Below are 288358 nucleotides of genomic sequence, written 5' to 3'. Positions count from 1 at the left end.
TTTCCCTGTGAAACAAATGTGGCTACATCACATGGAGAAAGCATATGTGAGAAACCTCAAGGTGTCTCATTAACTAGTCCTCAGGGGTCTGTCATCCTAGTGGCCAGGACACGACCATCGCTATTGGATCCAGTTTCTGGGGGTGGACTTGTGCGGGAGGATCACCTGGATGAGGGGTGCTCAGGAGTGGAGATGGGACACCAATAGGTGAGACTGGATAACCCCCTTCTTATTACTCCTTTTCCCAATCCTATCACGTATGGTACTCAGACACTCTACCTCCCCTGTCCCTTTTCTGACACGAACACTTTCTTACACACGAAAGACAACAGACTAATACAAGAGCTGATAAAAGGTGGAGCACGAGAGCACACTACGAGCAAGGCAAAACGCACAACGAGACAGCTAACCCAGGGCGGAAGTTCAAGGTGGGGAGAAAAGCAATGAGAAACAAAGGGGTGACAAGGAGAGAAGTGAACTTGCTCTCTTCGACCCAGAACCACAAAGCCTCAGTGAAAGGAATCCTAAGACCGCAAACAATAGCCAGCGTTTGTTGCAGCACATTTAAACGGTACACAGACCCCTCCTACACTTATAATCAAGGAAGGGAGAGATGATTGCTACCGTGGTACCATCCTTGACTGAAGAAACAGTAAAAGCAAAGCAGTTCATCACAGCCGGTGAGTCGAAGGGAGAACCGATAAGAAACCGAACTGTGTTGAACGAAAGTTGTGAATAGCCAAGTAAGGGGAAAACAAGCTGCAGAGGGGTCCGGCACCACGTGGGTGCTTAGTTGGTTGATTCCCCTATTGTTGAAATTACCAATACCAGAAGGCTGTAGGAGAGCCACAACGAAAAGGTCAAAGTGGTCATTCAGGGGTCTAGCAAAACCCCCTGTACAGTCGAAGTCTTTGACCTGCACGTAATTGGGAAGCTAAGGGAGATGAATCCTGCCTATGATATGATATGATTGGTTATTTATAGCACGCTGAATACCCAGAGGTTTCTAAGCGCAGACCCGGGGATCAAACCTGTGTTGCCTCATGTCGTCTTGCTTCCAAGGCGAGCATGTTACCCCTAAGCTATCCTCCCGAGACAAGTGAGAAAGGAGAAGGAACTGTGTGTTTGGCAAGAGTGAACCTGACTGAGGGATAACAACAGAAAGGGGCGAAGCCTGATACCCCAATGAACATTGTATTGACAAGAGTGAACCCGACAGAGGGATGTCCACGTCGATTGTTTAAAAAGACATTAAGATTTGTGAATGCAAAAGAAGAAATCTTGTGAATAAAAGCCATAATGAACCCGACAGTGGGAGACTGCTATTGAGAGGGATCTGAGCCTGGAAAAGAGGGAACCAGGGGTGAAAGCCAACGTACATACAGAAAGGAACTTTTTGTTTTATTTTCAACACAGCAGGTCCTCGAAGGCAAGAGACTTTTTGTAGAAAAGACACTTAACCACCAAAGATCCTAATACCTGAGAACGGAACTGTAGTCACCTGCTGGGAAAGCTCGAGAGTGTGCTATCCTCAGGAGTCCTGCCTTGTCCCGTGCTCAAAACGTGTGGAAGGGAGACCCCTGGCTATAACATCCTGACTTATCATTTGTGAACACTTTTTTCTTGCTTGTGAACACTATCCCACATTCTTTTTGTATTTAGTTGTAAGGATTGGCAATATTTATTTTTAGTATAGGCTCTTTTATTTGACAAGACGCCACTAGGACAGACATATTATGATTTGATGGTCGTAGCTTGCTCCCATCTTAGATTTAGGTTTATAATAGGCGTTTTTCTCACCCATTTATACAGTCTAATAAACACCCTTGAACTGTGATCACTTGTGTCTGTCTTTACTGTTGCTACCATGAGTTTGTTACAGACCCTCTGCCTTGAACGTGGAGAAGGGAGTTGTCACCTGCTTATAAAAAGCCATTCTGACTTTCCTTTTGAAACACTATTTTCTTTTGACGCATGTTCCCTTTTCACATTTGTTATTTAAGACTCAGGGCAAGGTTAGGTTTATAACACAGACAATTTATTTGACTAGACCAGAGGTCTTCAAACTGTGGGGTGAGCCCATCATGAAATGTAAAAATATATATATACATATATATATATATATATATATATATATACATATACATATATATATATATATATATATATATTTATTTATTTTTTTAGATTGGAGGAAATGGGAAGGAGCAGCTCTCATGGTCAGACTGGGCCATAAAACGGCCTTAGGCACAAATGAAAAAATGGCCAGCAGTTGCAAATGGATATTCACACTGTTTGAATAGTACCCAAGGGGTTGTTTTTTGTTCAAATGTAAACAAATGGTGATATTTAAAGAATATTTATTCAGCAACAATGGTCAAAACTACTAGCTGCATAGTGATGTAACTCCTCAAACTGGCCCACATTGGTCAAAAAAGTGCCCCATTTCTGCTGGCCTACACTAGCATTTTGCATTTTTGGTACGGTCATCGCCCTATTGCCCTATAGGCCAGTCCAAGCCTGCCGGCTCATCCATAATGGGTGAGGGGGCGTCCACCCACTGGCCACCTCACCCATTATGGAGGAGCCGAGGAGCCAGCCCAGTGAAACACTGAGCACTCCCTCAGCTGCTTTTTCCAGCTGAGGGAGTGCTCCTGGGTTGGCTGAACTGTCAAAGGGAAACTCTGTTTGCCTTTGACAGTTAATTTCCCCAGCCGCACATGATCACTGAGCCATGCAACGCTGGGGGTGTTTTTCTTCGCCAGCCTTGCATAGCTCATTGGAAATGCTGGCTGAGGCACTGCATGTATGTATGTGCGAGGGGGTGCGCCTGCGCCTCCTCGCACATATGGACAGAGCAACCTGGAGAGGGGTATTTTAACAACCACGCGAGGTACGTTTATGGAGATTTATTTTTTATTTCAATGTGTATGGATGAGTGTATGCTTGTGTTATGGGACTGTGGTGGGAGCAGGATGGGCGACAGCACTGGGATAGTGGTGGGAGTAGGGTGGGGAGAGCCCAGGGTGCGGTGACGGCTACACGGAGTAGGATACAGTGACGGCACGCAAACATTCATAGAAATGTCTACATACTGTCCATTTAGCACTTTTGGGGGGGCCCGGCCAGCCCAAACTTTGCTCAGGGGGAGATGTTTGAAGACCACTGGACTAGACTGAATTAGACTTGTTTTCTTTTGTTTAATAGTACACACTACTCCCATTACAGAGTTAGTGCCAGTTAGGAATTCCCCCAACCATTTGACGTTACAAAATAAAAGTTTTGAAAATGTGCATATTTTTTGTGTCTGTGTCTACTGTTGATACCAGACCTTCCTCACAAAATCTAGATTCAATTATTCAGCAACACAATTGAGATGCAGCGAAATGCAGTTATAAAAGCAGACTAAAACACATCTATATTCGATGTTCAAGCAGTTCGAAAAATACAGCAATAGGGTGGTACATAGCGCTACTCAACAGTCCAGGAGGTGTAAGGCATCATAGGAAGGTAAATGGTGAGAGAGGCCTCAAGATCAAAGCCGTGAATCCTCGTGGGGGAGAAGCTCAAATTAGTCCTAGTTCAGGAAAGTCAGAAAAAGCGATGAAGGCGGACCCACAAAGACCAGAGGAAAGCAGAGTAAGTCCAGTAGCTGCTAGACTGTTGTGGGGAGAAAAGGCTGCTTGTGCTGCTTGACGAGGAAGCCAGATAATGTGCTTAAGCAGGGTGGAGCAATGGGGCTAGCCAGCACGTTATGACTCACAAAGCAAGGTAGTGGGAGGAGGGGGTGCAGCGTGAGCGAATGCGGCAAGAGGAGGAGTGGGGCCAGACCCTGCCACAGAGTCAGAACAATGGGCCTCATTCCGAGGCTGGCGCTATCCATGGAGTAAATAGCACCATGGTAAGCAACCATGGAGCTATTTACTCCATGGAAATCCGGCATGGTGAATGGAGTAATTACCGGTCCATTCCAAGGTTGGAGGGACCGGTAATTCCCCATTCACCATACCGGTTCCCCATCCCCATTCCTGCCCCCATAGGGCTCAATGGGAATGGGGAAGGAGTAAATTACGGCACCGTAAATTACGGTGCCGTAATTTACTCCAAGGTCCGTTTGCGGGTTGGATTTTTAAGGCCTGCTGAAAGCAGGCGTTAAATGCCAACCCGCAAAGGGGAACTCGGAATATGGTGGTAAGTGTTAACGGTCACCGTTGCCATTAACGGTGACCGTTAACCCTTACCTCCAACCTCGGAATGAGGCCCAATGTGTGCAGGACGGGGGAGCATTTGGAATAACAGAATATGCACGTTGCCAATGTTTCAGCGCTATGTTGGTGCTTGGTTTGTTCTCATTTCACATCCTCATGATGCTTTACCATTGCTTGTTTTGCCACCATTCACTTGTTGCCCTTTCACATATTCTCATGGCTTTTACCACTGCATGTTTTCTCAAGTTACACAGTTCCTTATTTTCTTATGGCTCTTGCCAGTGCTTGTTCTCGCAAGTTACACAGGTCCTTTCTATCAGGATATTCCACAAGACTGCTTTCAATCAGATCAGTATTCAACTGTACTAGCTTTCTTTCAGATTGGTATTCAAAAGGTTTAATTTTCTTTGGATCAATATTCAAAAAGTATTTGCTTTCATTTTCATCGGATCAGTATTAAAAAAGTACTTGCTTTCATTTAAATCAGCATTCATTAAGGTTTTCACAAGATTTACGTGTTTGCCTGCTGTCCCGGTGGTCCCCTGCCTAAATTGACTCACCTGTCAGTGCTTATGGCGTTCCAGCTACGCTTCCAGCCACCACAAGTTCTCTCACTCCCGTGCAGTGCCTCGCTCCATCTCCAAAGCAGCTCTCCATGGCTTTGCTCCCACCACCAATGCCTCTCTCACAGCTCGGGCTGCACACTGCAGCTTCACCTGGTCACGCCGGAACCCTTCCCGTGGTCCGCCACAGGGCTCCAGCTTCCTTCAGCCTCGCTTCCCGCTGCATGCACTCGACATCTTTCCGGGGTTCTTGAGCACTCTGTCTGACACGCCGCCTTCCAGGAGAGGTCTGCTCCTGTTCAGTAATCTGTAGACCTGCTTCCAAAGCTGACTCAATTTTCACTGTTCTTCCTGCTTTTTAACTTCCTGCCAAGCTGATTGGTCCGGAAAGGACTAGATCACTCATTGCTGACTTGGGAGTTCTGCATTGCTTGCCTCTTCCTCGCCCCAGTACTTAACTGGTGTGTGTGTGTGTGTGTGAGAGAGTCAATAAAGAGAGGATGTATGGCTCTAGTTTCTCTCTTCCTGGTCCCAGTACCTGGCTGGTGTGTACTGGGGAATGATCTATTGGAAAAATAGGGAAGGGGCTGGTAATAGCCTACAAAGGCCTGGGGGATTTCGACCTCATGAAGGAAATGGGGGATACCGTGTCTTACGCAAGGGTGCCTCATCCCCATTCCCCAAGTCTTCTCCACCCAGGTAGTCCTCTATCGCATATCCACCTCCAGGGGCAGGATCTGATAGCATAGGCCTTTCCCTGGCCACCTGGGAGGAGGATATCCGGGGAGAAGAGGTGAGGACACCTCAGATTCTTCACATACACCTCCCCTAAAAATAGGGCCCACCGCACAGGGGACATATGCTGATTGAATCCCAGGGGCGTGGGGGTCGCTGATAGCCCATCTGGCTAGAGGACCAATCCCAAACAGGATTTTCGTGTACAAATGGTTCTTCTTGCCAGTTTCTAAAGGGGGAGAACTTCAGAGTACGTGGACTGACTTCTTGTATCAATGATGTAAAACTGTCATGCCTGCGCCATGGGCGCATCCATTTGCGCTCAATAGGGACTATTTGTTTATCATTTATTTACAACAGACTCTTGGATCAATCTATATTTACTTTGGGGACTTTATTTCCCATTTGCGAGACTTTGGTGCTTTATTATTTTTTCCAACAAACTACGCATACCACAATGCACTTGGCTATAAGCATTGATTCCTGGCTGTTCCTATTGGTCATCAAAGGAACTACACCCCCCAGAAGCCCTAGGGATTGGCTCTGCTTCCACCAACTCAGGAACAGAGAGGGAGGTGGCCGATTGTCTGCAGGTGTGCTTAGCCTGTTGCAACCAATTAGCCTGCCTCTGTGCTGGGCTAGGCAGTATAAAAGGCTGCTGCCTGCAGTGGCTCAGCCTCTTGCATTGAGAGACCTTCCTCCACCTTTCGTGTCTTTCTACGGATCTTTGTATGCTGTTTACCATCACTCCTGCTTGGACCCTGCCTTGCAGCTTGCTACACCCTGCTGCCTACAGCCCTAGCCTTCTGGGCTCCCTGCCTCAGTCCAGCTCCTCTGGGCTTCCTGCCTTGCAGCCTGTTACTCTTCGCTGCCTACAGCCATAGCCTTCCAGGCTCTCTTCCTCACAGCCCTGCTCCTCCAGGCTCTCTACATTGCAGCTGATCACGCTCTGCTGCCTTCCAGCCTCAGCCCTTGCCCTGCCGGGCTCTCCACATTGCAGCCGATCACGCTCTGCTGCCTTCCAGCCTCCGCCCTTGCCCTATCGGGCTTTCTACATTGCAGCTGATCACGCTCTGCTGCCTTCCAGCCTCTGCCCTTGCCCTACCGGGCTTTCTACATTGCAGCTGATCACGCTCTGCTGCCTTCCAGCCTCCGCCCTTGCCCTGCCGGGCTCTCCACATTGCAGCCGATCACGCTCTGCTGCCTTCCAGCCTCCGCCCTTGCCCTACCGGGCTTTCTACATTGCAGCTGATCACGCTCTGCTGCCTTCCAGCCTCCGCCCTTGCCCTGCCGGGCTCTCCACATTGCAGCCGATCACGCTCTGCTGCCTTCCAGCCTCCGCCCTTGCCCTACCGGGCTTTCTACATTGCAGCTGATCACGCTCTGCTGCTTTCCAGTCTCAGCCCTTGTCCTCTGGGCTCCCTGCTCTGCAGCCTGCCTCACTCCGGCTGCCTACAGCCCTTGTCCTCTGGGCTTCCTACTTTGCAGCTGATCACGCTCCGCTGCTTACTACCTACCTTTTTCCGCTGGGTTCTCGGCCTAGCAGCCCTCTACAGTCCTCTGCAACCTTCTGCGGTCAGCGGCCCTGCCCCTCAGGGCTCACTCCTTGCTGCCCGGCCCTTCTGGGTTCCTTGCCGTGCAGCTTGCTTTACTCTGCTGCCCTAAGCCCTTTCCCTCTGGGCTCTCTACCTTACAGCCCTACTCCTGTGGGCTTGCTCATTGCTTTCCTGCTCCTCTGAGCTCTCAACCTTGTTCCTTACTGTCCTCTGCTATCCTATCCTGTTACACGACTTTCCCTTCATTTCCTTCTGCTAGTTTGCTATCAACCTCCTTTTCCTGGATTTGTCTGTAAGCATCTTCTCTTGTCCTGTTTGTAGACCCTTTTGTACAGAGCTTGTCTGTTGGTTCCCATCAGTCAACCTCTGCCCCTTCCCTTGTTTCTACATTACAGACACCCATAGCTGCTGTTCCAAGTCATGAGCAAATTGCGTGGGCCTCTGTTATAGCAAACTGTGCAGAAGGCTTGAGTATTTCCTAAGGTTCGTAGAATACTCTTTTCCTATATCTGCATACACCGCAAGAGGGAATTCATTCTGTACCTTTCCTTGCTACTCTTGCCTACTCTTCGTTCTCTTTCCTTTCAGCTGTGTGTGTGCTTCTCTGTCCACTTTATTTAGGCACAACCACCCAAACCCTTTTTGGGTGTCCTGTGTCACTCTTAATAGAGTGCCATCCCTGACAAAAAATAGGGAAGTCTGTACCAATTATTGTTTCTTCAGGCAGACCTGAAATAATGGCTGAGTGGAAAAGAGCAGCTTTTCCTTGCAAGTGGATGGGAATGGCAACCTTAGGGTAGACCTCTTGATTCCCCCAGGGCACAGGTGCTTCTTACCAAAGAGGCATTTTTCAACTTCTCAGGGGGAACCAAATCAGCTCGTACTGCTGTTTGCTTACTGCCAGAGTGTCAGAATCCGAGGTAGTTGAACTCGTAGTGAAGTAATAGAGTTCTTACTACCAATGTACCCCTCTGGGTACACAAGGTAACCCCAGAGGAGTCAATTAGTCGAAAGATGGAAAACCAGACGAAGAACCAGGCTCTGTAAGGGAACAATGGCAAATTAGTGTACAGGTCAATGAAATCAAACTGTGGAAGGACTAGCAGGACATAAACTATTAGACAGTAACTAGCCAGACACTAACCTAATTAGATGTTATCTTCTATTCTAGTTTAGGAGGCTTCAAGTCATCTGATACGTCCCCAATAACCACACTACAAATAACAAGATGCAGGATTAAGCTCAGGCAGTTTCCAGAAAATAAGATAGAAAGAAAGATGCCAAGGACAATGACTTACCAGGACGGATTCTTGTTGTACTTGGATATCCCCACTGAGCAACCAGTGTATTGTCTAACCCGATGGCACGAGGACGCTAGACCGGAACGAGAGTCTCAAGTCCCAGGACTATCCCGCCGGCACGAGGACGCCTAACGACCTGGGCACCGAGTGTTGAGCAGTCTCTAGTTTGTGGTGTCTTTAAGAAATACACTGGTGCGGTGTGGAGAAGGTGTCACTGAAGCCAACCCAAAGTGAAGATACAATGCAGCCTATTCAACAGTTCCAGTTCTTGGAGCAGATAGACGGATGATGAAAGGTGTTCCAGGTCAGTTTTAACTTGCAGACAACAAGGTATCAAAGCAGCAGGCAGAAGGTTAGTCAGATGGCATTCCAGGTTGTTAGGCGGAAACCTGTGCAGTTCCCTCTGGGACCACTGCAAAAGATTTAGGACTACAGGTGTTTGGCAGTAAACCCACTTGGTAGCAGTCTGTACCACACAGATTCACTTGGTAGCTGTGGCTGAGCAGTCAGACTTCTCTCAAGAAAGGTTAGGCAGTATGTGGAGTATACTAAATAGGGCAATTTACACAGTAGAACAAGCAAACACGGAACAGAGCTTGGGTGTAAAGATATATAGGTATTTATTTATAACAACACATCTATGAAAAACACTCTGGCACTAATATGGCAGACAACTTCAATCACAATTACTATAAGTAAATCAATCCCCCTAACAATAGTTCTACAAGTCTAGGTTCACGGCACCACTTATTTACAGACAGAGGTGAATGCTTTAACCAAGATGGCACTCTAGTATTCGTTAGGACGGGAGAGAAAAGGCAGGGTATGAAATCAACTCAGCACCAACACTTTTACGAACAAATGCAAGGCAAGTAAGGCAGGGTCTACTGTAGATCACAAGTTCAGAGGCCAGGCCCACTCGGAGAGAGGCAAGGCGATATGTCCCAAAAAGTATCACAGTGGAAATGCACTTCAAGTCTTTGTCGCAAATTGTTATCGAAAGATTGGACCAGTTCAGAACAGAAAGTTAAGAAAGCTTGGAGGCGACCCAATGGAGAGGCGAGGATTAAGACACCTCACTCTAACCGTCAAAAAGGGAAGCCAGGCGGACACGGTACCTTGTATGTGGAGAGACTGCTCCGGCGGGGGCAGTTGTTCCTGGTGGTGGATGCAAGTCGGGTCTTTGCCAAGAGAAGAGATGATCTCGTGGTTGAAGGAAAGTTGAAGATCATTGCACCACCAGGGAAGAGACCAGCCGCTGAGTGCTCCGTCACAAGGCACCACCTTTTGGTCGCAGTACGGGTTAGTGGCTATCCGGTTGCCGGGGTGCTTAGCACGGGCAATTCGACCACTACGCCCTGGAAGCGAAGAAAAAGCAAAGGGGACTGGTTGTGCCCACCAGTCAGGGGAAGAAGACTCTCCGGCGGGAGATCTCCTCTGTCGTCGGGAAGTGGTGAGTCGGTTCAGCAGGGCTCCACCGGAGGTGTCGTCGTTGCAGGTCGGCTTAGTGTTACCCTCGTCGGATTCTTAGGTCCTGTGGCGACTTCTGAAGATCCAGTCCCAAAAGCCCTGCTTTTATGCAGAAATCCCCCATTCATTCAACCTAGCGGTCAATCAAAACACGCTCAGTGGTGAGCGGGGTGGCTCACCACTTGGGCCAATCACACCAGAGTGCGACTTGAGTTGGCAAGGCAACTCAGTCCAGGGTGCCTAAACCCCCTCCCACACCCCCTGTGGTACCCAGACAGAATGGCACCACTTTGGAGAGCTTCTGTGCAGAAGCCCGCCAAAAGTGGAACAAAGGGCTCAACCTTTGGTTTAGGGGTCACAGAGACGAACACAGACGCCATTTTAAAAACCGAGTTCTGGCAGAAAATACCAACCGATAGATTTATTTAAGATAAATAAACCGGTGGTATGTTAGAGATTAACGAGAAAAAGTATTAACCTCCAACAATGGGAAGAATCCCATAGGGTTATATTCGGGGTCGAACATAACAAGTAGTTTCCACTGCCACAAGCCAAAACTCGACGAGGGGGGACGGGACAGTGCCCCCTCGAATAACAGACCCAGGGGTAATCGAATTACCCGTACTAGTATGTCCACAATAGGATGGTTTGTACTAGTTCTATTAGTAAATTTAGGTCTAGTAAAGCCAATGGTGACTTTACATGCCCTGGGAGACAGTAGTCAGTCCCAGGGTATGGAGTCTATGGTGGGGATCCTCTAGGACGCCCCAGTGTTACGGCACGGAGGGTGTATACACACATAGAAAAACATATGAGACCCTATGGAGTAAAAGACCCCATAGCTCATAGAACACATTGACAATCAAAGGAATTAACCACATTCACGTCCAAGAGTGGGAGAAAAGAGTCTCACTCTTGGCAGGATGGAAAAAAACAAACTCCAGAAATCCAGCAAAGCTGCTGGGGGACTCACTAGGTTAGGAAATTCAGCCTAAACAGAGAATTCTCCCTAAGACAGGTCTGTTTTACCTTGCGGACGACGAGTTGTCAATGTGGCAGGCAGAAGGTTAGTCAGATGGCGTTCCGGGTCTGTTTTACCTTGCGGACGACGAGGCATCAATACAGCAGGCAGAAGGTTAGTCAGAGGCGTTCCAGATCTTTTTTACATGCGGACAGCGAGGTATCAAAATCAGCAGGCAAAGTCAGTTCCATAATAGCAGTCCGGGTCCGATATGGTTCTGTAGAAAACAATACAAGGTACAAGGCACAAGGATACAATACAGGGTAGCAAAGAGTTCGAAGCTGTGATATTTAGCAAAATCTGAAGCAGGGATCTGCGCAACCCAGAAGTATTTATGGGTTGACATGGTAACTAAACTCCTCCCTGAAAGCGTCACACATTTGAACAGGAATGTATCAGACGCCAAAGTCGCCATGGCAACCTATGTCCGACACACCGATGGAAATAGAGGACGGTGAAAGCGAGATAAAACCATAGAAGGCTTTTTAAACGTAGCTTTCTTTCTGCACATAGCTTGTCCCGTAACACAGCAAGTGTCCTTAACTTTTGACTGTATGTAAGTGCGCAACGGGATCCTGACACAGAGTCTACCAAGGCGTGTACATGGATACCATTCACCAGGACTGTTTCATGAGTGGACTCAGTCGATGTCCCGGAAATAAAATTACTTTTCATTTCAATACCCTCACAGGGATATGGACTTTCCCATTCTTCCCTTACCATACACCCAATCTCCATGGGTTAATACTTTTTGTTTTGTGGCCAATTTCTTTCTAGGTGTCTGAACTCTCTGCAGCAGAAACATACGGGGACCATTGGTTTAGCAGGTCTACTTTCCTCCCTTCTTATTTCTTGCCTCTGCTTAGTTTCTAGTTTTCTTTCTGTCTTCTACTTTTCCCCACTATTAAACTCCTTGGACCTATTGGTGACACTCCTTCTTTCTCTTGGGTGGAAATCATGGCAACGGGGCCCTGTATTTTCCACTCTCTCTTCAACTCGGTGTAACAGATGGAAATGTTGATTTGTGTCTGCAAGGTTTTGGGCAGTCTCAATAGCTAAAGCCAATGTGGGTTTATTAAATTGTAGAACGGCCTTTGAAGGAAGGTGGGTAAGGAATTGATGAAATGCTCTAGGTTCAGAGCTTCCAACAGCTCAGGTAACGTTTTTCTTCCTGTGTTTGTCATGAGGGTGAACTATAGATCTGTGATTTAACTGACAAATGGGAAATTCCACTAACCTAGATCAAATGAGGCAGCTGTGCAAGAAAGAATCCCCCCGGGAACTCTGCGCCCCTCAGCCTGTGTAAAAGGATCTGATGAGAGCAGAGGACCCAGGGAAACCCTGTGGGGTAAAAAACCCTGATGTCAGGAATGGGGAGCGATGTGTCACAATGCTCTCCTGGTGGGTTGCATGCAGTCCGAAGTCTTCTCTCCCTCTTCAGACGGATGGTATCGTGCAAGGGTGCTGCAGAATAGACAACCAGAGCTGGTCGTCTCAGTAAGTCTGGATGGCAGAGAAACAGGCTGTTAATGTAGGAAAGGTAGGAGAAAGATCTGCGTGTATTATTCTGGTCGTGTCTTAACCTGTGCTGAAGTCCGTCAGCAGCTTCAGAGACGTGTGTGAGTAGTTTTCTCTAGGAGCCGAAAGTAAGCGGGCGGCTCGTGAGTGTTCTCACGTGAACCATACAAGGGCTGAAGGAAGAGATTGAAAATAGTAAGCTGGGATTGAGTGAAAGGTGGAGCTCAGGATAGGTTCACACGGATCGCACTTACTGTTACACAGGTGAGAGTGAACTCGCCAGGGAACCAACCGGGGACATAAACTCCTTGTAGGCTTCCGAAAGCATGATGTCAGTTAGTTCCGAGGGGTAGGGGTGAAACCTTGAACGCAGGGAAAAACGTGTGAGATGTCCATTAACGTCTCAGGAATCTATAAATGTGCAAAGATAAGATCACAGAAGTATGTAAGAGCAAGACAAAGGTTCCTAGAAACAAACATATGTAGCGTCGATCTGGAGTAGTGATACGAGGAGCAGCAGTCATCCACTGCTGATAAGCCGAGCTTGAATGCAGCTCGAGCGAAGAACTTCCAGCGACTAGTGCGAGCAATGTCCAGGAGGAATGGGAAGAACGGGCGGCCATCTTTGGAGAGGAAAACTGCAGATTAGACATAAAGCGCACGCCTTGATGGCGCAACCATGACCAGCGCGGATAAGGGGTCATGACAGTATGCCCCCCCTCAGAGGTGCCCTGGCAGTTTTGCCCCGATTAAGCCGGTGGAAGCGGCGAAGCAACCGGGGCACATGAACCCCAGCAGCAGGCTCCCAAGACCTGTCCGCCGGAGCGTAACCCTTCCAGTCCACCAAGTATTGGAGATGCCCCCTATAATAACGGGAGTTGCAGATCCCAGAAACTTCAAACTCCCGGACCGTATCAGTGGACAACGGAGGAGGGTGAGAAGAGTTCCCGCGTTGAAAACAATCCAGAAGAGAAGGTTTGATTTGAGACAAGTAAAACACCGGATGGATACGGGCCCATGAAGGAGGACACTGGACGCGTACGGCCGCAGGAAAAATCAGTTGAAGAATCTTGAACGGGCCAAAATAGCGTGGGTAAAATTTAGATGGAACCAGGTGATGAGGTAAGAAACGAGAAGCCAACCACACAGAATCCCTGACCGAGTACACCGGAGCACGCAACCTGTTCCACTCCACATACGGTCCTGAGATTCTGGAGGGGCCTCCGAGCCGACTGCTGGCCCTGCATGACGGGAATCCGAGAGGAGGAAGGAGTGGTGACCAGAAAGCAGGCAGCATGATACCCATATGTGCAGAAAAAGGAGCTAGATTTCAGTGCTGTGTGAGGGGAGTTATTATACGCAAACTCAGCTAATCGAAGGAGGCTGACCTAGTTGTCTTGAGCTGTGGAAATAAAGCATTGTAGGTAGCATTCCAGTGTTTGTTTAAGACGCTCGGTCTGTCCATTGGTCTGTGGGTGGAATCCTGAACTAAGGGCACGTCTGATGTTGAGAAGTGAGCAGACCATATGCCAATATTGTGAGGTGAATTGAGGGCCACGATCGGACACTATGGTGTCGGGCAAACCATGTAGAGCAAAAACGGTACTGATAAAGATCCTAGCCATGTGAGCTGCAGTGGGAACCCCAGGTAATGAAATTAAATGAGCCATTTTAGTGAAATAGTCAATGACTACCATGATAGTGGTGTGTTGTTCTGAAGGAGGAAGGTCTACGATAAAATCGGTAGATATGATCTGCCAAGGTTTATCTGGTATGGGCATGCGGGATAAGAGGGCAGATGGGTTATGACAGGGAGTCCTGGTCTGTAGGCAAATGGAGCAAGGTGAGACATAATCCCATACATCAGTAGTCATAGTGGGCCACCAAAGGTGTTGTATAATAAGAGCTACGATGTTGGAAATCCCTCTATGACCCGTGGCTAGGGAGTCATGGCACATATGCATGACTTCGACTTGGAGCGCGGGAGTAGGAATCAGTAGTTGATGGTTATGAAAGAAGTAGCCTCTCTCCGCGGTTAGGTTATGTTTCTGAGCCATCCTTTGGCATTCAGCAATCTGTGCAAGAGTTTCTTGTTTGGCTGTTTGTAGGAAATCCGTGATGACGTGAACGAACACCGCCTTGGGGAAGATTTTCTCAGACTGGAACTTGGCTGTTGGGTGATCCTTTCTGGATAATGCATTGGCTCTTAGGTTTTACCTTCCCGGAAGGAATGTAAAAGGTATATTGTACGGTGAGAAGAAGTGGGCCCACCTGGCCTGTCTGCTGTTGGTGGTTTGGGCGTATTGTAGTACCCTTAAATTTTGGTGGTCGGGCCGGACCTCAATGGGGTACTGTGATCTTAACAATAGATCCCTCCACTCTTTGAAGGCCTTCTTTATGGCCAGTAACTCCTTTTCAAGAACGGAATAATTCAGTTCTGACAGGTTTAGGGTTTTGGATAAATAGGCTACAGAAGATTCCAATCCAGTGTTGTTCTCTTGCAATAAGACTGCTCCTAGTCCATGATGTGACACATCAGTCTCGAGGATGAATGTCTTGTTCTGGTCTGATGTAATGAGTATGGGTTCCACAGAAAAGGCTTGTTTAAGACGCTCAAAAGAGGACTGAACGTGAAAGTCCCACCTGAATGGGACACCCTTTTTTAGCAGACATGATATCAGAGAAGTCAGGGATACATTTCCTGTAAAAGTTTGCGAATCCCACAAAATGCTGTATTTCCTTGACAGAGGTAGGTTTTGATCAGTCTAGAATGGCTGTGCCTTTGGACGGATCCATGGCAATACCTTGAGCCGATAAGATGTACCCGAGATAAGACACTTGGGATTGATGAAATTCACATTTCTCCATTTTACAGTAGAGATGATTTGACTGGAGACATCCTAGAACCAAACATACATGTTTGACGTGCTCCTTTTCTGTGGGGGAGAATACCAGAATATCGTCCAAGTATAATACAACGAAGTGTAGTAGTACATCAGCGAATAAATGGTCCATGAACCTTTGGAATATTGCAGGTGCATTGGAGAGCCTGAACGGCATTACATGATATTTATAATGTCCAAACGGAGTACGGAAGGCCGTCTTCCATTCGTCCCCTTCCGCAATCGGTATCAAGTGATAGGCTCCCCTCAGATCGAGCTTGGTATATATTGTGGCACAGTTTACCGCTTCTAGTATGACAGGGATAAGAGGCACAAGGTAGCAGTCTGGCACAGTGACCTTGTTGAGGCCTCGATAATCAGGCAAGGTCAGAGTTCGTCAGTGTTCTTTTTAGGGATAAAAAATTACGAAGCACCTGCTGGTGAGATAGACTCTGAAATCAACCCATTTTGAAGATTGGTCTGGAGATATTCCTTCAGGATCTGCTTCTACTTTTTGGATAAGATATACATACGTCCGAAAGGAATAGGCTGGTCAGGTACCAATTCAATGTGACAGTCATCTCTTCTGTGTGGTAGTAGTGCAGCAAATTGTGGAGAAGAGAATACCTTGGAGTATTCAGAATAACAAGTAGGGAGTCCACACATCTGGCTCAGAATCGTTGAGGAGTTGTCATGAGGACAGGACGGAATGGTACGGATACCGATGGAACCTTGGGTTAGACAATGAGTGACACAGTATTCTGACCCTAGGAAGATGGTGCCAGTGGTCCAATTCACATAAGGATTATGTAGACAGAGCCAAGGGAAACCCAGGATTATAGGAAAATTGGCTGCCTTTATTATATCGAAGCTGAGATGAAATTTTGCAAGATATTACAAGGGTTTGTTCTTTGATGGGTCCTGACACCAAGGGGCTTCCATCCACCCGCTGGACGGGGATAGAGACCAGTTTGGCGATGCAACCAAGGCCCTTCTCCTGGGCCCATTGGTCATCGACAAAATTGCCAGTCGCACCACAGTCGACCAGGGCTGGAACGTTTTGGATGACTCTGTCTTCGAAGTGTAACTATAGTAGAATGACTACCATAAGGGTTTGGATAGTCTCAGTGTGCTGTGAGATGAGGGTTGGAGTTGGGGAACCTTGTACTTGCACCCAGGTCAAGTTTCCCCTTACGACTGGGTTCGGGAGTTTACTGATCTCCTAGATTCATTGCTTCGAGGTTGTGTTACTGGACATTCACGGACCAAATGTTCTGAAGCACCACAATGCATGCACAATCCTTTAGATCGTCAATGGTCTCTTTCCTCTGGCGACCGCGGTCCCCTTGTAGTTCCCAATTGCATTAGTTCTTCCATGGGTAATGGTCGGGCTTGGGTTGGCAGGGCTTCCGATCGTGGACTGGAAGGCCTCCCCCTTCTTCTCTCGTGCTGTCGTTCCTGCAATCGATAATCTATCTGCATAGTGAGTGTTATCATATCAGCCAGATTGGCGGGTCGAGGTACTTGGATATTTCATCCTTTAGGTCTTCTGCAAGCCCACATCTAAAGAGGGTTAATAGAGCATCGTCCGGCCAGGAGGTTTCCACCGACAATTGTTTAAATCCTGCGATGTAATCCAATATATTTTGTGATCCTTGATAATAATCTAAGAGCTTTTCTTGGGAAGACATGGATATTTCTTGACGACTGAACATGTTTCTCAAACTGTTCACAAATGCGGGGTAGGCATCAATTATGGGGTTTTTGACGGTGACAAGGGGTGTAGCCCAGGCAAGTGCTGCACCCGTGAGATGGGAGAACAGGAAACCAACCTTGTCCCGATCTGTCAGGAAATATGTGGCCTTAAATGTAAATTAATGGTACAACTGTCCAGGAACTCTTTAAATTTATTGGGATTTCCGTCATATTTACCTCCAGGTAAGGAGGTTGGAGGGAGTTCTGATCCTACAGTGAGGCGGGCTACCTGTTGTCTGAGGTATGTGTTTTCCATGTTGCCTGAGTCTTGGGCATCGCTATCTGTCATGAGGGTGAACTATAGCCCTGTAATTTAACTGACATATGGGAAATTCCACTAACCTAGATCAAATGAGGCATCTGTGCAAGAAAAATCCCCCCGGGTACTCTGCACCGCTCCGCTCAGCCTGTGTAGCAGGATCTGAGGAGAGCAGAGGACCCAGGGAAACCCTCTGGGGTAAAAAACCCTGATGTCAGGAATGGGGAGCGATGTGTCACGATGCTCTGCTGGTGGGTTGCGTGTAGTCCAAAGTCTTCTCTGCCTCTTCAGACGGATGGTATCATGCGAGGGTGCTGAGGAATAGACAACCGGAGCTGGTCATGCCAGTAAGTCTGGATGCCTTATTAGCAGTGGATGACTGCTGCTCCTCGCGTCACTGCTCCAGCAAGCTACAAAACCATTATATTAAAAAAAGACAGTCACAAAGGGGGCTTGTTAATTTAGGAAAGGTAGGAGAAAGATCTGTGTATATTATTGTGGTCGGGTCTTAACCTGTGCTGAAGTCTGTCAGCAGCTTCAGAGACGTGGGTGAGTAGTTTGCTCTGGGAGCCGAAGGTAAGCAAGCTTGTGAGTGTTCTTACGTGAACCGTACAAGGGCTGAAGGAAGAGATTGAAAAAAGTAAGCAGAGTTCGAGTGAAAGGTGGAGCTCTGAATAGGTTCAAATGGATCGCACTTACCGTTAAACAGGTGAGAGTGAACTCGCCAGGGAACTGAGGACATAAACTCCTTGAAAGTAGGCTTCCGACAGCGTAATGTCGGGTCAGTTCCAAGGGGTTTGGGTGAAACTTTGAACACAGAGAAAAACATGTGAGACGTCCGTTAACGTCTCGGGAATCTATAAACGTGCAAAGATAAGATTACAGAAGTATGAAAGAGCAAGACAATGGTTCCTAGAAACGAACGTACGTAGCATCTATTGCTGGAGCAGTGACGGAAGGAGCAGCAGTCATCCACTGCTAATAAGCCGAGCTCAAAGGCAACTGGAGAGAAGAACTACCGGTGACTCGTGCGAGCAATGTCCAGGAGGAATGGGAAGAACGGGTGGCCATTTTGGGAGAAGAAAACTGCAGATTAGACATAAAGCGCACGCCTTGATGGCCCAACAATGACCAGCGCCGGTAAGGGATCATGACAGTGTTCTTAATTAGTTCTCCCAATTCCACTGGTTTTTTCCCCAGGATTTAACTTAATGCTTGCTTTTAAGTCTCTGCCGATACAAATTGCTAGTCTGTCCCACTCTTTGTAAGAGACCTTCCTTGATTTCAGTAAAGGTAGGTGTTTCCAGGAGATTCAATAACTGGTAGGAGGTTTGTAACTCCCCCTTCAGCAAAGGACCCAGATAAGGTTTTAAATCATCCCCCATCGAAATTGGGTGGTCAATCTTTCAAGGTTTTAACCAAATGTTTCCCAGGTCATCCCCCTCTTTGTACGATTGAAGAATCCCTGGTGGTATATTAGGTCTTTCTTGCGCAGTGATCAATCATTCCAGCCCTGTCTGGAAAGAATCCTCAGCTTGTATTTGGTGTGCCGCCAATTGGGCCAACACGGTTTCTACCGTGGCCATGATGTCTTTGGTTGGGGTGTCTTCAGAATCAGAGAGGGAAAAGAACTCTGAGTCCTCGTCTGTTTCTGGGCCTGACTCTGCCCCAGTTAGGTCGGGTAGATTCAATCCCTTTCGCTCCTTTCTAGCTCCGCCTATTTCTATTGAAGTGGAAGGCGAAGTTTGAGGGGAGACTTCCTTTCTATGTACAAATAAATGTAATTCCCCTGGTCGAATGAATCCTTGTGGTTTTTGAATGTTCAGGAGGATTCTGTCACCTTGTTTTAATTGGCAGGTGGCAAGAGTAAGAGTGTCAAGAAGAATTTGTGAGTCATATACTAGATCCTGACACTGACATTGAGTGGCAGTTAGGTTTTTGATTTTTGAGACTTTCTCCTGGGCCTGTACCTTCACAATAGCTTCTTATCCTGAGGGATGTTGGACTACAAGAAGCATAAGGGACTTCTTCTCTCCTTAATGTACAGGTGCCTCAACTTATATCATTTGAGAGTAGCCCTCTCCTGACACCATATGTGAAGGCAACAGGAAGTAGACACAGACAAATGAAATCAGGTTTGGGTTATAAACTTTCATTAAACCAAAAGGAGAGTTGGAGAAAGGCCTAAATTGCACTATGCTAAGGTGAGATTTCCCTACCTAAATGAAACTAAGTATAGTTTGTGTCATGAGGTCCAAATTAAATGCCTGTCTGTGACCAAAACATATACTTGCCCATTATATCTATATGTTTACAATGTGTTGGGATGTCAGCATCAAAATGAGAAGTTTTCAAATAAACGTTCATTGCTTCTTCCAGAATTTGGTCTGGAAAGGGTTTCCCTTCCCCAAGGTGAAAAATAGTTCACAATTCAAAAAGGGGTTCCGTTTCCCAAGCTTTCAAGTCTTTTCAACTTTCCAAAACAAATCAATTCCTTGGGAAACTCCCAACTCTTCTGGTTTGGTTACCTTTGATCCAATTTCATAGAGTTCAGTTCCTTAATTTCAGATCACAAAAGATTTCCTTTATATTCAATCACAAGCTTCCTTTGTCGGTGATTTAAGTGGCTTTTCTATAGATGGGTTTACTCGGTCTAGGCGCAGTTGTCGGACCACACGGTCAACCCATTTACAGGTCACGCAACCGACATACCTCACTTGCTGCTTCTGCCTATGCATGTTGTCACTGTTTCAGCTCTACAGTGGTGCTTGGTTTATTCTCATTTCACATCCTCGTTATGCTTTGCCATTGCTTGTTTTGCCACCATTCACTTGTTGCACTTTCACATATTCCCATGGCTCTTGCCACTGCTTGTTCTCTCAAGTTACACAGTTCCTTATATTCTTATGGCTCTTGCCAATGCTCGTTCTCTCAAGTTACACGGTAACTAATATTCTTATGGCTCTAGCAGGTGCTTGTTCTCTCAAGTTACACAGTTCCTTATATTCTTAAGGCTCTTGCCAATGCGTGTTCTCTCATGTTACACAGTTCCTTTCTATCAGGAAATTCCACAAAACTGCTTTCAATCAGATCGGTATTTAACCGTACTTGCTTACTTTCAGTTCAGTATTCAAAATGTTTACTTTCATTCAGATCAATATTCAATATTCAAAAACTGTTTACGTTCCTTTTCATCCGGTCCGATTTTCAAAAAATACTTGCTTTCATTTAAATCAGCATTTATTAAAGTTTTCACAAGCTATACGTGTTCACGTGCCATCCTGGTTGTCCCCATGCCTAGGTTGACTGAATGGTCAGTGCTTATGGCATTCCAGCAAGGCTTCCAGCCTCCACAAACTTTCTCTCTCTCTCGTTCGGCACCTCGCTCCATCTCTACAGCGGCTCTCTGTGGCTTTGCTCCCACCACTGATGTCTCTCTCTCGCAGCTCGGGCCTCACAATGCAGCTTTGCCTGGTCACGTCAGACCCCTTCCTGTGGTCCACCACAGGCCTCGAGCTTCCTTCAGCCAAGATTCCAGCTGTAAATACTCTGCATCTTTCCGTCGTTGTTGAGTACTCCGCCTGCCATGCCGCCTTCCAGGAGAGGTCTGCTGTCGTCCAGCTGTCTGTAGACCTGCTTCCACAGCTGACTCAATTTTCACTGTTCTTCCTGCTTGTGTGTATATGTGTGTGTGTGTGTGTGTGTGTGTGTGTGTGTGGGTGTGTGTGTGTGCCCCAGTTTGTCTCCTCCTTGTCTCAGTACCTGACTGGTGTGTACTGGGGAAGATCTATTGGAATATATGGAAGGGACTAGTAATAGCCTATAAAGGCCTGGGAATGTTGGACTCATTATGAACGGGAAATGGGGGATACTGTGTCTCACTCAACGGTGCCTCATCCCCACTCCCTAAATCTCCTCCATCCAAGTTGTCCTCCCTCGCATATCCACCCCCAGAGTCAGGATGCGATAGCGACGGCCTTTTTGGAAGGAGCCTATCTAGGGAGAAGAAGTGAGGATGCCCTCAGATTACTCACAGCAAGTTGCTACAAAGTTTTTCACATCTGCATGAACCCCTGCCCAATAAAATCGTGGAATGACTTGTCTGTGGGTCTTTGCCACTCCTAGATGTCCCGAGGTGACATGAGCATGGGCCAGCTCTAAAACCACTAGCTGATGGCTGTGAGGGTTAATCAATTGAGTTCTTACCTACCCCTCCAGAGTTGAGTCACCCCAATACAAGAAGCCATGGTTTAGGAAGAAGAAAGGACCACCCTGTGCCCTACCCTCAGCTTCCGGAATTACCTATGAAAAAGCTTCTGCAATCATTGGATTGTTATGCTGGGCAAGATCTGGTATACGTTCTACCTCTTCCAACAGGGTTTGTGATTTTGTTAATGTCTTCACACCTGCACTCCCCAAAGCCTTTAGTGCCCCGTTCGGCAGGTTGCTGGGGTATGAGAAAGACTGCTTTCTCTAAAATCCCATGTGCGATTTTCTGACCTATCTTGACTTGGTAAGGTTGTTTGCCATGATTGTGTATTCGAACCTTGAGGTCTCCCCGATAATCAGGATCTATTACCCCAGCCATGACATCGAAACCATACCTCCAGGCTAGCCCAGATTTAGACACCAACTCTATAGAACACTAACCCGGTGGGAACTAACTGACGTTAACTTGCTTCAAAAGTAATTTCCCAATTGCTGTAAAGGTCAAAACTTATAAACTCAGCCGTAGCAACTATGGGCTACAGCTCTCGGGGTACGTTTACTGTACTGAAGGGTCTGCAGATTTGTATAGGTTGGATCAAATCCCACCCTAACACCATATGTGGTACGCTAGAAGCAGGAGTCGGACACAAAGGTGGCATTTAGGCTATGGACTTTTATTTTTAACCACAAAACAACACCTGCCTTTACCTAGCTCTAACGCGGATTTCCTACCTAACTAAGGATAACTCAGTGTTCGTCATCAGGATGGATGTCCAACCAAAATAATCGTCCTCGGTCCCAAAATTGTCTTCTGTCCCTACCACTAAATGAAAGAATAACTAGGAAAGTAAGCTTAGGACGATGACTCCCTTCTACTGAAATAGTGCACCACAATCATGTTACAAATAACTAAAGAACAGTTCAAGGTCAAATGAAGGACCAGGAGGATGATTCCCCTCTCCAGGTTTGTCAAGTTTCAACTATGATGACAATCTCTAATGCACTGATGATAATTCAACATTAACAACACTCTTGTGGTCTTGAACTTCCTTGCCGGCTTGACTCTATATTCTGTGGCTTTAGTGTCTGATTTACCAACCAGGAGAATGACTCCCTTCTCCTGAGTCAATGTAGGCGTTCTTCAAGATCAAACAATACATTTCAAGAGCCCTTGTAGTTCCTGTCAAACTCCTTTTAGTTTTAACATAAACTCCTCTTTTTCCTGGTTTCTTCCCCACTGAGGTGTATTAGTTACTTCACCTTTTTGAATTTGAATGTCTCTCAAACAAAAATTGAGTTTCATAGGGCCACTAGGATTAGAACGATCAGTCCTAATGTAATATTCTTCTCTCTAACTCTTATTGGTAATTCTAAACCAACAAAGCCATTCCGACTGCTTCTTATGTCTGTCTCTATTATATCACACTCACGACGATGATGGCAATCACTCCCAGTTTGCTTGGCATTTACATTTCAATTCTTACAGTCTCTCTGAGGGGGGAGATCACTCATGTGGCTTCTCGTACTGGTTTTACATTCACCACCCTCTCTGAGATAAGGGAGATCCTTCTTATTCGTATTCACACTTGTGGCACTTTTGTGGTAATCACAGGGAAAAGGAAGATTACTCGCAAGGCTTCTCAGTCTAATTAAATGTCTGTATTTATCGCTAAAATGAGATTACTCCAGAGACACTCTCCCTTTTCCATAGCTTCAACTTGACTACTGGGACGAGGAAGATCGCTTTGGATCCTGCTCTTGGTCGGCCCCACTCTCTTAACGGGTCTTCAAAGTTCCCTGTTACCTGTATTTGTAGCAGGACCCATCGCCGATGATTCTTCCAGGGGTAGTGGATCACCGTACCAGGCTCTGTGACTACTTTCCTTGCTTTTTCACATCCTGCTGGGACACCGCAGTCCGCTCTGCAGCTCAACTGTATCAGTGCCATTCTTGAAGTCCCTCAAGGCTGTGCATATTAGAAACTTTTCTAATATGCACAGCCCTGAGGGACTCCAGATGTAGCTTTTTTCAGTCCTCCAAGGCTTTGGACAATTTTTCCAGCTACCTTGACTTTGTGCCTCTAGCCTATTGTCATAAACTGCCACTGTTACATTGTCCATACAGGCCAACACTTGGCATTCTTGGCATTTCAACACGCAGCTGCGAGAGACTACAAGAGCCATGGAAATTGCTGCCAACTTCCTCCAGTTGGGAACTTGCCTCGCCTCCAGCAGGGTTCAACCTTCCAGGGCATAAACTCCTGAGAGTCGCTCCCACCCTGTGCCGCTGACCTCAATTCTAAGATGGCCACTGATTGTACAAGCTAGATACTTTTCCTCAGCTTGCCGATGTCCAGCCAGCTACAAAACGTTTGTTTAGGCGCTAAAGTCACTAGCAAAAGAGTCTTGAACTCTAGAGGCAGTGGACACCAATAGCGTTGCAAACGGGACACTTAAAGCCTAAAGTGCAACATCGCCCGTGGCACCATCAATACACATGAAGCCATTGGCTCCTGTGCCCGGAGCAGCAGTCTGGCTAATGCTTCCTCCACCCCAGCCAATTTCTGCAACAAGTCCTGCAGACGATCTGTGCAGTCCATTGATGGGCAAGACCTTCCCCATGTCTTTCCTGAATTGGACATCAATGAATGTCTGACACTGTGAAGATGAGAGATGGACTGCCTCCAGTTGATTGGAACCCTAGGATAGACATGAAAGAGCACATGGAGCTTAACTATTCCTCCAGCTATGCCCTTGTGGAAATCTTACCAAGCCAAGCATCCAGGTAGGGAAATCCTGAACGCCCCCCGGGCAGAATGAAGGCACCACCATAGCCAACACCTTTGTAAACAGCCATTGGACTACTTGTAAAACAAATGGGAGCACCCTGAACTGGAAATGGTGTCTCCCCACTGCAAAACTCAAGAAATTCAAATGGACCCCCTGATGGGGATATGATACTATGCATCCTTGAGGTGGATGGAGGCCAGGAAGTCTCCCCTCTTGACCAGGGGGATGAGTCTCTGCAGGGTCTCCATCAGAATCAGGTCACATACTGGTTGAGTTTTCTCAAATCCAGAGCCTAATGGAATTTGGCTGACCCATTCAGGGCTAGAAAGATAACGGGTTAGAGCCCATGACCCATACGGTTCCAGGGCACTCTCCTGACAGCCTTCTTGTCCAGCAAATCTTGGATCCTGTGACGAAGGTCCAACGTCTCGAGCATGGCCTTTGGTCACATAGGGATGATGGGCCCTGTCCAAGGGGCAGGAACCTGGAACCTTATTTTGTATCCCAATCAAACTACTGATTTGACTCATGGATTAGATGACAAGTGCTCCCATTCACTGAAGAAAGATTGCAACCACCCAAACACAGGCCTTGTTTGCCTGTGTTGGGATGCATGTCCAACTCCTCTGTCCCCCAAAATGATTTAGGTTGAGGAAAATATATTAAGAACACAAAGAAACAAAAAAAGGCCCGGCTGTAGAGGTGAGGGGGTAAGCAATAGGTGACATACAGGTAGTGTGTGGGGTAAGTGTGTAGTGGGAATGTGTCCTGAGAAGGCCCAAGGGAAGGGGTCTACCTGTGGGGTTATATAATATAGTAGTAAGTGATATGAATGAACAATGTGTAAGGAAGGTATGGTATCAACACAAGTGACCACAGTTCGAGGGTGTTTATTGAACTTCAAGAGTGGTGTGAGAAATGCCTATCTAACCTTAAATCTACAGATGGGAGCAGGCTGCAACCATCAAATAATAATAATGCAGTCCTAGTAGTGTCTCGTCAAAGTAAAAAGGCCTATATTAAAAAAAGATATATTGCCAATCCTTACAGCTAAATACAAATAGTGTGGGATATGTGAGAAACTCATGGTGACACAAGTAAGACAGACATAAGTGATCACAGTTCAAGGGTGTATTAGGAGGGGTGTCAGTTCCTAGTCACCTGATTGGCAACATGAGAAAACTACAGCTACTATAATCCCTAGAGACTATTAGAGCTACTAATTGGAATCACCTGCATACAAGCACAGCCTCCCTGATGAATGTTTGTGACAGGAAAGCGCTAGGAGGAGAACAAAAACAGAGCAACAGAACAGAAGAAGGGATCCCTGTTAATACGTTTTCATTGTTTTGGGATTCAACCCTGTTAATACTCACTAAGTTGTTTTTGGGATCTAACCCAGTTATTTTTCATTCAGGTATAATTTGACTGGGAACTGGAGTGTGCGCCCCGCCATCCTCTTTTTTCTGTTTATTGAACAATGCAATTGATGTATAGGTTGGAAAAACACTTAAGCTAAACCTATATCTAATATGGGGACAGGTGTCGTCCATCAAATGAAAAATAAGGCAGTCTTGGTGGCGTTGTGTCAAATTAAAAGGACCTATTACAGAAAAGGGTGTGGGATAGTTCTCAAGAAAAGAAAGAAGTGTTCTCAAATAATAAGTCATGATGCAGTGGTGTGGGTCTCCCTTCCCCACGTTTTAGCAAGGAGTAGGAGGGGTGCTGGTGGAGCACAGTACAGTCTCGGGCTTCTCTAGCATAAAATGCCAGTCTCAATGGTAGACAGTATCGGGCTTCTCTAGCACGAGACGACAGTTCCAATGGCAGTTCTCAGGTCCATCAATGACCAGATCTCATTTCCTTAGAAAGTCTTTGGCCTTCGGGCCTGATGTGTTCAGATACCCAACAAAATCAAAAATTCCTTTAACAAATGAAAGTTTGTTCCCAATATTTGTTGGGTGAGGGTTCGCCCCTGCGTCCCCATCTTCTGGGCTGACACCTGCCAATTATAATCCAATGTTTATATAGGGTGATGGCTTCACCCCTGGATCCCCCTCTCCTGGGCTGGCCCTTTCTCACTCTACCATTCCTGTCCCTCTGATTGTCATCTTCCAGTATCCCAGTGAAGTCAGAGCATGCATAGCAAAATACATATGCTCCCTAGTAGATCCCTGGTGCAGAATACTACCGTTCCCACAATGCCCTATGTTCTTTTCTCTTCACACTTTGGGTGATAGCTTCACTCCTTGGATCTCCCTCGCTCGAGCTCGGACCTCTCAAGACTGCCAGCACTTGGGTGATGACTTCACCCCTGGATCTCCCTCCTTCGGGCTCAGACCTCTATCGACTGCCAGTGCTGTGAGTTTTAGCTTCACCGCGGATCTTCTCAGTTTCTTAATGTCTTTGTCAAACAGTTCAGTGTATCTCCCTTTCCTGGGTTCACTTTAACACTGTTTTCGCTGGGCCTTTAGACTTTGTCCACCCTCTCCTTCAGCATCCCTCCTCCGGGTTCACTATTGCCTTTTCAAAACTTTCTACTATTTTCAAATGTATACATGATTCACGTCCTCTTCCTTCATTCACTATTCGGGATTCAATTCCCTTGCCTTTAACCAACTTATGGATCAAAGTCTTTTGATTGTACAGGGTGTTTTGCTCCACCCTCACGTATGACCAATTTGACATCCTTTGGCGACCTTTCTATGGCCTTCTAGTTTCAATAGTTTCTCAATATTGGGCTCGACCAGAGTCTCTTGAGTTAGCACCCTCGCAGTGGCACTTTCCCTCTGCAGCTGGTCTCCCCCTCACACTTTTAACAGTTCCTTTTAAAGTTCATTAGCCTTGATTCAAAACTTGCCACTTTGCGATTCCCTCTCAACCACTTGTCTTTCAGCTTCTTTGGAGTCAAGGCCAGGTTCCACGGGTGCAGGAGTTTCCTCTGCTCTGCCTTATCACCACAGAATTGCCCTGTGTACCGTTGAGATCTGCAGCAGGACACTTGTGCTTTTGTTCAGAGTCTTAGATTCCTCTCCACTAAGGTTCCATGGGTCTGAGATGAAAAGGGCAAGGTCACTTCTTTCCCAGTCACCCTCTCGATTTGCGCCACCTATCTCCTTTGTTTGAACTGCCGAGTGGTAGCCATCTTGTCGTGCTGTCTACTGTACTCGCCTTGCTTGCTTTTTCCGTACTGCTCTCTCCTGCTCCACCTTCTATCCCTGTGGGGAAAGGGAAGGGATGTCAGGTGTGTGTGATTGGAGTCAATTGCCTGACTTTGCTTGACCCTCGGATTGGGACATGTCAGGTACACAGATTTAACATTACAAGTCTGTTGTCTGTCACAATGTGAGGAAGTATTCAGGGTGGAAAAGGAGGGTGGTAGAGTTCCTGAGTGTCCTACAGGGTAGATAAAAAAGAGGTATTGTCAGATTGTCCGACATGATATGATGGGGAAGGTTTGCGAAATAGACGAGAATGACCGGGATGTAGAACAGAACATAGGGGATTGTGGGTACGGTAGTATTCTGTCATAATAGACTGGGATCCTGGAAGATGACAATCAGAGGGACGGGATTGGTAGAATTTGTGAAGAAAATTGGAGCAACTGGGATCATGGAATGAACAAAGGGGAGTGTGGGAATCATAGTGTTCTGTCAATGCAGTATATTGGGGTGTCGGGAAAGACTAATTAGAGGAACGTGAAGGAGAATGATGAGGAGCATTTGGACAGGAAACAGGAAAACAAGGATTCTGAGAATGATTGTTTCTGAATACAACAGGGTATGTAATAGATTCAGCAGAGGTGAAGGGGATGGTGGATGCTAGAAAGGGAATTTGATCGGGTGGAAGGGAGGTCGATTTACTGCAGCCTATAAAAGCCTTGGGGACCTCGTCCTCCTCATCCCTTTCTCTGGTACAATCCCACGTCTCACCTGGGGCATTTCCCAGAGTATAACCCTGGGCTCCCCTACCCAGGTGATCCTCCCCAACTGGTCCACCCCCAGGAACTGGATCCAACAGTGATGGCCATGTCCTGGCCACCTGAATAAGGGATTCCCAAGGTCTTACTGAGAGAATAGCCTCAGGTTTCTCACAGATTGTGTTCATGAAAAAGAAAGAAGTGTTCACAAAATGATATGTCAGGATATTCAGGCCGTTGGCCTCTATTCCCAACGTTTTCAGCACGGGACAAGGTCGGTTCACTCGAGCAACGCACATACTCTGGCTTCTTCGGCACGAGGATACAGTTCCATTACCAGCATCAAGGCCTAAAGTACCCAAGTCTCTTTACTTCAAAGTCTCTTGATTCAGAGGGCCTGATGTACTAAAACAAAACACAACATTCCTTTTCTCTTATACATACTAAATTCTTGTGATTCCCCCTGGACCCCCCTCAGCCGGGCTCAGATCCCTTTTAAATCACAATCGTTACTTTGTACCGCCCTCATCCGGACTCAGATCCCCCTTCTCACAGTGTTCAGAGAATATTCTTTCTCGGATGACTCACGGTTCACCCCTGATCCCCCTCAGCCAGGCTCAGATCCTTCCTTTTACACAATTAGTCTCTCTTGGTCGGCCTCAGACCAATTTCAGTCGGCATTAAATTATCAAAAACTTACGTTGATCTCCAATTTCCCTTTTCACAGTTGCCAACCCATTGGATACCTAATAAGCACCCAGGTGGCATCGGACCACTCTGCCCACAGTATCTTTCTTGGCTTCCAAAAGTTCAGTCACTCCTCTGGTGTTCAATTATATTCCTGACGCTCATTCCATACTTTTCACACACAGTTCTCTTTAGATTTCTTCATAGAATGTTGCCGCTTGCAACCTTGGTTCTAAGACAGGCTGGTCTGGTATCTGTATATCTGACTCACTGGCTGTGCTGTCCTTACTGGTGCTGCTTTGTTGTAGGAGCCAAGGACAGTACCACAGTGGCACCCATTCCTCCCCGCCTTGTTATCGACGCAGGAGAGCCCCGGGTACCTCTGCCACACAATGCAGGTTTCTTCAGCTTTAGTGCCCGGTCTTAGGTTTCTTATTTTCCAAGGTTCATGAAAGTAATGGTTTGAAAAGGTCAAGGGCACTTCCTGCCTTGCAACCCTCTCTGGTCTTGCCGTCTTTCTCCTTGTATTAAACTGCCATCTTGGAACTACTGCTTCCTCGTGTGCTTTGCCTTGTTCAAAGTGTGCATTCATGCTCCACCTTTTATCCGTGTGGGGAAGTGTGATGGAAGTCAGGTGTGCATAATGATCTCTAATTGCCTGACCTTGTCTGACTATTGTATTGAGACATGTCAGGTATATGGCTCTGGTGTTAGTCCATTTTCGCTCACGGTGAGCTGACTGTGAGAAAGTGTTTGTGTCAGGAAAAGGGGGGAGGGTTGAGTTCCTAAGTATCCTACCTAGCAGGATTGGGAAGAGGTGTTACAGGGAAGGGGATACTGAGTCTCACCATCCGGTGTCCCACATCCCGAAGACCCCTCATCCAGGTGATCCTTCCACACTGGTCCACCCCAGGTACTGGATCCAAAAGCGATGGCCGTGTCCTGGCCACCGGGATGACAGATCCCTGGTGACTAGCGGGTGAGACACCTTAAGATCGATGCCTAGGGTGGTTCAGTAGTGCATCCTGGCACCCAGTGCAAATGCACTTTCCCATCCCCATTCCCAGCCCAGGCATTATACAAGAATGCCTTCAAGCTGGACAGATAAACCATCCATTGTCTCATGCTGCAGGCCTGTGCAATCAGAAAGGAATACGAATAGCCAAGCGGGGGTAGGGCTGCGCCTGTCCCTGAAGGAAAATCTCTTGGGAGCCAGGGCAGAGAACTGGAGCATTTGGTGACCCTGGCGTGAACCCAGACTCCTCCGCAAGGACAGAGGATCCCTGGCTGCATATCCGGTGGGGCCACGCCCACCTGCAGCGACCAGTCCCTTGTGCACAACCGGGAGTGGTTTACAGGGGCCATGTTGCCAGAATTCCGTCTGTTCTTTGGAGCGGGGCGCTGCTCCCAGATTGTGCAGGCCGTTGATGGGACCCTGTGAAGGAGACACTCAGGAGAGCACGTAGACGTAAGTGCACCTTTTGCGGGTGAAAATAATGAGGGGTGGGGAATAGGGCATAAGAGTGACTGTTGGGAAGTGTGAAAGAAAGTGATGACGCAGTGGCACGGTAGTAGTAGTAGGAAGACCACCTGGCGTTTTGGTTTTTATATTTTTTTTAGTAAAAGGATGATGGAGTTTCGGGATCCTTCCTGATTGGGAGAATAAGACAGCACTGTATCTTTAAGGAAAAAAGAGGAACATGGGGGAGGCTCTATATATTGAGTGGGCCTGGGATCTCCCACCCAATATAAAGGGGGGTGGGAATGAAACATAGTAATGTTTGGCATTTTATATTGACTTTGCTATTGTATTGGTGCGGTTTGTGAGGAATTCGACTATCCGCACGGTGGGTGTGCACTCACCTGGACTTTTTTAAAAATGTTAAATGAAATTGAATGATCACCGCACAACATAGGCATAGACCCGTGCACTGTTGTTGGAAACAGCCTACAGGTGCAGTCCCCCCTGTCATATTTCGTTGGGATATGACAGCCAGAATTACATCATGTCCTCTTAGATGGAGGAGTTGCCAAACGTTCCCCCTGCCATGGCCCGCCTAATTAACTAACAAAGGATCCATGGATCCACCCTGTCCTTCTGTTTAGCTTTGTTGCTGGTGGCCGTTTCGCATACTAATCAGGGCTTAATTCAAACAGGCCTACATGGGGCCTGGCTGCAGAGGCTAACAAAGGAGAAAGAAAACCCCCAACATCCTTTCATATGCACTGGGTCAACCTGATGCCAGCTCCCACCTTCAGTATCGATTGACAGAGAAAATGTCAAGTCTGGGACTGCATGTTACAGTAGTCATCCCTGAAGGGAGACTCCATTCAGAAGGTACGAATATGCGGATTGAGGGAGACAGAAAGTCTGGTCTCGCCACAATTCCAAGGGAGACCTGCCACTTTAATCAGGAACCAGAGAGAGCTCCATTAATTAGAGAGACCCTTTGATCCCCAAAAGACAGGTAGATAGGTGGGATTTAGTATTTCATGTTTTCACCCCTTTCGCTTTTCTGCTGCAAAGCACTTTGGTTATGGCCTCACGCATACAGGAGATTGAATGTTGGTTGGGACCTGAGATTGGTTCATTAAGGTAGACTGAGCCTACACCAATCAATGTGGTCCATTTGGCTTTAAAAAAGGGCTGAGCCCCTCTTTTGGCAGATAATCTGGAGGCTTCACCAGAAGCAGAAGGAAGAACTCATCATTGGACCCTAGCTGAAGGTACAGTCTGCCTTACATCGTCCGCCAATGAAAGAAGGCCAGGACCCCCAAACAGCTTGCAGAGAACAGAGGGAGATACCGAATCCAGAGGACCATCCAGTAACTCCACAACTGGCACCCAGCCAGCAGACACTGTGCCCTGCTATGCTCTGCAGCAAGCCTCCTAGGGGGGAAGTGCAGGAAACCAAGGACAAGGTAGCTGACTGCAACATACTCCCCAGCTTTGGCCTGTCCACCTTAAAAGACGACACAAGCCCATTGAAGAAGCTAGGAGAAGTGCATCGATGAGCATCTACCAACCTCTGCCTTGAAGGACATTTTCGAGCCAGTGGAGTCCCTCGAGTTGTTATCAACTGCAACGCTAACTGTTGTTACGCTGCAGTTGCGTAAAGCCATCCGAGATGTCACAACCAGTGCTTCAGAACCGCCGACCAGCACTCAGACAACGATTCCTAACCCCGAGCCTCCATGTAGGCCAGCCTGCAGCTGTCCATTCAGCTTCGCTCACCGAATGTTTGCCGCCTGATACCTGCAGCAGTCTCCCATCTTGAACTCTGTCACAGAAGCTGCAAAGCGCCAAGAAACCGACTGGACCATGTCGAGCACCAAGAGCAGCTACAAGCATAAGGTACATTGTGGTTCTGTCCCCCTGGTCCTTCTCCGAAGGCCCCTATAGACATTTTAAGACCCACTGCTCCCTTTGTGCTGAAGCCAAGTATCCTTGAACTGTTGCGATTATTTGCTATACCGACCACCCTCATGTCAGTATCCAGAGTACATCCCTTTTCCTTCTTTGAATCTGTCTGTCCTCTGCATTCCTTTACAGGGTGGGTTGTAATTTGTAGTGTTGCTAGAACTGTCTGTTGTGATAATAATAAAGTAGATATTTTCATACCACCTTGACTGGACAGTCCATTTTATCTTTGGGTTATAATTATATTTTCGCTGTGTTTCAACTAACCAACGATCCCCAACCTTTCGTAGATAAGCCTGCCGTTCCATCGACATTACCAAAATGGGACAAGAAGGTTTATAATTTGCTTGTGTTCCCAATCCGTTCGGATTCCTTCTGGTGTCATAGAGGTGTGGAGCTGATTGATGGTTTAGAAACCGATATTCATCCCTGGACCACTGGTGCCTCGGAAGTTTATTCATCACAGCCACTTCTTTGGAGCAGGGTTTCTATCCCCATTTCGAAACAGGCTGCAACCGCCCCCTCCTTTCTCCCGGAAGAACAATGGAGCACTCCAAAAGCTGTAAAAACATGGTCGGAGTGGAACCCGCTCGGCTTGTCATAACTGCTGTACACTGCAATGCCAACCCTCCCACTTTAGTTGGGAGACTCATGATTTTTCCTGATGCCTGTGAACTCTGGTTCTATATAAATAAATAAACAAATAAATAAATACAGAATGTTGCTATTTTTTACTTTATCCTTTCTAAAATAATTCTAACACCAATGCAATCCAATGGGAAAATTCATTTCTCCCGCTTTCTGTGACAAAAATCTCCCCCCAAAGTGCTTCAAAACGGCGGCATGTATGCTGTGGTGCGTTTTCAGTGCCCATGAAAACAGGAAGTAGAGTCGGAACGCCATCCCATCAATCTTCCAGGATTCATTCTCACCTCGTCCAAGCAGCAGGGTGATCCTTGTCTACTTTTTAAAATTAAGTTTTACTGTTCCTATACTTTTATTTTAAAAAGAAACCATTCCGGAATGGTTTAGTTTTAAAATTAAAGTGTAGAAAGAAGTTGAAACTTGCACTTCAGTGCGCTGCACTGAACGTTCCCTTAAACAGCAGGCGGATTTGTTTAGGGGTTTGTATTGCGCATGGTAGGGGGCGTGGTAATGTGGTTTTTGAGGAGCAGAGACAGCCATAGGCCAGAAGGGAACATGGTTCGACTACTTTTTTTTGTGCACTTCAGCCACTGTCCCTGTCCCAATACACTATCCAGATGCACCGGACCACATGGAGCATCTGTACAACTCCCCATGAGCTGCATAGTTAGCATGAGTGGGGTTTAAATTCTATTAAGAGACACTGAGGCCAGTATTATGTATCAAAACTTCTTTACTCAAAACCAGCAGCAAAGATTCAAAATGTTTTATAATTCACAACAAAAATAATTGAAATAAAATATTTGTAAACATAGGCAAGAGCATCCAATCCAAGATGGCGGCCATGGGAGCATCTCTTAAGCATTCAGGTTCTGCACCACCTTATAAACCCCTCTACAGCTAATCTCTTATCCTCTTCTCTAGCTGTGAGAAAAACTCTGAAATTGAAAACACGCTCCAGACTAGAAACGACATCCACCCAGAAAGCGAACTCCAAGAGAAACCTTGACCATTATTTGGATGAACATGTTCCTCTCCTCAAATGAAGACTGCAATGAAGAAAGAAAAAACAATGAGGGAGGGCGGGAGGGATAATACTCAACTCTGTGTCTCTTAATAAGAATCTAAACTCCTGACTCACACTAGTGAGGGGGGTTGGCTAATCTTAGTCAAGACTGGAGGCTTCCTATTTTGCAATATTAAAGCTTTTGCAACGTAACATTCGCCACATGCTGAATATTTTTATGATATCATGTTTTAAAAGTAGACTCCTTAGGCCAATCAGCTGCACAGGGAATTTGTTCCAGCCTGCCACCCAGCAAAACTGACCAGAGGATATTGCTTCTCCTAGCAGAGTGTACCCCAAAGATGGAAACATCAACAAACCCCCTTCATGACCCATCACACCCAGCGAGTTAAAGTGGCTAGGCAACAGCGCTAAAATGTTTCCTGTAGGAGATAAGCAACTGAGAGGTGACCAGAGATAGCAATACAGCAGATACACGCACACAGCACGGTAAACAATGAACCACACAAAGTTTCTGAACCTCCAGGAAAGAGGGGTAAGAAACCGAGGTAGTCATACACTTTGTTCTGCAAGTGATAAAAAAAAGGCTATCCCATCAGGAGAGTAAGCTTTGTTATCTACATCTAATGCTTTGACATCAGACACCCTTTTAATGGAAACAAGACATAACAACATTGTTAACTTTACAGAGTGCTGTTGAAGTGACAAATCCTCATTGGACGACCATGATTGAAATAAACGGAAAACCATGTTAACATACCAGCAAACAGAATACTGAACCTTGGGAGGGACTTTAATCCGTATTGACCACAATGCTGTCCTGACAAAAACAATGTCCACCAACAGGTTCACCTTTAATCAGAATATGTCCTGCAGAAATGGCTGAGAAAAATTGTTAATAGTTCGAAAAGCATGCCCAAACTGATGAGTAGGAAGATTGAGTGGATGGAGGTCATGAGTCGCGGATAACCTGACAAGCTTCTCCTGAAAAGCCTGGAAATGCCCAGGATTCGCAGAAATCCTCAATGCCATGAGAGGAAGTGGATCCTGTAATATTAATTTGTGGCAACACCCTCCAGGATCAGTGAGGAGATGAGGAGATGACAGGAAAAGTCTGGGAACATCTATTAATAGTTTCAGAAGGGTTGGAAACCGCACCTGAGATGGCCAGAAAGGAGTAAGGAGAAATAGTGAAGCCCTTTGTCGGCGCACCTGGAGCAGAAGCCTTTCAATCAAGGAGAACAGGTGAAACGCATAAGACTGAAGATGTGTCCAGTCCTGAAGAAACGCATCCACCTCGATAGCCTTTGGATCCAGACACCAACTGAAGAACCGAGGGACCTGCCAATTGAGATGAGAGGCAAAGAGATCTGTGTGGAAAGTACCCCAAAGATTGGAAAGAAGAAGGAACACTTCGTTGTTCAGCTTCCAATCGCTCCAATATCATAGCTATCTGGAGTTCCGATCCACCACCGTTTTGACTAACCTTGGGGGATATTCTGCCTGTACCGTTATTCTGTGACTGAGGCAAAAATGCCATAAATCTCTTGCTAGGTTTGCTAGGCTCTCTGACTGTGTTTCATCCAGATGGTTGATGTATCGTACTGAAGAGAAACTGTCACTTTTTATCAAAATGCAACAATTCATTCTGTCTCTTGTGAAGCTTTTTCCTGTGAAGGAACCCGTTACGAACTCCAGAAAGTTGATATGGAGAGGCTGTTCTTGAACATACTACTTTCCCCCATAGAAAATTCCTGTTTTCTTGCCTCCCAACCTGTCAAACTGGCAGCTGCCTCTAAAACCATATTAGGAGTTAATCCGAAGATAGCTCTCCCGTTCCAGGCTTCCTTGTGTTAATGCCACCATTTTAACTCCTCTGTCACATATGGGGACAACCTCACCACATGCAAATATGCGACCCCTCTCTGAAATGATAGGTCTTTAGTCTCTGAAGGACTTTGTAATGCAAAGAGACTGGGACAATCACCTGAATAGAGGCCGACAACATCTCAAAAACTCGGGCTAGGTCCTGAAAGAGAAAAAAACCCTATTTAGAATGGACTTGATCTGAAGCAGAATTCCCTTAATCTGTTTCTGTAGTAGAGGTAGTTGACATTGCTGAGAATCTATAACAAAGCCTAGAAATTGGATGCATCGTGTAGGCACGAGGACAGACTTCTCCAGGTTCATGACAAATCCCAGCTCCTGAAGGGGGGGAAATCATCGTCTGGAGATTGGACAACAGTAACCCCTCCTCCTGAGACAATATGAGCATATTGTCCAAGTACACTATTATCCGCACATCCCTTGCTCTGAGGATTGCGATTACTGAGTGCAGAATATTCATGAAACACCATGGGGCTGAGGACAGGCCCAACGGAAGAGAGGGGACAATAAAACTCAATGTGGTATCCCACCACCCTTTGGAGGACCCACACATTTATAATAAGGGCAGACCAGTTGTGAACAGAATGAGCTAAACTTCCCCCAGCGGAGTGTGAGATACCTGAAGGTGTGTCCCTGACTAGTCTCAGGGGATCTGTCATCCAGGTGGCCAGGACACGGCCATCGCTATTGGATCCAGTTCCTGGGGGTGGACCAGTGAGGGAGGATCACCTGGATGGGGGGTCCTCGGCGAGTGGAAGTGGGACACCAATGGGTAAGATGTGGTATTCCCCTTCTTATAACACCTTTCCCCCAACCTACCATGTAGGATACTCAAACACTGTACCCCCCCTTTCCATTCCCGACATGAACACTTTTGCACACCATGAAAAACGACAGACTAACACCAGAGTCATTTACCTGCCATGTCCCAACACAAGGGTCAGGCAAAGTCAGCTAATTGACCTGAATCACACACACCTGACGGCCCTTTTCCTTCCCCACAGTAGCACGAGAGCACAATATGAGCAAGGCAGCCTGCACAACAACTCAGCTGTCCAAGTACAGCAGTTCAAGAGGAGGAGAAAGGTGGCGAGAACCGAAAGGGTGACAAGGGGAGAAGCGGCCTTGCCCTTTCCGACCCAAGCACGCGAAGCCTCAGTTGTAAAAACACATCCATTATTGTATTATAATGTTGGCCTAAGTGCACACACATTGAACCGCGCTATCAGGGTTTCCAAAAGCCATCTTGGTCATTTTGCTCTCTTTTCTGAGTTTTCATTCCGAACGCAGTAAAGATTCACAAAGTTGCCGCTTCAGAAACTCCTTAAACATGCCCCTGCACAGGAATGCTAAATCTGCTGAGTACATTGCCTTTAACTCTGAGCTTGAAGTACTGACACGAACGTAGCTAATCTGTAAATTAGGTGCATTCCTGTCTTCCTGGGCTCTCTTACCCTTTTGGCAGCTAATTGTGAATGTGCATTTACATGATTAAAAGGAAACACAATTCATGGCATATGTTGTTCTGAAAGACCGAGCTACTGAGTCGAAATACAGACTGACCTTTTAGAAATAAAATAGATAATGTAAAGTGCGGAATGTTACCTTGTGCTAGGAACACGATATACTCCTACATCCCACTCCGCTCTCGTTACCAGAGAGTAAATTGTCTGCGAGATGACGCAGAGTGTTCCAGCATGTGTTGCTATGGTAAAATACCCACATCTGCAGGTCATGGACTTTCATCACGTGATGGTAGTGCGAATTCACCATATTGTTCAAGTGTATGAAGTATGCCTTCTCCCCCATTTCTTAGCTCACCTTCTCTATGCCTGTACACATGCATTGACGAACTTGGGTCCGCTTAAGCGATAATAAACTGTTGTTTATATATTTTGTTCCTCGTGACTGGTGTGTCTTTATTTCTCTGCAGTGGCCTCATATTTTTGGACTAACACAGTGGAAAGAATCGTAAGACCGCGAACAATAGCCATCGTGTGTTGCAGCAGATGTCAACGGTACACAGGGCCCTCCTCCGCTGATAACCAAGTCAGAAAGAGATGCCTGCAACCGGGGTGCCGTACTTGACTCCAGAAACAAGAAAATCTAAGCGGTTCATCACAGTCGATGAGTCGATGGGGGGAACCGAGAAGAAACCGAACTATGTGGAAAAAAGTAGCAAACAGCCAATTGAGGAAAATGCTAAGAACTGTTAATACGAGAGGGGAAAATCAGCTGCAGAGGGATCCGGCACCATCTGGGTGCTTATTCAAGAGACTCTGGTTGATCCCACGTTCGTTGAAACTATCGATACAAGAAGACCCTAGGAGAGCCGCAAGGAAGAGGTCAAAGTGGTCATACAGGGGTCTAGCAAACTACCCATACAGTCGAAAGTCTTTGACCGACAAATCATTGAGAACGCTAGGGAAGTGAATCCCGTAGCAAAAGAAAGTAAAAGGAACTGTGAAGTTGGTAAGAGTGAACCTGACTGAGGGATGCCGATGAAAAGGGGCGAAGCCTAAAGTCCCAATTAACAGTGTCTTGACAAAAGTAAACCCGACAGAGGGATGTCCACAGTGAACTGTTTAAAAAGACATTAAGATTTGTGAATGCCATAAGTGAAACTGATTTGGAAAGCCGTAGTGAACCCGACGGAGGGAGGCTATCATTCAAGAAGGGTCTGAGCCTGGAAGAGGGGGATCTAGGGGTTAAAATACATCACCCAACATACAAGCAGAAAGGAACTTTTGTTTATTATTTTGGAACTCATCAGGCCCTCGGAGGCAAGAGGCTTTGGGTAGAAAAGAGACTTAACCACTGAGGGTCCAGATAGCTGAAAGTGGAATTGTAGTCTCGTGCTGGGAAAGCTGGAGCGTGTGCTGTGCTCAGGAGTCCCGCCTTGTCCCGTGCTCAAAACGTGGCGAAGGGAGACCCCTTTTTCCAACCCGCATATACAGTTTAATAAACACCCCTGAATTGTGATCACTTGTGTCTGTCTTTACTGTTGCCACCATGAGTTCCTTACAGAAGAAATATTTAAACGTAAAATGCTCACCTTCAGCGGAACATGAAAGTCCTGCTCTTCTGCTGGAGCGACCTTTTCACTGACTCCCCCGCTGAGGGAAGAAGGTTTCCTGCATGCCCCTGGAAGCAAAGGATCCTACATTCATCCTTCTGGAAGCAAACTGCTTTGGGCAGGAGGAGCCCTGAAAGGGATGGCCATAGGAGCGGGCAACTCCCTCTTGTAGCCCTGGAAAAAACACTTGGGGGTCAAGGCCTTCGGTATGTTTGTTTGGGCCATATCCAGTGCTTTGAAGGTATGCACAAGGGGAATTAACGCATTAACAGATCTATCCCCAAACAACAACCCTTTGGCAGCATTCCCTGCTTCTGATGGAGCCACATCCACCAACATGGGGTCCAAGTGCATTAACAATGCTTTCCTCCTTTCTGTGGACAGGGCCCTATTTTAATTGCTGAGCAGGCAGTGCACCTTTGGATCCTTACTCGCAGGAAAGTCACATCAAGGTGGGTGTCATAGACTACACTCTCTTCCAGCATTTCGAATACGTGTGTGAAGGGGCCAATGCAATCCAACAACTTACCCTGAAAAACCAACAATGCCTTATCTATCCCCTTCCTTGGGTCCTTCCACTTTTTGGTGAGAAAAACTACCATGGATTGGTCAATTTCAGGCGTTAGTGGCACCTTGTCTGGGAGGCTAGGACGTGGACATTCTGACCGCAGATTATTATGGTCATCCCTCCCTATAGGCTTCCTGACCCAATGTTTCATAAAGGAACCCACTGCCTCTAGCAGACGCCATTCCGCCAAGCACCAATTCTGGATATCTGTACGATCAAAGAAAGGCTCCCCAAGCACATCTCTAAGAACCTTTGTTTATCACTGGGGCCTTCCTTCTTTACCTTCTTTTGCTAAGATGGGGTATCCAAATCCTCTGACAAGGAAGAGGAAGACTCAGAGGGAGAAGTATCCTTACCCTTGCTCCCCATTGAGTCAATTATACTTCTACATCTATTACAGGATTGTGGACTAAGGATCTTGTGGGGGGAAACCCCTTTTTCCTTAATGTCCTCAAAATGTTTTGTCTTGGCCAAACACTTGTCCTATTTAGCCTTTTTCTGTACAGAAGCCACCTTTGACACTGCCACACACCCTGCCTGAAAATCAGATATACCCATTATAAGGCAATCAAAGGCAGAGGCCAAAGTATTGTTAAGGTCCCATAGGGCATTAACCATCGACTTTTGTACCACTAACTGAAGATTGATGTTTAACTGGCACAATACCCTCTTCGGAGGCACTAGGAAGAACTAACCCCCATCCATACCTGAAACCTTGTGCATAATCCCTTCACTTCACCTAGGGGCTGACATTATCCACCTTTTATTCAAAGCTACCTGAAACAAGGCAACAATTCCCAAATTAACACAGGAGGGTGCAGAGGTGTGAAAGTAAAGTGCCTCGAGCAGAGACCTTCCCACAACCCAAGAAAGCCACTGCTATGCTTCATGGGTGAGGGGAATAGGCTGGGCAGGCTGTGACCCGGAGGGAGAGGATGAGGGGAGTCCACAAGCCCAGAAGCCGAGCAGGCCTCATCGGCAGTCATGCCCATAACCAGTGCCCCACTAGCACAATCGCCGAGCAGGTGAAGGTGATACTTGAAGCTGTGCCATACACGCGTGCTTCACTGAATATCTGTGTTGGCAAAATGGTGCGGAGCTGTGCTGCGGTACAGTGTGAGCTGCGCACCTGGCCCATGGGCGCTCACGCCGAGATTCAGTGCGGACGCCCCTGTGGCCTAATACACACATGCGTGAGCCAAGTCAAGCCACATGGACCACTCTGGAGAGAATCAGCAACCTGGTCATCGAGCAGTGGAACCGAAAAAGCGTAAATGCTCACAACCTTCTAAACACAATCACAACGTATCCCTGAATAATCTCACAATGCATATCAGAATCAATGTATCAAAGCTCAAACAGGAGAAAGATTACTTATCTGCTGGTCAAGCAGCAAAGAAGACGATAAGGGTCTAGCTGGAGAGGAGTTTATAGGGTATTGCAGAACCTGATTGGCTAAGGGATGCTCCTGTTGCTGCCATTTTGGATTGGGTGCTCTTGCCTATGTTTAAAAAAAATTCTTTAAAATGTTTTTGTTCTGAATGCTAAAACATTTTATTTTTTATTTTTTATTAAAACACCAGCTCAGCGAACCCTGAAAGCAAGCTTACAGGACACCGAACTTTTGTTACGACAGATTCTCCCGACCTTATTCCTCTTTTATAAACAAACAGGTTGGTCAGTAAGTCATAAAAAAAACATCGCTTCATTTATGAGGCTAGAAAAAAAAATTCCATTACCATTGCAAAGATTTAAGTAAGAAAATTTGTTACAACCAACAATCTCGTTCTGATTCTAGGGAATCCGCAAAGGTTCACGTTATTATTCGTTTTGAGACAGCATTCTCGTTTAGATGTAAAGAGTCCAGGAAGTCCACTACTGCACAAGTTAGTTTGACATTATGACCCGCAATGGCGTATGACCACCAACTCTGATCATCAGATTCCACGGGTCGGAAGTCTCCTAGAAGGCGTATTCGCCGTGAGGTTATCGCAGGACATCCAGTTATTAAGTGTTCTAAGGTTTCAATTTCGACGTTGCAAAAGCGACAGAGATCGTCGTTTACTTCCTTGAAATCCCGGCGAAATTGCATCTCCCTGGTCTTCAAAACGTTTAGGCGTAGCCTCAAAAATTGGTTGCAATGATGTCGCGATGGACAATTTGTTAAATATCGACACTGGACATTGAGCTTGTGTTCACTTGTGCCCGATTTCAATGTAGATGACATTGTCTGTCGCAAGTCGCAATTCTGAATCCAGCCCCAGGACTCGAACTTCTTTTTAACATATTGGGGTTGTGAAATCAAATCGGCTAGATTTAAATTAGCATTGGCTAAGATTGCCTCTAACGACGATCGCCAATCGTCTAGGAGACTTGGACTCCCACGACCTGGAATTTGTTCAAAGATTCGATACGACAGGGTCAAGGGATTCAATTTCATCTTTCGCAACACCATCAGTGATTTCCACATAACACAGGTATGGATGGAGTGTAATGAAAGTTCATAATGGAGTGAGCTCATCCGGGTGTAAAGTGGCAGCCTCAGTACCCGGTGCCAGAATATGCCTTCTAACTTCTGCCAAAACTGGGGTTCTATGTTCCAACCCGATTCAGACCCAAAGGTAATTGCCGGGAGAACCTTTTGGGCATAAAAAATTAGAACTGGGGTGTGCGTGAATTTTCCAAAAGAGTTGTTTATTTTCAGGCCTTGGATACTGAATTGCGTCATTCGATTAACGAGGTCAAGCTTCCAATGGTGTTCTCTGAGAGATGTATTGACCTTAATCCCTAGATATCTGATGGAATTTACCAAACTTAGGGGAGTACCATTGATTTTCCACTGAAAGATGTAGGACTTTTTGATTCCTGCGGCCCCAATGGTCATGACCTTAGTCTTTTCTGTATTTAATTCAAGATTATTCATGCTAAGGTACTCATGTAGCTTGGTTAAGAGCCGTTGAAGGCCAACCTGCGTAAGGTCCATTAAGACAAGATCATCGGCATAAGTTATACAGTGAATTTCCGTGTTGTTGGTTTTTGGCGGAAAGCAAAAAACAGATTGTAATTGTATCGGGAGATCAGAAATGAACAGTTTGAAAAGTTCAGCAGCCAAGGGGCAGCCCTGCTTCACTCCTTTTTCCGTGGGTATTTTCTCTGATAAGTCGCCCTGATTGTTTAAGCGTATCCGTATGACGGTGTTGGAGTGTAGGGCTTTTATTGGTTGCAGCAGATTTTGAGGGCAGTTCCAGTTTGACATTTTCTGCCACAACTTAGCTCGGTTGACGCTGTCAAAGGCCCCGCGTAGGTCGATGAATGCCAAGTATAGTTTTCTTTTTGCCTTCAAGGTTTCAAGTTTCAATGAGTTTAGTATCAGTAGATTAACTTCTACTCCGACTCCCTTGGTGAATCCAGTTTGACGGACCTCATAGATCTGTTCTTGCATAGACCATCGGACCAATCTTTGGCGTAGGAAAGAAGCAAAGATCTTTCCGATGGTATCCAGCAGGGCAATCGGGCGATAGTTGTTGGGATCAGCCTGTCTGCCTTTCTTGTATATAGGAACGATGATTGCTTCTCGCCAGGACTCGGGAACCAACATTGAAGAAGACAATAAAGAGAACAGAGCTTCGATGAAAACTGACCATTGACCAATGTTTTGTTTTAACATCATGTTTGAGATCATATCAGGGCCTGCAGCGTGGGAGCTTTTCAGTGCTCGTATTGCAACCATGATGTCATCCACAGGGATTTGCAAGTCCCACGAGATTTGATTGCTTTGTGGATCAGAGGTTGGTTCGTTCCAGGGAGCGCAAAAAATGTTCCTAAAGGGCGCCTCCCATTTGACTGCTTCAATTTCATTTGACAAAGACGCAGCGTGACGTGAGTTTCCTGCATTCAAGAATGCCCATATTTCACGTGTGTTCTTTTGAATCAGTTGTTTCATTATTGACTCAGCTTTGTCCTGTTCAATTATCATTTTTTGGGATTTCAACCAATTCCTGTAGTTTTGTCGTCGTAATCGAATTGCAGCATTGAGATCGGAGCCACTCATCTTTATAAATGAAGACTTTTTCAAGGCTCTTATGTCTCTTCGCATTAATCTCTTTTCAGTTGTGATCAATGTTGACGAAAGATGCCTGTGTGAAATGCCCATCACCCTGTCGGACACTTTGATGGTGATAAAGGCGACAAGAAGTGGTGCGTAGTCAACAGACGGGACAGCGTTTTGATTGAATAATTGTTGACTCATAGTGTGGATTTGAGAACCATTGATCCGCAGTCGATTGCCCCCTGCGTTGACCAGTAGTGGGGTTACGTAAGTCGTTGTATAACGTGTCCACTCGAGCGTACAGGAGAAACGCAAGAGGTCATGGTCACTATTTGTCATCTTACATACTACCAGATTCAAGTCCTGGCAGAATAGATTTTCGGATACCCAAAAATAGTCAATTATCGACCGTGATTTTAAGTTTGACCAAGTTGCACAGGGAGGTTGATCTCCATTCACATTGCCATTAACCATTTTGCAGTTTCGATTATGCAGTGCAAGACTCCATGATTGACCTCTTGCAGTTACCTCTTTGGTTCGTAGTGGCATAAAGCACTGAGTTGAAGGATCAATTTTGAACCATGTACAGTTCAGATTGCCACAGAAAATTATAGAGATATTCGTGTAGGTCGTCAAGGCTTCATCGATCAACTGTGTGATAGAGATTAAGAAAGTCTTTGTACTAATTTTGTCAGGATTACAATATCCGTTTAAGATTAGCATATGATTCCTTGAAGCTGTATTATCGTCTCCGGTCCGCAACAGAACACCTTGAACAAAAGGATTAGGACAGCAGGTATTCACAATTGACCACCAGGGATTGATTTTTATGAGTGTCAGGAGACCTTTTGAACTTTTAATGGCTGGGTTTAGTAGGGAGACGTAGCCATCCCTTGATGGGGCTTCACTTAGCCAGGTTTCCTGGAGACAGATTACGAAGACTTTTTCCAAAGAAATATCAAAGCTGTTGAATAAATGAGAGTATCCTCTGGTATTCCAGGATAAAAATTCACACGGTTGGGCACTTACAACCGGTCGTGGCTAATTATTATTCACTAAATTCGATGGGTTGTCGTAGGCATGAGTGAATCGCCTTTTGAGAATTAATGTCGCCTTGGCACAAATTAGCAGGTGATTTCATAGCTTTGCGTATCTCTGCACGTCTATCAATCTGATACTCATGGTCCTCAGATCTCGATCTCGTCTTTTCAGGGTTTGAGTGCTAAAACATTTGTAATCTTTGCTGCTGGTTTTGAGTAAAGAAGTGTTGATGCATAATACAAAGCCTCAGGTCTCGACATAAGATCCTGGTTTTTTTTCTTTGCGTTATGGGACTTATAATCAGTGTTTTATAATGGGAAAAGCAGAACTACAAGTCCCAGAATGTAAAGAAAAAAACAGGATTCGCACCAACAGATTGGAATGGGTCACGTTTGCAACTATGTAGCTGCATGTGCACAAAACTCAACCAAGTCCTCTCACAATTGTCACATAATTTCCCAGTACCTTTGCCAAGGTGAAATGTATAGTACTGGCAGGGATACCAAAATGTTTCCCCTCAAAGCCCAGCAGTGAGAGGTTGCAGTAACCTGCCTGCAGGACAGGACAAATCTACTACCGATTATGGAGGGAAGTGTTATACATTCAAGTGTGTTATGTGTAACCCTCCCAAGTATATTGCCCTTTTAAAATGGTGTGACCCTCCCGAGTGTATTGCCCTTTTAAGATGGGCCATGACTGTGTCCACATTCCTGGACCCCTGGCCTGCAGGCCCACACTGTGTGAACATGGTCCTGCAGGTCCCTGCTGGTTTGGCCCACCCAGATGAGCCTGGTGCCCTGGGTCCACCCGAGGCACCCTTCATCTAGGATGCTTCCGGCACCCAGGCCTTGTCACTGTGGCATATCAGGGTCCCGCCTTGCAACAAGCATACGTATGGGTGACCCTGGCAACCTAACAGGGTTCTAGGCTCCCCCAGCACCTGTGAGGCCAGCCATGTTCCCACCACCGGCCCCACAATAATGGCGACAAGGGAGAAGGACCCCTGCAGTGTAGTCGCCCGCTCTAGGAGGATGAGAGGTAAGCGGCATCTATTGCTGCATGGAAAAGAAGGAAGCGGCATCCACCTCCATGAACAAGGAGGAGTGGATGCCATGCCCAGCGCCCTGCCGGCTGATCCTCCCTGGCCACGGCCCTCTGTGAAGTGGGAGCTTGTGCGGCCAGTGTCGGGTTCTACCCGCAGTCCCTGCCACTTCCGCCACCTAGACCTTTTGTTTCCTCCCGCCTGGGGTAGAAAGTGAGCTGTCCCCCTTGGGGAAGGAGGCACAGCCTTTGCTGCAACCATAATGGTCTCCTGCAAGAGGGGAGAGAAGGCAAGTACCCGCTCTGTAGGCAGCAACGGGATCTTCCAGCCTGCCACCCTGCCAAAGCCCTCCTAAAGATCCCAGACCAGGCGGGCGGCAGAAAAAAGAAATTTCGCCATGACGCACCAGCAAGGCATGCTAACCCTTTGCCATGCCGGCGGCCTCCCTGGTATTACCCGCTGCTCCCTGTGGGTCCTCAGGTCCCTCGGCGGTGAAGTACTGTGGTACTCCATGTTCACGCTAATATATGGCCCCCACAGTGATCCCAGCGTCCCCGCTGGCAGTGACTGTGTGCGCTCCGGATAGGAGCGAACAGAAAAAAAAGAAGCTCTCAAAGGCGGCACGATATAAAGACACGCATGCGGCCCCCCTCCAGATCTCGGGCCCAAGTGCTATGTGAGTTTGAAGTGAAGGTGAAATGAAAAGCCCCAGTAAAATCCCGGGCCAAGAGGCGGTGACTAATGAGGTGCTTGAAGTCAGAGCATGCATAGCAAAATACATATGCTCCCTAGTAGATCCCTGGTGCAGAGGCCCATATGATGTGCTCTTGTCATCGGAGCAATGGAAAGAAGACCCTGGGCCCATTGGATGTGAGACATAAAGAGCTCTGTGTCAGAGCTATAGGGAAAGGTGCGCAGCTGCAGAGTTTATTTGTGTGCAACAGGCAGGCAAAACCCTGCAGGGTTCTTGGGCCTAAGGCAGTGATTTATAAAGCGCTCTGTGTTAATGTGGAGGTGTGTGCCATAGGGAGCCAGAAACTGCATGTGGCATAGACCATGCTGCAGCCACATGTCTGTCAGCAACACCCTGCTACCAGCCATGCAGCCTAGACGCCCTGCTATCCGCACCCGCTGCCTACCCCAACATCAAGGCACTACGCCGATGTGGACCCTGGTGCTCCCAGGTGCAGCTTTGCCAGCCTTTGAACTGTGCCATCAACTGACCTTGACCTGTGGTAGTGACGGACACTGATGCAAAGTGAACTGGTCTCCTGCAGTCCTGCAAGTGCTCGAAGAAGACTCAGTAAACATGTGTTGTCATGCTGTGAGCCTGCATGTAAATTATATGCTCAAAGTGGTCCCAGTTAAATAGATGCGAAGCTGTGCTCCCGTAGTTGATAGGCATGCTCTAAATGGTGCCAGCAGCTTACAATGGCGTCAATTCAGAGGTTGAAGATCCACTTGCCTCAGGTTAATAAAGGGTCTTGGAAATAAGGTAGAACTGCCAACATGCCACCAGCAGTTTGCCAACCCCAACTGTCACCTGCTGAATATATACGGAGTGATCAATACGTGTTATATGTCTCATCGGTCTATCCTATGATTTGTCTTCCCTACAAATCCCAAGTGGTAGAAGTATTGCAAAGGGGGGGGGGCATTGGAACATTTATGTTTCAGTAACATTTGTTTTGTTTGTTATGAAAAAGGAGGAGTGTTATGTGTGACCCTCCCAAGTGTATTGCCCTTTTAAGATGGTGTGACTCCCTCGAGTGCATGCCCTTTTAAGATGGGTCATGACCTAATAAAAGGAGTCCCTGCATGTCCTCATCACATCCCATCCGAGCAGGCGTGCCACAGGGATCGAACCTCGGACCCTTCCTGTTCAACCTCTTCACCAACGACATCCCGACAGATCTCCACAAGCCGACCTGGCGCTGTATGCAGACAATGTTGCAGTCATCTCCCAGTCATTCAGCGAAAAGGGAAGTGGCAAAGAACCTGCAAGCTTCATTGGATACCATTGCGAAGTGGTACAGCGACTGGAGGATATAACTAAACACCAGCAAGACAACCGCAACGCTGTTCACCAGAAAGAAGATCAAGGAGCACCCACACATCAGCCTCAACGGGGAGACCATCAAATGGGAGAGCAGCAGCCGCTACCTCGGTGTGACCCTGGACAGCAAACTCAACTGGGAAAGCCACATCGAGAATACTCAGCAGAAGGCAACAGGAAAGATGGCAGCGCTGTACCCACTCCTGAAGAGCAAGTCCATGTCCCTCCGGACAAAGATCAACGTCTACAAGGCAATCGTCAGACCAACCCTGACGTATGCCCCCCCAGCATGGATGACCTGCCATGAGCGACACCGGAAGAGTCTTCAGATAGTCCAGAACAAGGCCCTGCGGATATCTTCTGGAGCTCCAATCTTCACAAGGATAGCAGACCTTCACAGAGACCTGGACATCGAGATGTTGGACGAACATCTAGCAAAGCTGAGTAAGAACTTCTGCCAAGGACTGGATCAGAACCCAAACCCTCTGATCAGAAGACTCACTGCCACCACTGCAAACCCCTTCGACCGCTACCCGTGGCCCATCACTGCGAAGACCCTGTGAAACCAGCTCTACTGTGACAAGACCTCACAGACCAAGAAGAAAACAAACCCACGACTACATACTCAACCCGAGAAGATGGAGTAATGAGGCTCAAGCCTCAGTATCCAAAAATCACCGCTGATGGATAAAAATCTATCAGCAAGAAGAAGAACAAGCGCGTCTGCTTCAAAACGGCTGCAGACTCCAACAATGAAAGTCCTGTGTCTGTCTCTCATTTTGGGCCTGCAGGCCCACACGGTCTGACCACGGTCCTGCAGGCCCACAACGTGTGATCATCGTGGGCCCACCAGACCAGCCTGGAGCCCTGGGTCCAACCCAGGCACCCTCCATCTAAGATACTCCTGGCGTGGTTCCCCCAGCACCCAGGCCGTGTCCCCGTGGCCTAACAGGGTCCCGCCCTGGAACCACCCTAAGTCTGGGTGATCCCGGCAAACCCACAAATGTACTGGCACCCCCAGCACCTGTGAGGCCAGCCGTGTGCCCACAGCTGGCCCCACAATAGAGTGTAACAGTTTTAATTTTAAAGAAAGGTTTCCATCATGAAAGCCAGCCTTAAAGGTAAAGTAATGGTCTGAGGAGCACGTGGAGGTAATAATAAAGCATCTTTAATACAGTCAGTAGTGTGTCTCTTTTTGGTTTGATACAAGGGAGATTAACTACAAATACTCTTTTTATTAGAGGACACATTACCATATGATGCACTACTCCAACTGATTTTCCGAATTGGCTATTATATAAAGAATATGAATATGAATATGAAAACACTCGTGGCGAGTTTTTTGACGACCGATTTGTAGTGTTGGAAGATATTATCATGGAAACGTATTCGAATAACTGAAGTTTATTAATTTCACATTGATAAAAGTTGGCCGCTCTCATCACGGCACCGTAAACGTGCTGCAACTACAGATCTAAATGTCTGAAACGTGTTTTGCACCATCTATAGGGGTCGGGCAATTACAGTCGATGTCACAATCGGTAGTGCAAAGAAATAACTTGCTTCTTCAGTCCCTCCAGATTCGTGGGGTGTTTTTGTTTATGTGGAAGGCGAGCTACTTTGTAACGACCTCAGTCTGGCTCTGGCATAGAAAGTCGTTACTACCAAGATGGCCGCTATGTAAGTAGCGTCCATCTGGTCGGTCCATTTCATTTGTAAAAAAAATGACATCTGTGTGAGTAGCGTCGTCTGTAGTGGTATTGTTTACTGGCAATATGGCGGCCGCGCGATGAAAGCTTTGGCCAGCGCCAGGTTTGAACACAGGTTGTGTTCGGAGGTGTGCTGTAGGAGAGGTAAGGGCGTCCCGCACCCCAGATTTTCCTCAAGTATGATGTCCTTGATTTTTGTTGCGTGTTTAGTAGAAGCAGGTTCCCTGCAGTCAGCGTCTCCTGTGTACGAATAATCCGATGCTGGCGCCCAATCCAAAAATATAACCTGCGCAGGTTTCCCCTACTAGTCTTCAAATATGCATATTTTAGGGCATTTCAAACGTGCCAAAATTCAAGAAAAGCCAGATTTGTCATTGCTTCCGGGTTTCTGCTAAAAAGGATGGGTTTGTAGAAGTGAACGTTACTATCTCCGGGCCGTTTGTTAGAAGACTCGCTGTAGAGCATCTGGCTCATTTTCTCCACGTCCGTCTTCCTCGTCACAGTATTGCTGAGGTACCAAACACTGGGACAGTCCCGTTTTCAACTTTTTAGTTCGGGCTAGGCGCCACCTATAAGGTGAGCCTATTGCATGTGAGCAGTTGTCTTCAAACTTGAGGGCTGGCGCCACTAGGGGCCCTGACAGATATCTACTCCACCTAGGGTGACCAGACGTCCTGGTTTTGCCTGGACGGTGTTGGTTTTTGGTGCTCTGTACCCCTTTCTCAACATCATGTTTCCATTGGAAACTGCAGTGTTCCCGGTTTTTGGTAGTCTGTGATTATAGCTGACAGCCATGAATGCACAATCTGACACAGAAGAAATGCTGCATTTTACAATTTAAGATAGTGTTAGAGTGTGATAAATTAATTATAATGTGTTTATTTGAACAGTAACACTTAAATCTCCTTATTGTCTAACCTCTACTGAAGTGTAGTGCCTTGACAGCCACTTTCAAGAGTTAGTCCTACCTTTTATGTTAGTTGCCCTGTCCCGTTTTTTTACTTTTAAAATCTGGTCACCCTAACTCCATCTCAACATTTTGGGACTGGGTGGCAGCTTTGAAAACTGTTAGTGAGACTGGACATTAAACCTACTGACCCCTCCACCTGCTCTGCCCCCTCTCCAAGCCATACCTCTCAACTCACACGCTTTTGGCAGGTGTCACCTGCCACTTAGGCAGCTCTCTCACCCGCCAAGCTCCCTACACGTCCATAGTAATCAATGGGATTTCCCCCGCCTATTGCAAAATCAGTGGTTTTCACCCGCCCAAGGGCCATGAAAGGTTGAGAGCTATGCCAAGTCCACGCCTTCCTTTGGCCCATTAGGTGCTTCTTTCACCCAACTCACCTGAAGTGTGTAACAAGTAGGCCACACACTAAGGAGAGCCAGCGGAAGGAAGGTGGCTTCCCTCCCCCCCCGCGTCCCCTCCTCTGGCCAAAGCCAGGGGATTTTTGGGGGGAGTTACCCCATCCCGTTTTTTTTGTTAAAAAATGAGTTAAACTGGTGCATTTTACAGTACAGTTTATGTGATAAATTAGGTAAAATGCCACCGATTACAATAGGTTTTGTATGGTAAAACATAAAGTGCATTAGATATCAAATCACCAATAATGCACAGGAGAATTGTTGCCAACTATATGCCAGGACTCTGCGAGTGTAAACAACATTTTCATATTGATTGTGCCCAAACATGTCCATTCTGGTGCACCTATTTATGCCACTATCCCCACAGAAGAAAATACTGATGTTTGCTTTGGCCATAATGCCAGTAATGATGCTATAAGAAAACATGTATATGCTGCTCTGCCAATATATGCCAGTATCCCCATATAAGAACATACTCCTGTTGACTTTGCCTTAATGGCAGTAAAAAAAAGCCATGTTACTGTACAAACTCCCAGGTATGCCAGAGGGCCACTAGGAGTTCGCTGATTCTTGGAAGGCCCAACACCTTCCACAGGACTAATGGAAGACTCAGTCAGCGGCAAGTTCAAACTGTGGTTTATTACAAATAAAACCAACGGGGATCAGCACAAGGGCAGAATAAATCCGTGGACGTCTCGACGACTTCTCCTGGCTGTGCAGCTCTGAATTATGAGGAATTATTTGCATTAAAGGCAGCTGGGGCAACTGTCTTTCAGGGGATGGAATGTCATCTGTATCCTGTGGCCTTGGCAGCGGGTCCTGTTTTACACGTTCTGCTCTTGTCCAGCCTCAAGTCAGCTCAGCTTGATACTTGCTGAGAGGCCTGTGGCCTGCTGTAATTTTCTTAAATCATAATGTGGCTTCTACAATGTTTGTACTATTCTATATTCTCCATAGGTTAGTCACACTTGGTTCCATCAGGTCCCATAGGTGCTCCTGCGGTTCCATAAGGTTATAAGAGTTGAAGCATGTGCAAGCTCTGTTCGGGATCTCTTGCTCTTGCGGTTTCTGCGTTGCGTATAGCTAGTGGCAACATAATAAAAGTAAAGTATGTATCCGTCCTCTAACTATAGAACTTTACGCATGTGCTCCTCGTGTATTCGAGTGCATGTTTGTGTCCCGAAGTGCGGATGGCACGTGTGCTTCATGTCTAACGCTGCTAAGTCGTGAAGTCTCTATCGACGTCAGCAACATTGCTTCTTAGCGCTTTAATCAATACTGTCAATTGAGGTGTCTTTAGTTGCTGCCTGGGGCTCCTTGTCCACTCTGGGGTAAATTTGTACCGCCTCTGGCCTGTAGGGCTGGCTGAGGGGGCATCTCTCAATGTACTTGTCCACCATTGGAGCACTGGGAATTGGTCCAAAATGGTATGGGCGATCGTGTTAACTCCTGGCCTTCTTCCACGTCATGTATATTATAGGAGGGGGACGAAGGGGGAAACTTCCCCATCCCTCTAGTTGACCTGTTGAACCCCCCCTTACATGACAGTCCTTTTGCTCTGGACTGCCATGTCTTCATTATTCCTCCCAAAGGTGTTCATAATGGTTTTGTGTGCTTGTCGAATGACCAGGGCATGTAGCCGCATACTCCTTCGGGGTTACACCAAACCCCTTTCCCTTCATAGAACTTTGGGCCATGCAGATTATCCAGCTTCAGGGATCCTGCTGGAAATAGTTCACACTGCACAATCTTCACTCTGATCTTATCTCCCTCTGCAACAATCTCATCCTTTGTCCCTCCTATGTTCACATCCATCAGGATCTGCATTCCAATAGCCTCTTCTGTTGTTTTCTTGCATCTTGCCATGCAGATCTTGATCCACATATTGATGCAGCTCCCAGCACGAGGGCTCCTTCTATCACCTTCAGTCCATCTGACAGCCATGATGGCATCCAGGACCATATATACGCTAGCCAGCTCTTTTACTTCCCTGTTCCTCGTGCTGCATCTTCCATTTTGGAATGCATCTGTGCCAGCTGGGCTACTGCATCTGAGAGAGCTCTGTTATCTTCGTCGTTAGCTGGTATAAATGTGCAACAGGAACTGCCTATCTTTACACAAACTCTTCTTTCCATAGCTGTGAGGAGATCTAGACCTCCCCGGTTCTCTGTCTTCTCGGTCTTGGCTGTTGGTGTCACCTCGACCGATCTCTTGCTTCTTTTATTATTGTCCATCTTGGGGAATTCATCGAGCTTTACATCTTTCTTGGGTACGACCAATGAGGGAATATTGATATGTACTAATGAGCAAACTCCTCCCCATTCGGCAGCAGCTTCTTGTATGCTTTCAATCCACAGCCCCAGGAATAATCCATCAGTACTTCCGTTCCTGCCCTCATAGCTGTGAGCTGTTCAACTGTCTTGCACCCAACGTTCTCGCCAACTTCAACCTCGCCACTGTTCTAATAGCACAGGTCTGCTGTCTTCAGGCGGATTATTCGTTCTCCACCCATGTCAGTAACTTTGCACTTGCGTCCCCCTCCTTCAGGCACTTGTCCTTTTCCTCCTGCACCTTGTTCACTGACGATGGGGCTAGTGTCAGTTGCTTGCTTCCCACCACTCCATCTTGCCGTCCATCGTTGGTGTACACTCGTCCATACACTAACATCTGTGGTCTTGTGCAGGGACATGACAGTTCCTTCAATGTGATAGTCATTGTTTCTCACTTCTCAGGTCAATCCGTTATGTACTTTATGGCTTCATCTAGCTGCCAGTAATTGTTCATCATGTCCAATGTCTTTATTTTCATATGGGAATGTTCCTTTGGACATCCATCTCAGTGTTGCTCTCTTCCCTTGGAATCTTCCTCGTGTTTGCACCAAAGTGAGATACATCAGGCACTGTGCTCTTGCTGCTGGTATTTGTTGCTATGAACGTTCTAGAGGCACTTGTGGCGTAGGGGATTAAAGAACAAACAGCTCTCCCAGGTGGTTTCCTTGCCTCCTTTTGTCATATGTTTGTACCACATGTTGTTAGATACTTGAGCTGTGTCAGTGAGATACATGCCTCCTCCCTTCATGTCTGTGTCAACACTGCGCTTACCTCTCCTTACCTTATCAGCAGTGTCTTCTCATCCATATGACATGGTCGTCCTACCTGCTTGGGTCGGGGGAATGTTAGTAAATGGTACAGCGGTAGCAGTAACAACAATCTATGATGCCAGAATATAAATCCCATCAAGCCACTGCGAATTAACAGGCACAACATAACGATAATATTCTTTATTTATCTCTTCATATCCACTTGATCCTTGCAGCCTGGTGATAAGTTACCCGCATGAAATGCAAAAAAAGAACGTTATTGTGTTAGTTTTGTCAGTGCCCTTAAGCCCCACGAACGAAATCATCACACATTGCAAAGGCAAACGCATCCAGCCAGACCTACTTTACTGAGGGTTCTCGTAACGTGGCCAGCACAGGGAGCCCACAGTGGTCAAGTTGTGGGTATGTTTGGGCAAAGTACTCTACAAAAACAATATAATATATTGCAGAGGATTGTGCTCTAAATCGTCTGGGTCTTCTCGTGTAGTGGACAAACTGTTTGGAGAGTTTCTGGGTGATGGGTGGAAGGTAACGTCAGTGAACCAAACAATACAGTCCCACGACATTCACCTAGACCCTGCGTGTGCAGAAAGGAAAATAAGTGTATCCTTAGTCGATCCGTAGAAGTATTCCAGTTGCTGCTTCTGCTGCTTAGGATTGTGACACCATGGGGTGTGCGGGTCTCCTAATTCGTTATGGTCTGCATGCACTTGTAATTCATCTAAGTCCTGAACGTTGGCCCTGTCGGACACGGGGACTCTGTTGCCAGGTGAGGCCACTACTTTGTAGGGCTTGACGTCTTGTAGGTGATTCCAGAGAGATTTAGCTTAACAGCGCAGTATGCCACTGTATCCACCACTTGGGGGCCAGTAGAACCAGGAGCGTTCCAGCGCCTGATAAAGTTTAACAGCAGAACAATATCTCCCACTTTCACAGAATGCTTTAGGTTGTGGTCTGTGGTACGCCGTCGATCTCTGCCGTCTTCTGGGGCCCCTGCATTCGCTGTATCTGGCGAGAGATAAAAGAAGCATTAGCCACCAAAGGAGTAAGGTAATCGTACATCTCCTGTCCTAACTCATCTGCACTATTCTCAGTCTTTCAGTGCCCTTGTGGGAGGAGGCAGGGGAAGATGCATGCGCCGTCCTGTCACCACCTTATGGGGCTTTAAATGGTAGTCGGACCGTGGTTTATTGCGCAATTCAAACAAGGCAAGGGGCATACAGTGCAACCAATTTCTCTTGGTGCTTTGCTTAGTCTTTGATATGCACTCCTTTAGGAGTCCATTCAGGCGTTCACACACCCCATTTGCTTGGTAGTACTCACAGGTGAATTTATGCTTGATGCCTAGCAGGGTTGTGATGTGTTGGAACAGCTCATTGGCGAAGTGAGGGCCGTTGTCGGACCGCAGGACCTCACACATGCCCCATCTCGGGTGAAACTTCCCTGTCCAAGAATTTGGCCGCTCTAAGGGCGTCCGCATATGAACAGGGACCGGCCTCGATCCACCTAGAGAATGGGTAGACAACCACTATCGTGTAGCGGTATCCTTGGCAAACTTGGATCATATCAACATAGTCGGGTGGAGGTGCAGAAATGGGCCTACAGGCTTTGGTATGGCTCCTCTCACACCTCTCAAAGTATGCCCTGCTGGCATGTCGAGCAATTAGTGACCAAATCCGCCACATGTTCATTCAAATTTGGCAAAACCACGTTTCTCCAATGCATGTAGCAAGGACCTCTTTCCCTGTGTGCGTTGGATAGTGCAATTGTGCTAATGCGGTCTTCAATAATTCTAGTGGCATAACCACTTTCCCTGTGTTCTATCGCCATAGAACACATGTTGGAGACATGGGGCATCCTCTCTTTACCCATAGCTCCTTCTCATCCTGGGACGCAGCTCCATAATCTGTGTCTCTGGTAGTACATTGTAACCTTCCTTTATCACCATGTTACTCACTCCTCCCTGAGACTTTTGTCTCTTTCAGTTTCCACAATTGCCCAAAGTATGCAGCAAATTTTGCCTCATAATCTAATGCTTCGTTCCCTCTTGATATAGGGTCTTCCCCTTTTGTGTGGGCTTGGCACTTCACTAGTGCTACCGTTTTTGGATATGCAATCACCTCTATCAATCTGTCCAATAATAGCGTATGCTGCACTGGGGTCCCGTCTGCTCTCCTAAACCCTCTCCTGAGCAATCGCGCCTGTCCTGAGTGTACTGTTGACGTCACGTGGGCGGAGTCAGAATGAATTGTCACACCTTTCTCAACACTGTTTTCTAGTGATAATATGAGAGCCATTAGTTCTGCTGCTTTTGCTGAATAATGGTAGCCGCGCACTTGCAACCACCTCACTTGTCCCATCCTCCTTCAGTCTTACCACTACAGTCCCAGTTCGTCTGATCCCATCAGTTTGATCAATTGTCAACAAACCGTCAATGTACAGCACGTCTCCCGACTCAAGTGTGTCTTCCTCCACTTTGCGTGTCTCACTGAAAATCATTGTTTTATCTGCAGTCGTGTGCTTAGTCTCCTACCTGGAGAGCATCTGCCATGAATGTTGCTGGGTTTACAGTCTTGCATCTTACTATCGAATGTAGGATTGAAGATAGTATCGCTCATACCCTGATGCTCTGTGTGGTCAGTGTGCTCTTTGGTTTGACAGTATCTCGAAGAGGGCGTGACCCACATACAAAGTGGTAGTGCATGTGGTTGATGTAGCACTTTGTCCATAGAGCATGGTCGTGTCTTGAGGATAGAATAGTTTGCTACATATATGGGCCCCGATATATGGAGACCACCACTTTGTACCCATTTCACAACTTTACAAGGTCAGAAGGACAGCACTGGGTCAGCCCGCACCCGTATATATTGCCGGGTTCAAAAACGACATGAAGCCATCCATAACCGGTTGAGATGTTAACCAGACCTCCTGAAGGCAAATAGTCAGTCGCTTCCCATCTCGTCTTGCCCCTTATAAACAAGTGGGAAAAGATGCTCGTATTCCACGAGATTGGTGACAAGAAATTCCCTGTTGGCTTTTGGAGGTTCAGCTATTAATTGTCGTCATTCGGCAATGTGGCTGCTAGCCCGGACTGTGGTGGTTTGTTTCAGTGTTCCTTTTGGTGGCTTTCTGCTTTGTTGAAAGATTGTCTGTGTTAAATTTACCCGTTTGCTTGGATCCAGAATTGCCTCAGGAACCAGGCCTCTCAGGTAGTTTACTGCCCCACTTCGCTTCCGGACCTTTTTTCTTAGGGCCATTTACACAATAATAAAGAAGGATTAGGCGCGCACTCCCGGTCCTGGTCAATTAAACCTATTGCAAAAATTAAATAGCTGGGTCAAATCCCAAAATGGACAAGTATTCACAGGGTTAGATCCCTTCTGCTGCAAAACAGGTACTCCGTGTTCACAGGGTTAGATCCCATCAGCTGCAGTTCTGTGGTCTGTAGTTCTCCTCCAAGCGCTTTCTTATCTCAAATAATCATCAGGGAGGCAGTTTTTTCTATAGCAGGTGTAACTAATTAGACTCTAAGGATTGTGGTAGCTGTTTTTTTCTGTTCAGGTGACCAGCAACCGACACCCCTCCAACAGCACAAGTAGTGTGTTGGCTACGTTCCTTGAAGCACTAGGACCTGAAAAATGTGTCTGAGCATGTGTGACTTTGCTTTCCGCCTCCTGATCATGCGGGTCTGTTGGGGCAAATCCTAACAGTAGGATACTCGAAGTCGATGCCAACAATGGTCTTTTTACCACCACTGAACGGAGGTGGAGGTAGACCAGGTCCATACGATCGTCTCGCATGAATTCAATTATCAAGTCATCGGTGTTAATTTGGCGCAGGGACGACACACAGTGAGTTCTAAGACACTATCTATTTAAAATGCATTTGTCGCCTTTATCCACCAGTCTGTCCAGCCTAACGCATCTGGCGTCATATCTTCCGGAAGATTTTGGGATCTTATTACTAAGACTTGAAATTTTGGAAGTCTAAAGTCTGGTTCTTGTTTGGTAAAATATATACATTTAATGTCACATAGATAGGTTTGCATAGCACCAGCTGGCTTGAGGAGCTAAATGTAGCTTCTAGTGGTGTGCCATGAAATCTGTGCAGGCTGTGGATTGTTCTATGCCGATGATTCTGCAATTTTTACAAGCTGGTTGGGATATGGGCCTGGCTGATTCCTCTTAACGGGCTCAGTGGGCGGCTATTCAAGCTTTTTCATAAGCCTTTGGTTTCGAGTGACTCAACTGCTGATAAGTTACTGGCTTGCCAGGCCCACTGTGTATGCCGGGGCACTGACATGGGATATTCTATTAGTGGAATGTGATTTGCAGGACTCTCCTTTTTAACCAGTGGACATAAAATTCATGACTTGGTTGTATTTCTGGTGGCTACAATATCTGCCCGCAGGTTGGGAGAGATTGAGGCACTGTTGTGCTCGAATCCGTTCTGGCGGGTCCAATCAGATTTGTTTATCCTCCAGTGTGATTTGGGGTTTCTTCTGAAGGAAGGTTCTTTGTAAATTTCACCAGACACAGCAGGGTTCGAAATTGCTGGGAGATGGGAGCCGTATATCTCCTGCATTTACCCTAGGAGTGCCCTCTTAGCTTACAACTAACAGTTACTAGGAGCTACGTTTGGGTTCCTGGCCATCTGGTGCCTTACAATGATGCATATGTGACATTAAGATTGAGTGTTTTAGAATGTAAATAAAGAAGAATTAGGACACATCTATGACGCATTTAAATATAATGGATGAAATGAAATGATAGTTTATTTATATAGCGCCTATACACAATGTGTATCAAAGCGCTTCAAGGGAGGGAACAAGGGAAACACAATGACATTCTTACAGGCCATGAACAGTAAGGATGTGAAATTAACTATCGTACTCGGCCTGACGACATTTCAGATAGTGCAAGTGCTAAGACATAGATAAGGAAGGGAGTGGGAGAGTGGGAAGGAAATGGAAACAGACAGGTGACTACCGTACTAAGCCTGACGACATTTCTGGTAGAGCCAGAGGAAAACAGAAGGTGAGGGCGAGGGGTGCAGAATGGGAGGAGAGGAACAAAACAAGCGACTATCGTACTAGGCCTGACAACATTTCAGATAGTGCTGGAGGGAGGGGGGGGGGGAACAGTAAGGGGACGGGGGAGCGACAGACGAGGTTGCTATCATACTAGGTCCAGGGACAATTCTGATAGAGTAAGTGCATAGAAGAAAGTAAGGGGAGGAGATGGGAAAAGGGAGAGGGGAGGACAGAACAGAGAGTAAGCAGTCAAAAAGAGTGGAGAAGCAAGAGGGGAGAGCGAATACAATAACAGACGTCAGTAGTAACACATAATGTTGCACGTCTGGATACAAGATTAAGATGGGGAAACAGCATGATTCAGGGCCACCATGAGTACAAGATGCAAAGGAAGTCCAGCATGAGAGTTGAGAACGGGTGACGCACCGTGAATCAATGAAGTCCATACAAGTAAAATCTAGTATTGGCCATAAAACGGTGATGGTGAAATCAGGACAGACTACTGTGTGCAGGAAGGGAGGGGGGGGGCACAAGGGAACAACACGGGGGGACCAGAGAGGGTGGGGATGGCCTGTGGGGACAGAGGGTGTAAACAGACATAATGTGCAAAAAAGTTTAAATGTGCATCTCGTATGAATTTGCACTGTGTGGAGTACTTTCCCTTGATTCCCTAGCAGTAGCTCTTGCCCACTGAGTGAAGCCCGACACCCAGGAATTGGTTTTAGCTTTTGCTCATCGAATCAGAATTTTGAGTTCTGCACAGGACTTTGTTCTGCTGGCGTCTCTGGCCTGTCTTGACTTATTAGGACATGACTGTTTCTGGTGGGCAGTGTGGACTGTTTGTACTGTTTTGTTACATTCGGGGTATGAAGCCTGGCATGAGGGTGTTAGTCCCTACTATATAGGGTATGCAGTGATAAAAACGCGGCAAAACTGTGGCCTGTACAAAAAATCGCGCCAAAAATGCTGTGGTTTGACCCGTTAAAGGTGTACCCCATTACACCATTTAAGGGGAGCGGGGGTATCCCCCGCTCCCCTTAAATTGTATAATGGGTCCAGGGGTTGCGGGGGTGTCCCCTGCATCCTTTACATGGATTGCGGCGGCAAAACTACTGCCTTTTTGCCGTGATATTTTGTGCTCACTGCCATTTTTGCCGCAATTTTAACACATGGAACCCTATTTAGGTGGATTGGCCAAACAATTGCTTTGACCTATTCAGTGGCTCAGATTCGCTTGCTGGCCTCCTATTTAGGGTAATTCTGCTAGAGGTATGGAGGCGTTCTGGGCAGAGGCATTGGGAGTACCTATTCGGGACAACTCCAAGCCAGCGACCTGGGCCGACCCGAATATATTCTTGAGAAAATGTTGTCTCCGCTTCCATAAGTAGGGGTCGAACCTCTCTGGGGAGGGGGTGTTGTGCGCTAGTACACATGTTGAAGAGTGATTTGTTGTTGTGACTGGTAAGAGAAGAGGGACGTGGAGGAAATGAGTTGGTTACTTACTGGTCATTTTGATTAGTGCTAGTCCTACTCTTCCTAGTCACAGTGCGTGCTTGTAACCCACCTTCCCTACCCTGGTGCAGAGTGAAAAAGGCTATAATGTATTGGGGTTATTGAACTGATATTTTGTGGTGCTTGGGAATGTTATGCTATCAGTGGACATGGGTGGGGCATTTTATGTCATATTGAGAAGATGGAATGGATTCTTGGTTGTGACGTCACATGTAAGTACTGTGATGAGGAAGAGTAGGACTAGAAGTAATGAAGAGGACCAGTAAGTACCCAGCTCAGTATCCCATAGTTGTTGGTGCATTGCAGAAGTGAACTGTTTGTAGCTTTGGTAAATATTGCTATTCAAAACTTTTTGATTCTGAGCTTTGGAGGGCAAGAGTAGGTGACTTCCTCCCCCAACCACTGTTTGGAGGGCAAACGTGGTAAATTGGGAAGGTGGATAACTATGCCGGGGTCCTTGCCGAGCGAGGGGCTTTGCTGGAGACGGATTGAAATCACATTATCTGCCTGTTAGTGAGATACTAGGCAAGTATGTCTGTCGTATGTGCACCACACATACAGGAAAGACTGTGCTGTCTGGTTTGTGAGGGTAGTAGAAAAAATAAATGTGGCGATAAATGGTGGAGCCACGGGCCAGACTTGTTTATTCTATACACAGTAAAAGGAAGCTAGCTTCTATCATGCCGTATGCATGCGCAGGGAATAGCTGATGGGAAATGTGTCCGGCACGGGGTGGGGGGCAAATACAGGAAGTGACATCACTGGCATTTATAGGACTGCAAATTTGCATGTAGTCGCCAACTTGGTGCAACGGCGCGCGTGGGGGGTGTAGGCACGCGCAGCGCAGAACAGTGGAAACATTGGCTAGCATGTACTGCATATACTAAAGTCAAGTAAGAAGGAGATTTAAGCCTTCGAGTTGCATTCCAGTAGGCCATCACTGCCCCTACTCCACCCCTCTATAATCATCCAGTTCGTAGAAGCCCTCAAAAGGCAGAGCAACACAACTAGGATGGGAGAACAAAATGCCGTCCCATCCTGTGAGTGTGTCAAACGTCAGAGCAAAGACTGTGCGTGTGCCCCCTACCTTGGAGCACAATCTCACTAATTTGGTGCAAATCTTGCAAGTGGGAGCATGGGAATCCCCTGCATGTTGTGGGCTGCAGACCCCGGATCACATGCTCACTTCAGTGTGAAACTCTGGCCAAGGCTCTTTGGACAAGCATTCAGGATGGGTCTCACACCTATAAACAGTGTGATATATTGAGTGGGCACCTCACTCCTTGGAGCATAGTATCAACCGTTGCTGGTAATCTCAAAACTGAATGTACAGTTTCACTCTTGGTCATCTGAGTGACCCCATGTATATTAATGGAGTCAGTCTCCCATCTGGGAAGACAATTATATTTCTGTTAAAACACTCTGAATTGTCACTCCAGTTTTCTCGATCTATAGATCCATACCATATTCATTCAATGTGTGTGCAGGGGTGATAACTTGTGTCTGAGAGAGCTCATTCTTTCATTCAGGAGCAATAAAGGGGTAACAACCCCCTGTATGTGGGATCAGGCAGGAGTGAGCAGGTTTTAAGACCCTGCTGATTCTGCTATCAGACAGGCTCGAGCCTTCTATCCCTTGCCCCATCACGGCTCCCAACATCCTGTGCGGCAGCTTATGGACAGCAGGCAGCTCCGGACATGCCGTAGACAGATCTACTATTTAGACACTGGGAGAGAGCCATGAATCCACATTGGCGGTGAAGGAGCACTCAACATACAGAACACAATGGTATAGTTTTGCAGTCCTGCTGAGAAATGCAATTCTGAGCATGTGAGCAGTAGGCTGGATCGGTGCTTCCCCATAAAAGGTGTAGAAGCCTCTGTGAAAAGTGGCAGTACTGTTCCAACGGTGAGAAGTGTAGTATTTTCACATTAACTATGCTTAAGAACTTTGGATTATTGAATAGTGCTGCTACATTCTGAGTAATTCAATCCCTTTTTAAATATATGAGCTCTTGTATAACCACGACCGTGTTGAGTTATTCTGATGATGACAGACTTGCTCAATAGTTCTGGTTCTGTATCATTAAATGTACTTCAGATCTTTAGAGTATCGGAAGGATAGCTCAGGGGGAACACAGGTTCGCTCCCTTGGTCTGCGCACCACAGGTTCTCTCCCCCGCGCTTAGAAACTTCTGGGTAGTACACGCATTATAAATAGCCAATTAAAATAAAAGAAATACATCTGTTGAGAAGTGCTGGGGCCTTGTCAATAAGAGTGTAGCAGCTCAACTGAGAAGTGCTGATGTTTTCCCATCCAAAGTATTGCAGCCCCACTAAGATGAACTAGCATTGCTTCAACAAAAGCATAGTATTATCGCTGAGAAGATTCAACAATTATAGAAGCCCTGTTACAGCAGTACTATCCCATCAAGAGTATAGCGAGCTAACTGAGGAGTACCAGCATTGCCCCATTTCAAATATAGCAGCTCTACTAGAAAGTGCTGGCTCATACGCCTCCGCTCCCCGCCCATAGCATTCACCCTCACCACGTGCACACTCCGAGACATACAAACGGTCTCATTTTGCCCTCTCCCTGCCCCCTCCCTCTGCATCTGTGCCTCCATTTCTAAAAATCGTTTTGGGTTGGATGTACCTCCTGCCAAAAGGGGTGCACAGATGTACAAATACATCCAACCCAAAACGATTTTTTAGAAATTGAGGGACAGACTTGCTTTGCATCTGTGCCTCTATGCCTCTATTTCTAAAAATCATTCTGGGTTGGGTGTACCTCTACATCTGTGCACCCCTCTTGACAAGAGGGGTGCACAGATGTACAAATACACCGAACCCAAAACGATGTTTAGAAATTGAGAGACAGATGCAAAAGCAAGAGCCTCTTGCTTTGCATCTGTCCCACAATTTCTAAACATCGTTTTTCCCCGGCTTTTACCCGGGCCGCCAGAGAGAGACACCGTATGGATGGAACAAAGGGCCATCCATACTGCGTCTCTTCTCTCTGTCCAGGGGGGTGGGGGAGGCTCAGCTTGACCTCATTCTGTGGGGGGGGTGCCAAGGCCCCGCAGCCCCCCGTACTCGGCGCCCCTCTCTCTTGCAGATCTCCTGGTTGACAGGAAGGTGTTGTGTAATCTTATGTACTCGCATTGCATGGAGGCTCTAAGGTCGGGGGTCTAGCTATCTGTGAAGTGTGTCATTTTGAATGACGCTAAACTAAGTTTACCACAAATAGCCTAACCTTTATATTTCCGCGCCGCACCTTCCTATCCTCCCTCACAACTCCAGAGTAGAGGAAGCTAAAATGGGCGATGTGAACTTAAGTAAGACATTGTACAAATTATCGAAGCAAAACGTTGAAGGGAACATTTGCACACCTGTTTTTTGGAGTCACTAGTTGCTGCACATGTTCTAATTGTGCAGATGAGAAGTGACCCACAAACGTACAATTGACATCTTCATTGCAATACAGGTTGTTTGCCTTCACACACGATGTTCCCTGTAACATTGTTTTCCCAAGTTCCTTGACAGCCTGTGAGAATCAGTGGCAAGTTCAGCAATAAATACACCAGTTCAGTTCACTCGCCCCCTGGTATGGACAGTGCTGGAAATGGAAAGAATGTACTGGGTGAACCCTCTCATCTCCTCCATGGAGGGGCAGGGTTATGGAGAGGAGTGGGTGCCGTCGAGGGGCGTGGCCCCAGGCAGGTCATGCAACACAGTACCTCTTCATAGAACCCAATTCTGGTGATTTGCATAAACGCAAAGAACTGTCAGGTTGCTTGATTGTTGTGAAGAGTATTGAAACCTCCGTCCCCAAGTACCACAGAGAGAGAATACAAGATTACTCCCTATGCGATCATTGAGGCCACAGGTGGGAAGTTCTTGCAGCTCGGATCCACGGGAAATGTTGAAACCCAAGGCAGCTGTAAAGAAAATCTTTATTAGCAATCAACTGAGCACAGTACAAGCAAACAGGCAGAATAAAGAACAGGGCTTACCTAAACTGATGGGTGAGGAAGCCCAGAACCTAAAATAGTTGGTAATTCCGTGGATGGGCACGTGAGCTGGTTTCCCCGATGACAGTAGGGAGAAGAACTGTAGGCTGGGTTAAAACCCAACTTGCCCTCCTGTAACTTGATGAAACAAAGGACCAAAATCCAAAGTACTTGATAACGTAATGCAGTGAAGAGACCAATGCCAAGTCCAATTCAGGGTAATCCAAGACAGTCCAAAAGGCGTTCCGAGTTCGAGATGATCCAGCAAACAGAGCCAAAGACGTGAGCAAAAGCAAATCCAAAAACAATCCAAGAGTCAAGAAGCCGTGAAAACACAAGGTATCCAAACGCTGTACAGAGTCCTCCAAAGAACAGCTGTGAAGCGCAGACGTGCAGAAGTCCAGTGCTTAAATAGCGGAAGCTTCAGCGTCGCCTGATCCGCAACGCGACACGTGATCGCGGACTTGACTTTCTGCAAACAGCGTCCTGTAGCCGGCGTCTGCGAGCTCCCTCTTGCAGACGCCATGGCAGACGCCAATGAAGGAACGGAGAACCCCTGAGTCTGCATGTGTGGCCCTTGGGGTAAAACCGCTCACGTGACAACCTTCCACTGTGAGGGACATGGAGTGGAAACCTGACTGGGGTAACTGGTGTATTGTGAGTGTTGCCTGTCCTATTGTCTGACCTAGATGTTTGCGAAAAAGGGACAGAATGAGAGGACAGCCTGACGAGAACATTATGGGAACATAAGAATGCCCACAATTTTACATTTGAAACATGTCTTGCAGTATGTCAGTAAGAAACCCTTTTGAGCGAATTTGGAAGTTGGACTCTGGGTATTGTGGCCAATAAAAACCCAAACAAAAAAAATTCTGTTAATTGCTGTCTGTAAATTGCAGGGATGTATGCCAGACAGCTGCACTAAGTATGTGAGAGTTTGGCTATTTCTGTATTCAGTCTCTGATGCAAGTCTTCGGAAAGCAGTCTGCTTGTTGAAACGTGGGTTGCCCGTGCATGCCATAACTCTGCTTCAGAGCAGATCTCGCTGGGAGTCTCCTGTGCTAGCCCCTGGGCCTGGGGATAGATCTGTTTCGAAGCCGTGTTATTGCACAAATGAGTTAACCCGCGCTTCAACGAGGATAACTCTGCTTCAGAACAGATCTATGAGTGTCCTGCGCAAATCCTTGGGGTCTGGGGTCGGGGCAGCGCTCAGGCAAGACATGTTTTGCAGGAATGCCCCTGTGTCTTGTTCCGGCTTATTGCCTGCCGGAGTCTTGGGTGTTGGTCCCAGAGGCAGAGCCCTTCCTACAGCGTTGTAGTTGACCCTGTGAGGAGGAAAACCGCGCTGCTACAGCTAGGTGGATTGTGATGCTGCGTGTTCCAGAGGGCGTGGCGAATCCTTGTTGCCTCTTATACCAGGCTCAGTGACATCATGGTAGGACGCTCGAGGATATGCCTTAAGCTTAAGGGCTATTTGTCAAAACTGAGCTGAGGACCTTTGTTTGGCTTTGCGAGGCATGGGAACATCCGGCAGGACAGCCCTCCTAATACCATGCGGGTGCTTTAGAAACGTCGAAGGCACGCACTACCCTCTGCAAACACTTGCCTCACTAAGTGCTGGTGAGGCCCATGCAGGGACGTCATTTCACCAAAATGCCAGGGGTAGCGGAAGTGACATCACACAACCCTTGACCCCCTGGTGACATCACAGGAAGTGATGTCATTTGACCCCACCCCGAAGTGATATCGCGGGATGCGATGGAACGCGACCTTTCAACCGTTGACAAAACAAGAAGTGTTATCACATAGTATTGTACACTACGAAAAATATGGTTAATGCTGCAAGTCACCTTTTTGAGGACGTGTGGAGGAGGGCGTATGAGGGAGTTATTGGGGGCTGGGGGCTTGCACCCCACCTCCCAAAATGCGGCAAAAAGACCCATGTGACGAGATGGGCCAGATCCCATACACCCATCCATCAATATCTTACCTAATTACATAGTGCTAATTTTCTTTACGCCTTGTCCTACTCTTACTCATAACCATTTGTATCGCGTGCAGCGCAAACCTAGCTCAAGAGCAGTGAGGCGCTTTACACCGGGAGTGTGCCAGAATTTGTCTTGGCATTTTACAACCCACCTCACTCTCCCTTTTATAGGGATGGTCAGGCTTGATTAATCGGAACTGGCGGCATGCTTTATACCTATGGAGAGAGGTGGCTGGACCAAACAGAAGACACAAGTTTAAAATGCATTACTGTCATGGGTCCGTACTTCCAAAGTAAATACAATACACATAAGAACTGAACCTTCGTTCCGAATGTTCAAGAACAACGCCAAAGCTTGGCTGTTCACCCAGAAAGCATAAGGTTTCCCTTACTAGCCTGTTCCTTACCCGTCTACCGGTAATATATCTTATCTGTGTATATATGCCACACTGTATTCGCTCATAAATTGTCTTGTATTTATGGATAACTTGTAAATCTGACCCTTTTGTGCATATTTTTTGTGACCTGTATTCAAGAGTATGTACCCGGTTGCCCATGGGCCTGGTGCACTTTACAAATAAACTAAACTTCAAACGTGGAAGAGAATTACAGTAAGTAATCCGGGCACTTCAAGTGGATGAATACAAACGAGGTGCCATCCACGCATACAGCTCCATCTAGTCACCCCCTTTCTAAGGTGTAGCTTTTTTACTCTCAAAATAATCCTTCTCTTTCCGTAACATTCAAATGTTCATCCAATTTAATGATCACTACAAGTCGGACTAGCATTTCTGACATGGGACCTCACAAAGTTGGAAATACATTATTTTTTTTCAGCAAGTATGCTTTGAGTACTGGGCTGGTTTGCGGGATGACGCAGTGGGTGAAGGCATTACTTAAAGTTGGGTAGTGGAAACCCACCTGTGTATGGCCACAAGAAAAACACACAATGTGTAGTTTTACTGATTTCAAATGTAAAATGGCATTCAAAATGGTATATACGTTTTTGTCTTTGGTTTCTTTTTGTGTTTGTGTGGGGGGCACAGACAGTTTGTTAGTGCAGTATTGTATCCACCTATCTTGCATCTAATCAATTAATTTTGTGATGAATTCCAGGGTATTGTCGCTGCTCCCATGAGGCCAGGAAAGTGAGGCCTCTACCCAACAGTCCCCGTGGGGATGGTACTGCTGGTGGATCTCATGAGGAGGGAAGCCCTCCATAGGACCCGTAACCATTCTCTTGTGAGGACATGGTGGTCCCCTCCTCCATTTCTGTCCCCTCTATCCTCTAATGCCACTCAGGCCTCTGTGGTCTCCCACACGTCTATGTATCTCTGAGGTAGAAATCCCTATTTGTACAGACTATAATGGGACGAGAAGAGTGAGGCTTACCCAGGTGGAGTGCATACAACCACTGAAATGGAATAAGAACCCGCAAGGTGTAAAAGCCCACAGTGGAACTAACATACGCGGTACAGTCACCTAGAGTTAGCCCCAGCGATTAAATGGGGAAGAAGAACTGTCTACTTTGTCAGATCCTCCCTGGAGGAACCGAGAGTCTGCTGCAGGCTCGCCGTAGAGAACAGGAAAGGCTGACTGAGCCTTGCCGAACACACGCCGTGTTCCCCGTTGCCCAGGCTGGAGAATTTGAGGCCTGGGGAAGACCCACAGTCGGACTGCATGGGTGGTCTGACAAAGACCCCAAGAGGGACCAGACCCGGGAATGCTGTGAGAACACACGGACACCGCTGGAAGATGTCGGGACGTCCACGGCAGGAAGAAGCAGTTCGGCGAAGCCGCGTGAGCAAGCCGGTAACGACACGAAAAGTACTTTTTGTTACTGTAGCAGGTGGTGAAGATGGAAGAGAATGAAGGAGGTGGTTGGGGAAGACGGAAGAACCCCATCTCCCTTGTAGCAGTACGTGTGGGTGGGGAGCTAAGTGCTTGACAGGTTAGTTTACCAGGCCTGGGTAGCGCATTAATAAATCTGAGAAAGGGGTCTGGGACCCATACAGATTTGGGGGAAGCCCTGCAAAAGCAGCACACCAGGGTCTGGGACCCATATGAAGTAGGGTGAACCCTGCAACAGTATCACACAGGGTACAGCACCCATACAAATCCAAAGAAGCACACACCCAAGGGGCAAGGCCCCGAGTAAGTCTGGGAGATCCCAAGATAAAGTAAAGGGGAAGAGAGGTGTGAAAATGAAGATAGGGGGATGAGAACCCAATGCCAAAAGGAGAGCGATTTTCTGGACTACTAAGATCCACAGTCCAGTCTGGCAGGATAGTGAACCAAGTAAAAATAAGGGCGCCTGGTGGGGTCCTGATTTTACCCAGCAGGGTACGTATATAATAATCAAAAATAATCAGTCTGTGAGATCCTACAAAAAGCAAGCTACGGTTCTGAACAAATGAGTTTATTTCAAAAAACCACAAGTGTTATTGTTCATTTAGTTTACATAGCTTTCGATAAGCACGAAAGGCTCAAAGGAACGGACAGGAGTAATTAAATTTGGTGGAAATACAGAATGAGTATCAACCTCCTTTTGTATTGAGGTACAGAGTTCCACCTAAGGGCACAGTGGTATACAACAGTTTGAAGAACATATATTTAACAATAGTGCACCCGGGACATAGCGTGGTCCAGGGCATGGTTAACATGGGGTGTACACAACATAATCTACAAGACATACACGAAAAAAGGTTTTTGCAGTTGTCATTGGGGATCGACACAGGTGTGTTTCGGCCATGAAGGCAGAATTGTCTCCTGGATAGTGTTGGCCTTCTTCAGTATGAGCACCAAATGTTGTGTAGTCCGTATTGTCTGCGAATAGAGAAGGATTTGTAAGGATCTCAGGGTCTAATTGTGTTATTTATTGTTTCATAATTGAGGCCTTGTGTTGCCATGTCAAAGGACAGCTTACCTGCTGCTGTGGTAGCAGTAGTGATGCTGTACAAATCCGTCCAAGGATTAGTGCTGGATCGTTGGTGAAAGACTGCGCTTCGGGGAGCCGTAGGTTCCTGAGGTATCCATTTCGGTCAGGATCCTATTGGCTAGAGGAGGTCCTAAAAAGGTCCCTCGTCTGTTTAAAAAAAAATAAAAAAATAAAAATGATGGAAGTGAGTTTGAGGCGTCGGCTCAAACGTCTAGAACTAGGGTGAGGGTGTTGGTGACCCTGGTCTAGTTACCACTGTTGGACGGTGGTGCAGTGGTGGGTATCTGGAGCGGACCATAGTGCCTCAGCTTGTGACTAGGGAATAGATCCAGTATAAGGCTCGTAGTGTGATAACGGGCGTTTGTGTAATGGCGAATACCATACATACATAAACGCTCCAGGGCGTGTGGACAACGTGGTATCAACTACTGCCCGATGTGATTTAGGGCGTGAAGGGTATTATAAGTGCATAAAAGCCCCATGGCGTGTGGACAAGTTGGTTCAAACTAGCGCAAGAATAGTGCCTTAGTTGGAAAACCATGATGCAAAATGCAGAAGTGCGTCTGGACAGGTAGTGCGTCTGTGTTCCTCTGTTGAATGGCAGTGCGCTGGAGGGGTCGTATAGCAACAAATGTTTGCTGTACATTTTATACACAAGATGGTAATGTGGATCCAAACAGTGAAGGAGGTGGTTCCGCTGTCACGGACTTCCCGTAAGTGAGTAAACAAATTAGTAAAGAAGGCGAAGCCTCTGGAGGCGTGACCGCTGGATTTGTACACTTACCGTGAGCCGTGAGAACAACGTGCGTCGTCGGGGGGGATCTGCTGCTGTAATGGTAGCTGTAACATCAGAGTGAAACCAGCTCAGCTAATAAGCTAGTCCCAGTGTGGCGCCTGGGCCAATGGCACGGGGCGTGAGGTGCTTGGACCAATGGGAGTGGGCCGAGCCCCAAATGGAAACTGAAAGCGGTCTCCATGAAGGACTGAAACTACCAAAAGTGCTAAGGATGCTGGGACATGTAGTGCCTCCATTGGAGGCGCTAATGAAAACTGAAGGCGGTCTCTGTAAAGGACAGGAACTACTAAGAAGCGCTATGGATGCTGGGACATGTAGTGCCTGATCATGTGGAACGACAATGCGAAAGTCAATGATTTTGAACAACATAAAAGTACTCGAAAAAGCATGTGATCACAGTTCTTTTCCAGTGATTGTAAAAACAGTCCAAATGGGTTCGTACAGTTTAGTGACAGTAATGCTCTCAGTCCAAACACCTAGCATGTGGGCATCATTTCCAGGGTCAAACGAACAAAATATGGCATTATTGTGTGCAGTGGGTGCAATGTCTATGGGTCCGCCTCACGCTCGTGGGTGGAGATTAGACCCAAAAATGTTTCCACTCTACGGTTATGTTGAGGCCGTGGCGGACTGTGTCTAGTCTATGGACCCACTTTTGTTCCAGTTTTGTGAGGGCCAGGTCTATGTTGCCTCTGCATTTTTGTGACTGTAGTTGCTGCAGCACAGTCCTGCTGAATTGTTCATGCGTATGGCCTTTTTTGTTGAAGTGCTCGACCAGGGGTTTATCCTGTACTTTATTCTAAATGCAGGATCGATGCTCACTGATCCTCTGTTTAACAGGTCTGATGGGCTTTCCGATGTATATCATGTTGCATGGGCATTTGATGACGTAGATGACATATCTACTTTCGCAGTTTGTGTGGTTGTTCATGTTCCATGTGGAATCTTTGTAGGTGAAAGTTTTGCTGTTGGTCGTGTGGCTGCAGGCCACACAGTGTCCGCAGCTGTAGTGTCCCACGCCTGGTGGCAGGTTCCATAATGTTGCTGGTGTTTTAGAGGGTTCCAAAAAAGTATGGACCAAAGTGTCCCTTAGATTTTTGTTCTTTCTGAACGCGAATAGTGGTTTCTTCGCCAGACTTCCTTCGCTTTTGATGAGGTGCCAGTGTTTCCTGATCGTGGTTTTGATGAGGTTGCTTACTGGGTTAAACGCTGTGATGCAGACAGTCCTGTCTACGGGATCCTTGGTTTTGGTGGTGAGACAGACAGAACTGTGTCTGTTTGCTGCTCTTTTTTTGGCCATTTTTATAGATTTATTCAGATAGCCTCTTTGTCCTAGGCCAGTTTGTAGTTGTTTGGTGTGTAGGTTGAATTTTTCTTTGTCCGTGCAGTTTCTATGGATGCGCAGGAATTGTCCGTAGGGGAGATTGTATTTCAAACCTTGTGGATAATAGCTCGAGAAATGGAGGAGACTGTTTCTATCCTTTGGTTTCCTGAATAATTCAGTTTTTAATAGGTTCCCAGAACGGTAGATGTGGCGGTCTAGAAAATGTATGGACTGGAAATCCCACTCTATGGTGAACTTAATGTGGGTGTTTTGCAGATTGAGCCAATGGTGGAAGTCCAGGAGTGATTCTTTGTTGCCTTCCCATATGACAAGGACGTTGTCAGTGTATCTGCGCCATACCTTTATGTTTGCCCTGTAGGGGTTGTTGTCTCGGTAGATGTTGTCGTCTTCATACTGGGCCATATACAGGTTCGCCACATCTGGAGCAAAGGTAGCACCCATGCTGAAACCTTTGATCTGTTGGTATAGTTGTTGTCCAAACAAAGTTCTCCCCCATGGCTATGCGGATGCATTCCAAGATGAAATTGGTTGGGGTAGTGGTCACATCTGTCCTTCTCTCGAGGCAGGTGGCGAGAGCTTGTAATCCTTCTTGCTGTAGGATGGAGGTGTATAAAGCCTCCACATCCATGGTGACTAGGATGGAGTTAGTGGTCAGAGTGACGGTGTCTAGGATCTTGATGGTCTCTGTGCTATCCTTGATGTAGGATTGCATTTTGCTCACAAAACGTTTCAAAAAATGATCTGTGTATAATAAGGGTTCCAGTAGCGAGTCACAGGCCGATACAATGTGTCTGCCAGGTGGTTTAGTGGTGTGTTTATGTATCTTAGGCAGGATATAGAATGCTGGAGTCCGGGGGTGCATTTTATTGAGGAAGATGAGTTCTTCGGTACAGATCTAACCCTCATCCTCAGCGTGTCTGGTGAGACTGTGATTTCCTCTAGTAGACGTTGCGTGGGGTCCCTGTTCAGTTTTTTGTATGACGTGGTGTCATCTAGGAGACGCTGACATTCTTTGTTGTAGTCTTCAGTGTTCATGATGACGATTCCGCCGCCTTTGTCGGCTGGTTTGATGGTTACGTTTTTATCCGAGTTCAGGTTTTTGAGAGATTGTCTTCATCTTTTTTCAGGTTATCTTGATAATAGTTCTTCTGTTCAAGTCCGCTTTTGATGGTTTTCATAACTATTTGGTTTCGAACTCACCCTGGGATAGTGTGGGGAGGAGGATTAAAGTTTGACTTGGGTTTTAGGCCCGTCACGTTCTCTGATGTTTCTGTGGCTTCTTGGATGATATCTTCCGACTTCTGTTTTTCAGGTAGGTAAATTTCAATCTCGGGTCTGAAAAAATCTTCTGAGTTCGGCCTCTGTTTGGAATGGGTCTGCCCTTGTAGCTGGAACAAAGGATAATCCTCTTTCTAGGAGGCTCTGTTCAGATGGAGTCCGTGTTCTTGTGGATAGATTAAAAATGGGGATGGAGGTTAAGGTTGATTCGAGTACCATTGGCGTGTCCTCATGTACTGGCCCGTTTGTTGTGGGCGTTTCTTCGGTCTGCCCCGTTGTCTCTCCCCCCCACCCCCGTCTGGAAAAAAAGGATGTGGAGCTGGTGGTCCAACCCCTCACCCTAGTTCTAGACGTTTGAGCCGACGCCTCAAACTCACTTCCATCATTGTTTTTTACAGACGGGGGACCTTTTTAGGCCCTCCTCTAGCCAATAGGATCCTGACCGAAATTGATACCTCAGGAACCCACGGCTCCCCCAAGTGCAGTCTTGCACCAACCATCCAGCACTAATCCTTGGATGGTTTTGTACAGCATCACTACTGCAACCACAGCAGCAGGTAAGCCTTCCTTTGACATGGCAACACTAGGCCTCAATTATGAAACAATAAATAACACAATTAGACCCTGAGATCCTTCTCTATTCGCAGACAATACGGACTACACCACATTTGGTGCTCATCCTGAAGAAGGCCAACACTATCCAGGCGAAAATTCTGCCTTTATGGCCGAAACACACCTGTGTCGATTCCCCAGTGACACAACTACAAAAACCCTTTTTCGTGTATGTCTTGTAGATTATGTTGTGTACACCCTGTGTTAAGCATGCCCTGGACCACCCTATGTACCGGGTGCACTATTGTTTAAATATGTTCTTCAAACTGTTGTATACCACTGTGCCCTTAGGTGGAACTCTGTACCTCAATACAAAAGAGGTTGATACTCATTCTGTATTTCCACCAAATTTAATTACTCCTGTCCGTTCCTTTGAGCCTTTCGTGCTTATCGAAAGCTATGTAAACTAATTGAACAATAACACTTGTGGTTTTTTGAAATAAACTAATTTGTTCAGAACCGTAGCTTGCTTTTTGTAGGATCTCACATCCTGATTATTTTTTATTATATAGGATAGTGAACCAGACTTGATGCTACGTTTGTGAACTGCTGAAAGAATAGAGGAAGAGAAGCCCCCCACCCCTGTCCCCCCACCCACTTGATACATTTAAATTGTGTTTTTGTGAAGTGAGAAGACCTACAGTCAAATTGGGCAGGATAGTTAACCAGACTTTGTTACGTTTGTGAAGGAACAGGGGGAGAGACTACTGGGAACTGAGTTATTTTGTAATCGAAAGAGACTGGGAAGGAAAAGAGGGGATGGAATTCCCCATAAATCATATTGTTTTTTTTTTGTATAAGTGTGGAGAAGCTTCAAACATCAAGCACTTTTAAGTGAAATAATTGTTCATTGTGTTTTCTCAACCAGAACTGAACATTTGAAGTCAAATCCAGAACGAGAGAAGCCTTCTTAGGTAATGTAGAGTGTAAGGGATGGAAATAGGTTTGGATACAGGACGGTGGACATTTGACTTGCATGGACATCCTTGGTCTTTTTGTTGAGGTAGAGCAACCCCTTGTAGGGCAGGGTAGGTTTTTCCTTTTCTTTACTTTTATAAATAAGTCTTTGCCAACAAACATGCCAAGCACTGTGTCAGACTCCTACTTTTGCCCCCATTTATAGTGTAATAAGGAATGGCAACACTTTTTGGAGATTGGTCCGTTTTAGTTTCTTACTTGTTTTAAACATCCTTGTGGTTGACCAGTCTCCTATACTACCCTAATGCTAAAAATGTGTGGTTGTATTAGTTTGCATAGTTTCTGCAATAGCTTTTTATATTGGAACGCTTTTGGAGAGGGTTTCTATTCTGATCATTCCTTACTTTTGAACTGCAGGGCCTTACACTGTAGTCTCTGGCACCCTTGTTAGATTGGAAGCTCTAACAATTTTATCTGCCTAGTCTGAGGGATGCTGTGCTCTTTATAATGAGGATCTCCAACTGATTGTCCTCCCATAGCAGAAGGCTCTGATACCTAGACCTTTGTAGTGTGAGCCGTTCAGATTCTTCAACCTTATTGGTCTATAAAATGTAACTATGGCTTTGATTGTTGCACTTATTACATGGTTTCGGCCGGCTCCAATCCTGACCACCTTACTATGATGAGTGCTGGTTTTGGGATGTGTCACTCATAACCTGAAAAGTGCCAAAACTGAGATCATGCAGGTCTGAGGGCTTTGTATTCGCACATTGACACTCTCTTGGTCTTTGAGACTTTCAGACCCTCGAACACCAGAAGGAGGCGAAGTGGATGAGATCTTGCAGACAAAGAGGCAAAGACAGTGTGTCTGCTGCAGGATGAAGCGAGCACAAGCATTATAGAATCTGCTTGGTGGCTCTCCTGTTATTCCGCTGGCTGATGCCCCTTTAACACACATTATGCTATTGTCCCAGTGATGTCTGCGATAAGGGCCAGTTAACATCTGCCCAAACTGAAGACATTTGTAATAACCCCACCCCCGCACTCTCAAAGCCCACCTGGCAGGAGTCTATTCAGATGAGAAGAGCCCAGGTACATTGACACTTAGGATAATGGCAGACTCTCCTATGATAATGGTACCCTTTAACTAATGTCTTTGTTCTTTGGAATAATGTTTAGGATATCGGAACACTAAATGAATATTAGTCCAGTAAAAGAACATGCACGTGATAATACAATAGTCTCTGGTAAGATAAGCATCATTAAATAATTGCAGCCTGCATAGGGGGGGAAAAAGGCACATTTCGCTCTTAAAACCAAATGGGAGAACAACATTGTGCAATAATATACTCTATAGCCATTCTCGGGTATGAAAGCTCATAAGTGTGGAGACCCCACATTGTTACCCTTGTTATCCTGGAAAGACATTCTGATTGATAACCCCTTGTTGGAACCTTTTGAGCTGTCTGCCCTGAACATTTGAGCTGTCTTCCCCTGAACATATATCTAATTCAGTTAATATGGTTAATTGATCATTCCTTGTGGGTCTTGCAGCTCCTCTCTCCCATGCCTTGTATATTGAGCTACAGGTATAAGGTTAAAATTCGATCTCTAGGAGGTGGAGAGGCATGGTGCTCCTTTTTTTTTTTTTTTTTTTTAATCGAGTCTTAGCATGGAATGGTTATGTTTGTAAATGCACTGGGTTTTATTGCTTAAACAATTAGAGAAGTTGTAGATAATTAAAAAAATAGGTCTATTACTCGAAACAAAACAGCTTGGTGGTTTTGTGCGTTCAAATTTGTACCACAGAATGCAAGAAGATGCTCGCACTAACCTGTTGCTCACCGGTAACCATAATCTGTACTTCAAGCGCCCAGATACCCCTGGGTCAGGTGCGCTATATAAATAAAATAAACAAACAAACCGCCCCCTCTGTTCCCCACCTCACCCACCAATATTTCCTTACCCCAGCCCACCATTTACAATTTGATGGTAAAATGCAAGCAGAAGAAAAATTGATTTCAGCAGTTTTCGGTCAAGCAATGGACCCTCTACCATGAAAAGTCAAGTGAAACTTAAAGGCAGATGGAATGCCCCTAGACTTGATATTACGTGTGTTCTAGTTTACCATATGTATGGTCCTTCCATATGTATGTCCTTTTCCCTTATACCTTGGCGATTAGTGCAACAAGGATAGCGTTTTTTATCTATTGATCTGGGTGGGCCCCTAATAAATGTGCAACCGTGGGTCTCTGTAGAGGTCAAAAGGGGGGAAAAATATTAATTTGCATTAAGAAAAAGCGGGTGGACGCAAGATGGGGGAATATATTTTAAATAAGCACGACAATAAGGAGATATCTAGTTGATGTAGGATGACATCTAGGGTACGCAGGACACTTTCTTTTTTCGGAGGGACTTGCATCTGGCGATTGGTGGGCAAGTGGTGAATACAGAAGGCAGATGCATAGCAATGGAAGTGATGCTGGAAAATAGAGCGTGATCCTTCTGAGCTTTTAGTGCGCCAAATACAGTCAGAGGCAAGCTTTACACAGCAATTGAAGGCCTAAAAGACACCTTTATAGAGCGATGGGATTCTCATCGGCGACAGCTTTTATTTAATGATGGATGGTTGCTTGATATAGATAATATGGGTAAGAAGCCTCTTTTTTGTTATAGAGGGGCCGGACTCATGAGGGACTGGCCAATTAGAAAAAATGCTGGTGAGTCCAGGCTACCCCACCCTTTGACATAGTGAGGTACTGTTGGGGAACAAAAGTGGGAAGGGAAAACGGATTACTCCGTCGTTACTGATCGGGTAGTGGTCAAGAACTGGTAAAACAAAATGTATTCATAATTCAACAATACACCAATACATACAATTGAGTATAACCGCATTGCTAGTGAGTTCAGTCTCAGTTATGCAAAAATGAACCTGAAAAAGACAAGAGTGGTGGGGTTAGTAGTTTAAAGTGACTTGTTGTACTGTGCTAATTATCAGCACACTACTTGCAAAGTCGACACGTTTTGTGTTCCCAGTACGGGGATAACTGCAAGGTTGCAGTCTAAATTTATAAGCTATCCTCCATGCTTTCTTCAGGATAGTTCTGCTGAGCGCGATGAGATATTATTCTGAACTCGTTGGGAGGTGGAGAAAAGTCCTCCGGTCTAACAAATAAAATGGTGTCGGGATGAAAGGTGCCACTTGATCAGAAAAGAATGTGAAAAAATGCTCGGTTGTATGTGGAAAACTACCTACCTATTAACAATTCTTGTGTCTTGGGCTAACTTCATCAGGGACTGTCATGACAGCATTTTCTCTAATTGGCTGCTTGATATGTCACTTGGTAGCCCACCTCAGATGGACAGCAGAGCCAAACAGCTGGCTTCCCTAGTGAAGACCTAGCCTGGGACTTGGGTAGATCCCTCATCTGCAATGCCAGACGTTCCTCTTTCTTCTTGGCTGCACATGCATTGTCAGCCTGGATCGACTACTTCTTAATGAATAAGTCCTGACTTCCAGAGGTGGTGGCGGGGTACATGTGGAAGGGTATGCTTTTTTTTCGAATGATGACACTCGCGTCTTGCTGGATTGCACTAGGGGAGGGAAACCCAATGAAAACTGTGTCGAGATTATACTCCTAGATATTGCATTAAAAAAAGATACCCTTTTACTTCAGAAAAACGGAAATGGGGGGGGGGGGGGAGTGGGGCCAGTATGTGATCCCTTTAGCTGAAAGCCACCATTGGGGGTTTAGGAATTAAGATTTGCGCCAGAAAGTAGTGGTAGCAGATGTGGAGGACCTTGGAAGAATGTTGAAGCAGAGGATGACCATAACTATAAAGCCTTCATGAAAAAAGTAAATGGCACTGATAACGCATTAGACTACTGGCTCACAGAAAAGTCACATGAGCTCTGTTCTACACCATGCTGGTGTACTGGATTTTGAAGAGGTGGCAGGGGCCTGACTGGCCAATAAATTGAAGAGAAGGGAGTACAGTAGGCACATAACTTCCCTTTATTGACAGCTTTGGAATGCTACTGATTAAGTGAACGAACATTAAAAAAGCTTTTCGGGATTACTAGGAGATAGGGCCATGGTGAAGACCGATAGGATGTCTTTGTTTTTAGACTGCCTTGACTTACAAGGCCTGAAGGCCTAATAGGAGGTATTGGATTCAACCAAAAATTGATGAAGAAATACTGGTTGTGCCAAATGAAATGCAAACTAACAAAAGTTCAAGGGGTCCTGGTGAAATTCTATTCTAACTTACTTCTCCATAGATGTTTAGAATCAGCATTATTAAAAGTGGCGCGCGACTGGCGTTCTTGCAGTTGGTCTTGATCACATTGAGCCCCAAACCAGGCAGAGACCACACAATTGTGCCAATTTACATTCAATCTACTGAAGATGTCAAGATATTGGCAAAGGTATTTGCAACTCGGTGGTTGGAAACCCTGCTTGATAAACCAGAATCAAACCGGTTTTGTCAAAGGACAACAGTCATGATAATGAGAGAACTGATTGATGAAAATGCTCTGTGCAGGAACCTTCTCGATCAATTGATGCCGAACAGTATAGATACAGAAGGCCTTGAACAGGGTGAACTAGACATACCTCAGTAGTGTGCTGGAAAAGCTTCATTTTGGGCCAGTCACAAATTCCCAAACCTTTTTTTTAGCTTTGTGAAATTAAGCAAAACTTGGGATGTTGGTGATTGGGATAAAATCTTCAGTTTTTCTGACTTTTTTTTGTAGAAAAATCCCAAGCGTTCCCCGCTGTCTTTTTTTTTAAACTCTTCATTGAACCACTGGCGGCAGCATTCAGATTAGATAGAGATATTAAAGACATTTCATGTTATGCGTCTACAAAGGTATTACTGATGACCATTTCAGTTCTTATTTCAGACTCTGACTGCACACACCTTAGTATGTTTGCGATCTTTACTATGCTTGGTTAGCAGTCCTACTTGAAGATCAACATGTCAAAACACTGAAGTCTTCCGGTTTACCATGCTGTGCTATAGAAACATATTCCCTGATCATCAATCCCATTGAGCTAGAGACTAGTTCTAATATTTTGAAATTGTTATCTTAAGGGATCCTATGCCATGGGCTGGAGAACGTCTGGTGAAACTTAAAGACACATTTCTGGTTTCAGGCAATGGATGAAACGAATCCTCGCCCCCTCTGGAAAGATAGGGATGATCAAAATGACGTTGCTACCTAAACTACATACCCATTTAACACGCTCCCTCCCTTGCACACTGGTGAAGGTAACACAAATATTTAAACTAGCTCATGTGGCGAACCAGAGTTGGACCCAATATACAAACCTCGATCTTGATGCACCAGGTAAAAGATGGAGGGTTTTGCTTCCTTGATATGAAGAAATTGTCTCAAAACCAGCATGGCAGTTATGCCAACCTGGGTGACTATTCCGTTGCCCCCATTCTCCTAGACTACTATCGACAAAAGCCTACAGATGACCACAACACCACCCTGTGTGTGCACACCCTGGCGGAATGGAAGCATGTAAACCACGATCTAGGTAGAAACATCTTTTTGGGGAATTGAGCTTATAGAAGAATTCTTCTGGGCAACAAACAACCAATCTTGGCGGACTGAATTCATCTGGGAGCTTAAGCATATCATTGACATAGGAAAATGGTTTCCTGCTTTTCAAATATGTTACACCCCACGGAGCTCTCAAGGGATCACCCATACGGAACTGTTCTTGCAACCATCTTCTCGTCCCTGAATGTCAATATGCATGTGACTTAAGAACTGTATCACCATTCCCAGTAGTTGCTTCTCACAACATCAATGATCTACCGCTGACTGTCATCAAAGCCCTGCTCACAAATGATGGCGAGTGAGAGATGGGAGAACGAGTTTGCAGAAACATGACCAGTTGACCTAGACGTGCGGTTCACCAACAGAGAAATATTTACTGCCTATATTAGCTACCATGGAAAATGATGCAGTGCAAGCTCTTGTCATCTTGCTTTTGTTAGATGTGCAGGAGTGAACCGAGTACAACTCCTACATATATTTTGGATTTGCAATACAATTTCACAGTTTTGGGAAGAAATCCTCCTCCGCTAAATCAGCGTGACATGTCGAGAGACGAGCCCTCGCAGTGTTGCTTGAGGGCTCGTGCAACTGGCGACGAGGATGGCACGTAGCTGAAACCTGCGTCGTGAGGAAAATGAACCCTGTCACGGAAGACGGCAACTGACGGGAAGGGTGCAGCCGAGCACTAAACTGGTGCCGGCACGCCTCCAGATGCTGTGAGGTAACTAGATGACAGATATTTACTAATCTGTCACATCCATTAACCCGGCATCATCAGAAAAGGGAAAACTTTCATTAACTGGTGACACACACACAGCCTCCCTTCTTTCCCATCACATTAGGAAGCCAAAACAAAAACAAAAAAAGGGAGAGAAAGTGAAGCAAGTTTGAAGCCCGGCACCATTAATATTGTTTTGAAGAAAACGTACAAAAAGTTTGAAAATAAATAAAGTATTTATTTAATGCGGAGCAGCAGCAGAGCCTGCGCAGCCAATCAACAAGAAAGGGTGATTATGGCCAAGTAATAACCACACTGAAATCACCATAAATAAAGGGTGTGACAGAGAAGTCCAATATAAATGGTCAAAATGTCTGAAGAAACTCCCACATCCTCCACAGAGACTCACCCACCAAATGAAACGCCAGCTACCACAAATGGAGGCTCACAGGTGTTACAACTACCACATGCTTTTGACATAAGGGATACCAGCAATCTAGGACCTAGATAGGCCACATGGTTCCGTGAGTTCAATTTTTATGTTGGAGCTATTGGTCTTAAAGATGACACCAGACTCAAAAATACCTTATCCATGGCAGTGGGGCCGGCAGTGAGAGACATAGATGGGGAATGTATTATTCTGGACACCGCCTCATATCAGGAATTACACTCCAAATTGACAGAATATTTTACACGTTTAACCAATGTGGACTATGAAAGACCTATCTTTCACACCACACGCCAAGAAAAGAGTCCATAGACAACTATGCGATGCGCTTGCGCGTCAAATTAAAACATTGTGAATTCAATCCTTAAACCAACGAAGGGGCACTTCGATCTCAAGTGATGGCGAGGTGTGAATCACCTACTTTTCGAAAGAAACTGTTACAAAAGCAACGTTCATTGGATGAAATTCTTGATCTAGCTTGCATGGAAGCTGCAGTTGAATCCCAATTAGACAATCTTAATAAAGTCAACATACAAACAAAATGTTCTGATCAAGAAGTGGTTCATAAATTAACTTCTATGGGTAACCCAGCTTCAAGCAGCAATGAAGCCACATGCTATAGATGTGGTTGAGTACCCGCATACCGGAGAATGTCCGCCATGGGTCACAAGTGCACAGCCTGTGGTGGATATGACCATTATAGAGCTATGTGCAAGAACCCTCCTTTTCAACCAATTTCACAGAAATACTTCAGAGAGTACCAAAGGTTAACCCCTACAAGATCATGTGAAGAAGGCCCGGATTTGATCAAAGTGGGTCATGGCGAGATAACACACTACAAAAGAACCTATTGGAAGGATGAACACAAGCCTGCTGACACTTCCAGACGCAGTAGGAGAAGGCGCCATGTTCGGTACATTGAAATAAAGTCACCCTCCAGTAGTGAACTATCTGCATCTGGAGATGACCAGAGTAAAAAGGGATATGTATGGGCGTTAAATAATAACACTGCCACACAACATAACTCCATTCTGAGCATTCAAGTAAATAATACACCTTTTAGATTTCCTTATTGGCACAGGTGCAAAGAAGCCTATGATTCATTACCAAACCCTCCAAAACTTAAGAAAGCTATGGTTGACATCTATCCATATGGCTCCACTTCTGGCTCCACCACGCCCCTGCCTTGTAAAGGTGTAAATCAGTCACTTGTGGTCACAAGTCGCATTTTGCGAAAGTTCAAGTACATGTGCTAAAAACAGAAGCTAAGAGTGGTTGCATACTCTGCTTTAAAACTGCTGTAGACATGAGAATAGTGCACATAATGTATCAATTGATGGCGCACAAATATTTTTCTCGACCCAAGGACATTTAGGGTACTTTTCAGAAGCTATTAAAGGGTCTAGGAAAACTCAAGAATTAGAAAATTCAACTTTACATCAACCCTGAAGTGAAACCATTGCACAACACTACCGTAGCTTCCCCATAAATATAAAACGCCAAGTAGATGACATCAACAAATTACTGAAACAGCACTTTATAGAGCCAGTAATGGGGCCAACCCCATGGGTACCGCCAATAGTGCCAGTAACAATAAAAAAAGGATCAATTAGATTGTGTGGACATGAGAAGAGCAAACGAGGCCATCGAAAGAGAAAGACGCCAAGCTCCAAGAATTACAGATATGATTCATCTTCTACATGGAGCCAAATGTTTTTCTAAATTAGATCTCATGAAAGGATATCACCTCATCGAGATTGATCCAGAATCCAGATACATCACCACATTTGTGACTCACCTAGCACTGTTTCAATATAAAAGACTCCGTTTTGGCATCTCATCGGCGGCATACATTTTTCGGGAGGAAGTACGTAAGGTCATTCGTCACGTCCCAAATTGTCTGACCTACTCGGATGATGTGTTGCGTAACAAAAAAAACAAAGAACAACATGATGCCACGCTGTACAAAGTATGCACAGCCCTTGAAACCGCGTATCTCGCACTCAATTGAACAAAGTGTGAGTTCCGGAAAGACTCTGAGATTCTTTGGACACATATTTTCTGAAAAAAGGGGGAGGCCTGACCTCGGAAAAGTTGCTGCCCTGAACTCGGCCATACCACCACGCAACATCTCTGAACTAAGATCCTTTCTGTTTAGCCAGTTAGTGTTCAAGATACATACCAGATTATGCAGCTGTAAGCAACCCACTACGCCTCCTCACACGGAAAAATCAGGCATTTGAGTGGTCAACAAAGTAAACAGCCTTTGAAATCATTCGTGAGAACATCACAAGAGCAGATCATTTTGCATATTTCGATGCAGAGAAAAAGACTGAAGTCATAGTGGATGCTAGCCCCGTGGGATTGGGTGCCATACTAACACAATACAACCCTGCCAAGCCAAATGAAAAATGTATAGTGGCCTTTGCAAGCAAAAGCCTTACTACAACAGAAGACTCATACACCCAAGCCGAAAAGGATAGTTTAGCAGTGGTATGGGCATCGAATATTTTTCATTTTTTCTCTGTGGCAAGCCCTTTACAGTAATCACTGATCACCAAGCTCTTCTTACCATTTTTGGCAATCCTAAATCAAGAATGCCTCAAGAATTGCAAGATGCGGTCTACGCCTAATGGACTACAAATTCAACATAATACTTTGTCCTGGGACAGAAGACAACTTGGCAGACTATCTGGTGCCAATCCGTCCATTGCGGACAATTATATTAATTACATAATACATAACCTTCAACCCCTACCTCTGGAATGGTCTACTTTCGTCAGAGAATCAGAAAATGACAAAGCATTAGCTGCAATTACTCACTGTGTGCGTACTGGTAGGATGTTGCATGTAAAACAAGCCAGATTTGAAATATAAACAGTGAAAGAAGACGTCAAAGCTTTGGAACTTGCTGACTGTCATTGAAAACCATATACTTACGAAAGGTTCAGAAATCGTTATACCCTCAACACTAATTGAACGAGTAATTGCACTTGCTCACAAGAGTCATCGTGGTCCAGCTTTGACAAAACGACTCCTGAGAGAAAAGGTGTGGTTTCCAAAACTAGACACCTTAGTGGAACACGTAGTGGGGAAATGTGAACTATATGCTTTAGTGGCTCCAAAACCCCCAAATCCTTTGCAAATGTCGAAACTACCGGAAGGTGTCTGGGAAGAAGTGTCAGTTGATCTATTTGGACCGTTGCAAAATGGAAAATGTTTCACTGTGCTGATGCACGAACATTCGAGATTTCCAGATGCACAGATTATAGATTCCCCGTCATCACACTGTCATTCCTGCATTAGACCGAATGCTATCTGTCTATGGCATACCAAAAATACTGAAGACCGGTAATGGACCACCTTTCACAAGTTATGATTTCGGAAATGTTGCTAAATACATGGGTTTCACACATTGTAAAATAACGCCCCGATGACGCCAGGCCAATGGCATTGTAGAGCGCAGTATGGCAAACATCAAGAAAACTTTACAGATGGCTCATCTGGTGAACAATCCTTTTGAACAAGCACTATATCAGTTGCTACGTGACTACCATCACACTCCTCATAGCACCACAGGAGTGAGTCCATCGGTTCTTATATTCTGACGAGTCGTAAGAACACGTCTTCCTGAAAATCCACACAAGCAAGCGACAAGTCAAGGCTTGTGATGTGGAACAGAAAGAAAAGATGAAAAACAACACGGACAGGAGGAGAAGGGCACACAAATGCAAGGTAGAACTAGGACACCAAGTTGTAATGTACCAACCAAAGACTTGGAAGTGCTGATAGTAACTGAAAAAAAAGGCAACATGCTGACGGCATGTGGGGTCTGCCAACAAGCAGTCTCAAGGAACTCTTGATTTCCGGGTTGCATCCCTGATCGATGGGAATCGGACAGTGATGGGGATGGACAATCACTCAGATGAGTCTTATCAAGTGGACAGTGAACCCTCGGACGAGGAAGAACTACCTGAAGGGATTTGCTAATCAGCCCTAGAACCTCCAGCCCCTGGAAGACCTCAGCACAGCATAAAGCCCATAAAACTGATTGAAGAACTGGGATTAGTGCTAAGCTAGTTGAACTTTAAAAGGGGAGGAGATGTCATGATGCAAGGGACTTGTACAGCCACATCACATCGTTATGTGGGTGGCCCTCAGTTGAGGCCTCGTGAGCCATCAAGGGAACTTGAGGTTAGGGAGGAGGGCGGGGCCAAGGGATCACGTGGGATAAGGTTTTGGCAGTTGGCCAATATGTGAAAGCAAAATAAAGACTTGTATCATCTCCTTGAGCGCGTAATCCTTGGCCTACCACAGTCAGCGCGCTGCGTCGAGAGACGAGCCCTTGGAGTGTTGCTTGAGGACTCGGATCGCCAACTACCACATACTCTTATCCTTCATATACTAGTTCATTCTCCATCAGACTTTCATTTCACCAGGAGACCAGATAAATGAAGCGCTAATGATGGCAAAGAAAAAACTTCTGAAGAAATGAAAGCGCAGCAACATACCCCTGTGTGTGGAATGGCTGTAAGGGATAAGACTAACTGAAAAAGAAAGTGTCCAATGCCAGGAAACCGTTAATTTGGGGTTTGTTCAGCAAGCTACGTGTAGCACTGCAGCCACTTAACTGCCCACCCAGATCTCGCTACTGCTGGCTCACCACATGGCCCTCTCCTGTGCCACCTTCCCCACCCCTGCTTTCTCAACTCACTATTCACCCGGTGTATGTGTCTGTTCATAGAATACAGTGCAGAAAAATTCCAAGAATTGCAGTGTCCTTTAGGGAGTCATGCTGAGTAAGACAGGAGGGCCTTGTAATGTTGGGGTCCTAGGTGTAACTTTAAAAAACTCTCTGCTCAGCCCTACATGTAAGGGGGGCATCGGCCACTTTTACTCCCTAAAGATGGAAAAATGCACCCAACAAATAAAATCAGGGAGGAAAAATACGCCCCAATAAAAATAAGAAACCGACATGTAGCACCTTGAACGCCTGCTTTCATCCACACACATCCCCGTGGATATGATTGGAGCACTAGAAGTACCACAAAGGAACTACTATTATGACTGCGCCGCTGAAGAGGTAACCATGTATCATTTATTGTGCACGAATAATTAGCTGCAAAGAAATAATTGCAAAAACATTTGTTTTCCATTCAAAACATTTTTACACGCTTATAAAATAATCCAATTGACAACATTTTTAGTCCTAAAAAAAATTAATTTTACTTCCAGTTTAAAAAAAATGTAGAGCAGAACACTCCCACTTCAAAATTTTGTCTGGAGCACTGTCTCTGCTGTTCTACTGTGACCACTGTTGATAAGCTTTGTTTTTTTACATTTTTTTGTTTAAAGAGAACTCCAAAAAAACAAGAGACATTTCCCACGTTTCTGTAACTCGTGTAGTGAAAACCGCGAGAGGCAAGTTACATATGAGAAAACACTTTAAGGGTTTGCTAGTTTCTAGGCAGGTAGCATTATCTTCTAACAACCCCCCCCACCCCCCAATCCTACCGAAACCCCAATTTGCCACACAGCACACCATGTCTTGCCTTCCAAGAATCCCTTTTCACTAGCCAATGGCTAGCGGCGAGTGCACATTTTGAAGCCTGCTTCTGCAGCTCAAATGGAGTTGGCAATCCTTGAAGTTTTATTGGTCATTTTGATGAAAGCACATTTTAGAAATAGTATTATGTAATCATGCTGTATTTGACGGACACCTTATGGCAAATTTTATGATGTAAGCATTTTCATTATGAATACTTCTCATTATTTTTTTATTTTTTTTATCTTTCAAGGTTTTTTTGGGAGATTCGTGTGAAGCATGGAGTTGGAGAAAATAATTAAAGACTCGCTGACTTGCTTTATCCAGTCTCATATCCCTGAGGCTGATTTTAGGTATGTGCTGGCTCATACCCACTCCCAAGTTAGTACTTTTGTTAGTCTTCACCTTTTTCAGCGTTGTCTCTGTCAATCATTTACCCTGACTTTCAGTAGTGGTTATGCACTTTTAGAATCCGTTCTAATTTCATTATTTCATGAACTTATACAAACTTCAACCTAATATCATCTGTTTTGTTTCCCTGTTATCCAGCTCGATGGATGAGGTTTTCTTCTCTTATATAACTAGTATTTTAGAAGAACTTGGATCCCCAGAATCATGTGAGGAGAACTTTGACATGGAAACCTTTGTGGAAATGATGGAAGCCTACATCCCAGGCTTTGCTGACATTAGCAGGTGTGCCCTGAGTAGCATAGTTGTTCTTCAATAGGGTTGCTTTTGGAATATTTCCTATTTAGATCATGTACATTGTTTTGTGACTGCATCAAATGCAATTGAAAAGGATCCTGGGCTTATCCTGTATCTCTTTGAAATATCTTCTCTGAATAAAACCTGCTGTCCAATTGCACATTTTAATGGCCCCAGGTTCACGCTAGTGGCACCGCAGCAGATGTTTGGGTATGATTATTTCCCAAAGGCAATAAACTATCTCACTGTTCTGTCACCCAAGTGCATCATTTAAGGAAAGTCCAAAGTTAGTAACTCAGTAATATTCTTCTGCTGTCTTGTTTCTAGATTTTTCATTTTTATATTCTCTTTCAGCGTGGACGTTTGTGAAATGATGTTCGCTCTGTCTGGGAAGTTAAGTGAAGCACGCAACAAAGGTAAATGTGAAGCTTGTGGAAACATTATCCATACTAAACATCAAAGGCTTTGGTCCTCGTCTCTAGTAGTCAAAGTAAGATCTTCCCCTCTGCCTTTGGGATTTTCCTAGATCTATAAACCAGAATTTTAGTGGAATATTGGCTTCGGGTCCTGTGGTTGAGAAAAAGCTAGTGTAAAACCCTGTCTCATGTTAAGACGGCAATGTTGTACAGCTCCACTTTCCAGCTGATCTACACCCAGTGACCTTCAGGTCTTGTGAAAAATGTATTTGTGATGCTGGAAATGCATTGGAGGGAAATGGCCTCCTTGTCCTGTAGTCTTTTTATAATGATAATGTGTTATTTATATAGCGCCTTTATCCAAAGCGCTTTACAGAGCACATATTTACATATATCGCCCAACCGAAATTGGTACTTTTTTATCGACCTTGGAAAGGTTGAATTGGCCTTGCCGGGATTCGTACCTGTGACCTGCAGATCACGCTCGGATCGCAGCAGCGAACGCTCAACCCGCTGAGCTATATTCCTGGCAGTGCAGCTCTTACTCTTTTTGGTTTGGTGTACAGACCCTTGGGATACCCTTATAGCACCCATGGGTGGGGGTACAAACCTGTGCCCCTAGTGTATGTTTTTAGGCACCTGTGTGTGGCCCACAGAGCAGGGTATGGGCTGGTAATTTACAGGTGCTCCGAGTATCCTCCATTTTGGGATACCCAGACCCTGCCATAGGAATCGGGGGGGGGGGGGGGCGATTCCTGATGGGAAACACGATGGCCCCTGTGGCCTCTTGCTTTCTATTGCCCGTTACCTTGTTTTCCCAAAGTCCTGGGAAGCCCTAACGCTGTCCCTTCCCCTCACTGGCTCTTGGGTGGAAGTTCCATATATGGTATTGTGGAGGAATTCCAAGCCAGACTGGCTGGAGACTTCCCAATGACTGTATGTTGTGGGTACACCCGTGGGGTGGGACCTGGGTGAATGGGGTGTGTGACTACGCATTTCATGTTATGGGTGTCTAGTTACTCCTACGTCCCGTCTCCTTTCCTCCATACTTATGGGACATCTCTCCGTCCTGTGGGATGGGACCGGAGCACTTTGTAAAAAGCATCCACATTTTTTCCCCAAAAATGTGTCCCTCCTCTCTTTCCTGCACGGGTCCCAGCATGCGGCCGTAACCCCGCCCACCTTGGCTCCGCCCCACGCATCGCCCATCGGTCCTTTTCTCTGCACGATCGTGGACGGACGCACTTGCATCCTCGGAAGATTTTCTTCCTTGTTTTCCCTCTCTGGCTGTCGCTAGCGTTAGTTTACTAGTTTGTCCATGTCTTTTTAAACTAGGTTTTCCAGACTGTTCATCGTGTCGCTGTCGCTTCGCGAGGGCGGTTCCGCATCCTCTTTGTTTAGAGCGTTTGGGTCCGGAACACCGTTGGGACTCCTGTTTTTACTGTGACTCCCTTTCGGTCCGGGCACTTCAACGTCGGTTAGAGCGGTGGGAGGAGGTGTTCGGACGGACTCCTCCTTCGCATTTTCAGGTGCTCATCGACGAGAAGAACGCCCGGTAAGTTCTTTACTTTTCAGAGCACCCCGGCCAGTGGATACCTTTCCGGGTTCCTCTCGAGCTGGGAGGGGCGTTGATCGCTCTGTTACCGGGGTTCGCCCTGAGGTGCCTGTCGGGCCTAATAATTCTACCAGAGTTTTCTCTGAGGGTCTCCGTAAGGGGCCTGTGAACATCGGAGTACGCTCTGAGGCCCCTCCTGTGGGGGCTGTTTGTAGAACCAGTTCTACTGAGTCGTGGGGTACCGGAGCTTGCTCTGAGGCTGCTCTTTTGGCTTCCCTCAAAAATAAAACCGGGGTGCGCCCCGAGGTCTTGGCTGGGCTTGAGGTTACCGTGTTCGAGGCCCATGCCGATAAGGCTACTACCGGGCGTAGGTCCGAGGTCCCTCGTACAGAGGCTAAGGATACCAACAGTTCTGAGGGGCCGAGCAAGGCCCGGTCGGTGACAGCGCACCGTTCCCGCTCTTGTGCTGACACCAGATCTGTTGAGGGGGGGCAAAGAAGAAAGTTTCTTCTTTTACCGGCAGTGCCGAGGCCCTTCCTTCGAAGGCTCAGTTGGCGGTTGGTATGTCGCAGAAACATTCCAGGCCTCATAGTACCGGCTCTGCCGAGGTTCCTTACGTTAAGGCTAAAATTAAGACCTCTGACCCATCGACGGGGACCCCTGCCGCACTTCCTCACGTGCCACAGTTCCCCTCAGATGAGGACAAAATGGCGGCTGTTCCCGTCACAACCACGGTGGCCATTTTAGGTACTACCCCTACAACTACGCCATCGGCCCCTGGTGTAGGGTTCGGTCCTTCGGGTGAACCTAAGGTCCCTTGTGCGCATCCTTACCGGCCGGTTTATGATTGGAACGCCCGGATGCCTCTTCCGCACAATGTTTTGTTGCCCGCGGGGGCGGCTCCCTTGATTTATGTGGATTCGTCAGTGGAGGGGCTGGTGTGGCACCCTTCTCCGTTATGTCCCTGGATTTGTCCACCTCATGAGAGGCCTCCTCAGGTTCCGAAACAATCTCCTGAGGACGCTATTTTCGGTAAATTTCAGGCGCTTATGCTCACCGACCAAATTAGGGAATATTTCAAAGGGCTTTTCAAGGAGATATGTCCACCCGCGCCTCAGGCTCCACCCGTTCCGACGGTGGTTCCGCCGGTGCCTCCCTTGCCCGTGGTACCTCCCCCCTGCGCTTCCGCCTGTGCCACCATTGTCCCCAGTGGACAAGGCAGTGCCTGACAAGGCTCAGCAAGATCCTGACCTGTCAGATGACCCTCCAGGTGATCAGGACAACGAGGACCTTCCCCGCTCTATCAGAGCTTTCCATGACCGGTGCTGGACATGATGAGTTTCTTAGATGTTCCGCTGCCCGAGGCACCTGCTCCGCAGGAGGGCGTGCTTTCTGGGGCGTTCACCTTGTCTCCTCTCGGGACTTTTTGTCAATAAAAAGATTGACGCGAGGTACAGGCTGCATCCTTCGGAAGAAGTGGCCTTGTCCTCTTGTCCGCCTCCCTCCTCCACAGTGGTGGCTGCGGCTACGTTGCAATCCAGGCCTGCAGTATCCTCCTCCGCGACGGCTACTCGGGTCTTGGGAAAGGAGGACAAGCTCCTGGACTCCCTAGGGAGGAACATCTTTGCCAATTCGGCCTTACAGCTCAGGCAGGCCAATGCAGAATTGATTTTGGCGGGAGCTAACATGCGCATGTGGAGAGGTCTGTCGGAGTTTGAGGAGCACGTTCCGGTCGAGAAGTTGGAGGATTTCAGAGGGGGCCTTTCGGATGCCAGGGTATTGGCCCAGGATCTCCTGGAGGCTGCGGCTCATCACCCGCCCGCCGTCCCCTCTAATAAGGTTCCTCTGTTATTGCTAATGGGTCTTGAAACTAACGCTAGCGACAGCCAGAGAGGGAAAACAAGGAAGAAAATCTTCCGAGGATGCAAGTGCGTCTGTCCACGATCGTGCAGAGAAAAGGACTGATGGGCGATGCGCGGGGCGGAGCCAAGGTGGGCGGGGTTATGGCCGCATGCCGGGCCCCGCGCAGGAACGAGAGGAGGGACACATTTTTGGACACATTTTTGAATGATTTTTACAAAGTGCTCTGGTCCCGTCCCATAGGACGGAGAGCTGTCCCATAAGTATGGAGGAAAGGGGACTATGGACTAGGAGTAAGGTGGTCACTACGGTGAGTAACCTGGTAATTCTGGTGTTTGACACAACGACTGAGACCGCCCCGCCCGATGCAGGTATGAATTCAGTATGGAGTGCTGAATGGCTGGGTGCTTGTCCGAATCCACATTCCGTGTTGTGTGTCTGGATGGAGAAGAATGGCCTGAATGTACTGTGAGCCCGATTGGCTGCCTGCCTGAATGCTCTTCTGAATGATTGGCTGCTTGATTTTGACCAGCAGAGTGAATGAGAGACCCAACGGTATATCTGGGGACCTCTCGCTGATGGAAATCGTTCAGAAGCTGAATGTGAAACTTGATGCTTACACTCGAAGCTGAGCCGGAAGAAGATTAACTGCTGTTTCCCTTCAACGCAATCTGAAAGCTGCTATGCCTTCAAGAAACTGATCCAAGAGAGGACCTGCCTAGGAGACCTCTTCCCGAGCTACGAGGGACCATCGTGCACCAGCTAACCTTCACCAAGGCTCCCTGGAAGTCAGCCTTCGAAAGACTGTTGACCGGAGACGGGTACCGCCGAGGAAACTGAAGAGAAGCGCCCAGACATTCCATCCACCGTCGTCAACCAGAGTTCGGAGGATCGCTGTAACCGCTGGAGGTCCGTCAAAGCTCTGTTACTCAGAAGCTGGGACAGCTTGATGCTGTGCCGTCGACGACCGGAGCCGCAACGCTCCATTGCATAAGAACGCTTTGAATCAAGGACTCCCTTGCTCATCACCGTCGACCGCCTTGTCCCGCCAGAGAGAGTCAAGGTCGCTGACTAACCGAGGAGAATTCGCCGGTGGGTTTCCCGCCACCGGAAGACAAAGACGCCGATGACCCGCCACCCTTGCTGGGCCCAAGTTTTTCATTTGACTCTTTTCGGCAACAATCTATCGTGGTGAAGGTGCACTGCACGCCTCATCTTCGCAGGACGAGCACCGTCAGGACCGAAGCTGCTGCCTCAACGCCTTTGTTCACCTTTTCGTCGAGGGATCTCGACGATCAGTGGCTCGTGCCTTAAAGGGAGTTCACTCAAGAAGGATCCGTCGACGACCCGACGTCCAACTCTACTAAACCAGGTACATTGGGGTAGTAGAACATTTTTACAGGGAAATAAGACTCTGCTGAACAATATAGGGACTGGGCGTGTCAATACTTTTTAATACAGGTTGCCCAGGTGGGGGAATCCTCACACAGAACTGTGTCTAGGTAATCAGGTCCAGTATTCTGCCAAATTGTTTAACCAACTTGTTTTCCTCCTCCAGTATATTGTTGGTTCACATTAATTGATTTGTATGTCATTTGAGACTGTCTACAGTTGATGCATTTTAATGGAATCAACGAAGTAATTGTGGTACCACATAGAGACTGTATACATTTATCATTTTAGAATTGCCTGAGCACAAAGTGTTATTGTATTTGTACATAATCAAAGCCTTATTTATATAAAGAACTATGTTTTCACTAACCTAGTGTGTGGACATTCCTTTATGGGTGCTTGGGGACTACACTACACTATACTTAGCCTGCATCACCTCCCGAGAGCTTAAGCCTTGATTGCTCGTCCATTGCTACCCTATATAGAATCACTATACACGCCCGCTGGGCTAGCCTACTTATCACTAACACAAACTTACAACAAACCTGGACACTGAGCATTACCCATACTGATGCAACAAGCCAGTGCGCATACCATCCAAGCTACACATAAAACACAAAGACCCATTCCTACATAAGTCACATAGAAACAACGCAGGCATTGGACCTTGCACACAACCAACCATCTGCAAGCCCACACACCCAGGCACCAGTTTCTCCTTGTTTTGGACTTATCCATCACTCTTATTTCAGTAACCAACCCCGTCCTCTTTCTTGAAGAGCCACGTGAGCACCTGGAGACTGTCCTTGGGTGGATCAGTATAAATTAGCTTAACAATATAAAGTAAACATTTTCCTGTGATCGGGTAAACACAATGCATTTCCTCTTCACCTCCTCTCTAGACCATTATAAGGGTTCAGTAGTTTTTGTATTCATTTGCAGGCATTCCACTAATTTGGTATATCCTAAAATCCATTGCCTACAGTAACCAACCATACGAAGGAATGCTCTCATTTGCGTAACTGTTTGGCTTTGAAGTCTTGTATGAAGCCTCTTTTCAAGAGGAGACTACGGCTTCATGTCCCATAACAATATCATGGCCACAATAATGCACTTGTTCTCTACACCATTTTAGTTTCTTTTTAGATGCTTCATGACCTTTGTTGGCTAGAGCGTTTTAATAGCCCCCTAGTATCCTCCTTGCAAGCCTCCTATGAGGCTATCCACATACTTCATTCAGCACTGATTTACCAGGTAACCGAATGTCATCCATAATCCCTCTTTTTTTCATTTTTGGGGGGAAAAGGACCTGGATTCCCTTATGTGAGCATGCAAAAAGGTACTGGCTAGCCACATGTCTGGAAACGGAGAAGTGAACTACAGTAAAATCAAATCCGAGGCATTTTTGAGGTATATAGGCCAATATAGTAGTGGGGTTTGGGACCACAGGAAAAGATGGGATACACTGTCCTCGGGTCCTGCAGGAAATCTGTATGTATTCTTTTCGGTCTAAACCAGCAGTATTGAAGTGCTACATGGGCTGGTGGTGGGGACTGACTGGGGTAATGCCTTCCTCTGCTTCAGGTTTCACAGGATACTGAGGAATGTGAGACAGTTTCTTAGAAGGAACTACCCTGATCTTTGTAGGTTTTGCATTGTAATGTACACAGCATCTTTAACATGTACAGACGATGAAGACTGTGGTACTGTATTTATGGGATCATCTAAGTCAGGTACTGATTCTCCTTCCCCGTCCGACAGTCTAAATAGCATCTGTTTAGAGTACTGCTGAAATAGCCTCAGCAGTTTGGTCAGGGGAACTTAAACCTCTTGGGTGTGCAATGAAAAGTACATCTTACTCTACATAAACCCATACTTCGTAAGTTGACGGATTTGTGGAGCTAAGGAGAGAAAGTATGGGTGTCCGTTATAGGACCCAGTGGCCCTCATTAGGACCCTGGCGTTAAGGGGTTAACTGCGCCGTAAAAGGTGTTGGCGCTGTTAAACCCAACGCCTTACTACGAGGTCCCTTTGCGGGACCCAACCTTAACGGCTGGTATAGACCAGCCGTTAAAGTAGGGGCCTGCAAAGGGACTCTCGAGGTAAGTACGGTACCGGTATTTGCGGTACCGTACTTACCGCCTTCCCCATTCCCATTATACCCTATGGGGCAAAAATGGGAAAGGGCCATGGTGGCATGGGGGAATTACCGCCCCGCCAACCTTGTAATGGGGTGGTAATTCCCCATTCTACCATGGCGGACTCCGGCATCAACCATTGTGCTATTAGTACCATGGTTTTCCGCCGGAGTCCTAATGAAGGCCAGTGTCGCAGTCCGAGGTTCTGTTATTCAGTGGTCCACAAGGATATTGGAGATTCTTACTGCCTTCACTGTCTCAGTGGATATCGGGACATTAAGAAAACATTCAGAACGAAGGGCAGACCAACTAGCAGCAGTGTCAACTAATCAAGTCCCATTATTTCCTTTTGCTTCACACTGCATATATGGTCCTTCCTTGTCTACTGGCAACATTGTGTCAATAATGAGAGCATCTCCTACCTCGAGTCAGAAGGGATCAGGATCTACAGGTGGTATTTAGGACTGACTAGAAGGGGCAGGGGATTGGGAAAGTGTTTGGGGCTGTGGTACACTAATTTAGAAATCCTCCTAGTGCACCTATGGGGGCCTGATTAAAACTCTTGACGTGAGGACTGGGATAGGCTGTGTTCTATAGGGGCACTCATTCTTCCAATGTCCTGTTTGCTTACATAGTTTACAGAGGTGTTTGTGTAGTGGGGGGCCGGTTAAACCCTGCCGTCCTAGCGGCTGCTGTTGTTCTGGTACTCCTTGATGCCACTGATTAATCTGGGGGCTGGCTGAGGGGCTCTCCCCCACACACCCCAACCTCCCTTCCTCTGCCCTCGAATCCTACCTGAAACCCACCCCTTACCATTGGCGTTGGTTGCAACTGCATGGTCCGCAATTTAAATGTCATTCATTTATTCTTATTATCCTTTCTTTTGCTCCTGGCATGCAACGCAATTTTATTTATTTTATTTATTTGTATTGCACGTCGGGGCCCTGAGGCAGCTGAGCGCATATCTTGCATGTTATAAATTCACATTGTACATCAGTGGATATCAACAATTTACAGTATCAAACAGTGGGGCGAATATTACAAGGTAATCAAATACATTTATGCAGATATAAATATAAAATTATAAGTAATAGCCTTAGGATGGTTATATAGTGTTTTGGTTGCAAAGACCTGATTTGACCTTATTCATAAAGATCGTGAATGATGGCTCAGTTCTTATAGTAAGGGGGAGTGCATTCCATTTTTTTGTCGCAAGAACAGGGAATGATTTATAACTGCAACTAGCTTATTCTACCACCCAATAAAGATAATTTTGAGTTGTGCCTGTATCTTTGGCTGCAAACCAGAAACAAAGGAATTGGTTATTGTTTTATGCAGAACACATCCTGTTTGGTGATGTCAGAGCGCTGAGTGAACAATAGCTTTAATTAATCAGGAATCTGGTGATTCCACTATCTTTCCCAATAAGTTTCTCTTGGGTGTATTTCAGGTATAGCTGCTATCGTCTGTTTCAAGGTTGTGCAGGGCCCTCCCCCCGCCCCTGGGTCTGTAGCTAATTAGCATGGTGTGTTAATCTCTGCCTAACCGCTGGAGGCATTCCTATTTTCATGAGCTGATTCATATCAGCCAAGGCAGGGTTGAAATATTGGATGACAGTAAGGAGTTCCTTGCGGAACCGTTGTTAACTGCTAATATTAGCAAGCACCTTCCCTATGTTACGCAAATCTCCCGCTGTCCATGAAACATAAGCAGGAGTCATTTTGGGTCCCCACTGTCTTTCTTTAGCGGGGCTTGTTAGAGGATATAGCTGAATCGATAAGGCGGGGTACCTCCCCTTGTCAGCCGACTGGATATGAGGGGGAGGTGCGGTTGGCATAAACGCTGCTCTGGGGTCACCAGAGGTGCTTGGCCCTGGCTGAAGTTGTGCAACACATGGCAATATTAGTTGCGGCCCTGTTGTAGGTGCCAGTGAGACACCTGGCATTTGGGCCTGACCCAGGCCCCCAGTTTCATCCTGCAGACATTGGTGAAAAAGTAAATGTTCTCCACTAAATCGTCTTGCTTCTCATCTATGAACTAGGGACATAATAGGGTGGATGGGTCACCCGACCCCCCCCCCCCCCTCAGAACCTGAATTTGTCTCGTTCTCAGTAATTGGTGTCTTTCAGTAACCTCCACTTTAGTCTCACCATAGATTCCTCAAACCACGTTGTATACACACCCCAGTGTCTTGGGTTCACGTTGCCTCCTTTTGCTTCAAGGGCGCTTCTTATAGCTACCGATTGATCCAAATTGAAGTGCCGTCTGCTGGAAATCAGCTATACCTATTAGCAGGTGCCAAACCTCAAAAAATTGACACTACTGCCATTAGTGTACATAAATATGCCGGTTTTTCCTTGGGTGGAAACTCCACATTTGTTTGTGTTCTTTTCTTTGCCTTATTTTAGCACCACTCGCCATATAAGAATTGCTCCTGTATTGCTTAACCTTGACTCCCCTAGTGTGATCCTGAGACTGGATGGGATTTACAGAGACTCCATTACCTAGCCCTGAAAGAGTTTATGGGACACGCAGTTCTCGCCCCAGCTCTACCAATTTAATTCAAGCTTACCTTCTCCAGACTGAGTAGTCTCCTTTTTTCCATCCCTCCTTTAGAACTGCTCTGACTCACTAGTTACTTAATCAGAATACCAGAAAGTGTTTGGGATCTACAAATCTCTACCAGATGTGATGAATCTGACAGTCCTCACTCCTTTCCTGGAGGTAGCCTCTCCCCATGTGTCCAGCGGACAGCAGCCGCTACCTGACCCTGGTGGCAGCTATAGGAGGGTGGACCGCATGGGGGGAGGCAGCCCTCAGGGGGATGAGATGGCATCATCAGGTGAGAGCATACACCCCCTTTTCCTGTTTAGGGAAGCCCCCTCCATATCTCAAGCTCTTTTGGCTTACTGCGATTGTTCTCTTCAAACCTCCACTAAATCTACTAATTGCATTTTTCAATACTCTGAGTAAGTTGCCAAGAACTGCCCATCAACTATCCCATATGCATAGAAATACTGAGACATGAACACTGAGTGGAGTAATGAAGATTAATGAGTCTGAGCAGCGCATCACAGGCTCCAGTGTTTGCAAACCTGTAATGGGTGGGGAGCAGAGACACTGCCTGGGAAAGCTTCATCCTCTCAATGCGCAGCGAGGGACAACCGAGCCACAAAGCAGACTGTGGAGTAAGCCGGCTCAGAGGGGCGGTGAAGGAAGGAACACTGCAGATGCTGGTTTGACATATCAGAGCCACGACAGGAAGAAGAGGGAAGTCTCCCTGACGGCCTCGGGAGCCGAGCAGCAGTACCAAAGCCACCCCAACACAGAGGAGCTCTGCAGTAAGGCAGGAGCCACGAGGGAGGTGAAAGCAGCTGACCGAAGCCAACGAGCCTGTGAAAGGAAAGCCGGACCCTGGAACGCTGCAACCAGTTTACCGGGGAAGAGCTGTAGAATGCCAAGGACAGTTGGTGAGTCGCGAGAAGGGAAACTGAGGTGCTGCAGAAACGTTATCGAGGACCGATAAAGCAAAGTGATTGAATGGGAATTTGTGACCAGATGGCTTTGGGATAATAATGAAGTGAATGCAAGAAATATACAGCAAGGTGAATGCAAGGCAAAGTCAAGTTTGTAAGTCTGTAAAGAAGCCACTTGAGAAAGTCCTGGCAAAGGAGTACACCAGGCAAATCCAAGTTGTTTTGTTGACCAGAAAACCTAGCCCTTCAACCAACTGGATGACTCGTACACTTAGGAGTGTGTTTTAAAGAGACCTGAGGAAGGGAGACAGCTTCCCAGAAGTGAACTGCTACACCCAAGAGAAGGGAGTTATCCTCTTGGGCTATAAAGAACTTTGGTTGTGTAATTGATTGGTGAAGAGAAACCTGGGGAAGGGAGCCATCCCCTGGAACTGTGAACCTTTGTGTAAAATTTATTTGTGATTTTGAACATTTGTGCACTTTCAAGCCCATAGACTTTATCCTTATCGCAGTGTTGCTTGTAGAGTGTGAGGGCTAGGATACTATTTCGGACACAGTACGTTTTGCTTTGGACATCTTGACACTGGACGGGTCCTTCGTTTTTGGTTGAGGTAGGGAAATGCCTCTTGGGTAGGGACAGCTAGGCATTTTCCAACCCCCCCTTTTATTTTGAATAAAGGTTTATAGCAAAAAATATGGTCTCTGTGTCCGTGTCTCGTTCCTGGCTCCTCACACAGACCAGAAACTAAATATACTAGCGAATTGAACAACTCTTTTCATGCCATGCTAACCATTTTAAAACTGCAAGTATTTTCTCAGGTTAATTTTGGACACATCAAATATACAAGTGCTAGTATCATGATAAGTTGGGCAAAAACAATCCACAGAATTAGATGCCCCACCCAGGATTTCTAATCCATTTTCAAATACCCCTGAAACAAATCCATGTTCTGTTTGGTCATGTTATGTCATTTTCCCTGTGTGGCCCGTGCAATAGCACCTTCTTGTGGCTTGTCTTCACCCGAGCACCCCTTGGAGTGTTTGACTAGGAATCGTTGCCTCTTTTCAGTTGTGCACGTGGTGGTTCAAGAGGAAGCCGTCTGCAAACTTTGTTGTATCTAGCGTTGCAGGATCCATCTCAGTCAGGGAGCCAATCTGTGGAAGATCGGTCTCAGTTGTTTGTTCTAATGATGGCAAACTGAGGAAATGTATTCGTTAACTTGGGAGTCAAGGAACGCAGTAAAGCAATCCACCAATCCCACCTTACTGACTTAACCCCCTTTTAAAGCCCAGCATCTTCAAACCTTCCTGGTTGCCTGATCACAGAACATTTGAGAGAACCTCCTTGCCATCTGGCACATTTGTACCATTTCCGAGAGGACAAACCTATTGAAATATCCTTTGTCACTTTTGTTCAAGAATAAATGACCCTGTTCTGGCGTGACATAACCTCCCAAGGGTGTAGGTTGCTTCTGACCGCACCAGAAGAACTTTAGGGTATCAGTCAATAATCCCAGTGACCGTTTCCGGCGTCATACAGTAGTCTGTGTATACAATGGTTCAGGCCGGCTGGATCTGTTGGACATGAATCCACATTCTTGCTCCAGTAACCCCAGAAGGGATGGAGCATGGCTTTCCAATGTTATCCCACGTGCGTCAAATGTTCATCATTGCTTTAAGCCAAGAAGGAAATGGAGGGACTAATAAACATCAGCTAAAAGAAAAGCAAAACTAACATACAGGACACAGTATCCAACAATGGGTGTTAGCTGAAGTTCCTATGGAGGTTCCCAATCTCTTCTGCAAAGGACCCCCCCCCACCCTCCTCATTTTCCAAGTACTTTTATGTGTTTATTTATAAAAGGGACGGAGCCCACATTCCCACGCATCTTTTCTTGGAGGTTTCTATAGAGACCTCCACTCCTAAAGAGTCTCTGATGGATCCCGAAGGGGCTGGGCCTCACCTGATGAAACTTGCAACCCCTCTTCTAGTGGCTTGGAAGATTTTGGGCATAGAATTTTACTCCCAGGCCTTTAGAGATCAGCCGAGTAGTTTAGCAAAGACTCTTAAGCACCAAATTCTGCCAAGAGTTGCAAGGCAGCATTGTTTGAGTTGACTACCTGGTGCCTGGAAAGGGGGAGGGCGTTAGTTTTCTAGCCTAATTTAGCAGAAAATATTTATACAACAGTCAAATCGTACATACCCGGTATATCAGCAGGCCAGGAGTATATCGATTGCAAGCCAGTGGGGATCATTCCTGTTTGCAAGCGTCTGAAGGGCACTAGGATATGAAAACCCTCAGCAGTTAAGTACACTACTCTCCAAGGTCCTCAAACCTTCGGGAGTGGCCAGCTAATAAGCGATGGTCCCTGAAGGCTTTATCAAGGAAGCTAGCAATGCTTTTGTGCGGGTTCTCTTGTAAGGTAACGTTAGGTCTTCAGACCTTGACAAGAAGTCTTATGGCCTCAATGGTTACTTTCCAAGTCTCTTGGCGACCAAAAACTGGGATTAAGTCTGTGCCTTATCTGGATTAGCTCAGTTTGTGCATAGTGCGCTGTCTCAGTGTTTGAGGAGAAGACTTCTAGCTTGAGGCCTTAGAAATATAACCAGCTATTTTGATATGAGGAAGCCTCGTTAAGACGTTTCCTTTCTTTACATTTAACATGTTGAGCAGATGGTCTTGGGGGAAGTGGCATTGATCTGGCTTGAATTGGGACCCAGACATCCTAAAACTCATGTTTAACCCAAGCGCCGTCTACAAATTTGGCAAATCACGGAAGTACTCCGGCATAGTCCAGACTTAATCATGATGATATCTCTAGAACTTGTAATTCTATGTGCAACAATACACAGTATCGGCAATGTCAACCTATGCTCAAATAGTGGACAGAAAAACAAATCGTATATATCTTAATATGAGAGTCCCATATTTCCTTCACTGTGGCGAAGGATCCCCTGACAGGGTGAACAAAAAGAAGTTCCAAGGGGCTGAACCCATCCTCTTCTTGATGTACCTCTCTAGGCAAAAAGTAAGCATGGTTGCAGGAAGTCCCACTTCCTTCTCTAGTGCCCGTCAAGCGCTCCAATCATGCTTTTGAGTTTTGTTAAATCTCTCAACTATACAATTGGATTGTGTTGTGTGTGCTAGGTGGATGAATATTTGACACCCCACACTCCTTCCTCAACCTTGCAGGAAAAGAGAAGATCCGAGAAGGGAAAGGAACGAAATCAACACCCTCACTCCCTATATCACAAAAATACAAGGGCAGCGTCAGCTACTATATCAAAACATAGAATATGAAGAAGTAGAAGACTTCTCAAACACAGCTATCAATCTAACAGAATGATTCAACAACGAAGCAGAGTCCACGGAGCTCCAATCACTTTGTTTAGGCAAAACAGAAGCAACCCAACAGAACTACTGCAAGACAAAACAGACAAAAAAGAAACCTAACAATGACAAAGATATTTTGTAACCTAATCAACGCAAGATCAATGTCCAAACATGCCACAAAGATATTTGGCCTCCTGTGTGACGGGGTTATTGAAAATTGGCTAGACAAACTACAAAATCGCACTCCACACTGCCTCCCTGACCACTTCCAAGTGCTCACAGACAAACTGAAAAAACAAGAGAGGAGGAATGGCAGTAGCTTACAAAACTGATGAGCCACTAAGCATCAAAAACAGTGGATCCCTAATCGTTAATAACAAACCTCTCGTTTGTTCTAGTTTACAGAGCACCAACGTATGATGCAACCTTCGTGGACACCTTCACGGAAGCCATTACCAACCTAGCCATCGAGCAGGAACAGCTGATAATCCGGGGAGACTTCAACATCTGGTTTGAAGAAGAAACCGCTAACTCACAAAAATCATTAGCAAAGCAATTGAAGACCATGAAACTACATCAGCTAGTCAAAGGAGCAACTCTCACGGCGGATCATAACTAGACTCTATCTTCGCCAACAAAAACCTCATCACCACTGCACCACCAATACAGATCCTCTGGAGCAATCACCTCATCATCCCTTTCGTAATCGCGCTACCCAGGACAACAGCCAAACAGGGAAAAACTGACCACCATCATGAAAATAAATTGGAGGACCATCAAAGCTAGCAACCTAATAGAACTGGAAATCAACAAACCACCGACAATGGCTCTGGATGAAACGGACCTCGACAAAGAAATACTGCACAAGTGGATCGCTGAAACAATCGACCTCTCCAAGGAAATGTTTCACTGCATCACGCAAAAGAGCAACAACAAAATGGTTTAACCCGCTGCTCAGCGACATGAAAAGACAAAAAGACGCTTGAACTAGAGTGGAGGAAAAAATACGACTAGGCAAAGAATTACAATTCCAAATATGCTTCTCTCACTTTGTACATGTTATATTGTAAAGTGCTTTGGCTTAAAGCGCTATATAAATTCCATAAACATACAACAAATTCCCTCGTACAAAAAGGAAATCCACAAGGCCAAAAAGAAATTATTACAAACGAATCTATAAAGCTGCCAACACTCAAAAAGATCAGTTTAACAAACTTTTAGGGAGAAATTTCAGTTTAGTGGTAAATTCCTCCCACCTTGGACCCCAAGCTCTTTTGCTGAACTTAGGGACATCAAATTAAAAGTACCACGTTAGCCATGACGCTTCAACTACCCTAGGTAGGTCCCCTTTTTTCACAGTGTTTCCAAAACACTCTCCGTTTTAATCTCAATTTCCGGTTTGTAACCTCACCATCCTTTGTCTCACCCATTTCAGGTGCCTGGCACTTCACCAACCACTTCGTGTTTTCTTTTTATAACCAATCCCCCAGTCCTGAAGACGGTCCGGTGAAATTACCAGCAGGTTCCACAATCTTCATCCGCTGGTTTTTCCATCTACTCACCGTACCAGAAACACCTGAACTCTGTGTGTGTCGACAAGTTTTCATACTGCCATAACACTAGCAGTATATGTAATCACAATTACCATTGTTGTACTAATCCACCCATGCATAGAATTACTGCATAATTTTGTACAAACATTGTTTTTCGTGTGCCAAGGATGGAATACTTTACCTTTCGACTCTTGTAAAGGTTTTTAATTGTGTAAATCTAATAAATCTCATTCTTTAATGTTTGAAAAAGATATCCTTATCTTGTGGTGTTTATGTTATGAGCTAACTGATATGTGCTAAGTTAGCTCCACTGTGACCTTTTTCCTACTGAAAGCGTCAATGACTAGGGTAGCTGTTGACTCAGATTTATTTCCTAATTATTTCCTGCTTGATTAGTGGAGCCAGGTATATGTTGAAGAGCAGTGGAGATAGGGAAGATCCAGGTGGATTCCCTAGGGGTGGATTTTAAGGGTTTGATACAGACAGTATCTTTTAAGAAAGATTTAATCTAGCATAAGGCTAGGTCAGCGAATCCCATTTCTTCCAATCGCCTGATGAGAATGTCATGGTTGACTGTGTCAAATGCTGCTGAGAGATCCAGAAGTATTAGAGCTGCGCTTGTTTCCGAGTCTGCATTAGCCTACAGGTCGTCCCAGATGGAGAGCACTGCTGTTTCTGTTCCTCTCATCTGTCTTAAGCCTACTTGTGCCTGGTCCAGCGAAGGTGTTCTATGTAATCTTGTATTGTTCTATATATGTGCAGTTACGTTGGATAGGGGATGTTTGAGGTGGGTCTGTAATTGTCTAGGTCTGCCACGCTCCCTGCTGTGTCCGAGGAGCGGCTTGATGTAGGCCGATTTGAATGATTGCGGTACTTTCCCTGTTAATAGTGATTGGTTGAAAAGTTTTATGTAGTGTTCCATAGGTGCTCCTTGCGCGAGGATTGATTTGTGTATGTCTGGGGTGGGGGGGGGGCACAGATCCATGGGGGAGCCGGCTTTGTTGCCATTTCTTACCAGCTTGATGAATGTCTCTGCTGATATTTGGGGAACGTTTTGTACTTTGTTCTGACGATCCTCAGCTGGCAAGGTCGGTTGCGTGTTGCGGTAGATTGGTCTGCTTTGTCTGATTTTTTTGGATGGTGCCGATTTTGTTTTTGAAGTGATCTGCGAGGTTGTTGCATAGTTTCAGTGAGGGCATGGGTGTGTTGTTGAAGCCGGGGTTTCTCATTTCTTTCCTCTTAGGCAAGATTGCATGCAGTGCCCTTTGCGTGCACTACAATAACCTTGACCATAAGTCTGAACTACACAGGTTAGTAGTGTGGTCGAGCAGTCTGGCTTATCTCAAGAGGGGTCAATGTGAGCAATAATGTCACACAGAGTTCTACAATACAGTTATCCAAATAAACACATACATTCAAGGTTTCTTGATAAAACAATTATTAATTTATTTCACAGTCAGTTATATATGCCTTCTTCAGAAAGGGAGCAAAACATGTAACACATATTACTTAAAAACACACTCTTAGTTTCTCTAAATCAGAGGACACCCTTTGGGGGTGGCACACAGACACTTCTGACACCCTCAGATGACTTAAATAGCTAGGACACCGTGCACATTGATTTGTCTCTGGTACATTTAGAGCAATACTGAGTTAGGTGAAAAAGATAGAATAGAGTAATAAAAAACAAATAACTCATGAACAGGCAAGTACTTAAGCACCTTCCAAAGCACAAGCACAAAATCACCTTTGGGTGCATTCCTGTAACCAAGGGGATTAAGCACAGGGAGTTTTGGGCACCTCCCTCACTTCCTACCCCTGCCAGACATACTGGAGCCGGAGACGGGCTTCACTTGTGAATCCTGCCAAAGACAAAACGAACAAAGAGACCAAATCTGGGTTAGCGCGCAGAAACATCTCAAGAAGGATCTTTCCAGCAGGGAAAAAAAAGACGACCATGGCCTTTTTGACGGAATGGGCACCCATAGGTGCCTTAGCAGGGCTGCGAACGCAGCCTGCGGTAAAAACACACAATGGTAGTAAAAAGTAAGCCACTGCCATCAACCATTAACTGTAGAAAAGGTAACATACAACATGTTACATGAGAAAGTAGACAAAGGAGATACTAAGTAACCCCTCCAGCACCCTATGGTAATTGTGTGCTGGGTCAAAGTAAAGTCAATTTCACTTCACTACTTTTGGAAACAGTAGTTTCACCAAGAGAAGGTATTTAAACCTTTGGTAAATCTAAGAGACGTCCATGTGCCACTGCACTGAAGGTGCTGTGTGCCACAATGTAAAGATAATGCCTATGGAGTTTGTCAGACTCCAAAGTCAAAAGAAGCACAGAAAAAACATCAAATTAAAAGTACCACGTTAGCCATGACGCTTCAACTACCCTAGGAACAGATCAGCTCCTAGAAGCAAACTACCTCCGCTCACTGCGCCAACATTCTGCCACTTTTACAATAATGAATCGATCACAGTGTAATGATAGTTTACAGTGAAGGCATGCTGAAACTATACACAACACACAGTCACTCGATCCACAAATAGAGACCGCCTTTATCCATCACCTCCTGTATTTATCACTGTCACTGTACTTCCATTCAGGCACTGTACGTACGTTTTTAAGCACGATATCTCGATGCGTGCTACACAAACGCTTACAACAACCTTCCTCTTTGTCTACGACAGACCGCGGTTACCCAGCATCCTAGATAGAAAGCAGTTCTCATCTCTAACAACCTGGGACTCATTTTGTGAACCAGACCAGGTAAATGATTATTAAACCATTTATTCTACATTGTAAAACCATTTCATCAACTACAACTCGGTCTTTTCACTTGTTTCAGAGACCTCCTGTCCTAATATTGGACAAAACCCACCTGCCAGTGACTCATCCAGATTCTGGCCCTATACTAAATAACCACGTTAGCCATGACGCTTCAACTACTCTAGGTAGGTCCCCTTTTTTCACAGTGTTTCCAAAACACTCTCCGTTTTAATCTCAATTTCCGGTTTGTAACCTCACCATCCTTTGTCTCACCCATTTCAGGTGCCTGGCACTTCACCAACCACTTCGTGTTTTCTTTTTATAACCAATCCCCCAGTCCTGAAGACAGTCCGGTGAAATTACCAGCAGGTTCCACAACCTTCATCCGCTGGTTTTTCCATCTACTCACCGTACCAGAAACACCTGAACTCTGTGTGTGTGTCGACAAGTTTTCATACTGCCATAACACTAGCAGTATATGTAATCACAATTACCATTGTTGTACTAATCCACCCATGCATAGAATTACTGCATAATTTTGTACAAACATATTGTTTTTCGTGTGCCAAGGATGGAATACTTTACCTTTCGACTCTTGTAAAGGTTTTTAATTGTGTAAATCTAATAAATCTCATTCTTTAATGTTTGAAAAAGATATCCTTATCTTGTGGTGTTTATGTTATGAGCTAACTGATATGTGCTAAGTTAGCTCCACTGTGACCTTTTTCCTACTGAAAGCGTCAATGACTAGGGTAGCTGTTGACTCCGATTTCTTTCCTAATTGTTGCCTTACCCTCTGGAGTCAAGCCCCCTTGAAAAAAAGAGGGTTCCCTGCCTTATCTTATACACTCCACTAATCAAGCTCAATAAAAGACATGGCCTCACATGCTACTACTACGCTGATGACACACACATCATCTCCAAGTACAAAACACACGCTAAGAAAACACCAAACCTGCAAGAATGCCTACAAGAACTCTATGGCTGGATGAACACAAACATCCACCCTGGCAAAACAGAAATAATGGTTATAGCCACTACATCACATGGACAACAGAACTATGAACAGCACTGACACATCAACAACAGTAAAGAACCTCAGAGTCCTGAGCGACAACAAACTACCACTTGAGCCACAAGTAAATGCTATAATCACGAAATGCTTCTTCCTCCTTCACACAGTAAAAAGGATCCTACCGTTCCTCTGCTTTACCCACAAAACACTCACCATCATCGCACTATCATGTCCAGAGTAGACTACGCCAACAGCCTATACCTCAGAATGCTAGAACACCTATTAAAGAAACTTCAGCGTATCCAAAGCACTGAAGCCAGACTCCTGCTCAAACTACCATGAAGAGAACACATTAGCCCAGCACTGAAAATACTACACTAGCTACCGATAAATCAGCGAAAAAGGTTCAACACAATGTGCATAACGCATGGAGTAAGTCACGACCGAGGAGCAGAGTTCCTAAGGAAGAGAATAACCATCTACCATCCAGCAAGACCACATGGATCAAGCTATGACCTTGGCCTAGAACCAAAACCATATGATAAAGAACAGTCGGAGGAGCACCTTTCTCACAACTGGCTCCTAAAACATGGAATTCCCTACCAAAAAACATACGCAATAATAAGGGTTAATCTGGAATTCTGAAAATGACAAAAAACTTGGCTCTCCACCCCAGAATCAGAAGGGAACAAGTAGGAATCGTACATTCTGGCAGTACTTGCAGACCAGCTAGCTTGCTGCAGAAGTCGCCTTTCTGAGTGCATCCTTAAAACATGGAGGATCTACAACGCGTCAAAGGAAGCTGTGCTGGGCATGCTACTTTGTCCATTGACAATCTCGCTGGTTGCTGCCAAACCGTGCTGAACCACTGCAATCCATCTTATTCGTTCACTGAAGGCGGTCTGTTCCTCAGAGGTCTACATGTTTTCTTTGTTTGGGTGTCCTGCTGGAAGCAGTCGAACCGATTCCTAAGCACAGTGACCAACCGAAACTAAATAATGTGTCTGAAAGGGACTTCTGCAACCTAGATCCCTGGGCCTTCATCAGTAGTTCCTCGTCCGGCCCAAGCCCCAGAACCTCAGCAGTGGTCTCTGGAGAAATTGGAGTCAAGGGGTCAAGTTAACATACCCTTTTCTGTCCCCTTCTGTTCCCCATAGGGTTACATGTGGGTAACGTCCTGTCCCTAAAACACTCTTTCAAGAGTTTGGGCCGTGGAGGCCTGGTCATGGATCCCTTACTAGAACCATTCTAGGGTCTGGGATTGAGTGAATTTACTAACCTGAACCGTATCCAACTTGGACACTTAATCATAACCACTGCCATCACCAATCTAGATAAACCTACCTGTGAAGTATATACTTCAGAACTGGTTACTTTTGTGCACAAGGCCCTCAACATCTTTGTGTTGGACTGCAGAAGAGCTAGGGAAGCTTTTGCTAAGATCATTCAGAAGTCTCTTTTCTAATTCTAATGGATCCGAATAATTACTTGCGTTTCACTGGATATTGAATCAAATGCTTACCCTTTTTTCCCCAAGAGAAAATGTATGCATCTGTTTTAGGGCTTGCTGTGACAATATTGGACTAGATGTTTTTACTACCTTAGACAGAAGTACAAATATAAACATTATTTATGAGGCCTTCATAATACTCACCAACTGGATTTATTGGTGTTGCTCTGCGTGCACTCCCTGTAGCCCTAAAGCACACTCGCACTCATCCTAAGACTAAGCCATGGTGCTCTGCTACCTTACCTTGATTGGGTTTCACTAACATCTCAGTGTCTTCCTGTTGACAGTAATAGAGTGACCTCCAACATTCCTTCTGCCAGTGTTGATTTTGGAAATCCATCTTAACAAATTGGTGGGATAAGTTCTTTGCCACTCCATACCGATTTACTGGAGTGATCCCATAGTTCCTGAATGATCTATGTATAACTAATAGATCATCAGGAAGCTAGGAAAAATGCCTTATTGGCCTTACTGCTGGGAAATTATGTTGAGGTCTTGGGACCAGTGGGTGGTACAGGTGAAAGACCATATACAAGGAAGACTACTTTAGCCAAACCTAAGGGGAAGCCTAAGGCCAAGGCAAAAACCACAGCTAAGGAGTCAACGGTTCCTTAAAAGGGGAAGAAGAGATCCTCCCCTTCCTTACTTACAAACTGAGGTAACAGACCAGACCCTTGAACCAGATGAAGAATGGTCTCAATACCCAATGATGATACAGAACTGCAAAGTTTACTTGTAGAACAAGGATCCGCTAGGGAAGAATTGTGCCAGAGAAAATGTCCATCTCTGGCAGGCCTTATGAGACTGGTCTGTTCCAAGTAGGAGGCTGAATTCCCCTGGTAAACAGAATCTGATGGGAAGGTGAGTTACTGTATAGTGAACCCATAAGAGTCCTGAGCGGGGGGCGTGGCCTGGAGCTCATGGTGGTAGGAAGCTAAGGCGCCGAGCTCCGGCCGAGACGCCGCGTTACGATCCTCGTCGGACCGCTTGCAGCCTGCCCCCGAGCCACAAACTCGGACAAAATACGGCGGAATCTGCCGCCGAGCAGCGACAGCAACCCCAAGTAAAATCGGAGCCGGGAAACCTTGACTCTGCCCTCCACGCACCTTCCCCCTCTCCGCCCTAGCCTGCACCCAAGATGGCGGCCCCTGCGTTGCTTTAACACTACCGAGCGGACCGCGGCCGAGAACTCCAGCACACGGAGGTGCGATTCGTCTGCGGCCGAGACCCTGGGGAATATAATCCCACACAGCCCCGACTCGCACTCAGCACCCGCGGCCCCTCCGACACACAGGACGCTGTGAGCCGCGGACGAGAGCTCCTGGACCTGCTCCTGCTGTCCGGGCGGGAACATCCTGATTGCCGCCGAGACCGCCGTCGACACGCCGGCAGCGGAGACTGCTGCCCAGGAGGTGAGGAGACAGGGGGGGCCCCGCTTGACATCGCCGCGGCTCCAGCGCCCGCCGCCGCTCTGAGACCTGAGCCCGGAGCCCAGCGGCGCCCAACCCCCCCTCATCCTCCCACCGCTAACACCATCAACTCACCCCACACTGCCTGCCTGGCGGATTGAAACACCCCCGCAAGACTTGAGAGCAGCGCACCATCAAGGCATCGTCACCCGGCCCTCAGGCCCGCCATGTCTGCTAGAGGCAAACCAAAACCTCCTACGATGGACAGTTACGTCTCCACAAAGGCCAGAATCTCGGCCGACCCACGCCCCCCCAGCCCCGATCCTCCAAAACCGAAAAATGCGGATCCCACCGAGAACCAAGCACAAGTGCTGGAGACCATAGCATCCCTGAGCACCTTCATTGATACCAAAATCGACGAATTCAGGTCAGACATTCAGCTTGTGAGACAGGATGCCAGGAATTTAACGGATAGGGTCGCCACCTCTGAGACGACCATTAAAGAGACCACTGAAACCACTGTGGAGCTGAGGTCCAAGGTGACGGACCTCGAAAGGAAGGTGGCCTTTCTCGAGGCGAGGGCTGAGGAGGCCGAGGGACGTGCCAGAAGGGGCAACATCAGGATACTTGGAATCCCTGAAGGCGACGAGGGCCCGAACCCGACTGCATACATAGAGACCCTACTACAACAAGAGGTGGGCGCAGGCAAACTCACGCAAGGCTTTGCTGTTGAGAGGGCACACAGGTCCCTCCAAAAGAAACCCCCTCCGGGCTCCCACCCTCGCCCAATTATAGCCAAAATACTTAATTTCCAAGACAGAGAAGTCATCCTCAGACACTCCAGGGAGACCGGCCCACTCGTACGCGGCAACACAAAAATATCCGTCTACCCAGATTACACCCCAAAAGTGCAAAGGGAGAGAAACTCGTTTGTGCCAATCAAAGCCAGGTTGCGACACCTAAACTTAAAGTATATGCTGCTCTATCCTTCTAGACTAAAAGTCATCTACAAGGGCCGCTCGATTTTCCTGGAAACCCCGGAGGCAGCCAACATGTGGATGGAGGACAACAACTTAGCCCAAGGCGCTGACACTCACCCCAAAGACTAACGACTGAAACTAAGCACCGGACCGCATGCTCAACCGCCGACGCAAGACCCCGCAAAAAAACACATGCACTCTGCAGTGCGGAAGCAATCAACACTACAGTTCGCCAAACTAACGCGGCTCTCGCTTGGCCCCACACCAGACTCAGGACTTCGCCCCCGCGAACAGACCAGGACAGGCCAGTTGCCTGACCGACCCCACTCGAACCCGACGCCCGGATGGGTCCTGACGGTGCGAGAGCGCCTGAGCGCAGCGAAATGAACGCAGTCGCTAGGCGCACAAGTTAGTTACATTATCTGTTATGTTATAAGCACAGTCACTACATCTTCACGCCCGAGTAGACAACAGGACACGCCGACACAGCACTCCAACTTAGGCGAATACGAGGGACGAATGCTAAATCGCCCTATCAGGAACCCAAACCCTCTGGGCAGACCCTCTGAGGAGGAGATAAAAAAGATCACCCACGCACCCAAATGACATCACAACTAAAGATACTAACGTGGAATGTGCGCAGGATGAACTCCTACCTGAGAAGAAATCGCATTCATTCCTATCTCCGCAGGCAGAAGGTCTCTATAGCTATGCTCCAGGAAACCCACCTGACGGCGGAATCCTCCTCCAAACTAGCAGAGAGATGGGGTGGCACTGGAAAGGGAGCAGCATACTCCAAGTACGCACGGGGAGTCTTCACTTGGGTGAACCCGAACGTCCCGTTTCGCCTACAGGGGTCGGAAGCAGACAAAGAGGGCAGATACCTGATACTTTGGGGGACCATTGAAAACACCGCAAATCTGCCTGGTCAACTCCTACTTCCCGCAGCACGGGATACCATCGCACATCGCAATGCTGTGCCCCAAAATAGCCCACCACAGGGAGGGCACCCTTATTTGGGGAGGTGACTTCAACTGCACCAGTAATGGCGAGATGGACAGGTCGGTGCCTCTACTACAATCACGCAATGCCGCCACCGCGGCCCTTAACAACGCTCTGGAACACCTAGACCTGGTGGACATATGGAGAGCGCGACACCCAAACGAAAGGAGCTACTCATACTATTCTGCCCCCCATAAGGTTCACAGAAGGATCGACTACCTCTTCACCGACAGGGAACAAGTTGCCCTGGTAGAGGACGTCACATACCTAGGCAGATCGATATCTGACCATTCCCCGCTGGTCATGCAGTGGAGATTGACTGGCCCCAGGCCTCCGATTCCGACATGGAGACTGTCCCCTATGGCACTCACTGATCAAGAGTTCAAGGAAGACCTTGGCATTAAACTCGAAGATTACATAGACAATGACAAAGGCTCTGTATCGAGCTGGAGCACGCTATGGGAGGCGATGAAAGTGGTAACACGGGGCGAAGCCATCTCTGGAGCGGGAGGTATCCGGAGACGCCTGAAAGAGACACTAGAAGAACATGAAGCGGAAATAACACGCCTCGAGTCCCAACTGGACACCACTACTGAAGGGGAAGAGACCCTGCGGGGACTTCGAGACGACTGCCGAATGGCATGGGACAGACTGGCGAAATTCGACTTTGCAACCAACACTACCAAGATACACAAAGAGGCCGACAAACCAGGCAGACTACTCGCATGGTTGTGCAATCGAGAACACCCGAGGCATTACATCACCGAGATCCAGGATGAACGTGGAGTCTCACACAAATCACAACCTGACATCAACACCACTTTTGCAGAATTCTACTCCGAGCTCTACTCCCACGACAAGCAAATACCCAGAGAAGACATCAGAGCCACCCTGGAAGAGATCGAACTCCCTAAACTAGCCGAAGATCAGCGTGCAGCACTCGACACTGAGATCACTGCCGACGACATCAAGGATGCGATCAGATCTCTAGCCACCAGCAAATCTCCGGGGAGCGATGGACTCCCCCCAGAGTTCTACAAAACCTACGAAGACATCATCACTCCAATACTATTGGGAGTCTACACGGAAGCATACGAAGAAGGAATTCTTCCCAGCACCATGAAGGAAACCATCATAATCCCTATGCTTAAACCAAACAAGCCACCCGAACGCTGTGACTCCTACCGCCCGCTAGCGATGCTGAATTACGACGCCAAGATCTTAACCACCATTCTGGCTAAGAGGCTAGCGAGGGTGATTGGGTCTATTGTACACGAGGACCAGAATGGGTTCATCCCGGGACGCAACACCTCGGCCAATCTGAGGAGGCTACAACACGTCATAGCCGAAACCCATGAAAGCCCTGAGGATCTGGCGGTGCTCTCACTCGATGCAGTCAAAGCCTTCGACTCCATCTTCTGGGAGTGGTTAATCGAGGTGCTGATTGAGTTTGGGTTTGGAGAAGGCTTTGTGAGATGGGTCAGGGTCCTTTATAGTTCACCCAGTGCCAGAGTGAAGACCGGGCGAATAATATCGGAAGCCTGGGCGATACAAAGAGGCACTAGGCAGGGCTGTCCGCTATCACCCATGTTGTAGGTTTTGGGACTGGAGCCGATCGCCATCTACTGCAGAAGACCGTTCTTTGATGCAGGCATAAAACTAGGCAACAAACACTTCATAATTTCCTTATATGCGGACGATGTTCTCTTATACCTACAGGACCCACAAGTGAATGCACAAGTCCTACTCGATGTCCTGGACAACTACGCCCACTATTCAGGAATCAAATTTAGCAGATCTAAATCTTGCGCATTCCCACTAGCCGGACTCAACAAGATAGGCATGGAAGAATTGCCGGAGGTGGGGATAAAATGGCAACCAAAGATGTTCCGCTACCTAGGAATCAACATAACACATACCCCAGAACTTACCCACGAACACAACACTGAAAGAGCAACAAAGGCACTCCGTAACTCCATGAAGTTCTGGTCTAAGCTGCCACTTGCCATGATGGGCAGGGCAGCGATTGTGAAAATGATCATCCTACCCAGATTCCTCTACTACTTCACGAATGTCTGCCACTACATCCCTATACCCTTCTTTAAAAAACTGGATTCGCTCATTAGAGACTTCCTATGGGGCCCAGCTAGGCACAAGCAACCTCTGAAGATCCTCACGCTGCGACACAAGGAAGGGGGGATACAACTCCCAGACCTACACATGTATTACTTAGCAGCCCAACTCAGCCACGTCACAAGGTGGCTCCACGATGACCCAAACGCTGAATCAGGTCTCCTAAGACTAACATCTTCCAACCTGTTTCCCAAGGAATTACTCTGGAACCCACTTAAACAAAAACTAGGGGTCCCTATGATTGTGCAGCTGGGCAGACAAATCTGGACTAGAACCTGCTCTACCCATCAAATCACTCACCCGTACTCTCCCGACACCCCCATCCTTGTGGACGCATGCCAATCCATATCAGACCTCAAAGTGTCAAGAAAATGGGAGAGCGCTGGGATTTACACCTGGGGCGACATATACGAAGACGCCAAATTCAGAGAATTCGAAGCGATCCTAGAATCAGAGGAACTAAGCAGAGGCCAATTCCTGTGGTACCATCGTCTCAGACAGATTGCAAAGACGAAATGGCCTGAATGGCCAGAAGAACCCAACCCCAACCCCCTCCTTAACGAGATGCATGAACTCTCAGACGGCTGGAAACCAATAACCCGCCTTTACGGCCGACTAATAGACAGACCCAACCCTAAAAGCGCAGCACTAAAAGAGAGATGGGAACTTGACCTCCGGGTCACGCTCACGGACACTGAATGGGAGAGAGTGCTACTATACCCCAGTGAGGTCTCCAGGAACATCAGATTCCGACAAATCCAACTCAACGTTCTCTACAGAACATACATGACCCCGAAGAGAGTCTCCAGCTTTAACAATAAGACAACATCAAACTGCCCTTGGTGCGACACCATCCCAGCAGACCTACTGCACATGTTCTGGTCTTGTAACAGGGTGTCGCAATTCTGGTCCAAAATAAAGCAAACCTGCACGGAAGCTGGCATCACCAGATACAACTGGGACCCCCAGGAATGCCTCCTCGGAACTTACCCCAGACTGAGCAAGATCAAACACGTGGTCAAGCTGATGGACATCTCCTGCATCCTAGCCAAAAGAACCATAGCTATGGCTTGGAAATCTAAGCCAGGCCCGAGATACCAACACTGGCTTAGAGAACTAGAGCGTTGGACCACAGCCGAGACCAGGGCCTGGCAAGATGGAGCCACCACTGGAACAACCGACGTAAACAACACCCTCGAATCGTGGAGGGCTCTCCTCCGCGACATCCCCTTCTCTGCTGACCACAAGCCCCCCTGAGGTGCCTGCCCACCCTAACACTAAACAACCACGGATCCACCTAGTACCTGAACCCCGAACATTCGCAAGCCCCGGAACCCTGCCTTCACACTCCTTTCCTCCAGAATACCTGCTGAACGAAGACATCCTCACAAAAAGACTGTGCATGTTTGTTGTTAATCTTTGTTGTTACCTGTTTCTTTTACACCTCACTTGGCTAACGGACACCTTTACTAAACGCAGCCTTGAAATGTAACCTTACCAAAAATGCCAATAAAAAAGTGTTTTAAAAAAAATAAGAGTCCTGAGCGACAACAAACTACCACTTGAGCCACAAGTAAATGCTATAATCACGAAATGCTTCTTCCTCCTTCACACAGTAAAAAGGATCCTACCGTTCCTCTGTTTTACCCACAAAACACTCACCATCATCGCACTATCATGTCCAGAGTAGACTACGCCAACAGCCTATACCTCAGAATGCTAGAACACCTATTAAAGAAACTTCAGCGTATCCAAAGCACTGAAGCCAGACTCCTGCTCAAACTACCATGAAGAGAACACATTAGCCCAGCACTGAAAATACTACACTAGCTACCGATAAATCAGCGAAAAAGGTTCAACACAATGTGCATAACGCATGGAGTAAGTCACGACCGAGGAGCAGAGTTCCTAAGGAAGAGAATAACCATCTACCATCCAGCAAGACCACATGGATCAAGCTATGACCTTGGCCTAGAACCAAAACCATATGATAAAGAACAGTCGGAGGAGCACCTTTCTCACAACTGGCTCCTAAAACATGGAATTCCCTACCAAAAAACATACGCAATAATAAGGGTTAATTATTTGGAGGGACCTACAATCCATTGGCAAACCACCCCCAACTGGTGGGCATAGGGAGGACCTTTTGGACCTTTCATGCGCACACACCACCAAGTTTACAGAGGAATACCACAGTAGGCAGGGACCCCCCACTTGGAGTCAAGGAAGAGACCCATAACCTTCCTAACCTAACCATCTCTAACCCCAAGGCATGTGGGGGTAGGGGGGGACACCTCCATGACCCATGTCCACATACCTCTAGATAAGATAATTACCACACCGCAACGTACCTGCCGACTAGGATGCCAAACAATACCAAAGCAGACAGGTTGGTCATAGATGCCGACCACAGAAACCAAATGAAAGGGGTCTGAAAAAAATAAACCTGCTAACCAAATACTAAAACCTCATTTTTCTGCAAACTCTTCTCCTACGGAAACTCAGACCACATCACTACACAGCAAACCACACATACTTCACCACACTGCAACAACATACAAAAAACGCATAACCATGCACAAAAGCATATGGGAATTGCTCTGACTCAAAAATCACACCCAAGCTCAGCGAACGATGCAAACCGAACTGAAGCTGCCAACAGAACGTCATATCTCACTTTACTATTCCCACTGCACGCTACTAACCGCTCCCACAGCCTCCCTGTTTCACATCGTCCTTTTTCAGATCTGCCAGGGGACCACTACAGTGGTGATAGTGCACGGTACAAGTAACCTTTAACATTAACATAGAATTGGACATAAAGTTGGTGCGTCTGTCAGACACAACTCGTTTAGGGAAGTCAACCCTAGTTAAAGATGCCTAATAATGCTCCTAGTAATTGATTTGGCAGTTGACTGTTGTGAGTGGGATGGCATCAGAATATCTGGTGACATGATCAACAACCATGAGATAAACCTGCTGTTGGAAGATCAAGGGGACCAACCATGTCAATCCCTACCCTCTCAAATGGTATACCCATTCTAGGAAGTTGTACCAGAGGATCATGAACATTTGGTCCACTTTTGCCAGGCAACTGACCAGTCGTGCAACTCCTGTAATTACTTTCTATCTGGTCCCCCATCTTAGGCCAGTGGAAATACATGGATAACCTCCCCTTAGTCCACTTGACACCAAGATTACCTGTAATGGGGGGGGGGGCTTTATGCGCCAACTGCAGGAGTAAGGATCCCACATACTGTAGAATCACCAACCTCCTACGGTTTCCTCCTGTGGACTCTTATGGGTTCACTATACAGTAACTCACCTTCCCATCAGATTCTGTTTACCAGGGGAATTCAGCCTCCTACTTGGGACAGACCAGTCTCATAAGGCCTGCCAGAGATGGACATTTTCTCTGGCACAATTCTTCCCTAGCGGATCCTCGTTCTACAAGTAAACTTTGCAGTTCTGTATCATCATTGGGTATTGAGACCATTCTTCATCTGGTTCAAGGGTCTGGTCTGTTACCTCAGTTTGTAAGTAAGGAAGGGGAGGATCTCTTCTTCCCCTTTTAAGGAACCGTTGACTCCTTAGCTGTGGTTTTTGCCTTGGCCTTAGGCTTCCCCTTAGGTTTGGCTAAAGTAGTCTTCCTTGTTTGAGACCTTGTATATGGTCTTTCACCTGTACCACCCACTGGTCCCAAGACCTCAACATAATTTCCCAGCCGTAAGGCCAGTAAGGCATTTTTCCTAGCTTCCTGATGATCTATTAGTTATACATAGATCATTCAGGAACTATGGGATCACTCCAGTAAATCGGTATGGGGTGGCAAAGACCTTATCCCACCAATTTGTTAAGATGGATTTCCAAAATCAACACTGGCAGAAGGAATGTTGGAGGTCACTCTATTACTGTGAACAAGACACTGAGATGTTAGTGAAACCCAATCAAGGTAAGGTAGCAGAGCACCATGGCTTAGTCTTAGGATGAGTGCGAGTGTGCTTTAGGGCTACAGGGAGTGCACGCAGAGCAACACCAATAAATCCAGTTGGTGAGTATTATGAAGGCCTCATAAATAATGTTTATATTTGTACTTCTGTCTAAGGTAGTAAAAACATCTAGTCCAATATTGTCACAGCAAGCCCTAAAACAGATGCATACATTTTCTCTTGGGGGGGAAAAAAGGGTAAGCATTTGATTCAATATCCAGTGAAACGCAAGTAATTATTCGGATCCATTAGAATTAGAAAAGAGACTTCTGAATGATCTTAGCAAAAGCTTCCCTAGCTCTTCTGCAGTCCAACACAAAGATGTTGAGGGCCTTGTGCACAAAAGTAACCAGTTCTGAAGTATATACTTCACAGGTAGGTTTATCTAGATTGGTGATGGCAGTGGTTATGATTAAGTGTCCAAGTTGGATACGGTTCAGGTTAGTAAATTCACTCAATCCCAGACCCTAGAATGGTTCTAGTAAGGGATCCATGACCAGGCCTCCACGGCCCAAACTCTTGAAAGAGTGTTTTAGGGACAGGACGTTACCCACATGTAACCCTATGGGGAACAGAAGGGGACAGAAAAGGGTATGTTAACTTGACCCCTTGACTCCAATTTCTCCAGAGACCACTGCTGAGGTTCTGGGGCTTGGGCCGGACGAGGAACTACTGATGAAGGCCCAGGGATCTAGGTTGCAGAAGTCCCTTTCAGACACATTATTTAGTTTCGGTTGGTCACTGTGCTTAGGAATCGGTTCGACTGCTTCCAGCAGGACACCCAAACAAAGAAAACATGTAGACCTCTGAGGAACAGACCGCCTTCAGTGAACGAATAAGATGGATTGCAGTGGTTCAGCACGGTCTGGCAGCAACCAGCGAGATTGTCAATGGACAAAGTAGCATGCCCAGCACAGCTTCCTTTGACGCGTTGTAGATCCTCCATGTTTTAAGGATGCACTCAGAAAGGCGACTTCTGCAGCAAGCTAGCTGGTCTGCAAGTACTCACCGACCCTCGACACGGTCCGGGCCAAACTTTAGTCCAATTCGCTAGTAGGTTACACCCCTGCAGTTACAGGACGCTCTATCACTCAGTGGCTGTGGGACGGGACGATCATCCGTGGCGGGACAGTAGACTTTTCCCAGCTCTCGAAGAAAGGAGGATAGTTCCGGTGCAGCAAGTATCAGGACATGGGTGGGCAGGTCTGCAGGCACTTGCAGCAGGGGGACACAAGGACCGCAAGTACTCGTGGCGTGGCGCATTCTCATAAATCGTGACCCAGAGGAGCCAGGACAATGAGTTTTGGCAGCAGAGGGTCCAGGACCACGAGTAAGCGATGCCCAAAGTCTTGAGTCTCAACTCTGGACTGCGGCGCTCCTTTATATCACATCACGCGTTTGAGCTTGTCAGTACGCTGGATGGCCCAGGAACACTTCTGCAGAGGCTCTTTGGGAGCGTAAGCAAGAGGTGCTGAGAGTAGTTGGTCCCACTACTCCAAAGGTTTCGAAGGGCCCTTGCAGGCTATCTTGGTACGACACAAAAGCAGGGGTCCGACGGGACAACAGCAAGGTTGGGGTGCCAAACCTTCCTACCATGTCACCGGCGGTTCCACGTGTCTCCTCTTTCGTCAGGCTACTTGGCTCCTTCTGTAGTTCGGTGTGAACTTCCGGTGATCGACCTGGAATGGATGCAGAGCCCCGTCTCTTCGCCGAGATTCGTTTTGTGCGCAAATCTATGATAACCAATGGAAGACCTGCTCGCTTGCATGCACGCCAGGCGTGGCCCAATCGTGGTTCCAGTCATTCAGGCATACCAGACATACTGGCACCAGTAGTGTGGATTGAGACCAGACAGTTCCAACCCTCTTTGTGACATGCAGGTGCCCGCGTAAGATGCAGATTTTGCGGGAGGCTGCATGCCCAAATAAGGAATACCTGGGTCTCTCGACCTGGGTAAAGGCAAAGGGACAAAATAGCCAAAGGAAAGAACAAAAGACTTTGTGGCACGGCCATGTTCAGCACTGGCTACAGTCTTGGGCCAAACGCGGTATTGTCCATGAAAACAAAGTAAAAATACTTAAAAAGGAAACTGCTGCCACCAGTTAATCCTAGGCACACTTGTACGAACACCAAACAATCCTTAGAGGGTGGCTAGGGCCATAAAACAAATGTGTGGTACTGTAAGGTACTTGGTACATAGATCTTAAAAAGGTACCTAAAAATGGTAACATAGTTGAAGCCTAAGAGAAACAGTTTCCCAGTACCGACAGCCTGAAGGACGTGTCAGTTTCCCCATAACAAATGAGCAAAAGCCCAGAGGAGCGCAGCTGAAGGGTGTGCTCCACTGTAAGTCTGGTTACTTAAGCCGAATAAAAGCAAAAAGTTTGGCGGGTCCATACATGGAGGGAAAATTGCACCTAAGGGAACACCCAAACAATTATTCACTCACAACATTTACACTTGCTAGCATCTTCATGATGCACGTCCCTCCAAACTAACGTCAACTTACAAGTACAAACACGCACACTGTGTATTTCGGGCATGTACGTTAAGAGCCAAAAAGTGTACACACAAGACCAACAGCAAGTACTATTCAGCAATTCAAACTGAACAAAACTACATCTGAAAACCTACGCCCGCTTTTGCACGTGCCCCCTTTCACTCATCTGTTTAGATCGTCACTAAGATGGAGAAACGCAAGACTTGTCTGACCTTGTTGCAGTCTATTTCGTACTCTTCGCTACACAAATTCTGGCGATTTACATTACCTTTATTTCACCTACAGACATATAATCACTATAAAACAGTTTTTCAGTGACATTTCTGGGCAAACGTGGGAAGAGGGGGATAATAAAACTCAAGATATTTTTTGTGAAGATGAAACCATGAATCCCAAGGTTGAATTGAGGACCTGGTTCATTAGTGAGGGTTTTGTTACATGGACACACTTCTCTGTGCCTACTTGACACAACCTAAAAGGGAGGACAAAAGTGGATCTCTGGTAAACTAGGAAAGAACAGAATATGTTTGACTGTATTGTGGCCTAATAAACTATTTGCTACGTGATTTTGGAAAGCATGTTGGCTCTCATTTCACTTGGAGATATGGCCTAAATATAGGGGCCATACAACATTATTTTTTAGTTTCTGCATGACTGACCGCAGACATGACCACAGAGTGTGAGAACGTTTGACAGGAAAAAGAGAACTGGGACTGAGGATGAGTTTCTGGGAGTGGGGCAGAGGGTACTTGGGAGAGAGCGCAGGCATGTTTCAAGTGCAGTGGATTGATCAATGTCCCTAGACTCAAGGGGTCCCCTTTCAAATCCTTAACCCCCTCTTCAGGTGGGAGAGGTACCTAAACACAGAATGACAGGACTCCTGACATTGTGTGGCTCCAAGAATAAAGCCGCATATCTGAGAAGGACGAGGCATGGTTGATGCACCGAGTAACTATTTGATACCTTTTTATTCTAGGAAGACTTGACTTGTTGAATGTTAAATACAAATACAAAAATTACTTGTTTGGAAGTGACTTTCGCTAGATGCACAATGATGCAAATTAGGGCATGCTACCGGTAACTCTGTCCTTATGTGCCACCAATGGATCATTTAAAGATCAGGGTACTATCCTAAAATAGAGGCTATTTGTGATTAGTCTGGCTCCCTGATGTAATGCTCGCCCACAGGTGTGCTCAGGTTGGAGAGGGGGAAAGAATAATGTAATCTGTTTGTCCCTCAGTCATCAGACATTTGACCTAGAGTTATTATATATTTGCTGCTCATTGGTGCCAATGGCAGTCATATGGTTTAATTTCTGTGCTCAAAATAGATCATGGAAATGGATTTCATTTACCAGAAAGTATTTCTCCTCTTTGCTTAAGTTTCTTACTTTTTTATCAGGCTGATCTTCTCATCCACCATGTCGGAGGTTGCTGTCCTGGACCCATTGTGCCTCCCAGAATTGCAATAGCCATTCGCACTCCCTGGTAAAATCACCATTCTGGATCAGTGGTGTAGTTTCTTCAGACCGTAATATGCCAATAATGTGTGAGGGCTGCCTGTCTGCCATTTTCTGTTTGGGCTATTCGGTGTCGCAAGCGACACCTGTACGCGGAAACTATTGCATTGGAGTACAGATGGGGAGGAATGACCTATGAGGAGGGACAGAGTCTATGGGTGTTTGGTTATGTGCCCACCCATTGCCGGCCCATGGTAATGCTAATGCCTATGGCCATTCCCACCAATTCCTTCTTGTTCCCACCTAAAATACTTCCTCATGGGAACTTTTTGAGCTTGCTTTAATCGAGCCTTAACATCAGACTTTGCATTCAAAGTGCCTCACAGTGTTTGTTCAAAGCAGTTTTAGAGTTATGACTTAATGGGATTTTTAAACATGCTACTGGTGTAATGCAAATGTCTTAACTAGGTCTTCCTTCAGCCACTCATTTATAAGCACTGTGTCCTTCGCTGAAGTCCTGTTTAAAACAATCATTGGCAAAGGCACTGTTATTGGATTCCCAGGTACTCGCACCATTTTATCCCTGCGACCAACAATGGGTAGTTAATTCCACTACTACGGTGCCTGGTAAGTGCCTTTCCCATGCTAATTCAAAGCCCAAACTGTTGGCATTGCCAATGCTTGTTAAGTCTGGTGGTAGAGCAGCATTTGGCCTTGCGTCTCGCAGGCATGAAGCGGCCTCGCCTCCCCACCCCTGCCTTTGTGCTCATCTCCCTTTGCACCAAAAAGAGTGTTTCACTCATACAGGAACACCAAAGTTGTCGGCAGCTTGAGTTCCTGAATAGTTCTCGTGACACCAGGCTTTCTGCACATAACAAATTGTTGAGGTGTAAGTAAGGCTAAACTAAACAGTCGTAAGTAGTCACTTTTCTGATGTGATTAATTGCAGAAGTCTTGAAACTACGGTTGACGATAGCATCTGAACTACGGGTATACCGACAACATCAGGAACCCGTCACCCATTTACCACCTGCAAGTAGAACCGAACCCCTCCGACGTCAAAGCCAGATTGCTATTGTAACTGTCTCGTGGGTTACTAACAACTCAATGAAAATTAAAGATTTCCAAAATCTAACGTCCATTATGCTACCATCAAATCTTAACTCGCACTCATACACTGTTTCATGATTTAAATTATTTTGTGGTAATTTACTACACCAAAATTACCTTGGCAGTAAAATAGCGAACTGTATGTTGATGGGGCGAGGTCCATAGAGGCTGGGGAATGGGTTGTGGGCTATGCAAGAGCCACCCGATTAAAACGAAAAAGAAAATGCAACAAGATCATTTCAGCAAAGTAAATTACCACAAAGTGATCTAATTTGATGAAACCATGTGGAACCCTCATACTAGGCCTATAATTCACAGCACTCCCTTGAATTATTAAATGGGCTTGAATTATTAAATTGGCTACATTAGAAATCTAGTTAAAAGGAGACTTCTGGTGTAGTGCGAGGTTGAGATTTTATACGTAGTGTGGTCGATTTTGTATTCTGGAAATCTTTTTAATTCACAAGTGTTTGTACTAAACTTCTTCCCTATATCTGTAGAGCATACACTACACCCCTTTGCCCCTAGTTGTGCCGACAAAATAATGTATTTGCAAACTTTCCACTTTATTGTGATGCTAATTCATACTATGCCAAGCAACTGAAAAACACTGTTTACTAGTCTGTCAGCTGAAAGGTGATTTGGATTTTCAGAAACTTCCAGCTGGAATGCTAGATCGCTATCTCTCATGTCTTCCTCGTCACAGTCCTTCTACTACACAGAGCCCCTCCCGCGCCCCCCCCACTTGTTTAAGGACGGTGGCGAGGAAGATTAGAACCCGTTGTATTAAAGGATACTGGTAAGAAATAATTTGCTGTAGTGCTTAATGGAAGCACAGTTCTCTTACAAAATCCATATGCTTAGAAGAAATTGTAGAACCCGAGGGATGTAGTGTGCATGTCAGTATTGTATCTATCAATGTAAAGGGTTTTTCAGTATTCTTTTCATGGAACGGTTTATTGGGACTCCTTGGTTACAATAAAGAAAATCTGCTGTGCACCCAATTCCAACAGCAGCTGGGAGGCACATAGCCTTAGTTTACTGCAAGATTAACTGCGATACGTGTTCGTTTTTTACCTGGATGGGCGAGCGCCCCAGGTGTGTCTTGAGTCCCTGAAAAGTGCCTGAAAAAATGTATAAATGAAGGGTGGGGACAATGTAGTGGAAGGGAAGATGGGAGCACAGAACTTTGGCTTAACGGTAAAACTGTCTTACAGAAAACTTGAATCCAAAGGCGTGTGAGATGGTTTGTAAATCCTCTCTTGTGCAGACCTGCAACAAGCAAGCTGACGTTTCCCCAAAGAGGCTTGATTTACCTGAAGAAGGACCCAGTGCCCAGGTACTAAACCCCCTATTGTGATTTTGGTTGGCATATCTTTATATCTGGGAAACATTCTAAACTGCCACCCAGGAGGACACAGAGATACCTCTCCTACTAAATCCACGCTCTTATTTGTGGATTTGATTAATGCTGAGTATTAGCATGTGACATATTTTGTGTATCTTTTATATACATACTTATTAACATCATGTTTATTTTGGAAATGTACAAAACCTTCCTTAAACAGTACAGAGAGAGCAAGCTAAAATACATAAAAATGCAGATGGAAAAAAGTGAAACTCTTATCACTCATTTCATAAAATCCATAACGACCACCACATTCATAGCATGTACCTGATGAGGCGCTTTCTGATCAAAAGTGCTGTTTTTAAGTAAGATGGAAGAGTCAATCAAACATGTGGAGAGTTGGCCCATAATAAAAGTCGGAGGAAATCGATATTGCACAAAACGTAGTTCGTGCAACAAGGGGCGTAACCAAGAAGCTCTCACTCTCTCATAGGCTGGACCAAAAAAATCAAATGGGCTAGATACTCATATGTGGCATCGCACAAAGGACGAGATCGATTACCAGTCTCCCAAGACAATGCTGCCACCACCGCCCTTAATAAAACACAATCAAACTTTGCCCTATTTATGATGACTTGTTCCTCTGTTGACTCCTCCCACAATAGGTACTTCTGAATGCCAACAGATATGATGGTCATTAGCCCTCTACATTAGCCCTCTATGTTTAGGCTTCAAGGCCTGCAGGCTCTCTTGTCCCCTATATGATCATAAAAACGGGTAGTCCGCAATCTTATCACTCCTCAAGATATAACATACAAATGTGTAATTTTGAGTTCCGCTATTTGTTTTGTAGTATGGCTCAACCACACGGGACCTTGCCACCAATATCTCTGACAATCATGAAGTTAATCAGCTCATGGGTAAGGACTGATTTTTCATTGGCCCACAACCTGAGCCAATGATAAACGGGCTGCAATGAGATGAAAATCCACGATTTAGTTTACAGCCCACTTCTTAATGTACCCAGAGAATCGGGGCTGAAGATGGCAGACCCAGGAAACATTTAAGGAAGTTCTTCTCTACTACTTGGTTGGAATTAACATTAGAATAACCCCACAACACCACCCCAAATCTGGCGATGGCGACCGCTTTACCATTATACACTTAACAAGTCAATTGGTTTAGCTCTAAAGATGCCCATTGACCTGATAACGCCTACAAATGCATGTCTAAAGCAAGCTGCCTGTTTACTCGCATGTGGATTCGGGCCAAAATTGGAAGAGAACCTGACCCCCGGGTAGTCGAAATTGTCGACCCTGGGGGTCAGAGAGCCCCTGCAATACATTGCTTTGAATTTCACAGTACGCCTCCCTCTATGGCAGGCCATCACTGCTGACTTTGCGACATTGATCACCAAATCCAGACGGCCTATAAAACGAACCTAATCAGAGATAAGCCTCTGAAGAGCCATCTGGGTACGGGCCACTACAACTGTCATTCGGGTACACCAAAACCAGCACCCTGGTAACATCTATGGGGGAACTCAGTAGGCGATCATACAAACCATTAATATACAAACAGAAGAGCAAGTGGGCCAGGACACATCCCTGGCGCACCCCTGACTCCACTTTAAAAGAATCTCTGCATCTCCCAATGGCACAACTCCTAACACAGGCCTGTGTGGAACCATGCAGTCATGTTATTACAGTACGTATAACATTTAGCAATTGCTAAAAGAATGTGTCTAAAGGTGACTTTTTTAGGTGATCAACTTTGGAGTATGCTGTTGCTGTTTCTGCTTCTGCTGCATGAGACTGTTCCGATTCAGGGTTCATGGAACACTCCATGCTATCGGATTGCGATCTGTAGTGCTATGCTTGTGATGCCCGGTTTGCCATTGTGTGGTCGAAGCCTCCTTAATGCAGTTTTGGCCAAATGGCCCATGTTTGTGTTGTATTTTTTATTTATTGTTTTCGTTGGTGACGGTGCGCGGTACAAATACCTTTTAACATTGTTGTTTAGAAAAATCAACTTCACTTTTACCCTGATGAGGCCTCATTTAGTTGTCAGACGCACATCTGGGATATATCCCTGATTAAAGACAAAGACACTCAGAGCGTAACTGCCTGCAGCTGTAAGTGTAGGCTCGACCAGTGGATGGCTGCCTCTGTTTTAATGCTTTCACAGCTCACTGTACCTAGGGTTTGTCCTTATCAGGAACTCCTGTGTAAGAAGTGTATAGATTCCAGCAGCTTCACGTTATGTCCTTAGCGAGTGAGAGCCATGTCAAATTTGCCATATACGATACATTTCAACCAACATCCGAGGTCAAGGATTTGTTGCAAGAAAAGATATGGTTGTATTGTGGAATGTCTAGCTTCAACCTCTGACCCACACCTGGAATGAAAGCTCTTGAAACAGCAGAGGCGAGTTTGAATGTAGCAGTACCCACGGACTGAGTGGGTGCTTAAAGTTGGATTAGATATGTGATTGGGATCTGAGCACACGCTCGATGCTACCTAGATTCTTAGCCTACGGAAGTGTCTGCCTCTATACCTCGACAAACCTTGGGGTGAGTCCCATATACACTAACCCGGAGACAAATTGTGAAGAAATGGCTGGACTCTTTCGAGATAACAAAGGTACACAATTATAAAAACACAATATCCGTGCTTCAAATTCACTCCATTCGGAATCAATACAATATAAATACAATTTGGATAAAAGGAATATAAATGCACTGCAAGTCCAGGAGCCTAAATCATCACGTTTGTTCAAAATCCCCTTTCTCTTGTACATAGCTTTTTTCAAAAAGGACAAATGCCCAAGCCTTCAAAACAGAATATGCGGCCAGGAGAAATAGTAGAGCCGGCCTGTGGGAACGAATATACGATGACCTGAGGTCCGGTAGGATTGTAGACCTTGTAATGTCACTGTATGCTGGACAAAACATTACAGGGTGCTTCAGATCCTCTCGGTCCGCCCCACAGGGTGGACAACTTGATAGGTCGGGGTACTCTACCCACTTTGCAGTATTTCCGACTTGTCTATAAACAATCAAATCTGGCTCGCGTGATCATCCAACGCGCCCTTTTCTTTTTTTTTTTTTTTGGTATGACTGAATCTCGTTCACCCTGCTAATAACGGTATGATTTCTGTCCCGATTAAGGACAAGTTCCAATGAGTTCCTTTTTATCCTTCATTGCCAGATTCAAAATACGCTTATAGGAGCCCAATTGCTCAGAAGTCAGTAAACTGGCTGGAGGAGAAAGCGCCTTGATGTTTTTGGACAGGGATGCAACAATACATGCTAACCAAGGGATTTTAGGTCAGTTTGCCCGATCCATGATGGTCCTAATCATAAAATGGCATTAAGTGGTACGCTCATTAGCCCATAGATGGAGCCAAAAAATAGTCTGGGCTAATGACCATTGATCTTCCCAGAAATCCATACACACTGTTCCCTGTGGACTGAAACACAGGTTGCGGATCCGGCAATCCCAGTAAGCTTCTGAAAAACTTCAGTTCTGGTACTTTCGTATATAGCCCCACAATAGTGCTCCATATAATGTTGCAGCCATGGTCTGTGCAGTGTAGAGCCAGGTCCAGGGGTTTTCCCTGACAACGAGACAGGAAGCAGGAGATGCCTCCTACATATTGGGTCATCTTCATGGCTTGTTTGTTAAAATTACCTCTTCCCATGACCGAGACTGAAATACTAACACCCAAATAGTTGAATTCTTTAACTCTAGGGATAATATCCCCATTACAGGCCATAGGGCGCATTTTCACCAGTCTCTTCCTACCCCAGCAACCAATTACCGCAGATTTTAACGTGTTGATTTGTAGCCCCAAGTTGTTCACAAAATCCGGATAGGCATTTATCAAAGTCGTGAAGGGCCCTTGGGGTCCTGGCTATCAGCACTTATCATTAGCATAAGCCAGGACCGGAAAGGCTCTCCTGGCCCCCCACACTGGGGTGATCTGTCCCTGGAGCCACCAGTGCTTTCAAAAGGCCATTGATGTAAAGTGCGAACATAATTGGGTCCAAGACTCACCCCTGGCGAAACCCCCCACCCCCATGTCGAAGCATGCCGTGCAATGACCCCCTGATCCACTGCGCACACACGCCTAGTTCTCCCTGTGAAGTTCTCGCAGCACTCTCACAATGTTTGTCAGGCATCCCATGGACCCGAGCACCTCCCATAGTTTTGATCTCTACACCTTGTCAAACGCTGTGCTCAGTTCCATGAATGCAAGGTACACAGACCCCCCCCCCCCCCCCCCCACCCCTCCCTGCAGAAGACTGAATTAGTTATCAGAAGATACAGATTCGGGGGCGCTGTTGCGCCGAAGCAAGATGGCCGCCTAAGTGCTGAGCTCCGGACGGGGAGAGCACATAAACTCTGATAAATCCCTTCAGATACAGACAATCCATACCATACAGTTGTGGCCTATGTGAGAACTTCTCTGCTGCATCCCCAGACCTTTGGCCCTGGCGAGCCCCTGAGGACTGAGCTACAGCTGCCGTGTAGGCTGGGACTGCGGGTGCCTGGCTCGCACCGCGCCGCGGCTCCAGCGACTGTGGCTCTCCCTGCCACCAGATGGCGTGGCGTTATCGGCCTTCATGGGGGAGGGGCGTCTGAGCCCGTGGAGCGCACGGGGCTGCAGTGGCCCGGGCAAGATCACTCTGCGCTCCCCCTGCCATACTCCAGCGGCGTGCCTAGGTGATCTGGATGCCGCACCCGAAACTACGGCTGGTTCCCACGTCGACTTGGACAGCATCCGGAGACGCCGGGTCCCCCCGCTGTCTGGGCCTCACGCCGCGGGGACCGAGCCCGCGCCGCGGGCCCCACACGCCTGTGTACTGCTCGCCTGCCCCCCCTCCTGCTGCCCCCTCCTTGAAGATCACTTGAAGCGGCACACGATAAGGTATGGGGTGCGGGGGGGGGGGTAAAGGTGGGCCGCTCCTGCAGTGCTGTGTTTTTGGCCCTGGCGGCCGCAGGCTTGCCTCGCAGACCGCCAATTATATCTGCGGCGCCATTGACCCGATCTGACTGGCGGGGGCTGGCGCTGGGCCGGGCACATCGGACTGCCGGAACACTGTTCCCCCCCCCCCCTCCACACCCCCGGTAGCTGTAAGGATACCTGCTGCGGTTCTATCCAGGCGACCCCGCACTAGGGGCCCCAGTGCCTGCTGCCCATTCCTCCTGGATACTCGGGGCTTGATGTGTTCTCTCTACTACCAGTGCTGGGTAGCCGACCTGTGTACACCCCCTTTGTACGCCTCCTTCACCAGGACAGTATACTTTTGGCAACCCCTGGATGCAGCCACTGACAACTAATGTAACTGGGTCTCCCCTGTGGGGCCCCTGTTGCTATCAACAGTAATCGGTGGATGTAAGATCCCGGGTGGTATCTGTGGCCATACTAGGCTGGTGACTGGACTCTGCTGGGTCAGTCTTGCAATCCTTTCATAGCGCCGAACTCTCTGGACGGCCCACACAGCCCTGGCTGTGGACATGGTCCGACCCTGATTATCTGAACCTACCCCACACACAACGGACCTCGGTGATCACATCGTCTGCAATTTGACTCTCACTAGACCTATCCTAGAAGATCCCCACCGATACTGGTGCAAACATAGATTGAGCCCCTCCAGGGACATCCCCGCCTGCACTGATCCTGTGGAGAGTCAGACCTGAAGCGCCATTACAGCGATACACCCCTACAGGCGCAAGAGGTACTCTGAGAGCATGGCTTGGCCAGGGTTAGCTACATGGAGGCAGCATCCAGCAGGACTTCACCACCACCTTCTTGGCTGCCCCTGTTTAGGCAATCGTTACCTCAGAGATCTGGTACCTCTGATCACTCACACTCTTTCTGGTTCCTGGAACCTTGTTCTTGCCAGCACCATGACCAAGGGAGCTGGTGCAGGAAAAAAGCAGTTAGCTGAATATGTTCGCTAAAACACTGTCCAGACCGGCGGCTGAGGCCCCGGAGGAGGCACCTACTACCTCGACGTCTTCAGCCCCGGATGACTCGCAGAAGATGCTGAGTATATGCGTGAAGGATTCACAACACTGCGTACTAAATTGGACGACATGAATGGCACCATCTCTTCCATAAAAGCCCATATCGAAAAAACAGACGGCCGGATAACCGAAATTGAAACGAGGGTCAGGGCTGCGGAGGATGACCTGGGCTCCCTTCGCGCCGCAGTTTCCACACTCACCAGCCGAGTGTCGGCAGTTGAAAAGAAAAATGATGACCTTGAATCTCGCTCTAGACGGAATAATCTGCGTATTGTCGGTATACCGGAGGACATTATCAAGGAACCCATGGAGGACTACGTGGAACGCATTCTCTTAACACTCCCGGATACACCGAAACTCTCCTCGCAATTCGCAGTTGAAAGGGCACATCGCTCCCTGACTGCAAAAACCCAGACTGGGAGCACCCCCACACCCCATTATAGCCAGAATCTTAGATTTCCGGGACCGTGATGCCCTTCTACGGGTGGCCAGGATTAAGGGGGAGTTGCTTCTTGGGGCGGCAAGGATCAATCTCTACCTGGATTTCTCTGTTGCTGTGCAGCAAGAGCGCAAAACCTTTCTGGCTGTAAAAAAGAGACTCCGAGACTTGGAGTTAAATACTCCATGCTCTTCCCCGCAAAGTTAAGGGTCGAATATTCCAACCAAACATTCTTCTTCACTATTCCAGAAGAGGCATCGAAATTGATTGACGAACACTTCCCTGGCTGAATCCTCATCGCTGCGACGATCTCCACGTTGACTTGTTGTTACTGATCGAGCCTATACCATGAATGGGCCCAATCGTCTGTAGTGCTCTCTGTGACGGCCACACTTCGTAGGAAGTGCAAAGGTTGTTAGTTTTGTTCCTTATTGCTCCATTGATCCTCCATTATGTGGTCCTCGCCTGCCACACAGGCTCATTGTGTTTAGGAACAATTGATGTCCTAATAAGTCGCTACTCTGAAACAATTATCCTATACCAACTTACAGGCCTCTGGTTTATGGATGCCGGGGTCCTGGTTAAACCCAGTCACACTGAGTTATCATCATGTCCCCGCGGGAGTGCATTGACGGTCTGTGGTTACTTCCCTTGTCTGTAGTTGTCTTATCGCTCTTAAACCATGGACTCTCTGCACCTTCGTGCCTATACTGAACACTCAGGTTAATACTGCTGTATTGTAAAAACTCCTCACACTCTCCCCAGTCCGTTGTGCCATCGCCAGGTCAGCTAACAGGCCCCCAGGCGCAGATGCCTAGAAGTTTGCTGCTGTTATGGTTTTGTTTGGGTATCATCCCTCAGGTTGGGGGAGGGGTTTGGATGGGGGTGGGATGGGACGTCATGTTTAAAAGAGTCTTTACAACCACCAGAGGTGCCGCATACACCACAGTAGTACATCACAAACACATAGATAGGGGGCGCACTCATCCAGATCGACTGATTTCTCGCCACTATTAACCCATGCACAGCACAGAAACTCAATCAATACCTCTACACCACTGACGGATAGCGATTTGACCTTTCTGAGCTGGAATGTTCGGGGGTTGGGTAATCACAAAAAGATGCGGCAGATACAATTATATGCTGAACGCCACAGTGTTAAAATTCTATGCTTAAAAGAGACCCATGCCCGCTCTGACCAATGTGAAAGATTTGCCAAACAGTGGTGACCTCAGAGGTATTACACCAACTATTCCACCCAAAGCCGAGGTACCCTTACTTTAAAACACAGGAATCTGAAATTTGCATGTAACCACTCGCGAATAGACCCGCTTGGTAGATATGTATTAATCATCGGCAAACTGCAAAACCAGGAGTCTGGCCATCTTGAACATATATATGGCCCGAATGTCGATGATCCCGACTTCTACCTGCACCCAACCTCTGTCTTGGAGAGTTACCCTCTGGTCCCGATTATATGGGGAGGCGATTTCAATACGATACTGGATGTCACCCTAGACAGGTCGGGCTCTAGACCTCGCCAACTCTTCAGAGCAGCCTACACTATTCTTACAACGCTCCCTCGACTAGCAGTAGTTGATGCCTGGCGACTAGTGAACCCTGATTCTCGCACATACTCCTATTATTCCTCGGGTCACATTCTAGAATAGACAGATGGCTCATATCTGACATACTGGTCAGATGCCTGTCCCATCAGGCTATCCTCCCCAGAACACTATCAGACCATTCACCTGTGCTCATCTCGTTGAACTGGGGTCAGGACGCTGATAAAGCGAGACAGTGGAGGTTGAGACCCCACGCGCTTCTTGATCAGGTCTTCGCAGATGAACTCGAATCCTCCATCGAAGAATTCTTTGAGATCAACACAAACTCTGTGACAACACAAGCCACCCTCTGGGAATCCTTTAAAGCGTACACAAGAGGCATCGCCATCTCCAAGGGGTGTGGTATTCTGAAGGGTATCCGTGCAGATATCGCCGGTAGCGAATCACCCTGGCTAACCTTGAGACCCAATACGCTCAAGATCATTCCCCAGCCACTCTAGCAGCATTGGTGTCGGAACTGGACAGGTTCCGCAGCATGCAGAAAGAGAAGTCAAATTCCTGGACAACCCCCAGTCGGTGAGGAAATATGGTGAGGGAGAGCGGCCAGGCCGTATTCTAGCCAGACTGCTACGTCGAGAATTCGGAGCCCCCAACATACCGGCTAGAGAGAGGCCAGATGGCTCACTGGCTACCTCACCGCAAGACATCAACTCGGAATTTCTATCATTTTATACCTCCCTGTATTCGGAAGTGGATGGTCCCCATGTATCAGAAATTAACTCCTATCTAGAAAACCTTCCTCTCTGTCTTGTCCGCTGACGCCAGCATCTCCCTGGAGAGGCCTTTTACTCCCGAGGAACTCACTGCGGCCATCGAGTCGTTGGCATCGGGGCAGGCCCTTGGTCCGGGTGGTCTCTCTAGGGACTTTTATAAGCAATACAAATCTCATCTGGTCCCACATTTACTGGCCCTGTGGGAGGAGTCGTGTGAAAGGGGCATACTTCTGCGCTCTCTCCAGGAGGTGATAACAGTTCTCCTCAAACCTGGCCAACCCCCCACCCAGTGCGGCTCATACCGACCCCTTTCATTGATTAACTGTGACGTTAAAATATACACTAAACTACTGGCCAATCGCTTAGCCTCTTACATGCCCCACATCATCCACCCCGACCAGGCGGGATGTGTCCCGGGAAAAGGTCCACGTCCCTGAATCTAAGAAGACTCTTTAATGTGATCAGTAGGATTAACCCGACTACACAGGCGGTGGCAGCCACTTTGGATATGCAGAAGGCATTCGACTCAGTCTCGTGGGAATACCTATGGCGAGTTCTCGAGTTTGGTCCTAACTTCCAGACCTGGGTTAAGCTGCTCTATACCGCCCCTTCAGCCAGAGTTCGCACCGAGGACAGGTGCTCCACCCCCTTCCAGATAGCCAGAGGGACATGACAGGGATGCCCGTTCTCCCCGTTAATTTTCGCCATAGCCATGGAACCCTTTGCCGACATGATTCGCAGTTACACTCTCATAGAGGCTTGCGCACGGCGGGCCAATCTGATGTAGTTTCCTTGTACGCCGATGACGCTCTCCTGTACATCCGCTCCCCAGAAACCAATCTCGCTCCTATTCTGGTCAATGTGGCCCGATTTGGAGACCTATCTGGGCTGAAAGTAAATTGTTCCAAATCTGCTCTATTCCCACTTAGACTCCACACAAACTCCCTCTGATTTAGGGGGGATTCACTTGGTCTCAATCTAGCATCACTTACCTGGGGGTGGTAGTTTCCTGACACATGGCAAAGCTGCGCGAGGACAACTACAAGAATTACCTAACAAACCTGGCTACTAAAACTACCAGCTGGACTAGACTCCCCATCTCCCTAGCAGGTAGGATTGGAATACTTTAAATAGTAGTGTTACCTCAACTCCTCTATCGATTCACCAATCTTCTTATATGGCCAGGTGACGAATTTTTCAAGTCGATGCGCCGCATAAGCAACACCTTTCTTTGGCATTCAGGTGCAGTCCGCCTCAAGCTGACTACGCTGACCACCCCTAAGGAATTGGGTGGGTTCAGCGCCCCAGAATTCATTAGGTACTGGGTGGTGGCCCAATCTCAATTTGCCTCCCACTGGTGTAACACTATAGACCCTCCCACCCCCTTATGTCCAGAACGGTCTGCGACCGAGTGATTGGCTCCTTTATACTCAAACCTGTTCCACCTGACCCAGACTCAACAGACCCCGTGGTTAGCACATCCTTAGCACTTGCCAAATTATGGGCAATGGTCGATACACCTCACCCATTCCATGGGGAACTTCCACTCTGGAACTTCTTCTCTGATGTTCCATACATTCCACAATCCATTGTATCTCGCTGGGCTAATGCTGGCTTCCTGACACTCCGTGATGCCTATGAACGGGGCAACTTCCTCGAGTGGACTGATCTCCCTCTCTCCCTCAAGCGGAAGCCTTCAGCTTGGCTACAATACTCCTCTCTCCGGAAGAATCTCAAAGCCAGATACCCTGATTTCCCCACGCTACCACCTGACAGACCCATAATTGCGAAACTCTGTTCCTTTGACTCCTTCAAGGGTAAGGTGTCAAGGCTTGATTCACTATTGCAGACTAGAGCTGCCCCCTCCTTCACTAAACTGAAACGCAGGTGGGAGGAGGATCTTGAGGTCGAGATTACCGATGAACGGTGGTCCCGAATGTGCGCTCGTACCCATGATGTGTCCTATAACTCTAAATTCAAATTAATACAATTTAAGGTGCTACACAGATATCATCACACATCAAAGAGACTACTGTCATGATGCCTACCTCCAAGGAGCCAGGTCCGACCCAGCAACCCCAGAGGCAGGCATCATTCCCCCCAGGGAAGTGCCAGTGGCCCAAGCTGGGGCCCTTTGGACACAGTCCTGGCGCCTTAGGCGCCAGGCTCATGTTGGACCCCTGTCCTGGCGCCTTAGGCGCCAGGCTCATAAAGCTAGACATGTGTTCAAGTGTTTTAATGTGCACTTACCTGATGCAGACCATGCTGCTACATCCAGGCCCTCTTGAGGCCTGAATGGAACTACTTTACCTGTGGGACTACTTTCCACCTGGGTGTGGTCGGGGAAGGATACATACCTGATCGGTGGAAGGATACATACCTGGAACTTCTTCCAAAGCTATTTAAACCACGCCCGATCAGCAACTCACGTTTCGCGTTGTTCTGCTCCTCGCAGCTGGACGCTCACCGTGTCAGCTCCTGCATCTGGACTTCAGCCACGCCTGTCAGCATCCTGGGTCGCCTGCAAAGGGAGATTGGAGAGAATTGGTGAGAAAGAAGACCTTACCAGCTAAAGCTGCATCACAAAGACATCACACCGACGATCCTGAAAGGGAAGACATCATTTTAAAAGCATTTCGCTTCGATCGCTGCAGCGCTGCATTTCACTCACCTTTCCTGGGCGCCTCCATCTACAGCAGCGATCATCCGGATCCGCACCCACTTGCCTGTGCCTAGAGAGAAAAGATAAGAAAACAGGGTGAGAGAAGGAAGGGAAATAGGAAAAGCTCAATTTCCTTCTAAGACTTACCTGTTGGATCATTCCCATTTCATTTCGGCTCCTGCCGCTTCCTGGCATTCCGGACCCCGCCCCCTATGGGGAAAAAAGACAGACATTGAATGAGCGAATGCAAAGACATTACCTGAACGCTCATCCAGAACTTACCTGTCATTTACTGGAACTGCACGTTTCACTTCGGGTCAGCGCCATATCTCCGGCATTCCCTAAGGGGAAAAAGACATAAGCATTAGCGCTTGCTGCAATAAGACAATGAACATTATTATTAAGCTTGAACTTTTGAACTTGCAACAGAACTCTTACATCGCCTCACCTGAATAGTCAAGCTTATTTTGAACTCCCATCAAACCTCAATCCAGTGAAGTAACTGGGTTTCAACCCGCCCCTGCATCAGAAGCAGGATGGAGAACTCATCCTTCCAGACCCTAAGGTGAGACTTCACGGGGAATCGTGGAAGGGTATCGTGGAGGGTTGGAAGGGAGTGGGAGGCTTGAGCATTATTCCGTCAGTAGGTAATACTCCCTTTTCACGCACAGGGGAATATTCCTGCGAGCCAGAAAAGCCAGAGTAGAGGGGCCCTTCCTGTCCATCATCAGAGTCCTGCGCTTCACCATTGAAGAAGCATCAGCACTCGAAGCCAGACCTGCGCCTCCGTGGGAATCAGGTGAGCGTGACAACTACATCATATGTTTCGTGAAGTTCCTCCCAATTGCCCCAGGTGTGGCACCGATCAAGCATCTTATATTCATATGATTTGGAATTGCCCGCACCTGACCCAATTTTGGGGTCTGAAATTTGTTCCACATTATCGGACATAGTAGAGCACACTATTATCCCCACCCCACTGCGTTCTCTTCAACGACTTCCCTCAGTTGGGGTGCGACTCTAAGAGACTTGCGGGTCTTTGTATGGTATTGGCTGTAGGCTGCATATTGATGTGTTGGCTTCGCCCCAGAGCGCCCACCCATGCACAGTGGCTCAGGACAATCACTTGGCGCATGACACTGAGGAGGCCTGGAGTGTATTGCAACATGGACACTCTAGGCCAAGGGATATTTGGCAAAAGTTCCACGATTACATGTCCGCCATGACTTCACCTTCAAACTCTGACTCCTCCTCCCCCGCTTGTTCCCCGCAAATGTGTGCTTTGTGAACTGTCTCCTTTGATCCAGATGCCAATACGTTGTCCAGAACCTGACCCCTGTGTTTGGTACAGAATCCTTAGTGTACTGTAGAATATGTATTGTACTTGGTGTATACTGTTGTTGCGCTGCGACTACCTCGGTTTGTATGTTGTCAAGACATATAAATAAAGGTTTTTAAAAAAAAAAAGATACAGATTAGCCCCTGTTCTATAGTGCTTATCCCTGGATAGAAACCAAACTGTATGTCTGAGAGGACTGCACCCTCCGTTAACCATGACAATATACCCCAGGAGCACCCTCCCAAATATTTTAAACCAGGTATCCAATAGGGAAATCGGTCTATAGGACATTGGATTTGCAGGATACCTTTTCTTAAAAATTGGGAAGATGCTAACCGACTTCCAAGAGGGCGGAAGGTGGCCAGAATCCAGACAAGCATTAAACGCTATGGTCCACACAAGTGCCCATAAATCAAGCTGGTCCCAAAACAAATCAGAGTGGATAGCATCGGGACCAGGGGCCTTTTTGCAAGCCTGTGATTTAATGGCTAAGTAGACTTCTGCTAGCCTAAAGTGCAGTTACTTCTGTATTCCTCCCAAGGCACTCTAGAACCGTATAGGGATACAAAATGCTCCACCCACACTGCTGCTTCCACACAGATGGCCCTTGATGGTTCTGTGTGTTTTATAGACCGGACCTCCATTGACAAATTGCCCAAATGCTTTAGAGTTACTAGACCTCGAAGCCTCCAGAAATTCTTCCTAAGCTTTTACTTCAAGCTCTAATTTCCTCTTCTCCAGCACCGACCAGTAATTAGCTCTAGTCTGGATGATCTACCCCTGAGACCTATCCAGTGATTTCAGTAGCGTTGGGAGTAACTTTTTAGCCCGGGTACAAGTGTCATCAAACCACCCCTTCTTACTAGTGTTCGCTTTCCGCGAGCGCTACACCACAAACCCCTTTGTGAGTCCCCCAGTACATTAATAAGGTGTTCCACTAAAATGCCCTGGATGTCGGGGATTCTCTCTGCCAAGATATCAAGATGCATCTCGGAGTCCCGAATTCTTTCCCATTTTAATCCTCGTGGACCCATCTTCCACGTTTACAAAGCATGTGGAGCTGTCGGACAGACCTAGCGTTCCTACTACTCCCCTGAGTTTCAAACCAATTGGGTTGTGGTCACTACTCTGATCCAGCCCCACTTGGAATGTCACTATCCTATCCACAATTCCACTGAAAGACAAAAAGTCTGTAGTAGAAGAACCCAAGTGGTTATTAAAGGTCTGGTTGCCTGGAATATCAGTCGCTATGCGACCATTTATGGATCGCATCCCCCATTCAATGAGCCAAAGACAGAATTGCAAACCCTTCGTAGACACACCCGGGCATCCTTCATTAGTGGTTTCGGGATATCTAGAGATCTATCCTCCTGTATGATATGATAATGATAGGGCATTTATAACCCGCTTATACACACGTGTTTCAAGGCATGACGAGGCAAGGGAGGGGAGCAAAGGGAGGACAGACAACTATCCTACTAGGCCAGGTGTCATTCAGATTGTGCGAGGGGAAGAGGGCAGGGACAGTGCAGTACATGGGAATAGATAATAAGTAAAGTTACGGCCAACATGTGGCAAGTGCCAGGGTAAGTGCAGACATCGGGTGTCAAAGGCTGGTAGGGGGACTGTAGTGATACAGAAACAGTCCCAAGTGCGGGGGTTGCCAGGCGGGCAGTGCAGGTGTGAGACGCTGGCAGAGGAGGGGCCTGGGCCGAAGATCAGAGGGTGGCCAGGTAGCCAGTGCAGTTCCAGTTGCAGCCAGGATGTCAGCAGAGGAGAAAAGGCAGAAGCAAAGAGAAAGGTTTGAGGTGCTTCCGGAACTGGAGATGGTTCTCCTCAAGTTTAAGGGAGGCAGGAAGGCTGTTCCAGAGGGAGGCACCAGCCGAAGAAAGCGATCTGCTACCAACTTGTTGCGTGGAGAAGTGACTGACCCTGAGGGAGTTGGAGAAGGATGAGCGAAGAGCTCGAGAAGGAAGATATTTAGGAAGTGAGAGTTGAAGGTATTGAGGCCCCAGACCCCAGAAGGCCTTGTGGACGATGCAGAGGGTTTTGAACTTAATCCTCGCAGCCACTGAGAGCCAGTGCAGAGATTTCAGTCCTGGAGAGATACGATCCCTGGGCTTGAGGCCCAAGACAAGTCTTGCAGTCCTGTTCTGGATGAGTTGCAGAGGGTGGAGAGCAGAAGCAGGCAGATTTAGAAAGAGGCTGTTGCAATAGTCTAGCATAGCGAAAACCACAGCTCTGGAGACAGTGAGCTTCTGGCGGAAGGAGAGGAAAGGAAGAATACCTCTGAGAAGGTGCAGCTGGTAGTGTGACTTCTTGGAGACGTCGGAGATATGAGGAGAAAAGGAGAGTGTGGAGTCGAAGGTGACACAATGTTTTTAGCCTTGCAGGTGGAAGCAGGAAGAGAGGCTGACCAAAGAGCTACAGGAATGGAGGGAGCGGGTGTGCCGATGAGGAGAATCTCAGTCTTGCTGGCATTAAGGCAGAGATCATTGGCGGCACACCACTCCTGGATAGCAGACAGTCAGAGATGAGGGAAGGAGAGGAGGCGGCTGAGGGTAGCCTGAAAATGAGCTGGGTGTCATCCGCATAGCACTGAAAGTTGGGGCAGAGAGCGGCGATGCGGTGGGCAAGGAGTGCCAGGTATTGGTTGAACAGCCAGGGAGCGAGGTTAGACCCCTGGGGGACGCGTGGGCAGGGAGTGCCAGGTATTGGTTGAACAGCCAGGGAGAGAGGTTAGACCCCTGGGGGACACCACAGGTAGAGAAAAAGATAGCAGAGAGCAAGGACCCAAGTTGGACCTGGGAGGGTCGGTCAGAGAGGAAAGAAGTCTGTCACGCCAGAGCCTGACCAGTGATGCCCAAGTTATTACGGACGGTTGAGCAGGATGGCATGGTTGACAGTGTCGAAGGCAGAAGAGAGATCAAGCAGGATGAGGACGCAAGGGGTGTTGGAATCAAGATTGGAGAGCAGGTCTTAACAGATGTTCAGATCTGTTTCTGTGCTTCTGGCAGCTCTGAAGTCAGACTGCAACCAACAGATTCAGTGTGGAGATTAAGCTGGAAGATGGCCAGCTTCTCCAGGAGCTTGCCCAGGAAGAGCGTGATGGAGATTGGGCGATAGTTAGCTGGGCAGGAGGGGTCGGCAGATGGTTTCTTAAGAAGAGGGTGCACAAGGGAGTGCTTCAGGGGGGGATGGGAAGACTCTAGTGGCAAAGGTATGATTGCAGAAATCAGCCAGGGAGTCGATGTGGTCCTTGATAGTTTTGGAGGAACAGGGGTGAACCTGTTTCGATGAGACTTTCATAGATCGGACTTGTCTAGAAACCTCGTCTGCGGAGAACAGGGGAAAGGCAGAGGAGGGAGGATGGGTGGCTGCAGAAGGGCCAGAGGAAGAGCAGGGAGTAGAGGGAGGGAGGGAGGGAGGTGATAGGAGGAGAGTGAGGACAGGATGTCCTGGATTTTAGAGATGAAATGAGAAGCCAATCCACCAGGGGGCGCAGAGATGGTCTAACACATCTCGGTTCGTCTCCTCTGCTGGGCACTGTTTGCGGGACATGAGCCCCCCCCGATACCCCTGGAGTGAGGAGCTGGCATCACCCCCACCCCTCTAAGTGTTCCGAGCACCCCTGGCCCAAATTTGAGCCCCCGTGATGGAGCCATTCGGGAGATCGTAGCCTTCGAGTTTCAGAGGGACAGAAGCCCCTCCCCCCTGCGGCTCCGCAAGAATCCACGGCGAGCCCGGGCCTGAACGAGGCCTGTGGAAGGGCTGGGCAGCCCCGTTTGGCGGCTCCAGCCCCCCCCCCCCGGCCTTGTGCACGACGGTGGAGGCGGGACGCACCCGGAGGCATCCGCAGCTGATCCGGGATCTGGAGGAGGCCCCATGAACGCACTGCAGAGTTGGAGGCCTGCGCGAGGCCCGCAGAACGAGGGGAAGGACGGAGCGTGAGGCCCCCCGCTGGAGTGGGAGCTGCTTGGTGTGTTGTGAAGGGTGATCTGGAGTGCCAGGAATTAGGGACAGTAGTGTGCGAGAGGCAGGCGAGGCCTCTCACTGGCGCATGGACTCCCACAGGCTGAGGGGCAACTTGGCGCCCAGGAGGTAAGGAGGTGCAGGCTAGGGCTGGACGACCTCCTGGGAATTGAAGGTGTCACGGGAGGAGGCGGGAGTGTGGCTGGGGAGAGCCCCTGGCATACATCGGAGCCCCGGAGTGGCCTTTGGCAGCGGGGTGTCCCCTGTGTACCGCAGGTCCCAGCCAGACAGAACAAACACACGGGGCCCTGTTGGGAGAGGACGGCCCCAGCGGACCACACTGAGGTGCAGACACAGGGGCCTTGGGATTGGTCCTTCCCGCGCTTAGCCTATGGAACAATAAACACTGCCACAGCTACGACGGGAGTGAAGTTGAGCGGTTTGAGGGGGGAGAGGTGAGGTGGGAACCCTGTGAGGGAGAAACCCACACCTACAGGAGTGCATTAGTCGGGGACTCGGAAACCTGTTGCTGGGGCTCCACTTCTCGCCCCTCGGCTGACATCGGTCCCCACCCCTGTGGCATTGACTGCGTATGTGATAGCAGGTCACCTTGGGCACAAGCTTTTGGGGGAGGCCCCCACGGAGCAGGGATGCTTGAGGAGATTCTATGAACTGGAAGGAATCCCTACAGAAATTTCGCTGCACGCCCCCCGATCTCCTGATACCCCCTGAAATGGCGGCCCTGGCGCAGCAGGAATCTACTGATACAAGCACAGTCACCAGGGGCATGGCGGCCCTACTGGAGGAAGTTATAGGCTTTAGGGTGGACATTGCTCTACGTCTGGACACCTTAGATAAAAAGGTGGACAATATTGATGACAGGGTTCAGGCACTGGAGAACAATACAGCCTCGAGGGACCTCTTTGAGACACAATTCGACATGCGCCTGTCGGAGCTCGAGAGGAGAGAAGAGAAATGCTCCTTTAAAAATGGACGACTTGGAGAATAAGGAACGCCGCTGTAACCTGCGTTTCCTAGGTTTTCCGGAAAACCAAGGCGAGACCCAAGCAGACATCATTAAGGCTGTCAATGCAGTAATAGGAGTGCTATTTGAGGGGGCCAACACCAACAAACCCACCATTGACGGGGCCCACAGAGCAGGCGCATCATCCAGAGGTCCCCGGATCCGTTCTAGTTTGCTTTCATTACTTCTCCGAGAAAAGCAGGATCCTCGAACTGGCTCGCAAGAAGGGCCCGGTGGACTGGGAGGGGGCCCAGATCTCGGTGTATCAGGACCTGTCGGCCTTCACCCTGGCAAGACGTCGCCTCTTTTCCCCGTTGACGAAGATGCTCCAGTCCAAGGGGGTCCGATACAGGTGGGGATACCCATTTTCGCTCACTTTTGAGTTCGAGGGCTACAAGTATGCCCTGATCACTGAGGACGATATCCAGAGAGTGTCGGGCGAACTTTTGGACAATTCAAATATGGAGATGGGGGAGCAGGACCGTGAGAGATCCCCGACAGGCCCAAAAGGGAACAAAGCTCCGAAGGAAAGGAACAGAGTTCGAGTCCAAAGGAAATTTAGGAGAGTGGCCCCAGCTTCCCCGGAACTTCCGAGCAACTGAGGCGGGCTCCTGGTGCCCGACGAATAAACCTGCATTTGACTTTGTGAATGGAGGGTGATGTAACTGTTTGTGATTTGCATTGTTCCTGGGGGTGGGGGAGGGGGGGGCTCGAGTTGTTTATGAAGGGTTAATGAGCCCGGAGGGGGGAGATAATGGTGGCCTGGCCTGGCGATAGAATGAAGCCATGGAACAACCAGGCGATCAGGGGGGTGATGCGTGGGAGTTGGGTTGCTGGGGTTACAGTTATGGCGCGCCAAGTTTTTTGGTTTTTCTCGCACCCCCGGGGCTGTCTCGAGCCGTAAGGGGGTTGCAAAAGCATTGGGGGAGTAACAACGCTTGCTATTCTAAGAAGGGAGCTATGAGCCTTTACCTGTGCTTTAATGGATGATTCACTCCAATTCTTGACAGTGGGGTCACTGAATGTACGCGGCTTAACTCGCCTACAAAGAGGTCGCTAATTGTGAGGGAATTTGCGAGGCTGCGGCTTCACTTTCTCTTTGTGCAAGAGACTCATTGGATTCGGGGAACGGAGCCTAAACTCAAGGCCAAAACCATTGATCAGATGTTTACGGCTTCTTCTCAGGCAAAGAAGTGGGGAGTAGCTTTGTTGGTTTCCCCTGGGCCCACTTTGTGTTTAAAGCCTCAAAAGCAGATCCGGATTGACGGTATCTCATGGTAAAGGGGGAGGTGCGGGGCCGCTTGTTCACATTGGTTTGCATATATGCTCCGAATGAAGCGCAGGATACCTTCTGGGTGGGAATGAAAGAGATAATGTCTTTTTTTCAGAGGGCACCCTACTGGTGGGTGGTGATTTTAACATGGTGCTCTGCCCCGAGAGGACTAGGAAGTCTGGTAATCCCTGCCCCAACATCCGTCTCCACAAGAAATTGGCGTTGGCCTTCCAGGAAGTGAATGGGGAACTGGGCTTGTGTGACACGTGTGAAGATTATTTTACCCGCAATGACAACGGGGAGGTTGGGAGTATGGGAGGCGTTTAAGGCAACTATTAGAGGCACCCTCATTGGTATAGGGTCTGGGAGAAAAAGGGAGAGGGGCCGGGAGGAGAAGTTTTTAAAGGAAAAGATAGAGGCTATCCAACCGGGGGGGGGGGGGGGGGGGAGTTGAAAACAGATGTTTCCCGGGAAGTGGGAGGAGCTGCAGAAGTTGCGTTCCAAGTTGGCGGACCTCATGGTGGGACAAACGGAAAGGAAGCTCTCGTTTCTGAAACAGAAATACATGGAAAAGGGGGAAAAGGCGGATAAGATATTGGCCTGGAGACTTCGTGAACTTAGGAACAGTAGAAGGGTGAATTCGATTCATACCCCGGAGGGAGACTCAACCGTAAGGGATAGTAAGATAGCGGAGCAATTCAGGCTATACTACGAAAAATTGTATTGTTCGGAATATACGGGGGATGGGAATGACATCGACCGCTTCCTGGACTCCCTTCCAATCCCAGGCCTTCTCCCTGACAAAGCTGATTCTCTCGAGCATCCCATTTCCCCGGAAGAAGTAATAGATACCATATCCTCTTTAAAGAGCGGCACTGCCCCGGGGGATGATGGTTTTACAGTTAAGTTGCATAAGACCTATAGGTCCACGCTTGCCCCATTCATGGCTAAGATGTTCAATGCTGCACTGGATCAAGGCACCCTCCCACCCACGATGATTTCTGCCTTAATCGTATTCCTGCCTAAAGAAGGCAAGGATCCCTCCTATTGCCAATCATATCGCCCCATATCCCTCCTTAACACCGATGTTAAAATATTGGCAAAGCTCCTAGCGAATAGGCTAGCAAACATCCTCCCTACCCTAGTACATGGTGATCAAGTGGGCTTCATCCCGGGCCGCCAGGGATCAGATAATATAAGAAACGCTCGGCCTTATGCACGAGGCATCTAGACAAGGGGTGGAGCGGTACCTTCTCTCGCTAGACTCAGAAAAGGCCTTTGACCGTGTCGAGTGGCATTGCATGGGCAGGGTTCTCCGAAAAATGGGTCTGGGAGACAACTTTTGTAGGTGGGTCGCAGCACTATATAATGGCCCCTTGGCGAGAGTACTGGTCAATGGAGGCACTTCAGAGCCCTTTTTCCTTTCTAGAGGCACCCGGCAGGGATGTCCCCTGTCGCCCCTATTGTATGCGTTGGCAATGGAGCCCCTGGCCATAGCGGTTAGGAACGACCCGGAAATCACGGGAATACGGTGTGGTGATTGTGACTTTAAACTCTCCTGATTTGCAGATGATATTCTGGGCTACCTTACAAACATTCAAGACTCCCTACCCCGGTTATTTGATCTTGTGCACAACTTCGGCTCCTTTTCCGGGCTGAAGATAAACGCGTCCAAATCAAGCATCATGCCCATGGGTCTTGGAGATCGAGACATCGGAGGTGACGCCGACATTCTGGGGGTTAGAATAGAAAGGGAGTTCACCAGGTACCTGGGCACCACCATCCACAGAGATCTATCCCAACTATACCAGTGTAATTTCCCGGGGATCCTAGCTCAGGTTAGCAGTGACCTCAGACGGTGGGTACCCCTCACGCTTTCCTGGCTTGGGTGCATGGTCACGGTGAAGATGGATGAATATCTTGCCCAGCCTCCTCTACCTTTTCGCAGCGCTTCCCGTTGTGATACCTGAGACCTTTTTTTTAGGTGCTTCAGTCCCGTGTCCTCCAATTCATTTGGAACGGCAAGAGGCCGAGAGTTAAAACCTCCACCCTGACCCTCCCAAAGCTTTATGGTGGTTTTGGTCTCCCCGACTTCTGGCTCTATTATAAAGCAGCCCAGCTCCGGGTGATGTTGGAGCATATGAGGGATGACATGGGAACATATTGGACGTATGTTGAGGACATTCACACCCACCCGAAAAAAGTTAGAGACCTTTTGTGGGCCCCCCTAAAGCTCTCCCATCTCAGCTCAGAACACATCCTACCCTGTGGGCAGTATGGAAGCCCAATAAAGCTAATAAACAGCTGTCTTCTTGGCCCTCCCCCTTGTCCTCGCTCTGGGGGCTCCCCATTGACCTGGGCTCTAGGGGCTTCCGAGACACTCGGGCGTGGTCAGACATGGGCTTGGAGAGGGTCTCTCAGCTCTCGCGTGAAGAGGGCTTCATAAGAGTATGACAACTTGATTGAGGCATTGGTTGATAGACCCCCCACGGTCTTTGAATACCTACGCTTCAAGGGGATTTTGACCCACCCTCGATGGGCCGACCAGCTTAGACGCCCCCTCACGCCTTTTGAAAATATCCTGGCCAAAAGTACAACTCGAAAGGGTTCCTTGTCTAAGTTATCTAGTGTTCTGATAACGCCGGACCTAGAGGGTAGACAACCCTTCAAAAACATATGGGTAGAAAGGCTGGCCATGACATTGGATGACCACACTTGGAGGGCTGTCTTTAAATGCATCTTTACGGTTCTCTGTATACCGCTGCCATGGAACATAGCTTTAAAATCCTCCACTCGTGGCATCGCCCCCCGGCCCTGTTGTCTAAGATGTTTAGAGATGTGTCCCCCTTTTGCCCTAGGGGTTGTCACCAACGGGGAACCTGGTTTCACATGTGGTGGGGTTGCCCGGTCATACAGGTTTACTGGTCGGAACTACTCAGCTGGATTAAGGACATCGAGGGGTTTAGCCCGTCCCTGCAACCGTTGGAAATTCTACTGGGCACTCCCATGCCGGAGACAGAATCGAATGTTTTCCCCAAGGTCATTGGTGCCATGCTGCGAGCGGGGAGGCTGGATTTCGCCCAAAAATGGAAGAGCGCCTTGGCCCCTTCCAAGGAGGAATGGCTCTGTAAAGGTCGATTTTTGTGTATGAAAAACTTACTGCAATAACAAACGATACCATGACTGATTTTGTACAGGAATGGACAGCATTTCTTCTCCATGATGATTGTATTACCATGCGTTTGTAGAATGAATACTGAGCTGCTCCGATATGGTACGCGATTTCACAACCCCCAAGGACCCGTGATGTTTCCTATTCAATTGACTTTCTGTTGGACCCCACCGTCTCAAGTGGTACTCATCCCGTGGTATGCAAGTGTTCTTCGCTAAGGTTCAATAGTTTGCAACACCTCAAAACTTGGCATGTTGATTTATTGGGGGGGTGGGATTGGAGGGGGGAAATGGGGAAGGGAGTTAATGTATAAAAGAGAAAATATCATTGACGATTTGATTTATTCGAATGGTTTTGCTGTTTGGGTTGGCTTTTACGCCCTACCTTTTATGTATATTGTCAATAAATAAAAAAAAAAAAGAGAAGCCAGTGCCGTTCAGAGGGCCTGGGAAGGGACATGAGAGGTAGAGACTGCAGCAGGATTGGCTAGTTCCTTGCAGATTTTAAAGAGTTCAGCCGAGTTGTTAGGTGCTACAGAGACGCAGGCTTGGATGTGGGCTCCCTTCTTGGTAGGACAGAGAGCCAGTTGCCTTTGGAGCAGGTGGCAGGCCAGTTTGTCAGAGGATGTGCACGAAGAACGCCATTTCCTCTCCGCCACATGCTGTAAATAAAGCATGTGACCCAATAGTCCAATGCCCATTCTAACATTGAAATCTCCACCCCATACAAAATGAACATGTCTGTTCCCCCTATTCCTGGATTCTTCATCAATAAAGTCCTTACATTTCTCCAGCATTGGATCTTTCATGGATTCACACGCTGTGAACATTTCCCATCGTCTGGTTGGGAAAACTCTTAACATATCGTTTTCCTATTGAAAACTTCGACACTGAGTGTCCTATCAACGTCTTTGTGGGTGCTTTAGGCTGCACCAATAGGGCGTCTACTATAAATAGCCCTGCGGCTTCCCTTCAGATTTCAACCATCTCGAAACTGTTGGGATCACCTTGTATTTCTCTCGCGAAAATTGCTCTTCGTGTTCTACACGTGCTTTCGCTATTCTGTGTCTTTTCAGGCCCATCATGTCATCGGTGGGCCCGAAGAAATCGTTGTTTCGGCCGTGTGAGACCTGCGGCCTCAAGAACATCTACGAAGGGGATGGGCATGCGGACTGTCTTTATATCATTCTGCAGACAACTGTGAGATTTGTCAAGGCTTCTCCCAGAAGACGCTGAAGGACCGCAATCAGGGTTAATTTGCTGGCAGAATGAGGGTACTTACCCGGGTTCGGAGGTTGGTGCGGCCCACAGGGGCAAGTCCTCCACTACATCGGTCGGTGGAACCCCCCTCTAAGAAACACTGCACGGCAGAGCCGGCATCGGCGGTGGGGAAAGGCGGTGAATCGTCTGGAACCAGGTCGGTGCATCAGAGTAGAGGGTAGGGCTGCCCCTTTCAGGACAAGGCACCCAGGGTTGAAAAGTCGAAGGAAGGGACTGCCAGGCTGGAGAAGTCGGCGACACTGTCGCACAAGTCCTCGACGGCTGATGAGAAGTCAAAGTCTCAAGCGTCCTCCTAGTCGATGTCGTCGAAGGACCAGCACAGATCCTCTTCAGGCCGTGAGTCTTCCAAACATCGATCCAGCTCCACGTCCAAACGGTCTGCTTTGCTGGAGAAGGCCAGGCCGGTGGCAGCCTTGGTTCTGTTGCTCAGGGGTTAGTCTATGGAAGTCACTCTTGTCGACGGTGGTGGTGCCTTCTATTCCTTCGGCGGCTGCGGTGACGACAGCTCTGCCGTCGACCGGGCTGGATTCCTCGTCGACAACGGTGGTGGCAGGTGCACCATTTACTTCGGAGGTGCCGTGGCAGCCTGGGCCGGCTTTGGGCCTTTGCTCCCGTTGGAGATACTTAGCAAGACCCCACGACGTACAATTTGGACTGAGTCCGGAAGCGGAAAGTCATCCGTTTTTCGATCCGTTGGCCTTAGATCTGCAGCCGGCAGGGCCGTCCACGTCGGCAGGCCTTGGTGCTGTCCCGCCTCAGTAACCATTGGTGAATCCGCACTCGTTGCTGTCCATGCAGGTGCTGAACATGCTGCAGTCGCTATTGGGGCAGTTGGATGCACGGCTCCCGGTCCCTCCAAAGCCCGTAGGTCCTGTGGAGCAGGAGGTGCCGGTTGTGCCGCGACAGAACAGGGGTGTGGGTGCCCCTTGCCCATGCCTCCCGCGAAAGTCACCTATGGTTCGGCCGCCGGTGCAGTCTCCGGTAGGTTTCACCACTCCCCAGGGCCATCCGGAAGAAGGGGAGCTGGTAGATTCTTATCCTGATAGTGTTCCACGTGACACTGTGGACGGCATCGTCGTCGTCCAGGCGGGCAGATACCTGGTATACCGACCCAGAAGTGGATCCCTCAAGCAGCCCGGCTCAGCCCTCTGCGGCGGATTTCGGAGCTTTTCATGTGATGATGGCAAAGGCTTGTCAACAGTTTGGCCTTACACCGGAAGAAGAGCGAAAGGGCAGTTTTTTTGTTTGATCACATGGGGGAAGAGGTGGAAGGCGGTCTTCTCTGTCCCCATATTGGACCACGTGTGGCAGGAGGGTCTGCGCACTATGCGCCATCCGTTCTCGGAGCCTCCGGTCAAGGGCTGCTTGGCGAATAAGTTGAAAGCGCCAGTTTTCACCGAAGAAGTCTTCGTAAGGCACGTAGTCTGCACAAGTGTGCGACGCCCCCAGACAATGAGGCGCGAAAGCGGGTTGCGTTCGGCAAGAAGGTGCTTACAGTGAGGGCTACGACGGTCAAAGCCGTTAACTCTTTAGTTATTCAGGCTCGCTACAACAGGGAAATGTAGCACAGGTTGCTCCATTCTTGGATCATCTGCCTGAGCAACAAAGGAAGGAGGCAATGCTGCTGGTTCGAGAAGGGGAGGAAGCCTCCAACCACAGCATTAACATTGTGGTGGACCTGGCAGTCAGGGTTAAAACAGATCAACAATGGTGTTGTTCTCCGGAGGCAGGCCTGGCTGCGTTGTACCGATTTCCATCCTGAGGTGCAACACAAAGTGGTAGACGTGCCATGTGAAGGTGAGCAGCTGTTTGGGGTGAAAATTGACGAGGCGTTGAATGGGATGAAGGAAGACTCGGATACGGCAAGATCACTGGGAACGCTGCAGAGTGGACGCTCTTTTCACCCCTTTCGTGCATTTTGAAGAGCCTCTGGGAATGCCAGATTTGCGGGGTGCCATGACAGGGGCTTCGGTCGCCCCAGTTATTCCTCCCAAGGGTTCTGACTTTCTTTCCAGTCCGCCAAGAGGAGCAAGGACTTTAAAGCGCAGCGAAAGAGGGCTCTGGCGGCCTCACCTAGTAGAGGCCAGCAATCCAAGTCTGAGCAGTGACTGCCATATATACAGTCAGCTAGGGGGCAGGGTGGTGCACCATGTCGACGAGTGGCGTTTCATTACGACGGACAGATGGGTGCTGAATACAGTACGATATGGCCACTCGTTAGTGTTGGCACCCGCAACTTCCTATTCCACAACTGAAGGTGTCATAGCCGCATCTACCAATCTTGCGGCACGAGGTGCGTCTGATGTTGGAAAAAGGGGTGATAGAATCAGTGTCTGAACAAGGACAGGGGGTGTACTCCCAGTATTTTGTGATAAAAAAACCAAATGACGCCCTATTCTGGACCTTCGGCCATTGAACAAGAATCTGCAGCGCCTGAAATTCAAGATGCTGATGTTGCAAGATGTCATACGCTCGGTCCAGCCAGGAGAATTCTTGGCATCGTTGGACCTCAAGGACTCGTACTTCCACATCCCGATGCTTCCCAAACATTGCAAGTTCCTACCGTTTGTGGCCGGCGACAATCATTACCAGTTTCATGTTCTCCCGTTTGAAGTCGGCTCCCAGGATGTTCACCAAGTGCCTGGCTACGGTGGCTGCCTTCCTCCACAGGGAGGGGCATCATGTTTATCGTTACCTGGACGACTGGTTGATCAGGGGAACGTCTCCTCAAAGGACGTCGGTCTCTCCAGGCATCAATGCTCCTGTTAAAGCAGCTGGACTTCGCGGGCAAACTTTGCAAAATCTTGTCTGACGCCATCCAGGAACTTGCTTTTTCTAGAGGCCCAGTTTCACAAGCAGCTCTATCTGGTGAAGCTGTCGGTCGACAGAATTCAGAAGCTGATCTCCAGGGAGGCCTCGTGGGGGCCAGGAACGTCGGTCACGGTCCGAGGTTACTTGTCTCTTCTTGGATCCATGGCATCCTGCATCCCTCTCATCCCAAATTGTCATCTGTTTGAGGCTAGTGCAGGGGTTTCTCGCCTCCAGGTGGGTGGTCGCAGAGCCTCTGTTCCTGGTCCGACAAGGTGGTCATCTCCCGGGCTTTGGCGGTGGCCCTGCGAGGGTGGACTTGCTCCGACCATTGTGAGGGGCATGCCCCTAGTGGAGCCGGATTTTCAGTACACAATCGTGACGAACGCGTCCCGGGTGGGTTGAGGTGCGTTCCTCGACCAGTTTCAGGTTCAGAGCTTATGGTCTCTCAAGGAGGTGTCCTTACACATAAACGTTCTGGAATTGAAGGTCGTGCACTGGGCTCTGAAGTCTTTTCTGCCTCTCATTCAGGGTACAGTGGTCCGCATTCTGACGGACAACACCACCACAATGTTTTACCTGTGCAAGCAGGGCTGCACGCACTCAGGAGGCTCAAGCGGTCTGTCATTGGGCCATTGCTCACAGTATTCACATGATCGCTTATTTGCCAGGTGTTCAGAATGTTCAGGCGGATGCTCTCAGCAGGGACGCAGGTCAGTTGCACGAATGGAAACTGAAGGTCGCCCAGGTAGCACGAATTTTCAGGAAATGGGGGGGGGGGGGGGCGGGCAGGAGGGGGTCTCCCCCTCTGGACTTGTTCGCCAGCCCGGAAAACAAGCAGTGCCTGCTCTTTGACTGCAGGTTGGCTCATCCAGACTCTAGGGGGGTACGGTTTCTCATTCCCGTGGACAGGCCTGTTCGCGTACGTGTTTCCCATGATCCGGAGAACGATCCAGATGGTGCGCAGGGTCTATTGCAGGGTGATCTTGGTAGCCCCGGCAGACTTGGTTCTCAGATCTACTTCACCTGGCAGTGGACGACCTGCTTCATCTGGGGTCAGACCCGGATCTGCTATCGCGGGACGACGGAAAGGTGTTTCGCCATGACCCGGCATCCCGCAGGATTGCCGCCGGATCTTGGCTACGGCAACGGCTACCTCTACCAACGTGTCTAACAGTCATATGTGGACTAGGTTCTGTGCCTGGTGCGCGGAGCAACCGTACTTGGTGCTGTTAGTTTCATCGGCTCAGCTTCTGCCATATCTTCTGCTGCTGGTGAAGGGGGTGGAGGGGACTGGCTTTGTCTTCGATGAAGGTGCATTTGGCGGCCATCTCCCGGTTCATGAGAAGGCGCAACGCTACGCCTCTGTTCAGTGACGGGTTGGTCAAACACTTCCTCAAAGGCCTTTTCAGGACATTTCCCCCGGAGAAGAGGTTTGCTCCACTATGGAGTCAGCTAGCTCTCACGAAGCCGCCGTTTGAAGCCATGTCAACAGCGATGATGAAGTTCCTCACGTGGAAAGTTGCTTTTCTGGTGGCTATTACGTCTGCCAGGAGGATTTCTGAACTTCATGCTCTGGTCTTCGACCCGCTGTATCTGCGATTCAGGAGCGACAAGGTTCTCCTGTCTACTAATCCTCACTTTATCCCTAAAGTGCCGGAGTGTCACAAGAACTCTACGATAGCCTTGCCCACGTTTTTCACTAAGGCTACCATTCCTGCGGAAAAAGCGCTGCATTCCTTGGACATCAAAAGGGCGTTGAAGTTTTAACTCGACCAAACTCAAGTCTTCAGGAAGTCGTGGCAGCTGTTTGTGGCTTTTGGCCCCTCCAACAGGGGGAAGGCTATTTCTAAGCAAGTACTTTCCCGTTTGGTCTCCTGAACGATTTCCTTTTGCCACGGGAAGGCTGGCAAGCCTTTGCGGACCACTCCTAAGGCCTATTCAACAAGTTCCACGGTGTCGTCCGCAGCGCTGTGGGCGGGTATACCGCTCAGTGACATTTGCCAAGCAGCATCTCGTACCTTCACCAGACACTACTGTCTGGGACAACATGTGGAGGATGTGCAGGTGGGACGTGCGGTCCTCCAATGCCTGTTCCAATAAGGTAAGCCCTGCAGCTTGCTGGGTTTTGTTTGTTGTAATGGTGTTTGTTTCTCATGGCTGTTGTGGGATAGTTTTTCCTTTTGTTGGTTACTATCACCTGGGTCATGGGGTGTTGTTTGCCTGTCATGCACCACCAGGTTGTCGTACTGCCATGTAATCTATTCACAGCATATGAATCCATGAAAGATCCAATGCTGGCGAAGGGAGTAGTTTCTTGCCTGTAACTCCATTTCTCCAGCGTTGGTATCTTTCATGGATTCGCAGGCACTGCAGGCCGCCCCTGCAGGCAGACCTTGGTTCAGGCTTCCTCTACTTTGGGAGGTTAAAATCTGAAGCGAAGCTACGGGTGCGGGGCTATTTATACTAGATGTCCTATTGGTGCACCCAAAAAGACGTCGATCGGACACTCGGTGTCAAAGTTTTCCATAGAAAAATGCTATGTTAAAGTAACCGAGGTTTTCCCAGCCTGACGACGGGAAATATTCACAGCATGGGAATCCATGAAAGATACCAACACTGGAGAAATGGAGTTGCAGGTAAGAAACTGCTACCTTTTCAAGTCTGTTAACATCGGCCTTATGGGAGCTATTGTAAAAATTGAGCATGGCTACTAGATCCCCCTGGGGAGACGAGATTCGCAGCATCTGTAAGTAGTCCAGTTTAGTGTCTACTGCCTTGACCTTACAGCTCAATGAGGCCCTGCTAGGCAAGATTGTATGCAGTACCCTGTTGGAGACTGCACCAGCCTCAAAGCTCTTGGTAATAGTTAATGCAAGCTTTGGTATAAGCATGTACTACACAAGTTGGTAGAGTGACTGAGCAGCCAGGCTTATCTCAAGAGGGGTCAGTGTGAGCTGTAGGGTTGTAACATAGAGATTCACAGTGACGAGTGTCCAAATAAACATGTACACTCAGTTTCTTAAACAATTATTTATTAATTTAACAGTCAGTTGAATAAGCCTTCTTTAGAAGGGAGCAAATATATGTAATACAAAAATATACTTCAAAATACACACTCAGTTTCTTTAAATCCGTAGTTACCCATTTGGGATGGCACACAGACACTTCCTACACCCTGAGTTGACTTAAATAACTAGGACACTGTGGACATTAATATATCACTGGCCCATTTAAAGCAATATTGAGTTTGGTGTCAAAAGGTTTTAGGAATAAAACAATGGTTAACACATATTCTTAAGCAGGTAAGTACTTTTGAGCCGCCCCCAGCGCAAAGTAAATTGACCCTTTCGCAGCTACACAAGTTATAGAAAGTGTGACTTTTCTTGAGGGATAGTTAAAGCACAAAGTCAGTGGATCAAAGAGTCTTTCAGGGAGCCAGGACAGCCAGTGTCAATTGAGCAAAGTCTAGGGGAGCTAAAGTAGTTCTTAAAGGTAAGTAAAACGTCTTGCACAATGTTTTAGCAGTCTTTGTAGAAAATGAAATCACTGTAGGGCCACAAGCTGCGACGCTTTTGAGGGGCAAAGCTGCAAGCAACTCAGCAAAAGCAACCAAGACAAGTCTCAACTGAGCGCTAGCAACAAGAGATGGGTACCCCTTAGTTTTACAGTACCTTTAGGTCTGAAGAAATTGGTTCCAGCTGGCTTCTGTTGTTGTGTAGGTCTGCAGATCCTGTTGTTCCTGGGCCTCAGTCGGGGGAACAAGAGGGAGGATGTCTGGGGACTCCTGCACTACGAATTGAAGGTCAGCGGCAGCAATAGGAAAACTTCAGATCAGTGGTACGTCGCGGTTTCAGCTTCTGGCAAATGGCACGACAGCAGTTCTCGTATACCGTATGGACTTTCCTCCAGCACTCTGTTTAGGTGGCTCAGGCTTGGTCAGTCCTGCTTCATGGGAGTCCAGACGATCTGCCTGGAGCTCGGGTCTGACTTAAATATGACACACTCGATTCTGGTGTTCCTCTCCCTGGCAATCGGTTCCTGCAGCAGCAATGAAAGTACAGCCAGCTCTGAGAGGATTTCCAGCTGAGTTTGTCTTTGGGTCGATTGGACCCACCAACCCAAGGGGAGGAGTCGTCCTTTGCAGGGCTTCTCTAGTCTAGGCGATTTCATAGCTTCAGCACTGCAGCAGGACTTCACCGGGCAAACCAATGGTCCAGGAGCTGCAGCAGGCATCTCTTCAAAGTTCTTCGAATTCCTTCGTCCAGTGCTCAACTCTGCCTTCCAAGCCAAAAAGCCTCACCTTTTTATGCAGGTTTCTCCCGTTCATTTGCAGCCTAGTTGTCGCTCGCACAGTAGGATGGCTGTCCTCAGAGGACAGCCAGCCAATCACCTTTTGGATGCATTCCTGTAAAAAACGAGACTAAGCACAGGGAGCTTCGGGCACCTCCCTTGCTTCCTGCCCTGCCAGACACGCTGGAGCCAGAGGCAGGCTTCACCAGTGAATCCCGCCAAAGACGAAATGAACAAAGGGACCAAAGCTGGTTTGGCACGCAGAGTGAATCTCAAGATGGACCTTTCCAACAAGAAATGGTGAAAAAAGAAGACCGGGGCCATTTTGACAAAATGGGCACCCATGGGTGCTTTATTGCAGCTGCAATTGAAGCCTGCGGTAGACCGACACAACGGTAGGAAAAAGTAAACGACTGCCACCAGCCATTAACTGCAGAAAGGGTAACATAAAAATGTTACATGAGAAACTAGACAAAGGGGATACTAAGTAATCCCTCCAGCACCCTATGGTAAGATAGTGTGGGCTGGACCTAGAACATTACAAAATGTAAGTGAAGTCAATTTCACTTCACTGCTCTTGGAAACAGTAGTTTAACCAAGAGAAGGTATTTAAACCTTTGAGAAATCTGAGACTCCCCTGTTCACTGCACTGAAGGTGCTGGATGTCGCAATGTAAAAAGATGATGCCTATGGAGTTTGTCAGACTCCACAACCAAAAGAAACAAAGAGGTCAAATTAAACACAAATGCATGAGAGAGAGAGGGGAAAAAAGGTCTTGCTCTCTCCAGGATAAAAATCTGAAAGCCCAGCAAAAATAGATGGGTGTCTCTAAGGTAGAAGGGAATTAGCACATGTCTGAGCATTCTACCTAATAGGCCCTAACAAATATGGCCATTCCCCCATAGCATCTTTCTCTAGCATCTTTGTTTGCTAGGATCCCATATGAGACATAACCGTCTATGAGGGGAATTTCCAATGCCCACGTTTCTTGCAACAGGATAGTTTCGTAGGACTTCAAAAACACCACTGTCTTAATTCTCAAATTTCCCTCTAGCCCCAGCTATATTCCAAGACACGGAGCCCACCACCGGGCGTGCATCCCCCTGCACACCGGTTCTTTTCCTGTTCTCAGTGCTCAAAACACTCCCCCTCACCACATTCCCCAATCTCAATTAGGGTGTGGGTGGAACAATTACAGTGTGGGACAAAACCATCCGTCAATTTATCTCTTCAATAGACGAGAGATGGTCAAACCGTTTAGATATCACAAGACCCTGAGAAACAGCCCCCTTGCCTTTCACTCTCTGCCTTACTGTGCTGGTACTAATCCCGGACCCAGAGTTCTGAATGGGTGCCAAAGTTTGATTTAGAAGGTCCCGCGCAGGGGGATACCCAGCCATTCTCCCAGTTTCCGAGCCATCTCCCATGGGCCAATCTCCTGTTCCTCAGCCCTCCCCAAGGATGAATAGAAAAAATCCAATGATAACGTTCTACTATAAAGTCTAAGGCCATTTAGTTTGTCAACTACCTGAAAAATTCTAATCTGTCTAGAGGGCTCAATTAATGGGTCAGAGAAGGAGACTACAATGCAGTCTCCCTCTACATGGGCCAATCCACCCTACCCTCCTGGCCATCAAAACAATACTAGGATCAATGCTTGGGCCCATCAAATTAGCATTGATCCAATGACTCACCTCATCCATCAGTGAAATAGTGGATTCAAACTCTCTCAGGCAGCCCTGGGACTCCCACTAATGGAGCTGCTGCAGGTGGTAGATTTAGAGTAGGCCGAACATTTGTGTCCCCACCCTGCCTGGGAAGCATCCCAGCCCCTCGATCCCCAAAAAGAGCTCCCTTACCTGCCCCCGCTATGGTCCTGGGGCCACCACCTTGTCCCCTATTTATAGCCAAAACATTGGACCTTGGAGAGCCCTCCTCTTCAATGTTCTGAATCTCCATCTCAACCTCTCCCCATTAGCCCCCCTCAACCTTCTCTGGATCCTGCACTGCAATAGTCACAGGGGCATCCTTACCATTAACCCTGACCCTATTTAAATTGCTTTCCTCTACCTTTGTTTTAAGGTCCCTGATGGAATCATCCAGGATAGCGAGTGTTCATTACCCCACACTTGAAGGATTGGAGCTGCTCATTGATTGACTGGAGGTTAACATCTCCCTTCTCATTACAAGCTAGTTCCAAATCCCTCCACAGGGGGACCTTACTCCAATTAGCAAATAGATGATATATCGGTTTACATTTTTCATCCAATATTGCTTCCAACCAAGTCCTATTTTCTCCCCCAGAATCCTGTTACCGCCCTTACCGAGCCGTTGCAACTTCCACTGAGACATCAGCACCCTCCCTCTGTGCCTCCAAGTCTCCTTCCCCTTCGCTATCCACTTCCGCTACACCATCTGTATTACCCAGCCCCCCTATTTTCCCCCAGACTATCATGTGAGACTTGTGTATTCATATTATAGTGTTCTGCAAATAACATTGATCTCACTGTACGTGATTAACCCTATTTCTCCAGCATGGGGTCTGGCATGGATTCACATGCTCATGAATATTCCCCGTCGTCAGGCTGGGAATCCTCGGTAAAGAAAAAACCAGTATCAGTTTCGTTTCTGATCTGTCTTTCGTAGTAACAACCAATCACTGGTCTCTGCGTCATACTGACCACAGCCAATGACTGCCCTCTACCTAAGCACCGCCTCTGGCAGCCATCTTCAGATTTTTACCGCACGTTCATGTGTTGGGATCCTCGTGCTATTGCTCTCGAGCGTTAGTGCTATTTTTTCATGTTTTTTCTCAAAAACTTCGGTTTTTCGGTCAAAAGAGCCTCAAGCTCCACCGACTCTCCATCCGATCAACGGGGACCTGTGTCGGATTCGTCTGCGCCCCTCAAGGGTGAAGATTTCGTCGAGCTACGCTTTTGGAGGACTCCAGAAGCTTCTCAGGCCCGGACATGGCCCAGGAGAAGGGAAGCTCGACGCCCGGAAAGCTGTTCAGGATCTGCCCTGGATGCCAGCTGCAGATCGTCTTTAAGGAGGACGAACACTCCTTTTGTCTCTACTGCTAGAAATCCGAGCGGTCTTCTAAGACCTTTGAGGACGCCCCGGCGACGGGGGTCCAACACAAGGCCAAGCACCGCGAGTCCGCTGGCACCGGGAGCGCCGAACGGTCGGGCTCTACGGGCGCCAGGCAGGGCGCATCCTCCCCGGCACCTTCAGCCACAAGCCAACGCTCTGGGTCGGGTAAGAGGAAGGGCGAGCACCCGGCGAAGCTCCTGGAGAGGCCCCGGTCGAGCTCGAAGGCCCCATCGGAGGGGGAGCGAGGCAGTGTCCCCCCCCCCCTCAAGGATAAGGCGGTGAGTGCACCTAAGGTGGTGAAGGCCTTAATCCATCCGGCCAAGCCCTCTATCGATACTGTCGCGGCGGCCCTGGCTCAGCCTGTGGAGGCTACACCAGTGGTGGCGACCTCGGGGCTCAGAGTCTCCCTGCCACCTCGGAGGGAGTCCTCTTTTGTGCCCATCGATAGGACCCCCGTGAAATCCCCGGCGGGGAAGAAAAAGGGGGGGGCAGGGCGTCGTCGTAGATTCAGCTTCAACCTCGGAGGAAGAGCTGATCGAGGTCTTAAGCCACGGCCTTGGCGTGGAAGAAGACCGGCCCGTCGGGATGGATCCCGACGCAGGTGACGACGACATCGTCGAGGGTGCCGACGGGGCCCCTGATCGCCCGTCGGATTCCCCTCGGCCAGCGCCGCAAGACAACTCGGCGGCCATTTTGTTGGCTATACAGTCCTCATGCTCAGAGATAAGGACGAGACTACCGTTGCCGACGGAGGAACCTCTCCCGTCGGGGGATCCCGAACCGGGACCTTCTGGTGTTCCCCCGCCCAAGAAAAGAAGGATTCACCCTCCACCTCCTTTTCAGCCGTCGCGCCCCGTCCAGCCCTCCTCCCCGTCCACCCGAGGGGATGATACGGGGACTGACACGGCAGCGACGGGTACGGACGACTAGGTATACGACGAGGATCTACCGTCGTCACCTCCCACCAGGGCTTCTCTGCCCGACGAGATTGGATCGTTCGACTCCATGATCGCCAGGGCAGCCGAGCTTTTCCAACTCTGCCCTGAGGAGAAGAAAAAGGAAGGATTCCTTTATCAACGGCGCGAGGCCAAGAGGAAGACGGTCCTCGCGGTGCCTCTACTGGACGACATTTGGGATGAGGGCCTCGCCCTCCTCAAGAACCCTTCCACGACGCCAGCTAGAAGAGACCGGTACGAGAAGAAGTACCGGGTCCCGGACGCGGCCCCCCTGTGCCTCCGGGCGCAGCCTACCCCGGACTCCGTCGTCTCCGCGGCGGCCAGGAAGAAAGCGGGGGGTTCGGCCTCCACATCGACTTCCCCACCGGACGGCGAGGGAAAGAAATTGGACGCTATGGGACGCAGGGTCATCTCGTCTGCAGCGACGACGATTAAAGCGGCCAACGCCTTGGCTATCGTGGCCCGCTACGACAGGGAGCTATGGTACAAACTGGCTCCCCTGCTGGACTTCCTACCGACGACAAGAGGGCGGATGCCCTGGAGATCCTACAGGAAGGTGAGGTGGCGTCGGACCACGCCATCACTATTGCGACGGACATCGCCGACACTGGGTTTCGCCAGTTGGGCAACGGCGTGTGCCTTAGGCGGCGTGGATGGCTCAAGGCTACGGACTTCCGTCAAGACGTACAGACCAGAGTCCTGGACATGCCGTTCGATGGGAACAACCTGTTTGGGAAAACCGTGGACGATTCCCTTCAGGCCATTAAAGCGGACACTGAGACTGCCCGGGCCCTTGGGGTTCTGCAGCAACGACGGACGCCCTTTCGGAGCAGCGGAGGCAAGGGCGCCTCCAAAGGTTCCGGCGGCGGTTTCTCCGCCTACCGTCAAGCGGCCCGCTCGTCGTCTCAGGAGGCCTACAGAGGACGAGGCAAGTCTGGCGGACCCCGCCGTCGTCGCCAAGGAGGTCAAGGCGGCAAAACCTCGTCGAAACAGGATTGAACCGGCCGTGGGGTCGGGCCCCCACCAAAGCACCCCGGTGGGAGGCCGGCTGGCGAGCTTCGTCAGCGTGTGGGAGTCCATCTCCACCGACCGTTGGGTGCTGGACGCCTTAGCCCGGGGCCACGCGCTCGAGTTTCAAAGAAGGTGCCCGCGCGTCCCCCCCGTGGCCAGGAAAGAGCTTCACGTCCCTCAGCTTCTCCTGGAGGTAAAGGCGATGCTCAGGAAGGGCGCCATCGAACTCGTCCCAAAGAGGCTTCGGGGCTCCGGAGTTTACTCGAGATACTTCCTCGTGAAGAAGAAGACGGGAGGATGGCGCCCCATCCTAGACCTGCGACGTCTGAACAAGTTCATCAAGGCGCGGAAGTTCCGGATGGTCACCCTCCAGCACGTCCTGGGTCAGCTGGAGGAAGGAGACTTCCTGTCGTCGTTGGATTTGGAGGATGCCTACTTCCATATTCCCATCCTAAAGGGGCACCGAAAATTCCTCAGGTTTGTGGTCCAAGGGCGTCACTACCAGTTCAAAGCCCTCCCCTTCGGACTTCGGTCGGCACCCAGGGTATTCACCAAGTGCCTTGCACCGGTGGCGGCGCAGCTGCGCCGCGAGGGGATCCACGTCTACCCCTACCTGGACGACTGGCTCATCCGAGCCAAGACGAGGGAGCTCGCCGTGGAGCACACGGCAAGGACCGTCCAACTTCTCACGGACCTGGGATTCTCCGTGAACTACGCCAAGTCCCACCTGGTACCCGCGCAAAACGCACTGTTTCTGGGAGCGAAGCTCGACACAGTGTCCCTTCTGGCCTCCCCGTCGGAGGAAAGGACCAGGCCAATCCTGGGCAAGGTACAGCGGATGTTGGTTTCCGACGCGGCCAAGGTGAGGTCCATCAAGTCCCTCCTCGGAATGATGTCTTCTTGCATCTACCTCATTCCCATGTGCAGGCTCCGGATGCGCCCGTTGCAGGAGTTCCTGGACGCGCGCTGGATCCAAACGACGGGCGACTTCGAGGAGAGGATCACACTCGACGAGAGTTTCCGCCGAGCGGTCCGGTGGTGGGGCACCCGCGCGCATCTGACGGCGGGCATGGACTTCCAGACCCCAGACCACCAGGAGACCGTGACCGCGGATGCCTCCCTGGAAGGGTGGGGAGCGCACACCGAAAATCTGCACGCGAGAGGCCTTTGGCTCCCGACGGAGAAGTCCCTCCATATCAACGTCCTGGAGCTCCGTGCAGTGTTCTGGGCCCTCAGGTCCTTCCTTCCGTCCCTCAAGGGCAAGGTGGTGAGGATCTTCACCGACAACACCACCACCATGTTTTACATCAGGAAACAGGGCGGAACCAGGTCCCCAGCACTGTCCAAGGAGGCGCAGGACCTGTGGCATTGGGCCGTCGCCCAAAGGAGGTTTCTGGTGCCGTTTCATCTGGCAGGGATAAAAAACACCATCACCGACTCACTCAGCAGGGAGCTGCGCTCGTGCCACGAGTGGGAACTACGGCAGGATCTAGTGGATCGCCTCTTCCGACGGTGGGGCACACCCCAGATCGACCTGTTCGCGACGGCGACGAACTCCAAGTGCCGGAGGTTCGCCAGCAGGTTTTCCCCAGGCGAGGAGCATGGGCGATGCTTTCTCATTCCCCTGGGAGGGCCTGTTCCTCTACGCGTTCCCTCCTTTGCCACTGCTAATCCGGCTCGTCAACCAGCTCAAGAGGTCACGGTGCAGGATGATCCTCGTCGCACCTGCGTGGCCGAGGCAGATCTGGTTCCTGGACCTTCTGGACTTGTCAGCGTCCCCGCCAATCAAGCTGCCGGTGGACGCGGATCTACTCTCCAGGGAAGGAGGCGCCATCCTCCACCACGACCCGAAATCGCTGAATTTGCAGGCCTGGCTCCTGCAGCGCTAGAGTTTGGAGGATACGACATACCGGCCGACTGCAGAGAGGTTCTTGCAAAGGCCAAGGCGTCCTCGACTCTTAAATGCTACGGACACAAATGGAAGAGGTTCTCTGTCTGGTGCCATGCACAGAAGATTAACCCTCTACGGATTACGGCTCCCCAGGTACTGCCGTACCTGCTGACGCTGGCCAAAGCTGGACTGGCACACGCGTCCATCAAGATTCATCTTGCTGCGATCTCCCGATACACCAGAACCACGGGGCGGACGTCCTTGTGGTCTCATCGTCTGGTGAAAGAGTTCATGAAGGGACTGTTCAGATCGTTCCCGCCGGTGAAGGCTCCGGCCCCGGCGTGGGAGCTCAACGTGGTGTTGACCAAGCTCATGGGACCTCCGTTCGAGCCTCTGCACTCGGCCCCGTTGAAGTTTCTGTCGTGGAAAACAGCGTTTCTTGTGGCCATCACCTCCGCACGACGGGTGGGTGAGATCCAGGCCCTTTCCTGCAAGGCCCCGTACTTGACTTTTCACGACACGAGGGTAGTGCTCAGGACGCACCCCTCCTTCATGCCCAAGGTACCGTCGGACTTCCATCTCAACGAACCCTTGGTGTTGCCTGTGTTCTTCCCGTCGCCTTCGTCGCCGGCTGAGAGGACTTTGCACTCGCTGGATGTGGCTAGAGCGCTGAAGTTCTACGTGGACCGCACGAAGTGTTTTCGGAAGACGTCAAAACTCTTTGAACTTTGGACCTGTCAATCAGGGGAAGGCTCTCTCGAAGGCTTCCATTTCCAGATGGCTCTCCGGCTGTATCATGTACTGTCATCGGTTGGCAAACCGCCGCTGCCTGGCCGTCCGAGAGCCCATTCCACCAGAGCGATCGCAGCTACCACGGTGTTCCTTTCTGGTGTGCCCCTGCTGGACATATGCAGGGCTGCTACGTGGAGGTCGACGCACACCTTCACGAAATTCTACTGCGTCGATCGGGATTCCAGGGAGGAGTCCAGGGTCGGCCAAGCAGTGCTGCGCAACCTGTTCGCCTGAGGTTAGCCTGGTGAGGAGGTAAGATGCTTAATGTTGAGTTTGATGTAATGCTTAATGTTGAGCCTTTGCCACCTCCCGTGGTTGTGCATGTGTGTACTGCTATATATTCTTTATCCATGAGCATGTGAATCCATGCCAGACCCCATGCTGGAGAAGGAACAAGTTACTTACCTGTAACTGTTGTTCTCCAGCATGGGTCTGGCATGGATTCACATGCGAACCCTCCCGCCTACCCCTCTGCGGCTCTTCACTTGGTCATACTGCCACTTCACGTGCTTCCAAATCTGAAGATGGCTGCCAGAGGCGGTGCTTAGGTAGAGGGCAGTCATTGGCTGTGGTCAGTATGACGCAGAGACCAGTGATTGGTTGTTACTAGGAAAGACAGATCAGAAACGAAACTGATACTGGTTTTTTCTTTACCGAGGATTCCCAGCCTGACGACGGGGAATATTCATGAGCATGTGAATCCATGCCAGACCCATGCTGGAGAACAACAGTTACAGGTAAGTAACTTGTTCCTTAATATAAGAGACTGCTCATGTGTGCTACAATGAATTTACATTTTCGAATGGATTGTGTCCTCCCACATATTCCTTATCTTTGATATTTCCAATATCCAGCTTTGCTGCTTCAGATTTTGTTGTCGATGCCGGTCGACTCGATGTTCCTCAGAGGCCTCTGTCTCGATGTCGACGTCACTGAATATATATGTAGCACGTGCCGCACCCGTTTGCTTCAGTTCCGTTTTACCGCGCTAACGCTTCGGCTACAGTACGCTTCGTTTCTTGACCGGAATATCTTTGATGCTTTCTTTGATAAATACACACTACTTTGAGTGAATCGTGAGGAATGGCTGGGTCTTCGGCGTCTTCCTCTCCCAGGTCGGGCTTCAAGAAATGCTGTGACTGCAGTGTGAAGAGTTCTGTTACGGGCCCCCATAGTATCTGCCCATGGTGTCTGGGGTCGAATCATCCGTCATCTGAGTGTGAGGGCTGCCTGTCCATGACGGCCAAATCCCTGAGCGAGCATAGAGGGAAGCTTGTGGCAGGTAGGACCCAAAAATCCCCATCGACTCTGTCAAAAAAACAAAAAACTTTCGGACTAGTCGAACAGTGTCTCCTCGTCGCAAAAATAAACGTTCCCGGTCACGTAGTGGTTCACACCACTCGTTCTCTAGATAAGGAAAGAAACGGCACCATAGATCGCCATCTTCCTCTTCTACAAGTTCGTCACTGGAACGGGTCGTTTGTCCCACTAAGTCCAGCTCTAGGGCTCAGTGGGATGAGTGTTTTTTTTTTTTTTTTTTAAACCTATTTTTATTATCATTAAATGGCTGGAGCATAACACCCTAGCATTACCTCATGAGAAGGCAAGATCAGAAGTAAGTCGATCAGTTAGATCCCCGCCCATCCCCCTACTGTCCCCTCCCACCAATGCAACTCTACCCCACTGTCCCTCTCAACCGTTCCCTCCGTGGCCCAAATATAGCCGTGCCAGACAGGGTTTAAAAGTCATGGCTGCTTATTTGCAGTCGTACACCAGGAGAGCTGATCAGATCGTATGAAATTGGTGAAGTTTCCCCTCCCCTGCTGCAGTAACCCTCTGACACCATCACATCCCAAACCTTAACCCACCATAGAATCAGGTCTGGTCCTTCCAAGGCTTTCCATTGCCGGGCAATAGCAATGTGAGCAGCCAAGAGCAGCTGTGTCAACTATTTACTGTGTGCCCCTGTCTTTGGGTATAAACCCTCCACTGGGGACCCCAGCAATAGTTTTAGGGCAGAGAGGGAGTTTGCTCCCTGTTATGTCTTCTATAGTCCCCACAATAGCCCCCCAAAATGACTGGACTCGGGGGCAGCCCCACCACATGTTGAAATATGACCCTTGTGCTCCACAGTTTCGCCAACAGGTGAGGTGAGGGGAGTGGAGGCCTGAAAGTGGTCTATCTGCATCGGAGTGTAGTGCCATTTGAAATAAAAGGCGTAACGAACAATGAATGTGCCTTAAACATCTAGACGAGGAGTGGGCTCTGGTCCCAATGTCCAGACATTCAGTATAGTCTAGCTGTTGGCCTAGGTCTGTTTTCCATCGAGGTATAAAGTCCGGTCTGCAGGGGGTTAGTATAATCTCGAGATGCCCTCCCAGATCGTCCGTTCAAGCGGACTTAGTGTGCGTGGCTTTTTGTTTGGTGTCGGGGTGTTTTTTCAATTCCGCAACTGGGAATAAGAGAACCTGTCTGCTTCCGATAAGTGGAATTCCCTCTTGGACTCCTCAAATGTGCGGGGATGCCCCCCGCATATAATTGTGCCAACGTTTGCAGGCCCCCGTTTCCAACTGCCAAACGCCCCCAGGGGCATACCCGGAGTAAAGGATGGATTGCCAAAGATTGGGGAGAGTGGACCCACGCTCCTGGGTATTTTCTTCCCCTTTAAAGCCTTGTCCCAAAATGTCAAGTGGAGGAAATGGGGAGTGGCCATTGTTTACGCAATGTGTAAGGGATGAATGGTAGAAAGCGGAGACGGAGAGAGCTTTGGGGTTGCACAAGCTCTATCGTAGATTACAAATGTTAAAGGTGTTCGAAAACGCGGCCTTGCCCCCTCCGACTGCACCCAAAAGCAATGCTCCAGTCGAAAGACCTCGGAAGCACAAAAGCTGTGCGTCTTTGGACCTGGCGTGCAAGACTCCTTGAGAGCAATCGAAGGATCCCTCGAGTCGAGGAAGAGTCCCCTCGAGGACTGAGCCATCAACGTCATCGATAACTGTGGAGTAGTTATCAATGCTTCGAGCGTCAACCTCGTCGACACCACATGTGTCTAAGCCATCCATGCATCTGTCGAAGACGTCGATAATCTTAGCGATTTCGGCTCCTTTAACCACAAATATAATGACAACTACATTAGAAAATACATATACCCCTTCGCTGCGGTCTGATTATTTCCAGTCCCTCTCCTCTATTTATGAGGATGCAGAGGAATCTTCTGATGAATCCAGACCTTTTGGCTTGCAGTATGGAACACCATTAGTGCCTGAGGCATTAATTTCAGAATATTCAAGAATGAAGAACCTACAAGAATGCCTACATGAGGCTAGTGGGTTAGACACCTCACCAGAGGTTGAATTCGGCAGGGCAGACCCCGGTGACCATGCAGAAGTGACATACAGGCAACTGATGTCAAGAGTTATGGAATATATGGGGTGTTCAAGACCAGCACTCATCTTTGAGCAAGACGATCTAACTGGTATCTTGGACAGGGGACCTCAAGAGGAACCAATTGTACTTATCCATCAAGCCTTACAAAGGCATGTGGCTGCCAACTGGGAGGCACCAGAGGTAATTCCAGCTGTCAATAAAATGTTGGGTTTCAAGCTCTGACCCTTTTTACTTGTCCAAGCACTCAACACCAGAGAGCCTGGTGGTTCTGGGGGCCACCTACAATCCTTATGGATAGGGATGACCAGCGTTACGACGCCATGGCCCAAAACCTCTTATTGGCCGGGAGTATGGCCTTGAAATCGGGCAATGATACGTGCACGTTAGCAAGGTTTACACACACCCTTTGGGAGTGCATTTCCATGGCGACTGACCATATTCCTGAATGGGAGGAGCGAGACTAGTTTCTAAATATTGTCAAGGATGCTAAAGATGCAATGTGCGAATCCCTCCAGACTGGTCTCAACTCTGCTGACAGCATCAGCAGAGCTATGGTGGCAAGTAGAGTGATGGCGCAGATTTGCCTGGTTGAGAAAGTCAGGATTTGCCCCAGATGTACAATCCAGACTTCTCAACATGCCCTTTTGATGGCACTCATTTATTCTGAAACAAAGCTGACAAGAGTTTGGTGAAGCTGCTTCCAAGGCAGCCAAATCCCCTAGTGCTGCAATCGGACAACCTCCAAACTGTACCACGGGTACACCCTGGAGGGGTATGTCCTTTTTGTTACTACTCCACATTTGGAAGGGGCATCGGACAGCCAGCTCAAAGAGGACAAAGAAGATTTCCCCCACGGTGGACGAGGAAGAAGTACTAAGACTGCAACACTTACCTTCAGCCACTGCATCACCTGCTCCAAAACCTCTCTGAGGACTTGATTCACAAGACTGCAGTGGGCGGCAGATTGTCACAGCATCTGACAGAATGTCGGGCTATTACTTCAGATGCATGGGCATTGGAAACAGTGTCCCAAGATTACTGCTTCCCTTTTCTGCAAAAACCTCAGTCATCCACCGAGGAACAACTCTTTTGAAAGTTCCTTATGCAAGAGATTTTAACCCTGCTAGAGAAAGGTGCTATAAAACAAGTACCTGTAGCAGAGAGGAACAAGGGTTGGTACTCCCTGTATTTTCTAATCCCCCAAGAAGGAGGGAGGATTGAAACCCATCTTGGATTTAAGAGACTTGAAAAAGTTCCTCAAGAAGGACAAGAGAAAGATGGTAACCCTTTCTCATATCCTTCAGGCCATCCAGCTTCAGGATTGGATGGTATCATTGGACCTTCAGGATGCTTACTTTCATCTGCCGATCCATCACAAGCACAGACAGTACATGAGGTTCGCTATTGGCGGTTCCCATTATCAGCTTTGAGTTCTGCCATTTGGGCTGACCTCCGCCCGAGGGTATTCACCAAACTGATGGCAGTTGGGGCAGTGAATCTCAGGAGGGATGGAATTCACGTTTATCCCTATCTAGACGTTTGGCTGATCAGAGCCAGTGCCCCAGAACAGGGCTTGGAACATCTCTGCTACACCAGTCACTCCCTTCACAGACTGGGCTTCTGCCTCAACTTCAATCAGTGCCACTTGTTTGTTTTGTTTATTTATAATGTGCACCGGACCCAAGGGCATCAGGGCGCAGGAAAATAAGGATACTTCGAGGGGATTGGGTCCTCCGACGTATTCCATATCTATGACATGTAATCACCACAGCTGTGCTGCTTCGGAAACTTTTTCCTGCGTCGATGCGCCGTCGTCGAGGACCTCGTCCGACGTCATCCGATGTGATAAGTAGGACGCACGACGCCCGTAGCCTCAGTTCCGTTTTTTCCGCGAACGTGTTGCTTCGTGAATCCCGGTTAATGCCTCGACTCTTTGGAGTTCTGTTCTTCTCAGTTCTTCAAACCTGTTCGTTTTTGTGATCCTTCGTGGGAAGATGTCTTCTACTTCGTCTTCGACCCCGCGTCCGGGCTTCAAGAAGTGCGGGGAGTGTGGGTCCAAGATGTCGGTGACGGACTCGCACGACGCCTGCCTCTGGTGCCTCGGGGAGGCCCACGACACGGATGACTGTATCGACTGCCAGTCGCTCACGTCCAAAGCCTTACGCGAATGTAAGAAGAAGTTGTCGGTAGGTCGGGTGTCCAAGCCCCGGAAGTTGAGGTCTGCGGGGTTTTCGACGGATGATTCGAGGGGTGACTCTCCGCGTTATCGTCGGAAGTCTCGTGGGTCTCCTTCTAGGAGTCGGTCTCGCCACTCCTCAGCCTCTTCGAGGCATTCTCGGAAGCGCCGACACCGGTCGTCTTCCAGGTCCTCTTCGGAGGACTCTGCCCGGCCTGTCGCTTACCCCACCAGCCGTGCGACACCGGAGGAATGGGCTTCCTTCGGGAAGAAAATGCTGGCGATTCTTGAGTCGCAGGGTACTAAGCCGTCCGCGCCCCCGAGTGGGGTCGGTCGTGAGAGGTCGAGAGAAACCGCTCGCAAGAGTGGTCGGCACGAGTCACGGGAGAGGTCCCGTTCGGACAAGGAGACTCGTTCTCGACGTACCAGGTCCCGGTCCTCGACGCGTTCGAGACTGTGTGCCCCTGTGAGGTCTTCGAGGAAGACATCTACGTCTGAGGCGTCGAGGGCGTCGACAGGCTTTCTCGAGGCTCCGGCTCCAAGGAAGTCGTCGAAGCCGTCGAGGCTCAGGTCGTCGAAGGACACGCTCGGGGCTCCGGCTTCGAGAGCTGTGTCGACGCCGCCGATGCTGGCGGCGCTGCATCTGACGTCGACGCGGATTTCCTCGACGCCGATCCTCTCGGCGCTGATGCCTGTTCTCTCGACGCCATCGACGCCTTTCGTGTCGGAGGTACCCCGTGGCACGGGGGAACCCCCTAGGAAGGCTCTGGTTAAGAGCAAGCACTCTCGGGTGCCTTCTTTTCGCCACCTGGAATATATTTCAGAGGCGGATGAGGATTCTGATGGCCTGGTTCCTAGTCGGGCTCCAGATGATATTGTCTCGGGCCATAGTCAGTTTGACGATTTGAGGCAGTCACTGCATGATGCCAGTGGACTGGACACCTCTCCGGAGGTGGAGTTTTGTAGGCCTGAGCCTGGCTCTTATGCCGATTCCTCGTACCGGCGCCTTATGGCTAGGGTTTGTGAGTACTTGGGATGGTCTGCTCCCCCAGGGGAGTTTGTGCAGGATGATATAACGGACATCCTTGATGTTGGTCCCCCAACTGACCTGGTACTGCCGTTCCATATGGCTTTACAGAGAAGGGTGGCGGCGGCTTGGACTGCTCCGGAGAGTCTCCCGGCGGTGGGCAGATCCTTGTCGCGAAAATACCGTCCAGCCAGTAGCGACCCCTGCTACTTGACCAGGCACCCCACTCCGGAGAGTTTGGTGGTGCAGGCGGCCACAGCCCCGGCAAAGCAGGCGTCGTACCCTACCATCCCTCCTGATAGGGACGACAAACGTTTTGATGGCTGGGCGAAGAAAGTGTTTTCTTCTGGTGGTATGGCGCTTCAGGCGGCCAACTCCATTTGTGCCTTGTCTCGTTTCACACACACTCTGTGGAACTGTGTTGCGTTAGCGGCTGAACATGTTCCCGAAGGGGACGAAAGGGATGGTTTCCTTGCTATGGTCCAGGATGTTAAGGATGCCATGTGTGAGTCCGTTCAGTCGGGTTTGGACTTAGCTGAATGCGTCAGTAGGTCCATGGCGGCGAGCACCGTGATACGCAGGTTTGTGTGGTTGCGGAAGTCGGGTTTGCTCCTGATGTGCAGTCCTGGCTCCTCAACATGCCCTTTGACGGTGAACACCTTTTTGGCAGCAAGGCTGACGAGAGCCTTGAGAGGTTGCAGACCTCAAAAGCTGCAGCGAAGTCGTTGGGCGCTGCTGTTTGCCAACCTCCACCTTTTCGTCCTAGGGGACAGCAATGGAGGGGTGGTTCCTTTCGCTATTACTTGTCCTTCAGTAAAGCGAGAGGAGCTGGCAGTCGGAGGCCAACGCAGGGGTACCAGAGGTGGACGACAGGGTACCCGTGGTGCCAAGGCTGCTCGGGCAGTTGCCTCTTTGCCCTCAGGTAACGCCGCAGCAGCTCCCACTGAGTCATGAGGCCATGTCCCATGGTTCGCCGGTTGGGGGAAGGCTGGCGCAGCATCTTGTAGAGTGGCAAGCCATTACTTCAGGTGTGTGGGTTCTGGAGATCATAACCCATGGCTACTGTCTTCCCTTTCGGCACAGACCTCGCGACAATCCACCGGGGAACCTCTCTTTGCAGAGTCCGGATCCGCTCCTTGCGCAGGAAATTCAAGCCCTGCTGGAGAAAGGCGCCATAGAACTGGTGCCTTTAGCGGAGAGGAACAAGGGATGGTATTCCCCTTATTTTTTGATTTCGAAGAAAGACTGGGGATTGAGACCCATCATGGACTTGCGCGGTTTGAACAAACTCCTCAGGAAGGACAAGTTCAAGATGGTTACTCTCAAGTCCTCCAGGCCCTTCAGCTTCAGGACTGGTTGGTGTCACTCGACCTCAAGGATGCTTACTTCCATGTGGCAATCCATCCCAAGCACACGAAGTACCTGAGGTTCGCGGTTGGCGACTTGCACTTTCAGTTTCGGGTCCTGCCGTTCGGATTGACCTCCGCCCCGAGGGTTTTCACCAAGCTCATGGTGGTGGTGGCAGCGCATCTCAGGCAAGGGGGGATTCACGTCTACCCCTACCTGGACGATTGGTTGATCAGGGGGAGCTCTCCCGAGGAAGTCCTGGATCATCTGTCCGTCACCTGCCACTCCCTTCACAGGCTGGGCCTCTCCCTCAATTTAAAGAAGTCCCATATGACGCCAACACAGCGGCTCCAGTACATCGGAGCAGTGCTCGACACTTCCCTGGGGCGGTGTTTTCCTCCCCAGGTGAGGGCTCTTCACATTCAGCAGATGGTGCACAAGTTTCAGCATGCCCAGACGCTCCCAGCGTTCGAGTTCTTGAGGTTGCTCGGCCTCATGGCATCCACCATTCTTCTGGTGCCAGAGGCTCGCCTGCGGATGAGATCTTTGCAGTGGGCACTCAAGACGCAATGGTCGCAGTCCTCCGGCAGGATGTCGGACCCGGTTCAAGTGCCGCCCTCGGTCGCCCGGGACCTTCTGTGGTGGGCCGTCGAAGGCAACTTGATGAAGGGGGCTCCGTTTTGGCTTCCCTGGCCGGAGGTGACGATCGTGACGGATGCATCCCTCACGGGATGGGGAGCTCATGCCAACGGGCTGACAGTCAGCGGTCGTTGGTCTCCATCGGAGTCCAGACTCCATATCAATCGGTTGGAGCTGAGGGCCGTCAGGCTAGCCCTGAAGGCTTTTCTACCGACTGTGCGAGGAAAGAGTGTCCTGATCCTGACGCACAACACAGTGGCCATGCACTACCTTAACAAAAAGGGTGGGGGGGCAGGGTCACTTCCTCTGTGCAGGGAAGCGATGCAGCTCGAGTTCTGGGCCATACAGCAGGAAGTTTCGATCTCGGTAGTTCATCTGGCCGGAGACGAAAACGTGACGGCGGGCGCTCTGAGCAGGCAGAGCGCGATCTCTCACGAGTGGGAGTTGGCTCAGGAGATTCTCCTGGAGATCTTCGCCCTTCGGGGGACCCCTCAAGTGGATCTCTTCGCCTCCAGTGTCAACCGGAAGTGCGAAAGGTTTTGCTTGCGGGAATTTCCTCCAAAAGGAGCCTTAGGAGACGCGTTCGTGGTGGAGTGGTCATTCCCGCTGCTGTACGCGTTTTCTCCAGTCCCCGTCATCCCGCAAGTGCTGCGGAGGTTACGGAAGTTCGGTTCCCGGATGATCCTCATTGCCCCGGCGTGGGCTCAGAGGACGTGGTACCCGGACCTTCTCGACTTGTCCATTTGCCCTCCACGTCGTCTTCCCTACCGAGACTATCTGCTCTCACGGGAGGGGGGGGGTCAGGTTCACAATCCAGAGGTCAGATCCCTCAACCTTCACGCTTGGCTTCTGAAAGGTTGAGGTATAAGGATTGGGACCTCCATGAAAACGTGATGGAGGTGTTGCTTTCGGCCCGAAGGCCAGCAACAAAGTCTCTGTACCGTTGCCGTTGGCGTAGGTTCTGCGACTGGTGCAGAGTTCAGAATGTGGATCCTTTTGCATGTGACATCCCCATGGTTCTGTCCTTTTTACTTTCTTTGGCCCACAGGGGCTTGCAAGTGGGTACCATTAAAGGGTTACCTGGCGGCGCTGTCCATCTTTAAGCACTCGTCTGAAGAGTGTTCTTACTTTATAATCCCTTTAATTTCATAGTTTCTGAAAGGGCTCACTAATGTGTTCCCTCCGTCACCTTTCCTGGTGCCCGGTTGGGATTTGAACCTTGTTCTTAAGTTTCTTATGGGTGCTCCGTTTGAGCCTTTACATTCTTGCCCTTTGAGGCTGTTAACTCTGAAAACTGTGTTTTTAGTTGCGGTTACTTCCGCTCGCAGAGTGAGTGAGTTACAGGCACTTTCAGTTAAGCCACACTTCACTGTATTTCACAAGGACAGGGTTGTCCTTGGAGTTCGTCCTCCTTTTCTTCCGAAGGTAGTGACGGAATTTCATTTGGCCCAGAAGGTTGTTCTTCCGGCATTCTATCCTCCTCCGCATCCTGGTAAGGAAGAGGAGAGGCTCCATAGGCTTGATCCTAGGAGAGCTTTATGCTTTTATGTTTCACACATGTCCCGGGTCAGAGTGGACGATCAACTCTTTATTGGTTACGCTGGAAAGCGTTTGGGGCAAGCTGTGACGAAACAGACTTTGTCTCGCTGGATTATTTTGGCCATCTCGGAGTGTTACCGCTTGGCGGGTAAGGACCCACCGGCTGGCTTGCGGGCCCATTCTACCAGAGGTATGGCTGTATCTACTGCCCTGCAGAGGGGTGTTCCTATTCGCAACATCTGTGATGCAGCCTCCTGGGCTTCAGTACATACATTTGTACGTCACTATTCCCTCGATTCCATCCGAGGACAGGATCTGGCCTTTGGCAAGGCGGTCCTTTGCTCTATTTGATTGGCTATTCTAAATTTTGATTCTAAATTCTTTCCCTCCTCCTTGCTCTGGTACTGCTTTGGGAGTCTGTCATAGATATGGAATACGTCGGAGGACCCAATCCCCTCGAAGAACAAGTTACTTTCTTACCTGGTAACGTTCTTTCGATGGGATGGTCCGACGACGTATTCCATATCGCTCCCGCCCTGCCTCCCCGCTGCAGAATTTCTTTTGCGATTGCAGCTTACGTTCCGCAAGGCTTTGTGTCTGACTGGTAGTTGACTAATGTCACACGTTCTGGGGAAAAAACTACAACTGAGGCTACGGGCGTCGTGCGTCCTACTTATCACATCGGATGACGTCGGACGTCGGAGGAGGTCCTCGACGACGGCTCATCGACGCAGGACGCAGACGCCGAAAAAAGTTTCTGAAGCAGCACAGCTGTGGTGATTACATGTCATAGATATGTAATACGTCGTCGGACCATCCCATCGAAAGAACGTTACCAGGTAAGAAAGTAACTTGTTCTTTCAGCTTAGTTACATGGGTACATGGAATGCATAGGCATCAATAGGTGGATGAGATACATAGGGATAAGTACAATATAAATTACATGAATAGTTGGATTCAAGTGATCACAATACAACATAGACGGGGTGTCCAGAAGGGACTAAAACATAGTGGACAAATCGATAAGCAGAAGGATGCACAGTGATGGAGAGTATACATGGTCGAAGGAGTGTTTATCCGGATGGTTATTTATCATTTTCTTTTAGCCAGTTAGTTAAGTTCTGTCTGAATTTGGAAAGGGATTGGTGTTCTCTGATACCGGGAGGTAGGGAGTTCCACAATTGCAACTGGGAAGCTGTGTCCCCCAACAGTGGAGAGTTTGAAGCGTGGTACTTGGAGGCAATTTGAGTTGGCTGTTCTAGTCGGTCTAAGAGAGGTTTTTCTGCAGATTCTATCAGTAAGGTATGGCAGTGCTCTATTATTGAGGCACTTGTATGTGAGGATGGCGATTTTAAGTTCTATTTTATCCGAGGTAGATAGTCATTTGTGTTTTCTTCTAGTAGAGGAGATATGTTCATTTCTATTAATCGTGAGTGCTGCTCTCGAGGCATTATTCTGGAGAACCTGTATTTTGTGGATGATCTGTTTGTTCGCACCTATGTAGAGTGCGTTGCAGTAATCCAATTTGGAAAGTATGAGGGCTTTAGCGAGAATACGGCAGCTGTCAGTATAGAGGAATTGTTTACTAGCCCTGATTAATTTGCACGTGTATGCTGTAGCAGAGGCTAGGGAGTTGACTTGTTTGGTGAAGTTCAAGGTAGCGTCTAAATAGAAGCCTAGGGTCTTCACTTCCTTTGCTACTTTTATGTTTCCATCAATAGTGAAGTTGGCGTAATCTGGGCTGAGTTTAGATAAGTGGGAGGGGGTGCCTAGGATAAGGAGCTCAGTTGTGTCGTCGTTCAGGCATAGTCCACAAGTGGCCATCGATGCCTGAACCATGCCATAAATTCTGTTCACCAAAGCCAAATCAACGACATAATCTCTGGTAAGAGGTAGGATATTTGGGTATCGTCTGCATAGTTCGTGTAGGCGATACCCAAATTGTCTATTTCGTCGAAGAGGGGTTTGGTGAATACATTGTAAAGTGTTGGTGACACACGGGAACCTTGAGGTACCCCGCAGGTTATGGGAATGGGGTCTGCTGAGGCCAATGGTGAAAAGACTCTCATGGTCCTGTTACTCAAGAATGACTCGATCCAAGTTATAGCCTCCTTCGAGAAATGGGCTGCGGAATCTAGGTGGCTGCATAGGACTTTGTGGTCAACCAAGTTAAATGCAGCCGAGAGGTCTAAAAGGAGGAGTAGGGCTGATTGGCCCTTGTCTCTAAGCTCATCTATTTGAGCCTTAAGATCAATTAGGGCCGTCCCCGTGCCATGTTGGGGATGGAAACCGGATTGGCAAGAGCCAAGAAGGTTAGTTTCCAGGAAGTTCTGTATTTGGATGTAGGCCACTTTATCTAGAATCTTTAAGAGAAATGGCACAGTCGTGATGGGTCTGAATTTGTGGGTATGGCAAGGTCAAGAGTTCACTTTTTGAGTAGTGGTAGTACCCAGGATTCTTTCAAATTGTTCGATACAGTGCCAGTTGTGAATGAAGAGTTGATCAGTTTGGTTATAAAGGACGCGAATTCTCTCGCAGCGTCCTTAAAGGCATGGTCTAGTAAAAATGTTTATTGTCCCTACGGGTCGGCCATGTTTTTTTAAGCCTAAGTGGCTCGATGGACCTTACCCGAATTTTCGTCCATTAAACGCATGCGAAAACGAGCACCAAGGCGCCGCCATTTTCTGATAATCCTATCACTTGCCGCATCGCCCTGGCTGACCTGCTTTTGCGGCACTAAATCAATTCCCCAGCCCCTGAGCTTGACATTATCCAAACATTCATATTCCCCGCCTCTCTCCGTGACGTTACTGTGCTGCGTAGGCAAACGCGCCGAGTCGTCGTCTACGCGACTCCACACAGAACCCGGGAACCAACACAGACCATCTCACAACACAGCGCGCCACAATTCGGAATATGAAACTGTACTTTAAAATCAAACAGCAACACGGTACATTTGGTAAAGTACATTTATTTTACATTAAATGTTTAGAGAATATTCAGCAATTGCCATATGAACTCCAAAAGCCATTTATTTTCTTTTTATCTGTATCCGCCATGGTACACAAGGTGTTGCTTTTCGTTAAAAGAAGCACTTTAGAAGCACGGTGAACCGCAAGGCTGTTCCATCAACTAGGCATTAGTCCATCGTAAAGGTTGATATGTTGCTTCTAGCCACTAGTACAGCGTAAGGGCATGTGGGCCCTTGGCGATCGTCCCATAAAATTGTCAGTGTGCTCCAGTTGTTCACACGAAGCTGCAGGTGTCTACTGTAAAAGCCATCTGCTGGTGTCTCAAACCGATGGCAGTAGCAGAAGGGGAGTAAATACCTGTTATGAAAACAAAAAAATTATAATTAGTCTCGCCAGCCGATCTTCATTAATATTACTTATTTTATTTATTACAGCCGATCAGAAACTATTTGCTTGCAAGGATAGTTCAATGGAGTATGTTCGGCTCTAAAATCAATGCGAAAAGTAACGAAATAAATCGAGGCCAACACACAATGATAAACGACAGTTAGTCTACATGCGTGAGGAATGATATGATATGGGATTTGTAACGCGCCTATACTCAAGTGTTTCTAGGCGCGACGAGGCAGGTGGGGAACAAGGGCAGACAGACAACGATCCTACTAGGCCAGGTGTCTTTCTGATCGCGCATGGGGAATGGGGAAGGAAGGAAAAGTGCTGTACATGGTTAGTTGAATACAAATTAAATAACAGGGCCAGCTGGTGGCAAGTGCAAGGTAAATGCCGGGAGAAGAGGCTGAAGGATACAGAGACAGTCCCGTAGTGGAGGGAAAAGTGGCTGGGCCAAGGACCGAGATGGGTGAGACCAGTGGACCTGCATGCCCATGTGCCCACTACGAACACGTTTTCCTTGCTTTTCCTAGCTCTTCATTCATTCATTTATTCATGCATCCATTCATTAAATCTTCATTCCGGTATAAAAGCGTGTAAAGATTTGCTTACATTATATTTGAAATTTCCATTGTGTCTCTTTGTAATGCAGTCTGTAAAACTGGCCGGGCTCTTGACAACGATTTTTCGTATACTGAACTAAAATGAAACTGTCTAGTTTCTGAATTTTCTGCCTTATCGTCTTACGTTATTGCGCACCCCCTTCAAATATAGTTCTTTCGGCATGGTCCCTGTCTCAAGGTCAAAAAACAATAGACCCTTATACTTCCAGTGCGACTTGTGGGCCTCATCTGGGCGCGAGCTAAAAATCGAAGCCGCTGTCCTTCGCATTCTTTATTTGCAACATCACGTAGTATAGGCATCTGTGAGAACTTGAAGTTTAGAATCCGTCTATGTAGTGCGCCTCAATGTGCAAATGCGAACTGGCTTCTCTCCCAAATGCCACGGCCCGCTTAGCTGGCGCGTTCTAAGTGCCCCAATTTTGTCCCCGTTGTCTGCAAGCTTTGCAGCCCAAATTGAGACATTTAATTTTTGGGGGAAGGTCAGGGAAAGTATTAAGTACCACAGGAGTTGAGTTAAAAGTGAGATTTATTGTTTGTTTTATTATTTGCAATACGCAAGCCTCCCCTCTGTTAACAGTGCGCAGCATTTACATTTACATGAGATGAGACATGAGAAAAATATATACATACACATATATGAGGTGAATAGAGAAAATTCAAAGATGACACCCAGCTTGTTCGCCATCCATGATGGTGAAGGTAGGGGTTAGGGTTACAGGTACACTGTACAATAACATTTATTTACAAAAAGAGAATTGTATTGCAATTATTTAAACCGGGATTTGTACTTCACAATCAGCTGTGCTTCGGGTGGGCATGGCAGTCGCAATGTTCGGTGGCAATGGATCACTGCTCTGCACAGAAACGTCCAAAATTCCATATCTGTGCTTCTCTAACACAGCAACAATAAGGCCTTTCACAAAGTCGAACTGCATTTCATCATAGACTGGTTTGATCACCCATTGCTTACTTACTTTGTTTTGAAAACACCTTAGTGTAGCGAGGCATCCTTACTTTACCCCTAGTCCTAGATTGTTCACGTCCGACATTGCTGTTATGGGCCAAGACCGCTAGTAGAGTGCGATGATTCATGCCCCGAAAGCTAAAATGCAAGCGCTTTGGCCTGTACTTTAGGCACATATTGTGGAACACCTCCAAATCTCCTGTGTGACAGAATTCTGTCAGTCCTCTCAAATCTCTTGATAGTTTTGTCGAAAACAATCTTCTCAATGGCTTTGTGTGTCGGTGAAGATGGAATCAACCACTTCTTCTTCCGTGCCTCCTCTGGGGACAAAGGGCCATGTTCACATTGGTGGAAATGTTGATTTGCTGTCCAGCGGTGAACGTTGGTAGAGTGGTGCATCAGTGACCGTCATTTTTCAAGTAGTATTTCCACTGACCCTTCACAAGTTTTTGAGCTCCACCAAAGATGGTTGGTGATAGAATGGGACCACTGCAAAATACTTTCAAAACCTTTTTTTTTCCCTGCAGCCGAGATTTTCTTATTGATTGATTTAGCAAGATGCCATACGTCAAATTGATGTTTAATATGTGGGAACTGCTCTCTCATTGTCTTGGCAATTGAAACGTGTCTATCCGTGGCTATGAGGTCGATGTGCATTCCCCTTGATTGTAGATATTCCACTGATTTTATAAATCCTAGTTTCTCCATGGCTACTGACGATGTACATTGTGTTACCTGCACGACCACCGAACTCACAATTTTCTTACTATCCATGTCCTGAAAGTGGTAGGTGCAGTACTTGGCAGAAAATCCAGGGCTGTCGCACTGTCCATCGCCGGCTAGCCTGAATCGTTTGCCTTCGAATGTACTTGCTAGAGACAATTGCTCAATTTTCCAAGCATCACTAATGGCCGGAAACAGATAATCACGTTGGTATGTGTAATACAGCGCTTTAGAAATGAAATGGAGTCCCACAAACTGAAAGAAAGCCTCTAACTTTCTAAAACTGGAGCCACTAAAAAGTGATGCAGCTGCACACAGTAGATTGCCTGCTGGCAGTTTCCCCAGCATCGGTTGTGCAGACCATGAGAACCTATGATTTAATCTACAGGCGGCATTTATTTTGATGTTACTGCCTTTTATTTGACGAGTCACATTAATCAATGGCTTCCCACATACTTTCCCTCTAATGGAATGCACACATTTCAGCATACTTATAATTTCCATCAAACAACTGTCGAATACAATGTATTTGCTCTCTTTCATTAGACTGTCATCCTGCGTCAACGTTGTTTCGGCCTGTGACGTTGTGGAGATTTCAACACATTGGAAAGTAATATCGCTGATATCAAGTTCTGATGCGTCTATGGATGCTGCGGCTGGTTCATTCTCTGTCATTTCGACATCTATTACTTCAACATTGATGGGAGAACACAACAATGTCGACAGGTTTTTTGGTGGCAAATTTTTGGCGGGTGTAGATTGTGTGAATTGATCTGCAACTACTTCAGAGCTATCTTCAATACATTCAATAACATCTTCTTGTGGTGGTGCGGTCGCACTGTAGCTATGGTCCAATGCAACTTTGCTGCAGTCTCCAAACACAGTTAATTCATGTTCTGGCCATTGGACATGAGCATCTCGAGCCTGAACACGCCTCGCCTCAATTAATAGTTCCTCCATAGTGTACACTGTCTGGCAAGCCACATCTCTCATTCGCTTCACTCTCTGTGTATGTATAGTTCTGACACCCACGGGTAACTGGAGGAGAGATTGGAAAAGGGATGTTCAGTTTAAACACAAGATAAAGTGTAGTACAATCGACTGGAAAAAAACATAAAATAGTCCCCAGCACAAACATTTTTTTTAAAGTTATGAACTGTTTGTAACTAACCTTTTTTTGTTTTTTTTTCTTTGCAACTTTTTTTACTCGACCTTCAACATCTGCACGCTGTAGCTCCAATTCGTTTCTGCATGTCCTCCCTTCCTCTTGCGCTGCAACGACTATATTTTTTGTATCCGCATAGACAGCACCGAATGAGGCTCCATCGTCTCCCTGAAACATAGTACTTTCATTACTATGTATCAAAATATTGTTAGCATAAAACACACGTGAGGACGAGCACACGGGTACATCTCAATAGCCAAACACGATTTAAACATTGTGTGCAACAATCAAACGACAAGTATTCGACCAGTGATGATCTATTTCGATGGAGCTGTCAGTATCCATACCTCTGGCTCTGCATGGACTGCCATGAATGGTTGTATTGGAGAGGAGGCATCCGCATCTCCCTGAAACGCAGTACTTGCATTAGTATGCTTTTCAATATTGGAAACACAACACACACTTGGGGTCGACGGCACAGGTACATATAAAGAGATAACCACAAATGATGCATTGTCCAAAAGAATCAAGGAAAATCTAAATATGATCACATTTCATCGACTTATTTCTCCGATTCCTTTACATCTGCATCATCTAAATGAGATGTTGTGATTGTGGTGGAAGCTCTGTCATCTCCCTGAAACACAGCACTTGCGTTGATAGGGAAGAAAGTATAGCAAATGGAATCTGATCACGCATGATGGAGCTGTCATCCATTCCTCGTGCTGCTGAAGAATATTTATGGATGTTGCAAATGTAGTGCGCACTTCCGTAAGCTGTTGCGCCGATTCGTATACGCATGGTCCCACTTCCACTTCCCCTGGAATTACTTGAATGTCAGGCTCTGCATCAAGTGCAGGGGTTGACGCTCCATCAACTGCCTGAAACATAGTACTTGCATTAGTGAGGATTACAATAGTGAAAACATAACGCACACCTGGGGACGACAGCACAGGTACGTATCAACGGCTAACCACGAATGAAACATTGTGTAGAACAATCAAACGACAAGAATTCCAGCTCTGATGATGACGCTCGATGGAGTTGTCAGTATCCATACCTCCCGCTGGTGAAGAACATCTAGAAATGTTGTAGATGTGGCGGACGCTTCAGCATGGATAACACTAATTATAACTGAAAACAAACACCAGTGGATGATAACTAAGGTGTATATCAATTGGAAAGCACTAACCAAACATTCGGTAAAATAATTACACGATAAAATAAAACTATTACTTGACATGCATAAAAGTCTGTAGCGGATTAGCCTAGTAAGATTACCTGATACGCGCTAGAAGTGGTTGATAACTGCGACCACGTCAAGGATGTAGAATGTTCTTGCTTCAGATTCAAGGGATAGTCAAGAAGTTGTAAAGGTAAATTAATGATTGATAATGAAATGCCAATATTAAAAATAGCCATGTAAGGCGACACAATACTTGAAAAATGCTCAATACAGCACAGTTCCCTGTTCCCATATATTTACATTGCGTTTGTGGGTTATGAAATCGAAAAAGAATATATTGATAAATGCCATTATTCAAAAAACTATACACTCGTATCAATATCGAAATTATTACAATGGATAGAACACCTACAATATCAATTAATCTGTTCGGATACCTACACACTACCGCAAGGCCTAAAGCTAAATCCGGACACTTGACTCACCGGTGGCGGAATGTGGACGAATAGAGTGGGAATAGCGTTTTCGAGCAATTTCCGTGTCGTTCGCCGTTTATTCTTCTTTGTTACCCAAGATGTTTACTTGTCCAAGGAAAAGTGCCAGCTGCAGATGTGGTATCGATCACCCCTCTTGTCCTGTAAGACTTGTTGGACTCTACTTTCCAGCTCATCCAGTGGATATCCGCAATGTCTGACCCATTCTCTTATTCGATCAACAGTTTTCAGGAATACATGCATTTTAGTGCCTTCAGATTTCGCATGGGTCTTCGAAGGGCAACCGCTAATCGAACAGGCAGGCATTGTTGATAAATCTGAAAGTAAATATCGACATTATTATACAATCTTCAAGAATAAAGATTTGATACAAAAGTAAATGAATCATACAATGATCAATGCAAGGTTTGTCTTGGTCGCAGGAACTATACCAGTTCATTATGTGCGGCTTAGTATTTGCATAAGTTGCAGAAATGTATAAATGATGTGACTAAAATCTGAACATGTGACTCATCCCTTGGATGTTCTGTATTGCACGAGAAGGAAACATGCTTGCATTATAGACTGGACCCCCGAAGGATGCAATTCGATGACAATAGACACAGATGAAAATAAATAGATCTATTGATAGCATAGCAATGGAAACTCAAGTCAATAGCAATGGGACCAATGAACCTAGCACTATTGTGTACTCCACTCGCAAATAGATAGAAATTTAACAATCTGCGAAATATGACTAGGATACATGGCCTTAGCTTGACCAACAAACAGTTGGATTCAGCAAGCAGAGCAGTATGTTGCAGGAGAATAGGTGGGTGGCCTCAGGTAGCACACTGATGGGTTTGCTCTAAGCGGTCACAGAAGTTCACGGATAGCACGACGACGAGCAGATTAGCGTAGATCTCAGTGGTTGCCAGGTAACACATTCAGGAGTTGACTTGCAAAGCACAAAGATGTTCTCATGAGACATATCAAGTGGTTTATAAAGTATTAGAAACAGGGGTGTGTTTGTGAATGAATGACGTATGTATGTCGTGGTTTTAGGGGGGCGGCCTGCTTCAAGGGGAGGCCTGGCTGGAGACACGGGGTCTGAGGAGGCCATGTGACCGATGGCCCCTTGGCGTGGGATACCTTTTGAAGTGTTCATGTAGTTTGGCACCTTGGCCTTTCGCGCCCCTGACAGCCCCCCATGCCAGCGCTCATCCACTGGCGCGAACCGCCTTTATATCAATATATAGTATTTCGCCTTTATATCAATGATAGTATATCGTTGCTTATCAATAACAAATGCCACATACCGGAGATTCTTGTGAGCACAGACCCACACTTCAACCGGTGTATTATAGTGGTCAAGACCCTAAGGCCTGTATAATCCAATGGTAATTGTTAGTATAGATATATGTGTGACTTTTAGACATAACCTACTGAAAGACTTTGAACAAGTGTTATTTAGTGCATGCATTATCGAGAAAACATGTTAGCTTAGATAGATAGTGAACACCCTGCTTCACAGCGACCAGACCTTCACCCATTCGGAGCACAGATGTCTGACGTCCATCCTTGAATGGAGACACACTTGATTCATTTTAAAAATCGAAACAACCGTTGTTAAAATATATGTGGCGTTTTATTTTGTATCTTATTCTCATGACACAAAAATACAATACTTGCTGTGCTGCAACCTGACCTGTACAGGTCAGGTTGCAGCACAGCGAGAGAAAATCCCCCTGTACTGACCGCTGTCACTCGGGAACGTTTTTCTAATGGCACGAACGGCACAGGCGGGTATCACTCTTCGAACGCGGTGTCCAAGCCTCCCGTGGAGACACCATGTAAAGGAACGATAGGCCACCAGCCTGTACTACCTGTGAAAAGGAATGAAACAAACTGTTTTTAAATGACCAAGATAAGTTTAATAAACGTTTGTTGTCAATGACAATTCTTGTAACTAATGGCATTCTGCACGGACAAATGGTATTTGACAATGCACACTATTCAACGACTTACATGCGTTACAATGATATGTAGATGTAATTTTGGATATAGTAGAAGAACATGAACTAGGAGTGGCATGACAAGCAGAGTATACGTACTCGTTACTCGGATTACGAGGACGAACAGTTGCGCGAAGTTCGTGCATAAGCACCATTATTATTCTCAACACGGCCCGTGTGAGGCAGGCTGCCCTGAAGTCTGGCAGCTCTGTGATGCATTGCGGTCGTGGCTCGCCTTCCGAAATGTAGGCCAGGCATCCCGAGTTTTCTCGGCAGCAGCAGTTCTCGTCCTCAGTTGGCATTAGCTCACACCGATTGCATGTGCACCAGGTGGAGACGCCGTCCATGCGACTAGGCCCAGGCTCTTCATCTGTTGATTCGTCCTGCCAACTGCCGTCCGAATCCCCATCGTTTTCGCATGCTTCTCTTTCCTGTAGTTCCTCCTCGGTATACTCGGGCTCGTACATGTAGGGCATTATTGTAGCCATTGTGTGTTAAACAAACTAAAATAATTTATAGCGGGGGTACTGGTATCTGTTCACACGGGCTACAAGCGGCAAAGGTAGCTGACCAGAGCACTGAAACGAGTCACAGAATACTCAAAGTAACACAGAGAGAGGAATGGAATCGAAAATCTGCTGCTGTGTGTTGTGAAACGATCTGTTTATACCTATTGAGGAAAGAGGCGTCCTGCCATTTCCATGGCGACACGTCATTAGCTGAAGCGCAGCGAATGTTGATACAAGACGTGCTTTGGCGTTGGGAAATGGGCGGTACGAGTCTGCTGATGACAGGCTCAGGGGCGGGGGATTTGATTTAGTGCCGCAAAAGCAGGTCAGCCAGGGCGATGGGGGAAATGATAGGATTATCAGAAAATGGCAGCTCCCTGCTGCTTGTTTTCGCGTGCGTTTAATGGACGAAAACTCGGGTAAGGTCCATAGGAAAGTTTTCTAAAATCGAGCCACTTAGGCTTAAAAAAAACATGGCCGACCCGCAGGGACAATAAACATTTTTACTAGACCATGCCTTTAATAAATTGTGGCGGGCATTGGTCACCCTTACAATTGGACGGTTTAAGTCCCAGTATGACCTTCTCCACCTCAATGACAGAGACTTTAGAGAAGCTGAAACAGATTTCTTGTTTGTGATGCGGTGATGGTGCTATATTTTGAGTGGTATCCACAAAACTAGAACCTGAATTGGGAATCAAAACCTCGAATCTTCCCTGTCGTCGTATCACACTTGAATTCGAGTCACATTTATTCTATTATTACTTCTCCTTTGGAATTAATCCATGGTTATAAATTCCTGTATTTTGCCTTCAGGGTTCCACACATTTTGGTTTGTTTTCTGTGTTTTCCAAATAAACATTCATTTTTTTATTTGCGTTTTTTTGGATTTTGCAACTAGTTAAAATATAGTATTGGTCGTGGACCGATGAGAGTCGAAGATAGTCGATACTCGAATATTTTGAGTAACTTGAGGTGCTAGAGAATCTTTCTTAAGAGCAAATTTGGTTTGTAAGTTGGAGACTTTGTTGGTTAAAGCATGCTGGATGCTAGCACACCAACTTTTATCTTTAGTGCAGTTCTCTTGTGGTACGATGGGTGTTTCCAATTCTTTTAGAATACTGAACAGTTCTTTGATGCTAGATTTTTATTGTGATATTTGGATGTCCTTGTTATACTGGGTTGAGATATTGGTGAGATTTCGCTTTTCTGCAGACGGAGAGAGTCTCCAAGCAGTTTCAAACTTTCTTTTGAGTAGTCTAAGTTTTTTTTTTAATTGGGGGTGAACCAAGTGTTCAGATGTTTTAACGGTTTACTCTTCCTTAGTATGAGAGGTGCAATATTGTCAAGGGCTGAGTTCATGTTTTCGTTATACTGTTCAACTAGGGAGTTGGGGTCCGCGTTGTCTGGTATGGAATTGAGCTTGGGAAGTATGAGGGGCAGCAGTTTGTCAGCAGTCATACGTGTTTTATTCCTCGTGAGGGTAGGTGGTGCAAGCGGGGAGGCCTGGGCTATGGCTAGGTTAGTTGCCAATGTGAATGCTAATAGATAATGATTCAGTGGGAGATGGGGTGGAAATGCGCTTTACACCATTACAATAAGGCGAAACAATAGTTTGATGCTTTAATTCGAAAACTATCAGCTGACACGTGTTTCGACACACAGGTCGTCCTCAAGGCTGGGTAATTTGAACAAATACAAAAAACAAAAAGTTTGAAATAAAAAAGCAAACAAATTAACAATTTTGCAATACACATCAAAATTATAAAACATGACGATGTTGAGTTTGGATACATACAATAAGTCAATGAAGACAACATTGTCCACATGAAAAATAAAATGCGTCACATTAATACATATTGACCAGAAAGTAATGAGAAATAAATGCAACAAAATGCAAATAAAAAGATACATAGCATACCACATGTCAGGTTGAGAGGGAATAACAGAAGTTGCGAAGGCGGTTATAAATAACTAAGGGAAAACAAACAGAAATCACAATCAGTAATGGTGGAATAAATGGTGTGTTAAGATGAGTACCATATTGGCTGCTTGGACATGGTAGTTATTTTATTTCATGCTTAAGAACCACATTGGTGAGCTGGGTACCATGAATGAGCCTCGAACACCGGAATCCTCACACGTGCAATTCAAGCACCAGTCACCTAGAATAAATAGTAGTGAGGAATGCCTCTAAGAATAATAGTCTGAAGCACCAAAGAACTGAATGAAATCTGTGCTGGAATGGCACTGCAAGCATTTTAGTGAGACAAAAAAGGGATTCTGATAGATTAGATAGTATAACGTAGCAAAGACAAATATTTAGTAGGTGAACTACCCAAAAGAGGGGAAACACTCAGAGCATGGAAGAATCAAGTAAAAAAGAAAAAGTACTGGAAACCTTACCGTGCACAACAATGAATAAGGAAATCCTGAAGAACTCCTGTTGAGAATAACAATATCATCAAATATCAAGTGGACTAGGCTAGCAATTAAGCAAATGTAAAACAAAATAGAGGCACATACCTAATGGAGTAACGCGTGACTGCACAACTCAATGAATCGCAAGAATGTCATACAGTTGACATGAAAAGAAATAATAAAGCCGTAATGGCCGATTCAAATATATCGCCTAAGAAATAGGAAGAACAACAAAAGCACTAATGAGAGTCAGAGGACTCTAAATGATGTACTCGGAGCAGTTATACGTCGGAGAAGATGAAATGTACTTACTCGTAAAATGGAGTAGCATCAATGTGAAGGGGCAATCCCAGAAACAACCATCGGAGGTGGCGTAGATTGTAATAAGACTGCCCCATACGTCACAGTAGTGACGTATGCGGCGCCGCGTGCGGTTTATGTCACGTAGATGGCGTAGATGGTAAACAACGCCATAATGGGTGAAAAAGTATCGTAAATGAAAACAGAGGTACAGTATTATTGCTGCACGGACATAAACAATTCTGAGTATTAATCCCGTCCCGTTGGTGACGTAAGTAGTTAAAGAAAACCAATCCGTACAAAGGAAAATAAATCAATTGAGGTACAAGAAAAATGAAAGGTAGCACAATATTGCGTGACAAGATAACATGAGTAAAATCAAAGCGGGATGCAATAATAATCCCGCATGAATGGCTAATGCATGACAATGAATGAAAGCTGATGACTCATGATATGGTCATCAAATCGTAACTGGCAAATAGTGAGTGTAAAAGTGGCATGTTCCGTGATGCCAATAGAAGAAAATAAAATTAAGACGCATAATCACTAAACCTGGAAGGTGAAAAATATGCAATTATTGAGGACAAAATATAATGGGGCCTGCAGTAGAGAGATAACACAGGCACTACAATTCAATGAAGTGGGTGCTGGTGCTTGAATGCAAGAGGATTGGATCTTGGTGCGGGCCAACAGGGTCCCTACTATAGCTGTAACCAGATTAAAAAAGAGACGCATGTAAGCTGGTAGCTAATATTACAATGAAACAACACTGAGGGAATGTAATCATGCAATAAACCCTTATGTTACAAGAATACATACATCTTATGATCAGAATTAGATCCTCGAGTTGTACATCGTAACAAACGGATGAGTTTGGCTTCCATTTGCCGCAGTTTGTTGGAGATTGCCTCCCCTTTTCCCCCGATGCGCTTTCATTAAAGTGCAGATCAGACATATGATCCAACTGATGTTCCACTTGCCAGTGAACGGCTAAGGGAGATTTGGGTTCACACATCCTGAGACTAGTCAAATGTTCCCTTATTCGAACTCTAAGCTGGCGAATAGTGCTGCCCACGTAGAGCTTACCACAAACACAGATGATGGCATACACTATGTGAGTAGTCTTGCAGTTAATAAAATCACGCATTACCACTTCCGAGCCAAATTTATCGATGAAAACTTTGCATTTGGGGTGAGCCCAGGAGCATTGGTTACAAATCCCGCATTTGAAAAAACCCTCTGGTTGCTGTAACCATGTGGAACTAGCCAATTTATTGTCAAAGAAAGAGGGACTTGCCATAGTTTTAATCGTTGGTGCTCTGATGAAAGTAAATTTAGGTTTGGGTGTCAAGTATGGTTCAAGGTCCTTATCCAGTCTCAGGATGTGCCAGTGTTTTGCTACCATTTTGTACAGTAGTTAGGAATCATTAGTGAATGGAGTGACCAAAGAGATATATTGTGGAGATTCCTTAGACTTAGAAACATTGGTCAGGAGGTCAAGTTGAGTGACATTTGTAAATTTGGCGTATGCTTTATCGATGACTGAGCTTTTATACCCTCTATTTAGAAACCGCTGATTAAGTAAATTACATTCCTTATCATAGTCTCGAGGGTGAGCACAATTGCGTCTGGCCCTGTGAAATTCACCCATTGGTATGTTATCAATAGTGGTACGTTGATGGTTACTCTGTGCGGCCAGAATAGAATTGACCTCGGTCGGTTTCCTGTAGGTACTAGTATACAGGTGTTTGCCATAATCGGTGATCACTAGCGCGCGGATACCGAGTTGCGAATCCACATTCCTAATAGAAAATGGTCTGTCCAGATCTGGGGGACAATGGATGTGATGTTGACATTACAGTTGTATTCTGCTATCCAGTCAAGAGTACGACCTTTGTCATACGTGGGTAATTTTACTTTCTGAGTGAAGCAGAGTTCTTTCAAGGTCGTGGCAATTGCAGTAGAGTGGGTATTCTTAATGTCATTGTAACCTAGGTTAAAATCACCTAACACTAAGGTTTGTGAGGTGTTTTTTAAGTTGTTAGACAATACTGTGGATATGTCTTCGAGAAGTTTCCAATGGGACCTGCCGGTCTATAGATAAGACAGGGTCTGGCGCGCGCTATAAATAATAAACAAAATAATAATAAACAAACAGATATTCAGCGTTTGGAAGTTGGCGGTGGGTACTTTGATCATGAGGCATTCGCAGGATTTCGTAGTGGGTGTTGTAACAATTCTCATGGCTAGGTTGGTTTTGGCTATAATTGCTATTCCTCCACCTCAAGAGATATGTCTGTCTGCTTGCAGGATAGTGTAGTTGTCAGGGACTGCCAGGGATAAGGCAGGGCCTGCAGCGCCATGTAGCCATGATTCTGAGATGGCCAGGAAGTCAAGGTTGTCTGTTAGGATAATGTCTGCAATTTCAGTTGCAGGACCAACTAGAGACCTGGCATTTATGAGAGCTCCTTTAGGGTTCATTAGGTGGCTTTCTGGTGTGAGGGTGGCGCTAGAATGGTCTTTAGTCGTCTGCCTAGGAGGGTTAGGTGTAACCCTTTTATGGTTAGTGAGATTTGCAGTAGGCTCTGTGACTACTATCTCTAATAGGCATTTTTTTAGGTAGTTTAGTTGCTCAACTTTTTTTGCCGGTAGTTCATACAGTTTGGATAGGCGAGCGCGCAATCTTAAATTGTTGTCAGCAGTACAACATGGTGCTTGTGCAAAAAAGTATTCTTGTTGCAGGCTAGTTTTGTGTACAGTTTTGTAATTTAGTGTGTCTATCATTGTAGGGCAGATATTAGGTAAGGTTGTTGTAGTGGAGAGCTTAATGGTGCAGGTTTTGGTGTACAGGCTGTTAGTCTGTAGTACTGAGAAGAGGGGAAAGGCTATGTATACCATCACAAAGACTCCAATTCATTGTGGCAGTCCTGGATGCATCCCTGAGAAAAGCCTCGCCGCCAGTGGTGAGGGCTCAAGACATTCTGCAAATGGTGACCAAATTCCAGAATGCCCAGCGTCTACAGGCCTTCGATTTTCTAAGGTTGCTCGGCCTCATGGCATCCTGCACCAGAAAAATGCAAGAGGCTCGCCTGAGAATGAGATCTCTCCAATGGGCTCTCAGGACTCGGTGCTCACAAATCTCAGGAAGGATGTCGGACCTCCTACAAATCCCGAGCAGAGTCTCACTGGATCGTCATTGGTGGGCCTGTTGGGAGAACATCTTGAAAGGAGAACCTTTTTGGCAACCATGGCCGGAGATAACAGTAGTGACAGACTCCTCACTCACGGGGTGGGAGCCCATACCAACGATCTGACAATCAGCAGTTGTTGGTCTCTATCGGAGTCCAAACTACATATCAACCTTTTAGAGCTGAGGGCAATCAGACTAGTGCTGAAGGCCTTTCTGCCCTCTGTACGTGGAAAGAATGTCCTGATAATGACGGACAACACAGTGGCTTTGTGCTACCTCAACAAGAGAGATGTAGGGTCTCTACCACTGTGCAGAGACGCAGTGCAGCTCTGGTTCTGGGCAATACAAGAAGGAATCTGTCTGGCAGTTCATCTAGCCGGGGAGAAGAACGCGATGGCGGATGCTCTGAGCAGGCAGAGCAGTCTCACACGAGTGAGAACTAGATCAGGAAGTGCTTCAAGAGATCTTCACCCTTTGGGGAACCCCTCATGTGGATCTGTTTACGACCGTTGCCAACCAAAAGTGCAAGCTGTACTGCACAAGGGAATTTCCCCCAAGAGGAGCTCTAGGAGACACGTTCGTGGTGGACTGGGAATACTCCACTCCTATACGCGTTTCCTCCAGTCCCTGTCATTCCTCATGTAATGAGGAGGTTGAGAAAGTTCAGGAAATCCATGATCCTTGTTGGCCCGGATTGGTTCAGGAGGATGTGGTACCCGGACCTTCTGGACATGTCAATTTGCCCTCCGATATGTCTTCCACAAAGAGAGGACCTTCTCTTGCGAGAGGGTCGGGTTTTCCATCCAGATATCGGGACGCTGAGCCTTCGCGCTTGGTTTCTGAGAGGCAGAGATATAAGGATTGGGACCTCCCGGATGACGTAATTGAGATTTTGCTTTCGGCCAGAAGGTCAGCAACTAAATCTTTGTACTGCTGCCGCTGGAATAAGTTCTTCAGCTGGTGTAGAGATAAGAATGTTGACACTTTTACATGTAATACACCGATTGTACTATCCTTTTTGTTACACCTGGTTAATCTGGGGCTCCAGTTTGGTACCATCCAGGTTTACTTATCGGCGCTTTCTATTTTTAAGCGCACTTCAGAATAAGTTTCTTACTTTAAGATACCTTTTTAATAATACATTTTTAAAGGGCCTGACAAATGTTCTCCTCCAATACCTTTTCAAGTCCCAGTTTGGGATCTCAACTTAGTGTTGCAGTTTATGATGGGGGGGCTTCTTTCGAGCCATTACACTCCTGTCCTTTGAGGCTGCCAACTCAAAAAACCATCTTTCTAGTAGACATTACATCTGCACGAAGGGTGAGTGAGCTACAGGCTTTATACTGCAAGCCTCCTTACACTAGTGGTACTGAAAGTGAAGCCCACTTTTCTCCCCAAAATTGTCTGAGTTTCATCTCACTCAAAAGATAACGTTCTCATCTTTTTAACCTCTGCCACATCCCGAAAAGGAAGAGGAAAGGGTTCACAGGCTTGACCCTAGACGTGTACTGAGCTTTAACATCTCCAGGATGACCAGTTATTCGTGGGCTATTGTCACAAATTGGGTATGGCCATTAACAAACGAACACTATCCAGATGGATTATTTGGCAATATGTGAATGCTACAAACTGGCGGTGAAAGATCCTCCGGAACACCTTCGAGCTCATTCGACCACAGCATGGTAACTGCTTCTGCTTTACAGAGGGGAGTTCCAATAAGGGATATATGTGCAGCTGCCACGTGGTCGTCTGTACACACCTTCACTAAACATTATAATTTGGACTCATCAGGTCAGTAATCTGCATTTGGCAAAGCAGTGTTGCATTCAGTGCACACACACCCATAAAATCTGTTAATGTCATACTAAATTCTGACTCTCTCCTCAAAATTATTTAAACTGCGTTGGGAGTGTATCAAAGATAAGGAATGCCTGGGAGGACACAATCCACTCAAATAACAAGTTACTTACCCCTGGTAACTTTCTTTCGACTGGATGTTCCTCCCATGTATTCCTTATCGCCCTTCCCAATCTACCCCGCAGTAGACTTTCCCTCTCAACTGTCAGACACAAGATAAATCCTTCACTCATAAAAACTGAACTGAAGCCAACTTGCGCTGCACGTGCTACATATACCTTCAGTGACCTCGGCATTGAGACAGAGGCCTCCGTCGACCAGCATCGACGCACAGCGCCCTCCTGCTGAATTTTGTTTTCTGAATCAGCAAAGCTGGATATTGGAAAGATCAAAGATAAGGAATATGTGGGACGAACATCCAGTCGAAAGAACGTTACCGGGGTAAGTAACTTATTCATTTGTTGCTGTATAGCTTTCGTTCATCTTGGATTAATCACTTATTTTTCAAAACTACTGCAGAGATCTAGGTTCAGATGTATAGTTTTTCCCCAAAAAGTAAACTACTGATTTTAATACAGCTATAATGGAAATTGACTGTACTTTGAACTATCCAATAAAAACGTAGCAATCGTATATTTTGCTAGCCCCTTGTTGAATGAATTCTTGTAAAGGGCAAAATCCAATTATATTTCTCAAGTCTGTGAAACGATGGAGTCGCTAACTGCCTCCTTGAAGGAAAACTAGATGTACTCCCCATTTCTCTTGCTTCTCTCACCACCTCCTTTTGATCTTTCACATCACTCTCCGCTTTCACCCCTGCTTTATGACACAATTACATCCTGTCTTCTCTCCATCCAAACTTGTAGGTCTGATCATTTTCTTCATTTGAATTCCTCCAAGACTGAGGTTCTTTTCTTTCCCGCCACTACCACTCCTTCCCTCCTGTCTTTCCTTTCCCTACCCAGTTCATCCCCTGCTCGTAAACCTCTGCGTATACTTTGACTCTTCTCTTGCTTTAATAATAATAATAATAATAATAATTTGGCCATTATATAGCACTACGAACCCTCGGGTATCTGAGCGCTGCTTATTATTACCCAGGGTGTGTGGTGCTCTAATTTCACAGATCTCTTGTCGTGTCATCTCTTTAATATCCCGAAAGCTAGACCTTTTCTTTCATTTAATGCTACTAAGTTACTTGTATTTTCGCTCGCCTCCTTTAATGCTCCAGTCTTCTTCTTAGTCTTCCTGTCTTCTATCTTGCTTCGCCCCGCTGTGTTTAATCTATCATTCCTCTTCTCTTTTCTTTAATGTATTTATTATTTCTCCTCATAATTCCATCTCCTTTGCACTTGCTGCCCTTTCACTCTAGTTTGCTCTTTTCCGTTTGGTCTTTAAATGTCTTCATAATCTGTCTCCTTCCTGTATCGCTTCACTTATATCCTTCTACTCCACCCTGATCCATGCGCTTTGAGTCAGTTTCTTCCTCATCCTCCTTGTTCCTCAGCTTTTTTCATTCCTCCCTGTTGGCATCTCATCATTGGAACACCCTTCCTCTTCATTCTCTCTCCTCTTTTTCTATGTTCTGCTGATGTCTTTAAGATAATCTTCTTTCTCTCTTCTAAAATTTACATTTTGATTTGTAGCGTATATCATTTTATATTAAGCGCTTTGGCGTAAGATGCTGTATAAATCCAAATATACATTTGACGTCAGTGTCTTGTTGGCTGAAAAATAATTCAGAATGCCGAATGACCTTTTGGATAAAGTACTTAATTAGTGATTGGCATGAAGATGTCCGAAACCATAAGAATTACAGAAGTCCTTTCCAAACCAGAGGAATAACAGAATGCAAAGATGATGTATACCGATTTGGGTGTAGCATTGGTAGATTGTGTGCTGTTTGCAGGTGGGACTGGTGACTGTGTGGGATTTTATCTGTTTTAATGTACGATGACACGCTAGTTTTGATAAAAGGCATCATTTGTCATAAATCAGGTTTTCTTAATCTGGCCGTCTCAGAATACTATGTTGGTGATTTGGCATACTATGAAAGTCAAGTAACATAACCTGAACAGATTTAAATTGAACTATCTCCCACTGCAAGATACCTTACTTTTTGATCCATTTGCTTTCTTCCCCTAGACTGACGTATGTTCGAAGGTTTTTCTAATTGTCAGTCGCAGCAGTTTGTTTGTAGAAATTGAACCCTCCTTATAAGACCGCTGTCCGCACCCCACAAAAATGAAATCACCATTTTTGTGAAGTGTCAGAAGCCAGAAAGGAACATAAATCCAAAATACTGCAGTTGATGTACTCTATTCTTATATCAAATCAGTATCCTATTTTTAACCCAATTTTTAGCTAAATTGCGGAAGCCTGTCAGACCCAGAATTTGAAAAGCGGTCTGCTTTTAGCACCATAAACTGGTTTGCTCCCCTCAGAACGCCCATCTCCTTTCCTCCACGTTCTTTGGATGTAGACCATACAATTTAATGTTGAACAAGTAATCGCTCCCTACTAACCTTTTTAGCCACAAATTTGGTAATGAACACAGAGGAGAACATCTTGAAGTAAAATGTATAAAAAAAAGTGTTGCTATACTATACCTTTTTTAGGAGGAGGATGAGCTGAAGCGTGAAGTGGATCTGCTGATGGAGATGTTTCCAGCATGCTCCATTATGCACGCTCGGAATGTGCTTTCCATTGCCAAGGGGGACATGGAGGAAGCCGTCCAGCTACTTGTGGAAGGAAAAGTGGAACTTTGTACGAATGTAGATTTCAAGGTACAGTAAACCTTTTAAGTACCTTGTTTCTAGAAATTGGGCCAAGACATTTTCTGCAGATATTGACTGGAATGCACAATGTTAAACAGGATGGGCAGGCACACCCTCTCAGGGTTTCTAAATGACATTTTGTGGATTTAGTAGTGTAACCTGTAGCATTGTCCATGTTTGTCTTGCGTTTAGTGCTTGTGCCCCTCTTCTTGTCTGTATGATCTATGGCCACCCTCAACAAAGACACTATTTTAAAAATCCTGTAGTGAATGTCCTGTGCTTTTTAACTCTTCTTGATTTTTGACCTTGAAAGCAATTTTTTGTTTATTTCCCCTCGCTTTCTACTGCCCTTTGCACAGTTTTAATTTGTGTTTAGCCAAGTTGTTTTTCAGTATGTTCTGTTTTCTTGCTTTCTCCTGGTATTCTATTAATGTTTCGACAGTTTTTACATGACTAGTTCTTGCACTAATGCACATTCCAAACCTGAGTGATGTCATGACTGTACCTGAGCTGGCTATGCATGGTTGAACAGCAACTCTGAGTTTCAATGTTGCAGGTCCCCTCCTAAGTTTCTTTATGTCAAGAGGGGATCTATAGCCATTCGGGACAACCACTGGTACTAAAGAGCCAAAGCATGAGGCCACAGATGTTCACTGGGAAGTTGTTACTGTAACAAGTGTTAAAAACCAAATCCTGGAAGGCAAAGCTGTGCTTTACATTAACCAGAAGTGGCCAACACAGCATTACCCTCTCTTGAGCCGATGGGAACTGGTTCATTTCCCTGCAATGCATTGACAGTCTCCTTCATCGAAGCTGTGGGTCTGCAGCTGGCCTGCATTATTTCGCGTGCAGTCTCATAAATGTCTGGGTATTGTGTACCTGTCTATGCTGCACAACTGACTGGGCAATCTTTTCAAAGGGACTCTGACTTTGTGACTCTGCTGCTCACCAGCAAGAGGGTACTTGATGCTGCTGTGGTCCTCTCCTCCTCAATTGTTACTTAATGCTGGATCGCAAAGGCTGCTTTCCTCACCTGCTTCCCTTCAGGTCCATCCTGATAGTCCAAGGTGTGTGAGTTTCCAATCAGAGTTTGGAACCACTGGACCAGCTGTCAAAAGAAGCTGTCTCTACACCCATGACCACTAGACCCCAATGCTGCAACCAACTGTGAAAATGGTAGTCCCCATTCGCCCAGACATACCTGGAGTTGTTGGTCGTCTTCATTGGAGTTTGAGATATACTAAGGAAACTAATCTGCTCCCTCAATGAAGGGACCCCTCCGGCTTTTGAACCGCAACATGTGTTGGTTAACTCAAAACATAATTGTTTTAGGTTTGTAACATTATAAGTCCTCTAGATTGTTGGTTCAAGGTCCGGTTGACCAACTTATAATGTTCCAATGTCACAAACCTTGACGGCTAGAACAATTCTGTCCCATTAGGTTTCCAAAAAGGAATCCGAAAGTACACTTGGATTGTCTATCATGTGTCTTTTGTTTTCTTTCTTGTATTATGTATTTGCTTTTAGATGCACAACATGGATTTTTGGAATTTTGTTAACTTTGTGAAATAATGATGGATTTTTGTAACAGCAGGCTCTCTGATCGCTGGACATCATCTCAGCCGTTGTTTCTTCATCTTCCACTTCGGATTCAGGTCCAGTGTTCGACTACCTGTTCATCTTCCAGGATCTGACTTTTCTGCAGAACCGAGCCAATCAAACCAGACGTGCAACATTCAAACTTGGGGAGGAGGGGTCGCCAGTCCTTTCTGGACCTCCAGGCTCCCAGTTTGAACTGGATTCTCGTAGTCAGGCTGGAAGATATAGGGCTGCAGAGTTTTGGACTGCTCCTTAGCTTCCTGCCTTTACAGACACCCTGGAGCCAGGGCGACCTTTACCGAGGTCTCCCGCTGAAAATAAAATTGAGACAAAGGATTTTCCCGCCCTGGAGGTCAGGGGAAGGAACAAGAAAGGACAAAGAACACTAAACCGGGGCTGTATAACAGCTTGCGGTGAAGTTGCACTGAATTAGTAAAAAGGCTTGCTGCCACCAGCCATTAAAGGTAAGCTTGCCTCTAACATTTCTGTACAGTTTGAATGACAAAGGAGATACATTGCATCTCCCGAGTACTCCACATAAGGTGGGGGTGTGCTGGTCTCACCTAAATAAAGTTTAGAAAGGATAAAATATCTTTTCTATACTTGGGAACTGTAGTTCTCAGAAGGTTAGACAGATAATTAAACGGGCGGAGCCCAAAGGGCAACCCAGCAGCAATAGGCAGTTTTTGCCAAACGACACTATGGAGAATCTTAAAAATGACACCCATAGAACAAGTAAAAGGATCTGTAAGTGTGAAAAAAAAATTCCCACTCCCTCAGTTATAGGGAAAAATAATCCACCAGTAAAGCAAAATGTTCTGGGGTTGACGCAGGTCAGGAAGATTTATCATTGCTATGAAAAGCTTACCTAACAGTTGGTCTTTGGAAAACCGGCCATTACATGCATAATCTGGTCTATTGCATAAACTAACCCAAAGGTGGGAACCTCGTAAGCCACTGGCACCTAGAGGTAAGGCCATAACATGAAACGGAAGGTGGTACCAGGGTCATGAAGGAACAACTGCATAATACGAACGAGCCACCTCTATAGCAAACTTGGGGGCTTCATTGGCCTCTGGGCGTTTGAAGAAGGTATATTCCATGCAGAGTCTTGATCTTCCCAGAGGACATCCAGATCTGCTAGGCCTCCAAACACTGTGACTCAGCCATACTAGTGACTCAGAGCTTCACCCGCCAATTGAGATTCAATCAATGAAAACAATCAAGCCCCCACTAGGCCTTCCCTTTTGTGCCAATATCTGGAACACCTGGTAGCCCTGAAGTTCCACCTTGCTGGTGGCTCAGGTTTCCTGAATGAGAATAACTTGGTGTCCCCTTATAAAGTCACACCGGTTGGGGTCTACTAGATGTCTAGCAAGGCATGCTATGTTACACAAAATTATGTTGCATAAGGGCGCAGAGAGAGGCGCCTTAAGGCGCTCAGCCAGTCATTTCACCTCATCAAGCCCTGTTCAACCACATCATGGCTTGTCTTTGGCCTCAAGCCCAGGTATGATATCTCTCCAGCACTGACAATCTCTCAATTGGCTCCCAGTATCAAATCCAAGACCCTTTGCATTGTCCACAAGGCCTTCTGGGGCCTGGGACCAAAATATCTCCAGCTTTTTCTTCAGAAATATCTTCCTTCTCGAACACTTCGCTTTTCTAACTCCTTGAGGGTTGGTCACTTTTCCAAGCAGGGAGTTGGTGGCAGATCGCTCTCTATTCGGTCGGTGTTTCCCTCTGGAACAGCCTCCCTGACTCACTGAAACTTGAGCAGAACCATCTCCGGTTCCGGAAGCAGCTCAAGACTTTCCTCTTTGCTTCAGCCTTCTATCTTCCACTTCCCAGCTGATCTACTGTCCGGTACCGCACTGGTTACCTGGCTACCCTCTGAACCAGAGACCCAGGTCCCTGCCCTCCCAATTGCACACCTGCACTGCCTCCTGGCAGCCCTGCAATTGGGGCTGTATCTGCAACCCTGCAGTCCTTGCATTGATCTTACACTTGTTGTCTGCACTTAGCCCTGCACTGCCACCTGCTGGCAGCACTTCTTTTTCTATGTTTTGATCCTATGGCTCCTCCTCCCTTTGCCCAGGCACCTTTACCCTTCCCTCTCCCCTGCACTTGTGCAATCTCATGGTCACTTGGCCTAGTAAGTTTGTTGTCCTCCCTTGTTCCCCTCCCTTGCCTCGTCACGCCTTGAAACACTTGTGTATAGGCACGCTATAAATAAAATATATCATATAATACCCACCTCTGTTAAAAAAAAAAAAAAGAAAGGAAAATTGGCACGGACACTCCTGAAGGGCAGTCCCGATAGCAGCCAACGGGACCTCACGCCACTTAAAGAGTACTCATTAACAATAGATGGAGAAAGCCTGCATCTGCTGGTGCACCTTTAAATATTGTGGTGCTGGTGGTGCCTGACGGTGGGTATGTTCAAAAGTCAATTGTCAATAGAGCATCCACAAAGCACTTACTTGTAAAAGTAATTTTGTATGCCATCATACCATCTACCATTGACATCCGTCTACATCCCACTAGGTCACTTCTAATTATGAAGGTACATCCCTTAACAACTAAACCAGTATACATATTTATTGATTAGAGTCTCCCAATTTTCAAAAGCGCTGTTGTGCAATCTAGGGACATTATGCATGGTAATTGTAGGGGCATCACATTTTCGTAAGTACCTAGGTGCCATTAAGCCAGACCCTTCCCTTTCTTGCATGCTAGCACCATTTCCCACTGATGTTCTGTGTGGCGGTGGATTGTTGGCAATATGACGATTAATAGTGTCAATAATGGGGCCTCGGGTAGAAGGACAATCTTGTTCCATATTTCGAGCACCCCCTCAATTCCACACAGGCCGGGGAGGGCCACCCAGATTATCCACAGCACTAGCATCATTGGCACCACCCACGCTCCTTTGAGAATGACAAATGTTTCAGTTCGTCATTTTTAGTTTTGGTTATTAGGTGATGCTTTAGCACGACCTATAAGCTGAGACTTGCATTGGATTACCGTTCGACCTGGGGTGGAGGAAGCACAGAGCTTGGAGGTGTTTATCTTTTTAACCACATATTGACCTCCCATGACCATGCTAATCCCTATGGCCATTCCCATCCGTGATCTGTCCCTCGTCACCCAAAACACATCCTTCTGGGATCTCTTTGAGCTATGTCTATCGTACATAAAAATTTAACTGTTTTGTCTAGGGACTGTGAGTTTTATTTTCTTCTGAGAGAGTTAATGGAGAGAGGAGGGGGTTGCGGGGAGAAAGGGAGGTTCGTTTTAAGCTCTAGGCCAAAACAAACTCAACTACGCATGGGCAAGGCCAGGCCATTACCTATACCAGACGGACTCTTGTTGTACAGAGAGGCTAAAATAGTGTCGTTAATACATAGACAAACTAACTAAACAGATAGTTTGGCTTTTGAACAAGCAGAGGATGGGCCTTTTCCAAGCCTGGCAAAAATGTATCTAAATACCTGAACAGAAAATTGTTGCCTCTGCCAATGCTTCATTTTTAAAAGAAATTCAGTGCCAAGGAATAGACGAGTACACATGTTGCTTATAATTAGAGTGGCTGAAGATCCGCTTGGTTCAGACATTTCCATTACTCCAGGAGCTGGTTTACAATTGCAAATAGCCATTAACCATGATTCCCATCATAAAATATGGCACAAGAAGTACATTAAATACATGCACATGACGGTCCTTGCTATCCCATACCATTTATAGGGAGCAAAAGTTGAGGCAAACGTACTGTAGCCAGGGATTCATTAAACGGCTACACACTTGTACGTTTGCCATGGATTGTCACAAAATGAACAGATGCACCATTTAACAGAGATTATGAATGTCGGAGCGGGTAGAGATTAATGTAGAGTGCTAGTTCACCCATTACATGGTGATGGCATATTCTGATCTCACTCTGACCAAAGGAGCCTGCATTCCACAGCATTCCATGTTGTCTCCTTTTTCATCACACTACTTTGAATTCTTAAGGCTAGAGAGGGAGAGAGAGACACACAATCACACACCCACCCCACAATCTCCCCCCCCCCCCCCTCGTTTCCCTCCAGGACAATTCCTGGTGATTAAAAGGTGCATCGGGCGAGAGGTGTGGTGGGTGCTGTTCCATTGAGCTAACTAAAGCCTCTGGGGAAACTAGGAGGTCTCTGAGTCTTCCCTGATTTTCATCACCCCACAATACCTCTCGAGCGCCGGTAGGCAGCTTCCTGATCTGGGAGGGAAGCAGGGACCGACTGTGGGTGGAACAATCGGACCATTTGCTTCTGCTATGGGTCTGGATGATGCTGGGTGACGGAACAATGGTTTAACCACAGGGCTAGATTGTATTTTAATAGCATGAAGCTGGGCCTAGTTCTATCTGCGAGCATTCTCTCGAACCCTACAGATTTCCTAAACTGATGGTGGCACTGTTTAAAAGTTCACTTCTGTCTAAACCTGTGAAAGGAATGCACAAATTCAATTGGGAATCACCGAAAAAGTTGTTGTTTTTGGACCAGCAATTGGCTGGCTACATGGTATAAAAAGGCTCTGAAGAGATGCCAAAGACCCAAGAAAAGTAACGGACTGTGCAGTTTGCTGGAACAAAACAGAAGAAACTATCACCAAACACGTCAGTTCAAATGTGAGTATTCCTTCCTGGGTTATAGCTGCCGTTCAGGGCCTTTGTCTGATCACTGATGCCCACAAACGGGCAGTGAATCTTCTTGATTCTCGAAATCTGATCACGTTCATGAACGTAAACGCCTAGATTTTTACCAAAATTCTGCCCATGAGTTTGGAAAATAGTATGGAAATGGATCTACCTCCCACTCTCGGCTTGGCGAAACGTTTGACCTGCAGAGAGCTGGAGCCAGATGACTGAAGGACTCTGGTTGAGAGGTATTTAGGGAGGGAAAGCTGGATGTAAAGAGGTCACAGGCCCCAGACAGCCTTCTGCATGATGCAAAGGGTCTTGAATTTCATCCTTGTGATCACTGGGAGCCAGTGGAGAGATTTTACAGCTGGAAAGATGCGGTCCCTGGGCTTGAGGCCACGGATAAGTCTTGCAGTCCTGTTCTGGATTAGTTGAAAGAGGCGAAGAGAGGCGAGGCACATTTAGAAAGAGGCTGTTGCAGTAGTCCAGCCTAGAGAGAACCAGGCCTCTGGAGACATTGAGCTTCTGGGGGAAAGTTCCTTGCAGGTGTTGTTCGTGGCTCCCGAGATGCGGGCTTGGACATGAGCCCTCTCCTTGGAGCAGATGGAGAGACGGTATTGCCTTTTGGAATAGACGACAGGCCAGTTTGTCAGAGGATGAGCTAGATGCCTGTCACTTCCGCTCTGCAGCTTTGCACTTGCGTTTCAAAGCGGCCATGTCAGAGTCCTAACAAGAGTTGCAATTGGAGGCAGGCTTCATGCGGGTACTCGTGACCGGGGCAAGGATGTCCAGGGTGTTGGAGATGGAGGTTAGCAAGAACAGAGTCCGTGTAATGAAGGGGGCGGAGGAGGGATGAAAGAAGAGGCAAATGCAGTGACTGAAACATACTTCATCGGTCGAATGAAGGAGAGGTGGAGATGTCGGGGGACAGGGAAGGTCAAGGTGGGAAGAGAGGAGAGAGTGGTCAGATCAGGAGAGAGGGGTACTGAGAGGGTTAGAGAGAGGAATGACTGTTGAGATGAGAGCATCAAGGGTGTGTCCGGCAGAGTTTGCTAATGACAAAGCGTTAAATGATTCTGGCGATGTATGGCAGGATAGTTATGGGGGTGTTAATTTTTGGGGGAGTATGGGGTCGAGAGATGGTTTTTGTTGATTGGTTGAGATGAACAAGTTACGTCTTACCTTGTAACGTTCTTTCGATGGGAGGTTCCTCCGACTTATTCCTTATCTTTGGTAATACGTTTCCAGCTTGCTGGCCTCGGAAATTTTTTCTCTGTAGAGGGCGCTGCGCGTCTACGTCTACCGAGTCGATGTCCCTTGACGGCCACCGTATCAGCGCCGACGTCACCATGCCCATAAATAGCCACGCGCGGCGTCCGTTGCTCAGTTCCGTTTTGTAGCATAAGAAAAGTCATGCCTGAATTGGTTATTGACCTTGAAGGAGCGTAAACTGCAACCACACAGGAAGTATTACTGCGGGGATGGATGGGAGGGGCGATAAGGAATACGTCGGAGGAACATCCCGTCGAAAGAACGTTACAAGGTAAGAAGTAACTTGTTCTTCGAAGGGATTGTGTCCTCCGACGTATTCCTTATCTTTGATAGACTCCCATAGCAGTGGCATGTAATTAGAGGTGGGAGTAAGAATGTTATGCATCCCGTTAGGGATGGGCCGAATGTAATACGGCCTTGCCAAATCTGGTCTCTTGACTAGTTGAGGAATCTAGGTTGTAAAATGTTGTGAATGTATGTGCGGACGACCATGTGACAGCCGCACATATGTCTCTGACCGGTACCCCTCTTTGGAGAGCCGAAGAGGCTGCGATACTCCTGGTTGAATGAGCCCTAAGATTTTGGGGTGGCTCTTTACCTGCCAGTTTGTAACATTCCAGAATGGCCAAAATAATCCACCTGGAAATGTTTTGTTTTGTTATGGGTAGTCCCAACTTGTGACCCGAGTATCCTACAAACAGTTGGTCTGCTTGCCTGATCCTAGCCATTCTGCTGATGTAAAAGCTTAGAGCACGCCTTGGGTCCAGCCTATGTAGCCTTTCTTGCTCTTTCCCCGGATGGGGAGGAGGGTAGAACGAATGTAAGGTAATTTTCTGAGTAATATGAAATTCAGAAACCACCTTCGGGAGGAAATTAGGCTTCACCTATAGGACAACTTTGACCTTGGGGGGAAAAATGTATGTGGGGGTTTACAGGAGAGAGCTTGTAGCTCGCTCATCCTCCTAGCAGATGTTAGTGCTACCAATAGGACAGTTTTAAGCGTGAGAAATCTCAGCGAACAAGAGTGAAGTGGTTCGAATGGAGTGCCCATTAGGAAGTTTGAGACTAAATTTAAGTCCAATAAGGGAACCTGGAATGGTTTTGGTGGATAAACATTAGTTAATCCTTTGAGAAATTGTATCACTAGAGGTAGTTTGAAATACAATGGTTCCTCCGCAGTGCGCTTGAAGATTGAAAGCGCTGCGAGATAGCCTTTTACAGTGTCAACTTGAAGGCCTGAGTTTGCCAAGTAGAGTAGAAACGATAACCTCGTTGGTGTACCACATGAAAAAGGGTCGATATTCTCTTCCCTACACCAGCTGCAAAATTTGTTCCAACGGCAGCGGTATAAAGACTTTGTTGCTGGCCTTCTGGCCGAAAGCAACACCTGCATGATGTCATCAGGGAGATCCCAATCCTTGTACCTCAACCTTTCAGAAGCCAAGCGTGAAGGTTGAGGGTTCTGGTGTCTGGATGGAGAACCTGACCTCCCTTCTGCGAGAGAAGATTCTCTTTGAGTGGAAGACGGATTGGAGGGCAGATGGACATATCTAGAAGGTCCGGGTACCATGTTCTCCTGGCCCAGTCCGGGGCAATTAGGATCATGGTTTTCCGGAATCTTCTCAACCTCCTGATCATTTGAGGAATAACAGGGACTGGTGTAAATGCAAAAAGGAGTGGAAACTTCCAGTCCACTACGAACGCGTCTCCCAGAGCTCCTCTCGGAGAAAATTCCCTTGAACAGAACAGATCGCACTTCCTGTTGGTGCTTGTGGCGAACAGATCCACCTGAGGGGTTCCCCAAAGGGCAAAGATCTCTTGAAGGACTTCCTGAGCTAGCTCCCACTCGTGGGAGACTGTGCTCTGCCTGCTCAGAGCGTCCGCTGTCAAGTTCTTCTCTCCGGCTAGGTGGACTGCCGATAGAGAGATTCCTTCCCGAATTGCCCAAAACCAGAGCTGCATTGCCTCTGCACAGTGGCAGTGATCCCACGCCTCCTCTTTTGTTGAGGTAGTGCATGGCCACTGTGTTGTCCGTCATTATCAGGACATTTCTCCCCTGTACTGATGGCAGGAAAGCTTTCAGCGCTAGTCTGATCACTCTCAGCTCCAATAGGTTAATGTGTAGTCTGGACTCCGATGGAGACCAACGACTGCTGATGGTCAAGTCGTTGGCATGGGCTCCCCACCCCGTGAGTGAGGCGTCTGTGACTACTGTTATCTCCGGCCATGGTTGCCAAAACAGTTCTCCTTTCAAGATGTTCTCTGGATAGGCCCACCATTGAAGGTTGCGGGCTACTTTGTCCGGAATCTGGAGGAGATCTGTCATTCTCCCTGAGAATTGTGACCACTGAGTTCTCAGTGCCCACTGAAGAGATCTCATTCTCAGGCGAGCCTCTGGCACAAGGAAGATGCAGGATGCCATGAGGCCTAGCAACCTCAAAAAGTCGAAGGCTGGGAGACGTTGGGCATTTTGAAACTTGTTGACCATCTGCAGAATATCTTGAACCCTCACCTCTGGTGGCGAGGCTTTTCCCAGGGAAGTGTCCAGGACCGATCCAATGAACTGGAGTCTCTGTGATGGTATCATCTGCGACTTCTTTCAATTGAGGGAGAAGCCCAGTTTGTGAAGGAAGTGGCAGACATAATCTAGCTGGATCTGAGCTTGTTCCGAAGATACAGCCCTGATCAGCCAATCGTCCAGGTAGGGGTAGACGTGGATCCCTTCCCTCCTTAGACTCGCAGCCACTACCGACATTAGCTTGGTGAAGACCCTCGTGCGGAAGTCAGCCCAAATGGCAGAACTCGAAATTGATGAGTCGCCAATTGCGAACCTTAGGTATTTCCTGTGTTTGGGATGGATTGGCACATGGAAATAAGCATCCTGAAGGTCCAGAGATACCAGCCAGTCCTGGAGCTGGAGGGCCTGAAGGATCAGAGAGGGAGTTAGCATCTTGAACTTGTCCTTCCTGAGGAACTTGTTCCATTCTCATAAATCCAGGATGGGTCTCAGTCCTCCGTCCTTCTTTGGTATGAGAAAGTAGGGGGGGGGGGAGTACCAGCCCTTGTTCCTGTCCGCTACAGGTACCGGTTCTATGGCACCTTTCTCTAGCAGGTCTAATTTCCCCCAAGAGGAGCGGATCTGGAACTTTTAGAGAGCTGTTCCCCAGTGGATGACTGAGGGATGTGTAGAAAGGGTAGGCAGTAACCCTGGGCAACTGTCTCCAATGCCCAAGCATCTGACGTTATAGCCTGCCATTCCGTCAGATGGTGAGTTAACCTGCCCCCTACAGGTGTCTTGTGTGGAAAGACCTCAGTGGTTTGGGGGCGGCTGATGCAGATGCCGAGGCTAAAGAGGCGGCTGCTGCTGCGGCCTTAGTATCTTTGACCCGTCCACCTCGAGTGGATCTCCTTTGGCCTCTTTGAGCCGGCTATCCTCTGCCTTTCCCGAATGTGGAATAATAGCGAAAGGACTTTCATCTCCCAGAGGTTCCTGAGGGGCGAAAAGGAGTTTGGCGGATAGCAGCTCCTGAAGATTTTGCTGCTGCTTTAGATGTCTGCAGCTTTTCCAGACTGTCATCAGCCTTTTTTCCGAATAATGAAGAGCCGTCAAAGGGCATATTCAAAAGTCTGGCCTGTACATCTGGAGCAAAGCCAGACTTTCGCAACCACGCATGCCTGCGGATTGTTGTACTTGCCGCCATGGCCCTGCTGATACTGTCAGCAGAATCGATGCCAGTTTGACGTGACTCGCACATGGCATCTTTGCCATCTTTAATAATGTTGAGGAAGGCTTCCTTTTCCTCTCCTTCGGCTATGCAGTCAGCCGCTGATGAAGCACACTCCCACAGTGTGTGACTGAACCTGGCGAGCGTACAGGTGGCGTTGATGGACTTCAAAGCCATACTACACGCAGAGAAGACTTTCTTTGCCATAGAATCGTACCTCTTGTCATCCCCGTCCTGTGGGACAGTAGGGTAAGCGGTCCTGCTGCTTGATGAAGTTGCCGCTTGGACCACCAAGCTCTCTGGAGTCGGGTGTTTCGATAAGTATTCAGGGTCAGCAGCAGCTACCCTATACTTGGCTGATAATCCTTTATTGACATCAGGGATAACTTCAGGAGTTTCCCAGTTAGATGCAATTTTTCTCCTGTAGACCTTTGTCTAATATGTCTGTCAGGTCATCCTGTTGAAAAACAGGCGAGGGCGCAGACCAACCCATGAATTCAATAATTCTTGCCATCAGGGTTCTATAGGGTGTTTCAGCATGTTCCCCTTGGTCTGGCTTAACAAAATCCACTTCTGGGGAAGTGTCCAGCCCACTTGCCTCATGTAATGACTCCTGTAGGTCTTTCAACCTTCTTTCCTCAGAGGTGAAATCCTCTGAAACAGGTAGTGTGGTCCTCTGCAACTTGAAGGTTTCCTGCTCAGAATCTTCCCCCTTCATAAATTGAAGATAATCCCGGGTACTTTGACCTCTGAAATGGTATAAAACCCATTTCTAAGGCAGAAGGAGCCAAATTCGTCATTATTGCGCGAGAAAACGTCGATGTCGTCGACGCCGATGTGACAGGCTTTGAAGGCGCCGAAAAGGGCGTTGAGAAAACCGGAAGAGGCCTCGAAGAACTCGAGAGGATCGGGATCCTACTCGAGGACATCGACGATGGTCTCTTCGTCGTGCCGGAGGCTCTTGGAATCACCGTTGGCTGTGAAGTAGCCGTGGTTTTCTCTTTCATTGGCGTCCATGTCGACAATTGGGTCGAGTCGATCGACCGATGCGTCGAAGAACCCTTCGACAACGGCGTTGATGGCGCCGATCCATGCGTCGAAGGGATCTTCGAAGACGGTGCCTTCTTACCCGATGGCCCGTGGCGCTCTCGGGTGGAATGTTTCGCCGGGTGCTGTGACTCGCAGCATTTTGATTTTTTGGGTTTTTCAGCCGGGGTATCACCCTCCGCTGTCTTCGAGGGGGACGAGGTCGCTTTCTCGAAGACGCTTAACATTTTCTTCCTGAATTCCTCCCACTCAGCCTGAGAGCTGTGTTTTGTGGGGCAGGAGACCCTTTCTGGGGAAACAGAAGATGACGAGGAAGGGGATCTTCGACGTCTCTTCTTTGAGTGTCTTGATCTCGACAAATGGTGGGAGCTACTTCGAGATCTAGAATGGGAATGTTTTCGACGGCGAGGAGACTAATGCCTCAACTCGGCCGAAGAAACTTTCCAGGAGGTTTTGACTGACTTACCTCTCTCGAGCTTCCCCTTGTGCTCCTTCAAGGCTTTCCCCGTCATGGATATGCAGTCCTCACACTCCGAACAATGGTGCTCGGCTCCCAAGCACCACAAGCAGATCCTGTGTGGATCCGTTATCGACATTTTTTTACCGCAGTCTCGACATTTTTTTTAAGCCGGATCGCGGCGGTTCCGATGAAGATGCCATCGAGAACGAGTTGGTATATTTCGAGTAGATTACTTATCTGACTGAACTGAGCAACGATGTTCCGAGGCCCCACGAAGCGCAGAAGAACGGAACAACAGACGCCGCGCGTGGCTATTTATGGGCATGGTGACGTCGGCGCCGATACGGTGGCCGTCGAGGGACATCGACTCGGCGGACGTCGACGCGCAGCGCCCTCTACAGAGAAAAAATTTCCGAGGCCAGCAAGCTGGAAAAGTATTATCAAAGATAAGGAATACGTCGGAGGACACAATCCCTTCGAAGTGTCCATTTTTGAGTGTACAGGTGATAGTGCCATGTGAGAGACCAGAGTTGATGTTGGCCAACTGGGGGAGCAAGGGTGGTGATTCAATTGGCTGCAGCTTGAGGTGGGCATGCAGGAAGTTTGCAGGTTTTGTTTTGGTAGTAAGGGTGGGAGAGGGTGTCTGTAGATGGGTTGGTAGGTGTCCCATGTCTTGGAATGTTGAGAGTGGGAGAGGAAGGGCTTGCCTGATCTGCATTTTTGAGTTGAACTAGTCCATGAGGGAGTTGTATACTGTAGTGTATGGGGTCTGATCAGTAGTTTGGAGAGGGAATTGACAATGTAGAACAGTTTCTGTGTACGATTGGTGGTGGATTGGAGGAGAAACTAGAATATGTTCCATATTTTTATAAGGCCCTCTCTGACCCCCCAATCAAGTGGTGGTCTTGCTCTCCCTGACTTTGAAGCTTTTCTTTGTTGCTACCTAGCTTTTCATCATCTTCCTCACAGAGCGGGTGGGGCTATAACTGTGCAGGATGGGGGTTTTGGATTGATTGGATAGACTCGCCATACAAACTTTGAACCTTTTACATATGTAATCATTTGGAATCCGACCTGATATTATGATCTCTACTCCAGTCTGATGGTGTTATTGCCAATGCTGAATAAAATCAATATCGCTGATGCCCTATATGCTCGCACTGTTGCTAGCCTGCGTTATAATAATTCTTGTTCATACCGCCCACCATCAAGATTGCTGAATGTTATCTGCTGTCATTACTGCTGTTCAGTAGCATGCCAATTAACATTAAAACGTCTGCTTGATGCCCTTGGTTTCAAATTCTTTCTTGCGATCATTCTTGCTAATACTGCCTGAAAAGATTATTTCTCTGTAAGGGACTGTGGTGTGGGTCTTGTTGGTTGGCAAATGTGCTTGAGAAAGAAATGCTAGCGATGCAGAGTGAGTGCAAATTGAAAACTCCCCTTAGTGAAAATACCCCCATTAAAAGCATTTTTACAAGGAGTATGCATGTTTTAGTGACCCCTACTTTGCCTCAAAGTGGGAAATATTTCACAATGACTGATGGTTTGTGTAAAATGCTTTGTTTGGTGGAATGTTTTGCAGGCCTGTTTCCTTTGATGGTCTGTATCCACATTTTTCTCTTTGCCCTTTCTTTCTTGTGGTCTCCCACGACCTTAAGTCTGATCTTTCACTATTTGTTCACCTGGTCCTCCATCACCCCTTTTGGCGCCTTCTGCAACTTCTCCGAAGCCATTACCTCTTTGACACCCACTACTAACGCTTCCTGTGGTCGTTCTCAAGCCTCCTCTCCCTTCCTCAACTTCACTTCCTACTGAATTCCCACATGTTTCTGTTCTTCTGGTCTCTCCTCCATTTTCTCCAACCTCCTCTCCAATCAATTCACCTTCACTCCCAAACCTTTTCTGCACCAGTTTCTCACGCCCCTTCCTCCTCCTCCTCCTGCATCAAACACTCCTGTTCCTCACCCACCTGCCTACTCACTTCCCTTTTATAAGAGACTATACCCTTCCCAGGTATTGCCCTTGCTCAGGTGTGAGCCTTTGTGTTTGGCACCTGGAATAGTTACTTCCTGTCCAGAGGTGGTGGTCTGTGACGAGAGAATTGTCATAATATGTATTTGTGTGTGTTAGAGGAGTTTTCATAAAGTCTACTGGCAGGTGAGACTCTATAAAACTATCTCTTAGTATACAGGCCTTAACTCTGTACTACCCAAAGGTTCGGTAGCAGGGCAGAGCAGCCAGGCTTATTTTATGAGGAGGTGGTAAACTGTAGGGAAGTACAATGAACCCAGTTAATACATACCCCAAAGAAACTTACACACTGGAAGTTATAGTAAAATATACATTTATTTGATATGCACAAGGCAAGGTAAATTAATACTATTTTAGACTAACCAACCCAACACAAATAGGAAACCTAAGCAAAACGTTTTCAGGTGACTGCTTCAATAGTAGTGGCTTGCACCAGCAACTGGCACAAATGAGTTTCATTAATTTGTTAAGTCACTCCGATAATGTTCTGTTGTAAGGAAAAGGTTATTCAGCACTAGCAACATCAATCCACTACTTGGTAATACTTTTCAAAGTTTCTAATGCTTTAGCAGTCCAATCCATGACTAGTTAAGAATTCTTGAAAAGTCTTTTGAGGAGGGATGCAAGTCATGTAACAGCAGAAAATGCAAAGTTCCACAGTTACTTTTAAGTATAATGCTTTAGTGGAATAATAAAGTTAATAGGGACCTTGTAAAGGACTCCCTATGGGTGCACAAAAGCTGTTAGGCCTGGGCAGTGGGTATGGGTGAACCTCAAAACACCTGATATTGCACTCCAGTTACACAGGAGCGACCATTCGGCTTGAGGTAAGTACTACCTTGAGCCCCACAATACCATGGGTGTATTTAAGAAAATGCAGCTGGATTCTTTTTCAGTGCAGCAACAATGGGCCCGGTCCCGGTTTCCTTGGTCTGGTGACGAAAGCAGGGACTCTGGGAAGGGATGTCCCAGCAGCAGTCGCGCAAAAGGATCCTACGCAAAGAATTCTTCAGTCTCCCAAATCGGTCTGTGGTGTTTTTTTTTTTTTTCCCCCCCAACAGTGAACAGTTACTGCCCGGTCGATCTGCCTCGATTCTGCAGTCTTGCAATTTGTTGAGGGGACTTTGAGGAGGGGCGGGGTCTTGCCTCTGGAGGTCCAACTGGAGCTCACCAAAGGTCTTGGAGGATTTCTGCACTGGAAGACGATGCACTGCAATTGGGTTTGAGGTCACCTAGTATTGGCGGTTTGCATCCCTGGAAGGTCCCATGACGTCGGGGAATGGCTCGTTCTGCAGCTTGTCTTATGAATAATTGGTCCCACCAGCCAAACGGAAGGAGTCCTCCTCTTCTGAGCGCCTCTGTCCATTTGAAAGCAGGTTCAGGAGAGCAGTGGTCTCTTTGCGGTTACTGGATAGGTCTGCTGGCATCTCTGGTCGTCTTCTACTTTGGATCTTCTGTTACAGTGGTTGACTTGCCTTCTGCCTCAGGAACCTCACCTTTTATTAGGATTTACCATTAATTCCTCTGCAAACCCTCCCTGTTTACAGAAAGGGGTGGATGGCTGTCCATTCAGGACAGCCAGCCCCCCAGTCGGAACTGGTTGCATCAGGCACATTGACAAAGGACAGGGGAGTGTTAAACTCCTCCCTGCTTCCTGTCCTCACAGGCATACTGGAGCCTTGGCCGGCACACAAAGGGTTCCAGCCAAAGGCAAAACTCGCATTCAAACTGCCTCCTCCCAGAATGGTAAAAGGGCTAACAAAGACAACCACACAAGAAATTGCAAAGAAATGAAAGGGGCTACCATGTTAATACATAGGTGACCCTCCTGTGCATACCTGCAGCTGCGAGACAGCCTGCAGTAGAAAAATGCACAAGTTGGTAGAACACGTTCACTGCCACCAGCCATAACTATAGGGTTGCCACTGTAACCATAAAGTTACAGGCGCAGAGAGAAGGGTGGGTGTGCTGATCTTTCATAAGTTTGTTTTAGGAAGGATAAAAAATACCCCTCTTTCCTTAAGAGCTGTAGTTCTTAGGGAAAAAATAAAAGGAGAACCCAATGGGTCCCCAGCAACACTGCACATAGGGTGCTGTGTGCTGAAAAAATGAAATGCAGATGCCTTTAAGAGATGTGGAGGAAAGCAAGACTCCATAAAGTAAAGCATGAAGACCAGAGTTCCCACAGTTGGAGCAAATCGTAATGAATGAGGGGGAAAAGGCTCCCCTCATTCGGGCAATAAGGAAAAGTGCTGCGAGTCTCACTAGGAGAAGGGATTCTCCCTAACACTGGACTTTTATAAAGTGCAAATTAGTGGAGCCGTATACATGGGGGACATCCTAGGAGGTTAAAGGTGGTAAGGCACAGGGATAGCCGAGGAACACAAAATATTGATGAGAACGCAGTTCAGGAGCCCAGTTCTGTCTTTCCCATGCTTTGTCCACTCGCAAATACCTGGCGGTAAGTGAGTCTGTGTGCAGAGTCTTGTGCTTGTGGACCCTCCACTGAAGTGCTGCACAGCCAATGCTTGTGGGCATTCCAACCTGAAGTGCTTGGTGGCATACCTTCTGCATCTGGTATGCCCAGTCATGGGTCCCAAGATTGCCATGCTTAGAGACGCAAGCTACACATCACTTATGATGGCCAATGCGCCTGAAACATGTGTGGGGTGGCTTGTGGTTTCGTGCAAGGAATGTGTTCTAGCAATTTTGGATGTATTGCCCTTTTTGGGGTGGCTACCAAGACCACTTTTATATATGCCATTTCCCATTTCGTAATGTCATGGCAGGCTTGAAACAGTTGTCGGGAAAGTTGCCCAGAGTAATTCCAAACCTTCCAGCCACCCTCCTTTTAGTTTCGTTGCACACAACCTTTTTAGGAAATTCTTCAGGACATGTGCGGACAGATTACCGATTCCTGGGACATGGCAATAAAATCTCCTTGCAGTGTCTCGCTATACTGGTGGCCTTGACAGAGCAACGATCTACAAGGCATATTTTTTCACCACAGCCACCACTCCACACATCAACAGATGTGTATATTCACGGAGAGGGCGCGCACATGTATCCTCTGGTGGCCCAAGGAATATGTTAACAAAGGAGGAAGACTATTAAACCTACTAGAATAAAGTGTGGATCATCTATTCCTTTAATCGTTCTTTACATTCATAATGCTGCCAACCATCCTCCCTTTGCTGCCTTCCCTCTCTTCTCCCCTGATGAGGTTTCTAGATTAGTCCGATCTATGAAAACCTGATCAAAACCGGTTCTTCCCTGTTCTTCAAAAACCATCAACGACCACATTGACACCCTCGCCCACCCCTGGCTGACTTCTGCAACCACTCCTTTGCCTCGGAATCTTCCCCTCCCCCCTGAAGCTCTCTTATGCACCCTCTTCTCAAGAAACCCTCAGCCGACCCCTCCCTTCTGGCTTACTATCGCCCGATCTCTATCACTCCTTTCCTGGGCAAACTCCTTGAAAAGCTGGCCATCTCCCAGCTTAATCTTCACACTGAATCTGTTGTTTGTCTCCATGACCAACGGTCTGGCTTCAGAGCAGCCAGAAGCATGGAAGCTGCTCTCCTGAACATCCATGAAGACCTGCTCGCCAACCTTGGTTCTAATCTCCCCTCTGTCCTCATCCTACTTGACCTCTCTTCTGCCTTTGACACGGTCAACCATGCCATCCTGCTCAACCGGCTCTGTGATAACCTGGTTATCACGCCTCTGGCCTGGCTGACCTCTTTCCTCTCTGACCGACCCTCCCAGGTCCAACTTGGGTTTTCCTCTCCTCCATCTCTCTCTCCACCTGCGGTGTTTCCCAACGGTCTAACCTTTCTTCCTGGCACCTCTTGCCCACCGCATTGCTGCTCTCGGCTCCAACTTCCAACGCTATGAAGATTATACCCAGCTCGCTTTCAGGCTCCCCTCTGCCACCTCTTTTCCTTCTCTCATCCTGGATTGTCTGATTTCAGTCCAGGAGTGGCGCACCGTCAATGATCTGTGCCTGAATGCAAGCAAGACAGAGATCCTCTTCATCAGCTCCCCTGCGCCCCTCTTTCCCACCACTCTCTGGCCAGCCTCCCTTAGCCGCCCTCCTGCTCCGACTTTTGAGGCCAAGAACCTCCGGGTTCTCGTCGATCCCTCACTCTCCTTCTCTCCTCATATTTCCGACGTCTCTAAGAAGTCAAACTACCAACTGCACCACCTCAGATGTATTCTTCCTTCCCACTCCTTCCCCCAGACGCTCCCTGTGTCTAGAGCTATGGTTTTCTCTAGGTTAGACTACTGTAATAGCCTCTTTTTTAAAATCTGCCTGCCTCTACTCTCCGTCCTCTGCAACTCATCCAGAACAGGACTGCAAGACTTGTCCTTGGCCTCAAGCCCAGGGATTCTATCTCTCCAGCACTGAAATCTCTCCATTGGCTCCCAATGGCTGCAAGGATCAAGTTCAAGACCCTTTGCGTTGTCCATAAGGCCTTCTGGGGCCTGGGACCAAAATATCACCAGCTTTCTCTTCTGAAGTATCTTCCTACTTGAGTACTTCACTCCTCCACCTCCAACTCCTTGAGGGTTAGTTGCTTCTCCAAGCAACGAGTTTGGGGCAAATATCTCTCTCTCTGGCTGTGGCCTTCCTGCCTCTGAAACTTGCGCAGAACCATCTCCGGTTCCGGAAGCGGCTAAAGACTCCCCTCCTTGCTTCTGCCTTCTCTCTTTCACTACCTTGCTGATCTCCTGTCTGACACTGCACTGATTAGGCTACCCTCTGAATCACGGGCCCAGGTCCCTGTCCTCCCAGTTGCACACATGCACTGCCTCCTGGCAACCCTGCACTTGGGGCTGTATCTGCAACTCTACAACCCCCCCTACTTGCACTTTATCACTTGTTTTTATGCACTTAACCCTACACTGCCACCTGCTGGCCGCACGTCCTGTTTTCAATGTGTGATCCTATGTCTTGCACTTGCTCCTCCTTCCCCCTCCACGAGCTCGATGTCACTGGGCCTAGTAAGATTGTTGTTTTGTTCCCCTACCCTGCCTCGTTGTGCATTGAAATACTTTGTATAGGCGCTCTATAAATAAAATGTCATATAATGTCACGCTCAGTCTTGAAATAAACACTTTTGGGTGCAAAATGCAGGAGACCTTTGAGATAAGCTCAAACTGATAGCAAGAACCCCTATGGTTATGGCAGTTTGGCCATTTTGAAAATGTTCAGGGAAGGGGTGGAGGGTCGGAGGGGGAGTACCAAGCAGGTCCTTCCTTAAGCTTCTGAAATTGCAGGGTGCCAGAAGGGCTTCTGGCTAGCTGTGTAAGTCCTCACACCTCTTTGCAAGCATTGACCGCCTAACACGTTCATACTTTACATCTAGGTACTCTGGGGGAATTCCTGTTTATGTCCACATCTGTTTGAAGGGATTTATTTGCCTGACGTTATGTTATTACTTGTTCTTCTGCTTTAGGCCACACATGTATGGCAGACACAGGACCCCCCCCCCCCCACACTCCCTCTTTGATTTAAATGTAGTAGCAAGAATCCACATCTATTTAGAGAATAACGGGAGTATGGTGCCTGACTAAAGTGCTTAGCTCGACCTTCTCGGCTGTTGACAAATTGGGGAAACTGCTAAGGAGAGCTTGAGTTTCCGTCTGGGAAGCGTCTGGTTGGAACTACTTTGTTTTTAGATCTTCGAGTTGTTCCATTTTGTTTAGGTATTGTGCATGCAAGGGTCTGTTCACTTCTGGGTTGGACTAAAAAACGTTGTATGTCATCTTGCGGTTACCATGTTTTTGCAGCTGCCAACGGGAATAACACAAAGAAAATGGAGGAGGCGGCCCGGTAATCGCTGCAGGGGCCTTCTATAACCTTTCTCCCCTCCCCCTGGTTAAGGGGAGGGTGCGGGGGGCAGAACGGCACCAAAAACACCCAAAAGCCACGAAGGGCAAACAAAGGAAAGGGGCGGGGTAAGCCCTTTATAATGAGCAGGCGTCCTACAGCAGAAAGCATCCAGCACCTGCAGTAGGACGCCTGCCTCGCCGATGCCGTGAAGGATTTCGTTTTGCTGTTAATTTATCCAGGACTTCTTTGGCTCGCAGGACGTCGGGAACAGGACCGCCCAGCTGAGAAGGGGAGCCAGAGGACTTGTTACGCCTACCGGGAGCAGGAGCAGAGGCGCCTGTCGGAGCGCGGACCAAGGACGTGGCCGTGCCGCAGAACAGGAACTGCCGAGGAGGGGCTGGACCAGGAAGCAAGCCGGACCAGGAAGCGCCGCAGCTGGAGGAGAGGATGTCATGTCTGGAGCTGGGAACGAAGTGCAAGCAGCGTCAGCAGGGAGCCGCAACGTTCCAGGACGCTGTGCTGGAAGGAAGAGGCGACCCCGGAAGAGGAAAGCGTGCGGCAGAAGACTGAAGAGGGGCTCGCCAGCAGGTAAGGAGCTGCGAGGGCTGTGAAAGCCACGGCCCTTATCTGGAGAACATATCCGGGCCGTCTGAGGGTGAAAAGGGGGCCGCGAACAGTTCACTGATACCGGGCTGCCTGGCTGAAAGTGAACTGGGGAACAGCAGTGCAGCGATCGGGCAGGCGCCCGGAAGTAAGGAAGTTCACTTTATTTGTTAAGCTGCATACCCAGAACACCCGGAGGAAGGAGGGGCCGCGAGCAGGTGCCCATAGTTGAGCTGCAGAGTGCCACACCATACCAACCACCGGGGAAAGGCACCCCCACCCACAGTGCGTGTCTGGACTGCCTGGGGAACCACGTGGCTCCTGCAAGGGGCTTTAAGCAGGAAAGGAGACATGAGGAGGACGCCCCGAGGAGGACAGTCGGCTGGGAGACAACGGCAGGAGCCTTTGGAACAATTTTGTGCATCAAGGACAGCAGCTCAGCAACAGGCGATTAAAAAATGGAATTGGAGGCCTTTCTGGAGATGGCTAGGTTAGCTGCAGCAACACATGGGCCCATCTGGATGTCAACAATGGTGGCTCAAACAGGGCATGAGCATCCCGGGCCCAGTCATGTGAACAGCTCACCACTCATGTTCCAGGACAGTGCCAGTGAGGAGGCTCTGGTGGAAATTGAAGGAAGAGGAGGTGGTCCAGGCTAAGAAAAGGAAGAGGACCATGACTGCAAAGGCCAAGGCGAGCAAAGAGCAGTCCATCGCCACCAAGAACCCAAGGGGGAAAGGGAGGGCGCAGGAGGATGCAGCCTTACCGGCTCCTACACCTGCTGAGGCGCTAGGGAACTGTGGGGGCTCACCCAGCACTCCTGCAACCAGACCGGTGGATGTTGCTGTGGAAGGACCCATATCCCTAGAGATGGTTAAAGGTATGTTCATGGAGTGCATGCAAGCATGGGGGGGGGAGAAATGGGCAAGTGCCAAATGTATGTGCTAATGACAGTGTGCTGGTTAATACGGGGAATAGAAATGCTGCATTATTTCAACAAGGGATGACCCAGGGCTCAAGGGGGTCTGTGAGTGGAATGTATCGGGCATGGTCCCCGGTGGGGGGGACGGGTCAGCTGCCTCAAAGGGGTGGAATTCCACAAGGGTTTCTTTTGTCGGTCGGTTTGCCTAGCACAGGTCCAGCTGGGGGCGGGGGGGTCAGTCAGCTGTCTCGGGTGGCTTCTTCAGCAGGGGCACAGAATGGGCAGGCATGGTGGGGACTGGGGCCCGGGACTCTCAATGTAGGAGGGGAGACCCAGGCACAGCCTTCACCAGTGGGCCCGACCTGCTTAGGGGCAGGGGGAGCATGGGGGCAAGTGACCCAGTATGGAAGGCCAATGCCAGGGTTTGCACCAGTGTGAGCGGCAGTCAACTGACTAGTGTGGCACATTCCATGGGTCACCAAGGAGAGGCTGTGGAGAAAGGAATTTGTGGACATCTTTGACTCGTTGGGGATTGTGCCTCTGGGGGGAGGCTTGAAAGAAGTGTCAGAAAAAGAGAAAGAGAAAAGGGAGGAGAGTGCTAAGGTGGAGCACACTATTCACAACTGGCTCAAAGCTTTTAGAATGTACATGTCTGTGATGTTCAGACAAATATCCACAGGACGCCTTAGCAATGGTAGCTTATGAGCAATATATTCATGATCTATACCTGAAGTATGGGGGGTGAAGGGTGGCTGCATTATGATCGGGGTTTCAGATTGAAAATGCAAGTATGGCCCGCAATGTCTTGGGATGAGGTCGATGTCGGGGGGTACATTGATGAGATGATGCCCGCAAGAGAACCCGGGGACAAACCGCAAGGAGATGAGTCCCGGGTTTGGAGAGGCAGAGGGGGCTATGCGCAGCGAGGTAGGGGATCCTTTTGCGGGCCCTCCTCCTGGGTCTATCGGGCAGCAACCCACCAGGGTGAGCGAGAAGATTGCTGGAGGTTTCGCAGAAGGGGATTGCTCCTATGGTAAAGCATGTAAATTCAGGCACCCAAGGGGGCGGGGGCGTTCCGGGGCGCGCAGCTCCACTGCAGGCGAAGCAAAACATAAAAGCAGCAGCAAACCTAAAGAGAAGTCAAAGAGAGACTGAGGTATTAGCAGAGAGAGCCTATGTTGACAAACCTGTAAAAGACACGAGTATGATTAAAAGGAACCTACCCACACCAGTTAACCTAATTTCCATGACTCCTTTTCTCAATATATATCGCAACAAGTTGGAGGCAAAATTGGTGTGGCAAGGGTTCAGGTGGGGCTTTAGGATCCCGGGGTAAGAGACCTGGGGGTGAAAGAGGCATCCAACCTACTGTCCGCACTGGAAAGGCCGGAGGTGGTGGAGCAGAAAGTGGAGAAAGAGATAACGCTAGGTAGGGTGGCAGGCCCCTTCTCTCCCCCACCACCTCCCTCAAAAATTTAGTAGCGTCACCACTAGGGTTGGTGCCCAAAAAAGAGGAAGGCCAATTCCGCTTGATCCACAACCTCTTTCCCAGAGGGGCAATCGGTGAATGACGGCATTCCAGAGGACTTGTGGAGGGTGCAGTATGCCTCCTTGGAGGACGCTATACAAATGATAAAAGCGGCAGGGAGGGGTGCCCTATTGGGAAAATCAGACATTGAGTCAACGTTTAGACTATTGCCAATTCACAAGGACAGCCATCATTTGCTGGGGTTCAAGGTGGGCAAGAAATCTTTTTACGATAAATGTCTGCCAATGGGCTGTGCCATTTCATGCGCTTATTTTGAAGCATTTAGTACCTTCCTGGAATTCACTGTGAGAAAAAATGAAGGAGGGTGAAATGTTGCATTATCTTGATGATTTTCTGTTCATTGGTAAAAAAGGGACCGAGGAGTGCAGGGCATTCATGGAGGCATTTCAGGGGTTCATGTCACACATGGGGGTCCCGCTGGCGCCTGGGAAAACGGTGGGTCAAGTCACTACTCTGACATTTTAGGGGATTGAAATCGACTCCGTAAAGGGAGAATGCAGGCTCCCGCAGGACAAGGTGCAGAAATTGAGAGACATGATAAAGAATTTGAAGGGGAAGAGCAAAGCAACCCTGAGGGAGCTGCAGTCATTGGCGGGTAACCTTAATTTCGCGGGGAGAGTAATACCTGCGGGGAAAGTGTTTGCCAGAAGTGTAGAACTGAAGACGGTGGGGCTGCAGAATGCCTCTCAACACGTCCGTTTGGGATCCAAGGTGAAAGAGGATCTCTGGATGTGGGAAACAATTTTGTCAGAATCAAATGGGGTCTCAATCTGGAGGGAGGACTGGGCCAGCAGCGAGAGACTCAAAACTATTCACTGATTCATCAGGGTCCCACGGTTTCGGGCAATCTTGGGGGTCAGGTGGTGCGGCAAAGCGTGGCCGGCTGAGTGGCATAGGAAGGGAATCACGAAGGACATCGCGCTGTTGGAACTGTTCCCCATTGTAGTAGCATTTAAATTGTGGGGGCGAGCTCCTTGAGAACAAAAAAGTATTGTTGTGGTCAGACAATTTAGCAGTGGTTCAGATTATTAATCTGGGGTCATCCAGCAATGTGAGTGTTGAAGTTGCTCAGGGAACTCACTAAATACCTGCTGGCATTAAACATTCGAGTCAGGGCACAGCACATTCCAGGCGTCAAAAATACGGCCGCTGATTCTCTCTCGTTTACAGTGGGAGAAGTTCCGAGAAAGCTGTCTAGAAGCAAGGAAGGTGATTGCCCCGTTCAAGGAACAGTGGTGGGGGATAATTGGGGTGATCTAAGCTCTCTGATAGACACGGCCCTGGCACCAGGCACAGCAAAGAGGTACAGGGCATGTTGGGAGCGCTTCATTACATTTCAAAGGGAGGTGCTGCCAGAGGGTCAGGAAGAGTTGGCAGTGCGGGCCTTTGTGGACTGGTGCTGGAGGATGGGGAAATCAAAGCCTGGATGACTTATCATTTGGCAGCTATAGCTCATTATGCCAAACTAAGGGGGGGGGGGGCGGAGGGGGGTGAGGGGGGGGAGGACCCCACTAAGGAACATTACATCACACTGGCCATGAGCAGATGGGACTAGCAAGCGGTTCTGAAGCCCGTTGAGAGGCGGCCCATCGACATAATAAAACTGCATGGTTTGATTAAATGCCTGAACACAGTATGCAACTGCGAAACAGGGTACTATTTACAGCGGCCTTCACAATAGCATTCTTTGGGGCACTCGGGGTGAGCGAGCTAGTGCCCGAGAAAAAAGGGGGCAAGGGGAATGCTTTTTTGCGTTTTAATGGATGTGCAGGTAAGCAGCACGCAGGTGATCATTTATGTGCGGAGGTCAAAGACCGACCAGAAGGGGAAGGGGGTGACACTGACACTTCAGGCAATCCAAATGAGTCTAGTGTGCCCGGTGGATGCCTTGGCCAACTTTCTTCAACGACAGCCGTCAGAAGCAGGGGCACCATTTCTGCTGCATAGGGACGGGTCCGCATTGAGCCGCTTCCAGTTCAAAAAGGTGATGGAGCTGGCAATGGTAAAAATGGGGTTAACGGAGGGCCGGTTTGGGACCCACTCGTTCAGGATAGGGGCCGCCACGTCCGCAGCAGCTGGGGGATTAGGAGCAGAGGACATCAAGAAGTTAGGGAGATGGTTTTCAGGGTGTTTCAAAAGGTATATCGGACCAGAGAAAATGTAATGTAACATGCCATCTCATCTCCTTCTCATTACCAGCTTCGCAAAGACTGAAGGTAGTGGGGCATTCATTTATTTCAAGGGCCAGGGCAAGCTGGACACCGCAGCAGGAGGAGCTGACAGCCAGCGAGTTCCGGGTCTGCTGGCATGGGGTGCCAGGGATGAAATGGGCACAGCTGCAGGGGCTGCTGCGGAAATTGCTGGGTAAGCAGCAGAGGCCAGATGTGCTGATCCTCCACTTGGGTGGGAACGATTTGACCAGTTTAGGGAGGGGGGGTCTTGTTGAGGGACATGATGCTCTCATTGCAGGAGATATCGGAACAACTGGGTGAAACAGAGATCGTGTGGTCGGAGGGGATCCCCAGGGCGGAATGGAGAGGGGCCGAGAACCACAGAGCATTTGTGTGGAAATAAAACTGCGGCCAAGTTTGCCATTTTGAAACTGTCTTATTCCATTTAATTTTCTTGAAAGAAGCGTCAGCTGCACATAAGAATGGATCATTTCCTCATCCTGAGATTTGCTTTTCTCCAGACACATCCAAAACACCTCTCAAATGACGTCCAGGTATTGTCTTGAAAGGGAAGACGTCTGTTGAGGCTAGTGGGATTTGTTGTATTGGAATAAGGGCCCATGGTAGGGGCTGCTCCCAATATGGGGCACCGCTGGCTTCTGTTTTCTTTCGGATAGTATTCAACTTTTGGTGAAGCGTTACACGATCTAGTCTGTTTAGGGGTGATACATTTATGTCCTTTGCAGGCATTATGCCCAAGAATGTCTTTAGTGAAAACAGCTGGCAAGCACAGCTGGAGCGCGGAATAAATGGGTCCATGCATGAAGTCAGTTTGCTTTTTCTCCGTTGGGACCAACTTGGTTGTAACTATGGTGAGTAACTTGCATTTCGAGGGGATTGGGTCCTCTGAGGTATTCCATATCTATGACAGTTAATCACCACAGCTGTGCTGGTTCGGAAAATTTTGGGCGTAGATACGCTGTCCTCAAGGGCCTCCGTCGAGCCGATGTCACCGGATGTTATAAGTAGGACGCACGACGCCCGACGCCCGTAGCCTCATTTCTGTTTTTTCCGCCAACGTGTTCGCTTCGGAGATCTCGGCTCGCCTCGGTTATTCCGAGTTATTGTTCTTTCGGTTCTTCGAACCTGTTAGTTTGTGAAGATTCATGAGGTCTTCGTCGTCTTCCACCCTGCGGCCGGGTTTTAAGAAGTGTCGGGTCTGCGGGTCCAAGATGTCGTTGACGGACTCGCACGACACCTGCCTCTGGTGCCTAAGTGAGGATCACGACACGGATGATTGTGTAGACTGCCAGTCGCTTACGTCGAAGCCCTTTCGGGAGCATAAGAAGAAGCTTTCTGTTGTAAGGTGACAACGCCTCGGAAGCCAAGGTCCTCTGGGCTTTCGATGGACGATTCGAGGGGCGACTCTCTGCATCGTCGTCGTCATTTCGGGAGGTCTCGGTCCCGGAGTAGGTCCCGCCATTCCTCTGCCGATTCGAGGCACTCGCGGAAGTGCCGTCATCGGTCGCCTTCCCGGTCCTCGTCTGAGGACGCCGCCCGTCGGCGGGTTGCTTGTCCCACCAAGCATTCGACTCCTGAGGAATGGGCTTCGTTCCGTAAGGAGATGTTGGCGATTTTTGAATCGCAGGGCTCCGGTCCGTCCGCGCCTCCGAGAGGAGCTAGCCGTGACCGTACTAGAGACACCGCTCGAACGCCTTCGGGCTCGGATGGTCGGCACAATTCGCGGGAGAGGTCCCGCTCAGACAAGGGGAATAGTTCTAGTCATGCCCGTTCCAGGTCCCAGTCCTCGACGCTCTCGAGACCGTTGGAGCCTGTGAAGTCTTCGAAGAAGAAGACGTCGATGCCTTTGGCGCCGAGGTTGTCGAGGGACACGCTCGGGGCTCCGCCCTCAAGTACTGTGTCGAAGCTGTCGGCGCCACCCTCGACGCCGATTCCCTAGACGCCTTTCGAGGCTGTTTTGTCAGAGGTACCCCGTGGCCCGGTGGAATCCCCTAGAAAGGCTCTGGCCATGGCTCGAAATTTCTTTATCCCTCATTCTGTGCCCACATTCCAGCCTCTGGATTATATTTCTGAGGAGGATGAGCGATCTGAGGAAGGGTTGGTTCCTGATGCGGTACCAGATGAGATTTTCTCTGGTCATAGCCAGATGGAAGACATGCGTCAGTCGCTGCACGTCGCCAGTGGTCTGGACACCTCTCCGGAGGTGGAGTTCTGTAGGCCTGACCCTGGCACCCATGCCGAGTCCTCGTACCGGCACCTTATGTCGAGGGTCACGGAATACTTGGGGTGGTCTGCACCACCAGTGGATTTTCTACAGGATGACCTGACGGATATCCTTGACCAGGGTCCACCAACTGACCCGGTACTGCCATTCCATATTGCCTTGCAGATAAGGGTGGCAGCGGCTTGGACTGCTCCGGAGAGTCTCCCGGCAGTGAGCAAGTGTTTGCTGCGAAAATACCGTCCAGCCAGTAGCGACCCCTGGTACTTGACCACGCACCCCACTCCAGAGAGTTTGGTGGTGCAGGCGGCTACGGCCCCAGCGAAGCAGGCGTCTTATCCTACCATCCCTCCTGATGGGGACGACAAGCGTTTTGATGGCTGGGCGAAGGAAGTGTTTTCTTCAGGGGGTATGGCTTTACAGGCAGCCAACTCCGTGTGTGCCTTGTCACGTTTCACGCACACTCTGTGGAACTGTATTTCATTAACGGCTGATCATATTCCCGAATGGGATGGTTGACTTGCTATGGTGCAGGATGGGAAGGATGCAATGTGTGAGTCCGTTCAGTCAGGTCTGGACATGGCTGATTGTGTCAGCCGGTCCATGGCGGCGAGCACCGTAATACGCAGGTTTGCGTGGTTACGGAAGTCGGGGTTCGCTTCTGATGTGCAAGCCCGGCTCCTCAACATGCCCTTTGATGGTGAACATCTTTTTGGCAGCAAGGCTGATGAGAGCCTTGAGAGGTTGCAGACCTCAAAAGCTGCAGCGAAGTCGTTGAGCGCTGCAGTTCAGCAACCTCCGCCTTTTCGTCCTAGGGGACAGCAATGGAGGGGAGGTTCCTTTCGATATTACTCATCCTTTAGTAGATCGAGAGGAGCTGCAAGTCAAAGGGGCCACCGTAGGAGTGCCAGAGGTGGAAAACAAGGTACTCGAGGTTCCAAGGCCGCTCGGGCAGTTGCCTCTTTACCCTCAGGCAATGCCGCAGCAGCTTCAGCTCAGTCATGAGGCCATGTCCCATAGTTCGCCGGTTGGGGGAAGGATGGCACAGCATCTTGTAGAATGGCGTGCCATTACTTCAGATGTGTGGGTTCTGGAGATCATGGCCCACGGCTACTGTCTTCCTTTCCGACAGAGGCCTCGCGACAATACAACAGGGAGTCTCTCTTTAAAGAGTCCAGATCTGCTCCTTGCACAGGAAATGCAAGCCCTGCTGGAGAAAGGCGCCATAGAACTGGTGCCTGTAGCGGAGAGGAACAAGGGATGGTATTCCCCTTATTTTTTGATTTTGAAGAAAGACAGAGGATTGAGACCCATCATGGACTTGCGCGGTTTGAACAAGCTCCTCAGGAAGGACAAGTTCAAGATGGTTACTCTTTCTCAAGTCCTCCAGGCCCTTCAACTTCAGGACTGGTTGGTGTCTCTCGACCTCAAGGACGCTTACTTTCATGTGCCGATCCATCCCAGGCACAAGGAGTACCTGAGGTTTGCGGTTGGTGACTCGCACTTTGTTTCGGGTCCTGGCATTGGGATTGACCTCCGCCCGAGGGTTTTCAACAAGCTCATGGTGGTGGTGGCAGAGTATCTCAGGAAAGGGGGGATTCACGTTTATCCCTCCCTGGACGATTGGTTGATGAGGGCGCGCTCTCCCGAGCAAGTCCTGAATTATCTGTCTGTCACCTGTCACTCCTTTCACAAGCTGGGCTTCTCCCTCAACTTCAAGAAGTCCCACTTGACGCCAACTCAGCGGCTCCAGTACATCGGAGCAGTGCTCGACACATCCCTGGGGCAGTATTTTCCTCCCCAGGTGAGGGCTCATCGCATTCAGCAGATGGTCAGAGTCTCCCGGCGTTCGAGTTCTTGATGTTGCTTGGCCTCATGGCATCCTGCATTCTTCTGGTGCCAGAGGCTCGACTGCGGATGAGATCTTTGCAGTGGGCTCTCAAGATGCAATGGTCAGCGTCCTCCGGCAGGATGTCGGACCCTGTTCAGGTGCCACCCTAGGTCGCCCAGGACCTTCTGTGGTGGGCCGTCGAAGGCAATCTGATGAAGGGGGCTCCATTTTGGCTTCCCTGGCCGGGGGTGACTATCGTGATGGACGCATCCCTCACGGGATGGGCAGCTCATGCCAACGAGTTGCCAGTCAGTGTCGTTGGTCTCCGTCGGAGTCCAGACTCCATATCAATCTGTTGGAGCTGAGGGCCGTCAGGCTTACCCTGAAGGCTTTTCTGCCGACTGTGCGAGGAAAGAATGTCCTGATTCTGACGGACAACACAGTGGACATGTACTACCTCAACAAAAGGGGGGGGGGAGGCAGGGTCACTTCCTCTGTGCAAAGAGGCGATGCAGCTCTGGTTCTGGGCGATCCAGCAGGAAATTTTGATCTCGGCAGTTCATCTGGCCGGAGACGAAAACGAGACGGCAGACGCTCTGAGCAGGAGTTGGCTCAGGAGATTCTCCTGGAGATCTTTGCCCGTTGGGGGACCCCTCAAGTGGATCTCTTTGCCTTCAGTGTCAACCGGAAGTGCGAAAGTTTCTTCTTGCGGGAATTTCCTCTAAGAGGAGCCTTGGGGGACACGTTCATGGTGGAGTAGTCCTTCCCACTGCTGTACGCGTTTCCTCCTGTCCCCGTCATCCCGCAAGTGCTGCGTAGGTTACAGAGGTTCGGTTCGCGGATGATCCTCATTGCTCTGGCATGGGCCCGGAGGACGTGGTACCCGGACCTTCTCGACTTGCCCATCTGCCCTCCACGTCGTCTTCCCTACTGAGACGATCTGTTCTCACGGGAGGGGGGGGGGGGTCAGGTTCTCCATCCAGAGGTCAGATCCCTCAACCTTCACGCTTGGCTTCTGAAAGGTTGAGGTATAAGGATTGGGACCTCCCCGAAGACGTGATGGAGGTGTTGCTTTCAGCCAGACGGCCGGCAACAAAGTCCCTGTACCGTTGCCGTTGGAGAAAGTTCTGCGACTGGTGCAGGCTTAATAATGTGGATCCTTTTTCATGTGACATTCCTGTGGTTTTTGTCTTTTTTTGCTTTCCTTGGCCCACAAGGGCCTGCAGGTGGGTAACATTAAAGGTTACCTGGCGGCGCTGTCTATCTTTAAGCGCTCGTCTGAAGAGTGTTCTTATTTTAAGATCCCTTTAATTTCTCAGTTTCTGAAAGGGCTCACTAATGTGTTCCCTCCATCACCTTTCCAGGTGCCCGGTTGGGATTTGAACCTCGTTCTCAAGTTTCGGATGGGTGCTCCCTTTGAGCCTTTGCACTCTTGTCCTTTGAGACTTAACTCTTAAAACTGTATTTTTAGTTCCGGTCACTTCCGCTCGCAGAGTGAGTGAGTTGCAGGCACTTTCTGTTAAGCCACCCTTCACTGTATTTCATAAGGACAGGGTTGTCCTTGGAGTCCGTCCTTTTCTTCCGAAAGTTGTATCGGAATTTCATTTAAGCCAGAAGGTCGTTCTTCTGGCGTTTTATCCTCCTCCGCATCCTGGTAAGGACGAGGAGAGGCTCCATAGGTTGGATCCTAGGAGAGCTTTAAGTTTCTGCATTTCACGCATGTTCTGGGTCAGAGTGGACGATCAACTCGTTATTGGTTACACTGGAAGGCGTTTGGGACAAGCTGTTACCAAGCAGACTTTGTCTAGCTGGATTATCTTGGCAATTTCTGAATGTTACCGCTTGGCGGGTAAGGACCCTCCGGTAGGCTTATAGGCCCATTCTACTAGGGGTATGGCTGCCTCTACCTCCCTGCAGAGGGGTGTTCCTATTCGTAACATCTGTGAAGCAGCCACTTGGGCTTCGGTCCATACTTTTGTACGTCACTACTCAGATTCTATCCATGGGCAGGATCTGGCCTTTGGCAAGGCGGTCCTTTACTCCGCAATTTGATTGGGCACTCTTAAATTCTATTTTCTAAATTCTTTTCCCTCCTCCATACGTTGGTACTGCTTTGGGAGTCTGTCATAGATATGGAATACGTCGGAGGACCCAATCCCCTCGAAGAAAAAGTTACCCTCTTAAATGTTCTTTCGATGGGATGGTCCGACGACTTATTCCATATTGCTCCCTCCCAGCCTGCCCGGCTACAGAATTTCTTATGCTATTGCAGCTTACGTTTCTGCAAGGCATTCTGTGGTCATACTGGCAGACGATTGGTGCCACACGTTCTGGGGGAAAAAACTACAACTGAGGCTATGGGCGTCGTGCATCCTACTTATAACATCCGGTGACGTCAGCTCGACGGAGGCCCTCGAGGACGGCGTATCGACGTCATCGACGCAGATGCCAAAAAGTTTCCGAAGCAGCACAGCTGTGGTGATTACCTGTCATAGATAGGATGGTCCGACGACGTATTCCATATCGAAAGAACGTTATCAGGTAAGAGAGTAACTTGTTCATCTTTTCATCCTTAGTAAGCCACTTTATAAGTGTCCTACATAGTCTTCTTGCATAATTCTTGTACAATGTTTTTATCGTATAATGTTTCTGTTAAATGCACAGCCCTTTTCAGAGGCATTGATTGTGTTTTTGCACAAAAACCTGTGCCCTATCCAGTGACGCTGCAATATAGATTTTGGTTGAGTTTGTATTTTCCTTTTATTCAGGGAACGCATGCAGCACCCAAAAAAGAGGAGGTAAAAGACTTCATTTTACAAAAGTAAGTGCTATCTGTCTACGCCTTTCTTTTAATCAAAAAGTGGTTATTCCACACTCGTGCACGTTAAAAAAAAATTTTTTTAATTGAACAGCTTGGAGGGCTCATGAAGGAGCAACATTCCTACTTGTATATATGTCGGATTTAAATGATCTCCCTTTATAATTTAAGTACCCAGGTGTACAGTTAGCCAGAAGCACAAAGGGCTTTCATTGTATCGTTTTTAGGAGATGTCCTTTTCGCTCCCACACCATTCAGGGTTTGAAAACGCCTTCTTTAGAGATGAGTGGAGAAGATCGTGTTAATGAGTGATCTGGATGTTCAGCCATGTAATTTACATTGCATTCCGTTTCTGCTTACCTGTTGGCAGCTTTATTGATGTGGACTTTTAAGCACTTTAAAGATCTGGACTTCAGTCTGATATTTCATGAACTACTTTATTCTTTCCCTTTGGGCGCTCACATTTTCCTGTAACCTAAAATCTGTTTATTTTAATTTCCATCCATTGCATTATCATTCTGCTTTCTTACTGTTATCTTGTTATGTAAAGGAACTTTGGTGAAGAGCTATATAGTCTTAGAAACATGAATTCAAATTTGTATTGGGTCACCCTCTTGTTTCTCTTATTGGTCCTCTCCTTTTGCATCAGCCTTTTCCCATTTCAAATAGTCTATGATCCCACTTCACATTTGCTACTTTCTGGCTTCACAAAGGTAATTTTCACATTCTCCCTGGCCACTATCTCCTTTAGAAGTCGTCCCTCTAGAATGGTGCAGTGGTAAAGACTTACAACTCTAAACCTAATATCGAACTGCATTGGAATGCTGTATGTGACTACTTCTTAGATTGCCATACTAACAGTTGGTCACTTACTTCTTGGGTAGTGCTTCAGCACCAAACAAACTTTCACCATTATGCAGTCTAAATTGGGCAGAGACCGGGGAAGGGGTGTGGGGACGGAGTGTTTTCTGATGTGGGGTTGATTATCCTTTACTAGATCCTACTGTTTATTGAGTTTAATTTGTTTTGCAGGTATATGATGGTGGATAATGATGAAGACGAGAAAACGCATAGACCGATAGCCCCGAAAGAGGTGAGGACACACACACTGGGAATTTTTGTTAGGGAGAGTAAACTTATGTCTCCCTTCCCTCCAGATTCCTTTTCCATTCATCCCTTCTGCACAGAGAATGCAGCATTCCTTGCACAACATTACATTGTTATGTAGATGGTACAAACTTATATAGCAGGCTAGATAATCTGTCTCCAAGGCGAATTAGGAATAATCAATTGGGATTTGTCAAAAATGGAGTATGTAACCCAATACTAGTGCGGATTATTTGAGTTGGATGTTACATTGGTGAAATATCACTTCACACAGAGATGGCCTATGATTGGCTTAAGTGGGACTATATGTTTGAAGGTTGGGGAAAGCTATGATTTTAGTGAGGATATCATTGGTTGGTGTGGTCCAGATTCTATACAGGAAATAGTTTGTGGCAAGTTTTTTATTTTTTTTAAATTGTATTTGTTTTACTAGGTATGGGGCTAGAAAGCATTTATGTATGTTTAATTTCTCTTGCGTCCCCCCAATTAATGCTATATTTGCGGAATTGTACCAGGCAGAACCGAGTAAAAGGAGTTTGTGTTTGATATCCCCCTCTGACCACAAACCTCTGACACTACTGCGACTATTGGTTGAGCCTGGTAGGTTATCAATGTTCTAAACTGGGAAAATCAGAACTTTTAGTACTATCCAGCAGGTATTTTTGCACAATGTGAACAATGAGCCATGAAACGGATGCCACAAGCAATGAAGTCTTTGGATTCCTTTTCCTAAAAACCCCAATAAAGCCTACCTCTCCCTCTCCGGGCCCGAGGACGAGGTGAAACAACAAGGAATATGGAACTTATTTAACGTGCGGGCCTCACGTTATTGTGTGGGAATATTCCAGGCATCTTCAGACGAGATTCTGCACAAAAAACGCACCTTACATCCAGGCGAATGCAACCTTGTGAGGAGCACGCTCGACGCTGACTTGGTGCCCTCAAGATGGCGGATTCTCACTACATTTAAAGTGAAGGAACTGCGGCCCCGCGGGGACCGAACGGACAGCTCGGATTTCGATTCCCTCGAGCAGCTGTGTTGTGGCGAAGCAGAGATACTCGGTAAGGAGCGAGGTGGGGCGCGAGCAGCTTGAGCACAGCCCGAGGGGTAGACAGCATCGTTCCCCCACCCCTCCCTCCGCCGGCCCGCTTAAAGCCTCATGGGTCCCCGCTCCTCTGCAGGAGTCTGCTCACGATACGAGCCTCCCGCGATCTGAGAGGGGCACCCGGCAGGCAGTCTCTGTGGATACCGACACCTGGAGCGAGCCATCCCACGTGAGGGTAGGGACACCCGCAGGTCGTTTCCAGACCTCCTGGAGCACTGTGCAACCGCGGCACACTGCGCTCTCAGACCTATGCGCTCATTGGGCTACATAAGCACACCGAGCGGTGCACTTGCATTGATCCACCGCTGCGATCAAGGTAATAGGGACAAAACAAAAGTGCCCACAAATTGGCACTCTACCAGCCCAAGAAGGACTTAAATAGCACAGTCTCTGCTGCCCAATTTCACTTGCTCCTACGCGGACATAACGCAATTCACAAGTTACAGCAGGCCATCACAGCACAGATTCTCCCCTGTTATTCCCAATCTGTGCCTCTGAATTGTATGAAAAGAGGACCTATAAAACAACTATGTGCGCACGGCCTGCGTGGGAACGCAGTTGAGGGTGCCCTCCCTGGCCACACATCTAGCACACCTAATGCAACGAATCCCGACGGACAATAACCACAGCATTGCCCAAAACACTCAGGCCAACAAACAAAATCCCATCCCAGAGGCTGGCAACTGGAAGTGCGGACCCTGCATAAGAGGAAAGGTTGAACTAGAGAGCCAGAAAAGAGAGTGCCAACTGCACCACCACAGCCTACGGTGCAAGCATTCTTTGCCCCACGTTGCGGGCCAGGCGGCCTACCACTACGAAACCCCACCAACTGATCAGATTCGGCTCTCTTCGAAGGAACAGCAGACTACCAATCTCATGGGGTAAACTAGATCCACCCACCCTAGCAACATTGCGGAGGTTCTGTCAAGTAGGCACTGCAATGGATCTAAACGAAGTATAGAGCACCCTCCGAGATTCCAGGCAATGACCTTGACAGCGCCACGAAATCTGATATTCGGCTGCTCCTGGGTGAGATTAGGTTGATCAAAATATCACAGACTGTCACCGACCAGCAATCAAAGATGGCCAAGGTGGAAGACTGATGAGAGCAACTAGCAATCGGGTGACATTACAACAATGCAGTATGAAGCCCGGCTCATAGACTTGGAACAGAAAGAACGCGAAATTGAGTCTAAGATCGACGACCTGGAAAACCGGGAGCGACAATCCAACATAAGAATCATAGATCTGGAGGAAGCGCAGGGAGAAACCCCAGTGTGTCTTTAAAGCAAGGTCAAGGCCCTAATCCTGTCCCTGTACGACAAAGCAAACCCTCCTGAGCTCAAATTTGACAGGGTGCATAGGGCTGGTGGCCCACCAAGAGGTCCCCGCTCAGTCCTCATAAAATGCCACTACTACACGCAAAGACAGGACATTTTTACTAAAAGCAAGAGATAGGGACACAATATAATTTGGGGGCTCGAAAGTAAACCATTTTCAGGACCTTTCAGCAATGACTTTAACCAAGAGAAGAGGATATCGTCCTCTCATGGTATGGCTGCAGGAGAAGGGAGTGCGCTATTGCTGGGGCCACCCCTTCTCGTTATTTATATATGGCAGTGAAGAATTCAGGTTGACCTCAGTGGAAGAGGCAGAGAGAGCGCTTCAGCACCTACAGGGTCCAGCTGCGAGCTCAAATTCCGACTCCCGAAGAGAGCCTACAGGTTCAATACGGGACTCGGCGCCAAAACCTCCAAGACGGGGTCGGGCGCAATTGAAGTGGAAGTATAAGAGACTAAATACTCCCTGACGAATGTGCTCTGTAACCTCGATCTCCGTAGTTCCTGGCAAGGCCCTGGCAAGGCTTCTCCAAAGACTAGCTTCAGTTCCCGTTACTTTACGCCAATGGTTAAATGTTTAAATGATCTAGCTGTGCAGTCTGATTTCATGGTATCAGGTAATAATATCGCCATATATATGGTCGCTGTAAATAATATTGCCGGGAAAATGTTGTGGCGATATTATTTGGGTGACCATATATATGGGGACAGGGGCAAAAAAAAAAGTTTGGGGGTTGCGGGGGTGTCCGCCGCATGTTCCATGCAATAATGTCGCCACAAAAAACTGCCTTTTTTCGGCGATATTTTTGCATGGCGAGATTTTTGTGGCGACATTATTACATGGAACCGATTTCATGCGATATCTGCATAAAGCACACCACACATGTTGTTTCTATTAAGCACACATGTTGTTGCCCTCGTTTACTGCCTGGAGAGGGGTCTCATTAGTGTGGCCCTTCGTAGTTTAGGGCGTCTCATTTTTTTATTTTGGATGAGAATGCTCTCAGTAGCATCTCATAAGGGGGGAGGGAGGAGAAGCACTCAGTCTGACAGAACAAAAACTTCGATCTACTACACTAATCCACACACGCAAGTAGCACTGTTGCAGTATGGTATCCCTATCGACGAGGAGGAAAGAGGTCGATCCTCGCACGGATTACGAGGGTGCGGGGCAACATATGCAATTCAAATTTGTTGGCATGGATTGGTCTGATGATGTCTTCAGATCCCTCAATGTTAAAGGCCTCAATTGACCACATAAAAGGTCTGTTAGCACAACAGTTTAAACAGTCCAAGTTGGATGTATTGTTTGTACAAGAGACAAAATATACCCAGGGGGCAGAACGCAAGATTATAGGAAGGGAGATTGGAGCCACAGTGTGGGCTTCAGGCCACCAGAAGAGAAGCGGGTGGGAATTCTCTACCAAAAATCCCTAGGACTCCAAATAGAGAGCACACACAGGGATGCACAAGGAAGATACGTAGCCCTGAAAGGAGAGTTAAGATCGCGCACAGTAACGCTCTGCTTATGCCCCCAACCAGGGACAATCCAGTTTCTTTGAACCTTTGTTTGATTTTCTAGAGGGCTGGAGGGAGGGCACCATGGTTTGCAGGGGGGGGGGGGGATTTTAATGTGGTAGCGGAAAGGGTAAGGGATTGGCACTCAGTGGGACAAAACATTAATCCCCCGAATTGTCTCCAAGGTAATGGATTCCTAAACCAATTGAAGGAACACCATCTAATTGACTCATGGCATACAGCGCACCCAGAAGAAAAGGCCTTCACTTTTTTCTCCAAAACTTTCTCGAATAGATTATCTCTTACTGGGAGCAGAGCGTGAATGTGCCATCCTGGGTTCGTCCATAGAAATAGTGGCCTGGTCTGACCACGACCTATGTACGCTAGACCTTGACCTGGGCCCCTTGCCTAAACCAGAGCTAAGGTGGGTTTGCAATGATTTCCTGTGCAGGGACCCAGTGTTCAAGGAGACTCTGGCGGAAGCCATCACAAGTTATTTTGAAGCTAATGATGTAGATGGGATGCCACTGAACATGGTTTGGGAAGCAGGAAAGGCCATGATAAGGGGGCTTTTAATAGCGGAGGGCGCGGCCAAAACAAAACTCAGCAGCTCAGAGAGGGGGAATTAAGAGCAGAGATTACTTGAGTGGAACGAGCCCTAAGGTGCCACCCGAAAGATTTGGTAAGTCAAATTAAGGGGCTAAGGGGAGAACTGAGGGATATATGGCAGGGCAAGGCGCTGACGCAACTTAAGTATTTTAAGCAGACATTTTTGAGAAAGGGGACAAAGCACACATGATGCTGGCCAATCGTTTGCGAAAGCAGAGGGCAGACAGAGCAGTACACAAAGACCACGATGAATCTGGCACCCCCCTCACGAGCCCCCAGGAGATTGTTAGTCGATTTTCTAGGTTCTACTGTACACAGCAGAGGGAGAAAGTCACCCATCAGCAATTGAAGGATATCGAACTGCTCTCCCTCGACCGCACAATAACTGTAGAGCACCTAGACATGTTAAATGACCCGATCACTACCCTAGAAGTTCAGGGAGCCATTTCCAACCTGAAGGCAGGCTCAGCGCCGGGGCAGGACAGCTATACACCAGCCCTTTACAAATCCAACAGTAGCACTCTGACACCCCTCCTTACTAAACTCTTTAATTCGATCCTAGCGACAAGCCAAGCCCCCAAATCGTTCACCGAATCTTCAATCATTGTTATCCCAAAGGAAGGCAAAGATCCCCTAGAATGTACATCATGCCGCCTGATTTCTCTGATCAATGTCGATGCAAAAATGTATTCCAGCATCCTAGCAGCACGCCTAGCTCTAGTCCTTCCCCAACAAGTCCATTCAGATCAAGTTGGGTACGTGAGAGGAAGGCAGGGGGCGGACAACATCAGAAAGACCCTGGACCTCATGGCTACTCTCCACGGAGCTGGTGACAACCCCATTCTGTGATCGATAGATGCCGAGAAGGCGTTCGACCGCATAAAATGGCCTTTTTTTGTAAGCAGTGCTGAAATGGGCAGGGCTGGGGCGGCGTGGATTCGGGGAGCCAGAGCGCTGTATCATACAGCCCAGGCCAAAGTCTCGATCAATGGTACCACCTCGGAACCTTTTACACTCACGCGGGGCACAAGACAGGGCTGCCCGCTCTCCCCCCAATCTACGCTTTAGTGATTGAGCCATTCGCCCGTGCTATTGGGTCATGTCCCCTGATGCATGGTATCCCTCAGGGGCAGTAGGGGAGCAAGGAATATAAATTGGCCATGTTTGCTGATGACCTCTTAATGTATCTTACCCAACCATTAGTCAGTCTTGGCCCTCTTTCAGGAACTACTCCGATACAGGACCCTGTCAGGCTTCCGGCTAAGCTAAAAAAAAAAGAAAACATAGCAGTCCCCTTAGTCGAATGCTGAACTACTGGAGTTACTGAAGACGAACTGGGGCTTCCAGGTGCAACCCTACTCTGTTAGATATCTGGGTGTAAATATTACTGTTTCCCCTCTCAGAACTCTTTGAGACAAATTACGTCCCCCTGTGGAATGCCATTCGGACCAATGTTAATAGATGGACCAAATTGCCATTGTCTTGGGCAGCTCGCTTTACCTCTATAAAAATGGATGTCCTGCCGAGGTTCCTGTTCTTGTTCCAATCCCTCCCAATAGCCATTCCCGAGTCCTTCATGACAGAGGTAAAACGCACATTACTGAAGTATCTATTGGCCGGCAAGAAGCTCAGGATCCCCTACGCAAAACGTATTCAGCTCAAAGAGTCAGGAGGCATGGGATATCCGGACCTAGAGGAGTATAACAGGGCAGCTCAGCTTCGAGTTCTGCCAGACCACCTTTGGGCAAACCCTGAGAAACAGTGGGTAGCTATAGAAAACGACATCTTCGCACCCGTCACACTGGGGGAATGGTTGTGGGTCCCACTGCCAGTGATGACTCGCAGGATTCGAGAGCATCCAGTCCTAAAAGTGTTATGGGCTCTTTGGCGCCCATCTCGAAATATGCGGGGTGTCACTTCATGGCCTTCCCCTCTCAACTGCATTTGGGCCCCCCCATCCGAGACCTCGGTTATCAGGTTCATCGCTTCCAACCATGGTACGAGGCTGGGCTTGCGCGAGTGGGACAGATGTGGAAAAAGGGGGTACTCATCTCTTATGAAGAATTAAGGGAGGCTCTGCAGGGCAGCGTGGTCTCTCCGATGTTATTCCTCCAGCTCCATAGTGTTCTGAGCGATGCAAAGAAGGGCACCTCTCTAAAATGCCCCCTCACCCTATTTGAGCAGATACTTAACGCCCCCCAGACAACGAAGGGTCTCATTGCACGAATGTACAAAACTTTGATCACGAGAGGGCACCTAAAGAGCCCATCGTCGGAAGTCAAGTGGGGAAGCAGAACTGGGTCTCGTGAATCAGCCGGGGCTTGGAAGGCCATACATAAAGCGGTGTGGGCATCGTCCATTTCTGTACAATACAAGATGCACAATGCACGCCTGCTGGTGAGGTGGCATTACTCCCCAACGGTTGTCTAAAATGTTCCCAGGCACATCCCCACCCCCCGTTGTTGGAGAGGCTGCGGTGAAAGATGCGACTACTGGCATCAGTGGTGGGATTGCCGCTTAGTAAAAAAGGGAAAGAGGTCCTGGGGTGGATTCATGCCATAGATGGGATACCCAGAATCCTCACCCCAGTCTTGGTCTTGTTTGGAGTGGAGTCGGAGGATGACTATTCTAACGCGACACTCGCACACATGCCACGTAACTTACTACTGGCGCCAAGGGTTTGTCTAACTGTTAAGTGGAAATCACCCTCCCTCACCACAAAAAGAGGTTAACTCAAGAACACGCCATTTATAAAATGGAATGCCTCACAGCTGCCGTGCAGGAATCTAGAAAGAATATAGATATGATATGGTTACCCTTTTTAGATTTTTACACAGCATATTGGGATTCCGTAAGACTGATTGTTTAGGCCCATCACTGTGAATGAGCACTGCCAATGAAAATCCCATGCCGTCCACTGACCTCTATTTGCGAGTGGGAAATCGGAAATGTTATGCATGTAATGCACAATATGTAGAGCAAACTGTGCAGTGTGAAGTACCGCCTGTTCTGTCCAAGTTGTTCTTTGTTCTTTGAGTTTTTATGATAGAGGGTGAGGGTGGGAAGAGAGCGGGGAGGTCTATCCGACAAGTCTCAGCTTTTTCTCTTGCCTAGGTTTGTCTTCTGCTCACAATTACCTTACAATTATCGTATTTGCTTGTAATTGATCTGTACTGTGAAGTTAACATGTACCGAGTTGCACTTGTTGAACAAAATCGATAAAAATTCATTAAAAAAAAAAAAACAAAGTGCTACAGGCAAACCGTAATCTAAATAAAAAACATTTAGAGTTGAAGGATATTAGCCAGGCATAGTCACTTGCTACCTCAATTCTATGCATACACCTAGCCATACCATGCTTCACGTTTGGAGGCTTGCTACCCTTTGTTAAACTAAAGCAGGAGTTGAGAATCTGAAAAGCTACTGTTTGGGAAAGGGTACATTGTATCAAAGTGAATATAGTCCTTTGCATACTGTATATTCTACGAGCTTTAACTGTTGAAGTCCCAGCGTTTTGCAATTCTGTCATAAATCTAATGTCATCTATTAGGCAGGTAAATGCTCAAGGGGAATTTGCAACGATGGGTGAGGCTCAAAAGAGAAACGGGGATATTCCAGAGGTTAAATCATTATACTAAAATGAAGTTTAAGGGTGGCAATAATTATGTTGGCAAGACATGTTGAATTAATTTCCTGCATGACTGTGCTAGGCAGCCAAAAACTGCACTTCGCCTGAGTGAGTAGGGTAGCTTAAAATTTCCTTTTCGCCTGATTGTGCAAGTTTGCCTAAAACTGCATTTCGCCTGTGTGAGTAGATTGCAGATAGAGCAGAGTTCCTACTAGTACTAGAGGTTTCTGATGCACCAGATGTCCAGAAAGGGGAACATAGCTAATTCCGGTATGCACAGGAAGGCAACCAGGAAGAGGGAGGCCTTTTCCAACCTCATGGATACTCGCACTGATCTCCAACTACCCTGACTCTCCACTCAACACCTACAACTCAACAATACAGTTATCCCCCCCCGATCAATATGGTCTAACTGCACACATTTTATACCACCCTGCATACCTCAACCTTAAGAATGCAGCTATCCCCCACGGCATATTTGGTCTATAGTCTCACAACCTCTGCTAGAATGTAGCTGCCCCATGACCATGCGACCTAGCTGCACAAACCACCTGTATCGCATATCCTGCACACTACTTCTGGCCGTAAAATGCAGCTAGCCACCACAATTGCACACAGGCATCATTTACTGCTCTGACCATCTCCACTGACTTGGACTCCGGTCCCCGAGGGCGTTCAACCTACACCACGCTAAGCCATACCAATGGTAAAAGGCGCTATACAAATGCCAATGAACATAACTTAAAATGGTTCAACTTTACATCTTTTTTTTATACAGAGATATTTTCCGGTGTTGGGTCATCCGAAATTGTAGTTTGTTGTACAAGATCACCCATAGAGAGAGGGTCCGGAACTCTAGGGGCTGTGGGGGCGATACCCGAACCATGATGCGCGGTTTGGAGGTGGTATAAGTAGCTCAAACTGCCTCTGCACTCAAGTCTTCCAAAACGTCTAGTTCTCATGTGGCTGATTCATGGGTGCAGTTAGTATGTTGGTAAATAGACCGGAGGTCAGTAAGGGTAGACATATGCTTGATGGGAGGGGAGAGTGAGGATGCATCTTTAGTTCCAGAGCACATACCTCTGTTACCAAGGAAAAAAAACAGGAAAGCATACACTCCAGAATTCTATTTCTAATGTGGAGCATCGGGTTGTGTTTATTTTTGCCCGCCACAACTTTTGTTGCAAAGTTTCTTGGAACCCCTGGGCTAGACTCAAGAATGTTGTCCTTTAAGGGAAGGGAAGTCACTGCAGCGACCTCCCTCCTGCCCCCAACAACCTGTAGCTGAACCGACAGGAAAGGTCTACTATCCCTGCGACACAGTTGCACATGGTTGTTGGCGCAGATTCAAAATTACGTCTCTTCACGTCTTAGTACAACTCCACTTTATGCATTGCTACAAAGTTATTTGTTGATTGATTGGGTTCAGTTGTTGGCCTCAAGGGAACTCTATGCAGGTGCCCTCATTAAACCCTTTCAGATGAGCACAATTGACACAACCCTTGCACCTTCTAAAATGCATAGGAGGTAAGGGATAGTGAAGGACCAAACGGAGCATTCAATGGAGCAATACATCAGGACAACATTTGCATCTTGAGTCAAAAATGACTAGTTGTATAAAAGAATACATGTTTATTTACAATATAATCTCTCAAGTCTGTCCTTAATGAATCGCCACCAAATAAAAACAAATCAACCCATTGCATTGTTAGGCCATATTTCTCAAATCCCATTCATGAGCAGGAGTTGCCAGAAACCACTTCTCAAAAATCAAAACCCCAAACTGCTCTGCTCTTACCCATGTGTCAGGGGTCGCCTTGGAACTCGCCAGTAACAAATTACCAAAGCCGTCAAAAAGGAGTGTACGCCAGGCAAGAAGTAATGCAGTTTTATTTCAGGATCACAGACGCAGCTGGGACAGGTATATTCAAACAGAACAGAAAGGAACAGAACTGCATGAAAAGGTGCTGTCAAGGAAACACCCCTAAATTAAAAGCTTTTGTAACAGTCTAAAGTAATGAACACGAGGCATATAGGAACATGAAGTCTCCCCACATGTAGCCGATTGGTTACTGCATATTAAACCCCTATAGATGGACATGCATTACTTTCAGTGATTGGGTCCCGCAGACCTTGCCACACCATTCCTGGCTCCCACTATGACATCACAGGCCAACCCCCAGTTGCCACTTTCCCAATTAATTGAAAATGACCAGCCGAACCTTATTCATCTGTCCCGGTCATCTTATCTCCGTTCTCATGAGAAAGAACCTTCCACCATAACACTGCCAGAGGCTTGAACTGTTAAGAAGCAGCTCACAGCCTTCTTAGGTAAGCTTGTCCGGTTTATTGGCACATCTCGGGATACCTTCACAAGCAGTTACATAGCTCTTAGATAAGTTACATAAAGGACATTGACACTGGCGGCCCATCACCCAGGCAGGGGGTTCACCAACTGACCAAGGCTAGAACCTTCACTCACACATTCCAACACTCAGATATCCACACTCCACATGACATCACAACATTCCTGCTTACCCAGGCAAGACATACACAACACATCTCCCCCCTTTACATTAAGACGTTACACACACCGGGCACTGCACAACACACCTTCCCTCCTTGCAGATATCCATAACATACAAAACACAACAGGACACACCTCCACTCTTACCAACACACCCCATCCACACCGACTCGGATGACCAGAGCAGGCACACTGCATGTGCACAAACGCTCTGACACACAGCTTATTCCCAGTGCACTGGCCAGGCACACCGAGCCCAACAACTAAATACTGCCACACTCTGGACCCTGAAAGGTGGAGCGAGTCTTAAATGGGCACACAGTGCAGCCAGAAACAACTGCCTGCGCGCAAAGGAATTAAATAGAAGTGGTAGAAGACCACTAGGTCGAAGCATGTGTGTTACGCCTCATGCACATCACCACAGATGTGCCATCACCAAAACCAGGGGCGCTACCACCCGTCACATATACCTCTTTATACCATGCATGACAAACACAGTCACACCCCGACTGACTGGGGGTGCTACCACCCAGCATTTATAGCTATTAACCTTGCATGACTATCAACACAGTCACACCCTCACTGAAATGGTGGCGCTACCACCATGCACAAGCATACATGGCTTCACCATGCATAACCAAATTACAGTTACGCCCTGACAGAACTAGTGGAGCTACCACCGTTAACCCATGCACGCCCCTACCACGGACGCACCTATACCATACTTAATGCATTGCTGAGATTACCACCCAGCTATCACATGTGGTAGGTCAAACATGTCAGCTAGGCACACTCACCATCAGCCAAACTATGCTCCTGACATGTATATAAGCACCATCCATTAACAGGATTAAAGGCACTCCTAACCACTCCCGTCCATACCCAACCATACATCACATAACACAATATGCAGATTACATTGCAATGTCCTATACATGTGCGCATTAATGTACTATTTTAAAACACCATATATCATAAACATGAACAATACCGTTCAATTACATGAATTATGTATACTAAAGTGTCATATTCACCATAAGGCAATATAAGACACAAGACCCTATCCAAGTCCCATCCTAAAAGTCCATGATGTCTAAGCAACCTACTACTGTGCCCTACTAATACATCCCAAGTGTCCATGGCCAGTCCTTGGCTTTACCTGGAATTCCTCAAATTTGGTTAGATATACTTTCATCCATAACCAAACCACTTTCACGCAATGACCTACAAAATGTCTCTAAATGCCGATAGCCCATTCCAGGCTCTATGCTGCAATTCCTCAGATTAGTTACACTAGCTTCTACCATACACTTCCTGCATCTTTACATACTCTCCACACCTCTCCATAACATGCACTGCAGCATTTAAAAGGATGCATCGTCTGTTCGTATTGAGGCACATCAGCTATGCATTCTTTGCCAATAGGAAATTCCACTTATTGCATATCCCCATTTGGTTTTCCATAAAACAAATGCATCCTTTTTCTTTTTACCAAACCCGACATGTTCCACATATTTCCTTTAGATGTCCGAAACTTTCAAACAGATCTTATATGCAATTATGTCAGTTATTTGCTCTCCTGCTCTACGCGGTCATACCAGAAAGCAGAAACAATATTTGCAGGCATAAAGTAAACAGCACCTCCGTGTCAGACCTCCGATCTGATATACTGCTGCCGCATACTTTAAACGTCCTCATTTCTGGCATTTCCCGAGTGTAAACTGCTGGAGCTAGAAACTCCTTTGCGGTAATGTGTGCTCCGACTGCCTCATTTCTTAACATAGCAGCCCTGCGGTGCACAGGATTAGTTCTGGCAAACCACTTCCTACGCACGTAAACAAAACGTCGTAGGGTGCGCTTTTGTTTCCTTTTCCCAGCATTGGAGAACGAAGCTTCCACAAAACAAAGGCGCTGCATCATCATCATACCAACAACGCGTACAAAGCGATAGTAGGTTCTACTGAGAATGTTTTGTGTTTAACACTCCTGACGATGGCATGCTCCCCTGTACCATGGTTGACGTCCTCATTCATCAGCGGGGCACAGGGTAGAACACACCGCTCCTGGCCCAACCGTCACCATTACCATACAGCAAACTTAGAGCATAGAACACCGCTGGGCACCCATGTGGACTCCAAATCCAGTCCAACCAGCAAAAACTCGCAGAGTCCATTTAACCAGAGACTCATTGAACTCGCTCCTGACCCATTCCCAAAATATGTCCGATTTAATTGCAACAAGACACATCATAATGGAACAATGCCAAGTCCACATCCCCTCCTTCATCATAAAAGCCTCTGATCTTGGGAGCTTCCATTAGTAGCTCTTCGCAGATTGTTTCCTCCTCCAATCTAATGAGGCACTCTTCCACTCAGCGCCTGGACACCATTTGGATAGTTTAACAGGATTTTCCTGCAACACTGAATGCTCCTCCTCCCCCCTTTTTCCGCCCTGGGTGATGGGTCTTACTTGAATGTTAGGGGCAGTGTTGTCCTCTTCCTTCACCTTCTGCACCCCCTGCAGCAGATTCTCCAACTTAATTGCTTTTCTTAGACATAGGTTCTTCTTATCTGGACCAGCTCGTCGACAATGTTAAGAAGCAGCTCACAGCCTTCTTAGGTAAGCTTGTCAGGTTTATTGGCACATCTCAGGATACCTTCACAAGCAGTTACATAGCTCTTAGATAAGTTACATAAAGGACATTGACACTGGCGGCCCATCACCCAGGCGGGGGTTCACCAACTGACCAAGGCTAGAACCTTCACTCACACATTCCAACACTCGGACATCAACACTCCACATGACATCACAACATTCCTACTTACCCAGGCAAGACATACACAGCATGAACCAAAAGTCCCCTTATGAATGTATCACATTAACAACTCTTTGACCTTCTTCCTGGCAGAAATTCAGGGGCAATTTGAAACTGCCATGGGATTTTTGAAACTGCCAGTAGATTAGGCTTAGTAAATTAAATATGCTGAATTGTAAAATAGTTGTATTCATTGCCTATCGGCAGAACTCGTGGGGTTAGCTTTGTGACCTCGAAAGTAACAAACATTGTTGGCCTCCTACCATGCCATCCTGGGTTTGTGGCACTGCACGGGGACTGGTCAAACAAGCTGGCAAAATGGAAGCTCTTCGGTTCGAGTAGCTGTCAAACACACAAGCTGCTGTCAAAAGCCCCCCTCCCTCACTCCCTTCCCCGCTGGTTAAACCTAACCAGCTCTGAGAATGGTATCCAGGTGGCTTATGAGTTGATTGGTCCCACCAACTCAAAGGAAGAAGTTGTCCTTGAAGGGGCTTCTCTGTCGAGATAAACTTGGCAATTCAGACCTGCAGCAGGGCTTCACTGGGCAAACCAACGGTCCAGGAGTTGCAGCAGCCGTCCTCTTCCAGCTGGTCTTCTGTTCTTTCGTTCCAGTGGTCGGCTCTGCTTTCCAGTCGTTCCAGTGGTCGGCTCTGCTTTCCAGTCCAAGAGACTCGCCTTATAAAAAGTTTTCTCCCTGGCATTCCAGCCAAGTTGTCACTCACCCAGCAGGGTGGCTGTCCTTGCCAGACAGTCAGCCAGCCAATCACTCCAGAGTGCATTTGGATCTCCTAGGAGACTAAGCACAGGGAGTTTCGGACACCTCACTTTCTGCCGACCGCAGACACTCAGGCTCCAGAGGCGATCTTCAGTGCTGAAGCCCACCAAAGGCGTAAGAACAAAGGGACAAAACCTGATTTGGCGCACAGAGACAAACTGTAGAAGGACCTTTCCAAAAAGAAACGGCGAAAAAAGACCGGGACCCTTTAAACAAAGGGGCTTAAGCCGCCATCTTGAAAAACATGGCTCCCGCAATTTCTAGCTACCAGTGTTCGCGATCGGCTAAAATCATGATAGTTCGTTGTAAAACCACTGCCACCAGCCATTTCAATAGTAAACGGTAGCATTTGACTGCTACAAGAGTTTCTAGACACAGGATACTAGGTAACCCCTCCAGCACTCTATAGGAAGATGGTGTGTGCTGGGTCTAGGAGTTTAAAAAGACTAGTAAAGTCAATTTAACCTTACATTCTCTGGGAAACAGTAGTTTATCACAGAGAAGGTATTTAAACCTTTTGGAAGTCTAAAAAGACATACCTGTGTCACTGCACTGAAGGTGCTGGGTAACTCGCATGAAAAGATGATGCCTATGGAGTTATCTTAAAACTCAATCGAATAACACAAGAGTAAAACGCACATCAAAATACATGAGATTGGGGAAAAAAGGCTCACACTCTTTACAGGTAAAAAAATAATAAAGTCCTCAAAATCCAGCAAAGTTGCTGGGGGTCTCTAAGGTGAAGGGAATTGGCACATTTATGAGAATTCTCCCTAACAGTCACCCATCTTTATTATCATTATTTCTTTAATTGTGGGATACTTTTATTTTGGGCATTCTCCAGCCTCCTTTGAATTTGCAGTGCAGCTATCAAAGATGCCCCACCCCCTCAGAGCACTACTCCCGCAGCTGGTAAGTTTGCGCCTCTTTGCCATGTTGGAGTTGCATTTTTATCACATTATTCCCCTTTTTATTGATCTATCAATAACTAACACTTTTTCCCACTCTCATTCCCTTTCTGCTGTTTTGTCGTCGTGGTCCAGATTTGTTCTAATCTTGTCATATCACCCCCAGCTTCTTCCCATCCATCCAACAAGTCCCCCACCCATATACAAGACATGATATCCCAAATTGCTCCGTTTTCTAAATCTTCAGGCTGTGTTGTAACCCACCCATCAATATCCACTTCATTTTCCCCAATTAGTTAATTAGTACCCTTCTTTTTATTTTCCTTATCAATGCTCAGGGGCAATATAACTTGGTTAATATAAAATGAAGAAGGTGACGAGAATGAGGACCAACGTGGGGACAGTAACTCAATACTCTAGAAAGCCAGGCCAGGTGTTACTTGATTGCACTCCATTAGCTTTGCTTATAATTTTTTCGTGTCTGTATTTCCTTTAGAGCTGCTTTCAGTGTTCCATTAGAAGCCTCTTGTTCAGGTATCATGGTGCAACAGCTGCCTTCAAATTTCGCACAGACACCACCTTCAATAGCAGTTAAAAGCTTCAGAATGTAGTGGTTCTGGAGGGCCACCAAACGAGCCCTCATTTCTTCCTTTATTGTATTAGGCCTTTTGCTGTTGAATTGGCCAACTGCAGCAGCTGATATTGTGTGAGTTGAGGCCCTGCACACCTGGAAGCAGCAAAGACATGAAAAATGTTGCAGCCTTGGAACGACCGGAACTCATCAGGGATGGCAGCCAAGTTCTCAGCACTCTTTTCGGAAAAGTAATTATTCTCCTGTTTCTTTCTGCTCAGTGATTTCTGTTTTTCACCTTGCTGCGCCACTTTCTCCTGTAGCGCAAGTTTCATGGCAGTTCCGTTTCGAGGCACCACTTTTGCACAAAGCCCACCCAATCAGGCGGAAGCTGTGCATAGGCCTTCGATCCGCAGGCCCACCACACGTCAATGATGAAAATGATCCCCTGCGTCAGCGTTGCACTCTTCATTCCCTTGGCACAGCCAGAGGTAGTACCCAAATGGATACACCCACTCGACCTGAAACAGAGAAAACCTTGTAAAGTTCTTGATGTCAACTGGTTGATCTTTCATCTAGCCAAGTTTTATGTACATATTTTCCCTGAATTGCCCTACAGCTGTCATTCACCTGAGCTGCCACTTTGTTCATACCCACCAACCGTTCAGCATGTCATTGAATTATTCACCCCATCCTGATCGCCATCACACCAGACTGCCCCTTTTATTCTCATTTTTGGTCTTGTGTGATACCAGGGAATGATTTGCCCCTTTTTATTTATGCACTTCAATTGTCTGTTTGCTTATTGTCAGCTCAAAAACCTTCCATTATATATACTCCACTACCATTTTTTGCGTTTCCTTATCTTCAGCCATTCTGGTTAGCTTCACGTGATTGTCTGCATAGACATTTTCTCCTTCATCCACCCACGGTATAGTCACCTTTGCCCCTTGGAATAAACCCCTTGTTTTGCAGAGGGATATAGGACACACCCTGTGGTAGGAAGCGTGTTCCAGTTATGTGTTGTAGAGAGGGTCCCAGGAATGCCCCCCTCGTCCCCATGAACATGATGGCTCGAAGGAGTCAAGAACGCACAGTCACTCACTATTCAGACAGCCCCAGTGACTGACACGTATGCAGAGAAATACTCTGACAGCCGTTCACACCTTATCCAGCGAATGTCTTTATGGATACAGGTGCTTCAACAGTAGTTATAGACCCAAGTGCCTCACTGGATGACAGTGACTAATGCCGAGAAAGCACTGTGCTGAAGTCATTAGTGACACCACCACGTAGCCACGTTAGTCATGAAGTACACTCGCAAACATGCGCAACGCTACATAAACGCACACTGGTATACACAAAGAACATGCTTACACAGTTCTGTAGACAGAGGACCGATGCATATACATACTGTCAGAAGCTTTATTATTTTTCTCATTAGCCAAATGCAGAAACGCTGAACGCAAAGCAACGAAGAGATGCAGAGCAAGCTTGCAGATACTTATGGCAACTAACCCTATGGAACTACAGGATCACACAGATGCCTGGAAGGAACAAATATAACTAACCTATAGGAAACCTAGCGCAACATCATTGTGCAGAAATCATAGTACAACTATAACGAAGATTTCATAAGGACTCAAGCTGCAGGACGAGAGACCAGAGAAAAAGCAGACCCAGGCTGTACAGAGCAGGCATGCCATTGGTGGAATTCGGCCCTGAAGCCCGCCCCCGGCTCGAGTGTGTCTGGAAGGGTAGGAAGTGAGGGAGGTTCCCGAAACTCCCCTGTCCTTTGTCTCTAGGAGTGCCTGAACGAAACCAGTCCAGATTGGGGACAGCCACCCTGTTGAAATGAATGGGGAACTTGCTTAAAAGGTGAGGGTTTTGGGACTAGAGGCAGAGTCAACCACTGGAAGAAACATCCAACGACGAAACCATGAAGCCCTCTGCAACCTCCTGGACCTTGAATTGCCCAGTGAAGCCTTGCTGACCTTTTTCGAATTGACAGAGAAGCTATGGAAGGGATGACTTCGTCCCTTGGTTTAGTGTGACCAACTAACCCCGAGGCAAACTCCACTTTGGCGCAATCCCTGGCTTGCTGTGCCTCTCGGTTGCTGCAGTAGCCCAATGCCAGTAGTCGCGTGTCCATAATAGAGTGCAACGTCTGTCGCAGCATGAATCCAGCCAAAGGTTCCAGGAACATCCTAAGGACACTCCAGAAGCAGGAAATCCTGATCCAGAGTCCCCTCACCAGAGTCGGGGACTGAGGGAGCAAGGAAAGTCCAACAGAGATTTGTTCTGCATCACTGCTGTTTGCGAAGTGCTGAAACAACGAAGTACTGCTGAATCAAAGAGAGCCCGTAGCTGCCGATGACCTTCCTGAATACTGCCGCAGAGTCAGTCTGCGTCAGTCCACTTGCCTTTACTGTGTTGCGAGGAGCTGCAGCTACGTGTGAGACCAACTGTTTACTGTGTGTTTTGCTACGAACACCGGATTGAAGTACTGCCGCTTTAAACCCGCCGGCTGTGGGCTGAGGGCGGTGATTACTTAACTCCACGTCAAGCGCGGAGCGCGCGCGGAGTCGTGCGCAGAGTCAGTCTGCGTCAGTCCGCGCCTGGCTGCAGAGCGCACGATTTTTGTGATATGACTGCTCAAACCAGCCAAGGGGGCCCCCAAACTAGACATAAAACAATACAACAACGGCGGATGCAGAACCCGTGGACTGCCTTAAAAGCTGACTCTGCACCCGTGTCTTCAAAGGTAAGCTCTACTTCAAAGAGACCCGCGCCCAAAGTAACATCTGAAACTGAAACTGTAGAAACCGTAGATTTAACGGTCGATATGCACCGAATAGCTGCTCCGGTGCCTTTTGTGTCCCCCCCGTCCAACACTGTGACCCCGCTTGAGTCTACTGTGACCGTAGCAACCACCTCCCCCCTCGCTGATCCTGAGACTTTGATCATAAGCCCGTCGTGCTCAAACGATAGAGCGAAGAGCACGGAACGGACAAAGAAAGACCGCGCCGTGACTTCTGCTGAATCTGTGAGCACCGACACACAATCCAATTATGCTCACAAAGACTCCAATGATTGTGTGCAATCCGTATTCTTGTTTGATTGTACGACTATTCAAACAGCTCCTGTGGCGGCACAAACCACGCCCAAAGCTAATGCTAAGGAAACAACGCTTGCGTCGGTGTCCGTGCCTGACAATTCTGAAGTGAGTGCTCCCCTCACGAATGAGGTCGGGCACTCAGACGTTCTCTCACAACGACCATTACTAACCTTAACCAATTTACTTCCAATCCCCCTAGATTCCTCACGAGCATCTCAGCCTAACTATACATTTCAGCCAATGCTAAATTCAATAGAAAACACTGAGGAATTGTTTACGCCATTCGAAATTACTGATGCAGAAATCATGGAAGCCTCGCAAGACGAGGAAGGAATTAACAACCCGATTGCACTCGATGGGCCGACGCAAATTGCGTTACCCTTGATCAAAGACTCTGAGGCTGTGAAAAACGATCTTCTGCTTGCTGAAACTGAAATTCATCATACACATAAAATTCAATCGAGTGTCTCATTAGAATCCAAACATCTATCCGCCAACTCCAAGACGAGGAAAGAAACGACGCTGCATAGTCTTCCAGGCTGCATATTGACAGAACGAGCAAAGGAATATGTGATGCCAGGAAGCACTCTGACCCCTGATGGGTTTATAAACTTTCGTGCTAATCAAAGTCAAGTAACTCATCAATTCAGTCGCAATCCTGACATTTCTGGTGTTTACTTGCACAGATCGCGTGATCCTCTTGATCGTGGTCTGATGGGGAAAAGAAATCAAACATGCCCAACATCAGGCGACAAAAGAAATACTGGTGGCACAGATGATACCACCAATACATCTCATATCAAGACGAGACTCTACACTTCCAACACGGCCTCTTTTAGTACTCCTAGAATTGTGAACCCTCGGTCAAAACCGTCACAACCTCCATTGAACATTTCTGCTACTGCAGCCGAGAACACGTCGTCCTCGAGTGAGCACCAAATAGAAAACATAAGCCACTCCCATTCATCTTTGGCGGACAAAACCACTACTGACCCAAAACCAAGTCTTTCTTCAGCTGCAGCAATGCAGATTTACAACAACGTACTAGCAGCTTCTTCTGCAGCCTTGCTTCCGTTTTTGAAGATGTACGAGTCACTGCAGGAGGCCTACAAAGATCAGACATCACTGATTATATCCCTCAAGGAAAAGATGGACAAATTTGACAGTGTGACAAACTTTTTAAAATTACAACTGTCCCAAGAAGCTGAACATACGATGCGTTGGCAAGAACGCTTAAGCGACCTTGCAGCACGGCATCATTGTCAAAATGACACCTTATCTGACGGGTTACTTGAAGCTGTGAAATGGATGAGACATTCATCAACTATGATGAGTTCAAACACCGTCTCATTAAGCTCTCAAGCATCCGTACGACCAACTAAGGCCTCAACATTATCGCAAACACGACCACAAAACACAAACGATCCTGTCTTACCCTTGAAGTCAACAGCCGCAGAAACAATCTCTAATGCCGCGGTTGTCAATGGTGGAGAAAGGAACCTGGATGCGCCTTTGCCTGCACTTGATGCTGTGTCAACGCTGAGCGACCAAGCACTCTGTGCAGTCAAAAGTGCGCAACCCGAATTGCCTTTAACTTCCTTTGGAATATTCGAAGGTGTGGCGAAAGCCATAAAGACCTCCACCATTTTCGACCAAAAATCTTTGCTAACACAGGGTCGACAATCAGCCGTTGGGAAGAGAATACATGTCACTAACAAACGCGCTGGCAACGCGAAGTCACAGAAATTCATTAGAAATGCTATGCCAGAGAATAGGTCAGTTCCATCTAGCCGAACAGACTTGCCAAAGTCCAGCAAAGGCAATACTGCTCACACAGACAAAGACCTTGGAGGTCATGGGTGCTGTACTGCTCCAGCGAGCAAACGACAGAGTGGAATCAGATTGTGAAAGCCGAATGAGTAAATCATCGGAAGAAGAAATCGATCTCTGCAATCTTTCAACCTACTCTGACGATGCTGCAACCAAAAACCCCATTTTTGTCCCTACTGTGGTGCTTGACGATGCCCATTGTGAAAACCCACACAGAACAATTCCTGAAGGGGACGAAGACAGGAACCACAATAATGGGCTGCCGAACTTGAGGCCATCCTCCAACTGGCAAGCTCGGCTGAACCCCAAAAACACACGCTTCCAAGAAAAGAAGCAAGCTCGTTACATTTCCCATGCCTCCTCATCTCTAAGGAATGGCTTAAGGCCTACAATTTGTAAATTGAGACTTCAAAACTTAAATCGCGAAGATCGAGATTTGAACCTGAATCGCAATAATGTCCTGAAATTATTTGCCTGTATCCCATCTTTACGAACGATCCTGTCGGAAGACATACGAATTGTTGAGTATGCAACAGAAAAATGCTGTGACCAGGTTCTATTACACATTACCTCGGTCTCAGTTCGAAATACTATTGTGAAAGCCTCAGAGGAGCTGTTAGCGTTTGGGTTCGACATGTCAGTGGAACCTATGAGCTCAAGACTTGAAAGGTCAAACACAAGTGGCTATAAAACCTCTCCGGAAATGCAAAAGCACAGAGGTGCTGAGCTACGCAGAGACATGACCACAAAGGAGAATCCATGGTCAAATACCAAACACTCTGCCAAACTCACCAACCACAATAAAGATGTTGAGCGACGCTAGCCATTATGGCTTGGAAACAAGTGCACTCGCGAATTCATCTCTTGGAACACTCGAGGATTCGTCCACCTATTCAACAAATTTGATGTTGACTTAGAAAATGTCTTTGTCATCTGTCTGCAGGAGACCTGGTTACGTGACCCTCCGTCACGAGATGGCTTTTTGACATTATTAAACCCAGCAATTAAAAATCCAAAGGGACGACCTTCTTCAGGTTTACTAATGATGATCAAAATAAACACTAGGTGGCGCCTTGTTGAGTCTACTAATCCCAATCCTTTTGTGCAATGTGCACTGCTTCAGACAACAGATGAAAACTCAGACACAAGGAAACATTTGCTGGTCTTGAACGGATACTGGAATCCGAATAAAATCAGCACCAAAAACTTTATAAACGCTATAACATCTTGCATTGACAAATCACTAACTGCTAACAAGAACTTATCCATAATCTGTGCAGGTGATCTAAACTGCTCATGGTTTAAACACGATCTCGCCACAAAGACGTTTAAACAACTACCTTGTGATGAAGAAAAAAGTCGAGAGTTCAAGTGGAGACAGGCATTACGGAATCGAAACTGCTTTATGGTAAATGGCCAAGCTACAGGGGATCAACCCCCTCAGGCAACATGGTCATCACAGAAAGCGCAGTCAATAATTGATTACTTCTGGATATCTCAACATCTATTCGAAAACGATCTGACATTGTCAATTAAAACTATGCCAAGTAGCGATCATAAGCTTCTCAGACTGACCTGCATGGTAGAATGGTCACTCGAACAGAGATTTTATGAACCTATAATCTCTGTGAACACCGGCGGAAATCGTCTTAGAATCGACAGTCCTAAGATTGAAAAACTACGCCAGCAATTTTGTCAGGACAGTGCTTTGTCTGTAAACTATGCTCCCTTGCTTCTAGATTTTACCACATTAAAAGCTGCCAATCGTATAATGGGCGTAACTCACAAACATCTTTCGTCCTCAATCCTGACTCAAGCAAAACAGGCCATGCGACGTGACATTAGCGCCATAAAGAAATCTTGCAAGACAGCCAGCGCAACAATTGCAATCAAAGTTGCAATACGTGCGCGTCGCCAAGCATACCGCAACTGGTTGAAATCTCAGAAACTAATAATTGAGCAAGACAAAGCCGAACATCTGATGAAACATCTAATCCAGAAGAACTCACGAGAAATCTGGATAATTCTGAATACTGGCAATTCAAGACATCACCAAATACCATCTAATACGATTGATGCCGATACATGGGAACAACACTTTACTAGCATCTTCAACAAACCATCTCATGAAGAGTCCAGAATATCCATTAAAGAGCCAATATCTTGGAACTTCCAAAAAACTGCGGAAGAGATCAGAGCTGCAATACGGGCCCTAAAAAGCTTGCATGCATCAGGTCCAGATCTAATATCCAATATGATGTTGAAGAAAAATGAACAACAATGGGCTATCTTTATTGAACAACTATTCGCACGCCTGTCCAAATCAATGATGATACCTGACTCCTGGCGCGTGGCGATCATAGTGCCAATCTATAAAAAGGGCAACAGGGCTGATACAACCAACTATCGCCCGATTGCCTTGTTGGACACTATAGGAAAAATCTTCGCCTCTTTCCTACGCCAAAGGCTAACTGCATGGTCCATACAAGAGCAAATAATTGACATCCGGCAAACAGGTTTTACAAAAGGCGTAGGTGTGGAGGTAAACCTGCTGCTAATAAACATACTAAAACTTTTGATAGTGTAAACCGCAGTAAACTGTGGCAAAAACTAATAAACTGGAAATGTCCGATTGAACTGGTTGCACCAATAAGAGCCTTACACACAGAAACCACCATCAAAATAAGATTGAATAATCAAGGCTTACTATCCAAGCCGATTACAACAAATTCTGGTGTGAAACAGGGATGCCCTCTAGCAGCTGAACTTTTTAAATTATTCATTTCTGACCTCCCATCATATCGTAAAGATGTTCGCTGTTTTCCACCGAAGCTGAACAACAATGAAATAGGATGTATAATCTATGCTGACGACGTGGTCTTGTTGGACCAGACACAGATAGGCCTGCAACGCCAGCTAACAAATCTTCATAATTATCTTAAAAAAAACGACCTGGAACTAAACACAGAAAAATCCAAGATTGTCATCATTGGTCAACGATGTACCAACAAACAAAAAGCCTTTGTGTGGAAAATTGACGATAATCGACTTGACGTAGTCAATTCGATTAGATACTTGGGAATAACATTCAATAACTCAGTGCACGAACATCACTGGAAGGTTGAGATGGTTAACAGAATGATTCAATATAGCATTCAAGGCCAGCTGCTGAACAAAAACTTTGGAAAATTCAGTCTAGCACCAGTCCTGACCTTTTATAATCAAAAGGTGATCCCCGCAATTACCTTTGGTTCGGAGTCTGGTTGGAACATCGACGCCTTGTATTGGCAAAAACTTGAAGGCATCTACTGGCGGCGTGTTCTGAAGCTTCCTTCATACATCTCGATGATCCACATAAGACATGAACTCTCTCTAAATTCCCTACATACCCATGTAATGTGGAAATCATTAACGGCACTACGCAAAATGAATTTGATACCTGTAGCGCCAGCATTTGAAATCTTTGCTGGGGAAAAAACTCCAGGAAGCTCGAAACTGTTAGACGAGTGGAAACTATTAATGATATCTACTTTAACGAATGCCGATCTGACCTTGCATGACCTGCTGACGAGACCACAATCCATAAAAACAAAATTTGAACAATGGTGCTGGACAAAGAATAACGAGCGACGTCTGCAGTTGAAGTCCACCTTAGATTCTGGAATCGGAGAACACAAACTAAATGTAACAAGTAGATACCTAACGCATTGTCCATCCCGTCATCACCGTGAGCAGTTTCTAAGATTACGACTAAACGCAATCAAAACAAAGGAAATGACGTGGGGTCGCCACTTTAAAGAAGCTACGGATAATCTATGTCGCTTCTGTAATAGCGAAATAGAATCCTTAGAGCATCTCATCACCAAATGCACAAAGACCACCTCAAAGAGGAATCAGCATCTGGGTGAATTTATTCCAGCAGATTGTAACACCCGAGATTGGTGGTCCTATGTAGCAGCCGGTCACAGCATAAAATTAAGCTGTGCGGTAATAGACTACATAGATGCTCTAAAGCTTGATGTCCTGTGACTGACCTCACGAAACTGAATCCTTCAGATTATCCTATGTAATACCGTGAACTGGTTTTTGGCTGGATGAATTCTGACGAATTTTGACGAATTTTTTAATGAATGTTTTAATGAATGTTGTTACATTGTAGCAAAAGTCTGATGCCACGTTGTTCACAATGTGGTATTTTAGGCTGACGCTTCAATAAAAAAAAAAAAAAAATACTGCCGCAGGGGCCCTCCAGAGTGCTCCCTCTTGTCCCCACGACTGAGGCTAAAGAAACTAGGGTCTGCTTGGCTGTAGCAAGACGGAATCCAGCTGGACCACTTTTTTCTTCTAGGCTTGGGGGTGGGGGAGGGGGTACTTGCCTTCTTGCCTTAAGTCATGCAGTCTCACTTGAGATTTGCATCTGCTTAACTTTCTGAGTTGATTTCAACTCCCTTTTGCGCGCAGGCTTAACATCTTGTGTGCCTACAGTGATTTTCTGAACTATCTGACTTTTGTGAAAGACTTTTATCCAAGAAGGGCATCAGAACTATTGACTTTGGCTGTCCTGGCTCCCTAAAAGCACATTTCTGAATCCATTGACTTTGGCATTGCTTGTCCCTCATAGGTTGAAATTTGTTGAACACTTTTTCTTCTTGGAAAGGCTTTCCTAGACTTCATTGGAGAATTCAAAGTGTCCTCACATTATGAGTAAACATTCTAACCTTTCTATTTTTCCTTACCCCTTCCATTTTGAAACTCGGCGTCCACTATACTGGTGTTATATATTAATGCAATACTATCCTTGTTATTGAAGTCAATTTAGGGTGTAGTAGAAAAGTATTAGCATCTCCAAAGAGTATTCACCAGCTTTATTGATTTTGAAAAGTAATTCAAAGTTTGCTTGACAGTTACAATTGCATTTTTAAAGGATGCGTTACTAAAACTGATGTTAAATGACTATAACTAAAACCTTGAGTGCAAGTGTTACTTGGTTACTTGTATTGACGGATTTCATTTGTACAGCTCACATTTACCCCTCTTGAGATAGGCCTGGCTGCTCAGACACACTACCAACTTGTGTAATACAGACCTATACCAAAGGTGGGTTACCTAATAGGAAGCAGATAAATCTTGTGTAGTCTCACACAGTGACTGCACCAATTCTTACCTAGCAACACCAAAGTTGAATTAGCTGCTTACCTAGCTCAATCAATGCTACAGCATGCTCAAATGACCAATTGACTTTGTAGTTGTGTGGCATAGTGGCTGCCGCACATTGTTCTTGGGACTGTCTTAGTATACAACAAGCAGCAGACCCAAAACAAATCTTCCTGGACTCAATGCCACGAGGAGTTTAAAAAAGTTTATACATTCTCATAGGACACCAATGTTTCCATTCTTGCTATGGCAAGTTATCCAGAACTCTGCCCCGAGTCATACTTTGGGCCTACTACAAAACGCATTTCAGTAGCAGACATATTCCTATCACTAGGATCCTTGAAGAAGTCTGCCTGCCTTACCAGTGTTACACCCCTTGTCTGGACCTGATTGCACAGGTACTTTGGGAATGGTAAACTTTCATGCTGGAAAGCATTCACTGCCAGGACTGAAGACACCCTTTTGACGAATAATACACTAAGAACACAAATAATTCCTCAAACAGTGCTGGATGCATTCGTTTTCCAAGTATCAGCTCAGAACCAATATAACTAAGCTTTCAGAGTTTCGCTGGACTGTTTGTTAGGGGAGTTTTTACTGAAGTCCCACTTGGAGGTATGACTTTAGTAAGCTATCCCAGTGGTTTGTAGATCCCCAACTCTTAGTATCAGTCTGTGCGACTTCGAGACCTTGGTATTGGCAGGGCAGTCGGGCATGTCTTACGAGAAGATGTGAGCAGTAGGCAAGTACACTGAACCCAGCTAGAAATGCACTTCAAAGGGACGCTTATTATAATGTATTATATTTATTACATTTACACAAGAGTCCCTTCTAAATGTAAATCAACACACCCGTGTACACTTACTTTCGAAGGGTCACTTCTTAGTTGGTAGTTGCTGAATGCATGCAATTGTTACAGGAATTTGACAGTTCTATCGGTAATAATGCGCACCCACAAAGTAATACGGTAATTGCATTTAGTCCGCATACACATATGATGGTAATTTCTGGGCAGGAAAACAGTTGGTTAGTGAATCTTAGTAGAGCTTCAGGTTCTAGAGGCAGTTTCTATGCACAGCAAGTCTTTTAAAGTCCAAAACGCAACCCTAGCTAAAAGGCAGTTCGGAGAGGCTTAAAGTCTTGAAAAGCAGCAGAAGTCTAAAGTTCCTGTGGATACTTTCTAAGCTCTAGTTAAGAAGATACAAGAAGTTGTAACCAACATTGGAGACCTTGAGAAAGGACTTGCTAAAGGGACACAAACAGCAGCCTGAGTCTGAGCTAAGAGGGGGTTGCCCTTAACACCTCTACGTGCACTTCAACGCTCTGGAGCGAATTTCTGGAATGAGGTAAGCATTACCTTTTTCCCTAAGGTTTGAAGAAAACGTTTGTGGTGGATGCTCTGCGATGTTGCAGCTCTGGACCCCGACCTCTGGATTCCTTGGTCTGATGACGAAAGCGGGACAATGGACGGGATCTCTCAGCAGCAGTCTTGAGAAAGGATCTCTGGCACGGCTTTCATCAACTTCTCTGGTCATTCTGCAGTTTTGCTGCCTTTTCTGCAGCCAACAAAGGGCGCGATTCACCCGGTCAATTTTCTTCGCTTCCTGCTGTCCCGCACTCTAATGAGGGGGTCTGGCCGAGTTGGATCGGATCTCTGTGTCCTGGAGGACTCAGCAAAGATTATGACTGATTCAGCCTTTCCACAACGATGCACTCGAAATGGGCATTGTGTCTCCTGGAATTGGGGTTCTGCAGCTCTGTAAAACTCACAGGACCTCGGGAGATGGCTCAAATCAAAGTTAGTCTTGGGACTGGTTGTTCCCACCAGTCAAAAGGAAGGAGTCATCCTCTTCGGAGTTACTGTCGCACAGAAAATAGGGTCAGGACAGCAGTGGTCACCAGTGTTGCAAAGGTTCTGCCGGAGTCTCTGGTCGTCGTCTTCGGTTACATCAGCGTCCAGTGGTCGACTTGCTTTTCACTTCAGGATCCTAACCTTTTATACAGTGCCAGCACACACGCCTTTGCAATCTCTCTCAGCAATTTAAAGAAAGGGGTGTTTGCCTGTCAGATCAGGACAGCCAGACCCCCAGTAGGAGCTGATTCTATTCAGGCACTCTGGCATATACGGGACAGGGGGTTGGAAAACTCCTCCCCCACTTCCTGCCTGCCCAGACATTGTGGAGCCAAGGCAGGGACACCCAAGGACAAAACGCACACACAGGCCTCCCCCTCCCAGTATGGTATAAGAAGGGCTAACAAAGAACAACCACACTAGTAATGGCGAAAAAAGGAAGGCCCCAAGTTGGTACTTGGGTGCTCCTATTGTGCACTACTGAGGCTTTGGACATAGCCTGCGGTAGAAAAATCACACAATAGTTGGTAGAAAACGTCAACTGCCACCAGCCGTAACTAGGAGTTGGCCTATGTGGATAAGAAGTTAGGAGCAGAGAGAAGAGGGATACTAGGTATCCCTTTGGCACTCCACATAAGGTGGTGTGTGCCAATCTCTCAGACTATAACGTTTTTAGGAGAGATACTAAGTATCTCTCTATCCTCCTTAAGAACTGTAGTTACTCTCGGCTAAATAAAAGAATCTCAAAGGAGGACCCCCAGGGTCCCTAGCAACACTGCCCATAAGCAGCTGTGTGCTGCAATAGTAAAATGCAGAAGATGCCTGTAAGAGTTCTGGAATAAAATGGACGTCATAGGATAGGTAAGATGCAAAGAATAGAGTTTAAAAAGACAGAGCCCATAAGAATGAATGAGTAGAAAAAGGCTCCACTCATTCAGAGTCCACCAAAAAGTGCTGGAGGTCTCACTAGGAGAGGGGATGAAGCATAAAAATGATCAATCTCCCTAACACTGTTTCTTAAGAAAGGGAAGAGCTGTGAATAGTTGTCATCTACAAGAGTTTAAGGAGACTCCACTATTGGTCATGATCTGGAACAAAGTTTGCCATTTCCTGCCAACTAATACATCTCCCATTGAAGATGAATGGAAAATGAAACCTGCTCTAGGGAATGCAACGGTCTCCAGTCTGCAAGACATTAATGTGTGAAGAACAAATGCAGTCCAGTGTGTAAATGTTATCAAAAACCTACCTTGTAGAAACGTTGAGGGTGGAGGTAACTGTGATAATGATTCTTGCACTGTACCAAGCTTGCCAGACTGACACAAAGATGATTTCAGTAAAGATCAAGACTATGTTGCTCACAATTGGTGACCTACTAAAAGACACTGTGTAATGGTTATCCTGGGATCAAAATTAATTTTGTTTAAAAGCAGTTCCTCGGTATCGCATCACCGAGAGGCAGGCATTACCTCTGGGGAACCAGGAGCTAGTACATGGTGGGCAGCAAATCTAACTTGTGTGCAAGATGCAAACTGTTTTTTTTCTATTATAGATTAACCAATATCTTTTAAAGGATAGTTCTCTTATACTTTTTATCTGTAAACATTTCCAAACGTTCACAGTTAAGATCCCATAGCTATGTTTGTAGGGCAGCTCCTGCCAATAGCTTCCAACTCCAAGCAATTTCGAACCCTGGTTATCGCTAGGTTCGTCTTTTCAACAGTTCCTCTACTATATAATCCCCTTTAATAAGTTGCAATTGATGACATTTCACATTAAGTAATTTCCTATGGAACATTCTTTTAAAGTACACACAAGGTGTTGTAATATGGACATTTTTGAGGCACCATTGCCTATAAAGTAATTGTTGTTGGAACCACATTTTAGGCATAACAAGATCATTCAGATGAGATCATAGAAATTAAAATCTGTCCATAGGAAACAGAGATATGGAAGATTGTATTAACCTTTTTGGTGGCCTTCTTAAGTCCTAAATCCTAGAAGTGTCACATCCTAGTAACACATGGAAATGATTAATCTATTGGTACTTTCTGATGGCCCAGGTCAGTCTCACCTTTTCCTCTAACACTGCCATGACCTTACAAATGCCCCCCTCCTAATTGTCTTGTTTTTTCTTTTCCTCATTCACACAAGGATCGAAACAGTTGGAAAATAACATTGTGGTGCTTTGTTTTCAAGGGAGAGCATTCTTTCCGTTTTTAGATCCTGCACACAGGCTGAGCTATTCAGTTTTAACTGGAAAAGTCAAATGGGATATCTAGAATTCTGATGCTTGTTAATCTACTTAGAATCGCATGCTGTGCATATAATCCGACATCCATTGGTAACTGCTGACTATTGCATCTTGCCTTTTGAGAATCAAAAGGGGACGTCGACATGGGCGTGCCTTTAACACTATCCGTACGTGACGTGTAGTGTACCCAAAATTTCTTGCATGTCACGGTCTCTCAGATTGTTTTTTCCGCCCAGTAAACTGGTCGGCTTTTGCGGAGCTTGTCCAGAGACATTGCTGCTGTTATCCTCGACCTTTGGTCGTATATGAGTTCTTTAATATTATCCAACCGTCCCTTCCATCGATGGCAGTTTCCAGATCTCCGCTGAAGACGGTTCCACAGATCTTCGACGGACAGTGTACGGTTGGCGCTGCCGACCGCGTTGCCGGGCCTTCTGGCTGGCCTACTCAATAGGGAGAGCGGGGTCCGGGTGGACATTTCCTTTTCTAAGAATGCCTTTCCCTTTCCCCTCTCTTTGTTGCCTGGGTCTTTTCGTCACCATTTATTTCCTCAGCTATGGAGAGGACTCCTTTTAGGTTTTGTCCTTCTTGTAAGGCCAAATTGCCTTGGAAGGATAAACACTGTAGGTGTAATCAGTGTTTGTCCCTTAATCACACCGAGACAGTTTTTGCGGCTTGCAAGCTCCTGCGTCTGAAGACACTGAAGGAGCGCTGTGTTAAGCAGTGGGCCTATGGAATGTTGCAGGCCGAGTCTAGTTCTCCCACTGCCACAACCGCCGATTGTGACGAGGGGCTGAGTGACGAACAGGCCTCCGATGCGGAGGCGATTGACATCTCGGCAGAGCGTTCTCGCTCCGCGCTGTCTGTCCCTGGCCCCATTATGCAAGACTCGGGTCTTGCTATGGGGACTGTACACCCCGGCGACAGACACTCATGTTTCACACACTAAGAACACAACTCCAGGGATGTCTTTGACGGTCCATAGCGCCAACTGCCACACCGATAACTTCGGCTTTGCCCGCCGATCGTCAGGATAGGCAGCCCTCCCTGCAACCGCAGGTGCAACTTGTGACTGGGCCCTCTAAATCGAAGGGCGCTGCCCCCAATATTCAGGAGTCCGTCGAGATGCATCAGAAAAAAGCGTCCACAGCCAAGAAGGCCCCGGTTCCGCCGAAAGTAACCACGCAACCGCAGGCCCGAACTTTACAACTTCCTGACTCTGAGGTGATTACCGAAAGCATCGCTAGGATTATTTCGGCGGATGGTCAGAATCAACGGTCCAAGGATTCATGGAGACCCAAGGACAATTCCAAGGATTCCTCGAAATCCAGGGATAGGCCGAAAGATTCATCAAAACCCAAAGGACACGCATCAACCGTCGGTCCCCCGAAAGGACTTTTCGGAAGGCACTGGAGGGATTTCTTCGACGTTAAAGGAGAAATCTCGACGTTTGGTGACAGAAGATCCACTACAGGAGCCCTTTCCACCCCTGGACTCCTCTGGTTCATCTATTTGAACCAGAGAGAAATTTGAGGGATGTATGGATAGGCTAGAGAGGTTTGTAGAACTCTCTGAAAAATCCACACCCAAAAGACCTAGAAAGGAGAACCCCCGCTATCCCTGTGACTAAGCTTCAGAAAGTCTTTGACCCTTCTCAAGAGGAAGAATATATTTGACCTCACTGAGGAGGAGGCCCCTGTGTACCTATACAATCAAGATGAAGATCCCTTTGCGGACACTGAGGATGTTCATTTGGACTCCACAGAGGTTTGGGGAGACAACCCGACCCAATTGATCCTCACCCTTGGCAGTCACCTACTCAAACACCGGAACCTGATGCCTTGTGCTTGGACTCCCCAATCACACCCACTCGATAAGCCTCCCTGGTCGACAACCAAATGGCGTTCAAAGCCATATTGAGGAAAGCAGCGGAACATTTCCATATTGCTACCCAAGATGCTGTTCCAGAAGCTGATTTTGTCGAGGACATCCTAAAAGAAAGACCACCAGCCAGCCAAGCTATTCCTCTGTTAAATTCAATCAAGAAGCGGTTGGCCCCTTCTTTTATTGACGCCTGCCCTAACTAGAGCAGTAAATCCTAGGGTAGAAAAATGTGCGACCCTCCCCCTCTTACTCCCTTTACATCAGGGGTCATGCTACTCCAGATTCACTGGTGGTAACAACAACCAGGAAGAGAGCAGGGATTCCCCTATCAACCGGGTAGGCACCCCCTAACAAGGAGTGTAAGAGACTATATGCTCTAGGGAAAAGGGTCACGGCGGCTGCGTCCTTTTCCACTCACATCGCAAATAATACAACCTTGTTGGCCAGCTATGCCGATGCGCAATGGGCCATGCAACAGGAGGGCCTTTCAAGAAGTCCCTGAATCGCTGCAAGCTCGTCTGCTCTCCACAGTTGCAGAAGGCAGGCAGGTTAATCAGAGTATCCTTAAAATTACTTTGGAAGCAGCAGACCGAGCTGGCAGATCCTTGGCTCAAGGTACCCTCCTGAAGAGGCATGCATGGTTACGCAAGAGACTTGAGCCTCATTAATAAATAAGCCAGTGGAAGAAACTAATTTATTTGGAAAGGTGGTTGACGAAGCACTCACAAACCACTAAGAAAGAGCATGACACCCTCAAGACTCTGGATCAGATCACCCAGAGGCCTTTTCTGAGGAGGGGGGAGCGGGTCTAAACATTCCTGTTTAGAATTCAGCCAGTCCCCCAATTCAGACCTACACGAGCAAGATGCCTGACGCCAGAACATCTGGGCATCCTGCTACAAGAAGTCAAGACCCTGCTCGTCTTCCCCTCCAACGAGAGGGTCCAAAACATGCTGTTTCAGATCCCTCAATATGTAGCCAGTCGAGAGGTGACGGTACGCAAGGCTATGCGACTGTTAGGAATGAAGGCGTTGTGCATTTATTTGGATCCTCACGCGCGATTGCGCATGCGTCCAATGCAGGAGTGACTCAACAGCCAGTGGTGTCAGGCCAGCGGACAATGGGACGATTTAGTAGTTGTCTCGTCAGCCCTAGTTCTCTTGCTACGGTGGTGGTTGAGGGACAACCCCTTGAAGGGGAAATCCTTCACCACCCCCCGCAGTGAAGGCCATTCTCACTACAGACTCCCCTCTCTCAGGGTGGAGGAGCTTCACCTACTTCAACAGACAGCGCACAGAGGTTAGTCGTTAGATATAGTATTCAAAGCACTTAAGGCACAACTGCAGGGGAAGACGTCCTGATCCTCAGACAGCACCACGGCCATGTACTATCCGAACAAACAGGGGGGCACTCCCTCTCCAAGGCTGTCCAAACAGTCCCAGAACATTTGGAAGTGGGCTCTCAAACACATGTTCCTGTTATCACATGTTCCAGGGGAACTCAATCTTCTGGCAGAAGTACTCAGCAGAGATTTCCCGCTACCAATGGAGTATGAATGGCGATTACACGAAAACATAGTCTCGAAGGTTTTTGCAGAATGGGGCTTCCCTGAGATCGACTTGTTCGCGACTCTGGAGAACGCTCAATGCCAAGACTACACCTCCAGGTACCCACTGAACCGCTCCAAGGGGAATGGACTCTGGATCACATGGTCAGGGAAATTTGTTTACGCTTTACCCCTCCTTGAACCCTCCCTCCCCCCAAACTCCCCTACTAAACAAGATAGTGCACAAGATGCACCAGGAACCAGTCAGCATGATATTGGTGGCCCCCATGTGGGACCGCCAACCCTGGTTCTCTCATCTGATGGAGAGGGCTCTATCTCCCCCAGTGAAACTACCTTGCTCGTACAACAGGTTGTCTCAGGACAAAGGGGAGACACTTCACCCCTGCCCGCAAACATTGAACATAGCGGCCTGGCTCCTGAGGTCATAGAGTTCGGACACATACAACTCCTCAGAGATGCATGGACATACTTAAGGAAGCGAGAAAACCTAACACCCAATACTGCTATTCCAGTAAATGGAAACAATTTATCTGGTGCAATACCAAGGGCATCAATCCCATTGACTGCTCTCCTACTCACATTGTACGGTACCCGACTCACTTGCTTGACTCAGGCCTGGTTTTTAATTCCCTTAAGGTTCACTTCGCTGCTCTTTCAGCCTACACTACGTCACAACAGAAAGTGTCATGGTGGAAGATACCAGTTAAGGCTTTCATGGAAGGGGTCAAGAGGATTCAACCCCCATTTCTAACCCAACTCCCGGATGGGACCTAAATGTGGTATTAACCAGACTTATTGGGTCTCCATTTGAGCCTATGCATAAGGCAATCCTTCCTAGTGGCTAAGGACAGCCTTCCTAGTGGCTATCACTTCTATAAGAAGGGTTGGTGAACTACAGGCCCTTTCAGTTCTAGACCCTTTCGTGACAGTTCAGAGATAAGGTGGTTCTGCGCACTCACCCTTGTTTTGCGCCTAAATTTATCTCCAAGTTCCATGTGAACCAATCCATAGAACTGCCTACTTTCTTCCAGAACCCTACTAACATGGCTGAGAGAAGCCTACACACATTACATGTGTGTAGGGCAGTCTTGTTTTACCTGGACAGAACTAAACCTATGAGAAAGACGAACCAATTTTTCGTTTTTCAGGGGCAGCTGGTAGAGAAGGGGATCCTGTCTCTAAATCGGCAATCTCTAAGTGGATTGTTAAATGCATCACTCTGTTTCTCTCTTGCTAAGAGAGAGCTGTCCTTCAAGCCTAGAGCACACTCTACTTGGGGTACTGGGGCTTCCATTGCATTCATTGCAAATGTTCCCCTAGAGTCCATTTGCAAAGCGGCAACCTGGAGTTCTGTACACACCTTTACAAAACACTTTTGCCTAGACACTCATTCTAGGTCTGATTCTCAGGTGGGACAAGCAGTACTAAGACTTCTTTTTACTACGGTTCCTTCTCTCAAACCACCTCCAACTCCGGATACTGCTCGCTAGTCTATGCACAGCATGTGATTTCAAGCAGATTAACAAGCATCAGAAGACATGCATTACTTACCGTAAAAGCATTTCTGATGATTGTATCTGCTTAGATTCACATGCGCCCACCCGTCCTCCCCGCTCCGATGGAAGGAAAATACACGTCTTACTATTTTCTCTTTTCTCCTAGGCTCCCTCACAGGAGAAAAAATACAATCTGAGGGACCTCGACGTGTGAGGTATTTTGGGTACACTACACGTCATGTAGGAAAAGTGTTACAGGCACGCCCATGTCAACCTCCCCTTTCGGTTTTTGAAGCTATAGATCGGCTGGACACCGCAACAACAAATATGGAGCTGATTGTCATGATGCCCGCTCCCGGGGAGCCGGTTCAAGCCCTGCGTCCCTGAAAGCGGACATCCAGTCCCCAAGGAAGGACCCAGCAACCCCATATAGGGGCCCTTTGGACAGTGTCCTGGCGCCATAGGCGCCAGGTTCATTATGGGAGTGCTTGGGTGCACTTACCTGATGCAGACCATGCTGCAGGATCCCGGCCTCCTTGAGGCCTGAAAGGAACTACTTTACCTGTGGGACTAATTTACCATCCGGGCATGGTCGGGGAAGGATACATACCTGATTGGAGGAAGGATACATACCTGGAACTTCTTCCAAGGCTATTTAAACCCCACCCGAACAGCCACACGTGCTTCGCGTTGTTCTGCATCTAGCAGCTGGACGCTCACCGTGTCTGCTCCTGCATCCTGACTTCTGCCACGCCTGCCAGCATCCTGGATCACCTGCAAAGGAAGAGAAGAAGAGAACAGAAGAAGGAAAAGTCCTTACCTGCTAAATCCGCATCCCGGAGACATCTCGCCGACAATCCTGAAAAGGAAGACTTTAATTTAAAAGCTCATCGCGTCGATCGCTGCAGCGCCGCATTCCACCTACCTTTACAGGGCGCCTCCATGTTCAGCAGCGATCATCTGGATTCGCAGTCACGCCCCAGCGCCTAGGGAGAAAAAGACCAGAACAAAAGGTGAGAGAGAGAGAAGGGAATAAGGAAAGCTAAATCTCCATGTTAAGACTTACCTGTTGATTAATGCATTCTTCATTTCGGGTCCGCGCCGCATCCTGGCATTTCCGGACCCCGGCCCCTAAGGGGAAAAAGAGACATCAGCGTTAATGAGCGAATGAAAAGACATTACCAAAAAACGCTCATTAAAGACTTAACTGATTTCTACAAGGATTTCACCTCTCATCTCGGGTCGGTGCCTGTTCCCCGGCATTCCGTACCCCAGCCCCTATGGGGAAAAAGACACTAGCATTAGTACATTAATGCATGGACACAAGGGGAACCTCTTATCAAAAAACTTACCTGGAAGCCAAGCAAGTTTGGTTCTCACCAATCCGAAAATTCAGTGAAGTAACTGGATACCAACGCGCCCCTGCATCAGAAGCAGGATGGAGAGCTCGTCCTTCCAGACCCTCAGGTGAGACGCTACGAGAAATCACAGAAGGGTTTCGAGGAGGGTGAGAGGGGAAAGTGGGAGGCCGATTGCATTACCCCGCAGACAGTTAATCCCCTATTTTCGCCTACAGAAGGATACTTCTGCGAGCCAGGCAAGCCAGATTTGGGGGCCCGGTCCAGTCCGTCTTCCGAACCCTGCGCATCACCTTAGAAGAGGTCACAGCAGCGCGAACCAGGCCAGCGCCTCCGTGGGAGTCAGGTGAACGTAACACTGATGCTGGAGGACCTAGAGAATAGGTCTCGTCGGGTCAATGTTCGACTTAAACTGCTGCCCGAAGCGGTGGCGGATCATCAATTGAAAGAGGAGTGCCAGAAGATTTTTGCAGAGCTTGTGTGCGAGGAAGACCCGTGCTCGATTGGAGGTGGTGGTGGCCTTTGCTAGGTATGGACAGAAGGAAGCGGTGCTACGGGCGGTCCGACAGAGGGAGCCAGTTCTCTACAAGGGTCAAGAGGTTCAGTTATTTCAAGACCTGGCTGCAAGCACGTTGCTGAAAAGGAGGAATATGGGCCCGGTGCTCTGGGAGCTGGCAAGGAGGGGGATTAATGATAGGTGGTCCTTCCCTTGTGGTTTGGTATTTACATGGGAGGGGAGTCAGAAGCGAGTGACCACGCTTCGGGAGGCATCCAGCATCCTTAGCTTGGATCTAGATAGTGGAGGAGGAGACCAGGCTATTGGGGATCCTGTTCCCCAGAGGGGCCAAAGAGAAGAGCCGGCCTTGGGAATGGTCAACGGCGGGAGAGCGAGGCAAGAAGAAGGGAGTAGGGCTAGGCTCCACGGGTAAGATGATAGCCCGTCAGGTGGGAGGCAAGACCGGTGGCACTGGGGGAAGCTCAGGGGCTCCCTAGGAACTTAAGGCAGCAGGTGGGGGGTGGTGGACTCATGGGGTGCGAATGGTGCCTGGCGGAGAAGAGTAAAACATTTTGGAACAAGAAAGGACGAGGTTGTCCGGTGAGTGGTGGGAGGAGGGTGGGGGGTTGGGGGTTTTGGGCGGGGGGAAGGGGGTTGGGGGGAGGGATGAGACGGTGAAGATGGGGAGGTCAAGGTGGGGAGGGGGGATGGGGACGTTGGGCAGGGAGGGGGGCTAATGGCAAAGGAGCGGGTCTTCATCTGGCTCTAAGTTGGGTAACACATAAGGTGAGGGGTTTGAATTCCCCCCTCAAGAGGGCGAAATTAGAACGTTTTGTTAAAACGCATCCCCTGGATGTTTTTGGCGCTGCAAGAGACACATTTGTTGCGTGTTGATCAGGGCCGCCTGCGATTGAAAGGCTTCCCGCAGATCCTCTTTGCATCGGGTCCGACCAAGAAGGGGGGGAGGCTCTAGCGTTTGGGAGAGGGGCCGATTTCAAAGCCCAGGATGTCCTTAGAGACAAAAATGGGAGATACCTCATGGTGAGGGGGGAGTGTAAGGGAGCCACATACACCATTGCATCGGTATACGCTCCAAATGCGGGTCAGGGGTGATTTTTGAGGGAAATTCTAGTGGTGTTAGACGGATTTGCGAGGGGGCAGATTATCGTAATGGGTGACTTTAATCTGGCATGGGACAGAAGGCTGGATCGGACGCACCATGCGGGCGGAGTGGTGTCTTCCCCTCAACTGAGGGAACGATTCGAGAGAGCAGGGTTGAAAGATGTATGGAGGGTGTTGAGGGGACAGGGGGAGGGTCACACGTTCCTGTCAGATCCCAATCGAGAATTGATTACATTTGGGTATCCGCTAGCTTAGTGGGAGGGGATGAGGAGGTAGAGACAGGCCCGATAGGTATTCCAGATCACAAGGTGGTCCAGATGAAATTACGATTGGGTAGGGGGAAGACCGGGGATCTGGAGTTGGCGTTTTCCAGGTGAACTTCTGAGAGACCGATTGATCAGGGAGGAGTTAACCACCTGCATTTGATCCTTTTTTTAAACAAAATAACGACACAGATACGAGCCTCAGCATACAGTGGGATGCTTTTAAAGCCACCCTGAGAGGTGACCTTATTGCTCTAAAGGCAGAAAGGAACAGACAGCTGCGCTTTTTGGAGGCGCAACTGGAGGGGGAGGTAGAGGCGGCAAGAGTTAGGCTGCGGGAGGCCCCTCCAAGAAAGCATATAGGGAATACAGGCTAATCGAGTGGGCAATTGAGGGTTTTAAGGACTAAAAAGGCCGAAGAGGCGCTGTTGAGGGTCAGGCAGATGTATTATGCAAAGGCGAATGAGGCGGACTCACTGATGGCGCGGTTGTTAAGGGGGAATAAGGAACGAAATGCGATTATAGCCATAAAAGATGAAAAGGGGGGGAAGACTCTCCCGCTCGGAAGACATCGCAGAGCGCCTAGTCCGATTATGAGGCCCTGTACACTCCGCAGGACCCGTCTGCTCAGTCTCAGCAGGATTTTCTGGGGACCTTGTCCCTTCCGTGCCTTTCTGGGGAGGAGGCAGAGGTATTGGGTCAGGATATTACAGAGAACGAGGTGCGTGCGGCCATCGCGTCTCTCCCCAATAACAAAGCTCCGGGTCCCGACGGATTCCCGGCCTTTATAAAGCTTTCTCCAACATTCTATCCCCCTATTTAGCGCAATTATTCAATTCGTTTTGCACTTCGGGTGGTACTACCCTGTCCATGGAGGAGGCAAAAATGTCTTTAATTCATAAGACAGGCAAAGACGCGGAGGATTGCACCTCCTACCGACCCATAGCACTCATTAATTTGGATGTGAAAATCTATACTAAGATTTTGGCTAAGCGCTTGGAGGGCTTCTTGCCTACGCTAGTCCATCAGGACCAGTCGGGGTTCATTCAGGGCCGACAGCTGACAATATTAGGCAGGTGGCCCAACTGGTCGAAAAGTCGCAGAAGACCCCCACTCCGGTGTTCCTCTTGGCGCTGGATGCGGAGAAGGCTTTCGACCGGGTGGAGTGGTCCTTTCTGTTTCTGACCATGGCAAGAATGGGGTTGGGGGAGAAGTTCATACGGATGGTGAGAGCGAATTACCGGGCTCCCATGGCGCGTTTGGTAGTGAAATGGCGTGGCATCGCGCTCCTTTAAGCTTGGCCGGGGTACAAGGCAGGGGTGCCCCCTCTCACCGCTGTTGTACGCATTGTACTTGGAACCTCTTTTGGTGGCAATGAGGGAGGCGGTAGATATCCGGGGTGTCCCCTTTGGGGGGCAGGAACATAAGGTGGCCGCATTCGCGGATGACATGTTACTCTCATTGACTGACCCAAGAAAGTCCATTGGGGCGTGCATGGCGCTCTTAAATTTGGGGAGGTTTAAGGCCTAAAGATTAATCTCTAGAAATCTGAAGCGTTAAACCTTTCGTTAGGGGGGGGGTGGAGGCTAAGGCTCTGAGGGAGTCCTCACCTTTTAAGTGGAGCCCGGGAGGGCTACGGTATCTAGGGATCAAGGTTACCCCTCACTTATCAGGGTGGTTTGGGGCAAATTATCCTCCCCTTCTGACCGCAATTAAAAAGGATCTCAGGAAGTGGAGTTCTCTAAGGTTATCGTGGCTTGGCTGGGGCACGGCGCTGAAAATGGTGGTCCTCACGCGGCTGCTCTCTGTTCCAAGCTATTCCGGCTAGCTTCTTTAGAGAATTGAACAGAGCAGCTAGTGCATTTCTTTGGGATGGCAAAAAACCGCGCGTGGCAAAGCGATTGTTGACCGCATCAAGAGGGAGGGGAGGTTTAGCTTTGCCAGATTTCCGCCGCTATTATGAGGCGGCACAGCTGCAGGTCATTAGGGAGTGGTTTTCAGCAGATTATGTTAAGCATTGGGTCAAGATGGATAGAGAAGTAGCTCAACATCACCTTGGGGAGGTACTGTGGCTGCCGCGTAGGCTCAGACCGGCACATATCTATATGAGCAGTATCACAAAGGGCCTGGTGGAGATATGGGATGGAGTTGTGAGGAAATTGGAGATTACCACGTTCCCGTCACCATTCACCCCCCTTTTTTACAATGGGGATTTTACGCCGGGTTTGGAAAAGGGGGCGTTCCTGCGGTGGGAGGAAGGGGGATGTAGGGTCATTAGGGACCTGTTCCGTAATCAGCAAGTAAAATCCTTCGAGGACTGTAAACGGGAATTTGGTGTGGGAGAGGGGGAAAGGCTCCGGTATTTCCAACTCCGACACTGGGTGATGTCTACAGAGATTCGTACAGTGGCAACTCGTGAGTTGACCCCTTTTGAGAATTATTTGCTGACACACGGGGGATCCAGGGGGTTGATTTCAGATCTTTATAGGCTGCTAGAGGCTGTGGGCCTGATCACTAAATGGTCATATATGTTCGGATGGGAGGAGATGATTGGTGGGGTGATGGAATGGGAGGAGTGGGTGAGACTTTGGAGACTGATCCCGAAAGTGGCTAGGGCTGTTCTACTTCAGGAGGCCTGGTATAAGTATCTGTTTTGTTGGCATTACACGCCAGCTCGTCTGCATGCAATATACCCCGGGGTCTCAAATAGGTGTTGGAGAGGCTGTGGCGAAGAGGGGACAGAGGCTCATATTTGGTGGGATTGCCCGGTTATTAAGTCTTTCTGGGTGGTTGTTACGCAGGCTCTGGCCCAGGCTCTGGGAGAAGATGAGGGCCAGGACCCTCGGGGGATCCTCTTGGGCAGGGGCCTGGAATCGGGGGAGGGTGGGATGAGAGTGGGGCGACGTAAAGCTCGAATGATCTTCATATTGGCGGCGATGGCTCTTCTTGTCCAGAGGTGGAAGAGCCCCGAGATCCCGACGGAACAAGACTGGTTAAGAAAAATGTGGGAAATAGTGTCCTTAGAATGGGCCGCATATGCAGCTAACAATAAGTTGCAGGATTTTGCAGCGGAATGGGGAGAGACCTTGGACTATTTGAAGGGGGACTTTCGGGAGCAATGGCGACCTCAGAGACTTAATTTTCTGGATTTTCAAGCCGGATGAGTTATGTTCGTGGGGTGAGGGGGTGTGGGGAGGGGAATAGGGGGAGAAGGGGAGTTTTGGGAGTGTTGTTGCTTTGAGGGACATTGGGGGGGGGTTGGGATTCCTTCGGGATGGGGGGAGGGTAGGGGAGGGGTAAGGGGTTAGGGGGGAGTTGAATTGTTTCGTTTTTTCCTGCTGTAATATGTATAAACTCAATAAAAAGATTTTTTTAAAAAAGCCAGGGCTATGAGCCTACAGACATAAACCAGATACAAACCCCAGTCATCCAGAAAAGTTGATTTGTTATAACCTAAAAGTTAAAGCCCAGGAAAAACATATTACCTCCGGAGACGGGCACAACCAGGTCTGTGACGTAAATCGGCTAAGAGGGAGCAAAAAAGGGATCCAAAGTGAAGAGAGTGCAACATCCCACTTGTGGAATTGAACAAATTAATGTAAGAAGTCACAAGAGACTATTTGCAGGTTAAAGACTGGTACTAGCAGTACCATCAGGAGAAAGGAATCATTCTCCTGACCTAAGTTACTTTTCTGTTAGTGGTAGGGTCAGTTAGGGTAGTTTTTCGACAGCGGACTGATTTGTTTTTGGACATTCACCACTGACAAACGAGCACCTTAGTCATATAGGCAGGGACCATTGATAGTTATAGGGCAAGTTCGGCCTTCTACCTTTTACTTTAATAAAGAGTATATCGTGTCCTTTGAGTCTATGTCCTGCTGACTCACCAGAGCATGGTGTAGATTTCCTTTGAAGAGCCAGCAAGCAGACTGCAGACCTAAAATAAAATTAAACTGGTCTCCAATTCCCAATATCATGTTAAAGTTACATTGATAACAAAACTTCATTGCACTGGCCACATCAGCAGCAGTGTCATACCCACAGGAGAAGGGTGTGCACCTATGACCAGATTTGGATGCTGCACCTATTCTTCCAGTCTACTGTTGCTGATCTTGGCTGCATGGCTCCTAAGTGCATGCAGTCTGGCCCTTTGAACCCCTCCCTTCTCTGCCAAATTGCCATCTTGTTTGCACATCCTAATATTACCCAAATACACTTCTGCAACGTCCTTGTATGCATTACCATAGGAAGGCGCCTGAAGGCTGAAACATCGATACGCGCGGCCAGGCCCCTGTAGAACACCCAATACCTGCTTTATTTAGTTGATTGTTATATTCATCCGTTGGAGAATATTTTACAACAGTCTCAACCTATATAAAATGTACATTGTTTTCATCATACATGTTGCCAAAAATGTTCTGAAGGGATTACACGTATATTCCTTCTGTCAGGAAGCCTCCTCCCTCATGGGAACTTAATTGCTACTTTCCAAATTCATGTCCTCCTGAGGATAGGTTTGCAGCATATCACATGAATGGCAACCTTCATGATAGCTGAGATCCCAGCCTGCATGTACAGCTTTACAAGCTCGCTCGCAAAGTTTGCATAGGACCCATCTCTCTCTTATTTCAAAAGTGGTCTCAGATTACCATTTACGGCTGCGCTCTTCTGAAGCATTTAGCTGCCTGGTCTTTACAAAGAGGCCTCATGAAGATCATTTCACTCATTTGCAAAATAATGCTTCCTGCGTTCTTATTCCAAAGTAGATAAAAAGTAGGGTCTGTCCAAATTCTAATTAGGCCTCCCTCCAGAGCCCACTATGCCTTTGCCTGCCCTAGCGCTATTCCTGGTTGTTGTTTAGGTGTGCCATATTTTCATTCCCACCCCCCCTTGTAAGGTATAGCCCTCTTTTGCTGACATCAGTTTCCAGACAAGCCACTTTGTTCACACCACGGCCTTTCGGGAATTGCTGCAAGCACTTTTCGTACATGTCTGGGAGAGACGGGAAGGTACTTGGAGCAGCGAGGTAAAGAGTGGGACTTGGGTGGAGGGAGGTTGGGTTTCTTACACGGGTCAGACTGGGACGACGAGGAGGAGGGGGTGGCGGGTTGGGTGATAAGGTAAAGGGCTTAGAGGTGCCTACCCAGGATATCCTGGGTTACAGGGGTGTACCCCACATTACAGAAAGAAGGGGTGGTTTGGGTGGGGTGGACTGATGAGTGCCATTTGCGGTGGTGTCCCCGCACAAGCCTAGAGTCACAGAAGTGGGGGGGGGGGGCTAACAAAAATTGCCTACAGAGAAATGTGCCCCAGCAAAAGTGGCATGCATGCAATTTTCATAGATCCCTTTTAATGACACTTTTAATTGAGCTGTTCAAGATTAATAAAGTTTCTGTAATGTAGAAGGTAAAGTGACGGTATTCCTAGATTTCGGTCAGTAAAATCCTTAAACCTCTCTGCTCACATATAATAATGTGTTTGTACATAGTTCTTCAAGCTGGATGCCTCCTGCTACTCAATGCTCTAATTTTCAGTGTTTTTACCCAATTTAATGGTACTCAATTTATTGGCCAATGATGAAAGGCAGAGTGTCCTGCTGAGAGGTTCAAACTTTCAAAGTGCATGCTGGCCCCTGTCTTTGGAGATTATTTAACTTGTGAGCTTGCTACTTGGACCTACATTGTAATGCTCGCAGATCAAGAGCAAACTGGAGTCAACGGCGGCAGCAGTGTATGAGGGGAGCTGTATAGAGACTAGGGTTGTACTGAATAGCATATTTAGTATTTGGCCGAATACCGAATAGTTTGTCAACTATTCGGCCGAAGCCGAATATGAAGCCGAATAGTTGCTTTATTTAATAAATCATGTTCCAAACTTCAAAAAATAAACAAAGCACCATTTTAAATGCATTCTATACTTTTATTTCTCTTCATTGTAATTAATGTAGCATCTTTATTTAAAGTATAAAACCCAGAAATAAAGCAGATTTAACCAAATTGAAGGGGCCAAATGTATAGAAGATTGTTGCATATTCAGTGCCACTTTAAGTAGGAGGTTTCACAAATGCAAAAGGACTGCCTTTGTGAATCCGTTGCATTGCATTCTCTATCCAGTTACAAAGTCGATGGGGTCGAGATTCGAAACTTCTTTGCAGCTCACACAGAAATGTATAAAATGGTTCATGTCGGATCATGTAGATCACAAGTCAAGAGGAAATGTGAACTCCATTTTACAACTATTCACCCCACCCAAATAAATGCTGCTCACTTTTCACTTATCCTAGCCAGTCTTTCTTGCCAACACACAAACATATGCAACTTATAATTCCTGATAAAATATCAGATAATGTTAAACTCAGGACTCAAGTCCTTAAAAAAAGAAAAGGGGGGTATATGATGTACACAATGGGAAGTGACATGACAGGAAATGAGAGTATCTATGCACATGTCTTTCATTTAGTTTTTTCCAACTGAAAAAAGTGTACATTGCATATAAACATTCACCAAAAGAAAAGATGTTCCTGTATTGTTGCAGGCTAAGTATAAAAGATGAGCACCTTTTTTGCCTAAAAATCTGTAACAAAACTTGCCCTAAAGAGCAGATTACAATATAAGATATTTTTCAGCTGTGTGATAGCAATTTGTCTGGTCTAATTCTATTCAGTTTTTTAAACTGAAGTCTATATTTGCCTTTCTGAGTTCATGTTGCATTGTATTCAAATGAGAATGACAAATTCGAATAGCAAGAAATTATTCGGCGGAGCCGAATAGCTTTCTTTCATCCGGGATTCGGCCAAATACTTACTCGAAGCCGAAGTTCGGTACACCCCTAATAGAGACTAGCTCTAAGTTGAAGTTGTGCTTTGGCCTTTTTATACCCAGAACTGATAAATGGTGAAAACAGTGCTTGGTTTTAATTTCGAGCGAGGGTGAGGAGGAAGGGGCGACTGTGAGTATCTATTTAATTGTCCTTATTGGAAAGATGTATTTCTCGTATGAAGTGTCTATGATCTTGCTACTGTGTGGTGGTGATGGTATGGTAATGATTATAATGTAGATATCTAGGTGAAGTAAGAGTACACATAATCCACATTTTTCTGAATTCCTTTTCAGGCACCTAAAAAGATGATCCGCTACATTGATAATCAAGTGGTGAGCACAAAGGGAGAAAGGTACAAAGACGTGAAGAAACCAGAGAGTGAGGAGATGAAGAAAACCTACGTCAGCCTAAAGCCTGCCAGAAAATACAGATTCCACTGACTTGCTGATCGATTTAAAGAAACTGTCCCTGGTGGATGTAGTTGAAATCCAGCCAGACATAATGACCCGAATTTGGTGCCCTTGCCAGAGCTATGGTCGCTAAGAACATGTGTACATTTCTAATTCAAGGAATTGAGGATTAACTTGATGGTCTGCAATGGTGCAAGAAATGTGCATTATTATTCCACTGGAAAACGCTGGAGTATGCGGTCTGCATGAAGAATGACTTGCTTCCTGAGGATTTTCTGTGTGTATTCGTAAAAATGTGCATGACAAATGTGTTGATTTTTTTCTGTTATAGAGCCATTGGATGGTGTAGCAAAAACGTTGTTGGCAGGCACCCATGCAAATGAGTCAAGGGTGTCGTATACAAAATGTCCGCAAATAGAATGTCACAAATAACATTCCGGATGGTATAGACAAAGTGCCAGACTTCTGCTGTTTACTGGCACATGATCTGCCGTTTTATTTTTGCTCTTGTCCAGCACTTTTACCATCCAGAATGCTTCTGCTAAACGCAGAGACAGTTATATGGAAAGCTCTATTAAATAGCTGCAAAGGACTGGAAAACGAACATTGCTGTTATTGAGATATTGCATGGATAGCGTAGGACCTGAAACCTAATATGTAGGACATAGTGGAGTGAGTGTTTGTTTTACCGAAAACCTTTGTCAATCTTGTGATATGTTTGTGCAGACCTGTTAACTACCTCTAGGACTAATGAGTAAATTTACTACAAAAACTGGTAATGAGAATTCACTGTGGCAGATTTAATTAAGTTTGTCAGCATGTTTGCTTTTCTGGAAATAAGTCTGTTGGGTGTTTTCATTGCACACAAAAAATGCCTTTGTCCCAGTTACCTGGTCTTTTTTCTAAGATCCACCTACAGGTAGTGCTTCAGAAACATGGGTTGATATTACTGTATCGGCGGTGTAGTTTTGTGAGCAGACAAGTCAGTCCCAGGGCAAAGAATGATGGTGCAAATCTGGTGGAAATGAGTGACGTGGGCCAATGTGACGTGAGGCAAGACTGAGGGACATGGAGAACTGGGCACATCTGGGTAAATTAAAGTGAAGGGTCTGTTCTTGTAGCACTGAGGACATGGGGCCAGTCGAGGGCTCCTGGGTAGTTTTGGGATAAATGAGTGACATTACATATGGACAGGTGGTCAAGGAGCAATGAGTAACACACGTGGGGCAAATCAAGGGGCTGTGGGACCCGGCGCCTGATGGATCAGAACACTTCTCTTCTATAGCACTGCTTGTATATTGTATTGCTTTAAAAAAAAATCTTATTTGGCCCAGAATCGTGCTATAAAATTCACCATTTTAATCCTGAGACATTCCTTTTAAAAATGGGAGAACTGCTCCTGCCCCATCCAGCCAAAACCTTTCTGGGTTGGTTCTGGCTCCCGCTTGTTAAAACGGGAGGAATGTTTTTGCCCACCACTTTAAAAATAATTGACAGGAACCAAAAGACTTGTCGGGTTAATCACTTGAATTTTTTTAGCGTTATTTTGACTATTGCAACCCAGGGTTCAGAAAAGAGTGTCTACACCAGATGTGTATATCTCGGTGTGGACATATTTGGACTCCTTCTCCCCCTGCCCCCCCCCCCCAAGTACCATTCAATTAAAGATGGCACAAAAAGAAATGCTCTACATAGACTGAGACACTGTTTATGCACCAGGATATAGATAACAAAAGCTAACATGGTTTACACGACAGCTATATTTGCCCAGCAGGAAACATTGTATAGTTTTAATTTCGATTTTTAAATAGATCTTTAATCTCCATTTATTTGCCGTTTCCAATTTGAAATTCTTGAGAAAAAATAACTAGACTTGACCATAGCTCATATTCTATAGGGTTCAATGCCAGCATCCACATCAATTGCTAGTGGTGAGCCTTACATAAAAACAATGTAAAGGAATAATTGAGTACTGAAACGTGTAAGTCTTTTTACGCTGTTAGAAAACAAGTAAACTGCTGCAAAATCACAGTAGGACTGATGCATTTTACCTTTTTGGATTTTCATTACTTGCCGATGTTTATATAACTTTGAATTCTATAATATCTGCTGAGACAGCACTCGTAGAAACGTGAATTTACTTCCCAAATGCACCTTTGTTCCAAAAGAAAAGCAAAAAGTGTACCTATAATTAAACCTTTTTTTAAAACAATATATACACAAGAAACGCGTGTTTTCCTTTATTTGTTGTATGGATTGGGGCCAAGCTGCAGCCAGATGCATAAGGAGTTCAGGGATACAGAGTACAGGGTAGATTACAGTGGAGTTTGTAAATTGGGGTGAACATTATGGAGAGGGAGGGGAGGATTTCCTTAGTATTTGGTGTAAAAGAAGGTATGGGTTGGATTCCTGTCCCTCACCGCCTGTTAGTTTGTAAAAACCTTCTAATGAGCAGAGGCATGGGGGTTGGGGGTTCTTTCAAAAGCAAATGCAAAGGAATAGAGGGAGAGGGATATCAATCTGGGTCAGCGTAAGAATGAACTTAGCTTTAGGGTAAGATTAGAATGGAAAATAAAGTTAGCCAGGGTTTTGGGTAGTCTATTTTGTGGTTGAAATATGTGGTGTTTAATCATAACCTGAAGATGTAGGCCTGCAAGAGATGTTTGCCCCATCGCTCACAGAATACTGTGAGGGGAGCTTTCCTAAAGTCCACTGTGGGGTAAGACTTTATAAAACTATCCCAATGGTTTGTAGATTCCCAACTCATAGTATCAGTCTGTACTACTCATGGAACCTTGGTAGAGTGGCAGCGCAGCCAGGCTTATCATAAGTGAAAGATGTAAACTGTAGGCAAGTACACTGAACCTAGTTAGTAATGCAATTCAAAGAAACACTTGCATATACATAGATATTAAAATATAGATTATTATATTTACACAAGGTCTTTAAATACTCAGCATTTTAAACCAAAACACACAGGAATACTTTTATATACTTTTCAAAGGCCACTGCATAGGTTGTAGTTGCTTGCTGTTACAATTGTTACTGCATTTTGACACTAATGACAGTTCTACCGTACTATCGGTAATAACGTGCACTCAAGCACACACAAAGATACAGTAGTTGTATTTAGTTAGCAAAACCACATAAGCTAATGACTTTTATGAAGGAAAACAGTTGGTTATTGTAACACTAGCAGGGTTTAAGGTTATAGAGGCATTTTCTTCGCAGAGCAAGGATTTTAAAGTCCAAAATGCAACCCTAGCTAAAAGGCAGTTCTGAGAGGCTCAAAGTCTTGTGAAGCAGCAGAATACAAAGGTTTCTGTGGATACTTTCTAGTCTCTGGCCTTTAAGATGCAGGAAGATTAAACCAATATTGGAGCCCCTGTTAAAGGACTCGCAAAAGGGGGACACAAGCATCAGCTTGGGTCGGAGATAAGGGGGGGCACCTTGTGCACCTCTATGTGCACTCCAACGCTCTGCAGCGACTTTTCAGATTAAGGTAAGAATACCTTTTTCCCCACAGTACCTTTAGGTTTGAAGAAATGTGTGTGGCTGGATTCTGCTTGATGTAGCAGTGCTGGACCCGACCTCCGGATTCCTCGGTCTGGTGACGAAAGGCAGGACAATGGACTGGATCTCTGAGCAGCAGTCTAGAGGGAGGACCTCTGGCATGGATTTCTTCAGCTCGTCTGGTTACTCTCCGGTTTTGGCGCCTTTTCTTCAGCACCAACAACGGACCCAATTCGCCCTGTCACCCTTTGATTCCTGGAGTCCAGCACTCTGCTGAGGGGTCTTGAATGAGTCGGATTGTGTCTCTGGAGGTTCACCTGTAGCTCAGCAAAGATTTGGATGGATTCAGCCTTTAAAAGACGATGGACTTCAATTGGGTCGGAGACTCTTGGTATTGGGGTTCTGCAGCTATCTAGAGGCACAGCACCTCAGGAGATGATTCAGATTGGAGTTTGTCTAGGGACTGGTTGTTCCCACCAGTCAAAGTGAAGGAGTCGTCCTCTTCCGAGTTCCTCTAAGGCACAGAAAACTGGGTCAGGGAAGCAGTGGTCGCTTGACTGTGTTGCAAAGGGTCTGCAGCTGTCTCTAGTTGTCGTAGTCTTCGGTTTCTTCAGCTTTTGGTGTTCTACTTGCCTTTCACTTCAGGAACCTCACCTTTTTAGTCAGTTTCAGCACACACTCCTCTGCAATCTCTCTCAGTATGCAGAAGTGGCGGCTGGCTGTCAAATCAGGACAGCCAGACCCCCAATGGGAGCTGGTTCCATTCAGGGACTTAAGCAGACAAAGGGCAGGGGAGTGAAAAAAAACCCTCCCCTACTTACTGCCTGTCTAGGCACACTGGAGCCTAGGTGGGGACACCCAAGGGTTCCCGCCAAAGGCAAAACACGCACACAGACCTCCCCTCCCAGAATGGTAGGAGAAGGGCTAACCAAGAACAACCACGCTAGAAATGGCAAAAGAAGAAAAGCCCTCAAGTTGGTACTTTGGTGTCCATATTGTGCACAACTGGAACTGTGAATACAGTCTTTGGTAAGAGGAGAGGAAATGAAACTCCATAGGACAAGTAAAACGCAGAGAACCGAGTTCCAAAAGGTAGAGTCCATAAGAATGAATGAATGAGTGGAAAAAGGCTCCACTCATTAAGGATATAAAGAAAAAGGTCCAGAAGTGCTGCAAGAAGTGCTGGGGGGGACTCACTAGGAGAGGGGATGAAGCATAACCATGATACATCTCCCTAACAAATACCTATAGGGCAAACCATTGCAGTAGCCGTATGCAAACCCCACACTGATTGATTCAATCACAAAAAGATTGCAAAGTGGGCAGATGGGAAACCGTTAAATGCCTTGTATGCCTGCCTTAATGAAAACGCTCAGGGCATACTCTTCAGTTACTGCCATGAAACCCGCCTTACTTGCCTGCTAACCTCAGAGTATGCCTTTTATAAACCTCACTCGCTCTCCTATCTTGTGACTGCTATGTGACCATGCATTACTTTTCACCCGGGTACCTCCAAAACCTCTTGGTCTCCCTCAGACTGTGCGACCGGTTAACTCGCTTGGTGTTCATGCTAATTGCCAGGGCCTCTTTTCCAGCCAGACACCACTCCCAGAAATGTGTACATCACAAGTGACTTGGAGGAAATAAGGGATGTGATTATGCCCTAAAAAGCATCACTTATTGGCAAATGACTCCCATTTTTAGGTTTACTGATAAAGGACGATCCACGTCAAAACCTCTGTCGGGACTGCTGACCTTAGCATGGCCTGAGAAATTTAATTTAAAAAAAGTTATTTTAATGCTGTTTCAGTTCAGCAACCCATGAGGGGGCGGCGGCATTACTGGCCGATAATGACCCACAGCCAATGTTTCGCTTGGCCCTTAACATGTGCCTCTACCACCTTGTAATGTTCCCTGCCAAAGTTATAGATATTAGCACCCAAGAACGATTTTTGCAGTTTTAACAACTTGTTAATTTTTCATTAGAGAAATGGTGTAGTGGCAGTTTCTCCAATATAAAAAAAAGAAATAAACTTCGAAGGGATTGTGTCCTCTGACGTATTCCTTATCTTTGATAATTCGGCTCCAGCTTGCTGGCCTTGGAACATTTTTTTCTCAGTAGAGGGCGCTGCGCATCGACGTCTGTCGAGTTGGTGTCCATCGATAGCCACCGTATTGGTGCCGACGTCACCATGCCCATAAATAGCCACGCGCAGCGTCCGTTGCTCAGTTCCGTTTTTCCGCGCTTCGTGGTGCCTCGGAATATCGTTGCTCAGTTCTTCAGTCAAATATACTTCATTATCCCTCAAATACCGACTCGTACTCGATGGCTTCCTCATCGGAACCGACGACTCCACGGTCCGGCTTAAAAAAATGTCGAGACTGTGGAAAGAAAATGTCGTTGACCGATCCTCAGAGGATCGGTTTGTGGTGCCTGGGAGTCGAGCACCATTGTTCGGAGTGCGAGGACTGCATGTCCATGAAGGCGAAAGCCTTGAAGGAGCGTAAGGGGAAGCTCGAGAGAGGTAAGGCAGTTAAAACTTCTTCGAAAGTTTCCTCGGCGTAGTCGAGACATTAGTCTCCTCGCCATCACAAAAGACATTCTCGTTCTAGGTCTCAAAGCAGTTCCCATCACTCTTCGAGATCTAAGGATTCAAAAAAAGAGACGTCGAAGATCCCCTTCCTCGTCTTCCGTTTCCCCAAAAAGGGTCTCCTGCCCCACAAAACATAGCTCTCAGGCTGAGTGGGAGGAATTCAGGAAAAAGATGCTTAGCATCTTTGAGAAAGCGGCCTCGACCCCCTCGAAGACTGCTGAGGGTGATACCCTGGGTGAAAGACACGAAAAATCAAAACGACGCGAGTCGCAGCACCCGGCAAAAAACTACTCGAGAGCGTCACAAACCCTCGAGAAAAGGCCCTGTGCCATCGACGCCAGTTTCGAAGGTCCCTTCGATGCATAGATCTGCGTCTTCAACGCCATTATCGAAGGATTCTTCGACGCACAGGTCAGTCGATTCGACATCGACGCCGAGAAAGGACAAACCCACGGCCACCTCACAGCCAGTGGCCATACCCAGAGCCTCGATCACGAGAATGTCGACAACCTGGAGTAGAATTCCGATACTCTCGAGTTACTCAAGGCCTCTCCCAACTTTCTCGACGCCTTTTTCGATTGGCTTCGAAGCCTTTAACGTCTGCATCGACGACGTCGATGTTTTCTCAGCCAATTATGACGAATTTGGCCCCTTCTGCTCTGGAAATGGGATTTATACCATTTCCAAGAGCTGATCATTCCAGAGCCTTATCTATTTATGAAGAAGGGGAGAATTCGGATCAGGAAAGACCTTTTGAGTTGCAGGGATCTGCAACTCCTGTACCAGAGGAATTTACCTCTGAGGAAGGTAGGTTAAAGGACCTCCAAGAATCCTTTATATGAAGCAAGTGGGTTGGACACTTCCCCAGAAGTGGAATTTGCCAAACCAGACCCAGGGGAACATGCTGAAACCCCTTATAGAACCTTGATGGCAAGGATAATAAGAGTTTATGGGGTGGTCTACACCCTCACCTGCGTTTCAGCAAGACGACCTCAGACATTTTGGTTAAAGGTCCACAGGAGGATCCTATGGTGCCATTTCATGCGGATTACAAAGGAAAATATTGGCAAACTGGGAAACCCCTGAGGTTATCCCGGCGGTTAACAAAAAATGATCAGCCAAATATAGGGTATCTACTGCTGACCCTGAATATTTATTCAGACACCCAACTCCGGAGAGTCTGGTTGTTCAGGCAGCAACTTTATCAGGTAGTAAATCGGCTTACCCTACTGTTCCACCGGACGGGGATGACAAGAGATATGACTCTATGGCCAAAAAAGTATTTTCTGCATGTAGCATGGCATTGAAATCCATCAATGCTACTTGTACGCTCGCAAGGTTCAGCCACACACTTTGGGAGTGTGCTTCATGAGCGGCTGACTAAAGGGAAGCGTTTCTAAACATCATTAAGGATGGTAAAGATGCAATGTGCGAATCCCTTCAAACTGGCATCGATTCTGCTGACAGCATCAGCAGGGCCATGGCGGCAAGTACAACAACCCGGAGATTTGCTTGTTTGCGAAAGTCTGGTTTTGCTCCAGATGTGCAAAGCAGACTCTTGAATATGCCCTTTGACGGCTCTTCTTTGTTTGGTAAGAAGGCGGATGACAGTTTAGAAAAGCTACAAACATCAAAGGCAGCAGCAAAATCCCTGGGATCTGCAATCCGTCAGACACCATATCGCCCCTCAGGAACCTCTTGGAGAGGTAAGTCCTTTCGTTTCTATTCCGCATTCGGAAGAGGCAGAGGACAGCCGGTTCAAAGGGGTAAGAAAAGATTCACCCGAGGTGGACGGGTTAAAAATACAAAAGCCGCCGCAGCAGCAGCAGGTGCCTCTTTACCCTCGGCGTCTGCATCAGCCGCCTCCAAACCGTTCTGAGGACTCTCCTCAGAAGACACCAGTAGGGGGCAGGTTAACTCAACATCTGACGGAATGGCAGGCGATTACGTCAGATGCTTGGGCATTGGAGACAGTTGCCCAAGATTACTGCCTGCCTTTTCTATGCATCCCTTAGTCATCCACCGGGGAACAGCTCTCTGAAAGTTCCAGATCCGCTCCTCTTGCAGGAAATTGTAGACCTGCTAGAGAAAGGTGCCATAGAACCAGTACCTGTAGCGGAGAGGAACAAGGGCTGGTGGTACTCCTACTTATACCGAAGAAAGACGGAGGACGGAGAGCTATCTTGGACTTACGAGAATGGAACAAGTTCCTCAGGAAGGACAAGTTCAAGATGGTAACTCTCTCTCAGATCCTTCAGGCCCTCCAGCTCCAGGACTGGCTGGTATCTCTGGACCTCCAGGATGCTTATTTCCATGTGCCAATCCATCTCAAACACAGGAAATACCTGAGGTTCGCAATTGGCGGCTCTCAATATCAATTTTGAGTTCTGCCATTTGGGCTGACCTCCGCCCCGAGGGTCTTCAAGTTAATGTCGGTAGTGGCTGCAAGTCTAAGGAGGGGAGGGATTTACGTCTACCCCTACCTGGACGATTGGCTGATCAGGACTGTATCTTCGGAACAAGTTCAGATCCAGCTAGATTATGTCTGCCACTTCCTCACAAACTGGGCTTCTCCCTCAATTTAAAGAAGTCACAGATGATACCATCACAGAGACTCCAGTTCATCAGAGCGGTCCTGAACACTTCTTTGGGAAAAGCCTTGCCACCAGAGGTGAGGGCTCAAGATATTCTGCAGATGGTCACCAAGTTTCAAAATGCCCAACATCTCCCAGCCTTCGACTTTGTGAGGTTGCTAGGCCTCATGGCATCCTGCATCTTCCTTGTGCCAGAGGCTCGGCTGAGAATGAGATCTCTCCAGTGGGCACTAAGAACCCAGTGGTCGCAGTTCTCAGGAAAAATGACAGATCTCCTTTGGATTCCGGACAAGGTAGCCCGAGACCTTCAATGGTGGGCTTATCGAGAGAACATTTTGAAAGAACTGTGTTGGCAACCATGGCCAAAGATAACAGTAGTCTCGGACGCCTCACTCACGCGGTGGGGAGCCCATGCCAACGACTTGACCATCAGCGGTCGTTGGTCTCCATCGGAGTCCAGACTACACATCAACCTATTGGAGCCGAGAGCGATCAGACTAGCACTGAAAGCTTTCCTGCCATCAGTACAGGGAAAAAATGTCCTGATAATGACGGACAACACAGTGGCCATGCACTACCTCAACAAAAGAGGAGGCGTGGGATCACTGCCACTGTGCAGAGAGGCAATGCAACTCTGGTTTTGGGCAATTCAAGAAGGAATCTCTCCATCGGCAGTTCACCTCGCCGGAGAGAAGAACTTGACGGCGGACGCTCTGAGCAGGCAGGGCAGTCTCCCACGAGGGGGAGCTAGCTCAGGAAGTCCTTCAGGAGATCTTCACCCTTTGGCAAACCCCTCAAGTGGATCTGTTCGCCACCAGTACCAACAGGAAGTGCGATCTGTTTTGTTCAAGGGAATTTCCCCCGAGAGGAGCTCTAGGGGACGCGTTCGTAGTGGACTGGGAGTTTCCACTCCTGTACGGGTTTCCACCAGTCCCTGTCATTCCTCAAATGATCAAGAGGTTGAGAAGATTCCGGAGGACCATGATCCTAATTGCCCCAGACTGGGCCAGGAGAACGTGGTACCCAGACCTTCTGGACATGTCCATCTGCCCTCCAATTCGCCTTCCACTCAAGGAGAATCTTCTCTCACAGAAGGGAGGTCAGGTTCTCCATCCAGACATCAGAACCCTCAACCTTCACGCTTGGCTTCTGAAAGGTTGAGATACAAGGATTGGGACCTCCCTGATGACGTCATGGAGGTGTTGCTTTCGGCCAGAAGGCCAGCAACAAAGTCTTTATACCGCTGCCGTTGGAACAAATTTGCAGCTGGTGTAGAGAAGAGAATATCGACCCCTTTTCATGTGGTACACCAAGGGTGTTATCCTTTCTACTCTATTTGGCAAATTCAGGCCTTCAAGTTGGCACTATTAAGGGCTATCTCGCAGCGCTATCGATCTTCAAGCGCACTGCAGAGGAGCCATCGTATTTCGAATTACCCTTAGTAATACAATTTCTAAAGGGATTAACTAATGTCTATCCTCCAAGTCCATTCCAAGTTCCCTTATGGGACTTAAATTTAGTCGTAAATTTCCTGATGGGTACCCCTTTCGAACCACTCCACTCTTGTTCGATAAGATTTCTCACCCTTAAAACTGTCTTATTAGTGGCACTAACATCTGCTAGAAGAGTGAGTGAATTACAAGCTCTATCTTGTAAACCCCCTCATACAATTTTTCATAAAGACAAAGTTGTCCTACAAGTGAAGCCTAATTTCCTCCCAAAGGTGGTTTCTGAATTCCACATCACTCAGAAAATTACCTTACCTTCATTCTATCCTCCTCCCCATCCGGGGAAAGAGGAAGAAAGGCTACATAGGCTGGACCCAAGGTAGGCTTTAAGCTTTTACATCAGCAGACTTGCTAGGATTAGGCAAGCAGACCAACTGTTCGTAGGTTACTCAGGGCACAAATTGGGACTACCGATAACAAAACAGACCATTTCCAGATGGATTATTTTGGCCATTCTGGAATGTTACAAACTAGCAGGGAAAGAGCCTCCTCAAAATCTTAGGGCTCATTCAACCAGGGGTATCGCAGCCTCTTCGGCCCTCCAAAGAGGGGTTCCGGTTCGAGACATATGTGTGACTGCCACATGGTCGTCCGCACATACCTTCACAAGATTTTACAACCTGGATTTCTCCTCTAGTCAAGAGACTAGGTTTGGCAAAGCCGTATTGCATGCTGTTCATTCCTAAAGGGAAACGTGGCGTGTTTACTCCCACCTCCAATTACACACCACTGCTATGGGAGTCTATCAAAGATAAGGAATACGTCGGAGGACACAATCCCTTCGAAGAACAAGTTACTTCTTACCTGGTAACGTTCTTTCGATGGGATGTTCCTCGGACGTATTCGTTATCGCACCTCCCATCCATCCCCGCAGTAATACTTCCCTTGTGGTTGCAGTTTATGCTCCTTCAAGGTAAATAACCAATTCATGCAGGACTCATCTTATGCTACAAAACGGAACTGAGCAACGGATGCTGCGCCTGGCTATTTATGGGCATGGTGACGTCGGCGCCAATACGGTGGCTGTCGAGGGACACCAACTCGACGGACGTTGATGCGCAGCGCCCTCTACTGAGAAAAATGTTTCCGAGGCCAGCAAGCTGGAGACGAGGAATATGTTGGAGGAACATCCCATCGAAAGAACGTTACCAGGTAAGAAGTAACTTGTTCTACTGAAGAAAATGTCCGGCATAGAAACTGAGAAGGGAACTATTCGTAGTGCCTTCTGCCTCTGTGGTGGCCATTGGAGGATTAACAAAGTGAGGAAATGGGTGGTTTGGGACAAGCCTTGCAGGTAGTTGCTGGGGGTCCTGGTGACAGGTAAGGAGGCAGCAGAGGGCCAGTGCTGGTATCCCAGAAGGCAAGATACTGGCATTGTGCTGTGGGGTTTGGGGAGCTGGGAAAGTAGGCAATACCGTGCGGTAAGGCCTGCCTTAGGAGCTCACCTGTTTGGCTGGGACTTCTCCTGACAATACCTCCTGGCTGCCAATGTAGAGTACAAGAAAAAGCAAAGCTTTCATTAGAACCGGCCACAACACCCTCATTTCTTGGGATCCTCCTGAGGATCTTCATACTCACTGTTGAGGATCTTCATTCGCACTGTAAGGCAGCACATTAAACTTATAAATATGTCCACTTAAATCATTCTAACAGCAACTGAGACAGACACTTGATTTGTGTGCCTTCACCAGTTCAGAGTATACTCCTCCCTACCACCCTCACTCACTAATAACCTAATCCTACATGGGCAGCCACCCAAGAAACGCGCTTGGGCTAGAGTCGAATCATGGCAATGAAAGAATTTTGGCACCCGATTGTTGGGCTTAGTTACTGGCTCAAGAAAGAACATCCTTCCTCAAACCCTGGGTGTAGAATAGTGCATGAGATGTGTATGGATTCTAATGTCCGTGCGGTTGAATCTGGCTGAAGTACCAGGGGGCGTGTTGAAATCTACAAATTGATGTTTGCTTTCAAAGAGGAACAGAATTTTGCAAGCCTGGGGTGAGCGAATTAGTAGGAAAGAGGGGTAAGAGATTGGTAGAAGGGACAGTAGCGTTGACTTGGGGGGGGGGGGGGGGGCAGCGGGGGGGGGGGGGGTTGGAATAGGCGAAAGAGAAAGTCCATCTTTGAGGAGATCAGCATGGGTCCATCATTTGCCAGACGACTAATGGCACGGGTTACTCGAGCGGAGATTGCAGGAGTAAAGGAGGGGAAAGAAGAGTGGAGTGCCATCAGTGAAGAGGTGATACAAAAAGAGGAAATTAGACCCCCAAGGGAGGAGGTGAAGAGGAGAGGGTCTAGGACTGAGCCTTCTGGAACATATGAAAGTATATGTATGTTCTCAATTGGATGTTTACATCCATATGCTTCTCATCTGTAACTAAGCTGCCTACAACTAACAACGCTGCGATGCCCAAGGGCTGTATGAGCCTATACAAATGTAAAAAATAAACATCTTCAGGTGGGGTGGGCTGTTGTGGGGGAGGTGCTGGAGTTCCACGAGTTGGAAATAGTGGTCAGAGAAACTGGTGGAGACGGTCAAGTGCTATGTCTTTAAAGCTGAAGATGGCGCGTTTGGAGGATTGAGGGATGATCTACAGTGCTGAAGGTTGCAGAGAGGTCAAGAAGAATAAGGACTGAGAAGAGGTGAGTGTGACTGCCGATAGTTGGGAGACGCGTGTCTGTCTGTATGTATCAGAATTCGGCTTGTAGGAGGTCACAGACTGAGTATGCCTCAAGATTATGTACTATCTAGTTGAAAACGACACTTTGAAGGATTTGTTTTACGGTACTGGGATAGGAGGGGACTTGTTATGTTATTTTGCATTTCTATAGCGTCCTTATGTATCATTGGTATGATCTCAAAGTGCTGGTAGGTTGAACGCCCTTGGGAACCGCAGTTCAAGTCAGTAGAGAGAGAGAGTCGGAAGGTGCGTGGGTGCACCGTATGTGTGTGCAGCTGGTGTGGCACTTGCATGATAGTTGCTTCTTAGCGGTAGGTGTGGTGGTTGGGAGGTCAGGAATATGTGTTCATTCTGGTGGGTTGATACCCAGACTGATTTCTGGCTGCGTTAGGCCTGAGGAGACACTTAGGCTAGCGGTGGGTGCTCAGCTAGCTGTGTTTACTTAGGATGATGAGGATTATGAGGCGGGTGTTAGTATGAGAACAGCTATACCGAATGTGTCATAGTATCGCTGTGTTCTAGTTGAGCGGTGATGTATAGGAGAGAGTAAGCGTGGTGGTGTGGTATGGTGATTTTCAGTAAGGTGCTTGAGATGGAGCGCACATCTGTACCATCTATTCTATCCGTTTTATTCACTCTGTTCATTCAGCTTCGTCTGTTCGTACATTTCGTCTGGTTCATCATTTAGTTTACTGGTCTTTCCATTCAATCCATCTATTCGATCCTTCATCTACATAAACTACTCCATCCAATCTGTTGGTCCGTTTCATCCTTCCCCATCTGTTTAGTGTGTTGCGTTTGTTCCATCCTTTTTATTCATTTGATTTGTTCCATATGTTTTACTCACTTCATCAGTTCCACCCACCTCATCCAATTCCGTGCATTCCATCCGTTCCGTGCATTCCGTGCAGTCCATGCATTCCGTGCAGTCCATGCATTCCGTGCAGTCCATGCATTCCGTGCAGTCCATCCGTTCCATGCACTCCATCCATTCCATGCAGTCCATCGGTTCTATGCACTCCATCCATTCTGTCCGTTCCGTTTACTCCATCCGTTCCAACTACTCCATCGATTCTGTGCACCCCATCCATTCCGTGCACTCCATCCGTGCTATGCACTCCATTCGTTCCATCTGTTCCATGGACTCCATTTGTTCCAAGCGCTTCATCTGTTCAATCCACTCCAACCGTTTCTTCTGTTCCTTCCGTTCCATCCAATCCATCCACTCTATCGTTCCATCCACCACTCCATCTGTTCCATCAACTCTGTCTGTTCAATCCACTTGGTTTGTTCCATCCGCTCTATTCGTTCTATCTGGTCTTTCTGTTCTATCCACTCCATTTGTTCTATCCACTTCACCAGTTCCATCTATTCTATCTACTCCATCTGTTCCATCCACTCCAGTCCACCCTGTTCGTTCCATCTACTCTATCTTGTTCTGTCCATTCCAACTTTTCATTCAATTCCATCAGTTGCATCCACCCCATCTGTTGCATTTGCATCCACCCCATCTGTTGCATTTGCATCCACCCCATCTGTTGCATTTGCATCCACCCCATCCGTTGCATCCACCCCATCCGTTGCATCCACCCCATCTGTTGCATCTTCTTCATCAGTACCATCCATTCTACCGGTCTCATCTACTCTACCTGTTCCATTCACTTCATCTATTCTATCTACTCCATCAGACCGATCCACTCCATCTGTTCCTTCTGCTCCATTTGTTTCATCAACTGCGATTGGCTACTGCATCCGTTTTTATCCATTGCATCTGTTCAGCCCAATTGATCAGTTCCATTTGTTAAAGCTAGTAATTTTTCCATTTGTTCAGTCTGCTCGGTAGTGTCACCCGTTCAGT

General features: G+C 47.5%; 1 protein-coding gene and 1 long non-coding RNA gene across 3 annotated transcripts; both read left to right on the top strand.

Annotated features, from left to right (window-relative positions):
- Positions 1-49404: 49404 nt before the first annotated feature.
- Positions 49405-275821, top strand: CUEDC2 (CUE domain containing 2). 2 transcript variants are annotated; one of them, XM_069610476.1, is made up of 10 exons: positions 49440-49536; positions 74238-74283; positions 86827-86926; positions 87123-87266; positions 87633-87694; positions 124105-124226; positions 194135-194302; positions 227031-227083; positions 228113-228173; positions 273491-275821. In XM_069610476.1, exons 3-10 carry the CDS (start codon positions 86853-86855, stop codon positions 273635-273637), a joined length of 831 nt encoding a protein of 276 aa, XP_069466577.1. In that variant the 5' UTR covers positions 49440-49536; positions 74238-74283; positions 86827-86852; the 3' UTR covers positions 273638-275821. The 2 variants fall into 2 exon arrangements, with proteins under 2 accessions (XP_069466576.1, XP_069466577.1); XM_069610475.1 differs by lacking the exon at positions 74238-74283 and having other exon boundaries at positions 49405-49536.
- LOC138472348 (uncharacterized) lies at positions 105699-106346 on the top strand. Its single transcript, XR_011268584.1, has 3 exons — positions 105699-105779; positions 105859-105964; positions 106062-106346. It is a non-coding gene; the product is annotated as an uncharacterized lncRNA (long non-coding RNA).
- Positions 275822-288358: the final 12537 nt, after the last annotated feature.

Source organism: Ambystoma mexicanum, chromosome 8 (genome assembly GCF_040938575.1).
Source record: "Ambystoma mexicanum isolate Mex_15411 chromosome 8, UKY_AmexF1_1, whole genome shotgun sequence".
NCBI classification, from domain to species: domain Eukaryota; kingdom Metazoa; phylum Chordata; class Amphibia; order Caudata; family Ambystomatidae; genus Ambystoma; species Ambystoma mexicanum.
Note: the sequence above shows the minus strand (reverse complement) of the source record. Positions and strands in the feature narration are given on the sequence as shown.

What these genes read in the sequence shown, in the direction of transcription:
- CUEDC2 (XM_069610475.1), top strand. Translation starts at nt 86,853, where the DNA reads ATGGAGTTGGAGAAAATAATTAAAGACTCGCTGACTTGCTTTATCCAG. An exon ending in AAAGACTTCATTTTACAAAA is followed by an intron (nt 227,084 to 228,112) that starts GTAAGTGCTATC and finishes TTTGTTTTGCAG; the next exon opens with GTATATGATGGTGGATAATG. An exon ending in GACCGATAGCCCCGAAAGAG is followed by an intron (nt 228,174 to 273,490) that starts GTGAGGACACAC and finishes ATTCCTTTTCAG; the next exon opens with GCACCTAAAAAGATGATCCG.